Source organism: Drosophila ananassae, chromosome 3L, assembly GCF_017639315.1.
Source record: "Drosophila ananassae strain 14024-0371.13 chromosome 3L, ASM1763931v2, whole genome shotgun sequence".
Classification (NCBI taxonomy): Eukaryota; Metazoa; Arthropoda; class Insecta; order Diptera; family Drosophilidae; genus Drosophila; species Drosophila ananassae.
The window spans coordinates 9,199,013-9,474,156 of NC_057929.1; the positions used below are offsets into that span (position 1 = coordinate 9,199,013).

At 43.7% G+C, this 275,144-nt stretch overlaps 29 protein-coding genes, 1 long non-coding RNA gene and 4 other non-coding genes across 79 annotated transcripts; 15 read left to right on the forward strand and 19 right to left on the reverse strand.

The window, feature by feature from the left end:
- Positions 1-23,389: 23,389 nt before the first annotated feature.
- LOC6494627 (coronin-1C-A) lies at positions 23,390-32,350 on the reverse strand. 3 transcript variants are annotated; one of them, XM_001959951.4, is made up of 7 exons: positions 32,156-32,350; positions 28,279-28,543; positions 26,592-26,858; positions 26,114-26,527; positions 25,763-26,056; positions 24,750-24,932; positions 23,390-24,693 (listed from the first exon to the last, which is right to left on the reverse strand). In XM_001959951.4, exons 2-7 carry the CDS (start codon positions 28,474-28,476, stop codon positions 24,445-24,447), a joined length of 1,605 nt encoding a protein of 534 aa, XP_001959987.1. In that variant the 5' UTR covers positions 28,477-28,543; positions 32,156-32,350; the 3' UTR covers positions 23,390-24,444. The 3 variants fall into 3 exon arrangements, with proteins under 3 accessions (XP_001959987.1, XP_014762866.1, XP_032306813.1); XM_014907380.3 differs by having other exon boundaries at positions 24,750-24,953; XM_032450922.2 differs by lacking the exon at positions 32,156-32,350 and adding an exon at positions 31,902-32,065 and having other exon boundaries at positions 24,750-24,953.
- Positions 32,166-35,157, reverse strand: LOC6494626 (nose resistant to fluoxetine protein 6). Of its 3 annotated transcripts, XM_032450921.2 has the most exons (10): positions 35,075-35,157; positions 34,570-35,019; positions 34,378-34,518; positions 33,786-34,327; positions 33,637-33,716; positions 33,468-33,581; positions 33,075-33,415; positions 32,881-33,023; positions 32,708-32,822; positions 32,166-32,655 (listed from the first exon to the last, which is right to left on the reverse strand). In XM_032450921.2, the coding sequence occupies exons 1-10, from the start codon at positions 35,154-35,156 to the stop codon at positions 32,600-32,602; spliced, it is 2,064 nt and encodes a 687-aa protein (XP_032306812.1). In that variant the 5' UTR covers position 35,157; the 3' UTR covers positions 32,166-32,599. The 3 variants fall into 3 exon arrangements, with proteins under 3 accessions (XP_032306812.1, XP_001959988.2, XP_044571451.1); XM_001959952.4 differs by lacking the exon at positions 35,075-35,157 and having other exon boundaries at positions 34,570-35,062; XM_044715516.1 differs by having other exon boundaries at positions 32,626-33,023.
- Positions 35,158-36,513: 1,356 nt separating this feature from the next.
- LOC6494624 lies at positions 36,514-40,529 on the reverse strand. Its single transcript, XM_032450186.2, has 7 exons — positions 39,600-40,529; positions 39,406-39,547; positions 39,038-39,249; positions 38,042-38,108; positions 37,030-37,958; positions 36,834-36,975; positions 36,514-36,741 (listed from the first exon to the last, which is right to left on the reverse strand). The coding sequence occupies exons 1-7, from the start codon at positions 40,461-40,463 to the stop codon at positions 36,566-36,568; spliced, it is 2,532 nt and encodes an 843-aa protein (XP_032306077.1). The 5' UTR covers positions 40,464-40,529; the 3' UTR covers positions 36,514-36,565.
- Positions 40,530-41,151: 622 nt separating this feature from the next.
- LOC6495989 lies at positions 41,152-44,751 on the forward strand. The gene is made up of 7 exons (XM_044715316.1): positions 41,152-42,250; positions 42,464-42,605; positions 42,669-42,966; positions 43,040-43,058; positions 43,301-43,340; positions 43,405-44,391; positions 44,455-44,751. Exons 1-7 carry the CDS (start codon positions 41,378-41,380, stop codon positions 44,574-44,576), a joined length of 2,481 nt encoding a protein of 826 aa, XP_044571251.1. The 5' UTR covers positions 41,152-41,377; the 3' UTR covers positions 44,577-44,751.
- A 977-nt stretch (positions 44,752-45,728) lies between these two features.
- On the forward strand, positions 45,729-47,258 carry LOC6495990 (serine protease inhibitor 42Dd). Its single transcript, XM_001959957.4, is given in 5 exon segments — positions 45,729-45,791; positions 45,853-46,686; positions 46,689-46,747; positions 46,822-46,963; positions 47,026-47,258. Coding segments are annotated over 5 exon segments (1,182 nt in total). The 5' UTR covers positions 45,729-45,775; the 3' UTR covers positions 47,157-47,258.
- A 4,497-nt stretch (positions 47,259-51,755) lies between these two features.
- LOC6495991 (GTP-binding protein Di-Ras2) lies at positions 51,756-80,790 on the forward strand. The gene is made up of 7 exons (XM_001959958.4): positions 51,756-52,022; positions 65,419-65,848; positions 69,710-69,877; positions 70,216-70,325; positions 73,399-73,586; positions 78,011-78,140; positions 78,287-80,790. Exons 2-7 carry the CDS (start codon positions 65,684-65,686, stop codon positions 78,360-78,362), a joined length of 837 nt encoding a protein of 278 aa, XP_001959994.1. The 5' UTR covers positions 51,756-52,022; positions 65,419-65,683; the 3' UTR covers positions 78,363-80,790.
- On the forward strand, positions 66,570-66,642 carry Trnar-acg. Its single transcript has one exon. It is a non-coding gene; the product is annotated as a tRNA-Arg (tRNA).
- Positions 80,791-81,367: 577 nt separating the features above from the next.
- LOC6495992 (putative deoxyribonuclease TATDN1) lies at positions 81,368-82,677 on the forward strand. Its single transcript, XM_001959959.4, has 4 exons — positions 81,368-81,499; positions 81,561-81,740; positions 81,798-82,404; positions 82,462-82,677. Exons 1-4 carry the CDS (start codon positions 81,457-81,459, stop codon positions 82,571-82,573), a joined length of 942 nt encoding a protein of 313 aa, XP_001959995.2. The 5' UTR covers positions 81,368-81,456; the 3' UTR covers positions 82,574-82,677.
- A 948-nt stretch (positions 82,678-83,625) lies between these two features.
- On the reverse strand, positions 83,626-116,061 carry LOC6494621 (DNA N6-methyl adenine demethylase). 33 transcript variants are annotated; one of them, XM_032451137.2, is made up of 20 exons: positions 114,985-116,061; positions 108,245-108,476; positions 96,137-96,198; positions 95,261-95,334; positions 93,378-93,832; positions 93,064-93,321; positions 92,849-92,929; positions 92,424-92,729; positions 92,286-92,300; positions 91,991-92,105; positions 91,596-91,838; positions 90,969-91,295; positions 88,856-90,511; positions 88,005-88,129; positions 87,521-87,838; positions 87,157-87,369; positions 85,361-86,882; positions 84,619-84,770; positions 84,440-84,551; positions 84,106-84,244 (listed from the first exon to the last, which is right to left on the reverse strand). In XM_032451137.2, the coding sequence occupies exons 2-19, from the start codon at positions 108,314-108,316 to the stop codon at positions 84,441-84,443; spliced, it is 6,105 nt and encodes a 2,034-aa protein (XP_032307028.1). In that variant the 5' UTR covers positions 108,317-108,476; positions 114,985-116,061; the 3' UTR covers positions 84,106-84,244; position 84,440. The 33 variants fall into 33 exon arrangements, with proteins under 33 accessions (XP_032307031.1, XP_044571565.1, XP_014762865.2 ...); XM_032451139.2 differs by having other exon boundaries at positions 85,361-86,173; positions 86,552-86,882; positions 90,969-91,838; positions 114,985-116,060; XM_032451138.2 differs by having other exon boundaries at positions 85,361-86,176; positions 86,552-86,882; positions 90,969-91,838; positions 114,985-116,060.
- On the reverse strand, positions 99,093-99,870 carry LOC6494622. The gene is made up of 3 exons (XM_001959962.3): positions 99,605-99,870; positions 99,371-99,547; positions 99,093-99,312 (listed from the first exon to the last, which is right to left on the reverse strand). Exons 1-3 carry the CDS (start codon positions 99,845-99,847, stop codon positions 99,136-99,138), a joined length of 597 nt encoding a protein of 198 aa, XP_001959998.3. The 5' UTR covers positions 99,848-99,870; the 3' UTR covers positions 99,093-99,135.
- Positions 100,192-101,032, reverse strand: LOC6494619. The gene is made up of 3 exons (XM_001959963.4): positions 100,768-101,032; positions 100,526-100,702; positions 100,192-100,459 (listed from the first exon to the last, which is right to left on the reverse strand). The coding sequence occupies exons 1-3, from the start codon at positions 101,005-101,007 to the stop codon at positions 100,286-100,288; spliced, it is 591 nt and encodes a 196-aa protein (XP_001959999.1). The 5' UTR covers positions 101,008-101,032; the 3' UTR covers positions 100,192-100,285.
- Trnak-cuu lies at positions 102,211-102,283 on the reverse strand. Its single transcript has one exon. It is a non-coding gene; the product is annotated as a tRNA-Lys (tRNA).
- On the reverse strand, positions 102,767-102,839 carry Trnak-cuu. The gene has a single exon. It is a non-coding gene; the product is annotated as a tRNA-Lys (tRNA).
- On the reverse strand, positions 103,327-103,399 carry Trnak-cuu. Its single transcript has one exon. It is a non-coding gene; the product is annotated as a tRNA-Lys (tRNA).
- LOC6495993 lies at positions 103,589-104,421 on the forward strand. Its single transcript, XM_001959964.4, has 3 exons — positions 103,589-103,881; positions 103,937-104,113; positions 104,173-104,421. The coding sequence occupies exons 1-3, from the start codon at positions 103,627-103,629 to the stop codon at positions 104,341-104,343; spliced, it is 603 nt and encodes a 200-aa protein (XP_001960000.1). The 5' UTR covers positions 103,589-103,626; the 3' UTR covers positions 104,344-104,421.
- Positions 104,429-106,238, forward strand: LOC6495994 (sodium channel protein Nach). The gene is made up of 6 exons (XM_001959965.3): positions 104,429-104,791; positions 104,857-105,132; positions 105,189-105,288; positions 105,349-105,540; positions 105,595-105,819; positions 105,883-106,238. The coding sequence occupies exons 1-6, from the start codon at positions 104,475-104,477 to the stop codon at positions 106,165-106,167; spliced, it is 1,395 nt and encodes a 464-aa protein (XP_001960001.1). The 5' UTR covers positions 104,429-104,474; the 3' UTR covers positions 106,168-106,238.
- Positions 116,062-116,731: 670 nt separating the features above from the next.
- On the reverse strand, positions 116,732-118,438 carry LOC6494618 (probable cytochrome P450 6u1). Its single transcript, XM_001959966.3, has 2 exons — positions 117,391-118,438; positions 116,732-117,332 (listed from the first exon to the last, which is right to left on the reverse strand). Exons 1-2 carry the CDS (start codon positions 118,433-118,435, stop codon positions 116,914-116,916), a joined length of 1,464 nt encoding a protein of 487 aa, XP_001960002.1. The 5' UTR covers positions 118,436-118,438; the 3' UTR covers positions 116,732-116,913.
- Positions 118,439-118,479: 41 nt separating this feature from the next.
- On the reverse strand, positions 118,480-119,547 carry LOC6494617 (probable Ufm1-specific protease 1). The gene is made up of 3 exons (XM_001959967.4): positions 118,864-119,547; positions 118,648-118,805; positions 118,480-118,583 (listed from the first exon to the last, which is right to left on the reverse strand). The coding sequence occupies exons 1-2, from the start codon at positions 119,464-119,466 to the stop codon at positions 118,680-118,682; spliced, it is 729 nt and encodes a 242-aa protein (XP_001960003.1). The 5' UTR covers positions 119,467-119,547; the 3' UTR covers positions 118,480-118,583; positions 118,648-118,679.
- An 857-nt stretch (positions 119,548-120,404) lies between these two features.
- Positions 120,405-129,535, reverse strand: LOC6494616 (rap1 GTPase-GDP dissociation stimulator 1). Its single transcript, XM_001959968.4, has 4 exons — positions 129,106-129,535; positions 122,053-122,958; positions 121,602-121,988; positions 120,405-121,539 (listed from the first exon to the last, which is right to left on the reverse strand). The coding sequence occupies exons 1-4, from the start codon at positions 129,110-129,112 to the stop codon at positions 120,929-120,931; spliced, it is 1,911 nt and encodes a 636-aa protein (XP_001960004.2). The 5' UTR covers positions 129,113-129,535; the 3' UTR covers positions 120,405-120,928.
- Positions 125,829-128,059, reverse strand: LOC6494615 (dnaJ homolog subfamily B member 14). Its single transcript, XM_001959969.4, has 3 exons — positions 126,467-128,059; positions 126,246-126,412; positions 125,829-126,150 (listed from the first exon to the last, which is right to left on the reverse strand). Exons 1-3 carry the CDS (start codon positions 127,228-127,230, stop codon positions 125,966-125,968), a joined length of 1,116 nt encoding a protein of 371 aa, XP_001960005.1. The 5' UTR covers positions 127,231-128,059; the 3' UTR covers positions 125,829-125,965.
- Positions 129,536-129,927: 392 nt separating the features above from the next.
- On the forward strand, positions 129,928-132,537 carry LOC6495995 (G protein pathway suppressor 2). Of its 4 annotated transcripts, none has more exons than XM_014908094.3 (5): positions 129,928-130,687; positions 130,746-130,845; positions 131,401-131,451; positions 131,550-132,037; positions 132,175-132,537. In XM_014908094.3, exons 1-5 carry the CDS (start codon positions 130,262-130,264, stop codon positions 132,376-132,378), a joined length of 1,269 nt encoding a protein of 422 aa, XP_014763580.1. In that variant the 5' UTR covers positions 129,928-130,261; the 3' UTR covers positions 132,379-132,537. The 4 variants fall into 4 exon arrangements, with proteins under 4 accessions (XP_014763580.1, XP_001960006.1, XP_014763579.1 ...); XM_001959970.4 differs by having other exon boundaries at positions 129,930-130,687; positions 132,187-132,537; XM_014908093.3 differs by lacking the exon at positions 131,401-131,451 and having other exon boundaries at positions 129,930-130,687.
- Positions 132,538-134,377: 1,840 nt separating this feature from the next.
- Positions 134,378-134,787, reverse strand: LOC116654766. Its single transcript, XR_004309981.2, has 2 exons — positions 134,657-134,787; positions 134,378-134,576 (listed from the first exon to the last, which is right to left on the reverse strand). It is a non-coding gene; the product is annotated as an uncharacterized LOC116654766 (long non-coding RNA).
- On the forward strand, positions 134,750-139,526 carry LOC6495997 (23 kDa integral membrane protein). The gene is made up of 6 exons (XM_001959972.4): positions 134,750-134,842; positions 136,262-136,370; positions 138,424-138,615; positions 138,678-138,839; positions 138,904-139,098; positions 139,174-139,526. The coding sequence occupies exons 2-6, from the start codon at positions 136,311-136,313 to the stop codon at positions 139,243-139,245; spliced, it is 681 nt and encodes a 226-aa protein (XP_001960008.1). The 5' UTR covers positions 134,750-134,842; positions 136,262-136,310; the 3' UTR covers positions 139,246-139,526.
- LOC6495996 lies at positions 134,842-136,172 on the forward strand. The gene is made up of 2 exons (XM_001959971.4): positions 134,842-135,100; positions 135,156-136,172. The coding sequence occupies exon 2, from the start codon at positions 135,188-135,190 to the stop codon at positions 135,902-135,904; it is 717 nt and encodes a 238-aa protein (XP_001960007.1). The 5' UTR covers positions 134,842-135,100; positions 135,156-135,187; the 3' UTR covers positions 135,905-136,172.
- Positions 139,527-139,660: 134 nt separating the features above from the next.
- Positions 139,661-143,383, reverse strand: LOC6494614 (hormone-sensitive lipase). Of its 3 annotated transcripts, none has more exons than XM_014907377.3 (4): positions 143,238-143,383; positions 140,440-142,827; positions 140,263-140,388; positions 139,661-140,206 (listed from the first exon to the last, which is right to left on the reverse strand). In XM_014907377.3, the coding sequence occupies exons 2-4, from the start codon at positions 142,819-142,821 to the stop codon at positions 140,072-140,074; spliced, it is 2,643 nt and encodes an 880-aa protein (XP_014762863.1). In that variant the 5' UTR covers positions 142,822-142,827; positions 143,238-143,383; the 3' UTR covers positions 139,661-140,071. The 3 variants fall into 3 exon arrangements, with proteins under 3 accessions (XP_014762863.1, XP_014762864.1, XP_001960009.1); XM_014907378.3 differs by having other exon boundaries at positions 143,126-143,383; XM_001959973.4 differs by lacking the exon at positions 143,238-143,383 and adding an exon at positions 142,924-143,074.
- Positions 143,384-143,423: 40 nt separating this feature from the next.
- Positions 143,424-145,958, forward strand: LOC6495998 (arginyl-tRNA--protein transferase 1). 3 transcript variants are annotated; one of them, XM_014908095.3, is made up of 8 exons: positions 143,424-143,635; positions 143,719-144,171; positions 144,230-144,405; positions 144,601-144,753; positions 145,026-145,207; positions 145,267-145,430; positions 145,497-145,648; positions 145,703-145,958. In XM_014908095.3, the coding sequence occupies exons 1-8, from the start codon at positions 143,551-143,553 to the stop codon at positions 145,799-145,801; spliced, it is 1,464 nt and encodes a 487-aa protein (XP_014763581.1). In that variant the 5' UTR covers positions 143,424-143,550; the 3' UTR covers positions 145,802-145,958. The 3 variants fall into 3 exon arrangements, with proteins under 3 accessions (XP_014763581.1, XP_001960010.2, XP_044571669.1); XM_001959974.4 differs by lacking the exon at positions 144,601-144,753 and adding an exon at positions 144,798-144,947; XM_044715734.1 differs by lacking the exons at positions 144,601-144,753; positions 145,267-145,430; positions 145,497-145,648; positions 145,703-145,958 and adding an exon at positions 144,781-144,947 and having other exon boundaries at positions 145,026-145,073.
- A 294-nt stretch (positions 145,959-146,252) lies between these two features.
- LOC6495999 (sialin) lies at positions 146,253-153,940 on the forward strand. 2 transcript variants are annotated; one of them, XM_044715735.1, is made up of 7 exons: positions 146,253-146,333; positions 150,529-150,596; positions 150,910-151,058; positions 151,308-151,850; positions 151,913-152,192; positions 153,339-153,580; positions 153,640-153,940. In XM_044715735.1, exons 2-7 carry the CDS (start codon positions 150,578-150,580, stop codon positions 153,796-153,798), a joined length of 1,392 nt encoding a protein of 463 aa, XP_044571670.1. In that variant the 5' UTR covers positions 146,253-146,333; positions 150,529-150,577; the 3' UTR covers positions 153,799-153,940. The 2 variants fall into 2 exon arrangements, with proteins under 2 accessions (XP_044571670.1, XP_001960011.1); XM_001959975.4 differs by lacking the exon at positions 146,253-146,333 and adding an exon at positions 146,955-147,100.
- A 422-nt stretch (positions 153,941-154,362) lies between these two features.
- LOC6496000 (2-hydroxyacyl-CoA lyase 1) lies at positions 154,363-157,037 on the forward strand. The gene is made up of 4 exons (XM_001959976.4): positions 154,363-154,555; positions 155,135-155,330; positions 155,397-156,636; positions 156,717-157,037. Exons 1-4 carry the CDS (start codon positions 154,505-154,507, stop codon positions 156,934-156,936), a joined length of 1,707 nt encoding a protein of 568 aa, XP_001960012.1. The 5' UTR covers positions 154,363-154,504; the 3' UTR covers positions 156,937-157,037.
- Positions 156,971-159,842, reverse strand: LOC6494613 (EF-hand domain-containing family member C2). The gene is made up of 4 exons (XM_001959977.4): positions 159,475-159,842; positions 158,341-159,414; positions 157,753-158,274; positions 156,971-157,698 (listed from the first exon to the last, which is right to left on the reverse strand). The coding sequence occupies exons 1-4, from the start codon at positions 159,523-159,525 to the stop codon at positions 157,048-157,050; spliced, it is 2,298 nt and encodes a 765-aa protein (XP_001960013.1). The 5' UTR covers positions 159,526-159,842; the 3' UTR covers positions 156,971-157,047.
- Positions 159,843-160,535: 693 nt separating this feature from the next.
- On the forward strand, positions 160,536-161,442 carry LOC6496001. The gene is made up of 4 exons (XM_001959978.4): positions 160,536-160,591; positions 160,648-160,774; positions 160,832-161,193; positions 161,259-161,442. The coding sequence occupies exons 1-4, from the start codon at positions 160,536-160,538 to the stop codon at positions 161,416-161,418; spliced, it is 705 nt and encodes a 234-aa protein (XP_001960014.2). The 3' UTR covers positions 161,419-161,442.
- A 33-nt stretch (positions 161,443-161,475) lies between these two features.
- Positions 161,476-163,581, reverse strand: LOC6494612 (protein lap4). The gene is made up of 5 exons (XM_001959979.4): positions 162,757-163,581; positions 162,509-162,691; positions 162,301-162,448; positions 161,935-162,246; positions 161,476-161,763 (listed from the first exon to the last, which is right to left on the reverse strand). Exons 1-5 carry the CDS (start codon positions 163,085-163,087, stop codon positions 161,607-161,609), a joined length of 1,131 nt encoding a protein of 376 aa, XP_001960015.1. The 5' UTR covers positions 163,088-163,581; the 3' UTR covers positions 161,476-161,606.
- Positions 163,582-164,412: 831 nt separating this feature from the next.
- LOC6494608 (F-box only protein 39) lies at positions 164,413-167,365 on the reverse strand. The gene is made up of 6 exons (XM_001959982.4): positions 167,015-167,365; positions 166,806-166,960; positions 166,495-166,743; positions 166,094-166,438; positions 165,599-166,033; positions 164,413-165,294 (listed from the first exon to the last, which is right to left on the reverse strand). Exons 1-6 carry the CDS (start codon positions 167,100-167,102, stop codon positions 165,016-165,018), a joined length of 1,551 nt encoding a protein of 516 aa, XP_001960018.1. The 5' UTR covers positions 167,103-167,365; the 3' UTR covers positions 164,413-165,015.
- An 18,057-nt stretch (positions 167,366-185,422) lies between these two features.
- On the forward strand, positions 185,423-186,472 carry LOC6496002 (protein crossbronx-like). The gene has a single exon (XM_001959983.4). It carries the CDS (start codon positions 185,612-185,614, stop codon positions 186,410-186,412), a length of 801 nt encoding a protein of 266 aa, XP_001960019.1. The 5' UTR covers positions 185,423-185,611; the 3' UTR covers positions 186,413-186,472.
- A 62,812-nt stretch (positions 186,473-249,284) lies between these two features.
- LOC6494607 (dynein regulatory complex protein 8) lies at positions 249,285-250,113 on the reverse strand. Of its 2 annotated transcripts, none has more exons than XM_001959984.4 (4): positions 249,989-250,113; positions 249,698-249,929; positions 249,434-249,644; positions 249,285-249,372 (listed from the first exon to the last, which is right to left on the reverse strand). In XM_001959984.4, the coding sequence occupies exons 1-4, from the start codon at positions 249,999-250,001 to the stop codon at positions 249,361-249,363; spliced, it is 468 nt and encodes a 155-aa protein (XP_001960020.1). In that variant the 5' UTR covers positions 250,002-250,113; the 3' UTR covers positions 249,285-249,360. The 2 variants fall into 2 exon arrangements, with proteins under 2 accessions (XP_001960020.1, XP_044571300.1); XM_044715365.1 differs by having other exon boundaries at positions 249,434-249,662.
- Positions 250,114-275,144: the final 25,031 nt, after the last annotated feature.

The window sequence follows — 275,144 nt, forward strand, 5'->3', positions numbered from 1 at the left end:
CTGACGGCTTACAACGGCTAATGATGGCGGCTAGCCAAAGTTTTGCGGCTTTTCCAGATTAAAATTGAAAACGCTTGCGTTCATTAAATCTGAAAATGGAAATTAAAAATGGGAAAAAGGAGAAATAGGAGAAACCCTAACTAGAACGTGACATGAGCCAGGTGTGGCATTAATTAGTGTGAGCCCACCATAACTACCCACACCGCCGCAGAACCTACTCATACTCGTGGATGTGAATGGAGAACGAAGATTTCCCAGAGACGAGCGCGGTTTAATTTCGCTAAGATGTGCCAGGCAGCAATTTGGGTCAAAATGGCTCTCAAACTTAAACTATTGAAGAATGCATATTCCCATCGAGGCTTGGATTGCAACATCCAGGGCACCATGGCACAGAGAGAGTGTAGTGACTTGGCTTCCAAATTTATCGATTTTTAGGCTTCAGTCAGTGCCACATTAATCTTTTCCTAACTTATTGAAATATAAGCAGATAACCCTAGGGCTTCACGATGCACCTCAATATCCATTGTGGTCAAAACCTTTGACAGTTTCAGCCTGTCCACCGGGTACTCTTGAGCTTCATAAATAAATATGCACGGCTTGGCACCTGTGCCACGCCCTGTGGCAAGTACCTTGCCGGCTAAAAGGCCACACATCGCCCTCGAGCTCGTTTATAAGCATTCATCATTCATTTGGCACCGTGTCTGGGCCCCCAAACAAGAATCTCACAAATGCCCAGAGCCCCATTGTTTCCGCCACACCCACGCCCCTGTGGCACCTCGGTGTTACCTTGGGATGGCGGCGGCCCAAAGATGAACAGCTGGTGGCCGTGACTGGTGCCTTTGTGTTGGCCAATGTCTTCCACTGGCATCCGAGAGTTGAACATACAAATTAATCTTCATCTGCCGCACGCACTCACCAACTTTCCTCGCCTCGGGCTAGTCCCTCCTTTCCACTTTTCCACTTAAGAGCCTTCGAGGATACCATGCCGAAATAGAGACAGGACTAAGCCAATGAAATCCAAACAATTAAATTATCAAAAGAATCAGGAGTAGTGCAGTTTGAGGTGTCTTTTCATTTGCATTTCTTTAAGTTTGGTTTTAAATTTTAAAGGATACTGTTTTGCTTCTAGTTTTGAGGAGATTGGAAATATTTTTAGAAATCAAATGCCATCAAACCCATTTACATATTTGGCCAAAAATGTTTTATTATTCATGATAAGTCCATCAGTTTGTGGTAGAGCCTAATTGAAATTGTAATATCAATGGCTGCTGCTGATTTGAAATGGAAATGTGTGCATAGTTTATAGCACAACTATTTGGGCTTTAAATAAAGAATAGTACTTGTTTAAATATCCATTACACATTCATTCGACAGAGTTTAAACCATCCAGTGACACAGACTTTAAATGTGATGAAGGGACGGTTCCTGGCCTGTGAGGGACATCTGTGAACCCTGTTACCCTTTGGCCAACAATCCAGGCCAAGACAAACAAATCTGGCCATCACCCCCTTGGGCAAACATCACCCTGGGAGTCATTTTCTTTCTCGTTTCCCCTAATTACTTGATAATGTCTTATAATTTTGATTGCCTTTTAGATATAATTTACTTAATTGTTTTTTTAGAAACAAATAATAATGTGGACACTCTTGAAAGCTAAAAATAATAGTGTGTCAAGTTAAGCACTTCAGTATAAAGTATCCATTCAGTTTTAAAAACCAATTGCCAATTGAAACAACATATTTGTGTTTAAGCCATCCGGCAACAAATAGGCTTATTGAAAACTATACAAAATGCAACAAAAACTGTACTGATTTACAGGATTTGTGATTTTATTTAACTCTCTGCCATTGTTTTTGTTTATTGCTTACATTTTGGCCATCAAATGTTGCCTTTTTCGCGTATTTCGAAAAATTGTATTGTTATGGCGAGTGGACTGGCTAATTCCGCTGCGAAATGCGCGAATTGTGTAATTTTCAAGTTAACAGCTCTTGACCCGTTTTAGCCACATCCCCTCCGCTAGCTAGCCTGGCCAGATCCTGTTGATTTGGTTGGCGGAATTTTCGTTTGTTTAGTAGCAACGCGCAAATATGCAAAAGCGCAATTGTGTGTTAACTTGGCTTTTGTCGACGAGTGTTTGTTTGGGCTTGTGTTTCTGTGTGAGGGGGACGGATTTTTGGAACGGAGAAGAGGTATGTAGGTAGGCAGGCTATGTGCATACTTTTAGGCCCAGATGTAGTAGAAACATTTTATGCGACTGCCACAAGTTTGTTGGCGAAAGTTTAAGCCCGTAAAACTTTTAATACAGTGCCAAGCGATTGTTGGCAGAACGGCAGAGGCCAAAACTGCCGGCCGGGAACGGTAACAAGCTTTTAGCGAATACACACATTAAGCCTTTTATTTTTCGGTCTCTTCTTTGTGAAAGGGTTTTCGGGACCCAGAGGTTTAACATACACCCGCACACACATTCATACTCCCACCTGTTTCTGGCCCTTTGTTAGTGTTTAACTAACAACAATTCGACGGGAGACAGTTCGGGCTGAGAGGGTGTTGGGGTATGCGGATGGATATGGGGGAGTGCAGCTTGAGAACAAATGAGGAAAATATGCTTCAATAACAAAACACTCAGCACTTGAAAGAGCACAAAAAACAAGCAAGCTGAGGAGGACGACGAGTGGTAAAAGGAACAACGACCGATTTACATAAGGACACCCACCAGACAAGTCAAAACACACACACACTCAGACACACACACTCCCATCATAGACACTCAGAAAAACAAGAAACTATTGTTGCCAACAACTTTTGCATTCATTTTGAAAGCATTTTCCGACCGAAAAAGATTTATTAATATTTAACTGCCGAACTAAAGCCAAAATGCACGAAATTGTCGGAGATATGCAAACATAATAGTCCTTGCAGTTCCGAGGGGGGCTGGGCAGGGCATGATGGTTGAAAGTTCAACGAGAACGTGAGTGGACTTTTGCTGTGTACTAGTTTTTATCCTGCTACGCGTTGTCCTGCTCCCAGTCGCTGTCTGACTCCAATATCCTGCCGACTGGCCCTACTGCAGGAAGCACTTTTGAGGAAGGCCAAAATGCCCCACGAAACGCCCTGCCTCAGTCGCCAGTCACGGATTTTGGTCCTGGCGGGAATTGTCCTTCGTCCCAATATCCACCCACAAAATGGCAGTGGGGTGGCTGCGTTCTGTGTTTCGGGAGCATTTATTTTTCTTCCATAAAGTGTTTGCATTTCATATTTAAACAAAACAAATGTTTTCGTTTTGGGATATACAATTGAAAAGGATAACAATGCTCGTCCTTAAATATTGAAGTTTCCTTCAATGTTTTTATAAGGATTTGTCGAATAATAATATAGGTTTTATTGTTCTTACTCCAATTATATTATCACAACTGATTAAACAGCAATGGATTGCTAATATCTAGATCCTCGCAACAGGGACCACCCTATCCTGTTCTAGGACTCACTGACCGCTTTGCCGCAGCGGCAAACAAAGCCGAGGGGATGCCAGAGTGGAATCTGTGGATGGGGCTTGCATTATTGAGTATGACAGGGGACGTGGATTTTTTCGGGTGACTCCCACGACCGCCCCCACCGCGCAATGACAAAGCACTGTGCCGTGCAATTGCCATCAAACGCAGTGCTAAAAGCCTTCCCGAAATCATTAGGCCTGCAACGGCAAATGCTCGCAAATACCCGCAGTCTAATTAATTATTCCCCCCTAATTTCTTTCCCTCCCACCAGCGCACCAGCCCCTCCCCCTTTGGGAACTGGATCTGGGTTTCTTTGTTAGCCCAATGGAACGGAGAGAGGAAATCGGAGCTGTTATTTCCTGCATTTGGTGCGAGGATAACTGCGGTGCGATATCCTTCGTTGAGCCTTTTCTTATTCTTTTTTCTGGCGACCCCAAATAATGACCATAAAACGGGTTCATCGAAAACGAACTGTTTTCTTGACCTTCAGCGGGCATTAAAAAGAAATAAATAATAAATCAACTCGGGCATGAAATATTCAATAACCTAAACCGACAAAGATTTACGGCTCAGCCATTTATTTGTTGCGACCCGAAAATAAAAACCCGGCTTGGGAGGAGCGACCAGAAAAAAAGCACTTTGTAAGCAATTTAGGTAGAAAAAGACTTGGCTGGATATGTTTTGAAAACTGCCAACTAAACAAGAAGTCACTCAAGACCCACGATTCCACCCGCCTACAAGGACAAAGCCAGGAACAGGACCACGTACGCCCCCGCACACACACACAAACACAAACACAACTCAGAGGCAGGGAGACGCGTGGCCAACAAATTGAAAGAGTTGCCAAAGTTGATTGCTGGCTAAACGAAAGGTTGCCCCCAAGAACTGGCCGTGAGCGAGGGAAGCAAGCTGGTAAGAGGGTATAGTTGGCTAAGTAGACCTAGCCCAACTGGCCTTAACCTGGCTTATATGGGCGCCTTTGACGCGCTTCATAATTTGCCAAGGCAACAGACACTCGAGATCCCCGCTGTGGCCACAAAAGGAAAAAATAAATTGTTTTTATTTCGGCGGGAGGCTGTCGTGTGCGACGCAGGAAATGAAATAATCAAAAGATAATGACACAAAGCCAAATGACAGAGGCCAAAAGTCATCAGCCACAGCCTCGTGAAATGACAAAACTTTACCTGCCAAACAACTATATTTTTGAGATCGCAGATAATGCCAACCCATATATGCGGGCCATGGCTCTACCTAAACTAGCCCGGCTCCATCGAAGCCTGTGCAACATTTTCTGCCTCAGTGTCAGCTTCCAGGGGGGAGGATATCACTGCCAAAAGGACATTTAATACAGACAAATAAATAAAGCCAGCCATTCTGCGCTAAGTTTTGTTCACAAAGCGGAAACCCAAAATGCTGCCAGCCAGTAACCGGAAACGGACGGGGCACGAGGAGGACGAGAGGCGGGGCCAGTCAGTGGCAGGATCTGGCTATGAGAAATTAGTGGAGTTTTGGTGCCGCATAAATTGCCACACATACACACACTAGAACACACATAGGGGAAAGCACTCACGTTTATTTGTGAAACAGTGGAGCGCGGAACTATAGGGCTTACCAAGGTCTGATATATTAATTGCTAACAAATAGGAAAAACAAACTAAGCAATATATAATCTTTTTTACCTAAAACCCCTTTTAATAAAATATTAACTAGGCTTAGACCCTTACTAGAACTTCTAGTACTTTGTTTTCACAGCAAAATTGGGTTATTGTTTGTAGTTTACTTTCCGAATATCCCACTGCAGCAGGGAACTCTAAATAACCGAACCACACTGTTTGCCTGGAGTATATAGTATAGGAATGGGAATTGGAGATAGAGCTTAGGGTGTGGAGCCATTCTCATAATTTTCAATAAGCAACATTTGCCATGATAACACTGCGTATACGTAATATACATAATAACTACAGTTATGCATAGCTGGGGGCAACATGCCTGCCCCTAGCCCCAGCCCCTCATGCATATTGATGGTATGCCAAAAATAGTTTTCCTTCAAGATAATAAATAGATGCCAGAATGCCAGAAGCCTGCTGGCTGATGTGTTGTCCGTTAACAGAGGGCGCTGAGCGATGTGGCCACTAAACACAGATGGCTCTGTTATCGTAGCTGTTAAGTGAGTGAGCGCATTATGGATAATGCCAAATAATTGCAATTTATTGCATCGTTGCCTCCTCTCAGTCCAAGACAATTCTGCTCCCACATCCTGTATCCTGCATCCTGTATTCTGAATTGAGATCCCCCCTTTGAACTGAGCCAAGGTTGCCAACGCCATAAATCACAATCAAATTAGGCTCTGATTATTCCGAGTCGAGTTGCATGAAATGGATTAATATACAACGGTCGAGTATCATAAATCAATGGCCAACAGCTACGAAATTCCATTTCGTACCCCAGTGCCCCGGCCACAACCTCAGTAATTAAATTATATTTCCATTTCAGCCACACGAGGGCATTCGTAGAGCTATTAACTTGGCGAATGGGAATGCCATTGTCAATCTGTTAACGCGTTTTCAAATAAAAATTATCAAGTTATTTTCGCACTGATTACAGCTACCCGGCGACCTTTCATCCTCTGATATTTTCGCCCAATCTGATGTGTGCCTGTGTGTGTACGGATGCTCGCTCAATCAATTATTCTGCCGATTTTGGGTATTTGCATGTGCAAATCTGATTTACACGCACAAATGAATATTAAATTGCTTGAATCAATTGAGTTCAAGTACACAAGGCCCGACACACACACACACACAGTCAGTGCACTCATTGTGAGTATTCGTGTTCGCAATCAATAATAACATAAATCGCGAAACGAGCGCAAAATCAAATTTTCATCCTGCCGGTCCCTGGCTCCTCCGAGTCCCCCCGACATCCTGTCCCACTCGCTCTGTGTCCTTCACTGTGCCTCCCCGTGTCCTCTATATATCTGTCTGTTCGACTTATACACTTGAGATGTCCATTACATCGACAGTTGCTGTTCAGTTTTGGCTGAAATGTTGGGGGAAAAGTGCAAGGGAAATGATTTTATCTAAAAATTCTGTCGATATTGTTTTAGCAAACTTGCTCTTGAATTCTTGGAAGCTTGGTAGTGAGGAATTGTAAGTAATATAACTTGTTGAGGAACACGATTTACAGAATATTTTCCCTCATTCAATATTATTGTTCCTCCTTAAAATCATCCCATAACCAAGGACTTTGCTTTTCCTTTTTCTTAAAATTTAAAAACGTCTTGAATGTCCCTTTCACCTGATATTATAAAGCGAAATCCTGCCATAACAGAGTTTTCTACCTCGTGTGTTGACATACCATATATGAAATTCCTGAAAATAAACTTTATTGAATTTCGTATTAATTTTTTGAAGCTTCAAAGTCTTGACTTTGTGATTGTCGTAAGGGTTTTAAAATGAAGGAAGGTCTGGCGTTTATTAAATTTTATTTGTGAGCGCAGAAACACAGAGCACAACTTTTGTGCTGGATGGCAGATTGCAAGTGCAGTTGACATCTTTATGTGGATGACGTGGTGTGGGTGGCTGTATATATATATTTATTTGTACCACATATATATCATGTGTGTTTGCTCTCAGCTTTACTCGCAGGTTGACATTTTCCAAAGGTCCTGCCAGACTTAAACAGAGTTTATTGTTGCAAACGCAAACAATATTGTTGACAAACACATGATTCGAAAGAAAGATTCAGAGCCCATAACAATAGAATTTTATTGTTATTATTATTTTAAATAAGGCTTGTGTTTATTGATTCTTTCCAAGCACGAGCTACTTAAAAACAGAGATTCAAAAGTACCCCGAAATTAATTATAAAAAATCTCCTCATACGAACTACTAAATTGAAAATCTGTTGAAAGTTTTTAATTGGTTGGGATAATTAAGCAAAGCTAACCATTGCTAACCAGCCTGAAATCGATTTCTTTCCTAACAAACGGCCAACCATTTATTATCATAAATGGGCTTACCCATATGAGTGGCACGTTAAATGCACCAAAAACTTTTTCCCCCGAGCTTGCCACCTAAGCTAATATTTCATCTGATATCTGGATGAATGTTTCCAAGCTCCTGGTCGTGGTCCTGTTTCTGGTCCGGCTCCTGCTCCACCCATCAACACTGCCATGAATACATTATGTTGTTGTTGCCGCCTTCTAATTGCCACTGAGTTTGTTGCTGTTGCCACATTCTGTTGCTGTTGGTGTTGGAGTTGGTGTTGGTGTTGGTGTTGCTTCAGCTGTGTAACAGGTGCGCCCTGCCTTTCGGCAGCTTCAACGGTTTGTTGTTGAAATGTATTTTAACCATAAATTAAACAACGGGCCATAAAAACTTTTCACTGGCAAAGTGTTGGCAACCCGTTTCCATGCTCCTCTTATTTTTTGCCTTCTTGTTTTGTGTGTTTTTTGTAAGCAGTTTGTTGCTGCTGCCAACTGTAAATTCCTCAGAGGCAAAACTCATTTAAAATGTCCAACCCCTCTGCATATGTACCATATAGCCGAGAGCGTATAACTCATAAGCCAGCTCCCTGCCCCATCTACTCATGTAAATGATGTCTTTTAATAAAGCATTTAAACGGCATTATAAATTTGCTGTTTACTGCAAACGAGCTTTGCTCATTTCTGCATCCATAATTCCGGCTGTTGGTATTCGCTTTCACTCCGTCTCACGTAATGGTGCTCAGCCCGATAATGTGCTCCGCGTTGCCATTTGGCCCCTGGAGCATTAACACCGTCCCGTTGATACGGGAACTGCACCCGGTACGGTAGCCCCATGGATACCTGCAATCCTGCAGCAGCTGACGCAGAGGCACATATCCAGACAAAGCCAGACCTGACCCAAAACCCTTTCCTCCAGCGTCCTGCGTTTCCTTGAGCCACTCGAAACGTGCGCGTGACATTCGGCGACCGTGACAGGCGGCCCTTTTTTGAATAATGCCCCGTCAAGTGGCGGCATCGGCATCACCATCAACACCGACATTGAATAAAAATGGCCAAGAGGCATGTTGTTGGGAGAGTACGGGTACGGGCGACGATACGGGTCTGGGTCCGGGTCCGTGCTGTAGGCTGGAGGCTGTTGTGCCTCTCCACTGTGATTGACGATTCAACTTTTTTATTACAAAATTCTTTTTCCATTGATTTCTCCGCCGACTGCCGACTGGCGTCTGCCGTCTGCCATACTGCGCGTGTCAGTTATTAAATGCTCTGATTAAGTATAAAGTATAAAGTGTAAAGTATATGGAATATTTATGAATGCTTTTCGCCCCAGCCTCTCGTTTCTTTGTGAGCGAAGAAAGCTACACATAATTATGACAAATTGATTTTATGTATGCGAACAATGCCATTGGGGGACTGAGAACTTGGGGGCGGGAGTTCAGCGGAAGACAGTCAAAAGTAAACTGAAACTTAAGATGAAGTCCAAATTGATGTTCTGTCAAGTCGTGAAAGCTAATCCGTCCATGATACGCACATTTGGCTACAGATCTGCTAAATTAAATTGGTTGTCATTAGTCATTGAGTATCACTGAATTTGTAATTCGTTTCGCCAAAGGCAACGACTTAAAGCCGTAAAGGTGAGACAGGATAATTTGCATAAACATAAAATAGGGGGATTTTATTCAAAGACTAGAATCCTATTTGATTTGAAATGGGTAATTGAGTAATTGAGGTTGAAATAAAGGCTTCGGAAACCCATTAATTGGTTTAATGTCATTTAAAATAATTAAAATAAAAGAAATCATGTTATAAAGGACTTTTTGCTAATATTTTATAGTCCTCATTCAACCATTCATTGAGTTATCGTGTATAAAAATCATTGGAACTCCCCCTCGCCGAACGCTGCCCCATTAAGTATGCTATAATTTTTAGACCGATGACTGTGAACTCTGAACACTCTCCTCGGGCTCAGTCAGATGCTCAGGGAAAGTTCAACGCACAATTACACGGTCCTGAATGGAGCTGAACGGCCCTGTTTTGATGTCATTAATTTTTATGTTTACATTTTCAGTCGTCCGGCTGTCGGATGTTGTGACTGTTGCAGTTTTTTATCTCCGGCAAGCACGCAGCACAATTAAGCATCATTTTAATGCTCGACTGCACTGAGTCCGACAGAAATCAACCAAGCCGAACCACCAACGAACCGAACCGGTCTCGTTTAAGTGGACATACTATAATTGATATTTCATGGAAGCAGCACACAATCCATTGAATTCGCAGCCTCCACTCCTGCCACCGACTGTCTGTGCTACAAAACTCCTGTGGTTGCCCATTAATGGTGATGTATTTTTACTTTGATTGCGTCCATAGTTGCAGCGGCAAACGTTAAGCGGATTTTATAGAGTGCAACAAATGCCAATAAGCGGATATGGAGTGCTGCACGTGCCTGGCATAAATCGATGTCCTTGTCCCAGTCCCAGTTGCCAGGTCCCAGCTCCCAGCTCCCAGCTCCCAGTGCCCATCACCTTTTGCCTCCTTTGTCCCCCAAGAGTCCAGGGAAAGAAGGAATTATATTTATGCATACTGTGGCATGAATATAAAGTGCGCGGGCACAACCAGGCTAATGCGAATACCCGGTATTCCGGGACTTGCTTCCCGTTCATGATCATGTTCATTTACCCACAAATCAACCGAGCACATCATTCAAATTTCCAATGCCTGCAGCATTACCTTTACCCTTTCGAGCCCTTCCAGCCGGGAAGCCAACACGGGAAGCTGAGAAAAATTATGCAAATTCAGCCACTGGCCTCACTAATATGCTCATTTGCATATTGCGTTCGCATTGTTTACCGAATTGGCCGGATATCGACGAAGCGCAGGAGCCTTTATTATGCAGGACACACGGCCTGGCCCGGCCTGGGCATGTAATTCTTCCTGTATTTTTCACAGCCAAGCCACTCCTGGGATGCCTCGAGTTGACTTATTAATGCCATGTATCCAGAAGGGTTTAACTCTCCTGCCCAGACTGTTTGCTCTCGGTTTTTTACTGCCGCCTCTGGCGTCGATCCCCACTACCCGTTGTGTATCTCCACTAATCGGTCCAAAGTTGCCGTAAAGTTGGGAGAAACTTTCCTGATGGGTAGATGGATGTCTGGCGCTGGAGTCCTGTTTACTTAGGCCAACAGTCCGCATCGCATCCACCCGATACATCACTTAGCGGCAAATTTATGCGCATGTTCAAGCATCTGGAAGGTGCTAAGTAGCTCCAGCCAAATGTATCCGGGTTAATCACATCCCAACACACCAGATTCCAGCTTAAGACTTAACGGAGAACGGCGACTGACTTTCAACCGCCATGTGCTGGTGGCAATTTGTAGTTTCGCCAAAATCCCAAATTGATAGAACGCGCTTCGCCACTAGCCGCGTGTCCCTGGGCAACTAAACCCGAAAAAGGACAAAAATGCAGCGTCCGGAAAGCCAAGGGATACCCAGAAGCAAAGCAATTGCAAAAATAATTACACTAATTATGATCGAGTGCATGCACAAATTAAACAAGTGAAATATGGTTCAATTACAGAGTCTCGACTATGTATACCCAGGTACTTAAATCGGGGATAAGGGAATATAAAAGTAATTTAAATAGTTTTATTATTTTATACGCATGGCTGAGTCTGTAGGGCTGTTTATTAAATATGTTTTCTAACTTTTATGTTTCATAAATTCCAAAAAATACAATATACCCCTAAGCTGTACTAGTATCCTGTATAAAAGAGTGCTTTTTGGTCAGTCCTTTACCAACTGCGTACTGCGTTTTGGTAGCAATTTTTCATGTACCACAAACCCCACAGTGGAACTTAGTTGTTTCGCAGTAAAACATGTATTTATTTATGTTCTACCAGAAAACAAAATATAAAAGCTCGCTGAGCACCGAGCAAACTGACCATAACCGTACACGGTCCGAAGGACATCACCATGGCAACAAAGCCGGCTCAAGCATTTGCCTTAAGGGGGCATGCGCACTTGTAAATTTCAAAAAATCGAATTTTTTTTTTTTGCATTTTGTTAGAGTATATACATTTAGAAATGTGTCCACAAAATTTTGAAATGATCCGGTGAAAATTCAGTGAGATACACATGTTGAAAGGGAGGGGCGTCCGGTAAGCGTAATGGTGAGTTGAAACTTTAAACACGTTTTTCTCAAAACTACGTTTTCAAAGTCGGTGACCACTCTTACTCGAAAACTAGTGACCCGATTGTCTTGAAATTTAGCATGCTCTTTTATTACATAATAATCTAGTACTTAATCGAAGGATTTTTTTTTTTATGCAAAACTTTTTTTTTTACAGCTGAAAAACTACCGATTTTTTTGACGAAAAACGATTTTTCAACTTTGAAAGGTCGCCATTTTGTCAAATATTTTTTTTTTTAATATCCTTCGATTAAGTACTAGATTTACTTTTAGTAAATGTAAATCCGTTTCATTTTTTGATTTCGGACTATCCAGTTTTTCACAGTGTTGGTCACCGCAACTCGCCTTTTTCGGATGGACCTCACTTCGACGGGGCATAACTTTGCAACCCCTAAATATTTTCTACTTTTTTTTTTTCAAATTTAAGTTAAAATAATGTACTTTCACATAATAAAACGATATTTCAAAAAAATTCAATAGTTTACGAGAAAAAAATTCGGAAAAAATGCCTATTTTTTGGCCCTCCAAGTGCGCATGCCCCCTTAAGCTCATTTAATTGTCCTTATTAGGACGCTTAAAGTCAGATTTAATCCGGAGCCAGCCGTTGTCACTTCCGTTTCCGTTTCGTCGAACTGAAAGGTGCAATTCGAAGCTCCAAGCCGGAGGAGGGTGGTGCCGACTAATTAGGTGTCGACCCATCGCGGATTAATTGCAATGATCCCTGATAATAGTACACTATGCGTGGGTGCCTGGCAGTGCATTACTTCTCTCCGCAATATATCAACTTTAAATGCAAGCCAGGCCCACACGCACTTGAATTTAACGTCTGAAGGAGCAGAAGAGGAGCCAAGCAATTTGTTTTACCACGAGTAATTTGTCTTCAAAAAGCAAATGTTTTGCAATTTGTTAACAAGAACATTTTTCGCTTTCTCTGCTCCTCTTACTCCTACTCGGTCCCCCTGGTTTTACTTTTTGTTTTGGCCTTTATGTGTATTTGTTGGCAGTCGCTTGGCGGCTTGTTTGCCATCGTTTGGTTTTTGCCCTCTTTTGTTTATTTTTGCCTGTACGTATAGAGCCAGACCGCTGAGCCTTCGTGTTTTCCCAGCTCAGGCCCCTCAACCCATCGCCTCCGTTTCGTCCTGGCCAAAAGCCAGGCCCAATGCAAATGGAAAGCTGCTGGGCCAAGAGCAGATAAGAAGTAAAATGCCGCTGTCTCGTAATAAATGAGTCTTGTGCCTAAAATTGAAAGTAAATACATATTGGCAGGGCTGGATATATTTCGCAAAAAAAAGCGGAGAATTTTCGGCCTACACAGGTTACACTTGTTGGACCCGGACCCGGCTTCGGACCCGGTATACATAACATTCCCCACTAATTGGTCTGGACCTCGACGATGGATGATATTTAACAATTTGCAAATATAAATACTACCAACGGTGTCCAATTATGGGCATCGCAGTGCACTCATGTGCATTCATATTCAATTACCGTCCCGCGTGCTCGTGTTAATTGCTCTTAAATCTGTTCGAACCGGAAACCGGAAACTTTTCCCATTCGCCTACGGAAAAGTAAAAATCTTTGTGCGCTTTTACAGGCCCATGCATGGCAAAATGGAAAACTTAATTTTCACCCCACTCTCATATTTTTTTCCAATACTTTTTCGCCTCTGACTCTGTTCAAGAATCATTCGAAATTCAAGAAAAACCACAGGCTTACCAAGCTCGAAAATGAGTTTATCAAAGCAAATTAAAGTGAACCTTGTTTGGGTGTGGGAGAAGGTTATAATTATCTATAATCTTTGTTATATTTATTTAATAAAATATGATCAAATTTAATCAAAGCATTTAAGCCATTTCATCTAGTTTCTAGTATAGCACCCCTTCGAAAAACAGCCTTTATACATTAAGTTCACATTATACACACCTGAACTCGTGTGTTGGGTTAATAGTGCAACGTCGATTTCTGGGCACTCTTTGACCCCGACCTCCCCCCTCTTCTCAACCTCCAAAATCCAATTCAAACCAAAAACCTCAAACTCGCCTTGAGGCGCACTATTTGCATATACTAGTCTGGAAATACGGGTCGAAGAGTAAAAGTCGACAACTAAGGCGGTGTTCTCTTTATGGTTTTATGCTTTGTAATCATGGCTAACACACACACACACACACACTCACTCACACACACGACACAATTTGAACTTTAACACCTTCAATGACAGCCAGCTGTATGACCTGAGGCGCAATTTTGTGTAAATAAGAAGAAAATAACAAAAACAACCTCGGGCCAGACGAGCAGACGGCACCGACCTCTCCGCCACGCCTCCCAGGCACAATACCAATCTAATCCAGCCACCGCCCCCTCTTGGCCTTTGTGTACCTTAGTGTTAGTGTATGAGTGTGTGTGAGTGGTGCCGTAGTTGGCCATTATGCGCATAAAATATAAGAGGGTTGTTCATATCCCAACACAATGGATGCATAAATCTATGCTCCTTTTGGCCAAACGAGACGAGTGCCGGAGGAATAGAGGGTAGGATGGAGACCAAGACAGAGCTGGCGAAAAACTCTGCCCTCAGAGAACACGCATGATTTATTTTAACATTTTTATTATTAGTTTTCCCATCGTGTTTGGCTTTTTTACTCCGAAGTTTCCTTGTGGTCATGCTGCATTAGCTTTTGGCTTCCCCTCACAAATTGCTCGAAAATGGCATTGCAAATTATGGCTTACGTTTAAAGAACTTCATTGAAAGTTGATTGAGGCTTTACTGGAGGTTGGCTTTTGGACACCTCCTAACCGGACTGAAATCCCCTTCCACCCAAACCCCACCCACCTGCCAAACATTCCGCCCTTTGTGTGCCATTTACAGTCGTACAAGGGATTGAGTTTTCCATTCGAATGCCTCCCGATGCCAGTCCCGATTTGATTTCATTCGCTTCTGTTGTTCGCTGCGCCTCTGTGTGTATATGGCTTAAATGTCAGCTGTCATTGGCCATAATTTCAGTTTATTGTTTTGCCAAAAACAAAACCCCAGCACAGCGGAGCCCTTTTCTGTTCCGACTGCCGGTCTTTGACAATTTCATTTGCTCCTTTCGGCCATTCTCAGTCGCTGATAATTGGACATAAAAGCCCATCCGCATAGAATTGCCAAAAACCAAACAGAAATAGGCCCAATTTTATTCCATTCGGAAAGTAATTCGTTAAGTTTCTACATGTTCAGTTGGGTATTATTTTTGGGGTGAAGATTTAGATGTCTTAGAACTTTGAAAAAGCTATCGAAAGAAGTTCACTTAGCAGTTTATAAAGTTACAGTTCTATTAGCCATAGATAGCTCTTCTAGAGGGTATATATATGTCTCCAAACTTTGAGGATATTCTTTTTTTCCTCAAAAAAAAAATAAATTCCATAACTTCGTATATAATATATAAATCTTACAGCAGAAACCTCTATTTAGCTGCAAGGGCATACCTTCAGCTTCGCCCAGATTTAGCTTTCTGATTCAGTTTTAACTTGTTTTCTATAGAATTCTCAATTAACTACAACTAGTGGCTCATTTTTGAAAACAAATAATGAGTAACACCCTCGTTTATCACAAATACTTTATCAGCAAAACCTTTTGGCAAATTAAAAACTTTTCCGTAATGTGCATTAAAATCCTTTCAATTTCCATAAGCGCTGACCCCATGCATTTTGTAGGACTTGTAATTTTCCAATTTGCTTTTCTCATTTAGTGTCTTTTCCGACTCTTTATTTTTATCTTTATTCGTATTTTATTTTATACTCTTTTGCGTGCTTTCTGCTGACTCGTGCGCCTAATTGTAAGTAACAAGCGGCCAACAGCATTTACAGCTCAGCAAATGCCAATGAAAATGGCTCAGGACGATGGCGAAAAAAAAAAGCCAAAACTGTTAAGGACAAGGCGTAGAATGATGAACAGGAAGTGGAAGTAAAAAAAGAAAATGGCGCAGATGGGGGGCCAGCGAAAAATTATAAAAGGGCGGCACAAAATTCTTTGCAAACACTTTTTCACGCTTGATTAATTTTTGTTCAGCATTCGCGCTGCCGTTTCCTCTTTTTTCCATACAGTTTCTGTTTTATTTTATTACCATCCATTTTTTAATAGCAAAGTGTTAAGTTTGACAGTTTCGGGTCTACTGTCGGGCATTAAGAACGCTTCACTAAATATGCGAAAAAGTCACTGGCGAAAAGTGCTTCGCCATGCAGAACCCTTAAACTTTTCGAAGGATAATTAATGCACTTGACGGGGAAGATAAGAAAAGGTATTTTTAGGCCTAAGGGCTTAAACAAATAACCAAACATATTAAGCAGAAAAAGCTAAGGTACTTGGGATCAAAATCCTATTTTTTCAAATCGATATCCAATTGTTTCTAGTTTGTGTGAAAAAAAAAACAAATGTATTGAATCAATAAAATAGATTTCATCGTTGGTGTTTATCCTCTTTTAGCCAAATAGCACTTGGTCAATAAGCACACCATTAAATAGGGCCCATATCTCGGGCAAAATTATCCGAACTGTGGTATGCTGAAGTTCAAGAGCCATTGCTTCTGATTGAATGGAAAAGCATGGTCGGAAATAGGAGTGTATGTAGTCAGTATCCTTATTTATGTTAGTGTCTTGCATTCAGGTTTTTGTGTACATTTGTATATGCCTGTATCTGTACCACAGTATACACTCTGCTCTGCTTTCAATTTACTAATGCACTGCCTTCCCCAGGAAAGCCAGAAAAGGTTGACTTGCTGAAACGCTTGAGCAGGTCTGGTGAAGATGTTGTCCTCTCCGGTTCCCAATTTATTTGCTGCGAAAAAGAAGGAAAGTTATTGCCAACGCATATCGGGCATATTGCAGCGCATCGTAATCAAAACAGATGTCGACAGAACACTCCTCCAACATCCAGGAGCAGAAATATGTGCGATTTGTTAGTGGCAGTAGTTCGATTTTTCAATTTGCCGCAAAATCAACACTTTAAACACACAAAGCAACCTGTTTCCATGGGAATTTATTTCGTTTGTGGTTAGACATGGGTCTGGTCTTGTTTTCAATGTTATCTCGATAATTAATTCGATTGCCGCAACCACCGAAATGCAAAAGTTTTGAGTCTAACCAAGTCGAGTCGGGGATTTGCTTTCGACAACATGGCGTATGCGTGATATGAAATTTTAAGCTCACTTACCTGAATGTTTACCCAGCAAACACTCCACCTGAATGGCTGAACGAGAAGGTGTTGACTCTATCTGGCTATGGCATCTGGCATCTGGCATTTCGCATCTCGCATCTCTCGCACAACACACACCTGAAGGAAACTTTTCGAGGTGTTCAAGTGTTGATTTAACGCCATTTGTTGGTGTTTGCTCCTGGCTTGGTTCGGCTAGTTTTGTCCGCTGGGGCCGGGCTGGGTGGCAAGCTCTTCGGTGGCTGTAATCCAATAGAGCAGTTAATGTGCCAAGGAGCGGGGTTTGGATTCCATGAAACTTAAATTTGCCATGCGGCCACACAAATTCGCCCACTAAAATATTACTCGGATGGCAGGATGAAGCTACAATGAAAATAAACGACTTCTCATCAAAATAAAACGCTGGGAAAAAAATTAAGAAAAATGCTGGCCAGACACAGGGCCCAAAGGCAAACGGAAAAGGAAACAGGGAATAGCGAGGAAGAGAAAAAAATTCGTAAAAAAAATACGTAAATGAATCCAAAGCCGGCAGCAGGTGGATGAGGCAATACAAATTGTTTTGAATTTAAATTGGACAACAGTTGCAGATACTTTGCGTAGCAACCAAAATACATTTTTAAGCTTTAATCTATGCCAAGACCCTTGATCGGAGCGTTATTCTTTTTTTGGTATTTTGTTGGCCAACGAACGAAATATGTAACGACAGCTCCAAGGTTGTGGCAAGGATGCCAACGTCGATGTTTTGTGTTTGTGCAACGTGGCGTGAATGAGCAACTGTTGCCCCCACCCACTTCAGCCCAAAAAAAAAAAAAAAAATTAAAACCCCGCTCAAAAACCCTCTCTAAACCCCTTCCTCTCTATCCACAGTGTCAACGTGTCTCAGCACCTGGTGGTGCGATGGTGGATGAGGTGGTTCTCTGGGTCTGCCTGCAGTTGAAGTGCAAATGTGCAGTGTAATTAAAAGTGTGTGCACGTGCAGACCCTGGCAAAGCAATTCACCTGCAAATAGAAAATGGCAAACGAAAGAGCCTTTCAGATCCCCGGTCTAAGGGTAATTTTGAGGAATATGAGCCCGTTCTGTCCTGGCCTGGCTTACTGACGGCTGGCCTATCAGGCTGCCAATCTATGCTCATAAGTCGAGTCAAAACTCAAATGGTCTGGGTCTGGGCGACAAAAATAATAGAGCCCATGTCCCTGCACAACGAAAAATAATTCAATTTCCATGAGATTGTTCTTTGACATTTAATTGAGGCAAATATTGGTTTTAAACAAAGGATACTACGTATTGTAGGTCCATATCTTGGGCTTCACTGCCCTTGAGTAAATATTTCCCATTTGAATGCATTACTTAGATACATAAATTGTCTAAGACAATAAATGTCTACTTGACATTTCTCTGTGTGTATTTCCATTCCCTCTTTCAATTAACATTTGTTCGGGCGCAAAACGAAATGGAGGCATCCTTTCGCCTCCTGTCAGGACCTGGTAAATTAGTTTTCCGAAGGAATCAAAACCAAAACCGAGCTCACAATCAAGGCTAGTCAACCTGGATGCCCTGGATGATCAGAGCCAGAGACCCAAGCACTTGGCTTGAATAAGTGATAATTGGGTTTTTTGGCTTCTCATTTTACGGGAGAAACGCCCTTAGTTCTGGCCCTCTTATTGCGCCCTTTTTGCCCCGAGGGCTAATTGCTATTTCTTGAAAATTGCATGAGCAGATATAAAAGTGTCTGGAAAAAGTAAATTTATGCAGAAAATATTTGAAATAGTTGCTCATATGTAATAAAAATATTTAGCAAGTTCAGCAGTGACTATGCAGCTGGTATGCTAAGTGAAAATTGTAAATTCTGGCCAAAGTCATGAATTTTCCATGAATTTTGCAACTGTCGAACAGGTTTCTCTATTTTTTGCAATGAATGAAATATTTGGACCGGCACATTCTAGCTTTTCAGCACATTTTCAGCATAAAGCAGTTAAATATTTGATTTGAGCCCTTCATGTGCCACTTCGGGCGATATACATATGTATGCAATTTTATTTTTATGGAAGTCTGTGGCAGAACTTTAATGTTCACACTGCCAAATTAAAGTGTAACGTGCATATATATATCTTGGATGGCATTGTTCCCGAATCCGGTTCCTAAGCCGGATTCCACTAAGGATTCAAAGCTGGAGCCACAGCCAAACATCGAAGCACTTAGCAACTGCCTAATTTATGGCTCCTGTCTGACAATGTGCACGGCAATGTGAATGTGAATGGGAATACCATTTTGAATGTGAATGTGAATGCCAGTATTTGGACGTTCTGGGGCCAGACGGTCCATACAGACATCGAGCAAATAGGAGCCCGACGATTAGCCACAGACGATTGCATTGAAACAAAGCCAGGGAGTACGACGAGTGGGGAGGCTACAGGACATGGCAAGGATATGTCCCAGGCCAATCGATTCGCATTTAAATATTTTTGACTAAAGCCCGGTCGCTCTCGACCGGAAATCGATATTTGTATAATTGTAATTGAATTAGATGGGATTGTTGTTACTCTGGCACTCGTCCTTACGCTTTCGGCGCGCACATTCCTCCCATTTCTGACATTTATTGGAACAGTAAATGCTGCATGATAGTCACGTAGTTGGCAACAGTTCCAGACGCCGGAAGGACCTCTACCGCCAGCCAACACAAAATTCAAAGTTTTGTTTTGGGCCACATGACATGCAAAAGAGAAATCACAAAACACCAAAACGTGCCTTTTGACATTTTTTGCAATGTATTTAGGCACGTGCAATGTCCTCGCCATAGCACAGTGTGTCCTTACACATAAAAAACCCAAAACTGAATATAATATATATATGAGAACATATTCAGTACACAGAATAAAATGGTTAACCTCTCCCCTCAAGTTTCAAAGTAGCAGCAACAGGGCGTATGAGTAATATTTATACTTTTCTGAAGTATCATTGGATCAGTGTCGGTTGCAAACTTATGTGGCAAATTGAATTTTGCTGCCAAAAAAGCGGTATCGATTTAAAGAGGAAAAGAACAGGGCCAGAAGCAACAGCATTAGGGTCAATTACCGCTGCAAAGTGAATTGTCAACAAAATCAAATCCGAAAGCAGGCGGCAAACCCAATTCAACACATTGTCCAACTGCCAACTATATACTAGTATATTCCACACACTCACACACCCCCACGGGTATGGGTGCACTTTCATTATCTGTGCAAATATTTGCCAAAAATGGCAGTTGGCAGTTGGTAGAAAGCCCTCTCTTTTGGCCCGTGTCCTTCGTCCTGCGGGAGTTGCTGGCTCAACACTTTTGGGCATCCTAGCGCCAGTTTTAAGCCGCTTATCCCCAGCACCGCTCTCTCCCGCCCTTTAGCTAAGTGAAAGTTATTGTATGTGTGACACACACGCACCCCCACACACTCCCATACACTCCCTAGATCCTTGTGGTGCACATTTCATAAATGCGGTGGAAGGAAAACTATTTTCATGTTGTTGCGTGCGCTTTTGCGAAACTTTCGGCCTCTTAGGCTGTCCCTCAACTGAAAACAACTTTTTGTCTATGCCGGAAACTATTTGAGGCGGAAGGACGAAGACTGGACGGGTGACAGAGACGGGACGGAACGGGACGGCATGAGGGCATTCTTCGGTGGGATGCTGCAAATATTTGCTTTTGCGGCTTGGATGCAAACACGTCGTCAACTTGACTTAAAGACCCACCTGGAGCGACGTTGTGCCACAAAGTTAATGCGTTAACTGGCCTGCAGCTGCCTTTGGCTTCGATTAACCGACAAAATTATAATTAAATTTTGCCTCATTGACAGAAATAAAATTTGCTTTTGTGAAAAACGAGCTCGTACAGCAAACCAATTTAAACAAACTCACTGAAAGTATGTGGCTTAAAAACCTCACAAACCTATTTTACACAGATGAATGAGTTTAGTTTTTTGCCGATTAAATGTTACTTTCTTTCACCGAAAATAATTTTTCAATTTTATTTAAAAAAAATGAAACTTTTAATATAATTGATAACAAATATAAAATACAAAAACTGTCAAAGAATACTGGCATTTTCAATTAAAACAAAAAATATAAAAAAGATAAAAAATATTGGACACCGGAATGTGGGTAATGTCGGTTAAAGAACCTAGTGATAAATTGGAATAGGAAAATTATTTCTTCATAAAATATAAATAAGATTTTGAATGCGAGAACCAAGAGCCAAGGTAGAATCATTCCTCTGAAGTCGAGAGGGAATGCATCTTGTCAAGAAAAATTCAGAATATTAGATAAGTATTAGCAGAGTTATAATCATACCTCTGAAGTCAAGAAATAATGCCTCAGTGCTCACAATAAAAAAGTTTTATAAAAAAAATAAATAAAAATAAAATTTAAAAAAAATCAAAAACTTCTGCATCATTCATACCAGTCATTGGGTGCCATTTCCATAGAATTGGTGCCAATGAAAAAAGAAATTTAAATAAAAATAAAATAATGATCAAAATAAAAATAAAAGTTAGTCCGATGAGCCCCAAAACTCGACTGAACTACGACCAGGCCAGAGCCTGCCTTTTATAGGGTTCTACATTATAGTGTTTACCTCCAGTGTGTGTAATTCCAGCGACAAGAAGCTCTACGATTTCTAGGATTGCCACTTAATTCAGGGCTGGCAAAGGAAGTAACTTTTAATGCATTTTTTTAATTCATTTAACAGACAAAAATTAACTTTTTCTTTTTTGAAACTTTTGTTTAAGTACTTTTCTTTCGCCAAAATCTAAAATTTTGATTTACTTTTTAAAGAATATCGTTTAAAGTACTCCGCTCAAGGATCGGATGAGAATTGGCCAAGATATGGGCTTGGTTTGGGGCCAAAATCGAAATCCTGGATTTTGTAAGGGGGTTCATCAGAAAAAATTGATAAATTGGGATCGAAAATTTTGTTGGCAGGTTTTTATGCAGATTGAAGGAGAATCGAACTAGAAATCGTTTAAGGTACTTCGCTCAAGGATCGGATGAGAATTGGCCAAGATATGGGCTTGGTTTGGGGCCAAAATTGAAATCCTGGATTTTACAAAGGGGTTATCGTTTCGTATACTTGATATTGAAGTATACGCTCGGTTATTTTTTCGGTCGCTATGGTATACCAATTTTAGTCCCAATTTAATTTCACAAGCCTGCCTCAAAAGACGGGAGGTATTGGAAAATTTTGAATTGCTATTGGAAACGTAGTGGATGGCTGCGGTTGTATAAGAAGGGAATGGGGAACAAATTTCATACTCCAGAAAGCTAATTAACTTCTCTTTACGAGGCATAAACTTCCGCCATTAAACGCATTTATTTTCATGCAAAAATAAACAAATACCCAAAACACTCCGGTGAAGGAAGTAATGTTTTGACGGCCCCTTTGTGTGGGAATATATGTATATATTTTTTATATAGGTACGTGTATATCTTTATACATTAAAGCCATGCCGGCACGCACACAAACAAAAGCCAAGGCTCGTGTGAATTTACGACAGTGTCGCTGTCAAGGGGGTTCGAGTAAGAAGGCAGGTAAGAGATGGGGGGACTGGAGGTGATATGTCTGCTGGTACTTAGCAAGTTGGCGTATTTATTTAGCACGTGTTTCCACGTCTTCGAGCTCCCAGGACTTGGCCTATTTGTTGCTTGCTTTTAATTAACAAATGCCTTGAAACTGTTTTGACAATCATTGAGCGTTTAGGGCAGGCCGCATCCTCACCTGGAGGCGACGATGTACTCCCGGAATTGGGTCTTGATTTTTAATTCCAGAGCATCATTATTTACTGCCCCATTTCCAATGATGACGGGGACATAATTCAGTGCCAAATCTGGTACAATGGTAGTAAGTAAACTCTGTAATAAGTAGGAAATGATTTAATGGGGAGATTTTGGTTGGGAGATCCAGCATTAAAGGTATTCATTTCATATTTGTGTATTGTGCATCAAAAGTCATAGAATAGCTGCCGGCAATCATCAAAAATTGCATTCAACCAAATTGCACAACAAACACAATTTTAATTAAATCAACAACATGTTTGGAAACATCCTCTATCATAATGACCGCTAGCACAGATCCGAAAAAGCGCATCGGGGCAAGTTTAATTAAAACGTCAGAATCATTATACACGTAAATAGTAATTGCATTTTTTGCCGCCATTCATGAGGTAATAATTAAACGCAACAAATTATGCATTGAGCGCCAAAGCTGTTTAGGCAGAAATTAAATGCATTTGCATATTCAATTGAACTGGCCGAAGAATCCACCGCAAATTAGCGACGCACGGATAGGCTGTTTTCACAAATTAAGAGTTGTCAATTATAATAAAATTTCCATATGATATAGCTGATTTAATTCTGTGCATTAAAGGATTGGTCGAGTGTATAATTCAGAAAATGTTTGCGGTTAATAATTAAAGCTTTACGGATAACATGACAAGGACATCTAGCTAAGCATCAGCATAACTAACTAAGAAAGTATTGTACATCATTTTACATCCCCCCAATTGTACATCCTTATAAATAGTTTGTATATTGTTTTATTTTGTATCAAATTGTAAATTATTTGTATATAAAGTATATTATGTATTTAGATTTATGTATAGAGTCTGCGTTTATATTATTACAAAATCGGTAGGCAATTTACTCATGCTGTTACTCTCTATGCGGCAAATAAACAATGATTCGTTTAACAAAACTAATAGAAATAAAACAGGTAATTAAAAATAAAGATTTCCATTAAAATTATTCGTTGATTTATAAATTTAGGGCTGTTGCTTTCGCATTTATTTTACGGTTATGGGCTCAAGATACAAATGATTAATTTTTTGATTAGTTTGGATAAACAATTTTTGATTTTGATTTTGAAATATAATAATGGTCGATGCCCCCCATCACTTGTTATCTAAATTCGTTATGTTTGACACGACAATTTGCAGGCGAAAGTGATTGGTTTCAGGGGGGACATCGGCTAGTATCGAGTCTACCAACTATTGTCATGAAAAATTTTTCCCCTTTCGGGATGTACAAATATACAGGCGTTTATAAAAAGTGCTCGTACAAAGTTTATAGGTAAAGGTTAACTCTTAGACAATGTAGGTTTAGTCTATGCTTTGCCTTCGATAAATTTACAACAATTTCACACTTGCGTCACAACAAAATAATCGACGAGGGCCGAGTCCGCGTCCATGTCCCTCGCTCTCTGCTCGATTTTGGGCGCAACTTGTAGGTAGTTCGTTAGGTTTTATATATTTTTGGCAGGATGTTGTATTATGTTATGTTATAGAGACGTTCATCGTCCAGCTTTGCTTGCTGCTGATTTGATTTGATTTGATTTAGTTTACGGTTCGGCTTCTTTTCTAATCCTATGTGTGCCACTCTCAACTGATTTCGCTCGCTACGGTCCTAATATATTAATTACATAAAATAAATAATCGAAATCATAATCGCAATAGACAATCCTCTTTATCAATTCTCTCCTCCGCGTGCCCGAAGTAAGCGTTATGTGGCATTGGGGCGCTCCTTTATCACTCCCCAATCCGTCTAGCTCTCTCCCACACACTTGCACGCTCCCACGGCCTAGTCCTCGTCCTGTGCCGTTCCTGTTGACGTGGACGCATGGTCGTTGGCACTTTCGTTGGCGTGGCTGTCGGAGGCCGCGGATGCCGCCGGCGCTGCAGATCCGCTTCCATTCTTGTTGCGCGCGTCCGTCTCGTCCCCGTTTCCGGCATTAGCCTTGGCTTCCAGGGCACGGATACGGTTCTCCTGCTTGACGATGATTGCCTTCAGCTTGCGTATTTCGTCCTGGATGTTTCGCAGATCCTTTTCCTGTAGAGATGGCTTGCTTAATAACATTACAGAATCAAAGCCAATAGAATACTTACTGATAGAACCGCTGCCGGCGGTCCGCCCTCGCTAGCCTCGTTGTTGTTGGCGGACGAATGGTTGCCGCCCGCACTGCTGCTCCCCGCTCCAGAGCTGCCGCCACCGCCGCGCGGCTTGTTCAGAATGTTGGCCTTCTTGTTCACCGACAGCGACTTGCTGGCCGACGAGGAGACGTAGCCACCCTGCACAATAGAGACGCGATCCTGATTAGGTTTATTAGAAAATCTGTTCGTTTCGGAACAAAACAAGCAACAATGAACACAACAACAAGCGCCACGCGCGTGCGTGTTACGGCCAAATGTGTAAGCCATGGTAATAGCAGTATTGTTCTGTGGGCGGTCTATTATTATTAAGTGCCCTTTTATCAAAGAATTGCTTTAGGTATTGTTTTCTTAAAAAAAAAAATAAGTTAATGCGCAAGATCGGGGCATAATCGTTACTAAAAATTGTATTTTTAAAAAGCTTTTAAGATCTAGGAGATCCCAACAAACCAAAAGCAACTTTGATTAAGAACGGGTCGTTATTTTTTACAGAGATATCCGACAATCTGGGGGACGTAGTTATGGATCAGTGTGTGGTTGGATGGTGTACAATCGTGGCTGGGCGGACGAGACACAAACGCAGATAACGCAGAAAGGAACGCAAGCAAAGCAAGCGCAGGCATCACACGCTGGTAGCCACCACAGGAAGCAAACACCAAATAGGAGCTCCGGAGAGCTCTAGCCACAGGTACGGGTACAAGCGAAAAGAACTGCAGAAGCCGTTGGAATACATTGGAGAAGGGGCGTCCAAGTTGGCAGCGGCTGCCTCACCGACATTGAGCCGCGTTGCCAAACTGTGGTCGTGCCCCGCGAGCATGCATTCTGACATGTGTCCTATATATCCTGTACGCTCTGATCGCCGAACGACTGAATGGCTGGCAGGGGGCCGAGCCTTAGCCGTATCCAGCTGCGAGCGCTGTATTCCCAACGTTAGATGGATAGCGACGGCCTGCCGTCGGAGGGCCACTTACTTTGAGCGAGAATGTGATGGGGTCCGCGTCCTTGCCGTCGATCCACTCCTCGGCACTGATGGCGGCATCCTCCGCCAGGGTGTCGGGATAGAGATCCTCCTGGAAGAGATCCGATTTGCGGGGCACTGTCATGGAGATGACCTGGCACAGACCGTTGTTGTTCATGCGATAGAACTTGGCCACTTCGCAGGTGGTCACGTCACAGCCGCGCTTGGGCATCAGGCCAATGCCTCTCTGCGGTTCTGTCGTCTGAAATGTGTTGATGTAGTGCACGAACGGAGGCTCGGGCGTCACCTGACAAGAGAGGGATCATTGATGAAGCTATCCAACACAGTCTCCCTACAAACTCACCTCAAAGTACCTAATAACCGAGTCACCCTTGCCGCAGAGGTAGATCAGGTTCGTGTCGGCATCGTATAGCGGGAACATGACGCCATTGGACGTGTCCAGCTCCACCATGACGATGGGCTCGTTGAGAGCGTCTGGGGCGCGCAGCGAGTATTGGCGCTCGGAGCTTCGGTTGAAGCCCGTCGTGAAGATCAGGCCATGACGCAGGAAAATAGCTCGTGTGGCCTTCGAGCCTTCGTGGCACATGGCCTCGCTTTCCAAGTCACCGGTGCGCGGGTCGTAGATGCGGATCTTCTTGTCCTTGCAGGTTGTGACCAGCTTGGAGCCGTCCCAGTTGAAGCAAGCGCTGTACACGATGTCCGGATGCGAAGAGATGTGCACGAGAATCTCGCCAGTGCCCACGTTCCAGATGACCACCTTAACAAGTCAAGATAATTGAATTAGTATTTGAATTTCTTAAAAGGATGATATCGTTTCCCACCTGATTGTCAGAGCCGGCGGAGAGCAGGACGTTGAGAGCCGAAGGATGCCACAGGACGAGGCCCACGCGACGCTGGTGCAAGAACAGATCCACGACGGGCTCGGTCAACGTGCGGGACAGTCCTCCATCGGGAATCTGCCACACCTTCACCACACAGTCCTCTGAGCCGGAGGCGATCACATTGTCGTTGTGCGGGCACCAGGCTATGTCCAGCACTGGACCCTTGTGTCCGCCCACCAGTGGATGGTCAGCCGCAATGCGTCCAACCTGAAACAAAAAAGCAATTAGCTCCAGAATCAATCGACGGCGTCATAGCCAGACACACGGCCAAGAGAAAAAAATACAACACAGCAACCTAATGGCCTAATTTCTGATTCTTTATTTATTTATAGCCGCAGTTGCTAATATGCGGCGCAAGCAATTCATAATTCGCAACTTCATGAGTCTCGGCCACTTGGCGAGGGGATTATGGAAGATTTTTGGATACGGACTACTTCGGCAGAACATAATGTATGGATAGTGTTGGATCTTGGTCCTAGAATCTAGTCAAATAGAAATTAATAGCTAATATATCTAAATCTTAAAGCTATATATCTTTATTGAACTTCTCTGCTCATGAAACCTTCAAAATATTGAGAAATATTAAGAAACATATTTCAAAACCATTCAAATATTCTGAAGAACTCTGCCTACTCGAGATAAAAGTTGCCACATGTCGCCAACCTTGACGATTTGATGGATCTCCTCCGTTTGGGCCCCGCCCTCCGACCAAATCTAGCCTCCATAAAAATGTGTAAAATAGAGCGTGTGAAGCCCGCTCTACATAGAAATCTTCACTTGAAGAAACGGCAGCTGCTTAGCCAACAATAAGAAGCCGGGTAGAATGGTGTCGTGCTTTTTGCATACAAATTTTGTAGCAATTACAGAAACACCCGAGCTGCCGCCGAGCTGAAATACGTTTTTGACCAAAAAAAGAGGCCACGGATCATCATCGTCGTAGCATTCCGCCAACGCATTTTTTATTTGGAAGCTTCGGATACGTCGACAGCTGAACGGATGCGCATGTTGGTTTTTTTTTTCTTTTTTTCTATATTTTTTTTGGGCAGCGTCAAATGGAGAGTGAAAATGAAATTTATTAGAATATAAAAGAATATTTTATGGCGGAATAATTCGCGCGAGCCGTGCCGAGCGTTAGCTGGATGGGTGCATCGGAATAATTTTCCAAATATCATCATCTTTGGGTATCCATTTAGCTGGCTGGCTGGCTGCTCTTTTGATATTTCCCTCCCGTTCGCTGGTAAAATTAGACGATTTGGTTTGTCATGTTGGCTGTGGGCCAAATTACAAAAGTACGCCAACTAAGAGATCTCCGCCTCGAGAGCGCCTCGGCGAGTAGCAGAATTCATAACTATTTATAAATGCGTGTGGGAATCGTACAAAGGAGGTGGCTGAGGAGGTGGTGGTGGCGGTGGTTCTATGCGAAATCAGTCGACGTCACTGGCGACGTGGCAACAAGGCCGCAAATGGCCACAAACTTTATGCCCAAAAAGCGTCCTATGAATAGAAAGCGATGGATTTAAAAATAAATTCTTAGACAAACGCTACCGAGAAGAAGAATAATTATTTTAAGAGTGATTGGGGGGGAGATGGGAGACCCCCTATTAAAAGGGGGGAATGGGGCACTTACTTTGTTGTGGGGCAAGACGATGAAGGCACCGCCGCCCGCCGACTCCACAATGATGGCCAGGAACTTTGGATTGACGGCACAGAATGTGGAGTCCCAGCTGGACTTGGAGACCCGAATGTTGTCATAGCACTGCTCCCTCTTGAGGGCCTGGCCGTAGACGTGACGGAACTTGGAGCTGCGTACAACGCGAAACGACATCTTCTGCTGTGTTGCTGTGGCTTTAGAGGTCAGAGGTCAGTCCTAAGTGTCTCTACTTCTACAATCTCTGAAATGATACGGAGAATACAACAGATTAGTGACCTTTCCGCGAGTTCGGAGCAGCGTATAAACCCTCTGCGGGTGATCATTAGTCGCTGCTACCCCCAGTTGATGAATTAACTTTTGCGCTCGTTGCTTTCGCCGTGTTTTCGCAGCAGCCGCGATTTGTTCAATTCATTTGCATATTATAGTATGCTAATATCGTTTGTTGCGAAAATCAATAAGCTTTCCATTCGGAGAGCACTATTGTTGCATCAAAATTGGTTATGGAATCTTGAATCCCCGCCAGTAGTCGTCGGTCTGTTATGGCCGCCTAGAACGCTTTCACCTGCCGTATACGGCAGCACTTTCGTTAATGAAGTGCAGGTTGCTGGAACGTGCCGAATTATCAGTTGGCCAGTTGGAGTGGAGAGATTCGCTCCCAAGCCTTTTCTTTGATGACATCATAGGGCTCGGAAATACTCATTAAATCGGCTGCCAACACGTGAATTATGGCGGGCACAAGCCCAAACCTAATTCCAAAGCAGCAAAACCCCAGGCCCCAGAGACCTTTAGATACAAAATATACACTCATATCATTTCTGGGTTGGGCCGAGGCCGGCAAGACTGACTAAACTTTGCCTCCAGCTTTCGTTTTTAATCAGTAAGAGTGCCAAATATATTTAAACTTCTTTATGTTTTTGTTTCTTTTATTAATTTCCCCCCAATAGATATAAGCAAACATCAAACTTTGTCATTGACCTGCTAAATAGTATGAGGTTTGTTTATTTTTGGGCCACAAGGTGATAGCAATCGGCTGCTCTTCCGATACTGGGTGGGTGTTGGCCATCTATCGGGTACTGGGTAGTGGGCTCTGCCCCTTACCTTACTACCAACCTTACCAGATAATGTAGTATCAGTTCTGAGTTGTTGGCTAACCAGAACCCCGATAATGCCAAGTGCCATACACCTATGTATATAGATGTGACACCCGATGGAATATTCTCCAAAGAACGTACATATTTCTGTATCTGCGCCGTCCGAACGTTGTTTATGTGTGTTTATATGCCAGAAAAACACCTTCGCCTCGCCTGCAGGCGGGAAAATCTCTGTTTCCCAGCTGAAGGTCAAACTTATTAATAGAAAATTAAATCATCTTGGGCGAATTTCAGTTTTCGAATACAAACACATAGCGAGTAGAGCTCAGAGGCGGATGGGGATGGGGAGGAGCGTTGTAAATCGCATTTAATGTGTTTATTTATTTAGCTGGCATCTTTGGGACTCGCCATGCCTGAGTTATCATCCCGCACCAGCACCCTCCTCCCTTTCGAATTGCATACAAAATTATAATTTGCTCGTTTAGACGCCGAAAAGAGTGACTCTTGGGAGGCAGCCCCAAGCAAGACCCAACAATGGAAGGAATTTAGCAAAACACCAATGTCTAGATAAAAGAACAGAACCCATGGCCGATAAAACAGAAAGCGGGCTGAGTAAGAGAGTCCCGGAGCTGTTATCTTTGGAGCGAAATGTGTGTTGCAAGTTCTGACTCTAAATGTGGTTTGGCGGGGATTAGCTTTGGACACTTTTCCCCCATCAATGAGTAATTAGTAGAGTCTTGGAATAGCCAGCTCATATACATGTAGATGTGAGGCCGGAGAGGCACCTCGATTCTCAAGTGATGCGTTGCCTGCCACGCTCCAGCGACTGGCGGGAGACTGGCCACGAATTGGCTTAATGCTTGATTGCGAATCTTGGCGCTTTGTCGACACGTTGCCAAGTCTAATTGCTAACAAATGTTCCCTGGTTATAGTTGTCCCACCGCCCCACGTCCCGTGCCCCTTCTGTTGCAGGTTGCAGTGCCTCAGATGCCACTATCTAACTTGCCACATGAGTCATCATCTTTGATAAGCGAGGCCCTCATCGGGCTGGCAACTGCAGTCGCAACTTTCGCTGATGATGTCATTGTGGCAGCCGCAACGTCACTGGCTATGTGCATCATGGGTGCCTCGGTGGTGTGCAGTGCGCGTGTGTGCCTCTTGGAGAGGTTCATCAAACTTTTTGACTCGGCCGCTTGCTGCGTGCCTGACGGCGATTAGCTGATTTTTTTTGACAAAAACCGCGCAAGTGTCGCTCGGGGCAGGCGACAGACTCGGCACCCGGCTCTCGGCGGTGCGGTGGATCGACGGTGGGTGTCGCCGCCACTCGAGCCACCACTACTCTGCGCGCGAGTGAAAGTGGAACTCTGCTACTAAAATTAACCGCATGCATATGCATTGCCCCACCCGACAGTGACAGTGTCCCACCGGCCACCAACCCCCTCTTCAATCCACGTCCAAGTGGAGGCTGTCTTTTGTTGGTGTCTTAATTGCGGGACGCGGCTGCTTCTCCACCACACTTGTCTACTTGTTGCTATTTTCTGCACTTGCGCTTAGTCAGACTGGGCGGCAGTTGCTCCTCCATCTCTTCTATCTCCCCCTCCTCTGCGATCTTCGTTCATACGGAGAGAGCATATCACGATCTGCATTCTGTCGCAGCTGATTAACGGAATGCGGGCGAACAGCTGTTGGGGGCGCACTAATCGCGAGATGGGCGACCGTATAATCGCAAAGTGCCAGCAGTGACAGTCTATACATATATGTATGTATGTGTTTTTGTGCCCCATTCCAGTGCGTTTTGTTGTTGTTGTTGTTGTTTTCATACATATTTTGTCACTAATTGGTGTTGGCTACGTTTCGTTTCGCTTTGTTCCACAGAATCGAACTGTGCGTGGGGGCGTGTGCTCGCCGACTCGCTCGCACTTTCCAAGACGCAGCCGCGCCGTCGTCACCGCTGGAGGTCGCTTGTTTTTCACACTTGCCCCACATTTGGGCCAACTGGGAGCCACGTTTCTGGCAATCTCCATCTCAGTGTTTTGGATTTAAGCGTGGCCATTTCCTCGCCCTCCCCTCCTGCAGACTTGTTGCTTTCAAAGCAACAATTGGCACATTCTTTTCCCCTCCTTTCTCTCTCTCTCGCTCTCTTGGCCGTTAGCTCTCTCTCTTGTGCCACACACCCCCCCGCCCGCTCAGGGACATAAACAACAGAGGGAGGGGGGCCGGAAAAGCGCACAAATTATTTGGGAAAAGCGAGAAAAACAATTAACACAATCAAGTGCGAAACGCTGGCGCTGTTTTGGCGATATGTTGTTGCTGCTGCTGTTGCTGCTGCGGCGGCGCGTCCGCGACCGCTTCTCTTTATTCCCTTTTTTGGGTGTTGGACTCATATTTCCGCGAGAGCGGAAACGAGAGCGAGAGCCGATAGCCGAAAGCCACTTGGTTGTTGGCTCTTTTTCTTTCGAACATGCGCACTTCGAAATGCACTCACGCACACCGTCGCACTTATTTTACCGTGATTTTTAATGGTTTTGTAATACGCGCGTTTATTTTTATTGGCAGCAGGGTGCAGTATTTGCGGGGGGCCCCCGTCAGTTCCAGTAACACCACAGATAGTTGCCACTGACACCAACAAAAATACTCATACTCGGCCAAAATATCCGCCGTGATTCATTTCGCTTGACATTTAATGCTGCTGGCAGCAGTGTGGCAGTGCCAGAGATGCCGCAACAAACCAAAATACCCATTCACTCAGTCACTGCACTCACTTTTCTTTTATCTCACTAGGACCAGCGCATTCAATTTGGGATACCAACTGGAGAATTTAGCACGCGATACCGAATTTAAGACACTACGGGAAGAGTTTTCAGTCAGCAGAAAAACGGGACAAGTGCAAAAATGCCGACGTGAGCGCGCAGAGCGTCTAAGAGTTGTTGTTGATATCAGTCGGCCGATGGGCGATTGTTTGGCGATTCGGTCAGTGCTGACGACTGCATTCGATAAATTCGAAAATAATCGATATCATAGTTGTTTTCCGCTAGATATAAAATTAAAAAATATTTTATTTTAATATTTATTTATTTAATGAACCAAATACAAACTGACATAACGACAAATCACTTTTAAAGATAACAGATTTATAGCTGTAATGTTGTTGGTGTCTATTGTGAATGAACCCTGAATGGCATCCCTGCCACTTAAATACGGTCACTCTAAGCAGCTGACTGCGCGCGTCCCATTTGAATTTCTGAATTAACTTCCTTTTTAACTAAAATTAGTGTGTTTTTAGTTGTAATTAATTGAGACACAGAGACACCCACCTTTTTCCTGTTTCAGGAGACAGCGCAACACCTCTCCCAGTGGATATTCTAGTAGAACAGCCTGAACCGCAGAAACGATGAGTGTTAAAATAAAAACACTTAGGACATTACAAATCTGAATGGGATTTTACATTACAATTGCGATAAAAACGTAAAAGAGACCATTGGCTTACCACAAATAGACTTGTGACATATACTGGTTGCCGGATGCCACCGACCACCACGCGAAGTACGACGATATGCCAAAGAAAGGCCTGAAAGGAAATCCTGGCCAGAGGTCGAAACACAGGCAAGGTACAAAAGGCGTAGGCCATGCCTGTTCGATTTGGTGAGTGGCTAAATAGTTCCTGGTTTTCACCCTACTCACCTCCTACTTTGCAGCACATGAGAAACACAAATCCGGAACAAATAAGGACCCACAGGTTCTTATGTAGACCCGCGTACAAGGCCAACCACAACGATGGCTTGGCAAAGTCATGACGGATGAACACATAGCCGGAAAGTAGAACACCCAGGATGGCCGGTACAAGCAGCCACATGCCCAGCTCATACCTCAGCTTCCCTCGGAGGACGGCCGTAGAGGAACGCTGGTTGATGTAGAGATGACCGCATAGGAATCCAAAGAGGTAGCCGCCAAGATTGGTGTAGAAAGGTGGATACATCTGGTAGAAGGTATCCGAATGCCGGAAGTACAAGTAGCGATATGTCCTGGGGAAGAAGAAATCAAAAAAAATTAAGATATTAGTCAAAGAACACTTACTCCGGTCGTAGATGGTATATTGCGTCCAGCTCCAGGATGTAAGTCAAAACTGCAGGAACCACAAACGCGAGCAGCAGTAGTATTATGTAGATGGGTTTTGTTAGTTTTGGGTGTCTAGAAAACAAATTCCTCTTAAAACTTAGCTCTTTTGAGTAAACTATGTTCTTACTTCTTGGTAATAACAATCACAATCAGAAAGAGCTCGAAAAGCTGCATGTCAGCTCCCAAATACCACGTTTGATGCGAGCACTATTAATAAAAGAATTAAAATCCTATATCTGATATATCCTGTCATCTCAGAGCAACTCTTTAACCTACACTATCTTCCAGCATATGATTCGTCACAAAGAAGACGTTTTTCCACCAATTAACGCGGCAGAAGACACGCTCTCCATCGGCCATGTGCCGCCAGAAGGGTCCGTCCTGGAGACGCACTAATAAAGTGGCGTTAAAAAGGATCACTGCTAGGAGCGATGGCAGGAGCCTAAAATATCTGTAGAAAAACACACGAAAGTACGCGGAAATGCAATTGAGAGTGCTGGTTTGTGGGTTAACCAGTTGCCGATCCGTAAAGTTCACAAAAAGTAGAAAACCGCTCATGACAAAGAATATTTGGATGACCAAGCTGCCATTCTGAAAGATTGATGTCTCAAACTTGAACAGGAACTGCTCGTAGAACTCTGGATTATGGATTGGAACCGTCGTGAAGACCATCAATGTGTGACCCAAAATCACCATAAGAACTCCGATGACGCGAAAACCATCAAAGAAGCTGACATCACGAGAGAAGTTGCTGGAATGGGGCTGTATTAGGCGATAGTAGTTGCGGCTCAGAGAGAAGGAGGTGAGTAGAATCTGCCCTGAGACCAATCCGTTAATAATCTTTCATTTTTCAAAGGATGCCACTTACTGCTGCTCTTTAAAGGAACTTGGTAGAAGCTAAGGTCCTGCTGCAAACTCGAAGAACTTAGCTGGTAATCGTAATAGGTCGAAAGAATAGTGAGCATCAGGATGGAGGTCATAAGAATGTAAAATACAAGATCCAGAGCATCTAGAGGTTACGGGTTATTATCATCCCTTCTTAACTAAGCTGTGTACTTGCCTTGATCCAAAGGCTCATCCGCCTTCTCACAATATTCAATGAGACTTTGGACTTGCAGCTCATACTTCTGCCCAAACTCAAGATTTAAACACGTATTAACCAGTTCATTGTAGAGCAGGCGCTCCTCGGCATCGCCACGTCGTAGGTGTACCTTGTTATAGTAGGAGCTAAGCTCTACGTCCTGGACATCTTCTGGTTGAAAGACAGTAGCATCGTCAGCTGAAAGGATACTATCTAGGCATCTTTCTAGGCACACTCCTCGGAAGACGTGATCATGACGAAAGCGATGTTTTGAATCCGAGGAGACCTCTTCGATTAGCTGCCAAAGATCTGAGCTGGAATTCGGTTTAATTTCAACGTAAGCTAGGCAGTACACGCCGGAGATCGTGTCCTGGCAGAGGTCGAAGTCGTCCAGTTGGTAAAGGGCGGGCATTTGCTTATAAACCGTCACTACGTTCAGAAAGTCCTGTGAGTTACCCACCACAATGAACATCCTGCTACTTACAGTTGAATAAACCCGATGAAAAGTTGGCCTGGCTCACCGAGAACCATGACAGCAGAATCACTGACGTCCACCAGTGGAGCATCTTCACAGCTTTTTGCACGAAGCCATAAGATCAAATGCCTGACATCTCCGCTTGATTTGCCCTACTAATTCACCTATTGCGTGCTAAACCGTCAGGGTTGGATGCACCTCCCAAAGGCATTTCAATAAATTACTTGTAAGATCACAAACTAATTGGTGCTTATTAGACACTATGCGTTTATTTTAATTCATTTGAGTTAAGGTTAGGATCTACGGAGCTCTCTTATTCTTCTCCCAAATGGCGCCCGGTGAAGATGGGGAAATCCGTCGCAGACTTAACCCAGTAGACGAAGGGTCGGTTCACTGTGAAGTGTTTTCGCCGGAAGCCCGCCACCGGCATTATCCGGAATCCTGTAGAGGGACCATCGATTCAGTAACTATTTAAAGCAAGTTCAGTTCTCGTTTTATTAAAGGTTTACATGCTGGTTAGTACAAAAAAGTTATAAGTATAATAAGATCATTCAGAGAGCGTTTTTTTTAGTAAAATTAGATTTGGTTTTGAGGTGGTGCTGGCCTAAAGCTGGCTAAGCCTGCCAGCAAAAAGGACATTCGGCTCCTTATCGACAATATAAAAGCTGAATGGATGCTCGGCATAGAAGTGGATGGGATCCGGTGTCATCATTAAAAGATCGGCTACAATACCTGAAAAGTGAATGGGGATGAGACAAGACAGCTTGTAAGATGGAGTTTATTAGTGTATACCCGTGGTTAGAGTTTCTGTATGTTTCCGGCGAATAGAATGGTAGAGTCCTTATCGAGAATATAATAATTGAAAGCATGATCGACATAGAATCGCGTCGGTTCCTGCTGGGGCATGGGCATGGAACAGCGCATTATCATCATACCTGGAAAGGGATATGACAGCGGAATAGCAATCGGAGGTTAGAAGGTTCTGGGTTTACTTTCTTAAAGTCACATTTATGAAGAAGTGCGTTTTGGTTTTTAAGTTTCTTCAGACTTTACGCTCTAATGACTAGAGTTTAGAAGTTGTCCCACAAAAAGAACTGTATAGTTTCTATTTAAAATATAGTATAAGAATGGATGGTCGACATGGAAATGTTTTGGAATTGGTTTTTGGAAGTTTCTTGATCTCTTTTTGCAAATGCCTGGGAAAGAAAATATATCCAGACATGAGTTTGATGTTTTTAAAGATCCTTTAAGCTGCTCTGCAGGACATTGAAGACGATTATGAACGTGTAATGGAATCGTTTTGTTTCAGATGAATAAAATGGCATGCCGATAGGTAAGCATCAAATATTATTATAAAATATATTATTTCTCTAGTTTCTACAACATGCTTTAACCGATCATACCCCTTTATCTGCTCCCAATAATTTAGAAGAATCTTACAATCGAGGTTCTTATTAAAAAAGTAGCTGCCTTTATTGGTGAAAGTAAAATGAGGTATTATCACAGCTCTTCATGCTCGCTGGGATCGGAGGCCGTCTCTTCGAGCCGCAGAACAGACCCCCAGAACATGGGTATCTCCTCCTGATGGACGAGGACATAAGTGAATGGATGATCGGCGAGGAACTCAATCGGTTCCTCTAGCGACATAATGCTGCGCTTCATACGCACCACGGCGCCTGCGAGTTGGAACAAAAAGACAACACAGATACGGATGAATGAATGAGGACATGCACAGGATGGAGAGGCAGAGAAACTCAAAAGGACTCACCCGTGGCAGCCGCAGCCTCAGTGCCCTCCTCGTTGACGTCGATGAAGGCCTTGTGGATGATGGCCGACACCCGGAGTGGCTCGGGAGTCTCCAGCATCTTGTCGAACTCCGCGTCGTTGGTGAACATCCTCGACATGCCGAGCTGAAAAGGACAACCATGGATTATCTCTATTTGGAGGGTAAGAGGCAAGCTCACCTTTCGGAACACCTCTGTCAGTTCTACTTGGAACTCCGCCTTGAACTTGGGGAGCTTCACCTGCACTTGGGTTTTGTGCAGGGCCTGTGTTATCACCGAGAGCGGCGTGGAGCGCAGCTTCTCCTCCAGGGCGGGCAGACCTGTCTTGCTGTGGGGCAGGATTATCAACATGGATAGATCCGAGTCCTTGTAGGGCAGCTCCAGGGCGGCGGCATTCAGCGACGGCAGGTCGGCGTAGCCGAAACGCTCCTTAACACTCATCATGGGCACCTGGATGCTTCGCTCGTTGTCCAGGTGGAAGGTGTCCGGCCGCGTGGCGTACTTGGGGAACTGGTGCACCCAGCTGCCCTTGAAATGGATGGCATTGACCAGGACCAGACGCGAGTCGGCGTTCAGGGCGCTTGCCGGAATCAGGTCCTTGATGAGGTGGTCCGTGCGCTCCTCCACCCAACCGTTGATGGTGGCCGCCGCCTGGGCGCTGCTGGCGAAGTTGACGTTTTGTGCCGCCGACAGGAACTCCTTACTCAGCAGCTGATCGAACTGGGGGGCCAGCGAGTAGCCGTCCATCACAAAGATCTTGTTGGCAATGCGCAGGATTTGACTGTCCTGGTAGGTGGCCAGTACTTGGTTGAAGCTCTTGGCAATCTGCTCCGCATTGCCGGAGGCCAGGCCCAGTCCCTGGTCCAGCTGGGCGGCGGTCTCGCCTTCAGCTCCCAAACGGGCCATCGCAGCACACGTCTGGATGGAAAAGGGCGAGAAGACCAAGTTCTCGCCGGGCTTCAGGGAGGCCAGCTTGCCGTACACATTGATGGAGAAGAGGGCCAGACGGCGGGCGAACTCCTGCTTGGCGGCATCAGCCATGATGGGTGCTGGGGGCGAGGCGTGGACTGGGGCGAGGAGGGGGATGAGCAGGAAGAGCAGCCAGCAAGCTGTAAGTTGACAATTAGTGTTGTGGAAATTAGCCGTGCTTCGTTTCATAAATTTATGTAATGGCAGTGGACCGATGAGTCACCTCCACGAAAAGCGTTTACTAAATCGCTCTGGTATGCCGTTTCGTCGGGGGATTTACTCGGCTTTGTCTATCGAGAGTGCCTGTGCGATGACTAGTTGACGTGCAGATGGCTTATCAATCGGCTTTCTCCAGTAGGTTCTATGTGGAAAATTTGTTTAAACTGGTGCGGTGCAAGAGCTCTATGCAGTGGCGTCGGAAACTCGACTGAGGTCTACTCGGGGAGCGTCCATTGTTTTTGTTCCCTCATGCATATGTTTGTTTCCCCCAAACGCCAACAGGTTCTTCTCTTTATGCCTATATATTTTTTTATCTGGCTCTCCCGATTGGGGCTGCTCTCTTTCTTATTTCTCTGAGCTCTTTTTTATGCCTTAATATTTCTCTTAAAAAGCACCTATCAGGCAAACTTACCTTTCTGGGAAGGTGAAAAATTCCCCATTATTCCAACGACTTGTTATTAGTTTCAAATAGGTAATATTCCGAAAATTCGAGTCAACTTGGTTCTTGGGATGTGCGTTTTAGACTGCTGTGGCCTCATCAACCTTATCAGCTCGTAGTGTGTCAAAGCTGAGCTTTTGCGGCTTCTGTCATTAAAAATAAAGGGAATTTGTCGATCCCTGATAAGGAAAAAGTATATAATTATTTTCAGAGTGAAATAAACAAGGGAAACGGGGTGACAGCTTGGAGGGGGTTTTCTATTTTGTGCTGCAAGAAACAGTGTAAGGTTTGGTTTTTCAGAGGCCTTCAATTATAATCGCAAAATAAACTTATCGCCATTCATTCAATAAAATTACCCATGAATGCGGCATCAAAATAGAAAATACGTGTTTTAATTAATGGAATAGAAAATAATTACCTCATCAGCATGATTTTTTGCATCAGATGCATTTGGAACAATTAATTTCACACTCATGCTTATATCCATATGAAGATACAAGCTAATCCTGACTATATATAATATATAGGCAATATCTGGTGTACCTGGTGTCATTTCTATCATTTGCATTTCGTGCAGGTTTCACATTTTTTGCAGGAGGTTTCAGTATCACACTTGCCGCATTTATGGGATGACGGGCCAGGTGGAGATGTGAAGTGACCCACAAAAAGGAAACCATGGGTGTTGTCGCAAATTGCATAGAAGAATGGTCGGTTGGCGATGAAAACCTGATGGGGCTCAGGAGCGGGTAGGGATCTGACCATCAAGACGACAGCTGAAAGTAATATGCATTATTAGAAAATGTTGTCCTTAAAGATAATGTAATTTGTTTATCTGAAACTAGTTCTGAAAGAACTGAGAAAGTAGCCCCAATTTTAAAAAATATTCTTATTATGAATACCCCAAATATATCCTTTTCTTATATCATTACCAGTTGCAGCGGCTGCTTCAGTTCCCAATTCATTAACTTCGATGAAAGCCTTGTGAATAATTTTAGAGACTGTGAGTTCAGTCGGGGGATCCAGCATTCTCCCAAATTCAGCTGCTTCGCTAAATATGCGTTTCATGCCCATCTGAAATTCCATACTTAGTTTACAATCAGACTCCAAATAGGTTCCAACTTACCATTTTAAAGACCCCGGCTAGCTCCTGTGAGAACTCAGCCTTGAATTTGGGGATCTTGACTGCCACTTTCACGACGGACATGGCGGATACTATGGTTTCAAGGGACATGCCCGACAGCTTGCCCTCCAAGGTGGCGAGATCTGAGTTCTGATTCGGCAGAATGATAATCATGGACAGGTTGCAAGCGCTGTAGTTCATCTTCAGCGCAGTCGCCTCCAGATCGGGCAGTTCTGCGAATGCGTACTTCTCCAGTTGGTTCATCATGCTAATCTTGACAGCGGTGCCGGACGTCGGGTAGAATTTGTCCTCCTGGGTCATCTTCTCGTCGAACCGAATCGACCACTCTCCCTTGAAGTGAATGGCATTGATCAGGACCAGTCGACTGTCTGCGCCCAGGGACCCCCGTTCAATGAGCTTCTTGATCTTGTTATTGGTTTGGGTCTCGACCCAGGAGTTGATGGTGCGTTCCGCCGTACCGCTGGTGAAGTCGATCGAGACCGGTGTGGAGTGGAACTTTTCACCCAGGACTCGTTCGAATTCCGCGGCTATCGTTTGACCCTCCATTATGTAGAGCCTGTTGGCCATCTTTAGGATTTGGCAGGGATCGAAGGCTTTCATGACTGCTTCGAAGTTATCGGCTGTCTGTGAGACAGAGCTCTCGCCGAACTGGAGTCCTTGGTCCAACTCCAGGGCTGTGGCTGACTCTGGGTCCGCTCCCATCCGCAGCATGCCCACCGCCATCCGAATGGACAGGGGAGAGAAGATGAGGTTCTGGTCGGGATTGAGGTGGTTCAGATGGTCGTGCATGCAGTGGGAGAAGGTCTCCAGTCCCTTGGCGAAGTCTGACAGCTTCATGGTGGTCATTGTGGGGAAATTTGGGTGGCCGCTGCAGAGGCACTTACTTTTTGAGTAGTTTTTTTGTGTAAATAAACATAAAAAATCAAAGTATACTCTTTTTTGTTTTTAAATTCTTCTAATTAGGTGGTATTTGTGTAGTCGAGACCAAGAACCTTCCCCAAGGTCTCAGTTTGATGGACAGCGCGAATAATTATTATAATTAGAGCCACGATAAGCTATCGGCGGTCGAGTGGGTCGGGTGGGTGAGGATTGCTGGGTGGGAAGGTTCCATTCCCCAGTGGGCTAATCAGCTACCTGGCTCTCTCACCTATGAAGCACCTTTCCAGACTCTCTTGGAATTTATCTAATCGTAGAGCAGTTTGTTTTTCTGAGTCACAAATGCCTTCGAGTGCTACAGTCAGTTCCGAATCGTCTGACAGACACCGCGCACCTCTATCTGTCGCTTCAGCCCACCTGATCGATTATTTTTTCCGGTGTAAGTAATCACCGGTAACTTCTGGGATCGTTATCAATGACGCCTTGTGGTCACAGACCTTTGACAATCAGTTGTGGAGAAACAACCCAACAGTCGTTAACAGAAGCCATTCGAAATCTCGACCTGACCTCGTTGTAACCAAACAATATTTTGATTTTTTATGATTCTGATATTAGAAGTTCCACAAGTTACAGGTGTAAAGCATTTTCTTGAAAAAAAATTGGGCTTTGAGTGGACAAAAGTGGCCTTATCGACAAAAGTGCCTGTTTATATTCCATTTCATTGTAACGTCATAAAGTTAGACACACCAAAGGGTTTCCAAAAATAATAAAATGGAGGGGAAACCCTTTGAGAAAAATTGCTAAAGTGTTTCCGATCGGCACTCCTTGAACTTAGTGTCCTTTGTTTTCGAATCAAATGATAATCTTCCCCTTTCCAGACCAAGATGTGCGATCCCCAAGAGAGTAGAAATGAGTTTGCTCGCATCCTGACGGATATCATCACCCAGGACCTGGTGGGTCAGTGTGAGGATTATCGGAATGCAGTCTTTTCTCCCGCCTCCATTCAAAGCTGCCTGACGCTGGCCTACATGGCAGCCACAGGATCGTCTGCCGAGGAGCTGAAAAAGGGCCTCCTGTTGGGCCCTGGCGATCGGCATCACATAGCCCGCACCTTTGGCGAGTTTTGGCGAACACTCTGCAGTAGCGGCGACCGGGGTCCCACCTTGAAATCCGTGAATCGATTGTACGTGAACAGCAACCTGGAACTCAAGCCGGAGTTCAATGAGATAGCCAGCGACTTTTTCCAAACCAAGGCCGAGCCATTGGAGTTCGCCGATCCGGCATCCGCCACCACGCACATCAACGAGTGGGTGGAAAAGGAAACGGAGCAGAGGATCACGAACCTCCTGCAACCGGATGCCGTGGACGATGCGACCAGTGCCGTGCTCATCAATGCCCTGTACTTCAAGGGAAAGTGGCAGAAGCCCTTCATGCCAGAGGCCACAGGAAAAGATACATTCTTTGTGGACCCAGAGACCAGCATCGAGGTGGACATGATGACCCAGGAGGACAAGTTCAAGTTCGCCGAGTTACCCCATCTGAAGGCGAAAGCCGTGCAGCTATTTTTCGAAACCTCCCACATCCACATGCTCATAGTTCTGCCTGATGACAAATTTGGGCTGCAGGACCTGGAAGCTCGGCTCAAAAATGTCGATCTGGCTTCCATTGATGAAGCCATGACCATTAAGGATGTGGACATTTTCTTGCCGCAGTTCAGCATAGAGTATGATGTGGATTTGAAGGATATATTGAAACAGGTGGGGTTATTTTTCTTAAGATTGAAGTAAGATTGAACAAATATTTTGAGATGAAATTTCTCGGGAACTACACTTGACTTTTAACCCAAGACAATTCTTGAGACACAAGCCTTAATTGAGGAATTTCCATTTGTAATTCCACGAATAAGGTTTCATAAATTGATTTTCCCTTGTTGATCAATCAGCTAACTAATATAGTATTTTAAATTATAGCTTGGCATAGCAGAGATCTTTACGGAAGCCGCCAAACTGGATGGACTCTTCACCACAAGAGAAAAGCAGAGGATTTCAGCGGCCAGGCACCGCGGCTACATAAACGTAAACGAGGCTGGTTCCGAGGCAGCTGCCGTATCCTGTAAGTCCTTACTCTTTCAAAGCTTAGGTTGACCCTTTTGGATAACAGAATCCTCCTTTCCAGTCATGAAGATTGTGCCAATGATGCTGAATATGAACAAGAAGCAATTCAAGGCGGACCACCCGTTTGTCTTCTACATCCGTAACTCGCAGGCTGTTTTCTTTGCGGGAAGGTTCGTCGGCGAGCACGGCCAGGCGGGTGGAAAGTGCCGCACTGATCACTGTCGAAAGTGCCCTAAGAAGGGCCAGGTTTCTGGCAATTGCCAAACTGAGGCGTGCCAAAAATGTCCTAAACTGAACCAGGTTCCTGGACAGTGCACTGGGCACTGTGGAATGTGCCCTAAGAATGACCAGACTTCTGGGTAGCGGCGCACTGAAGACTGTCATAAAATCTGCAAATAATACATATAAGAGCCTGTTCCTAACCACCTGGAGCACCAGGGTGGGCGTGGAGGTAGGAGTCGGAGAAGCCGTCGAGGAAGCCAAACTAGAAAATAATGAACTGCAATTGAAAATAAAATGGCACTGGAAAACCCCACAAGTCATTTCATTTCATTTGAATCGCTCTCGATAGCCAGCGTACTTCGTGCTTATCTTCCAGCAGCCAGGCCAGTCTCAGATCTCAGTCTCAGTCTCACATATAAATAAAGCAGACTGTGAGATCCCAGGTCAGTCTACTGAGGCACTTCTCTCGAGAATCGTTCCGCTGGAGTCCGCAGTGAAATGAAATACTTGTGTAAGTGGCGCAACTCATTGCACTGGCAGGTAGCAGCTAACAAAGTTCTCCCTCTTCCCGCCAGACCTGATTCTGTGGGTGGCGACCGTGATGGGCCAGCAATCCGATGGGATCTACCAGCACCTGGCCAAGAGCAATCCTAACAAGAACCTGGTGGTGTCACCCCTTTCCATCGAGAGCGTCCTCAGCCTTCTCTACATGGGAGCGGAGGGAACAACGGCCCGAGAGCTCCAGACCGTATTGAGGCTGCAGTCCGGAAGCAAACAGGAGCTGGCCACGATGTACAAGACCAAGCTGGAGTCTCTCCAGGTCAGCAGGGAGGGTTACACTATGCAATTGGCGAACCGCATCTACGTCAACGACCGGCTGGCCCTGCATCCGGAGTACAATCAGTTGGTACGGGACTCCTTCAAGGCGGAGGCGGAGGCCATCAACCTGGAGGACAGCGTCAAGGCGGCCGATGGCATCAACCAGTGGGTGCGTGACCAGACATATGGCAAGATCAATGGTATTGTCGAACCCGATAACATCACCCCTGACCTGAGAGCACTGCTGGTCAATGCCATCTATTTCAAGGGCCAGTGGCAGTCCCAGTTCGAAACCAGAGCCACCGAGGTCTCCCCCTTCAAAGTCACCCCCAACGAGAGGGTGGTCGTTCCGATGATGCACCAAACGGGCACTTTCCGGACGCACATCTTGCAAGATTGGAGCGGCCAGGTCGTTGAGTTGCCCTACCGGAACTCCAACCTCTCCATGCTCATCTTCCTGCCCAACGACGCCGATGACCTGAGCAAAATGGAGGAGAAAATGGTTGGGTTCTCAGAGCCGCTGCATCCCATGGAAATGCTTGTGGTTCTGCCAAAGTTTAAAATTGAGTTCCGAACGGAACTCCAGGAGAGTTTGGAGCAGTTGGGCGTACGGGAGGTGTTCTCCGATCAATCTAACCTCAGTGGACTCTTCGCCGATGGATCTGGCGGCAAAGTGAGTAGGGTTACCCACAAAGCCTTCTTGGAGGTGAACGAGGAGGGTGCCGAGGCGGCGGCTGCCACAGGTTAGTTTTCTGAATTTCCATTAAACTTTCTTTTTTTAAAACATAATATTCTATTATCCTTAGTTGCCATGGTTTCTCCTCGCTCCGGCTTCTCGCAGTCCTTCGTGGCGGATCATCCTTTCGCTTTCATGATCCGGGACCAGAATACCGTTTACTTCCAGGGCAGGGTTGTCAATCCTGCTTAAAGAGATCCGTTTACATAAAGTCCTTTCCTAAATATTCAAAAATCAATAAATTGTGATATTTTCATAGAATTAGTAGTTCATATATGTAAGTATTAAAGAAATAGAACCTCCAATGTCAAGTAACGTAAAACGAATGCTTTAATTATTCCAATAAATTCTTTTAAAAAATTCCAGAGATCTAGAAAATATAATGTTCTATCTATAAATAAAAAAATACTTGTGTTTTGGGATATATTTTTTCAGAATATTTTTGGAACTCTATTCTTTTTAAGCGGCTTCTTGTGAAGTTTTTTTTTTGGGAACATGGGTTAAGTGGCTCTTTGGATCATTTTCAATTAACATAAATTCCCCAAAGGGCAGAGAGTGACATCCAAAAAAAGAAAGAACACCCCCTTAAAAAAAAAACAACATTCAGTTCTCTATGAAACACAGTCGCCATCGCATTGATTCCGATCCGATCCAATCTATAAACTGCATCCGGTATGTGGGAACTTATCTCTGGCAGCATATCATTTTATATTATACTTATAATATATGCCATATGTTTGCGTGAATTAAAAAATTGTACAACTTTCCGAGTGCTTTGATTTGAGAGAATCAATTTGTAAACAACGTAAATGACATCACCGTTTCTCAGCAACTAAGAGAAATGTTTTGTGTTGGAGAGAGAATAAAATTAAACTAAGTGATGTAAACAAAAAAAGAGAGCTTTCTCTTAAGAACGATTAGACCATATTTTAGACCTTATTTTTGTATTAGGTCTAAGTGTTAAATGGTTCTAAGAACCTTTCTTTAAGTTTAAGGTTTTTGTTAGAATTTGTTTGAAAGATAGTTCAATATAAATCAGATGCTGTTAAGATTTTATTTTAATAGTTAGACTCTTACTAATTTTATCCTTAATAAATTATTTGTTATTAGTTTTTAGAAGTTTAGAAGCAACTACCATCGTCCTATGACTATTTAATCCTTAAAAGTTAAATATTTGTTTTTAGATTTCAGTAGTTTTAAATTTGTTTGCTCCAAACTCTTTCCCAGAATTGTTTATATTTTTACTTTGTAACTTGTTTTGATTAAGTCTGTCTCAATAAACATAAGCGTATTTCCCAAGAAACCCAAAAACCAGTTTTAGCCCAAATTTAAACCAAAAAAGAGTCAACAAGAACTAATGAACCTCAAAGTATAATTCAGTCAGATTCAGAATGTCAGGTTGGAAAGGTAGACCCTGTCCGGAAATCAATATTGATAAGCACATTAATTTTTTACTCCCACCTTATAGCCAAGTTAACGTTGTCACTTGTAGTCCAGAGTTTGATTTTGGGTCTGGCCATGGCGAACACGAACGGTGACTCCAAGTTCTCCTCGAAGCTCTATGGTCCTTTGGCCAAGTCCAACGTCAACAGAAACATCGTATTTTCTCCTGCCTCCATTAGGACTGGACTGACGTTGGCTTACCTGGGTGCCGAGGGCAGTACTGCCGGCGAACTGAAGGACGGACTGGGCCTGGAGGGGGCAGACAAAATCGAGGTGGCCCAGCAGGTGGCCAAGGCCCTGAAAAGGGACATACCGTCGTCGGGGGAAACCGAAGACGAGGCCCAGTTGAAGGTTGCCAATCGGATTTATGTGGCACAGAAATTCCAACTGGCCCAAGCCTATCAGGATTTGGTGAGCGGAAATTTTGCAGCCGTTGCCGAAAATCTGAACTTTAGTCGGAGTTCTGAGGCGGCCCGGAGCATCAACTCCTGGGTGGAGGAGCAGACCCATCAACAAATCAAGGACCTCATCAGTCCGGACTCCCTCGATGATGATACGGCGGCCATTCTGGTGAATGCCATTTATTTCAAGGCCGACTGGCAGAACAGTTTCCCCGATTACTCCACGTATGCCAGGGACTTTGTCAACCACGGAGGTCAGCGGGTCAGCGTGGACACCATGTCACAATCGGATTACTTCAGCTACGGTGAACTATCGGAGTTGGGGGCCAAGGTCCTGGAGTTGCCCTACTTCGGCACAGACATTGTGTTCCTGGTGATTTTGCCCCAGGAGGAGCAAGGATTAGCCTCCCTGGAGGAGAAACTCAACGGCCTGGACTTGAAGGATGTGCGCTCCCGTCTCAGCAACTGCCCAAGTTTAAATTTGAGTTTGATGTGCCCCTGCAACCAGTTTTGGAAAAGGTGGGTCCCAGTTGAAGTTGTTTCCATCATGACTCCATTACGAGTTACCTACATCGTTTCCTTAATACTTCTAGTTGGGAATCAAGCAACTTTTTGGACCTCAGGCTGACTTCAGCGCACTGCTGAGTGCTCCGACGCCCCTTCACATCTCGGAGGTGAAGCACAAGGCTGTCATCGAGGTGAACGAGAAGGGAACCACGGCCAGTGGGGCTACCTGTAAGTTTCCCCCAGAAAATGACTCGGCACCTGGCCAGTTGATTTACTTTTTCTGTCCGCAGTTGTCAAGGCCGAGCTGGAGTCCCTGGTTATTGGCGAGCAGACTGTCGAGTTCGTAGCGGATCATCCCTTCGCCTTCGCCATCGTAGGCAAGGAGAGCACCTTGTTCCTGGGCCATGTCAGTCAGCTATGAGTACGAGTGCGATTAGTTTTAGCTGTAAATCCTCGGAAACTCAATATCCGAGCACCCAATAAATGCCAATCTTCGATGTCAAGTGCAGGGACTCGAACAGAACTAGGTACAAGCTTGTTTGTTGATTAGTTTTGGGTTGCATAATACATGGGTGTGCACTAGGGCGCTGTTGTAATTAGAGAGTCGGGCCGAGATGCAGTTGACATTGATAGTTTATTAAGAGGACTTGGCCCCAAACGAAGGACGAGCCTTTGGCAGCAGCAGCAATCCTGGCACCGAACCCATCGACCGTCAGTTTGGCAATTCTGTATCAGTCTCTCGTGTGTGCACAGCAGGTAATAAATCAAAGTTAGTATAGCTATCAATCCATGACACAACTGCCAACAAAACGTGTCAAGAACTGGGCAAAAGCTGGGCTATTTGAATGCCAGTGGTAAGTGGCCACTGGCCACTGGCCAAGTCCAAACCCAAACCCAAACACACACACGCACTCGCACTGGCACACGAGAGCCACATGGCCAGAGTCAACAACTGTGTTGGCAATTTGCAGCAATCATCCGCAACACATCCTCTTGCTTTCGGCAGACCTCCTTGCTTCCTCCCAGGATCGGGGCAGAGGTTTATGAGTGCAGCTAAATTGTGTTTCCTCCAAGGATTCTCTTTTTTTTGGTCGACTATCCCGACTAGCCCCTGACCAACGAAAGCTGAATAAAAACCCGCACAGAGCCCTCGACTGCCATGACCTCCCACTCGTGTGGAGGATATTTGCATATTTCTAAACAGGTGTAAATTTAATTTGACAAATTTTTGCGGTTGCCAGAGATGGCCCTTGTGTTGTATACGCCCCTGACAGGGACAGGACAGATTTAATAACATTTTGTGACATTAAAATACCTTGGGGGCCGAGGCCGAGAGACCGAGGCCGAGGGCGATGACAAGGCCTGGACCATGTCCATAATTAAAGTTTATTGTCAGTGAAATGATGCGAAACACCCTCTGGATGTGTTGCAGGTAAAACAATTATGCCGGGATTTACGCATGTGTAAAACATTTTAATTAAATCCGGAAAACAGGAGACAACACACTGTGTCGCATGGTATGCCACTTCAAGTCAACAATTGCCACAAATTTTGCTACAATTTCGAAGGTCGTGTTCTCGGTTACCCCGTTTGGCAATCACACTCTGTCTCTGGCTCTGGCTCTGGCACTAATTGGTGGCCAGGGCAATGCCGAAACTTCGGCTTCGTTGTTACGGGCGACGCTTCAAGTTCCGTCAGCAAATTGAAATTGAAATGACAACACGACCAGGAGCAGCAAAGAGCGACAAAACCATCTGGAACCGCATTGGGAAAAGCAAAGGAAATGCAACTCGCGCATCAGCAAATAGAAAATTTCACGACAAGTTTTAAGCAGTAGGCGGATGCAGGGAATAGGACGTCGAGAGGATGGAGCAGGGTCCTGCTTCACAAGGTGGCACCACGAAACATGAAACGCTTCACAGAACACTCGTTTGCCATCTCCCCAATCTGCTTTTCCCCAAAAAGGATTATCGAACTATTTCTGCCACTGACAGCTCTTTGCATCATTTGCCCAAATTGGCACGAAATAGTTGATCTGCCAGCGCACCTCTTTCCCTCATTGAATCTACTTCTCCCGTTTAGAACTTAATTCTGAGAATATAATGTGTACATGTTAGTTGCAATAAAAATCGAAATACTCAAAAAATAAAATTGGTCTTTGTGTGGAGTATACTTGGAGTACTTCCATGATATGAGAGTATCATTTGAAACATGTTATCTTCTTCATTAAATCTATATCATGGGAAAATTTGGAAATCCATATTTTTCTTAGGGGTACCCCTTGAAAAATTTGGAAAAATTAAGAAATGGTATTTAAGGAATGTTTTTGATAAGGAATGGAGGTACTTGCAGCGCTGATCACAAAATGGTATACCATATCCGGATCGGGCATCAATTGGCAGAGATATGGCTATCGCAAGGGGGCCAAGTGGGCAAACCTGAAAACATCACTTTTTTATAGGGGTACCCCTTGAAAAATTTGGAAAAATTTGAAAATGGTATTTAAGGAATGTATTTAATAAGGAATGAAGGTACTTGCAGCGCTGATCACAAAATGGTATACCATATCCGGATCGGACATAAATTGGCAGAGATATGGCTATCGCAAGGGGGCCAAGTGGGCAAACCTGAAAACATCACTTTTTTATAGGGGTACCCCTTGAAAAATTTGGAAAAATTTGAAAATGGTATTTAAGGAATGTTTTTGATAAGGAATGGAGGTACTTGCAGCGCTGATCACAAAATGGTATACCATATCCGGATCGGGCATCAATTGGCAGAGATATGGCTATCGCAAGGGGGCCAAGTGGGCAAACCTGAAAACATCACTTTTTTATAGGGGTACCCCTTGAAAAATTTGAAAAATTTGAAAATGGTATTTAAGGAACGCTTTTGATAAGGAATGAAGGTACTTGCAGCGCTGATCACAAAATGGTATACCATATCCGGATCGGACATAAATTGGCAGAGATATGGCTATCGCAAGGGGGCCAAGTGGGCAAACCTGAAAACATCCCTTTTTTATAGGGGTACCCCTTGAAAAATTTGGAAAAATTTAAAAATGGTATTTAAGGAATGTTTTTGATAAGGAATGAAGGTACTTGCAGCGCTGATCACAAAATGGTATACCATATCATATACCATACACTATATTCGAATCGGACATTAATTGGTAGATCTATGGCTATGGGAAAGGGCCATCTGGTCAAATTTGGAAACCCCCCTTTTTATGGTGTTACCCCTTTATTTTCTTTAAGGTATTCTGAAAATTTTCCTCTCGAATTTTTATTTGTCATAATTTTCGGGTAGTGCCTGTGTAAAGCATATCCTTGTAAGTCTTCACAGGTGGCCTAGAAGCCTGGAGCAATTATTTCACATCCTGCATCCTGCAATGACGCAGCAGACAAACGTAGAGGCAGCAGGCAAATTGTAATTGTTGCTCACTTTTAAGTGCAACTGACAACTTCGGTAATTAAGAAATTATGCCATGCGCATGTTTAGCATTCACAGAGTCCTGGCCCGCAACTGACTGCAGGGGCTGGGATGGTGAAACACATTTTGATTGCATTGGTTGCCTAGGTTTTGCTGTGTCACAGTCCCTGAATGGAGAGTTTTGCACATTTTTGCAATTGGCATTTAATTTCAAAAGTTACCAAGCTGCATATTGTGTTTATGCAATTCAAAATGCCTTTGTAAGAGAACCCCATTGTCAGAGGCCGTGCCAGGTGCAAGCAAAACACAAAATACCCATTGAATGCCAGCGACCTTCCTCCGCTCCCAAAGTGCCGGAAAGTTTACACTTTCCCAGCAGCCGCAGATACAACATGGTTGAGGGCACCACAAAAATGATAATAAAATACCAGTTCGCTCCAATGGGCGCTGGACACAATTTAACGCTCGTCCTGCCATCGTTAAGTCCACACCCACAGACCCACAAGGTAGGAGCAGGGCAGGACATGGAGGGAAAAGGAGTGAAGCTGAAAAGGGAAAAAAGGGCTGTTCCGGGAAAACAAGTTAACGCTCCCATTGCGTCCTTTAGACAGCAGCTGCCAATGTGCGTATCTGGACGAGGCAGGTTAATGAAATACTTGGCCATGTTAGTTGGGATATGCCATCCTGACAGCCATCCTGTCTTGTTCTTCATCGCCAAAGGACATTGGTTTTAAAACGGATGTGCCTTTTTTTTAACCGGCAAATATGTGCAGAGAGACAAATAAGTAGAGTACTAAGAATATTTTATATATTTTAATTAATTAATAAATACGGTAACTTTGCTTTAAAGTAACTATTTTTAAGCATTTCATTTTTAAGCAAGGACTTATTTTCCACAGTGTAGCTTTACGGGTTCACGTCTCCGGGCCATGCAAAGTGCAAAAGTTTGTTAACACTTTGTATTTAATACATGCTATTGAATATTAACGAACAGTTGCTCTCCGACCCCAAAATGGATAAAGGAGTGAGCCGAGCCCGGCCGACAATTATCACGCATACGCCCCATCGGACGCCTCAGGTGCTTTGTTTGCCTTTGGCAGCACATCTGCTCTTCCTTTTTGTCCGTCCTGTGGATAATTAACATTCGTATGTCAACATTTGTCGAGGCCTAAACGAAAATCCGTGCTCTTTGTGGAGCTCTTCAGATTTCGATTTTCACCCTATTTGCCTGGATGCTGTCTCTTTGAGTGGAGTATCCTGTTAATCAGGAGGATGGTGATTGCTAGCCAACCCAAGGATCAATATGGGTTATGGGCCAATAGTGGCCCCAAAATTATTACCAACGTAACTCCAATCTTTCCAGCATGTTCGAGGGGAAGCCAGCGAACAACCAAAGCTTTGGTTTTTGTCCTGGCTAGAGCCACTAAGGACCTCAGCCTTGCACTGCCTGCGCAGGCGCTGTGGGTGGCTGGAAGGATTGTTTTGATTGCAACCTCGGCATGCAACATGTTGTGTTTTGAATGCTTTGGCGGCAAATGCTCGTGAGGTTCTGTTTGTCCTTATAAAAGCCATTTCCCGAGTTGGACAACGAGCAGTTACCAGCTTGATAGCAACGCGCGCGCTTCTCTCTAGAAACTCTCTAGATACTCCGAGCCGAACACGAAGGATAATACTTTTGAAAAAAGGTGCCAGAAGGCGACCGTTACTATCTCGAAGTCCATATCACCGCGTTGCGTCTTTGGCATTCAGTGTGTGTGTGTTTTTGGGTGATTTTGGAAGAGCATAAATCAGAATCTGGAGTTTAATCAATCTCACGTACCGCCTTGCAGTTGACCAGTGATTAAGTATACGCCAGGTAAGCCACCGCGTAGAGCTAGGACTACGACAGTAAATCCCAGTGACCTACTATGCTATGGTCAGTCACAATGTGGCCGAGTTGGCAAGGACCAACCGTGACCATGGTCCTCTGCATTTTATAGCCACATTAAGGCATAAACAAGGCACACAAACAAAGCACGTACTGAGTGCAAGTGCGAAGGCACAGGAGTTTAAAGTGTCAGCCACGGGAGCAAGTTACGATTATGGCAGAAAATTCAAATTTTTCTTTTTTTTTTCGTCAGCTCCAGCTATCTTCCTGGTATAGCAAGAGCCTGGCTTTCTGGCATATAGTACCCTTAAATCCGGACGGGGGGTAGCCTTCAATATATCCAATTTTAACGGCAACATTCGCTCGAATAATAAAAATTTATTGTAAGCGCATTAAATTTGTAGCCGCCGCAAGTTTGGGCTTTGCTTTTGGTCGTAGGAAGTGTATAGAGACACCGAGTCCTTGCAGCAGTTAACATGTCTAAGTAAGCCCTAAGTTGCCTTTAGATCTGGCTTTTGTAAGACCCAATATTTTTGGGAGGAGGACTGGATGCTGGGGAAGAGAGGTTGAACACGGTGCCATGTTGTGCATTTTTATTACGATTACACAGCTCGCAGGACGTGTGTGGGTTGCCAGCATCCCCTAGGATCCCCTCTAGGACACCTCCGGCGCCCATCATAAATTCTAAATTTGTCACATAAATACATTGAAGGTAGAAAAAGCACCGATGGCACCTTCATCCACACACAATCCATTCGAGCACTGGTTTTGTGAGTCCATAATCGGATTTTAGCATGTTATTTCATCTCATCGAGAAACTGCTTTGTGGCGGATTTTACATCAATCTCCAGCCATTCCCATACTTTCGATTTTATCTCATGCTCGAAGTGATTTTTTACCGAAGTTAATGCTCAATCCCTGAGGCTTAGCAAAATAATACAAAAAATTATAAGAACGGAGGTTAGCGTTTCCAAGAATGGCCCCTATCGCATTTCTTTGTAAAAAGCTGCAATTTAATTTGGTACTCCTATTTCCCTATTCGAAGCAACCTCCGCTCTCTAATGATTCATTCCCTTAATGTATTTTTTCAATTGTTTTTCCAAGTATTTTCTAATATTTCTTTGGCTCGTGATGAAAAGTAAACAGCAGAGTCGGTAGAAAAAAAAAGGTTTATTCGCGGCGCATTCCTGGTAATCGGAGGCGGCGGCGACTGTTTGCTTTTCTCACACCAGGAATGCATAATTAATTTTATGGTTAAAGCCTAGACTCGTTTGACTTCTTAAAGTTGTGCCTGGCTTTGGGGACGGGAAAATCTTAGCAGGAGTCCTAGGACCTACTCCTCCTCACCTGTCTTGGGGGCCTTCAGCCCCTAAGCATCCCCTATGGCATACAATCGCATGTAAATGCTTCTGTTCCATATGTTTATGCTAGATTAAACGTTTTCGCTGCCAAACTGTAAATGGGGAATAACATAACGCACACTCGCACATCTACGCACACCCACCCACCCACACACACACACACACATATTCGCATTCTAAGCACACAGTTATGCAGATGCCCCCATAGGTATGCTAGCTTTTTTATTGTATCCTTAAGAAGCGGCCTGGAAACAGGCCCCGACCAGGACCAAGCCCAGCATCTGGCTGGCTCCTAGGGGACTCGACTCTGGAGCGCACTAAATCATAATGAAGTCTAGACCGGATGCCTGAAGTGCGATGGCATTTACCATAGTTTTCTCTCCCAATGATCAAGTAGATATTAAAGTCAGCCTCTTTTTCCCATTAAAACCCTTGTGTGCGTGTGTGTGTGTGTGTGTGCCTCTGACTTGTGGGGTTTATTGTGGTTCATTAGTTCTACCGCATTCCCTGTCATTTGTCATGGCCAGAGGTCCACGGGAGACTGTTTGCTGTGGTGGCTATTAATTGTATCTGTACCATCTAATTGATAAAACAGCAGAAAATATAATGTGTCGACTAAATAAATACGGTTGAAGTACCACCTTTGTTTAAAATAAAAAAAATATGATGCTTTTCATTTTGAGAAAACCTTTTAAAGTCTTTGTTTCTTAATAATTTGTAAAATCAAGAATAAGAGTAATTTTATTTTTATTATGTTCCCCTTTTCAGAAAAGGATCTATTTCAATAGGATGTTTCTATTCTGTGATGAGTTGTTGAAACTTTAAGGAATAGTAAGATTTGTTTTTATAAAAGTAGCCTTAGTTTTTATTGAGCTTATTGCTCCATACCTATTTCCTATAATACAGATCCTACATATACGAATATTATTTTCATAAGGACTATACAGTATCTACCTTTAAACACTAGAACTACGAAGTAAAGTGAATTTTGCTTTTTTGCTGCTTTTGTTGCTCTTGAAATTGTTGCAGTTGACACCTTGAATGACGGAAAATTAATTGCGGCCAATAAGAGTTAACCTGGCAGTAATGAGAGGTAGTTGCTGGGCTGCCCCCGGCAGAGAATAGTCATTTATGTGTATCACTCCTACGCACAGGCTTATCCTGAGAATGTTGACACCTGACGTACATTGCAGAGCGTAAATTGAAAATGCACAGGCTTTGTCAACTAAATGCTGGCAAAACGGTAGCCAGGATTCTGGGCAATTGTTCTGTAGTCTGTTGTTTTTACTTTTCGTCCTGCCAACAGGCCCCTCCCCGCTGTTGGCTGTATCCAAATTAGAAAGGCATAAAAGGTTCAAAGCTTTCTTATCCATATGCTCCTGTCAATGGCAACGTGCCGACGTGCGAGTGTGTGTTTCCGCCCTAATGCCTCCATTTCCACTTACTTTAATAGTTTTTCCTTTTTTTCCAGAGCCTGCCTTTTGGTTGGCAATGGCTTCATTGAAATTTTAGGACACCCACAGCACACACATCACCACACACATCCTATGGCGGTGTAGTATATTTGCTGTTGTGGTCGCATTTGATTAAAGTGCCGGAGCATGTTTGTTGTCTTCCACTTATTGGGGATGATGATCGCCTTGATGATGTTGTGTGTTTGGGTTTGTGCTGATTTTATGGTCTAACGGATTTTCCTTTTTGGTCCTTACTCTCCACTCTACCCTTCAAGTGCGCCTTTTTCCAGTTTTATTGAAATTTTATTGTTCGAAATTGTCTCAGATACAAAGTGGGGTAACTGGGGTAGTTGGTTGGGGATGGGAAACACGTTTGAAGGCACTTAATGACCATTAAATGCTTTGGCCAACAAAACTGTGAAGCATTCCAGGAATGCCGGCCTGACCAAAAGCAAACAGAAATCGCATTATATTAAAAGCAATTTTAACTTTTGAGACAAATGCCCATTTGGGCCAAAAAAGGGAAACCTGAAAGGGGGGGTTGTGGTGGTGGGGAAGGGGCAAAAACGTGTCTGCGGCACGTTCCTCAACTTGATTCCATAGTTGGTAGATGAAATAAAATATGCGAAAAGTGCTTGAGACCAGCAGCATAAATGTGTAGAACAATTTGCAGTAATTGCACAGCGATTCCAGCAACTTGAGTGACTACAAAACGCTGCAAATGTTTTCACTTCAAACAGGAAATTAATCTGGGGCACGTTCCGAAGGACGTTGGCGGCCCACGGGAGCTGTTCAGCCCTCTGCCGCTGCAACCTAATTAACGTGAACAATTCAGTCACATTAAGAATGCATATTCACGTTGAAATTGTTTATAATTTGATAACACGCCTGAGTGAGCAGGGAAGCTGAGGAGCGAGGTGATGTAGACCAAGTTTGCACTCGATCAAGTGGAAAATCAAAACTAAGACAGGCCCCCATCAATACCAATACCAGAAGCAACTTTTCGGGGGGTAGCCGGGCTGAAGGATTTGGCGAATGCATTTCAATAAGCTCTCCTTAGGTGGCCAGAACAAGGAAACTATCCAATACCAGGAACTGGCCATCTTCATCGCCACAACAACATTGTTTGCTTCAATTCCAAAGTGTCACATGCACTGATGGCCATCCAAGAACAAACTTGGTCAAAAATGAAGACAGAATATCCGGAAAAGTGCACAGATCGCTGTCATCGCTTAGCCAAGTTGGGAAAAAAAGTGGCCCTTATTGACTGAAAAGGTACATTGGCTTCGGGATAAATGAGAATGAATGAGTTACTTCATTACAGACATATTCCATTCCACATTCTTTTTGAAACATTAATCCCCTTACTTGCGCAGTATTAACTGAAAGTACCGGGTATCATGTAGTCAAAAACTTTTTTTCCCACTTTTGTGAGAAAATCCTGTAACCTTGCAACAGGATTTGTGTGGTAGAAAAAAAAAATAAAATTCCATCAGCATATGGCCCTGTGTATCACCCATAATATTCATAGGCAAGTGCGTCGTTGATTTCCACCCTTTCCCTGACCAGAGATTCCTTTCTATTGACAATCTCGGCTAAACTTCCGCTGACTGTGTGCCCCATTTTGTTGCTGTTTTTCCCGCCCGTTTCCCTATTCAAAAAATATCTCAGGCAGTGGCACTAGCGGTGGCTCTGCCAGTAGCTGTGGCAGTGGCAGAGTAATCAATAAGTTCGCATATCCGTCAATGCCGGCAGTGTCGGCGGCGCCTCCTAGATACTGTGCCACTGTATCTCGAGTGGCGCGCCATGGAAAGTGGCCAAATGAATTTTCTAAAAGTTCAGCTGCCGTTCAGCATTTTTTTCTACAATTTTTTTTTTTTTTTAGCGATTTTGGCTTACCAGTCATTTTTTGTTGTTCGAGGAGCAACAGCAGTGGCAAGAGGGATGATATTATAAAGTTGAGCTCTTTTTTCATCGATTTGCTTTTAAGTATTTAAAGCCCGAAAGTGGAAAAGTGCGTTTTGGCCAAAACGGCAAGCAAATCCTACACCTTGAGAGCGACAAATCTGGCCAGCCTTTATGGCCAGATGAAGCAATTAAATTCGAATTGCCAAGGGCACTGGAGGGCAGGAATAAAAAACAAATCACAAAGCAACCTGATAGGCAATTTGGGGGCGAAGGATAAAATTAGGAACCAGGATACAGAGAGAAAGAGAGATATAATCAATGCCGATAACGATTACGGATATTATTATGTTAATCGAGATTATGATGACAGTCATCAGCGCCTCATCAGGCCGTTCAGACAATCTTTTCCTTTCGGCCTGTTCCGCCTCCAAGGAGCCTCCGCCACCAAGAAACTTCACCCGAGACTCGAGTCCCAGACACACAAATCTCTTTATAATCGTCCTGGCTCTGTGTCGTGCAGCTTCGTCCTTTTTGACGAGGGCACAAACTGGCCTAGAAAGTGGGAGGGGCTTGGTTTCAAAACTGTGGGCGGGGTACACTTTTTATGCCTACACTTATAAATTTTTATTTGTTGGCATTCCGCAATTTATTTTATATCTTTTCTAGCGGCCTTAGAAACTCCGCGGGCGAAACACCCCAACAGTCTGTTTGGTGGTCCGTCTGTCCGCTTGTCCGTCTGTCCGTTGTTGTACCCTCCTACAATTTGCCGGTTTGTGCTCTGGCTCTGTCAATGCCTGGCGGGGATTTGCGAGTCAAGTCGGACTGCTCGTTCTCAGGCCGTTACACTTTGAGAAAGTTTTCTCAGGAATCTCGTGAAAAGAAGCCGTATCGAGGCTCAAAAGTACGGCCGACTATGACAAGAGGCCTAATCAAATTATGTCCACTTTGTTGTCCGTTGACGTTAGATCCTGCCGACAATGATGATGATGATGATGGAACAAAGTAGGTTATGCCGGAGATGTGCTCGTTAGTCCAGATGTGGTGCGCTGATCTGATTGTCAGCTTTTTGGGTGCTCCTTGCCCATTAGTCAGTAGTCGTGTGTGCCTGTCAATACTGGTGTACACCGTGGCGAATACGTAATGTTTGGCTTTTTGTTTCGGAAATTTCAAACTTCGACAGAAGCTCGTTTATTGGCTGACTTGAAGTTGGCTGCTGTTGGACATTCCGAGATTCCTGGCGTTCTGTGAGTTCTTTTAGGGGTTCGTGAGTCTGCAACGCCAGAAATGCTGTTTGTGATTTTTATTTTTTCGCATTTTTCTTTTCCTTTTAGCATTTTTCCCCGTGTCACAACACAATTTTCCCTTTTTCCCATTTTGCGTTGGCAGTTTGCTCGTGTTTCCGTCCTAGCCTCCTTCTCCTCGCCCTCCGGAGTAACTCACGCGTAAGGCGCGTTGCGTGCTTTTATGAATCCTGCTTCTCCATTACGTCCTAGACAACTTGAACTCCGGCTCCGGCTCCGGTTTCGGGCGCTCTGTACTCTCTCACTCGTTTCCGGTTGATTTTCAGCTGAGTCCTTTGTGCGCATAGACGGGCGACTGCTTCCCATTTTCTTTCTCGCCCCGGCATTCGGGTTTATTTAATCTAATTCAATTGTGAGTAAATTTTATTTGTTGCATACATTAGGGATGATGTGTATGGACACAACCTCCTCCTCCTCCACTCACTCATTTAGCTTTCTCCGTCTCCAATTCAGGTTCAAGACCCTGGCCCCCACTCGTCACGGTTGTAATTACACACTTTAGAGCAATTTAGAGAGTTCTTCTATGAAGATTTTAATTAAAACTTTGATAAATAAGCTCAATTTATATCCAGCCAGATATTTAGAATTTAACATAGCACTGACTCTCCCCCACCTTTGTGAACTTTCTTCCTTTGTGTAATAGTGTGCATTTCTTTTGAGAGTGCAGATTTTCCGCATTTTCCCCATTTTAATTGAAAATTTACCGAGGACGTCTTACTCTTTGAAATGACGGCAACGTGCCCGGCTAGACGGAAGACGCAAAAGAACCGGATGCGAAGTAAATTAAACTGACAAAATAAGTATACCAAGAGAAGAAATTTCCCCGACCATGGCCACAGAGAATTTTCAAACGATATCTAATTGCATCCCCGCAGAAAAAAAAAATCAAAAAATAGAAGAGAAAAGTGAAGGAAAATTTGCATTTTATCAAGCAAAACGATTCATATTTATCTCCAATTGCATTATATTTTTGTGTACGAGTACTTTGAGAGTAAATAGATGGAAATTTATGACTGTGCTCGGCATTCCCACATTTGTTTCAATTATTCACAGTTCGAATAAAAACGGCAAGCGACATGCATATAAATTCACTTCAAATGCCAAGTGTGTGGAATTGTTCGGCTGGTGGAGTGTTGGCCCAGGGTAGGGACGAGTATAGGGGCGAAAGCTTATAAATTTTTATCGTACTCCACCCACAGACATGGGACTAGGTAAACACACATGAGCTGCCAAAATTGCTACACACACAGCACTATAGTACTACAGTTCTAGTACAATCGTTTTGCAAAGTGGCCCCAAGTGGGTCAGAACCAAAGGCAATGGCAATGGCAACAGCAAAGTCAAATCAATTGACGCCAAGACGCATCTGTACTCAGACATTGCCATTGTCATCGTGTTGGCCATGTGTGCGTGTTGGCTGGGAATGCGATTAACCCACAAACGGCCAAGGCGGACGACGTGCCTCGAATGGCAGCAAACTCTGGCAAGTGGCAAGTCCAAATGCAGCTGCAGCTGCAGCTGCTTTAGATGCTGTTGCTTTTAGAAACGAACAGAACGTGGCTTGGTCAAAGGAGAGCGATTACACTCTAAAAAAAAGTCTAGTTTTAAGAAAATTTTCAAATACAATTTAGGGGTAAACTTTCTTCTCCATTTTCTGCCAGTACTCTGTTTCTTACTCCAATTCTCTTGTCCCCAACAGGGCGTATGGGTAACGAGAAAATGCAATGACAATCGTGTACTCGGCAAGGAGTGTCAAATCCTTTGGGCCAATGACAGGCACAAAGTAGTAAGTGGGGGGTTTCCCAACGCAATGTTGTTCCGGTGTCTGTGGTTTGTTTGTGTTTAATTTGCGGCCCAGCCAGATGTTGGCAATCGATGAGGACCCCAACACCGAATACACCATCTTACCATCTCACCTGCCCACCCAGCCCAGCTCTCAACTGATTAAGTTTTCGCATTAATTTTCTTTCACTCTTGATGCTGGTGATGATGGGGTTCGGCCCCAATCTACCTAGCTTGCTTGCTTTCCCATTAGTCGAGGAATCTGCGACCTGCGGGTCAAAAGAAAACAGATCCACCAGAGCTTCTGGCTGCAAGCGGTGTCCTGACCCCTTGGCTTACCCTGCTGGCTTTCCTGATGACTTTTCACGCATCAGTTGCAATCATATTTATTGGATCCTTTTTTTATAGCCAACCCCTGCAATTCTGAGATGGGGCGTCGTCAGCCAGCCACCCTCCCGCCATAAAGATTATAAAGAAATTTGCGAAGTAAACCTTTTTTCTTGATTGCGAAATCGCAGAGAACTCGATTAGAGTGCGATTCCTGTCCTGCCGATAAAGCGGCAGGATAACGAGTGTGATGGCAAATACATTTCCCTTTTGATGCCAGCCGCTCAGCAAATTCGATTAGGAAAAGTCCTTTAGCATAATCCTTGATCCTGTTTCAGTTCCTGATGTCCAATTAGCCGCTGACGAGCCACATGGCCGCGTTTCAAAGTTTAAGTTTTGCATCAAGCTCTGTTGTTGCAATTAAAGTCTTCTTTTTTTTAAGTTTGCTCATTAAGTTTTCCGACAGGTTCCGGAGCTCCTTGCCGTTCGGAGGCACAATGCAAATTGTTTGGCCAAGTGCAAAGCGGTCAAAGGAGCGCTATCGTATCCTGCCCTGCCCTCCTCGCAGCCCTTCTATATTTAGATGCCTCGACAAAGTTTCTCACAACACTTAAGTTGCACAGATAAAAGGCGTTTGGTCCTGTCACCTCCATGGAATCCCCGTCGGTGGCATTCTGTTCCTCCTGCTGGCGGCTCCTGTTCGCGGCGGCAATTTGCCGTGATTAGTATAAATAAGTAACAGTTAGTGACCCATTTTCCGCACACCACTGAGCCAGAAGGAAAAAGGCTTTAATACCTAGGAAAGCACCTGCCATGGCAAAGGCTAGGGTGAGCCTGGATAGGCTTAAAATGTTTTGGGAAAGACTTCAAACAAAACTTAACTCTCTGAAGCTCTTATTTAAAGAAGGGTCGAGATTTAAAGGCTCTTAAAATATGTAAGCATACTCAGTATATATTAAATAAAATAACTCCACCTTATTTTTCACCTTTAGCCGAATTTTATTTATGGAGATTAATATGCCAACCCGCATCCGCTAACATGTGGGCCAAAGGCTGTGGGAAAGCGGTTAAAACCAAGACCATCATCACGGTAATCAACGGCTATGGACCATTTTGCATCCAACACTTTGTAATCGTTAGACTGAAACTACAAACCTCCCCAAAAAAAAAAGAGCCTGCTCATTATATGACTTTGACCCCGTGCCAGACGAGCATTAAAGTCATAAAAATCATTTGTTTATTGTTGCGGCCATTTTCGGCCCCATTAGCAGTTCAAATTCATTGCAATAAATCGCCGAGTTTGTGAAAACCGGGCTAATTCCTTTGGATTGGCTGTCTGGCGCCAGATGGCAAGGATATGGTAGATGACGCCTCGATTGGCTTGGAAGCATAAAAGCGTATTTTATGATTTAAGGACCGCAAAGCCACAGCAAACGACACACACATCCCAAAAGTTAATCACACATAAAATGTCATACTTTATACTCAGGCGAGTGATGGGTCCTTGGGAAAACCCCAAAAACACCCAATAAAGTTACCCAAATTTGGGGCCAAAATTCTCTCGTAATATATGAACAAATTGCATTTTGTGGATTGTAAACTTACAAATTGCAAACAAATCAGAGTGTAACCCGAATAACAAAAGCAATTAGTTGCGGTTGATGAAGTAATTTCAAAGGTTTTCCGAAGGTGGAAACCTAAAATGTTTTAATTTACTTTGTCGATTACCATTAGGAGCAAGTTTCTGTTAGTTTGGCTGATGAGATTTTGGTAAAGATTGCCAGACTTTTAAGTAATTAAATTGGTGTATTTAGACACAAACTACATTACACTTTTTCCATCCCCTTTTTGTATCAAAAACTAATTTTTATCATTCTGATTTAAAAAGATTTTAACAGTGAGTTGATTAGCTTTAATATCGCAATCAAACTAAATGACTGACAGCTGTTGCCTGTCTGGGATGTTCACGTATGCAAATGTCCATCATTGGAAACAAAGGCAGTTAACTTGGCCTGAACCGTTTGATCAACAACCGGATGAGTTGCCAACTTCCCGTGCAACTTTATCTCGTGGACAGTCGGGACAACTTTTGATCTCCCTGCTGTATCCGTGGCATTTTAATCAACTCCAGAGCCCGGAGACCGGAGGCCAGCCAGCAGGACACATCGGAATGCGGCTAATAAATATTTATAAATTCAGCTCTCTAGCAAATTGTTTGACAATGTCAGACGGCCACCATGGATATAAAAGTTTAGAATTCTCTGTCTGGTCAAACATCAGTGACGATGGCTTTTCCGTATTTTTTTTCCTATTTCTGTGGTTGTAATCCCTCCGGGCTTGTTGAGTCTTTAAGCCGGGTTGTTATCGTGTCACATCCTTTCTCTGGCCAATGCCTGGTGGAGTGAACCTTATAGGGACATACTACTGTGACTTTTATACACATTTCTAAAACTATAAAGATACACATTTGCATAAATGTGACTCCGAACTATGTTCATAGCTTGATCAATTCTCACCCGATTCTTAAATGGAACACCTTCAACGATTTTTAGATCAATTCTTCAGCAATCTGCATCAAAACCTACAAACAAAATTTGTTATACATTTTTTTTAAATTTTTGTGATGGAACCCCTTGGAAAATCCAGGATTTCGTCATAGCTATATCCTTGTCAATTCTTTGCCGATCTTTGAATGGAATATCTTAAAAGATTTTTAATTCAATATTCTACCAATTCTCTCAGAATACACTCCTTCAAAAACCTTTCACTTTAATTGTTTACACAACCTATTCGAAAATATTCCTATTTCCAAAAAAATAACTAAAAGGAGTTTAAATTGAATCCTAGGTGGGACCACCCCATTGTTTGCCAATCGTCCTTGAGTGCAGCGTCGTGTGTCCCATTGTTGGGAGAAGCAAATGTGCTTTTGATGGCATTTTAAATGCTGCCAAGCCGAGGAATGCCAGAAGAAGCATCAGTTCTTGATCCCCACCTTTAAGAAAACTAATCAATACATGGTACACACGCGTGGTGAATCTCCTGCTTCTGCTTTCCGGGTTATGATTCCATTTTAGCTTTCACCACAAAGGCCATCGCAACTCAGTCGTAGTAATCGAAAAAGGGAAAAACATAAATTGATTTTCAGTAAAGCGAAAAAAGGGGAACATCAGTTTGCCGCTTTCGATTTGTTTTTCTTTTTATATATTTTCTTTTTTATTTTTAAACCAACCCTACACACTTGCAGTTTTTGGTTGTAGGAGCGAACACGTTTCAAAAATAAATACAAAAAAAAAGTGAGGAAGGAAAAGTTTTTAAAGGTCCTCGGCCCTTTGAGTTGTTGATGACATGTTTCGGTGGATGATAAAAACAAAAAAATGTCAACAACAGGAATGCTTTTATTTGTGAAAAACAGAAAAATTAATTCAAGTTCGGCTTCTTCAGCTTGCTTTAAAATGTAAAGCGAAAACTTTTGGACCAGGGTTTACAATTCTTTTATGTTTTCCACAGCTGTTGGTTGGCAGTTGTCTTCGGCGTGGGCCTCCTAGGTTTAATTAAATTTTTGTCAAGGCTGCTGCGTGTGCAAAAGTTGTGTATTCCAGGGGGCTCCAGGGGATAGCCTAGGACATGCCGGAGATCTATGTACATCCGCATCCCCCTCATGGTGGCGAAATTTTTTAGTGTTCCGTGTTTTAATATTGGTATTTATATTTTCTAATTTACTTCGCCCATGGGATATGCATATTTCACATATTTTCCATACAATTACGTGATTTATTCGCATGCTTTCGGCTTAACTGCTACATTACCCTAAAGCAAACAAAATATGCATTCCATATTCCATATTCCATATTCAAAGTGCCTGTCTGCCCAAAACCAGTAGATGAAAATGAATATGTATGCCTTTGCAGGGGGGATCCTGCAGCCAGTTGGAAAAACACACCACAGGCTTCCATCATGTAAGAATTTTTTTTACCTTTTTCAATTTGCATTTCGCCAGAAGTTCAACTCACGGTTAGCCTTTGAATAATAATAAAATATAATCACAAAGTTGTGTAAAAAAAATAAATGCCTGTAAATGAGTGTGTCGACTATACATACCCGGTACTTATAGTTTTTAAGCTAATAAGTGCGCTTAGCTTTATTTTGAAGGACTTCATTTAATGAAGGAAAAGCCACGTTTCCAGCACGACATTTTGTCAAGGAATGAAAAATGTTAACTCGTCCCGGGGCTTCCACTAAGCCAAAAGCACTTTCAGGTAAAACGAGCTAAGCAATTACTCCCGAAAGCCATTGCACCATAAAACTTTACCGTTCATGAAGGATTAGAATGCTCTGCAAAATGCAAAGGTATAAAAAATGAGAATAACTTGGAGCACCAATGAAGTGCCAGTAAAGTCAAAAAATAATTAAAACCTTATGTCCTTATGGCACTTAAATAGTCGATTATAATTGGCGAGAGGGTAGAGTTTTGTCGTTAAACTAAAATTCGTCACTTATGTGCAAGCTGTTGCTGTTAATTACCATAAATTGAATATTCCTGGAAGAGCTAATTATATCAAGTTGCAATTACGAGGAGCAGGGAATGTGAGAGCCATCCCCCATGAACCTGGCACAAGGTGGCAAAGGGCAGCTCGCTTCGTTGGCCTTAAGCCCTGCAAAAATCCAGGCAAACTCAATTGGCTGCACTTAGCCTCTATATATGTACCGTCATACATCAGGGGCCGAAAGGAAGTCCTTGCAATTGCGTTTTCCAACTCCATACATCCTGTGTTTGTCTGTTGCTTTATGGGGCATACGCTTTGGGTTCTTATTTGGATTGCAACTATGTAGCAGCCATTTCGCATTGCATCCTTTGACTAAGGACGGTTTCGGTGGGTTGGTATTGATGCATGTCGGCTACAGAGCAAAAAATCCATTGAATATCCATGCAAACAGAAGGACATATGCTACTAGAATAGCGTAGAGCAAACATTTCCCTCAGTGCCCTCGAATGTGGAGCACACTCATAGGTTTATCTGATTTGTAAGCCGAGCACGTGAGCAGATTATGATTACCCACAGTGGCTGCAATTTCAGATACTTTGGCTTATATCGAGGCCGTATTCGTTGGTTGAAGCCAATCTCAAAATAAACAGCCGTATTTTTGTGAAAAACTTTCAAGCAAGGCCAAACATAAACTTAATTAAACCCTGTCTATGGATTTTAAACTAAGAATTCCCAGAAAATTCAAACCTTTTTGTTTGCATCCACAGCATCGGGCGGAAGCAACGGAAGTAACCAGACAGGAAGTCCGGTTGATTGTTCCTGCCACTTGCTCCTGGTAATGGAAGATCCGAAAGTGTGAGAGTGCGTTGGGATCTCAGAATGCCCCAACACTGACTGACAGGGCCAATATGCAAGGCTGAATCCGACGGAACAAACAAGTTCAACAAACAATACGATTCCAAACAATCGGACCTCGAGGACATCTCGCTTAAGGGAAAGCGTTTACTAAGGACGACGACAGGCTACGGCAAAATGGCGGACCTGGAGCGTATACGCCTTGTCCTTTTGGGCGGAGCTGGTGTCGGCAAGAGCTCCATTGTGAAGCGGTTCCTGTTCAAAACCTACACCGACAAATACCGCGCCACCGTCGAGGATCTCTACAATCGCGAATATGACCTGGGCGGCGTCACCCTAAAGGTAAGTCCAAAATCCGGTCAGTCTTTTGGCCCTTTCCGCCTTTGTCTCCGGTTTTAAGTCCCTTTTAAATGCTGGTATTTGTTTTTATTTTTTTGTCCTTGCTCAGTGGCAAAACAACATGATTTTCTTTCTTGTTTTGTTTACGAGGGTCTCATTTAAATGCCGCTGTTCTTGACTTTTCACACAAATAAAATTTACAAACATACGTAAGTTTTTTATGAATATTCCATATAAAAAATTCTCATACAAACATTCGTATAATTTTTCATTTTTATGACTATTCATATAGCTGGATATTTATAATTGTTGGAGTTTTTTTTTATATTCAACATAAACTTTTGTTTAAAAGACCCTTAGGCTCATTCTATGTTTAATTTCTCATGTTTTTCCATTAAAAAAGCTTGAAGATTATAGCTTCAATTTATAATGCTTCTGCCTAAAAATAGTTTATAAATAACACGCAAATATCTTAAATTGAAAAGGTAAAAGAGATACAATTTCTATTTCGTGTTCAAGAGGCAAACAACTTGAGGAGCTGCTCACTTTGAAGTGAACACAGATTTTGTGTATGTGCTATTAAAAGATGACCCTTCTCTTTTCGAATTGATGGAAATAGATTTGTTTGATTTGCCTATTGGGCCTACAAATAAAACCAGTTCCAGACTTTGAATGGTGAAGCAGTCTACGCTATAAAGGCCATCAAAACCTGAATAGATATATCGGTCCTGTGGCGCAATGGATAACGCGTCTGACTACGGATCAGAAGATTCCAGGTTCGACTCCTGGCAGGATCGTTACTTTTTTTTGAATCTATTATATTTTTTATTTTATTTTGTGTCAAGGCTGAAAAAAAAAGTATTTTTTTAACTGTACTAAATTATTTTCCATTTACCATGATATAGTTTACTTAGCTTAGAATGCACTCATCCTGGATAATGTGAAATGCAGGCAATTAGTGGTGACTTCATTAGCACAATCACTGTTGTGGTCAAAAGACTTGGTAGGCCCGGCCCATTAATTAGGTTGAAATCTACTAATTGGATGTCTAGAGGGTTGCTACATCACAAGTATTTGGCTTTGACTTTGCAGGTAAATCATTACCTTCCATATGCAAAGTATTAGCCAAACACGTGTGCTTCTTGGTCTCCTGGCAATTGAGTCTCCGGCCAAAAGCCTATTTGGCATGGAAAATCTGGGCATGCGTTGCGCTGGTGGTATTAGCCGAGTTTCGCCCAGGGGCTTCCAACTCAAGTTGATTACATATATGTATGTACTATACTGTACTGTACTGTTCATACATATGTATATTGAAGATGAAAACGCAAAATGAACGAATGAATCTCTCGACTCGTTTAAATGCACTTAAGGCAAGCCGGTTGAATAGTTTCCATCTTGAGCATCCCACGTCTTCCTTCCTTCCTGTCTGTCTGCTTTGTCTGACTGACTAACAAAGTGACTGACAGGCTGGCTGGCAGGCAGGCAGTCGGGCGGATTGGTTGGTGGGCGGATGCTCATTAATCAAATTTGCACACGCTCAAAATAGCGGAAACAACACGGAAAATGTGAACAACTTCCCAACCTTCCGGCAAGTCTCATGTCTTGACAAGGCTACGCGATTCCCCTCGATTATGTTATTTAATAGCCCTCTTGAAAGGTTAATCAGTGGTTGGGTTAAATCAAATGGCCCAGAATGCAATAATAACAATATTTTATTTTAATTGACTTTTAATCACCAGAGGGTTCACAGTTGAATAGTTTACCATTTTTATGGCGAATCCATAAATCCATATATTCCCATTATTGGCTAAGTGTAGGGCAGTGTCCTGGCAGAGGAACATCATTCACTGCCGCCATCATCTTTGAGGTTCGAGCTGATTATTTGATGTTCAAACTTGTCTTACATCCCAAGCACTTGCTCGACGAACAAAAGTTGAGCTACAAAAGTTGATTAATAGGTGTGTGTGTACTGGAAGATTCCCAACATTGGATGAGGATGACGTGTTGCCAGAGTCATTATCATAGCTCCTCTAGCTGGCCGAAAAAAAAGATTCTCCGGGCGACACTGACACTCTTGGTGGTGGCGCCGTTACCAAAGTTGATTTTCCCCAAAAGCCCTGGGAATATTTCGTTTTAATTAATTCCATTTTAGCGCCCGACGGGGTCTCCAACCAACACTTTATCTTAGTTCGTCGGACAAGTCCAGATTGAATTCCTCTCAAAAGCTGTCGTTGTGGCTTAAAGTGATTAATGTCGGAACTTACAGAGAAAAAATTAGTCAGTGCTTACAAATAAGTTAATATTTTGGCTTAAAGTTAGAGCTAATAATAGAGAAGTTAAAGGATCTCCAAGGTACAAGGTATATGCAGGGGATCATGGGCAAGAAGCCTGTTCTGCTTGTAGTTCTGTGGCCAAATTATAGATACTTTAGAAGCCTTTTCTCTGTGCAGAGGTAAGCTGCATTCAAATCAATTTCACCTGGACAATTTGCTGCCATGGACGTTGCTATTGCCACTGCCGTGCCTTGCCGTTGCCGGTGTTGAGGTTTTGCCTAATGGCCAAACTCAAACAACGGCTAACAACGAGGGCCGGAATGGACGAACTGCAACCCGCTGTGACTGATTGCCGGAGCAGCATGTGGCCATCCTCTTCCAAGGGGAAACATTACATTGCACTAAACGCCTGTTTTTCTCTTTAAAAGCAATTTTGTGTATGTGTATTTACCATCCTGCTGGATGAATTTGATGCCTCGAACAGGACTCTCGTTTGGGGACAAAGCCTGCGAGACTGGAGAACAATTGATGTCAAGGAGAAATATGGTGTCAAAAATAATACAAAACAAAATATTCGTGTCATTCTATAAAGTGTTTTTAATAAAGTTTACTCATTTCGGCCAAACAATGCGTTACAAATTTGCGCCACAATGGCCAAGGTCCCAAAAGGCCCAAAGGGAGGCGTGGTGGCAGTAGCAGATTTGAAAGCCAAGTGCCACTGACACGGCTAAACGTTTGGCTTTTGCCTCCTCCGGCAGACCACAGCTCCCCGGCTCTCCGGCCTTGGCTTTGCGGCTTTTGTCTGCTATTGACATGGCGTATCGCGAATGCCACTCGGATAATACATATATAAATTTATATATATTTGCAACACAACAGAGATCCTGATACACGGGATTAGTAGGCATCAAGTGAGCATTGAACAGACAAGCTAACCAAGTCACGAGCCACGCAGCCATTGACCTTCTACAGAATCACCTACTTTAGGAGGTAATAATTGCAAGTTTAAATTACTTTATTGATTTGAAGATGGCTTAGACTAGACAAGAATTCACAAATTTTTTATTGTCTGCCCACACCCCAGAGACATAAAAGTTCAGATTTTAAATACAAATATGAAAAGTGTTCGAGTTCTGAATATAAATTTGATTTCAATGTTTTTTTATTTGAATCCCATCTCCTGCTGAGGAATTTTAATTTATATTTGGCTTTCTAACAGAACTGTATTAGAAATTCCTGGAAATCTATATTTAAATATTCATAAAAACAATTTTATTTATAAATTTCAATGCATTTTGTTCAACATTTCCAATTCCATTCTTTACCTCCTATCAGGAATCTGATTTTTATGGTAATTTAATATTTAAACCCCAGTCTTTTTTTGATTTAAAAATAAAATCAAGCCCTGTATCAGTTCCCTTGGCTAATTATAAACCCAGACATCTGGGGACCAACAGGACAATGACAGTAACATATGTGAAGTCCTGGCCCTAGGTCATTCACATTTAATTACGCTTAATTTGGAGGCATTAACGTTTCACGACAGCCCTGGCAGACTAACCCCTTCTGACTCCCTGCTATCCCATTTCAGGTGGACATTCTGGACACGTCCGGTGACATGCAGTTTCCCGCCATGCGACGCCTGTCCATTGCCACGGCCCACGCGTTCATGCTCGTCTACGCGGCCACCTCGGCGCCCAGCTTCCAGTGTGTGAAGCAGTGCTTTGAGGAGATCCGGGAGCAGCGTGGCGACTTTCAGGTGAGCAGGTCCCTTGCTGCACTCCTAAATTTTGCATGTAATCAGCTTGGGTGCCACAAAAAAAGAGGGACTCATCCGGTTGCACACAATCCGAAAAGCAATTAAAACGCTGCCCTTTGAGTGGGAAGTGTTTAGCCAAGCGGCAGATGTTTCGGCTCGTGGCAGGCGGAGGAGCAGAGTAGCCTTTGTTATTCTTACAGATGGTGCCTCCTCGTGCTGCATGTCAATTATGGCACAATGCCCCACAACGAACCGCACTCGGCTTCGCAGCTTCTCGACGCCGGGGCTTTGTGCCAGTGAAGTGCCACTGCTAATTCCTTTCTGCCTTTCGTTTGCAGGACATTCCCATTGTGATTGCCGGGAACAAGGCCGATCTGGCCACCTCGCACCGAGAGGTCAAGCTGGAGGAGGTCAGCGATTGGGTATTCTGCGAGCTGCCACGCTTAAGGTAAGTCAGGGGGACCACCCCCGAACCATTTGTTTAACGAAATATGAGCCCCAACTACATGGGAGGAGGATGTGCAACAGCTGCTAGGGCACGCGAGAGCAATTAGGGAAGGACAACTGCCAAAAGTTGTGCAACAAAGCCCGTGACACACAACGCAAAGCCACAATACCGCCAAACAGCTGCAATTTTCATAAGTAACACAGCAGCAAGTGGAATTAAAAAGGGGCCATAAATTCTGGTCATCCAAGCGCAGTTGTAGGGCCAACAAAAACCCAGTAAAAAGGCAGAAACCAGAAAGCAAAATGCAATGGCAGCGATGCAATTAAATTGCTACAAATGGAATTAAGCGACGGAGAGCGTGACAGCGGGCCATGAAAGGGAGTTGGGTCCTCCGAAATCAGTGGCATTGTGCCAGGATGGGGTTGCGGGTCTCATTAAATGCCATTTGTTGGCATCACTGTGTGCGGGGGAAACTGCAATTTGCAATTTGTCGCCAGCTCCTTGTTACCCACAAAAAGGATATATTCGCGTAACGAGTCCCAATTGAGCATCTTATGCCACAAACGGTGTCCCTATCATGTAGAATATCAATTGCAGATTTCAACCACCTGCTCGCAATAATACATTCAAGTATTCACAATGAGTGTCCTTTGAATACTAAGCAGCTGAACTGTTTCTGGTGCTCTATACGAGGACATACATATGAATGAGGTCCTTCAACTTGGTTTTCAAAGGCAAAGGTCGAGGCATCAGAACAGCTTTCTGTAAAAGTCCCATAAACCCTTTGTTTATTTTTTATGAAATGCTTCTGTGTTGAAAAGTAGTTTAATGTAACTATTTATGCCACAATTTCAATCAAAATGCTTCTCAAAAAGAGCTTTAGAAAGTGTTACTTGGAATTCAATGATTGCCTTTAGCCACAAAGAAACTTGGACAGAAAAATGCTATATTTCTTAATAAAAAGTTTCTCAGAATTATGCCCTTATATGCCAATAAACTTTGACACTTTGGCACAACCAGCACTAAAATATTTTCCTTAAAACCTATAAAAAAAGATAAACAATCGATTTTTCACATTATTTGCTTCAAACCCATTGCTAACCCTGACATGGGTAGATTTTGCATAAATAATAAAATAACCCTCTACCTGACCCCTCAACTGAACTGCCCTGAAATCTGGCGCTATTTGAAGTTACCAAATGGAAAATAAGCGTAAAGGGGCTGATTAAATTCATTGTTTACCACAACAACAGTTTTAATGCATTTCTTGCGTGACAAGGAGTGCTGAAAACCGACTATATTCTTCGTTTATTTTTGTAAAAAAAAACAAGAACCGAAGCTCTGGAACTTCCTCGCCGGCAGTTTTTCGCGTTGTAATTGCTTCCTTAATAAACTGCCGGGCAGGACTCGTAAAAATCACTTACAATCACATACGCCAGATGGGAAAGAGGGAGGTGGGATTGTCATAACTCCGTATCCTGCAGAAGGATATGGCTGGGCGAAATTGGGTGGCGAGGCGAGGTAGGGCGTGGCACGCTCGTGTTGCTGTTTAAGCAAGCGTGCGTAAACTTATTTAAAAGCGACCGACCAACGACCGTCACAGGACAGGAGCAGACAGACGTAAAAATGCCGCACTGGAGGCCCAGTGAACCGCAGAATGAAGATGACGAGGACCGCAGAACGCAGAACCCACAAGGCACAAGGCAGGAGGAAGGACACACGACAGTTGGCGTGAGCATTACATACAAATCTCTGTTGGATTAAGCATTTCACGCAGATTGATGGTGTGGTTTGGTCCTCGGCACACGGGACACAGGACACACCTTGAACCTTTCGCCACAATCCAGCACCCCAGCACTCATCGCCCACACACCTCCAAACAGGTGTATATAGTGGAGCATAGTTTATTATTTTGGATGCACTGAAAGAAATAGGGTTTTAGGAAGAATAGTCCATCAAAATTCAAAATGGAAAAAGAGTCTCGAAAAATTTGAAGAACTCTCAGTGAGCTGGCATCAGAAATCTCGGGAATATCACCTTTAAAATGACATCTACGCCTGTCGTTTCTCTCTTTAACATCATTGTGGCAAGTTCAGTGTTGTTATCCTTGTTTTTTTTCAGAATAAAGTTGCAATGCAATTTGTTGCTCTGCTGCCGCTTGTCTTTCGGTCTGTCTGTCTGCGGTTAAACGCTTTAAGAGCACGCCACTCAAGTGCATTTATCAGACCGAATGAATACCTTCCCCTGTATGTTACACACAGGATATGTAAGTGTCACACATACAGTCAAACAAGCACATGTATGGAAGGACCTTGTAGGTGTGTAAGTGTGTTGTTGCTTTACGAAAGGTGGAACAATGTATTCTATTTATTCAACATTTAATTGCAAAGTCATGCGCATTATTCTCCTCGGCTATATCGTCTGGCTAAAATGAACAAAAAAATCACATTCGATATGAACGTTACTTTGATTTTATGTTATTTCAGCTTGTGGCATTAACAATGCAGACCTCTATTTATTTATTCAGCCAAGTCAGCCGTTACAATTTTAATTAATTGAAGTGTGATGGCCAACAACAATGCCATTTATGGCATTTATTATCGAAGGCACTTTAAATTGTATTTCAACAAAAACTTTGATGGCTATCTTAAAGCTGCAAATAGCTCAGTCCTTGCCACCGATTTGCGGCTGAACCATGAAGCGGCTTCGTGGTCGCTACCTGCAACAAATACGTTCCATACATGACATGCTTAATTTGGCCATTAGATACGTTTGGCCCTGGCTTTTTGGCCAGGGTTTCTGGTTGAATCGTTGTCGATGCCCGGCAAAAACTATGTTATGCATTGAACACACCATATTGTTGTGAGGTTGTTTTGTTTCAACTTTTTTTTTGCAGTGGGGATTGGGGCTTGGGGGTTTTGTGTTTAGCTGTTTTGTTTTTCAGCTCGCTTTGTTTGGTCCTGTCAAATTTGCTGATGTATACATTACGTATACGTAACGTTTTCCCCCAGACGCCCTGCAAAGTATGCAACTATTTTTAAGCCAGTCCACCATTTTTTTTGCTTCATTGCAGAGCCAAAGTCTTGGAGTGCTCGGCGAAGGAGGACAGCAATGTTACCGACCTGTTTAAGTCCCTGCTCTCCCTGTCCCGCTTTTTGCCCGCCAGCAGCGGGAGCGGAGGCAGTGGAGCAGCTGGCGAGGCGGCGCCCAGCGGCTTTAAGCGCCGCTCATCGGCCTACGTCAGCGCATCGTCCAGTCGCAGTAAGTCCTTTGTATCCGCTTCGAAAAATCACACACATATATATTTTATTCCACGCACTCATCATCACGTTAATCAATTACTGTCATTGGCAAATATTATTTTCATATTCAATATAATTAATCATATCCGTGGTCCCGAAGCCATTCACTTGGCCTGAAAAATTAATTGTAGGGGAGTCTTTAAAGCTAGAGAACTCAAATTGAGCCTTGAACTACATTTATTTTTCAGTGCAGGCACAACGCGGTATGGAGAAATGGAAAATGTTGTTACCATGGCCGCATTGAAAGCCGAAATTGCAACGACCTCTACGGTTGGAAGCTCTTTTGTGATTGGTTTATTTTTTTCAGTTTCGTCCAGGTCCGTTTCAAATATCAATTAATCATTCATATTCGGTGGCTCTGATTGAAAGTCACACCTTTATGCCTACAAGGGCGTCGTCGGGCTGTGTATGAGCTTTAAGCAGCTTAATTAGTGCGAAAATTAAAATATGCCATGCATAATTGCATTAATTAAGCCGCTCGGAGGTCCTGCGTAAATGAGGCTTTTGACTTAAGCCCCGACTAGGGCGCATCTGGCCAGGATTTATCAATAATTTATGAACCTATATATTTTAATATAAATTCATTTTAAATCGCCCGATTCAATTAAGGGCAGAACTTTAAACGCGTCTAGCTATCTAGGATATATTTGGCAATTTGGCTAATTGAATGCAATTAGCATCCCTTCTTCAATTGGCGGCCTCTGCCCGGTCTCCTCGGGCTAATTAATTGTGGGAATTCGGCAGCGAAAAGAAACCAGGGACTAGGACTAGAACGAAGCTGGAGGAGACGGTTGCAAGGATGAGACCCTTTCTTCCAACCCAATTGACAAAGACAAACTCTTTTTCATTATTCATCAGACGACAAAACGTAGCCCCATAAAAGAAACACAGAGCGCCAAAGCAAAGCCTGAAAGAAAAAATGAAATAAAATCACCCAGACTAGGGGTGGGGGATTGCTTTATAAACAAGATGTACATACAATAAAATAGAAAGCCCTTTCATCCTTTTCCCAAAAACTCAAATGATAAATGCAAATGCTTCGGTTTCTGGCTTATGATCGAAATGTTCTCGGGCGAGCACGTGTATTAATTAAACAGCTTGACCTTCTAATTACCCCATAATGGAATGCTTTATTATCTCATTAAAAACTTAGTTCGCGGCATATGAAAATAGAATTGGCCCCGAAAGGCAAACGGCAGCGGCAGAGGCAAAAGCCAAGCAGACGACAGCGGCTCAAGAAGTTTTAAATTTGGTCCTCGGCATAAATATTTAGTTAATTAATGTTGCCCCGAAATGTTTCCCGGCCCTGCCCCTTATACCATTACACGGCAGCAAAATAATTAATTTAATTTCCGTTGAAGAAAAAAAGTTCTTGACTCGTTACAGCTACCGAAGGACTTCTTCAAGCCCTCTCACTCTCTCTCCTCCTTTTGTCAGTTGCCAATAATTTAATTGTTTGCCGGCAAGTCTTTTGATGAAATTTTTAGGAGGCAGCCATCCCTACGCGCCCTCGTTTGTGTTTCCGGCCGCAAAACTCATTCAAATTAAGTGCAAAGTTGGCCTCGAGGCTAAATCATCAAACTTCAAATCATTCACAAGTGGGTGCATATCTTCGACCGAAAAAAAATTTAAATTTAAATAGCCAAGGGTGGGCAGTTTTCTCACATGTTTGTTGTTCGGGGCATAAAAACATATTAAATGCTGGCCAAAAAATGTTGTCAAATATCTGGTCGACGGGCCGCACAAATGTCGATGACAGGCAGACAAGATTCGCCAGCGATTGTGGTCTGAAGGGCGAAGGTCGAGTGCCACGATGGGTGGGTCAATAATTATGATACACACTTACACAATGTAATACACGAAAAGAAAAATAATATCAATAAGATTTAATTAAGAGTCTAGAGATTGTAAAGGAATAAATGAACTAACTATCTTAACAAACTAGCTCATCTTAACTATCTCTTGTTATTGTCTTTCTTTATAAGTAATTTTATTTAATTCTATATTATTAGGAAGCTCCAATTTTTCTCCAAGCATGACAATAGAAAGCAAAATAATGGCAATGTGACAGCGGTGACAACAACGCTTTCGATGTGCCACCAAAAATAGGTCTAAGCACTTAATCACTTGGGTCTCGAGGTTCTGGGTCTGGGTACTTCACTTATTTTTTTTTTATTTTTGGGTTCGTGGCAGTCAAGCAATTGCCTTTAAAAGTACAACGCCCGTGTATTCAAAAACAAATCACAAAAATTCATTTACGCCGCCGACGCCGCCACTGTGCCACTTCGTTCAGTTACTTGGGTGTGTGGGTGTTACTACACGTGTTTACGGCTCTGTAGTATTTGCATTTGTATTTGTGTGATGGGTGGCACGTAACTTGAGCCAAAGCCAAAGCTGCAGGCCACATACTCGTGCCCCTAAATGTGGTGATGTGGCAGGGAAAGCGGCTTTTGCCACGCCATCCCTCATCTCCTGAGGTGGAACGCACCGCAACAGCTTTATTTGCAACAAAACTCAATTGTGGATTTTCTGTAAAATACATTATATGGCAAATGAATTTAATTCACGTTATGCTCTATAAAATATGCGTTAACAGCAATCCTTGATGTGTCTAGCAATTTAATTAAAGTAGTTTGTCACAAAAACTCTAAAAAATAATCGTCAGTTCTGGCCTGTCAGCTGTCATTGGACGGAAAAGTTACATATTGTAAAAAAAAACGAGGGAAAAATATAACAATTTATGTTCATTTTGATGCAACCCATAGAAAAAATAATAATTCCCTTTGTAAGGGAATGCGAATAATTTATAATCCCTTCTATTTCATTTACCAAAGACACTGGTGTCTCTGGCAACAAACCTAAATGATTTACTTTAAGATCTTATTGTTGTCTCATTTTTTAGTCTTGTATGTAGTCTCGAAGTCTGTGTGGGGAAAAGCTTTTGTTTTTGTCCATCCTCCCTCTTGAAACCCGACACATAGAGACGAAAAAGTAAAATGAATTTAATTTAAATTTCTGTTACACGACTCACGCATCAATTCTCGCTACATATGCACAATTTATATCCCCAAAAACCGACCCCATTCACCAGGGCTCCCCCTCGGCTGCCACTTGTTTGTTTTTGTGCTTAGTTGGCAGTATATTTCAGCTGCCTCGTTACGGTTACCCCACATACACCAGGATAGTCGACCACAGAACTGCGGGGATTCCGGGAGTTAGGGCATACTGCCGTCGATCTTTGTTTTCCGGCCGTCGGAATGCCTCATGAGGCAGCCTCTCGTCCTCATCCTATCGTTCCGTCGCCGCCCCATCGTGCTCTCTGCCGTCAGCGACAGAAATTGTACTTTTACCGTGTTGGCGCCTTTTTTTGACAACAATGGCGTTGGGCGCCATTTTGTTTGCACTTGACACTGCCGCCCCAGATGTATGCAACACTTCTGCCACGCCGTGCAGGCCATAAAGTGCTGGCGTGCTCAATAATTCTGTTTGCACGGATCATTTAACCGACAACAAACACTCTCGTATTTGCCCCCCCTGAGCGGCAAAGTTTAATAACTAAATTGACTTGGCTTTTGGTTTTGGACCTTTTGTCTTTGCGGTCTCAGTGTTGCACACCCAGTTTTCTGGTCCTTTTCAATTCTGGGCCGCCCCCTCCTCTGTAAAGCCCTTCTTTGTTTTCAGTTCTCATTACGAGGAAACAATAATGCCTGCTTCTCAAGAAAGTAAACATTTCACGGAAAACACCTTTTGTCGGAGGTTGACATTCTTGTTGGCAGGCTAAGCAGGCTGCCTCAAGGATAACTGCCGAGCTAAAGACTTCATTGACATTGATTGTAATAAGGTGACATCTAGTTAACCAACCTGAACGGTTTAAATTACGCTTAAACTCATTTTTATCAATCACCTGATGATGACACTGGTTACCCCACCGATTATTCCTGTCCTTGGGAGAACAGGACTTGCGTGGCCCAGATTGACAGCGCATGTAAAAAAAAAAAAGCAAAGATAAACCGACGTTAAACCAAAGGGGCAGCTGGTTGTTAAAACCTCTTATCTTGAGATGAACTTTGACTGTGCAACCGGCCGTAAAAAAACCCATTTCGAACACAGAAACTTTGCAACAGAGAGGGTGCCCGGGTGCAACTTCCCCACGGTTTTTGTTTTTTTTTTTTATACGAGTATGTAAGTGCAACATAAGTTAATTATGTAAGTTTCAGAGCATCCAGTTTCTCTGACAACTGCATCACAGAGAATCTCCATCGAGGAAATTGGATTTTCCCGGCAGATGCACCCAAAATTACACATTCCCTTTATGCCAGCAACGAGCAGTATTAAATTAAAACGCGGTTTATAATTAGCCATGCGTTATCATCTATTTTCCAGACAAAAATCGCATGAACAGCCCGGCTCTGGGCGGGGCCGGTGGTAGCGGTGACAAAAAGGGATCCGGCCTCGTGGATGCCGTTGATGTGGCCAGTACCAGTGCGGAAGCCAAGCTCAAGCCGCGTTCCAGGTGAGTGAAACACGTGCCCCCATTTATTCAGGCATGAAAGGATGTCTTGCTACTAAATATACATTTGGATTATGTTAGTAATGAAACAAAGCTCACACTTGCCACTTCCGGCTTTCACTCACTTTTCACTTCCGCTTCCGTTTCAGATCGCTCATACGCCGCGCCTCACGCAAGACCAAGCAGCAAATCAACAACGCATCCGACGACTGCAACGTCCAGTAAATTATTATTTAGAGCGGCATAATTGCGTTATTATGTTTCGCCGCAAAATGTATTAATAATGGACGCCAGTTAATTAGTGTGCATAAACAAGTGTCGCCCATATTTATGTTCGGTGCACTGAGCTGATTACTCTGATAATATAAAACTCACAAAAACCGCACTTGCTCAAGGGCAAAACAGAAACCAGTTAGGTGTAGTTATTGTTGATAAATACGCAACTCGATAATAACTATAATTATTTATTATAACTAAGAGTGTGGGTGTGTCCAAATGAAAGCTATACCTTTTCCTATATAAGTACCCAGAGCTTCAAATTATAATAAGTGATTGCTGTTCATTTTGAAAAAGGACATGAAGTGAAATCCTTTGAATTTGGTTTTAAGCTTCCCATACCAGAGTTTGTTTTCATAAATACTTAAAGTTTTCATCTCTTTTGTAAATAAAGATTAAAAACAAGAAAGGCCATTAGGATTAGGAACTAAACACTTAATTCCTTTGGCTTCTCCTGACTTTATGGAATCGATTTAAGTTCATAAATTTTGATGCGGTTTATTGGGACCAGCTTTGTTTAAATTTTGAATAATCTTCTATACACCAAATCGTTTATAATTTGTTCCACCAATCTTACAAAATAAGTCCACTTCTTGTGCACGGAATTGGAATTTAAATGAGAGAATGGGAGCTAGGCTTTATTGATGAGATTTCGAAGAATCGTAACGCCGGTCATAGAGTTCCTTTTAATGGTAAAATAATGTCCGGGGCTGTTGTTTTTTTTTTTATGGTGATGGAGGCGTCGAGGGAGCTATTAAAGAGAAGACTTAGTTTAAGGCGTTTTCCATTGATTGATTATCATAATATTATGATAGGTTGGCGTAGCTTTAAGGCAAATTCTATAATGCTAATAAGTACCATATATCTGCACCGTTAGCTGACTCTTTAGTTAATATTTTCATTTCCATATACTCGTATATAAACAAGCATCTTGATGGATGGTAAGAATGTTTGTGTTTGCTTTGAGCTCAACTTGATTCCCCAGAAAAGGGGAGTTATCACAGCCAAGCACGCGAAAAGGGATGCAAAACGAATTTTATTAAGGAATGAAGCTATTTCGTGGCATTTTGATTTAACTTCAACCACGTGGAATAACAAAAAACTTTAGCAGAAAAGAGCAGAGCACAAAAAAACCATTTACTATGCAAAAAACGTAATTGTAAAATAAATTTTGATGAGTGCGGAGGACAAAGGCGAACCTCGAAATGCTTATCAAGGATAAAACAGGGTGTACTTTTTTACGGTAAATAGCCAAATCAAATTCCACAAAAGCTCATTGCAGGTTATCTTTAAAGAGATCTATGATAGGAAAAGTTTTGATTTTATATTTGATTTAAATATGAAAGGTATGAGTGTGTATGATTCACAGTATAAGTGATATGCATTTCTTTGTGTTTGTTATTCTGGATGTCCTTAGCAGATAAGATTTATTTAGACTATGTACTCTAGGAAGTTATTAAAGTTATTAAGAAATTAAAACTGAGGATTGTAAATGAATGAACTACGGCATATGCAAAGTGAATTGTGATTAAATAATATAAAGTTTTATTTATGTGCAAATGAAATGCATAATTGGTAAAGAATGATACCAGTATTTTGCCGCTTTCGTCCATCCACCAGAGAGGATTGAGGAATGGCCTGAATTAATTCTAGTTATATAATATATATCTTAATGGAACACAGAAATACATATGTGCATACCGTTTAGGTGTTTGTTTTGTAAGTTAAGCGTTTATACATTGTTATTAGGTGTAGTTAATTGAAAACAAATCTGAAAAGCCCACAAGTATTCGATCTTTAACTATTTAAGCGTAACCTATGTATATCAGCAACCTATGGGATCACACAAAAATTTTGAGGACGCTATGTACTCGTATATTATATACCACGATATATCAGCTGACTTATCTTACTTACCCCAACTTTGAATACATATTTGTGTACGTAATTCGATTGTTCTACCAAATAAATGAAAATCAAAATAAGTCTATAGGATCTGAAGCAGTTTAAACAAAAACCTAGTGAACTCTCTAAGTGTGCGTATGTGTGTCATGTACTTGTAAACTAATTGAATTTCAATTCAAATTGAATTATTGACAATTGTATTAGCCAGTTAAAATAAACCACAATGCGTCCCAGGCATCATCGGTCTATAATGTTTGATTCCATTGCATATTGAATTCCATTTCTCATTCTGTTAGACTCCTGCCATTAGACTGTTGCCAACCCGGACCCGGACCAGTTGGCGCAATCCCCACTAAATCAATTAAAAATAGTGGCCGGCCAGGAGCTGTTCCCGTGAAGCAACCGCAGCATCCATTAAAAGTAACTAATGGAATTTCATTCAAATTATAAATTGCATTTTCCTATAAATTCTACAATTGCGTAAATGCCGATAGCTGGCTTAAAGCGACGGGGTGCCAACACTACCTACCTATCTACTAACTCGCACCATGGTCGATGATTTGAAAATTTGCATGCATATGTATGCAATCTCGGGGGGGTTCGGCGAAAGAGGCCGATTTAGCATCCAGTGCCAACAATAAACAGCTTTGCTGGTGCGGCCTAATTAGTTTGCATTATGCGCAATTCCGAATGCAATTTACTGTGGCATTGATTTTGCATTAAATTGGCTTAAGTGATGCAATTTATTTTTGGGAACCAGCGGAAAATCCCGGTTTATGTGGCCAGGATGCTGAGCTTATCGACTTAAAGGAGAATACGCGACCGCCATTTTCAATTTAAAATGGCAACGGAAATAAACCAAAACCTCTAACGGACTCCATACCGGAAGTGGCGACCTCTAGTGGAGTTAAAGTAACCTAAAGAACAGCTGTTCATTGGTTGCCTGAGTTGCCAGATTTACAAAATAACTTTTTTATTCTCTTTAAAAACTCTCTAAAGATTATTTATTATGCTTTTATTTTAAAAATAAAACTATTATTTATTTTTTCAAATCTAGTATAAATATCTATTCGCTTTTACTTCACTTAAAAAATAGCTAGAAGTAGCTAAAAAATAGCTAGAAGAGCAACTCTAAAGTATGCAGTTGAGAAGATATTTTGGAATGGCTTTGAAATACATTGGTTTGTAACTAAAGTTTTAAAATTAAAGACAATCTTTGGTAATGGCTGTCCTTAACAACAGATATAGGAGCCAACCTGACGGATCCCATGTTCCAGGGCTGCTATGGCGGATCCCAAAAGCACAAAGCCGATCTGGACATTGTTTTGGAACGCGCGTGGCAACAGGGATTGCAAAAAATGATCATCACAGCCGGTTGTTTGAAGGATGTGGACGAATCCTTAGAGTTGGCTTCAAAAGATGGTTAGAATAATGGCTGAGCAATGATCCTCTATTAAAATACTCTTATTTTCCTAACAGAACGCCTCTTCACCACTGTAGGAACTCATCCCACTCGTTGCGATGAATTTCTTGCGGATCCGGAGGACTACTACACCCAGCTCCGCTCCAAGATTGAGGCCAACAAGGAAAAGGTTGTAGCCGTAGGGGAATGCGGTCTGGACTACGACCGACTGCACTTCTGCGGCCAGGAGACCCAACGTCAATACTTCGAAAAGCAGCTGGATCTGGCGGCGGAGTTCGGGCTACCTTTGTTTCTCCACATGCGGAACGCAGCGGAGGACTTCATGGCCATCCTTGAACGGAATCGAGCAAAGCTCGAGGCCTGTGGCGGCGGAGTAGTCCACAGCTTCACCGGCACGCTGGAGGAGGCTCAGAGCATCTTAGCGTTCGGGGGACTCTACATTGGGATCAATGGCTGCTCCCTGAAGACGGAGGAGAACGCAGAAGTGGTACGACAGCTTCCCAATGATCGCATAATGCTGGAGACAGACTGTCCCTGGTGTGGGATACGGCCATCGCACGCGGGTCACAAGCATGTGGTCACCAAGTTCCCAACCGTCAAGAAAAAGGAGAAGTGGACAGCAGAGTCCTTAGTGGACGGTCGTTGTGAGCCGTGCCAAATAGGGTGAGTTATAGAACATCTATGTGGAATGTGGAATAATAAAGACATGTCCCTCTATAGTCAAGTACTGGAGGCCATTGCTGGCCTGAAACAGGAGCCCAAGGAGAAGCTGGCGGAAATCTATTACCAAAACACTGTGGATTTGTTCTTTTCTCCAAAAAAGAACAACTAGGAAGAAGAAAAAACGGCTGTGCATTTACATTCAATGCGTTTACATTTATTTTATTATTGTGTCTCATGTCTAAATGCAAATGAATTCAAAAATACGCATTACAGCATCGATTTGTTAGGTTACTTCGGTTCGGTTCGGTTTGGTATTCGTTTTTGCAGTAGATACACGGAAACACACTTTACGATTAACATTTAGATTTGTAAATAATTGAGTAACGCTAGCTTATTAACTTTTATGAGTACGTGGTGTGTGTGGTGTTGTGTATAGCAATGGATCGTCCAAAAAAATATATATATATTCCTTTTCTTTCCTCTCCCCTTGACTCAAAATTTGTATATGCTCTCTGGAGTCTAAGTAGTCTAAACTCTAATAGAATGTTATAGCTTAGTTATTGCCACGATTTTGGTTATGAGTGTTTGCCAATATTCATTGATCGATCATTGGTGAAGCCTTAAAAAGCGTATATACAAAATATTTTGTAAATATTTAAAAAGTATCTAGTATCTAGAGTAATGTATGTATGTCGGTTAAGGATTGAAGATTGAAGTTGAATCAAATGAGTATGTGTATTTGGATTAAAAACTTTTGATTTTGCTTTTTAATTTGATATGAAACGCAACTGATATAGGTATGTTTTATGTATCTTACATTGAGAAACTGTCTCCTAGGCTACTACTCGGGTGTGCATTTAAAATGTCAGTAAAAGATTCAGTCCAATGGAAATGTTATGATATGAACATGTTCATATAGCACTCTAGGTTGATGCGAAAGGTTTCGGAGGCCTACTGCTCTATAAAGTTACCCTTTCCGCTTGGCAGTAAGTTAAAGTTCTTTTTCTTTTCAAAAGCATCCAATTGTGCGGTTTCTTAAACAGAAACATAGATAAGATCCAGTGGGACTTCTATTAAGTACTTCTATTATCTGCTGTTAACTCTATTCGTGTATGATTATATAGATATTGTATATAATTGCAATTTGATCAGACCCTTCCCAATTGACTCGTCGATTTGGATTCTAAATAAATAGAAAATAATTAAAATAAGAAAGGATAATTACGATAAATTCCATTTATTAGGTGTCAGATTAGTTGCGATTGTTGTTTAAATCATATTCATAGATATATACATGTACGTAAACAAAGCGAAATTATAAATAGGGTAAATACATAAACATAATATATATATTTTTAAACAGAAGTTCACTAAACGTAAATTCGAGTAAGAGTTATAACTAAACACAAAAGAACTCTATCGGTCATCTGTCTTCCATGTTTCCTAACAGAAAACGCCTTTCGATAATATTCTTGGGATTTAGGAAATCAATAGGGATATTGATTAGTTCGAGTTAAGCTTACTGCGCTTGTTAAATATCGTATATCGTATATGTTTACCGTTATAATATGTATTTAGGTTTCGTGTTATGTGTTGTACGAGTTGTCAGTTTCAAACCAAACTCTATAGCCGCCTGCGATCGAGCAGGGGCCTCATCGGGGCCTCATGATTATTCATATTTTAATTACTAGGATAATAAATAATATTGTATCGCTTAGGCCTATAGGTTAATTTAATGTATTTTTGGAGCGCTGCGATCGTTGATCTTCTGGTTACGCTTCAAGGTGGCTCCGCGTTTGATCTGATCCATCAGCGACTCGTGACAGATGCGCGGATCAGGCTGAAAAAATTTTAAGTCAAAGAATTAGAAAGGTGTTTTATTTTAAGATTAATTAGTAAGATCAAATAGCAGTTAATGGGCAAAACGAGGCTCTGATTTCAGTGGATTAGCTGCCGCTGGCAGGCTTAGTAGGCTTCAAAAGTAACAACGGTAAAGATAACGACAACGAGAACTCCTTATTTTCGAACTAAATACCTTAGCACTGCTCGTCGCAGGTGTTGATGGCGCTGCTGGTGGTGTTGGGATAGGTGGGTGGTCTACGATACTGCGCACTGGGTCGCGATAAAGATTGCGGATTTTGGTACATCTAACAACCATATCTATTCGGTCATATCTATTCGGTGGATTTAAGGACTAACTAACTAACTACTCACCAGGGCCTTGCTGTTGATGAGATTGCGCACGGCGAATGCTCGTCCAGACATTCCCTGCTTGGCCAGTTTCGCGTTGAGATTCTCGAGGAATTCGGCCTTGGTCTTGGCCCGAATGCTGCCAGTCTTTTCGATATTTGTGCTTGTGGCATAGTCTGTGGATATGCGTTTTGTGGATATCCGCGGCAGGTGCATAAAAGAAAAACGTAAGCAAATACGATCGATCAATGGAATGGGTGCAAGTGGTATGCGGGCGAAGGTGAGTGAGTGTCAGTTTAAATGGAAACGCAAACTAAAAGTCAACAATTGATTGTTGATTGAAGTTCAGAGTTCAATCGATAGTGCTGTGGCATAGTGATGATTGATGATTGGGAAAAGTTGAAATTATAGTCGACGACAATCCCATCTTGAGCCGAGATTCTCCATCGGCACCTGCCACAATCACAATCCCCATCAGGTTAATAGGCTTTCCAAACAAACAAAAACGGAAACTTAAACAAAAACCATAGTATATTAAACAGAACAAAAGCTGCATGCGCTTAAAACTTGGCTAAAAACATAACTTTTTTTACCCTCTCCAACGAGAAGAAGTCTGAAATCAGCGATCTTAACAAAATATATACAAAACAGCGCTCATTCATGGCCAAACCAAACCAAATCAAATCAAATCAAAGAAATGAAATCATACTAAATCAAACGAAATCAAATCAGGTCGAATCGTATCGAATCCAGCTCGCTTGCTTACTTGCATGATGTGCCTGGACATGGGCATGGGCATTGGCATGGGCGTTGGAGTGGGCGTGGCCATGGGCATTGTGGTTGTAGTATCCACCACCGCCATTGCTATTGCCTCCAGCAACATCGCGATAGTAGTGCTGTTGTTGTTGCTGTTGCTGGTGCGGATGTTGCTGGTGACTGCCTCGTGCTGTTGTCGCATAAATGCTGGCCAAAGACCCAGATCCAGATACCGATCCGGTGCCAGATCCCGGGGAGCCGCAAATTGGCGAGGCGGATGGAGAGTGGAACTTGACTGCCGTCGTTTGGATGAATGGATTCGTCGAAACGAATATCTTTTGCTGGACACTCGAATGCCGCGATGGGATGGGCGGCTGGTGTTGCTGCTCCACCAAGTGCTGCTGCTGCTGCTGGGCAGCCCGCATCTTCTGCTGGGGCAGTGGCAACTGCGGACGGTGACTTACGTGTCCGTGACCATGGCCATTTCCATTCCCATTGCCCATGCCTGTTGGCTGTTGATATTGCTGCTGCTGCTGTTGCTGTTGCAGCAATCGGTGCTGTTGCTGCTGTTGCATTATGTTTTTGGGCAGCGTGGCCGTGGCCGAAGCAGCTGCATAGGCGCTCGCATGCGGCGCATGGCCGACAAGGGGGCGGGCCATCTTCTTGGGCATCGTGGCCGAAGCGCCGGCGGCGTAAATGGGCGGCGGCGGTGGATCCTCCAGCGGAGGCGGGCAGGTGTAATGCTGCTGCTGTTGCTGTGACTGCGACTGGTGGTGCTGGTACGGTGGATGGACTTGTCGCATGTTGTTCGACATTTGGGCAGCTGCTGAATTTTTATTAAACGAACTTGAGTACGAGCCATAATCTGTGCCGCCCGATGACGCAGTGGGCGGCTGGGGAGGCTGGTAATGCGAATTGTTGGCCGACACGGCCGTTGGCGGCGAGGATGAGGCGTTTGAGAATGAACTGACTTTGGATAGCAACGATGATGTGGATGAGGATAATGGAAAGTGGGGCAGGGCGTTGAAGGTGGAGGTCGGTGTTAGTATGGACGGCTGGGCATTGCTGCCCGATGAGATGGCTGAGCCTGAACCAGAGCCAGAGCCAGAGCCAGGGGCTGATGTGGCGACTTGTGACGATGAGGTGCCATAACTAGCGTAAATTCTATGCTGTTGATGTTGCATTTGCTGTTCAGATTTACCGTCAAAGTGTTGCTGCTGAGGCGTTTGCGACATGGGCAAACCTCCTCGCATATAAATCGAATCCCCTCCGGGTTGCTGTTGCTGCTGCTGCTGGTTGCCGTAGATCCCCTCGTGCTGCTGGTGCTGTTGCTTGCTGTTGAGTCGTGCATTGAGCTGTGCTATCAGATTCGGGTTCGCCTTGGGCTGTGTCGGTGGCAGTGGGTGAGCGTGTCCGTTGGGACTGGGGCTACTGGTGCGGAAGCTGGACATGCTGTTGACCAGCTTGGGTTGGGCGTAAATGCCGCCCCCGCCCCCGCCTCCGCCAGCGGCAGGTGATGAGGTGCGGAACGTCTGTGCGTCAGATGATGGAGATGAATGACGTGGTGTGGCATGAATGGAAAGGACGAGAGAGAACACATGGCGGAAATTAAAATCAGAGCAAAGCACACAAAAAAGCTAAGCAGTATTCTAAACTATATTCTAAGGCACTACAACTAAACTGGATGGTGTTAAATTAGTGGGTTCCTCTTGTAAGTCATTTATTTTGTAAATCAATCGGGCGCTGGCAGTTATCCGGCTGTTAGTCTGGGTTAGTAGCCACCCGGCAGGTCTGGTGGTCACTTACGGCGTCGACGGGCGGCGGAGCTTGATAGACAGGCGGCTGGGCAGCCTGATGTTGCTGTTGCAGATACATGAGATGTTGCTGTTGCTGTTGCTGATACTGCTGTTGATGTTGGGTAAGGCGTTGCTGGGCGGGAGCATAGGCGTGCAGATCCAGGTAGGAGTCGTAGTAGACTTCGTAGCTTAGATCATCGTTCGAGGGGGACTGGTGCAGGGACTTTGTGAGGATTCAGACGGGTGTTCGATTGGTTTTTTGTGTGTGTGAGAGTGATTGTGGCAAACGCAAAGCAAAGGCAGTCAAAATGAAAATAAATCATAAGTTATAGAAAGGAGGTTCTAATAGAGTCGGCGGTGGCTAAAGCACACACCTGTAGAAAAGGCTGTTGTTGCTGCTGCTGCTGCTGTAGTAGCTGTTGCTGTTGCTGGTGTTGTAGCTGTTGCTGCTGCTGCTGCTGTTGTTGCTGCATGCGTCTCAAAGCCACCGGAGAGGCCGGCTGATGGCGCAAGGCCGCCAGGGCTCGCACCGTCTCGGATACCTTCAGCGCCGAGCTGGGCATGGCGGCTGGCGGCGGACTTTGCGGCATGGAGTCCAGCAGGAAAGCCGGCGGCGGCGGCAAGTGCTCGCTGGAGCTGCTTAGCTGCTGCTGGTGCAGGTGCAGGTGCTCTGGCTGCTGCGGTTGCTTCAGCTGTGTTGCATAATTAAATCATAAGTGAAGTAACAAAAGCGTAGAGAAACCAAACAAAAGACCACATAGTATGTACGTGTGTGTCCTGGTGTGGAGCGTTGGCTTAGAAGCTACCTTGGCTTAGACGCTAACTTAATTAAAGGAAAATATCATCCTAGGAACTTACCCCAACCGAGGCATTGGGACTGGGGGTCACCGAAGAGCTGCGTCTGACTGGCGGCGGTGGCTTGGCCTGGTTGATGGACGAACGGCGGGCGATGCGCGTGGATCCACCGCCACCTGCTCCTCCTCCTGTGGACGTCCAAGAATTTTGTTAGTTTTCGGATAGGAATAGTTCTGACTTTATTGTTAATTACAATTATATACAAGATAGTTTCAATCTATACATTTGGCACACAAAACACAGGACACCATGGAATACCAGTTAGAGTTAGAGGAGAAGACGCAGTGTCAGGATCTGCCCGGATGGCGACAGTGATCTGAAACTGATGGTGGACCCAAGCGAGCGGGAAAGCAGTTCACATTTGTGTTAGAATGAAGTTATTTTTGATAATCAGGGGTGGCTTAGTTTCCGCTATGGTTGGGGGAATTGGTTGTTAGTAGAAGGGCCACAAGGACCTCTGGGGGGAAACGGAACCTCTGGCACCCCTGATCAAGTGCCCCAGACTGCGACCAAATCGACAAAAAGCTTTAGATTTATTCAGATGCTCAAGCAATTAGCAGTTAGTGACTGTACCGTGCGGTGTAGTTTATATTTTTTTTATGATGAATGCGGTGTATGATTGGTGTAGATTAGGGCGTGATACCAACTCCAGTAGGGCGGAAATATTAATAACAAACTCAACACAGAACTCAAACAGGGTTAACTTAACACTTAACACGGAACAATACAAGTTAGGAGACCAAAGCCAACGAAAAAAAGCATTTAAAAGACTGTTCTCCGAATAGAAGAATCCGAAACCAAAAGAACCCAAACAAATCAAAAGTCAAAAATCAAATCGAATAAAAAAAACGAACCCGACAACGAAGCCGGCCTGGGCGTAATGCACGGCTTGACATTGGCATGGGCATTGGCCGGGCTATGAGGATTGGCTGGGACACTAGCATTGGCATTGGCATTGGAGTATAGATGTGGTGAGTGGGCTACTGGTCGGGCACTGGCGGGCAACATCGATGGCGGAGAGTTTGCTGATGAGGTGCTGACTGATAATGGCAATGATGGTAGCGATGGTAGCGATGGTAGCGATGTCGATGAAGATGAGTATGTCGGGCAGGCTGGGGGCGTCTTATATTGCTTATGATTGGATGATGCAGCTGTCTGATTTTGGCATGGATTTCTATGATTTTGGTTCACTTTAGATGCAGATGCTGATGCGGATGCAGTAACATTGGCGGCTGGCTTATTAGTGACATTACAGTTTCGGTTTGGGGGCGACTGTTGTGGTGGTGACTGTTGTTGTTGCGGTTGTGTGGCGGAAGGTGCTTGCTGCTGAGGCGGCGATTGCTGCTGTTGCTGCAATTGCTGTTGGACTTTGTGCTTCTGTCTGCGTATTTTGGCATCAAGATCGGCCTTAAAGTCTGACTTTCGGGGCACCAGGGGCTTGTCGCTGGCCAGCGTGTTGGGCGCTGGGCCACTGAAAAGGCTCAGGCTGTTCGGTTTGGGCGGCAGCTGGCGCTTGACAGGATCTACTGGCTGCAGCTCACTGGCCACCTGCTGCTGCTGCTGGGGGGGTGGTGGTGGTGGTGGGTGCTGGTCCTGTGCCGGCTCAGTGGTGGCTTTACCTCTTTGGGGACTGCCGCGTCCGAGGAGCTGCAGCTGCTGTTCGCTGGTGGCGCGGAAGGAGGAGAGTCGCTGCTTGGCGGGCGCCACGGTTGCTGTGGCCGGCTGCGGTGGCGCCTGGCCATCCGGCGAGGAGTCCGGCGTTCCAGCCAGGTTCGTCGGCAGCTGCTGCAGCTCGCGCATCTCGTGCAGCTGTAGCGCCTGTGGCTGGGGATCCTTGGTGCGCAGCAGCACTATCTCCGAGTTCTGCTTCACGAACTCGATGTCCGGCGTGATGGGAATCTGGTGGTCGTAGATCACCACCACGGCACTGCCGCTATCGCTGCAGGTGTCCACGTAGGCGTGGCGCGGTTGCCCCAGACACAGGCTGTCCGACGCCAGGGAGACACTGTCACCCGGACCCGCCTCCTCCCGACTGGCACTGGCCGCCACAAAGTGCGCAAATGTGGGATTCTCGTAGCCGCCGGCCGTCATCCCGCCGGTCAGCGAACTCGTCTCGCTCACATAGCAACGACTCAGCTCCGAATCGCTGGCTCCAAGCAGGTCCCTGTCCCTATCCCGATCCCGTCGCCGTGCCTCCGCACTCTCGTCGCCGCCCAACTCATCCGAGGTAGTGTCCGAGATGTCGGTGCCGCAGCCGCTCGAGTGCGTCTGATTGCTGATGGCACAGGGCTCGATGGTGCTGGTGTTGCCGGCGGGCGTGTTGTGGTTGTCGCTGCTGCTGGTGGAACTGCTGGTGGTGGTCACATTCGTCACATTGTTGTTACTGCTGCCGGTCAGGCTGGTCATCATCATCATCTGCTTGCCCTTGCCCTCATCGATCTCGCGTTGGAACGAGTCTAGTTCGCCAATTAAATTATTTAGAGCTTGGATTGAATCTTCGAAAGACTTGTCTGTTAGGATCATTTATTTCATAGTTGTTGTTTGGTGGTTTGGTGGTGGTAGTTGGTGGTTGGTATTCATAGATGGTGTTGTTGTTGTGCATTTTGTTCATTGTGGATAGTTTACAGATGACAGAGATATTGGTAGGGTGAACACATGAAGTCAAAACCAAAGGTGCATAGTTAGATGTTGGATGTTGGTTGTCGTTTTTTTGGACAAAACCCCAACAAGGCCAACAAAAAAATACATTGGGAGAGAAGAGGGCGGGAGAAAACAAAAAGAAATTTAGGGATTAAATCTTTTTTTACGATTCTATCTCAATTATAAACTAAAAATAGTGAGGGGTTACAGAATACAGAATGCCGGGGAACAGGAGGCGAGGTTCTGGAGAACTCATATTTATAGTCTGGATGCTCTGAAGTGCTGAACTGAATCGGTGCAAGGATCCCAGTTGGCTGAGCCACTTACCCATTTCCTGCTGCTCCGCCTCGGATCGGCGTCCTCCTCCGGCCGGGCCAACCGATGCAGTTGGTGGAGCGACTGGAACCGGAGCCGGTGGCGATATGGCAGCCGCAGCTGCCGCCTTCTCGAACATCGAGGCCTTCTGCAAGACGGAAGCCCGCGATCGCTCGTCGGTCTCTTCCTCCTCCACGTCATTGTTTACAGATGCCTGGCCAGAGCCGGAACCCTGCTCGGTGATCTTCAGCACCTCGCTGGCGGGCGGAGTGGGAGAGCTGACCTGATAGACAAAGCCCAGGCCGGCTCCCGTGCCGATGCTGCTGCCACTGGGTGTACCTGCGGCAGTGGACGTGGGTGAGTTGGTTAGCAAGGGCGAGTAATGATTCTGTGGCGTGGAGCAGCCACTGGACGGCGAGGTGGTGGTCGTGTTCGTGTTGGTGCTGGTGCTGTGGTTGTGCTGGCCCACCAGGGAGCCACAAGCTACCGTCGAGTCAATTGACGGATGCGAGTGCAGCGACGAGGCCGTCGAGGATATGGAATGGGAGCGAGTGGCTGTGGCAGAGGCGGAGTGATGATTTTGCTGCTGTTGCATGTGTTGCTGATGATGTTGCTGCTGTTGGAGCAGTTGATGCGAACCCGTGGAGTCATTGGAATGCTGTGAGCTGATCGAGTCGATGGAGCTCTGTTGTTTCAAAGGCGGCGGCGAGGGCTTCTGCTGCTGCTGCTGTTGCTGGTTCTGGTGGTTAGTCAGTTTCAGGGCCGCCATGTTGGCCAACTCGGACATATTCACGTAGGTGGGCGGTGTCTGCTGTTGTTGCTGATGTTGCTGGAGCTGTTGCTGTTGCTGCTGCTGCTGGGCATGATGCGCTGCGGACAGCTCTGTGTGGCGGACGGTGTTAGCGGTGACATGCGTGTAGGCGGGGGGGATAGAGTGTCACAACACAATCATTAGTAAGACTGATGGGATTAGCCGGTGGGACAAGCGTGCACACAAACACACGGAGAGGTCGGAAGCTGGGCCTGGGACTCACCTTTCGTGATATGAGCTGGAATCGGTGAGGGACACTGCCGCTGCAGCAGATTGCTCCCGCTACCCTGGCGGTGGTTGCTCTGGGCCGACAACGGACGCTCCAACGACGAGCAGCGCTGCAAGGACACAGAGGCATTAGTTTGTTTGAAAAATCTCAACTACTTCTAGTAAGGAATTGAAATGAAGCGAGTTTTGTGGTGCCTAGTTGTCAATGGTCTAGCGGGGCGCATGCAGATGAGCGCGCTTGTGGATCTACGATCGATAGGTGCTCTGCCTCTCCGACATAACGTACTCACCACGTGGGCTGGCTTCTGTTGCGGTGGTCAGGACCAACGGAACGAGAAAGACAACTTAATTGAGTGTGAAAGAAAGCTATAGTCGACGAGCCGACTATCCCATAAGTTCCTAACCATTCCTATCCGAACCATACTTACAACTGGCAGAGGTGGCCGGCTGAGGGAGGCAGCCGGGGACTTCTGGGTGGCCGGAGTGGTCTGGCCAGACGAGGACTGTCCATTGGCGGCGGCTGGGGAGCCATTATTGAGGCCAGTGGTTGACTCGTGAATGGTCTCCGGGTTCTGGAACGTATAGACTGTGAGCGGCGGTCGCTGGTGGCCCTTCTCGTAGGCGGTCGAAATGGTATGCGGCCGGTCGGCGGTCGGTGGCAGGCTGTCCACAGTGTCCTGATTGTGTGGCGGCCAGGTGGATACATTCGCCGTCTGATTGGTGGCATTCGATGTCTGTGGGATGACCAGAGAAGGGAATATTAATACAGAGCGACTACTACAAGCGACACACAAGAAATAATCATTGGTTTGGTGTTGAATCGAAATCGAACGGAAGAAAAAGAAATGAAAACCTGTGTTGTTAGCGCTGGCGATGAGCAAAAGCCACTATCACTGGATTCACCAGGTTTCAAGCGAATTGCGGGCGTTACAAACTAAAAACGAAAACGAAACACAAAAGAACATTGATGAAAACCAGGAAATGAGTGGACGCCACAGTGCCAAAATGTTGCTTGGAGGTGGTGTTCGGAGGCTAATCCCAAATCCCATCCCCAGAATGATGACGCACCTGCGACAGGGAACGCGGATAGTGGTGATGGCCAGGTGAGTTGCTTGAGCCGCTGCTGTTGATGCTACTGATGGAGCAGACGGAGCTCTTACGGGAACCCAGCGAGTTGGAGCAGCCTCCACCCTGAGACCCAGAACCGCCACCCGGGGACTCTGGGTAGAGATTAATGCTGGCCTTGGCATCGTGGATGAGTTCCTCGGAGGCCTGGGGCAGGACACTGGGGTCCTTGGTGACCAGAGCTATCGACTGCATCGCCTCCTGCAATTTAAAAGTGTTTAGATGGCAGTTTCTAATTGGATTCGATGGAAACTAACCTGGAGGTGACCCAGTTCGGACATGACCTCGCACTCCTCGTGCACCACCGGCTGCAGCATGTGGACAAAGCTGCAGTACCGCAGTCTCTCCTCCACCATGGCCGCCCTCAGGGACTTCTTCTCCACCTCCTCCAACTCGGCCCGGCGGAGTGTCACGTCCTGCATGTGCGAGTCCATCAGGGACTGGAGCCCGTCCGTCTGGCCCTTGCGCGCCTTCTTCTGGAGGCGCAGCGTGTCGCTGGAGCGCTTCTTCAGCTCACTCCGGCACCGCTTGTACTCTTTGGCATGGTCCTTGTCGATGGTGGCCACTGTGCGCTTCCAGTCCTCGATCCTCTCCTGCAGCGGCTGCACCAAACAATCCATGATGGCCGTGGTGAAGGTCTTCAGGCGCGTCTCCACCGCCTTGTGGCGCAGGCAGACCCGGGTGAGGGCGGTGCCGATCTCCTTGGAAGCGCCTGTTTGGAAAGAGAAAGGAATTAATACAAGGAAATAGTATAGAGTTTACTTTCAAAATTATATCTCATAAAATTACTGATTTAATTTGTAGGATATTTGCATTATTGAACAGTTTCCAAATTAAATTACTGAAGTTACGTCCAATGGGAGATGGTTTGAGCAAAAAGCTGGCAGCGGAAATGTTTAGAGCATGCAACTACAATCACACGCCATGGGCTGTCGCTTCAATTGGGATGGGGATTGGAACTGGGATTGGGAGAGGAGGCACTGCCCATACATTGCATGCCACATGCCACACGATTCGGGACTCTAGCCTCAATTCTACGGTCCCGTGTGTGCCCATTATGCCATGCCACACAGTCCAGAGTCTCTGTTAGTCCCGGAAAACTAGTCAGGCTAACTGCTACTGCCAGTGCCAGAACACTGGAGGCAAATGACAGGCGGCCCGATTAGCTACGACTGCCTCCGGAGTCGGAAACTCAGATACCCCGACTGCTGGCATCCTCATTTAATGTGTAATTATCTGGCAAACAGTCGGCAGCACATTGATTCTGGCATGGCCGGCCCCTTCTAAGAGCCACTTGCTCCGAATCCCACCCAAGTACCTGTGAGTGAGTGCCCAGCAAAAACCACCACCTTAGTACTAAGTTTCACCCTCGACTGGCAGACAAAAAAAAGGACAATTGACACTTGTGCCGATGCTTGACCGAGCTCTAGACCAAGTAACCACTAAACTAATGAAACCATTTGGAAGTGCTTGGCCCAAAAGGGTGGCTAACTGATGGCCAGACTTACGAGCAAATGCACTCAGAAAGGATCAATATATGCTAATGCCAGAGCTTAGTCCATCCACCCAAGTCTGGCACTTTAAAATGGGGTTTACCGACCAAAGCCGGTTGGAAGATGGCAATATCTATAACTCAAGCTATCTATCACAGTCTTAGCTTAGCTTTTTAATGAATCTTTATAGCTCGTAGCTAGTACCCCCTTTTAAAAACTATTAGCAGATAGCTGTCTGATCTGGCTACACCTCGATGTTAAATGTTATATGTCCCACATGTTCAAAGTTCTCCCAGCATTTTGATTTTTATCTAGGCTTTTTATTTATTTATTTTTTTTTTGTATTTCCCGTCCCGAGAATTGCATAACCGGGCGGGTACTTGACGAGTGCGACGCATCGCAGCCAATAAATAAATATAAATAGCAAAAAGCAGCGAAATGCGTGAGCTCTGCCCCAACAAATCTGTCCCCGAGGAAGAGACTTTGTACACAAAATCAGATCGATGACCGCCGGCGAGTGTGAGCGGACGCATGAATAATGAGAAACACACTACCGAACCGGGCATGGGATGGAAATGTGGATGTGGATGTGGGGGAAGCCCACGTGGTGCAAATACCCCGACAATGTCTCCACAGCCTGAACTTACCTCTTGAATTGGTCGCCGCATCTGCTATCTTTTGGAAGGCATCCAAATAGGCGGCGATTGCTTGGATGGCGGCCCTGCGAATAAAAAAGAAACACTATTATTATTATAGTCTCAAGAAGCCTCGTCTAGATTTAATAAAGATCTCTCTTTCAATTTGCCGTGGGCGACATTTCAATTAAGAGACAGCTGGAGAAGGAAGACAGTGGCAGTCAGTAGATTGGAGAAAGAAAGGGGAGAGATTTCCTTAAGATTTAGTTTAAAAAAATGTATTAAATAAAATGAAAAAGATAACCAACACTAATGATATCTCTTTAGTAATTAGATCCAGGTATAACCTTCATGGCAACCCACTGTGGGTCTTGGAACCACTCAAGTGTTTTATGAAAGTCCACACCCGCCGGGCGACCCAACCAGCTAGCCAAGATGTGTGTCAAGCGCAGTGGGCAAACACTCATCTAGAGAGACTCGGACAACATGATTTGGGATAATGATTAATGCAGCTATACGTATGTGCCATATGAGCTATAAACTTCTGGCCTGCTCGTCGTAGGAAAGCCAAAATTTGGGCCAAGTCTGAGCGTAAAAATAACAGAGAGCGAAAATAAACAGTGTCGGTGTGGTCTCGAGAACCCCAAAACTCAAACCCAAATCGACTAAACCGACCAGCACAAAAATAATCATCGACATGCGAGGAAGTGGAAAGCATAAAAATCGACTTGAAGTAAACTAAAAGTTTGTTTATTCATTTGCATGTTCTCATTCTGGGGTTTTGCAATTGTTATTCCACCGCCAGTTCCAGTTGCTGTTGAAATGTCTTTAAAAGTCGAAGAAAATTCCACAATGGAGAAATCCGTTTCTCATCAATAATAAACTTACCTCAAACATGTATGGAGTTTTCCCGCCTTGGCCACAAAATCCTCCCACAACGGCGAGGTGTTCTGGAAAAAAGAGAGAGGAAAAGTCAGAATAAATTAGATGGATGTTGTAACCAGCAGGGAATCGGGGCTATTTTAGTCTCAATGAAATATTTATTTGCCAATTTCCTTACACAAATCTCAGATAAGATTGGATAAAGTTTATAAACAAAGGATGCCCCTTTGCTGATGTCATTCTGGATTAAATTGATTTTAATCCAATTGAATTAAACTTTTGTTGTCTGGAAACTTGATTAAAAAGCTAAAAATACTCATATTATAATACTCATTTAGAGGCAGAGGGTGTAACTTATTTTATTCAATCGAAATGAGGAAGATCCATATGGTTGGATGGACTCCCCTCGGGTTTATGTCTAATTAAATATTCCCAGTAGCCCCAGAGCCAATTTCGATTTGGGTTTTCTCACATAATCTTGGCCGGCTGGCTGGCTGGCTTCTGGCCAAGACTCAGTGTCATGCTGGCGAATGGCTGAGCGGCTTCCATAAAAGGCAGCTAGACATTTTATGTATCTATATAAACATTTTTTTTTTTGCTTTTTTTTATTGGCAAGAAATAATATCAAGTAAAGAAGCGCAAATGGTCAATAAAAGTGAAAACGAGTTTCTTTTTTTTTTTTCGCCCATAATACTGCTCAATTACACAACAAATGACATTGAAAGACTCACCGACAGCGATTAAGACATAAAGTATAATACTTTAGTGGCTTGTTGGATTCTCCAACAAGGTAAATAGATTTAAGCCATTTCCCTTTCAGTCCTCTCTTTATACAACAATTGGGCGAATAATTCGCAAAATGCCAGTTGCAGGAAAAAATCGATTCGAACGCCCAGGTCTGGGCCAGGGCAGTTGCATAAACCGTCCGTTTGGGCCAATAAATGCACTCGGAGGGCCAAAAGGTAAACGAACCAGAAATGGCAAGTGAACACCATACAAAAATAAAAATACAAAAATACAATACAGAAACGGCAAACAAAGCCAAATAATAATTGAACGGAAATCGATTTTTGGTCATTTTCTGCAAGCTTTGCTGTTTTGGCTTTCAGAGGGGAAACTATAAGCGGCCCAATTGGTAATTGTTCAAGACTTGTTTTAAAAATTATTCTATGCTTCGGTATTCCAGCATTAAATTAACATTTTCATAAAACTTTTAATCCGATTTTTCCAATGATTGGAACACGTTCGCATCCCACATGCAAATAATTATTGTTTATTTTGTTGCAAAACCATTGGTTTTTTTATTATTTCTGTAGTTTGTAGTTTGTAGTTTGTTGTGGCAACCAAAAAGTTGATAAGCCTCTTTTCCAACGCCTGCGTGGGCTGTTGGCGGCGTTTTGTGAATGAACATTTTGTTGTCATATGGCTGGCTGTTGTGGCTACCACCAGGCCAGGTCCAAGACACGCGCTCCAAAACACGCAAAGCTGTCATTACGCCGGCCAGGCCCAAACGGTTTACGTTGGCGTTTTGGGAGATAGCTCAGCTGGCCTGGTCTAAACCACCAGGTAGTTGGTTGTTGGCCAATGCCTCATGAATGGCAATGGCCAATTAAAGAGTTAACATTTTCTGGCAACTACTGCACTTTTTTTTCCCTCAAATCCCCAAAAACTAAACCTGGAAGTAAAGCTTCCTCCAAACACTTTCCAGTTCTTTGTCTTTTGTGGGCCGAGGAAGTCCCAAACGAGTAGTGCATCCATGAGACTATGTATTAGTTTGTGACTCTAGAGCTTGGGTAACTAACTCGTAACCGGGTAGGTAGGCAGCACGCTAGACACCTTAAAACCCACTATTTATGCCACTCACAGCACAGCGGTGTTGCAGCTCTCAGACTCAGCAAACTGGAAAAGTTCACACACACACATATAGATGTATAAACTCTTGATCTTTCCAATAGCCTACAAAATCAGCCCACACGAACTAACTCCTCCAGCCAGAGCTTCAACTCTCCAGCTGGTTCACAGCCCCATTCATGCAACAGTTTTGTTGCAAGTCTCTCGAAAATGCCCCCAAAGATTCCCTCTGCCAAGCAGGCAGCTAGAAAAAGGCGGAGTTTGGCTGCAAAAAAAACAAAAAAAAAATATAAATAAACGGGTTCAGAGCCTCGTCCTACATTGCTCGGTTTTGGGTCCAGAAATCTGGAATCTGGGAAACCGCATCCACCGTTCCTCCTTATGCAAAATAATGCCAAGAAGCCTGGCCTGGCCTGGCCGGGTCTGGACTGATTGATTTTCTATGAGAGTCGCCCCGGCGAATATTAGTCGCCTGGGGGCCATAATTTTGGTCTCTTGGCCAGATGTTGACTTTGACGGATCTGCCGGCGGGGAGGCTGCGGAATCGTGCGCCACTAATTTGCACCTAAAAACCGTTTTTGTTTCTGGCTTTTTTTCGGCTTCGGTTTTGGTTTTAGAAAGTAGAAAATTATTTGCCAGGAATATGAAATGAAAGTGTTTCTTCGGTGTGCTGCTATTCCTCCTCCTCCCTCCGAAAGTTTCCAGCTTTCGAAAGTTTCCAGAAAAATATTCAAAAGCCAGGCTAGGCTAGTAAGCAAGATCGGCAAATTGGCAAATCGATTGAATTTGAATAGATCGCGACTTATGCCAATCATCATCAAGTAATTCAATAACCGATAGTTACCTATTTCTGCCGATTTCTGCCCCGTCCCAAACAATGCCCCAGTCGTGACCCCAAAACCGACTCCCGCCCCAACTCTCCGACCAGAACATGGTTGGATAGTTGGATATGAGTTACCTCTTTCCCATTCTCCAGCCGTAACCCAAGAAGTTGCTTGCAACATGGCAACCGCAACATGAACTCAAGTTGCAGTCAACGCGTGCCACAAACCACAAAACAAAACGAACTCGAGTTCACAAAGTTCGCAAGCATTTAAAAAAAGAAAAGAGCTTAGATTATATCCTTTATTTAGCCATCAAAGTAGTTGAATCCACTAATTGATTTTTATGAACTCTCCTCGGATCTCACAACAAATGGGGGATGCGCGCGGAATGTTCCTTTCGTCCAGGGCATTAAATACTATAACTAGCTTGTGACGTCCCCGAAGAGTAGGTCCCCGAATATTCTGAACCCTTAGGTTCAAGTCGAAGGGCTCATGGACCAGAACGGTCTAAAATCAAGGAGATATAGCATAGATATATGTAGTATAGAAGCTGGCCATCACTCACACCCGGGGTATTGATGCACTTCTTCTCGACATCAGCACGATTGGAGATGTAGGCAGTCCACATCTTATACCAGTACTGATTCCTGTCGTACATAATGGTACAGAAATCCTGGGAAACCATGGAGAAGACAGTCGGCTCCCAGCTTCCGCGACTGAAGTGAAACACCTCCAGCTTCCCCTGCAAGGATTCGAGAAATCGATAAGGGTACTCTTACTCTTAGAGAGCCGGATTTACTGTTATCCGATCTTTGGGATTTACATCCCACTTTACGGTGGCATTGCCCGACACGTGGAGCGTATCACCATCATGGATGATCTCCAGCTGGTCCAGGTCCAGGGCCTGGGGCACCTCAATCGAACCCGGTGGTCCTTCAGTGCAGGGCGAGAATATGTCCGGATTCTCGAGCACCAGTTCGTAGTCCGCAGCCCAACAGCTGGACACGCCCACGATAATCACCAGCCACGAGATTCCCATCATTATTGTGCCTCAACAAAAAACTGGACCAGCTCTTATAGTTCCTAGCTCTTATAGAGGTATTTTTCCGCTTGTAGTCACTGATTATCGCAACATTGTGTTTAATCCCATCATAAAGTGTCATCGAAAGCCATAACATGCAGTTCTGTGTACGGAATTATTTATTCTGACATGTTTTCTTTAATCTTTTCCATCAAAAACATGAGATTTTATCTTTTTTAGAGATTTCTGGTGACCCATAAGCCAGATAGCCTATCAGGAATATCAGTAGTTTCCGGTTCTCGAAAGGTCTACTGAAATTAATATGCTCTTTTATACTTTAAGGCCACCATTTAAAATAACTAGAATTCAATTTTTAAGGATTCTACCTCAATATTTATTGCAATTCCTATCATGATTTAATCAAAATGTGGAAATTACATGGATTCTACTATCCAATCTTCATAGCTTTTCAACTTCTCCCCTGATTTCAAAGCAAATGGTGTTGGGTCGCGGGGCATTCTTCTCGTCAATAGCCTCGAAAGTGACCACCGCCTTGTAGCGTCCATGCAAGGTTGCCCCTCGGATGTTCGTCACGAGAAGTTGCACATCGAAGGGTTTGTGCGCCAAAATGGTCTAAAATACAAAAGCCATCTCGGTGTCAGACTAGAGAAGAACGAGTCAGTTCCTTGATCAACTCACACCAGGTACCCGCAGGCAATTCTTTTCCGCCTCCTCGCGGTTTATGATGTGTTTCGTCCAGTACTTGTACCAGTATTGGTCCTCATTGAACATCACGGAGCAGAAGTCCGGGGTAGCTACGCTGAAAACAGTGGGTTCCCAGGTGCCGCGGTTGAAGTGCATCATGGCGATCCTTGCCTAAAAGAACGACCGATTAAATCCAAAGATTCTTTCATTTGAAATCATGGTGGAGTGGATTTTACGGAAATGCGATCGGTTGGTTCCACTTCCCACGTGGTGCTGACATTTTCGGAGATGTGAATCGTCTCAGAGTCCTGACTCGTCACCAGGTTATCCAAATTAAGGAGTCCCTTGACGCCCACCGACCCGGGCGGTGGTTCGGTGCAGGGCGAAAAGACATCCGGATCCTCCAGAATCATTTCGTAGTCGGCGGCCCAAATCCCGGCCAGACTTGCGACGAGAATACAATAAACTTTCAGCATTTTTCAGCTAATAGCGGATAATCCGGCAATCCGACTTTATATAGGGGTTCCCACAACGGAAATCCCTCATTATGGATCATCGTTAGGTCACTAATCCCCGATGATATCGGCCATCCACATGCAATAATGTTATAGATCCAGAAAAATTATGACCCAACAGATTGCACAATCAATGAGCTCATTCCTCCATCCTAGTGGAGGCTATCCTTAGATAGTACCCCCCATGGACTCCTTCTTGTAGCTATAACATTCATTCGACATTGGTATCATTGTTTGATGAAATCATTTTTGCAAACAGAATCAAAACGGCAAACAAAAAAGAGGGAATAGCTATAACTATTTTGCATAATTGGGCGCGACAACAACACACATGACTCGACTATATCTCGGCTATTGTATCGCCAATGCAGTTTCATATTCATTAAAGTTAATTGCCGCTTTGATTGCGATTCGTTGTCGAGCAGAAAGTTAACGTGCAGGCGCGGCCACCATCCCAACATGTCAAATGTGACAAAACTGAGTTATTAGCAGAACCCGAACCCGACATCAGTGATTCCAGAGCGGCAGAGCCATGAGCATCAACGAGCAGTTCCCCCACAAAGCAATTAAAATAACGCCAAGTAATTAATACCAACTAAGACGATGATTCTGATGAGCTTCAAGAGGAAAAGTATCTGATATTTATTCTCTAATTCTTAGATGTCTGTGTGCTTGGGGGAGGAGGTCTCATAAGCGGTTTCAATTGGAATATGTACATCCGGATGACAAAGCAGAAGGACCTTGCACCAGATAGGACCAACACAGATAGGAGGAGGTATCCACGTCCTCTTCAGTTCAACCTTGAAAGCCAACCAGCGAGAGGAAGCCCGCATGAGATATTGTCATAGAAATGGCAACACATTGCGTCAGCTGCGAATGCCGCCATAAATAAAAACTCATTAGCTCTTGTCTGTTGTATTGGACCATTCACAGAATCAGCTATAAATACGAACAGTACCAGTACCAGTACCAGTACCATTACATAGATCTCTGTATCTACAAAAAAGCCTCACCTACTCTCGAGACTTGAGTTCGCCAGACAACAATTACTTACGAAAAATTGTATATAAAGCGAAGCATTAATTGAAATGCAAAAATAAAACAATAAGAACAGAGCAACAAAAAAAAAAAAAAAATAAATAAAAAAAAGCAAAAAATTATGATCGCCCAACGTGGGGCTCGAACCCACGACCCTGAGATTAAGAGTCTCATGCTCTACCGACTGAGCTAGCCGGGCATGTGGAAAGGGGGGTGCCAGGAGGCCCCCAAGACGATTCTAGCCCCAATTGGGTGCTTTTCAAAGAAAAAAGCATAGAATTCTATTAAAAGCACGAGCGAGCATAGAATTTTATTAACAATTAAAAAGTAAACATGCCTGTGTGGAAAATATGCAAATAAACATACTAGATATTTTATTATTATTTTTATATACATTTCTGTGAAATAAGCAGAAAATATTATACATCTTTTTAAAGATTAACGATCTAGAATTCATATTCTAGTCTCAGAAGACAATTTTTGTTATTAGTTTAAGAAACTAGTTTATTAAATTTAATTTTGAGGGCAGTTTCACTTACAATCAATTGAAAGATGTACTTAAAAATTGTTCTTGGTTTTCTTTAAATATATTTTAAATATTTAAAAACGCCAACAAAACATAAATAAATAATAAAGTAAAAACTTTTAAAGCATATTTGGCCAAAAATAAAAAATTGTAAGTCGCCCAACGTGGGGCTCGAACCCACGACCCTGAGATTAAGAGTCTCATGCTCTACCGACTGAGCTAGCCGGGCTGTTGAAATTAGGGCAGCAAAGTTCTCAAAGCAAGTTAACAGTTCCACATAATTATGTTATTCTAAAAATAGATAGACTATTTAAATGTGTTTAGAACTATTTCTATTTTTATAAAAATATATCTAATCATTAGGCCTAAGATTCTACCAAGTAGAAATATTTATAAATAAGTTAAATAGCATAGATTGTATAATTAAGATATATTTTTCTCTGTAAGAGCTAATTTGTTAAGGTCTCTACGATACACGATCACTGTCTAAGGGTTAAAGAGTCAAGGAAAATACACTTTTTTCAACAAACTCTTTTAAATGCGCCCATTATCTGCCCAACAAAGGCCTAAAACTATGAAACAGGTTTTTATTTTTAATTAATTGGGTGTCGAATTGAAATGGCCTACTGACTTGAAATATGAAATTAGTTAATTTTCCGTTAATACCCAATCGCCCGAATGACAAAAAAAAGAAACGCGACCAAAATAATGAAATGCGCCCAACGTGGGGCTCGAACCCACGACCCTGAGATTAAGAGTCTCATGCTCTACCGACTGAGCTAGCCGGGCATGTGGGCGTATCCGATCGGTATCAGAACCGGAAGGTGTTCCCAATAGACCCGTGATATAGTTTCGGTCGTAATACTATAAACACTACTTGCTCCCATACCAACTACATCAAGTTGAACGCCCTTTTCTTGTTTCAGAAGGTAGAGATATATCTCTTGATGGCGCGATTTGGGAGGGAAGTGGGATATAAAGCATTGGGAGATCGTTCTCCCACCACAACACTCGAAATGTGGCCCACGCTGAAGATCCTGCTGATCCTGGGAGGCCTCACCACCCTCACCGAGGCCTTTAACTACATGTTTATAATGGACGACGATGGCCTGATGGCGCCCTGCGAGGACCAGCCCGGAAACCACATCAACTTCATGGACGGCCTATTCGATATGTCGACGTCCAAACTGGGAAAGTTTGATGGAAAGCTCAGAATGGAGGGGGATCTGATCGTAAAGTGGACTGATGTCCAGCCGGAAGACACGCTTACAGTGAGTTATACCCCAAAATGATTCCCTTACCCAACCGATCCTTGTCCCCCTTTAGTTCGTGGGACAGATATACAAGTGGGAGCACAACGCTTGGCAGAAGACCATGTTCTCGGCCAGCAGTAAGAACTTTTGCCGAAACATGTTCGAGAAGGGTCAGTACTGGTACGATTTCTGGACCAAGCACATCACCAATGCCGATGAGATAATGAACCAGTGCCTGAACACCCCAGGAGTGAGTTCAAGTTATAGTTCCTCCTAACTAACTAACCGTTTTCCTCCAAAAAATGTCAGGCCGTGTTGAAGCACGAACTTTTCGAACCAATATTGAAGGGAAGCCTGAACGTCCCGAACCTGGAGGGTCGCTACAAGTTGGTCATAACCGTTGATGCATTCGACAAGAAGAACGTCAAGCGACCCGTAACCGCCTGCACCGAGTTCCGCGGCATCGTCAAAAAGTCATAATCCCGACAATTATATATGCATGCTGAGGTATTCCATGCGAACAGCGAAACACCATTAAAGCTAATTATCGAACATGAATATCAGGTGGCATTACTCGCGGTCGTGGGCGGGTTTCTTCCTTTCAGTTCATCATGGGGACTCCCGGAAAGAAGTCGCAGGAGGCACACAACTGGGGGTTGGAAGTGTGCCAGGCGTCGTCCATCCACGGAATGCCCTATGCGGCCCGGAGGGATCTGCACTGGAGCGAACGGCTCTTCTGGCTGGCAATGGTAGTGGTGGCCACCTACTACGCCGTCGACACCTGCCTGGCCCAGTGGCAGAGATTCCGCAACAATCCGATTGTCTACGAGTACGAGTACCTCTCCGGGCTGCGAAACTTTACCTTCCTCGGGCTGACCCTCTGCACCAACTACGAGACCCCGGAGCAGGTGGACATGCTCACAAAAATGTTGGTTCTTGATAGCTCTTCTTGACTTAGATCCTTGATGTTCCTTAAACACTAATAATCTCCAGAATTTGGGGAATAAATCCCGAAGAAGACCCCGACAAGGGAGCCTACTACGAAAAGTTTCTCTACGTCCTCAATCGCCTGGAGTACACCAATCTAGACACACTGAAGCCCTTTGAGAACGACACCAGCCTGGACAACCTGGACTACGTGGACATGATCTTCAAGCTGCAGTCCAAGGTTCTGCCGCCACCCTGGCCTACGCTCCTGGCGCCGATCATCACAGAGGTGGGCTTGTGCCAGACCACCAGCCAGTTGTTTCACTTTGGGAATCCCGATGCGTAGGTTATCTGTATCTTCTCCTTATAAGTTATAAGATGTCCATCCCTCTATCTAGAAACAACTTCAACGTAACACCAGTCCGACAATGCGGCTTCTTCAACGACTGTCAGTTCATGCACAAGCCCTTCAATAGCATCTTCACACACGTCTATATGGTAAGTATCCCCGATCCATCAGATTATAGAAACATATCTTATGGAAGTGCACTGATGAAGTACTTGCATGATGTGAACGAGATGATGCTGCCCCACGACAGTCGCACTCTTACGTTTAATGCCAAAACCAAGAGCTCCTACGTCCTCAAGTTGCTGGTGAACTCTCTATCGGCAGATGGAGAAGTGAGGAACCTGCCAGTGGCTTACAGAAAGTGTCGCTATCATGACGAGAACAATCTGCAATATTACTCGGCAAGTCCAATAATCAGTATTATCTAATTCCTATAATATAACCTCCATTTCCAGCCCTATCATCCTAGCCTGTGTCGCCTGGAGTGCCGCATCGACTGGGCCCTAACCCTCTGCAAGTGCAAGCCCTACTTCTATGCCGCCGGCCCCAAAACCCCAATTTGCACCATTTCTGGAATGCTCTGCTTGGCGCGATCCAACTGGCTGGCCAAGCCCTGTGAGTGCTTCCCCCTGTGCAAGGAGAGCACCTACAGCCTCATAGAGGAATATGAACAGAGCGGGGTGAGTGGTAACCATCTGAAAAGATCATTCAGGAAGTAATCTTTAACGCCAAATACCTCGCAGGGCGATCAGAGCTACGTGGGTGAGCAGTTCGAGCGCACCATCATCATCAAGATGGACCTGCCCAAGATGGGCATGAAGCGGCGGGTCGTTTTCAGCACGGATCAGCTAATAATGTCATTCGGAGGCGCCATTGGCCTCTTTCTCGGAGCCAGCTTCATGACCATCTACGGCCTGATCAGCCTCTTCCTAACGTTTTTGGCCGCAAAATGCAAATGTGGCTCACGGGCCACGCGAAAACCAGCCACCAGTAGGACCACTATTCCACAAAAAGCTTCTTTTTATTAAAAATGTATTTAAAAGTATAATGGCCGCTTGGTAAGACCAGAAAATATTGTTACTTGATGCCTAATTTCTGCAACACTAACTCTCAAATATAAAAAAACGAAAACAAAGCAAATGAAAATGCTTTAAAGTTAATGGCTTCAAAGTGGTTTGATGGCCTGGCCGGGCCTGGTGAGCATCATAAACAAATTAATGCCACAATTGTTGCAGGGCCTGGTCTGGGGCACAAAACGAGGAAGCCACAAAAGTGGCAGCTTAGCGAGGCAGAGAGAAGAAAGCGACACGTTCGGTTCAGCTGGGTTCAGAGAGCAGAAAAGTTTTCACTTTTGTGTAAGGAAAACCTATGTGCATTTTCCACTAGATTTCCGATTTTCAAAAGTGACAATTTGCTGGCTTTTCCCTCTTTTGGTTGGGAGACGATTTCGTTACCATTTCGCACACACTTGCCACACATGCCACACTTGCCACACATGCCATACACTTGCCACTAAAGCCCAAGTGCAGTCAGCGGAGCGTAACACTGTTGGCTAAAGCTAACAACCTTTTATGTTTGCATAATTTTTGGCCAGCTGGCATGGCCTAAACCGATACCGAATTAGCCGCATTTAATTGCCAGCTCACCGGGAAGCCGTTAAGAGAAAGAATTCTCCAAATGCCGTGTTCTTTCTTGGCTATGGTTCTTCGCTTAACGCTTATTGAAGAAGTTGAGAAGGAGGAGTCTTGGAAGTCTTGAGCATAAATTTGTTCTGGTCTGCTGCCAAAAAATAAAAAGGCCACCACCGCCAGACAGAGAGTCAGCCAAGCAATTAAAGTGTACTTATTTTCGGGGCTGTGGTGGATGAGGCTCTCGCCTTTTCGGTTTAACCTTTAGACTCGCTTTAGACTGTATTTTCGGTGATTCACTTGCATCTTGCAGATCTTAGTGACATTTGCATTGGCATTTGCCTTGCCAGCTCTGTGAAAAGTTGGCCGAGAAGAAGAAAAGCCACTCTGCCGCCACTCTTTGCCGCCACAAAATGAGGCCAAAATCAGAGCGAAGCAAGGCAACGAGAACTACTTGGGTAGTAAGGTAAGGTAAGGTGATACCAACATATATAACGTTGCCTGAACGCATATTGCACATGAGTATGGGTTTATGCTCTAGTTCACACTCGGGTTAGTACAGAAATGTGGAAAAAAAGAGGCAGCCAGCCAGCCAACTTCTGCACAATTGCGTGCCGAACAATTTCCAAATTTTTTCATAAATCCAAAATGCACTCGCCCGCATCTGACTGGATGGTTGGCTCGTTGGCTTTTTGGCTAAAAAGGCCTGGAGAGAGAGAGGGAGTCGTTATGGATTTTCCTATTAATAGAATACCAGCGGGCGGGACGGCGGCGCTTTTCATCTCTGTTTTCCCGCCTCTACTTCCCAGTTGGTCTATTTCGGGCACTTTCGGGCAACAAATTCCAACACCTGTCCGTCTGGCGATGACAGAGCTCCAGAGAAATGGTGAAGAGCGACTCTCGAGGCCCTACAATGTGCTGAAAATGTAATTATCTTTTGAGGGGAACTCAACACAATGTCACAAATTGGCTGAAAAAAAAAAGAGTGTATTTTTAACCCACTGCTACTAGCAGCTGTCAGAAGGGAAGCAAGTCTCCCAAGAGACTCCCAGTTCCCAGTACTCCCAGAAATAATAATTAATTAACGCTTGTTAACTGAAATCGCTTTGCTTGGTGTTATATAAGCGAAATAAACTATGATATATGCTCGAAAGTTGCCTCAAATGGCGTCATGAGAGCCATAAATTATTGATAGCGCTCATTGGAGAAGTCGATAATAAAATCAATTAATTCCGAAAGAAACAAACAAAAAAGTTGCCAACTTTTGCCTTTTTTTTTCTCTCTCCAGATATTATTCGATTTTGCAATTAAAGTGCTTACGAGAAGAACAATGTATATATTTTTTAAAGCTTCACATTCATTGACTTTTTTGAACATTTTTTAGAGTAATTTTTTTTCCAAGAAGTGGCTCTTACGGAAGTGGCTAGAACTACACTTCATATTCTCGGAATCTAAATGAAAAATAATATCAACTTACCTTCATATCATTGATAATCTGTTGAAACAGACTTCCCAGAGCGGAGCTGTCGCGTTCCAGACTCAGATCCATGGTTCTATTGATTTCTCTACTGGCTCAGTGCAGAATTCGATTAAAATTCGTTAGTCGTTTGGTGATTCGGTTGGATTTTGTTTCTATTATTTGCCTTTTATTTCATTTTGATTGGAAAACCACGTGACACTAGAGTTCCTTATATAGCTCTGGCGGAGATCTGGAAAGAGTCAACAACACTATTAGTTTATAAATAAATACTACAGTCGGAGTTGTAAACTAAAACAAGACATTTATGCTTAATTATTAATAATATTATTCCGAGAAGGGAGTTCTGTTTTCGGCGTAGGCGCTACATCGAAACTCTATTTGGGGATCGTTGACCCAAAAAAACAGAGAACTTGGAACTTGAGTGCTGGCTGATATGATTTATTGGTCATGTAGCGAGGCTAATTGTTAATTATTAATTGATAATTGTTATGTCTAGCGGAGGAGGCAAGAAACAGACAGGAAGTTGCATACATAATTTATTGCATTCGAAGAGCTGGAACCTGAGGCCCATGCAAACGACTTTCATCAGGGAAGTGCAATAGTTTTGACCCATTTGTACGGCTCTACGTGACTCCATTCTGCGCCAAGTTCCGTGCTCCATTCCATGGCTTTCGAAAGCTGATAAACCCAACAACGAGAAAACTAACAGCGACGAGCCTTGAGAGCAATTAGTGCCTGAGAGGCGTCAGATGTGGCGACTTCACTTACAACCTTCGACCAGAAACTGGCCCCAGCTGGGCCTGAGTCTCAAGTTTAATGGCCACCACTCGAGGGCGACTGCACTCGAGAGGGTCTATCGCTGGCTTTTTCGGCTGATTATGACATTTAAGTTGGGTTCTTGGATAAAGAAGAGTATGGTCTCTAGTCCCCAGCTAGGAGGAGGCACAGAGCAGAACCCACAAGTGATAAAGAGTCGCAGAGCTGAAGAACTGATTGCCAAAGAAGGAGGAACCATCAAAGAACTAAAGAGCTATGATAGTAAAGTTTAAGACTATGGCACCACCAGTAACTAGTCATCCCAAGTACAGGGTATCTCTCTGAACCCATAATACCCATGATACCCCCTAGAAGAGAGCTCTATCTTCGTCTTTGTCCGTACTCTCGCTTCTTCTTGGCGGAAAAGTGTAAATGACCTCTCGAGATAAAAATTGTTGCCACAAAACAAACGATGACAGGCCTGCTTTCTTGTTGTTGCAACCGCAGTTGCTCTGTCTCTGCCTCTGCCTCTAGCTCTTGCCTCTTGCCACATTGTTGCAATTTCCTTTCCGTTGCGGAAATAATACTATGTAGTTGTTTTTCTTTATTTTTTTGTTTTTGGCAAAATGAGGCCTTAAATCTGGTTTTCTTTTAAAGCTTATGAACGCGAAACATTGACCCAGTTAGCCTGGCTTGCATTTAAATCATACTTGTAAGCCTGCAACTGGTTGAGCAAGTATTACCATTTCAGAGCACAGTTTACACATCATATCTTATCCCCAGCGGAAATGGGATGCCCCCCTACAGCTTTTCTGGAAAAAAAAATAACAGAAAGAGATGAACCAGAGCATCGGAGGTCAAGACTTGCAAATCGTGATGGGATCGGGGAAGTTATTCTTTCGTTTTTTATATTTTGTGGCAGTAGCCACGAGTCGAACCTTAAAACACCAAGCAGGAAGGCAACAATTTAGCAAAGTAGACCCCCAGAAAGGGATCCAGGCCTGGAGAGTGGGAATCTAAGACTTCGCAAGACTCTCAGACTCTCAAATATCTATAGCTGCGTTTGGATTTCAACAACGCATCTTTTTACGCCCTATTTCTTCAGCTTCAGATACAGATACATCTCTATCTAAAGCCGCAGCGAAGCAGGCGGAAGCTGCCGCCCCAGAGAAAGGCTGTACACAACTCTTCAAATAAATAGTGTCTGGGAAACCCTTATAAAACTGGTGCTAATATTCCAACCACCACTGTCTGCCGCTGCCCGGATTTCTATTACAGGAAGTGACTGACAGAGACCCTCTTGTCAAGGGCGACAGACAGAGTTGTTGCAGTTAATTGCTCCTCGGAGATGGGTGCACACGCACCGTCCTTTCGGATGTCTCCCCTCGTCCGCCGTGTAATTATGCGTACATGCAGATGAGGTCGTCTAGGGTGGACCTGATGATGATGCTCTAACTTTGTGAGTTTAGGATTTGGATGAGGCATCAACTTGAATAATGAGTAAGCTTTACAGCTCCCTAGTCTTCTAAATCACTGCCGAAGTCTGCCTGCATGCCTCAGAGTTTGTTTTGTTTTTAATGGGTTCTCTCCCCTGGGTTCTAGGTGGGATTCGGCTAAACAAATAATGTTACAGCTGCATTGAATGGGGATTTGTATACCTAGAACTACAGAGGCTCCATATAGAGGGAGAAGATATCCAATGTCGTCTCAGTGTTGGGCTGATATATAGACACATGTCTGTGGCGGATAAAGCAACATTGTTGGCTGCTGTCTCTACACTTTCACCAACAACAACTAACAGAGTCAACATCTGTGGTCAGCAGAGTCTCGGAGATGTCTTGGCCCTTGGTCTGATCTTGGTCTGGGGGTCTGGGGGTCTAGGGGTCTGCGATCTCGCTTCAAGACCTCTAGAGTTGGGAAAGCGTCGAGTGGTCGTTCGATGAAAAGAAAAGCGATGAAAAGAACTCATAAAACGATGATAATCCAAAGATTGAGCTTTTTTACGAACCAAATAGACAACGTCACCAGCATACACAGTCTACAGACTCATAGTCTCATAGATGTGTTTATCTATGAGTATCTATCTTTAGCGTCATCTGTGCGCTTCGCATTGCATTTTCTATTTGATGTTTCTGGGATTTCTGTGAGGGCATCTGCTCTGGCTCTCGGCAGGCACATGGCACGTCATTAACCCAAATAATCTATGAATAAAATATAGCAAAAAAAAAAATAGAAGAAAAATCAAAAAAGAAAACACTTGGAAAGTCATCGTTTTCCGTTTAATTGATTTCGTTTTGTGACGCCTGTAAATTAGGGCATTTCATCGATAATTGAATCGCAGATAGGCATCCCGCCGGCGTGTTATCTAATCAGCAGAAGAAGAGTAAACACGCACTCGTGCTTTCGCAATCGATAATTATCGATCGGAGGCTATCTCGATCTGGAGGTGGCCGAAAAAGCACGAGAGCCAAAGAGAGCCGGTGGAAAAGTGGAACACAAAACACATTTCGCAACGAAAAACGCCTACAAATCTGTAAACACCAGAACTGGAAATAAACTTTTCGGCATTTTCGGCATTTAGAGGCGTTTTTAATCGATTTGTGCATAAAATTATAGCTTTACAGAAACACTTTTGCCAGAAAGCATGCTTGAATGGGATTGTTTTTCACACATATTTTGGCATTAAATGATTTTTCCATCGCGCCTCATTACTGGCCAGGGTTGTAGTTTATTTATTTATATTTTGAAACTCTACTCCCACTCTCAGGAAAACTATTTCTTCTGGTTTGTGTTTCTTTGATTGGAAAGTGATGAGATCTTGGCTAGAAAATTGCTAACAAGAGAGCCGTTAGCCGGCAGTCCATCACTGTCTGGGCCGTGTTTTGTTCTTGTTCTTTGTGGCCATCAACAAATGTGAAGTTAGTTGGGTTTTTTTGTTCTTCAAACTCTTCTTATCTTTCCAGTCTCGTTAACGTAAAAAGCTTCTCAGGGGCTTTGTTTTGCTTTCGAAAAGAAAAGGCCATTTCGACCAGAGCTTTCCTAATTAATGCTCATATGCCTATGTCCATAAAAAGCCACCATTAGGGCTGAACTCCTGACATTTCCCATCAAGGAAGCGACATCCCCACTCTTTAAATGATTTTAGGAAACTCTATTTTTGGCTATTTTGGCACGCAATCCCAGCCCTAGGATTAGGCACGATTTTTTAATAGGACAGTCCAGAGAAGAATAAAAAAAAAACGAAAGTGGTTGCGACACAAGCGTGGGAGTTCTCTGTTGGGAGGGAGTGTGTGTTTGTAAATAAATGAATTCACGCCTTTCCACGAATTCATTCATTCATACGGCATACGGGGGATACACCCATGCAGTTCACAAATCAAACGAAAACGAAAATCTCTCTGCGAGTGGGCGGCAGCAGTGCCAGCAGTTCCAGCAGTTCCAGCAGCGACTGCAGGCAAGTCATTCAAGCTGCCACTTGGTCTGAATCAGAAACACAGACTCTGACTGTAGTCGGAGGCAGTTCCAGCCGACTTTTGTTTACCAATTGAGGATAGTTGTGGCAAAGTGAGTAAATTGGTCAAGAGAGGCATTCAAAAGTGGAAGATATTCGAGGTTTATATCTAGGAACAGGAAGGTATGATGAAGTATGATGAAAGAATGATGAAAGTATGATGTAGGATAATCATTTACTGCAAGTTCTGTGACTGTACTGCCTAAAACATTTAGTTCGTTTTGGACATAAGGAACAAGTATGATCAAATAAGATATGAGTATGATGAAAGTATGATGTTGCATGATGTATGATAAGCTTGATCTGCAAGTTCTGTATCATATATCTTAAGAAATTCACTCGCTGACCCAAAATATTGACATTTTTTAGGAAATAAAACCAAATCTCAAAGAAATAGGAACCATTTAGGATCAAATACGATCAAGGTATGATGAAGAATGATGTTGTATGATGTGTTATAGCTATTATAAAAAGAACACTTTCTGGCTTTCAATAATACTGCTATTATGGAAATAAATCCAAATTGTCAACAAAAATTTGTAAAAATTTACAATTGGAAACAATTTAGAAACAAAACCATGTATTATATGTATTATGTTTTTATTATTATCCATGTATTATATTATATATGATTTATTGTTGATTTATTGTTTCAATATACCTTTCCTCTTAAAAACCAGACTAATAGAACTAGCTGTACAAATTACACGGCTGACTAAGAAAAAGTGAATCACATTCAAGTTATATATCTAAGAAAAACATAGGTATGATGAAGGAATGATGATGTATGATGTACGATAGGAAATAACTGCAAGTTCTATAACATATCTGATAAAAAACTAACTTTCTGACTATAAATATTTACTTTTTTTAAGAAAATAAACACAAGTAAGGAAAAATAACAATTTAGGAACAAGAATATGAATACCCGGTACTTGACATCATTTTTCCTACAAATCCTAAATCTGTACATGTATTATAGAGGCTTTATTTGTAATATATTCCAAATACCTTCCCTCCTTAAACTCACTAATAGTACTGCCTATAAAAATTAAACAGGTGAGCAAGAAACGATAAGCTAGGAAAGTAGTAATGAGTGTAATGGCTGGGGAATCGTAAAACAACGTAGATAAAAGATACAAATAATGCCTTTCCGCTACTTTCGTGCCTGGGTCTATAGTTTTATTTTCTTTTTTATTTTTTTCGCAAAAATTTATTTGGCAGACTCTGGTCTCTGTTTATCTACCCAGGCAGGCCTTTCTCCACACAGGCACTACTATTTATATCTGCGAGTATTTGCGCTTCTACTTCTTGGGCTGTGCTGTGCAGTATTGTTTGCATTTTATTAAAACGCAGGTTGCCTTTTGTTGATACACCGCCGAGTGGCGGAGCAGCAGGAGCAAGTTTTGTTTCCAAAACCACCGCCAGCTGTTGGCCTTCCACTGTTTTTTTGGCAATCGCCAGTCGCAGGCCCAGTCACAGGTGCGGCGGATTGGGTTACCCGCCAAGAATCAGATATCCCAAGGCTTGACTTTCTGGTCAAGGCATCCATCCTCCTTTCCAATCTCCCCAGTCTCTACTGTCTAGGCATGGGTTGCATCGCCCGGCGAGGCATTCCATTCCAGGCATATCGCATTATGGCGCGAACCCGAAACCCTGGAGCTGTCAGCTCCGCTTTGCCGGAACGGAGCCGGAGCCTACACGTTTGTTTTAACAAATGTGCGAAAAAAAAAAACAGAAATAATCTTGAAACGTAAACAAAATCCGGGCGTCAAATTTCAAATAAAATAGCTGGGGCTTATCTCCTCGAGTGATAAGAAAAGCGAACAGTTGTACTGGCAGGTCTCGCCAAGTATTTATTTTGAAATTATTTATTTTCTTAAACAAATATTTAAAACTATTCTTAAATGTAATAACCACCTTATAACTATTTTACTATCTTAAGATTACTGTACAAGTTTCTCTTAACGAGTGCCTACTGTAATTAGGAAAGTAAGACCTGAAATTAAAATTAAAAAAAAAAGGTTCTTATCTAAGGCATTAATAGGGAAATTTCCCACTTTTTTTAAAATGACAATGGGAATCAGGAACTGGCAGACCCAGAGTCCAGAGCCCAGAGCCCAGAGCCACCCCAGGATATAATTGAGGTAAGCTCCTGGAAGAGAAGTCCCTGCACTTGCGCAATTAGCGCGCAACTCCAAAATGGAGTTGGCCGTGAAAGGAGTTTTCTGTTTTCTGTTTTTTTTTGGTTCTCACGACTGTCTGGAACTGGAACTGGCACTGGAAGTCCTTGAGTCTGGACTGGAAAGGAAGCTGGGCTCATACTTGTTGTCGAACTGCATCCGTCTCTCCCCTCTCCCCCCTCTAATTAGGGCCATCTCCCCGTTGCAATTAGCTCACTCGCCGCGCCTCCCCCGCCACTCGATTCCTTGTTGTTTTTGTTTCAGAAGCCCTCTTGAAGGATACTCACGGTGCACTTTCGGCTTTGTTGCAAGTAGTCGTGCATCTGCTTCCTCCTCAGCAGGCGGCTTGATTTTTTTGGATGCAACTGCCACCGATGATGATGATGATGCTCCTGATGCTGCTTCTAACAATTAAGCGTTTCCTCCCCTGCTGTCCATGGCCCTGTTGTTGTTGTAGCATTGCATTCCAGGCGGCAAAAGCGCACACAAAGGAGCGGGGTGTATGTGTGTGTGTGTGTGTGGGGTGTACTCTCCTCTCTGCCTGTCCTTGCTCCCTTTTCCCTTTGTGGGCTGTGATGTTGGGCTTTTGTTCAAAAACTCAAACAAACTACCCTGAGCGACAGTGTAGATCCTTGCTTCCTAGTTGTTTGTTGTTTTTGTTGTTTGTTTTTGCTATACACTCACAGACACATACACAGACACAGGACATGTACACTGGCCGACTGGCGGAGACAGACAGACGCTTTATTTTTCTCAGTATGGACCTGGGAAATTGCATAAAAATCGCTCGCTTTTCGCACACTTTTTTCGCGCACTCTTTGGCCACTCCTTCGCCAGAAAACAGTTAGAAGCTTGTCGTTCAACTGTTATTTTCTTCGCCTTCCTGCTTCTCCTTCTCCTTCTTCTTTGAGAAACAAAAACACACACACACACAGAGACCGATTCGGTGGGGATATTTTCCAGGGAATGGGGATATTTTCGAGTTTAAGGAAACATTATCCGGAGACGATATGTTATCCAACGCGTATTGTTGTTTGTATTTCATACGCTTTTCCACCGCTTTTCGCACACACAGTTCGCGGCGTCGTCTGCTTTCCACTTGCAACCACTTGGCCTCTACTTTGTTGCGCCCCCAGAACTGGAATATATCGCCACCCACCGCACGTCTGCTCAGTATAGTGGCTTGTTGCCGTTCTCAGGGATTAATTGATATCAAAATATCAAACTCTCGGCATCACCTACGCTTCAAAATCCTCGTTCGTTCTTCCGCGAAAACCGTCCGAACCGCGCGCCTCCTACTTTTTTTTTGGATGCGATGTTCGAGACGTTCTTCTTTGTACGCCATCCGAACATGTTCGAGTTCGATTGGGTTCGATGAAAAACGAGTGGGTACACTATCCAAACAACGGTCCTACTAATAAGTCAGCTGTTACATATTAAAATCGATTTAAATTGAGTTTTTGGACAAGAAAACTGTGTTTTTCATCCTATATTTACCTTTAAACGTCGAGTCATTCTAGGCATTGAACCTTTCTTTTACTAATGCCTTGCCACCTGATATCAGAACAGTGGCAGCACACTGAACATTTATCGGGACGTCTGGCAACCCTTAAAAAGATCTAAGTTTTAGATCCTTGATCAAAAAAATTTTTAAATCGATTTAAGGACAATATTTTTTAAATGAGAATTAGAGGTACTCATTTCCCTGATAACAAAATGGTACACTTTTTCTAAATCGGATATAAATTGGCTGAGATATGGCTACCGGCAAGGGACGAAACCGGAAACCATGGAAATCTCAACATTTTATAGGGGAACCCCTTGAAAAAAATCGAAAAATTTTAAATCGACTCTAGGACAATATTTTAAATGAGAATCGGAGGTACTTGCTTGCCTGATAACAAAATGGTATAATTTTTCTAAATCGGATATAAATTGGCTGAGATATGGCTACCGGAAGGGGACGAAACCGGAAACCATGGAAATCTCAGCTTTTTTAGGGGAGCCCCTTGAAAAAAATCCAAACTCTTGATCTGCAATTAACAATTAGTGTAATTTATTCATATTCTTGATCTTGGTGCAGTAGATTACAGTCATCGACAGCACTATCACACAAGTCCAGTTTGAGGGAACCAAGCATAAAGTGCATAAATATATAAATATAAAAACAAACGTTTTGTACAAAAACAATACCACAATAAAAACGAAATACATAGCTAATCCACCCGCTCCACCTTGAGTTTGATGTCTGTTTTGGGCGTCAGAAGAAGCCTCCGGTTGTTGTACTCGATGGGCATCGTGGTCTCCGCGCAGGGCGTGTATCGGTGGTGCTGGAGAAGAGCCACTACGCCCACAAGGAGGACTTGCTCGACAAACCTCTTGGCTATGCAACCGCGCAGTCCATCGCCGAAGGGCAGAAAAGCTGCCTTTGGCCGCAAATTCATGGCCTCTTCCTCGAAACGATCCGGATCGAATCGCTCAGGCTCTGGATATATATCAGGATCCCGATGAATGGCCGCCGTCGGTATCAGCACATTGTTTCCCCGAGCTATGACGAAAACGGATTTGGGAAGTTCAAAGTCTTTGGTGGCCCGGCGCAGCAAGAAGGGATGTGGAGTGTGCAAGCGAAGCGTTTCTAAGAAGGATAAAGTGATATTAAGAGGGCTTTGATAATAAATATTTCAAAAACTTACCATTGAGGACTTGCTTCGCATACTTGAGGTCCCTGAGGCACTCCGCAGTCAGTTGGGAATCGTGCTGCTCCAGTGTTTTCTTAATCTCCGCCCTAACTCGATCCTGGAGTTCCGGTTGCCGGGCCAGTTCATAGAGACAAAAACCAAGAGTGGCGTTGAGTGGAGTTAACCCAGCCACCAGGAAGCCAAAGGCCTGGGCTGCAATCTGGACATCACTCAGGGGCTGGGAGGCGTTGGAGTACAGCTGCAAAAAGGTCTGCAAGGGTTGGCGATCCCTGCTTCGCTGCTCCTTCAACTGCATCAAGGCTATCCTTTCAAAATAGTTCGTAGCGGCTTCCGCATAACTTCTGTACTGCAGCAGGCGAGCGATGAGGGGAAACTCGAGGGCCAGGTAGGCACACCACAAGCTGAACTTTCCCCAGTAGTTGTGCGTCCACTGGGAGAACTCTTCTAGGTCTCGGTCTCCCAGTCCAAAGGCCATGGAAGCCAGCACATTCACGTTATAGCCAGCCACCAGATCGGTTATGTTCTGGGTCTGTTGTAGCTTCGCAGACGAGAGATCTTTCTGAATTCCGGCGGATATCTGCACCAGCCGGGGCAACAGCTTCTGTATGTTGGCCGGGGTGAACACTTCTGCTGACTTGGCATGCAGAGTACGCCATTTGTGGCCGTCCAACTGCAGTAGGTTTCCGGAGAGAGGCTCTCCATCGGAGTTGCTGTAGAGACCTCGCGAGGTAAAGTGCCCGGCATCCGTGAAAAGAATGTTGTGCACCAGTTCCAAGTCCAGCGCCACAACAAAAGGCTTCAGGCAGGCGAAGAAACCCACAAACGGCGCCCTGCCCTTGTAATTGGAGTATATCTCGTGGAGGGCATCCTGGGCATGTCTTTTTCCCTGCACCACGCCCTTGAGGTTTCCCCAAAGAAACTTTGGCTTCTCGTGCAGAATCCCGCGTCGCTTCCAGTAGCCCAGACTAATCTTTACCAGGGCGTAAAATACAGACAGTGCGCCGATGGTCGCCAAAAGGGTTCTGTGGAGCAGCTCCATGGCTGGCTCCGTCTTTTTGTTGCTGTTAATTTAGTTGCTTTGTAGTGTTTGCCGGCTGCCGTCAACCGCTCGACGCGATTTTCGGCCTTATCAGTCCATCGCCGGGGGATAGCTGTTATCAGTCGATAATGTCCATTGAGCGGCGAAACTAAAATGGAAGAGAAACGAACTATGAAGCAACTGCGACACGATATAGGAATAGAGAGCCAAACTGGTTTTATTGCTAGATTAAAGGCTAGAACATCTAGGGCTGCAGTATGAGGCAGAGATTGTAAGAGCTGTCGAGGAAGTCCTCAATGGGCACCCAACGAACGTAGCCCCGGTCGATTAGTTTCTGCTGGCAGGCGGGCGGCTCGGCAAAATGTGGATCCTATATGGAGTTAAGAATGTCATTAATAGATCATACAAGAGGAGGAGGATGTACTCACCACCACCAGGAGGAAAACCTTTCCCGCTTCACTCCTATGCCAGCCCACAATGGCCTTTGAGGCGGAGTCACCGTTGACGCCACCCATGGCGATAAAGCCCTGGAACTCATTGAAGTAGCTGCGTATTTGATCTACCACCTCTGGGGATCCGAGCTGGCGCACGTGTAGAATCCGGCAGGGCAGCTGGTAGAGAACGTCCATCACGTAGAACTCCTCTAGGGTGCCGATCCAGTCGCAGGAGCCTTCGAACTGTTGGTCCTTGTCCCCAATGGCAACCAGTATGGCCTGAATCTCCCGAATCGAGGGCACGAACCATTGGGCCTCCTGACTACCGTCGGCCGAACTCCCCCGCCTTCCAATTATCCAGGATATGGCTGACTGCAGGGTGCGATAGCCGCAGCCCCAGCCCACGTCCTGGTGCCCGTCGCATCCGTAATGGAAGTAGCTGAAGTAGCCACGGATGCACACCGTCTCGCCGTCCTGGGTGGGCGGGGCGAGTCCCTGGTGGGGGTTCTCCAGCAAAGGAAGGGAATACGTCTTGGGGCTGATCTTTATGGGCGACGTCGTAGCCGCCGCTTTGGAGTCCGGTTCACAGGTGGCCATTTCCGAGGGCAGACGAATTTATTGCACAACGCCTACGCCTGCAGCACCTGTTCGCTTCACAACCACTTGTGTTTATTTACCTTTTCGTCCAGATCGTGAAAGTGAAATCGCAGTGAAATTGGAATGCAGCGTTTGCGACCCAGTCTAGCGATGGGAGTTTCCGTTTCCAATAACACCAAAGTCCAAGGAAATTAACCGAGATTTTGCTGCTAAAAAGATGAATTTAGATTCGTTTCACAGTGAACTAGGCTCCAGCAAAAATTCAGTTCCCATTTCTGGATGATTGGGTTTTTCTCAGGATTTATAATAGCGGTGGCGTTGCCGTACTTCTGGAATGGAATTCGATATCAGTCCGACAATCGATAACATTCCATGGCTTTGGCGCGCTGTTTAAAAAGTATGAAATAAAAAACACAAGTCTTTCCTCTTTTTCTCATGCATTTCAAATTTTATTTGAATTATTAAATGTACAGGATCGTGTTTAGAATTTATAAATATGTGTATGTCGGTTGTGAATGTGTTGTTTAACGCTTTACATATAGAGTCGTTTTGTATTGTGCTCTTCTAGTTTTTACTTATTTGCTTCCAGTTTTTGTGACCAAACAGTGTTTTACGTACATTGTATTTAATAATTGGTAAAATTTGAAATATATTCTAAGACTACGCTTTGTAAAATAGCATATTTTCGTTAGAGTTTCAACTGTGGATTACTGATTGTTACGGAGTTGCAAATTTGTTATATATTTAAAATGCAATCTGAGAACTTGCCAAGTGATGGTGTCTGTAATTGTTTTCTTTTATTTTTTTGTATTTTTTGTGCACCAATTAAAATACTTAAATTACATTTGTGCGCTTTTAAGAATCATTTTCGTTTTCGTATCGTTTTTGGTATGTGTGCCAGCAACGGGTTAAAAGTGGGTTCAATTAAAGATTACAAGTACAATACATAAAATACATTTATTAAATATATTTAGCGATATCACCTCGATTTGTTGTTATTGTGCTCTTAAAAATCATTTAACAGAAAAGATTTATATGCTAAATTGTTAATATTATCATATTCGTATAAGTTATGCGTTATTATAAATATTTATACGATTTATATTCCATCGATTCATCTCATTTCATCTCACATCTCATATCATCTCATAAATGCAGTCAAAATACGCTTGCGTCTAAAAAATACATTCCGCTCTTCTCAGCTTGGGGGTGTTCTGGAGTGAGTTCTGCATCAGCCCGTCCATCATCTTACCAAACTACAGTCAAGTCTACATCTGAATCGTTGCTCTAAGGTGAAAACTACATGTGGGTCGGGGTCTGGACTCGAAAAAATAGAGTTGAGAGCGAAAAGAAATGCGCTTCCTATCTATTTAAGAGTTCAGGCCCCCTTCAAATCGACCCGTGCTACTGTGAGGCATCCTTCGGTGCTGGTTTAAATGCAATTACACGCCCCCGGCTCCGCTTACAAGGTGCAGTACTCGGTGAGAATGGGTATGGACTTCAACAGCTCGTTGATGTTGTTCTCCTCCAGATGCGTCACCAGTTGTTCGGAAGACTTGAGCAAGTTGACGCAGTTCTGCAGGTTCTCGACGATCTCCTTGGTCATGCTGTCCGACGACTTGCTGATCAGCTCGGCCAGCTTCTTGCCCACCTCGCACTTGATCAGCTCCTCCTGCAGCCGCTGCGCCTGCTCCAGCCCCGCCTCGTTCTTCTGCGAGAGGTAGACCACGGACAGGATGCACAGGGCGATCAGTGCTTCGTTCTGCATCACCAGGTGCTGGGCAGTCAGCATACTGACCATGGCCTCCACAGTGCCCTCGTTGGCCAGGAACTCGCTCAGGCTGGAGCGGTCGTAGTCCTGGGTGAGTGGAATCTTGTCGGCGATCTGTTCGGCGGGAGCGTCGCCCTTGCGGGGCAGGGCGTAGGCGATCTTGCTGAGGTAGGCGTGCTTAATCAGCCAGGCCATCAGGCGCAGGGACTCCCCCGTCACTCCCGCGTAATCCGACGACTTGCTCCAGTGCACCAGTTGTTCGATCAAAGTCTTGTTCTTCAGCAGCTCCAGGGCTAGTTTTTCTGCAAAATGTGCATTCCAGATGTTATTGGATGTTTGGCTATTTTCGGCTCCAACTACTCACCCTGGCCGTCGACGGTCATGCGCAGAGTCCCCAGCAGCTTGAAGACGACTGGCGGCTGGTGGATCTCGAGCATGGGCAGGATGGTCTGCACCAGACCCGCCTGGATCACCGCGTTCTTGTTCGGCTTGGGTATGACCAGGTTGCGGAGTGCACTCAGCAGAGCGTGCTGCAGACGGACGTCATCCTTGACGCCGTTGTTCTTCGACAGCACCTCGAGCAGCTTGTTCATGGTCTGCTGCTCCACAAAGTAGATGCAGTGGCTGTCGGTGCGGGCAAAGTTGCCCAGTGCCAGTACCCCAGTGGTCAGCAGATCGATGTCGGTCGAGTCCAGCCAGTCGACCATGTTCTTCAACAGCGGTGTCGTGTACAGATAGTGCATCGATTCATCTAATAAGCGGCATAAGAGGGTATTAATTACATGGATAGAATAGGTATAGTCTAGTGGGCTCACCTCCCGTGAGAATCAAGACGATGAGCTCGCAGGCGAGCTTCATCAGGGCCCGGGCTTCGCTGGTGCTGGCCAGCGTCTTGTACTTCTCCAGCAGGTTGTAGATCGTCTCGCAGAGCCCGTCCTTGGCCAGCAGGAGCTTCACCTCGTCGCTTTCCGCCTGGTAGTGGAGCAGCTCCAGACACATCTCGGCCAGGTCGGGATTGGTGGAGGCGGCCAGGATGCGCGACAGCTGGATGTTCAGCGCGGAGTCAAAGTTCAGGTCCGCCACGTTTTCGGTGAGGATGCTGAGCAGCGGGAGGGTGTTGAGGAGCAGGTCCTCGTGCTGCTCCACATTGGAGGCCCCGGTGTCGATGATGGCCTGCAGCTTCTTCATCACGCCCAGCTCCATGGCCCGCTTGGCCAGCCCCTCGCCGCCCAGGAGGTAGTTGGAGAGCAGCCCGCCACGCACCTTGATGAACTGGGCCGCATTGGCCACGTCCTCGATGGTGGAAATGTCCAGCAGTTTCAGCAGCACCGCATCCCCCTCCAGCTCCAGGATAAGGTCCCTCGCCTCGTCGTTCAGGTAACAGATGTTGCCCAGCGCCCGGCAGATCTGAATGGGCAGCTCCATGCTGCCGTCGGGAGTCGGCACTTGCTTCAGGCACTCCAGGAAGCCGGCAATAATCTCCCGTTTGGTGAACTTCTTGCGCTGCACTTCCGACTTTGTGATCTCGGCGATGCACTTGGCCGCCTCCTTGCGCACGATGGTGTCCTCGCACTGGGTGAGGCCCAGGAAGCAGTCGGCCAGCTCGTGTTTATCGAAGAGCTTGGGGTCCTTGGTGGCCGAGATTTCGCAGAGCAGGTTCTTTGTGTTCCCATTGCTGACACTGGTGGTCTTAAGCTGTTCGATCAGCTCGTCCATCTCAGCTGTGGGAGAGAAGTGGGAAATATTTTAGTTTTAATCTCAAAATGTAGTATTTATCCTTTAATTATAATTTAAAATTATTTATCTTTAGTTAGAATCAGTCTTAGTTATTCTAATTACTAAGTTCCATGACGATTTGAGACTTGGCTCTACTTTTGGGATGAAATCTTCCACACTCTTGTTTATTTTCAACCGAGATGGAGCCGTACAATATGCGTCAGCGCCCATTGAGCGATTAAGCGGAAAGAGAGCGAATAGAAGCATATTTTTCTTTGTTTCTGACAAGATTTAAACCCACTCTTGTTTCTTAAGTGCCTACTTCATCTACTTAAGGATATAATTGCCCCTTAAACCCTAAATTATCTTAGAAACCCCTAAGAAATAGTACCTTTAAGTGGAAAGAATCGATTGTTAAAGCCTCCTCCCCTTGAAGAACAACTTTCCCTACAAATCATTGAGCCATTTCCGAAAATGTGCCTAAAAATCCTTCGAGAATGAGCCGCATTGAAGGTCCAACTGGCCCTGGAGGCAGATGGCATGGATTATAAAAAGAGCCGGCGTGGGCGGGCCATTTGCATAAGTCTGAGCCACGGGCGAGGGAAGAGCGAAATGGAAAAACCAATCTGGATTTAATAAATGGCAGTTGGTGGGTCCTGGGAGGCGCTAGAAAAAGGCACAAAAGGATGCCCCAATCCGGATAGTTTCTGGTTATTGATGGCCCACATTTTTCAACAGAATCTAGGACTCTCTACCAGGACCACTCCCAGTTGTCCAGGCAACACCTTTACAACCAAATCGAACTGGAATACATAATTCCCCAAAGGTGACCCCGAAGTTCAACCTCTTCCAGAGCCATTAAAGTCTCCCATTTCCATATTTTTCCACTAAAGAGTCGGGAAATCGGGTTTAAATTCGAACTCTTGGTCCTTTTTTTTTAGGACTAACATTATCACAATATTATTATTTCAGTCAGTCCTTTATGTCGCCGGGCGACTTAGGAAGGACACAGGAGACAGAAGGGAGAGGGCAGGGCACGTGGCAAGGACTCCAGACTCCGGCACTCGACAACTGGCGACAGTTGGCGGCAATAGCTGGGGGTGGAGTGGAGTGGGGCTGCCCGGGAATGGCAATTCAACAAACTTTGTGGAGCATAAATAATGAATAAGCGAAACAGAAAAGGAAAAAAGGAGAAAGAGTCCTTTAAAGGGGCGGCCAACCGCCATCGCCATCGCCATCATCCACATCATCAACACAGTTTGGCATAGAAACGGCAACAAAGGACACACAGGAGTGCAACTGCAACTGCAACTAACTGGCAGACAAGTTGCACTTAGAAATGTAACCGCCATTGTGGCAGGGACACAGGAACACAGCAGGGATCCAGGAGAGGGCACATCCGAGTGGAATACAAAGTGCATCTGCATAGCAGGGCAGGTAGGCAGGTAGCCAGGTAGCGAGTCCCTCAAATTGTTGCATTGCCACATCAGGTTGAATGCAATTGGACAGGTGGCAAGATGACGTCGCCTATTGGAGTGACAGGTGAGGCAGGAGAGGAAGGGGCAGGTGGACAGGTGCAGCCACTGCACTCTAACCAACAAGGGGTTAGTTTTTATTTTATTTATTGGCTTACAAGATATATTATAATTAATTATGGTACTTAATTAGTTACTAAATATATTTATTTATTAATTATTTTAATTAAAACACTTGGTAGTCTTTTCTTCCAGTGCAGTATCCTTTAATGCAGGGGTGCCCAAACACTGCTTATGACAGAGCAAATTCCAATACCTATGCACAAAAGCACAAATACATATGAGCGATAGTTTTTTTTTTTTTTTTCTATCGTATCACTGAAAAAAATTTTTGTAACATTTTCAACAGAAAAAAAAAAAAAAAAATTTTTTCGGATAATTGAGAATTAATTTTAGGATTATAATTATTTTCAATATGCTCAATTATTTTTCGAATTTTTTTTACTGCGCTTCCATATCGGCTTGTGACGCAGATACTTTAGCATAGCATTTAATAAAATGCCTTTCCAAATTAATTTTTTTGTTTCCGCTTATTATTATATTACATATAATACATTGCTGCTCGCAAAGAAAATTTTCGACAAAGAAAAAATGCATCGTTCCACAGTCAACCATTCTGTCCAAAACCACAACAAGAAGTGATTTTTTGCAGTGAAAAGTTTTCGGCAATCCAACAACAAAATGCCAGAAAAGTGTTGAAACTGTTTAAGTGTTATTAAACTACGAAAAATTGTTATTGTAATTTGCCTTGCCTATACTGGGAGCAGCACACGTATATGATTTTGCTCTACCCATATGACAGAGCAATCCAACAACAAAGGAGGAACGAGAGCAATGGGACTGGGCATCCCTGCTTTAATGCGTTTGGGCCATTGCCTCAATGCCTTTTGCGTGACTCCGACTGTTTGTTTTGGTAACTGGTACTCGTTGGTATTCAGAGTATGCCCTCCATCCATCCATCCATCCATCCATCCATCCGTCCATCCATCCATTCATCCGTCCATCCATCCATCCAGTTCCGTGGCAAGTTCGTTAGCTTTTCTGCGGAAGGAGCTGCGGAAGCGGGCGGCGTTCGTGGCATTTATTCGCTCGAATTTCTGGGCCAATTGCTTTATTTTATTTTTGGCATCAGGCAGAAGGCACCAGGCCCTGGTATTTTGTTTCTTGCATTTAACGATTCACTGGCTCCGCCTCTGGCTCCGACTCTGCCCGGAAAAATAACAAATGTGGTGCAAGAGCTGCTATGGCTATGCCCCGTGTGGTGGCATGTCGCATGACTTCCCAAAAAGCCGTTCGACAAAAGTGGGTTAAACGAGAGTTGCCTCCAAAAATAGACTCCATTTCGGACCACTTGGTTCCTCTTATGACTCATTATTATTTTTAATTTAAACTAAACATTACTTTTCTTTACAAATTACAAAGCTAGCTTGGTATTCCTTGACTTCCTATATCACTTGACTCCCTTGAAGAATCGATTTTAGTCCAGCTCCAGTGGCTGCAGTCGCTGATCCTCCCCAGAGCCGCTCTCTAGAAGCAGCGGGCGAGGACCCGGGATGAGGCCCAGTTGGAGCAGGGCATGGCAGGCGGGTGTCTGCATCTGGATGGCATGCTCCCGCAGCTTGGCATTGTTCCCCTGCCTGGCCCGCAGCAGCATGGTGTCTCCTGGAAAGGGACAAGGAGGAGGAGGAGGAGGAGAAGCCATTAAACACGCATCCCTGAGATCTCCACCCCAGCTTCCTGGGTAGGGAAACACTCACGCAGACTCCGCTCTTGCTTGCAGTTCTGCTTGAGATCCGCTATGAAGACCTGCTCGATCTCCTGCACCAGCCTGGCCAGCTTCTGGTCCGTGTACTTGGCCACGCTCGCCGGGCTGAGGTAGTAGGCGATGTGGTGGGTCTGGCTGATCCGCCGCAGGCTGTGGGTGCTACGGAGGGAAACGGAGTTAGCCTCCTCGCTCTCAAGACTAGACCGGACTCACCTGGTCTGCGAGAAGCTGTACACCGGGGAGGCGGCTATGTAGTGCAGGGTGATGAAGAGGAACACCAGGGAGGCCAGGACTCCGATCACTAGTTGCTCCGTCTGGTAGTAGGTCTGCCGCTGGGGCTTCCGCTGGTTAGCCGGCTGGTACGGCTTCCTGTGGTGGACATCCCTAGGGTCCTCCCCGGGCAGGTCACTCTCCTCCTTCTCCTGGTCCTGCTCCTGCTCCTTCTCCGTGGTGGCGCTGAGGTAGTCCTCGTACTCGGAGCGACGCTGTCCGAAGCAATCCCCCACAGCCGTCACAATGTTGTACTCGATCCGCTTCTGGCAGTCGGTGAGGCAGTCGGCCGCCTCGCTGATCCGACGGAAGGCCGGCTCGGCGCCGGGACACAGGTTCTTGTCCGGATGGAGGCGGAGGGCCAGCTTGTGGTAGGCCCGCTTCACCTCCGAGTAGGTGGCGTGGTGCGAGACGCGGAGCACCTCGTAGTGGTTGCGGCATCGGAGCACCTTCTGCACCACGTCCAGCATCTCGAGGGTGAAGCCGTGGGGCAGGGCGTCCGAGTGGCGGGTCGGACCGATCGAGCGCTGCTCCTCGGGCTTTAGCCGCAGCCGCACCAGGATGTTCTTCAGCTCCAGCAGGGCCACGATCTCGTCGTGGTCGCGCAACTGGTCCAGTTCCTCGTTAATACGGACCAGGCCCACTTGGTAGTGGCCCAGGCAGAGGTCGGTCACCACCTGGTCGATGCACTGTCTCCGGCGGCCCATGTTTCGGGCTTCTGGCTCAGCTCCTTCCTCCTCGCCTTTCCAGCAGCGTGCGAAAGCAAAGAGTTGGTTCTGTTTTCAATTTTGGAATGGCTGGGAGGTTTGGGAGGATGTGGCTGGTGATCTGGAGGTCTGGTGGTTGGTGGTCGTGTCTAGTGTGAACTGGGTAGTAGTGGGACAGAAACACAAACACTAACTTTTCTGGGCCATTGAATTTTTGTGGGATTTGTTTTCAGAAATATCTGAGCACTTTGGAAAGGTCAACTGTGGGAGTCAGGAGTCCAGAGCTTTCTTTCCAACCCACTGCCCTTTTCAGGCATTCAAATGAGAGACACATCTCTTTCAGACAAGTGACGAACTCCAAGGACTCTTTAAGGACCTCGCCCCAAGAAGTATGCTTCGAAAACTTGTCAAGAGGACTTGCCTTGCTAGTTAATTGAAATTAATTTCCATGCCACTTTGAATGGGGCACGAACTCAATTAAAACACAGCTCCCAGTAGCAATCCCCCTCCCATCCGTTCAAGGCCATTAGAAGGACCAAAATCTTATTAGCAGTAAAAAGAATAAAGCGAGTCCTTCGGGGGGCAAATAGGAAATCACAAGTCACCCGGCAGACCAGATGAGGCAAGCGCCGCTGCCTGGAATACGAATGAAGGACAAGTGCCGGGCGGGGTGGCGGAAAAAAGGGCAATAAATTTGCTTCCCGGGTGAACTACAATAACAGGCAGCTAATCTGGGTAAGCTGCCTCCTCCCTGGAACGAATGGCGGAGCAGCAGCAGCCCAAAATAATAATAATAACAATAAAGAAGAGGCAGGCCGGGTCTGCGTTTTTGGCAACTGATATCGTCTCTGGCCTTATCAGGACTTGGGGGTGGATGGAAGCCACAGAGGCAGCCGCAGTGACAGCCACAAGGACGAAGACAGCCTGCTTGGCGAGAGCTAGCGAGCTGCAGACACAAAGGACCAATTAAAAGCCAAAGCGAGTGGGCCGCGGGGGAGGACTCATCCGGCAGCTGGGAGCAGGAGCTTCCCAGGCACTCCTGCCCTGACACCCTCAAGTGACAACTTTTAAACAAAAAAATATTAAACAATCAACCGCTTAAACTTAGTTTAAAATTAAAAAAATAACTTAAAAGTTAGAGCAGCCCAGGGAACTCCCCGTTCGACCCTTTTTTCTGTACAGTCTCCGCGGTGTTTTGTTTGTTGTGCCACCCCCCGGGGGATGGAGCGCGGGGGGGACCTTGCACCTCGCAGGAGGCACATTCTCATTTATTAATGCGTCGTCACTGCTGCTCCCAGGAGCGGCGTTTGCTGGGGGGTTGCTTTTTTTTTCGGCCCAAAAAGGGGGTGGTTCGGACGAATTCCCGCCAGAATTCGCCTGCCAGGAGGGCGCTGGGGCCATTAAAGGATAAGGGAAATCTGGGCATGCGATTGGTAAAAAGTGACCACATGTGCCCCGCAGCAGGATGGAGTTGCAGCCGTGCAGATTCCCATCCAAATCGGCCCACTGTGCGGCGGAGAGACTAGACTCTAGGCGGCAAAAACGCGTAAATATTGATTTTTCTCACATGTCGCCCCGGCAGGGCAGGCGGAGTGTTAGACCCCCACCCACCCAAGACCCAGACACTCTCGAGCGAGCACCTGGCCTGGGGATCTCGGTTTTCTAGTCTTCGCAGCTCGTAAATGCCACAATCGGAGGCACACAAGGCATAAGGCACGGCACGGCAGTCACTGCACCGACACTCACACAATGACACGCATGAGTTGCAATTGTTTATGTTACGCGCCGCGAGCAACAAACAAGAACACGGAGCATTCCACATTAAATAAGACTCCCTCATAGACTCCATAGATGCTACTTCATCGGGTTACTCACTCGCCATGTTTGCCGCTTTTGTTGATGGTTTCCTCGACTCCTGGTCGTCGTCGGCTGGGGCGCTTGCTTATTTCCTAACTGGTCGATGGTCGGTGGTCAGTGGTAGGCACGTTGTATCACTTATTTGGCCGCTTGGCTTGGCTAACACTCCACTTTTGGCTAATTCTCGCTGCCCGCAGGAGCTGAACACATTTCACGGCTCTTCCAAGTAGTATTCCCGAATTCCGAATCGCCTGCGCCCTTCGCACTTATCTCTTGAATTACTTATCAAATGGATTAATCCAAGCACTCCGATATATTACGATCCGTCCGAATAAAAACAGTCCGAGCCGCGCGCACTCAAATATTATTTTGAGGCTTTTGCTTCAAGATGGTTTTTTGGAGTACTCTTAGATGGTTTGTTATTGTTGGTATTATTTGGTATTAAGTGTTACCTTTTTGGGGATTCCCCGAGCTGGTCACACTTTTATTTTAAGTTTTTTGAATGATTTTCACTCTTATTGACTAAATTCTCTGTGAATTTAGCAGAATCTAAGTAGAAGATTTAAAAAATCGCTATTTTATCGGGTTTTAGGGTAGTTTTAGGTGATTTTTAGAACATTTTTTAGTATTTCTTGGTATTTTTGACACACGTTTCTTCTTTTTGCCACTGTTAAGTAACAGTCTGTTAAAGTAGCAATATCTGTCTATCGATAGTCGAGTCACTCTATTAAATTTATTATTTCAAGTCTACTAGATAGCTAAATTAAAATTTAATAATCAGTTAATAATAATATTTATCTTTAAGAACCACCTTTGCAAAATATAAAATCAAAACAGACAACCTAGTTTCTCAGCATCTCTATCCCTGTTATCGATAGGTGGCTGCTATGCTCATCCTGTATTTAACAAAAAAACAAACGCTAACAAAACGGTTGCACCGCCTTGCATTTCCCTAGAGTTGTGAACACATTTTCGCGCTATTTTCCACATTCAGCATTTCCCGGCGACCATATAGCCTCCGTTCCGTTGCAGCAACTCGCCCCCGCCACACTCGCTCCTCCGGCGTTCCCGTTTCCAGCAGGGAGCCCCACGGTGTGATCGAAGAATTTGCGAGTTGTTTGAGTGTTTCAGAAAGGCTTATAAAATTGGCAAGATAACTAAGCAGAGCACGAAGATGCCGCCAGCGTCAGCGGTGAATAACAGTAATGCAGCCGCCCAGGCGGCGAAGGCCGAGCGGGCGGAGAAGCTGCGAGGGGCGCTGAAAGGCTTCATCGTGGCGGACCGACAGCGTCGCCAGGAAGAGTACGAGGCCCAGTGCGAGGAGCAGCGATTGCGGCGTGAACGGGAGGAGCAGGAGCGTCAAAACACGCTCTCGCTGGAGGACACACGTGGCCAGATCACGCGGCTGGACGAACAGTTGGCCGACCTGCACAGTCAGAAGCACCAGCTCACCGTCCAGCTGAAGAAGGTGATCAACGAGGAGGAGACCCGCAAGAAGCAGGCCAAGGAGAACGAGCTGTTTATAATGCAGCAGGCGGCGGCCAGCAATCCCGTGTTCCTGCCGCCCCTGCGCCTCCAGCATCACCAGTTGCTGCAAAAGGTCGTCTCCACCCCCATGTCCCATTATTACTTCTCAAAAGCTAATGATTACTTTACAGCCCCCGCCCGGTAACCAGCCAGGAAAACGGGGCCGGAGCCCCTCACCGCCAAACCAGCACCAGGCTTACTACAAGAGTGCCGCCAGCTACGCCCAGCAGAGTAAGCCCGGATGGTGGCCATTGAGTCCCAACACAGTGAACGCTGCCATAGGCGGACAAAACACTCACAGAACTTCTATCACAGTCTGACTTCCCTAAAAGCGCAACAACCACCAATGAAACAATATTATTTTTAAATTAATTCATAATTCTGGGGAAGAAATATGCATTTTTTCCATAGCTCCGATGAAGAGTTATTTATGTTAATCGTTCTAATCGACAGACAATTTGAAGGAATTTGTTAATAGATGATAATTAATTAGAGTACAGTGTGTGTTCACGTGGAGAACTTTTATTTCCCGAACCAGATTTACTTTCGTTTGTATTTTTAACACACTTGTACTTGTGATTGAGATTCAGGTTATTGTTTGCGAAGTTGGTCTGTAAGTAGAATGTCTATCGTCTGGTCTCCGCTTTCACTGTACGCGACTACTAACAGCTTGCTAACCCCCGTCCCGATCATCACAATCTCATTTGATTTGCGCACACTAACCGCTAACCGACACAGGCACACAACTTATGTTCATTTCGTTATTTGTTTACGATCGATTCGCAGAACACGATGACTACCGTCGTGCCGCGGACTATGCTAGACTATCATGGAACAGTAAGCACCACTTCACTCGCAATTCCAAGACCGAGATCCTCCGCCGGCACCTATCCACCCACAGTCCTCCAATAACCCCAATTGTACCTTTCTTGCAGAGACAACGGCACAGTATCCAGGACCCGGAACACTTTTCTACCAGACGACCGCGGCGTCGCCGACGACACAGCATCAGGCGGATGCCCGCCTGCAGTCCTACTACACCATGCCGCTGCGGCAGACGACCTACCACGTGGATCTGCCAAGCGCCACCGTCAGCAAGGCCCCGGACACCCAATCCTCAAAGCTACCGCCACAGTCGCAGCCCATGCAGGTGCTGCACATCAATCTCGACCAGCCAGCCATTTCGCAGGCGGATCTGGTGGTGCAAGCCGGCGGCGGCAGCCTCTCCGTACAGGCCACCAAGCCGCAGGTGACCATGGAGAAGTTATCTGACCGCTACCACATCGAGGCGAAGCACGACGGTCCGCCACCGGGTCATGTGCCGCCGCCGCCACACCTGCTATCCGAGGGGGGAGTCGTTTACAAGCCCCTCTTAAGCGAGCTCTCGCTGCATCACAACGTGCTGCAGATCAGTAGCAGCCAGGTGGGTTATCCCCATCGACCCAGCAGTCACGATAATAGCGCAAAAGTGTTCAGCAGACGTTAGAATCTGCCAAGATTCCGGCCTTGTTGAGACATTATCCTGACGAGCAATCCAAAAACTATCTAATATTTAATCAGTTTCCCCAACAGAATCCCAAAGCTGTCGGCAGCATAACGCAGGGCTATGCCCCCGGACGCGGTGGCTCGGCCCACGAACAACAGATCGCCCGGCAACAGCTGGCGATGCTGCCCGGCCAGCCGGGTGTGCCACCCGGATCCGTGTCTGGTTCACCACAGCCCCCGCCCGGACAACAGTTGCATTATACGCGACGCCTCTACTAGCACCAGCTCCAGCTCCAGCCCGGCTGATGCTAAGGAACTAACTCACTGATATACTTACGATTTTAAATGGAAATTATTATGACTACGCTGCCCACATGGAGGCGGCGACACGAAAATAAAGCACACAACTATGGCGTCCCTATTTTCCAATCGAAGAAACTGAGTTGGATAACTGCGTTTGAACTTTTGGGATTAAAAAGGATTGTGTTTTAACTAAGGATATCCTTCAAAATGTAATTAGGGAATATCTATAGCTTCTATTTCTTATGAAACACTCTATTAACCGCCACTTCCGACTTGGGCAATTCCCATTTGAGCTCGGGTTCGTGTTCACTTGATCTTAACTACTTGATCCCAATTGTCAAAAAATGTCTAGCGAAGCTTAAAGTTTGTTATTTTATTAGAAGAACTATTTTCGGGGCTTAGCCTTCTTCTGTACTTTATTATTTTAATATTATTTTGTTTATGTAAGTTTCTAAACTTCATTGAATGAGTGCCTAGGCATTGTTTTGCTTTCCAAGAACTCTTACGACTGGGTTCTCTAGGGGATCGAAGATCCAAGCTGTTTGTTCAGCTGCGGAAGCGATTCCAGATGCTAATCTCTATCTAGATTCTAGATTCTATATTCTAGTCTCTACGTTAGCCATAAGGCCCCTGGATTATCGCTAATTTGCGAAATTACTCAAGTGTGACGTCTCGACCTAGGCTGCGGACTTTCCCTGACCAATAATTGCCTCCCCTTGTGAGGTAATTTCATTTCAACAATTTTCTACTTAACGTAATATGACATTTCATTCCGCGGAGGCTAACTATGACTGAAAGTCTCCACAAATGATTCATAAACGTCAATAAAAGTCAATAAAAACAATTAACTTGGAGGTTGGAATACATGGGAAAGTCTTAAGTCTGTTAATCTCTAATGTCTTTTATAAAGTTTAAGTTTAAATATGGAAACAGGTGTATATGGATTTAATTATTCTCTGTTTGGAATTCCAATTATAAATTATAGTTATAATTTTCTGAAAAAGTTTCTGGGAAACAGCACGTGCTAGTTATTAAGAAAATGGAAAATAATGATAACCTTGATTATTAAATAATAAAAGGCGGGATTTTTTAAAAAAATATTCCATATTGATAAGAGGGCTGTCTTTTTAGAAAAATTCTGGAAACTAACAGCTGCGAGTTATTAAAATAATATATAAATATTTTATAGAAAATGTATATATATTATAGTTTTACATAATTAATAGTTTAAGGCTTAAAAAAAAGCCCTGAATACTTGGAAAAATATTCTATTTTGATAAGAAGCCCCTGCCTATTTTGCTTCCTGGATTTTTAGAATTCCTCGAACACCAGTGCACCCCCTTATTGATGACACACAAGATTAATATTTTTTGTTTTTAAAGTTTATGCTGGAAACTCATTTGAATACGGAACAACAACGTGGGGTCAATTGCGAGGCGCACACTTGTTAATTAGCCGAGCCAGTGGGTGCTTTAGGGGGGGTCTCAAGTCCCAGACCTCTTCTTCGTTACTCCAGAAATTCGAAAATAAAAGTTTCCGAGTCTAGGCTCGTCCAATCCGATTACGTAACACTTTACAGCAACACCCCGTTGAAAACCAGTTTTGTTCGTTGGCTACTACTATTGGTGTTGTTGTTATTGTTGTTGTTTGTGTGTCAAGGAAAAGTTACAGACAATTACAATGGTTGGGAGGTTGAGAGTCCCCCCCTCCAAACTGAGGGGGTAATTAAAAACGGAAGCCATGCCCGAAGCCATAGTAAGTATTGTTGTAATGGAAACTTTAAATAAAAAACGGTCTAAACGGGATGGCTGTCAGCGATTTCAGGAAAAGCAGATACAGATACGCCCACGACAGTTCAAAAAACCGCAAACGTGTTTGTTTAAGGGGGTTTTTAATTCAATTTCTCACTTTATTAACTTCAAAAACATATTTTTCGAAGCTTTTTTGAATAAATCAGGGTTCTAAAAAACTAAAATTATGATGAAAAGTGAATAATTTTAATAGGATTTGGGAAAAACAATTAATATATATTTTTAATGTCTGTCTTAACCTTGGGAATCCAATTCGTATTAAATATATATCACTTTCAAACCACCAGATATCCGACCGTGACCGCAACACCTCTAATTTGCATAAATAAACAAATAAACAAAGGGCTTAGTCAGGGCAATTGGCTAAAAAAAAAACAATAATAATAAGTAAATAAAAAACAAGTTAGTGCAATTAGCGGAGGAGGGGGGTGGCGAGACGTTACCAAAACAAATTCTACGCGCCAACGTGTATCTGTGTGCTTTTGCGACTGTGTGGGTGTCGAAGCAGGCGGTTGAAGCTGCAAAGCTTTGCGCCGCCGTCCGATCTCGCAGTCTCTTTTGACTTCGACTCTCGAACGGTTCATTCCACATAACGCGCACGAAAACAACTCGTCCTAAAGGGTCAACAGGTGTGTGTAACGGGGTGCATTTTTCAGTGTGTGTGTCTGTGAGAGAGAGAGAGAGAGAGCTTGAATGGGCGGAAGAGCGTAAGCCAGTGTTGTAAAGTACGCGCAGTGAGATCATAAACTGGGACTCCCATCGCTAAGAAAAGAATCGTCTCTAAGAAAAGCTGAACAGAATCCGAAAGTTTGTCAACGACAAAATTAGCCACTTTCCGACAGGCCGTGGAAATAAATCCAGCCCTAATACATAACAAGTTGGTGCTGGTAAAGTGACCTTGTTCGGAAGCCCACGAAACAATCTACATCCGAGCATTTGCAGGCGCCAGTTACTTAACCCGAGTGACCCGAGGGATGGAGTCCACAAAGGAATACCTGCAGGCCAAGTACCAGGGCTTATGTAACTACCTGGAACGGGACACAATCGGCAGCGAGCTGGTCATCTACGGCACCTCCGCCCTAATGCTGGCGGTGGCCTACGTGAAGCGCAAGCCCGCCTACCTGGTGCGCCAGTTCAAGCAGCCCTCCCACATCCCCGAGCGTCTCATCAACGAGCGCGTCATGCACACCGGCCGGATCTCCGGAGTGCAGCAGCGCGACCAGGACACGCTCCTCCTCATCCAGCACCGTCCACTGATTCCGCTGTTCACCAGCCGGAAGCGCCTGCTGCCCGTCAAGCTGCCGGGTGTACGTGTCAACGCCAACGGCTACTCCTGGCTGAACCAGTGCCTGGTCGGACGGGAGGCCACCTTCCTGCCGCTGAAGAGCAGCAACAAGGACTTCGTCGTCTGCCAGCTGTGCCTGGTGCACCCGCCCAAGGGCAACCGCCTGCTGGACGTCTCGGAGACCCTTCTCAAGCTGCGATTCGCCCGCTTCGCCCAGGATGCAGCGGCCGCTGTGAAGCGCAACGGGAAGTACTACCAGTACTTGCAGAAGGTGGAACGCACCACGGCCGAGAAGGAGGCCTGGCTGAGCTGGGCGGCCAGCTATCCGTACATCTGGCGCCGTTTCAACGAGCTCAAGCAGCGTCTCCTGCCCAAGGAGAAGCTCCTGCCGGAGCTGGTCCGCTGATCCAGCCCATCCCCAGGGCGGGGTGGCAATACAAAACGAACGACAATCGATCCACAGACCAGCTGTACGTGATTGTGTGCCGATTTGCTCAGTTGGCTTAACCGAACGCAAGCATTTTTTTAAAATAAACAAAATGTTGTTTTGCCATCACGGATGACATCAGTCCGTGGTCTTGCTGTGTGTGCTGTGAGTGTGTGTGCGTGTGCTTGAGAGTTTTAGAATATGTGGACGGACGCCGTTTCCCAAATAAAACGATTATAATACCCAACTTTTCACTGCCTGAGTCTCACGAATTATTATACATATTTGATTTTCTTCTCAATCCCATTCTTTTTCTGTTCCCCCGAACGATTGCAGTTCTTTCTCCACCTTCAGCCACACCACCGTCCCACGAATCTCAACCAAAATGAGCTGCGGAATCTCCATGGTTAAATATATCCTATTTATATTCAATTTGCTCTGTTCGGTGAGTACCCCGCCTCATGGATTATATCATTTTCCGACCGGGCTATAGCCGGGGCCCAGCCCCAATTTAGTCCCAGCTTAGGCTCTCGAATGATACAACTAGCATGCTACTACGGTTTAAACTGGTTTGCCCCCAACCAGTAATAACCAAATCCGAAAATTGGTAGTGTCTGGCGAGAAAGTTTCAGGCCTACAGACTCGGAATCAGGTCGAAAAAATTGTTTTTTAGGGTTGTATCTTAAGTAATATTTTTTATTAGTCAACGTGATTAGAAATCTAATTATAGAAGTCTGTTAAAACTTACAATAAACTTTAAAATTAATTACAAATTGTACGAAAAGGTATAGGTATACTTTTCAAGCGAACTGTACTCTGTTTGGGGGCAAGACTTTTGGGGGAACTTGCGATCATTAGTATGCCAAACCTGTTATTAAAATTGGGCTACCTCAGTGACGTAGTGCCACCAAAATATTCTGTATTCATTTGTGTACACTCTGGACCCCCCCAAAAAAATGTGTTTGTTTATTTTTTGGTGGCCTAAACGGGTTTCGGAATAGAGTTCCCCCACATTCGTACAATCGTACTCCGTATTATGGCATCCGGCTGAGCCCCGAGGTTAACTGGTTCCAAGTGGCCGAAACGAAAGCCACCAGCAGTGGCATTTCAATATGCTTTTGCAACTTCTAACTGCAACTGTACTCTGGTCGGACAACCAGTTTGGAGCCCTGACTTCCAGGTGTTATCGGACATTATTCCCGTCACGCAAACATCAAATGCCAATTGCACTGAGAATTTTTACACTCCCACTCAGCGTAGAATTGTGCAACTGCTTTGGATGGGACGGCCCAAAATAGTTGACTTAATTGGAGGTGAACTTGCCCCCATTTCGGCCAGAGCCAAAAAAAAAAAAAATGAAGAACATCACAACGTCAAACTTGAACTAAATTTCCAACGAGTGGGGGAGTGGGGCCTGGGGATGCCGGACAGCACTAGAGAAGACCCACCCAGACGGGTGGGTGGGAATCTATATAATTAGACATCGCTGATGTCGCCATTCTGCTCTCATCTGTTCCGATCTGATCTGCTCCATTGAACTGATGAACTCGTCAGTCTCTCCATTAGTCATGGCGCTATTAGATCGAATTAGTTTATCTCTCTAATTAAATAGAGCATGACGCAGGGCGATAAAAATCAAAATCAAAGCCAAGGTAAATTTGTTTTCGATTCTTATCACAGATATCACAGGACTAACAGTAATCTTAATTAGGAATAGAGGTGAACCGATAAGAGATACGCCATTTTGACAAGCCATCACTGCAATAGTGGGCAGAATATTTCATAAAATAAATAGTTCTAGCATAGAAGGTATTCATATTTTATATATTCAGTTAGTTTATGTTTATTTTGTGTATTTAGTTAACAATTAAAAGAACAAACTCGTAAAAGGCACTCGTTTTCATTCAAAAAGTATCGTTAGCTTTTCGATCTTTTCGAAAAAAGCTTTTCTGGAAAGTTTACACTGCGAACAATTGATAGATTTTTGTTTAAAAAAGCTTACTTTTAATAGCCCAACCAACTTTTAAAAAGAAAGAATGATTTAGTAGAATGATGAATAATAATTTAAAATGAATAAATTAATAAAGACGGGTTAAATATTTATATAAAGTGAAGGAGATAAAAAGCTTAAAAGACAAGACCTCCAGTATATCTTTTTTATAAAAAACTAAAAACCTACAAACAACTAATAAATTAATAAAGACGGGAGAACTATTTGAAATTAGTGAAGTAAAGAAGATTAAATGCTTTAAAGACTAGACCTCCATTGTATATAAAATAAATTTTAATTCCCAAAGATATTTTTAAAAACAACTTCAACCTACAAATTTTAAAGATAAGGTCTAATTTCTTGTATTTTTATATAACTTTTTTATATCAACTCCTTATAAGCCCTATCAAAGCTGACTAAACTAATCAGTAAATAGTTATTGTTCTCATAATTTTTATTAAATATTATTAGCTCATAATTTGTTAATTTTTAACAATTAACTTCCCAGATATGTGGCATCTTGCTGATCGTATTTGGAGCCTTGCTGTTCAGCAACATCCACAGCATCGATGACTTCGCCGAGGCCGTGAGGAACCAGCAGGTGCCGATTACCATGATCGTCCTGGGAGCCGTTATCCTTCTGATCTCATGGTTCGGCTGCTGCGGTGCTATCCGGGAGTCCTACTGCATGTCCATGACGGTAAGGTTAATCTCTGTTTTATGGCATAGATTCTAGGAATATTTTTATATCTTTACCTGTAGTACTCGATTCTGCTGTTCGTCCTGATGATTGGACAGCTGGCCCTGGTCATTTACATGTGGGTGCACAAGGAGCAGTACCTCAAGTTGATGGGAGATGTGGTGGAGAAGGCCTGGGAGCGTCGCACTCGTCGTGCCGACTACATGGATGCCATTCAGATCAGCGTAAGTATTGAAGAGAGAGTTTCTCCTAATGATATAATGATTATAATTATTCTAATGCCTTTAGATGGAGTGCTGTGGACGCAGCAGCTACGCCGACTACTCCTACCAGGGATTCTTCCCGCCTTCCTGCTGCAAGGACACCAACAACTGCCGCTCGGACACTGTCTACAGGCGAGGATGCAAGGGAGCCTTTGTTGATTTCTGGGACAGGAACAGTGACATTATCAAGTATTCCGGACTGGTTATTGCAGCCATTGAGGTGCGTTGGAGTTATACTATTTATTGAAAATGTAATTGTTTTGATATTGATCCTGATCCTTTTGTATCCTTTCAGTTTGTTGGCTTTGTCTTCGCCTGCTGCCTGGCCAATAGCATCCGGAACTATCGACGCCGTGCGGACTACTAATCCCTAAACTATATTTAATTGAAACAAAAAGTACGAATTATGTTGCCCAATTTACGAATTCATCACCTGATACGGATGGCCATTGAAAATTAACATTATCTCAAGTTATTATGCAGCGAAGCACGCAACCAATTAGACATGATCGCGTTTTAAAGGATCATAATAGGATCAGAGTTACATATATTGATTGTGCTAATTACTTATTTTTTTAATTACTGTACAAATTAATTTATAAACATAGAGATTGCAATAAACTGAGACATTTATTTTACAAAAAGAAACAATTTCTTTCAAGTTCTCTGGCTATTTTTTATTAAGAGGCGACTTTTTTTTTTGTGAATGTAAGTACGTGTTACGTCTCAGGCACAAATTTGGGAGCCTGTTGTTCAAGAGCATTGTACAATTGTATAATATATAATATATAGTATTTGTATAATAAATAGTGCGTGTTTACACGCTTCCAATACTTGCATACTTGGCTCGCTAAAAGCTAATGTATATATATGACCTAATACATAAATCGTGAGTATATAAAACATAGAAAGCTGTGTCCGTATAAAAGTGTTTTAAAAATGTTGAGATTACAAAATAAACAAAGCAAGAAAGGTGCGTATAACAATGAACATTCCGTTCCGGCATATAACAATATTCGATCTGTACATCCCTACTAGAGGATAAGAGGATTGAATCCGGATTAGATTGAATTCAAGTGACTTTATGTTACAGTGATACTGAAACCATGATGTCACTCACAATCTAACCCTCCTGGCAAGGGAGGGTCCTCGTCCTCCAGCCCAATAGGCGTATAGACCGATTGAAACTCATCCTACGAGGCCGCTAAGCTGGCACTCGGACTGGAGGACTCCTCGTCGTCTTCGGTTTTGTCCTTCGGAGTGACTTGAAGTAGTTTCTTCAGAGATTCAATGCAGTGCTTGGACCCCTCCATGGCCTCATTCGATAGCTGAAAAGGATTTGGATTAGATTTTTGATTTTTTTTTGGAAATATTGATAGAGTACCATGGTAAAGTTTAGGAATCCATGGGGTAGACCTTCCAAAATTTCCAACTGCACATCACGGCCAAGGCGCTTGAGTTTCTTGGCAAACATTACGCAATCATCCAGGCAAGGGTCCATATTAAGAGTCTACAAGAAAGGATATTAGAGTTGTATTATTATTATTATTATTTAGCTCACAAGAATTTTTGTTTCTGGCATCTGGGATAGCCATTCGTCACTGGCCCAATAGGGCGACAGGAAGGGATCCTTAGGCACATCAAAGGCGAACTCCTCGCTGGGGCTCCTGGCAATCAGTGCATCCATGTTGCGCACGTCCCGCTGGTCGACCGTGTTGGCCCCATGGATCTCGTAGGACTGAGTGTAGCGGGTTAAGGTATTTGTGATGTTATTGACGGCGTCCTGAAGCCGACCCTGAAGCGTGTCGATTGCGATGAGATCGCGTCCCGTCTCCACAAGGATATTATCATCCTCGTTGACTTTTCCATGTCCATTTTCCTTAGGTCGTTCCGGGGCATCTGTTTCTTCGGTCGCCTCCATGGTGGCGGTGTCAATCAGATACTTGTCCAGGAAGTTGTCAATGTAGGCTGCTGAGGCGGCGTCCTGGGGGGTATCAGCGGATATCTCAACGGGGTAATGGACAATGGGTTGCGAGTCGTCTTCGAAGGAGACACAGGAGCTGTTGTCGCCCTCGGTGTTGGGCAGATCGGTTCGCTCCACGGTCTGGCTGTGGTACGAGGCCGAGGCACTGGCGAAGGTGTCACTGCTGTCGTCATCCGGCTCGGGATTGGCTTCCAGGGGTGTCAGGGGGCTCCTGGCTATCGAGGTGCGGCGACTGGAGTTGAGACTGCCCACATTGGACTTCTGGGCGTTGCGGATTTGAGCCGCATCCTCAACGTGTCTGGCGTTCTCTCTCAGCGTCTCCTGGGCAGGAGCGGCATAGGCACGTAGGCATCGCATCATGAAACCGAATGGCAGCAGCGGGTCCATCAGGCACAGAAGCCGAGCTGGACTGGGCACGAAGCTAACCAGAGTGGGGCAGTAGGCCAAGAACAGACCGTCTGGCACGCGAACTCCCTGCTCGATGCACTTGAGGGCCACTCCGATGGAGAGATTCGCTCCCGCCGAGTCCCCAGCACACACAATTCTCTCCGCAGTTGTGCCCAGGAGCTCGGTGTTGTTCAGCATCCAGCAGTAGGCGTAGTATACCTCCTGAAGGGCTCGTGGGAAGGGAGCTTCCGGCGCCAGGCTGTAGTCCACCGAGAGAATGGGGCAGTCCAAGGACACCGCCCAATCCCTCAGGTATAGCTCATGGGATTTTGAGGACTGGGCCACAAAGCCGCCGCCATGGCAGTGAAACAGAATGGACCGGCTCGGCGGTGGGGGCTTGTGCCATCCTCGATACCGGCCCTCGCCCAGCATCCCGGAGCGTCTCCTGGCGCTCAGCAGACGCACGGAAACCGGCAGACCAGGTCCCAGATGAGCCGTGGGCACTGGTATATCTACAAACTCATCGTCTCCCACGTTCTGGTTAACATCGCTGCTGGAGTTCTCTTTGGGCTTGAAGCCCTTCCGTCGCGGTAGCTTAAGGGGCTCCGCCGGCAGCTCTATCAGCCGGTTCACCTTAATGGAACTTCCCACGATGCTTGGGAGCTTGAGCATCAGTTCTGATTCGGCAAGAAACCAGAAGGACTTGCAGAAATCGATCTTGGCGTTCTGCGAAATGTTAACGATGCGGCGGGCGCGCAGTTCCGGATTCATGAGGTACTTGCCGCTGGTCCACAGACTCCGGGTGGTCTTCACGATGGCACCGTCACCCTCCTGGGAGTAGAAGGACTCGGAGTAACTGGCCATGGATATGCCCAGGAACCTAAGAACTCCCCGAATGGAGTCGCCATACTGAAAGCCCAGACAGCGTCCGTAGAAACAATACTGATTAATGGTGTCCCCCAGCTCGAAGAGCTGCTCGGCAGTGTGGTTTCCGCAGGCGAACAGGTCGCCGGTGTTGACCGACCACTGGCGCAGGATCAGCAGATACTGCATACAGGTGCACAGGGAGGAGAGCAGCTGCGAGCAGGCCTCGACCTCCTTCATGTAGAACTTCTTGCGGAAGAAGAGAGTCGATCGAAAGGCAAGTAGCTGCCGGCAGATGTTGCTGCCGTGGGAAATGCAGGCGTTGGTAACATAGATGAAGCTTCGGTATCCGTTGCCGGGCGTCTGTTCATCGAAGTCGTACTCGTGGGCGAAGGCCTGGATCTGCAGGACCAGCCTATTGGCCAGTACTATGAAATCCTGCCAGGCAATGTGGGCGGCGTGCAGGCGCTGACCGTACTCGGTGTTGTCCTTGGCGAAGAAGGAGGCGTGCTCCTGGCAAGCGGAGAAGAGGCTACCGTAGTCTGTCTGCAGGTCGGCGGGTACGTTGGAGGGTGGGTCGATTGTCTCCGGTCCAGCTTTTCCGTTCATCGAGCTCCGGATCCCGTCTTCGTGGGCTAGTTTCAGATTGTCGTTGAAGAGAGCGCTCAATTGGGGGCTTCCCCGCTCCGCAGAAGTTGCGTCAATCATTGTGCGCTAGCCAGAATAGAAAGTTTGTTAGTTATTTCTTTGTTTTCAATCACAAAAGGCTTATCAAACAATACTGGGTGATAACAAGCCACAACTATTTACATTGTTACAGGATGCGACTGACTAACTTTGTGTGAAAGGTGTGAAGGTCGTCTGAGCCACCTCAGAGACTAGAGCTTTTGTGCCAGTTTGTCATGAAATGGAACGGAATTTTTATGGAACCAAATCGAATCAAATTCCGGTTTCACTTCAAGCTGGCATTGTACTGCATCTCATTACCATTAAAAGTGCATTTCAAAGCTACCTGCGCCAAAGAAAGGCCATCAAAACTTTCACTCAACTACGCACTTTGTCCAGACGTCTGCTATTTAACGACTTTAACGATTGGTTTTCGGGTTCTTGGCTCGAACACTTACAATGTAGTGCCACGGTGCGTCTAAGTTAATTCATTCTAACAGACTCCAGCTAAGGCGGCTCTTTATATATTTTATAAAACTTGGGACATCAAGTTTACCGAATTAGGCCAGTGTGGCCAGCAAACTGTCGGGAAGAGTATTTTGAGACCAATTTGTATATCGCGGGAGTGCGATCACTAACGCCGTTATCGATACTATCGTTACAGGTCCATCGAATATGTAAACTATTTCGCAATAGCGGCTCGGAAATTCAATTTAAATACATTTAATTGCGATATGTTGACACATTGAACGGCAAAAAGGCATCGGCAACATGAGCATGAGCATTGTGCAATATTTTGGCAACCAGCTGAGCAAGTGCGGCTACTGTTCCGGCACCAACTGCAGCAAGTCGCACGGTGAGAACAAAAACCAAAAAAACAGAACCCGAAACAGGTCCCCAGGTGCAATGTACTCATTACTTTCGTTGTGTATGACTCAGGTATGCATGCGTATAGCATGCGATGCCAGGACTACCAGGATCTCATCGACCGCGGCTGGCGTCGCTGCGGAAACTACTGCTACAAGCTGCGCAATGAGGATACCTGCTGCCCCTGCTACACCATCAAGTGCGATGCCCTGGAGTTCAAGCTGACCAAGTCCAACAAGCGCATTCTGAGGCGCATGTCGCGGTATTTGCGTGACGGAAAGCGTGAATCTGGCTCTGGGAACGGTGGTGACGGGGATGGGGATGCGGATGATGCAGCATTACATGGCGAGGTCAATGCCAGCGAGCCCCAACCGCAGCTGCCTGATAAGAGTCCGGCTGTTATCAATGTGGAGCAAGTTGCGTCACTCGTGGAGGCTCAGAAGAAACCCAACCCGGTAGCCAAGCCGTCCCCACCAGCTGCTACCGGTCCGTCAGCTCCACCCCCAACTCTTGGCACCAACAAATGTGCGTTCAAGATACTGATCCTTGTGAAAATGGTAATTTATTTTTTATTTCTTATCAGCTGCCGCACCGATCTCGAATGCGCCGCGCAAAAAGGCGAAGCAAATGCGGTTGGAGCGTCGGCAGGCCAAACTGGGGGATTTGGCACCACCGCCACCCACCAAGCCCGGTTCTCAGGAGAAGGGTCTACGCGACTTTATATCGTCTGCCAGCGAGAGTGACAAGCACAAGCTACAAGTACGTACCAATTGCTTTAATTCTTAACTACTGTTTGTGGCCGTATGCAGAGCTTGGTTGGTTAGCGTGTTAATTTTGTGTTGTGTGTTCGGTTTGCGTTATGTGTGCTTGTGTCCAACCTGCGACCGATGAACCCCATTACGAGTGTCCCTCTACATGTAGACACACTGTTTTGTGCTGTTTGTGTTCTTGCAGATCACTTTGGTCGCTTCCTCAGACATTGAGCGCACTTGCGCTGATGAGGTGCTCGCATTGTATCGCAAGTACCAGTTAGTCGTTCACAATGATAATCCTGCACGCCTCACCCTTGCTAGTATGCAGCGGTTCTTGGTCAAATCGCCCCTTAAGGTAATTATAAACTCTGATTCTTATTAGCCGAATTGTCGTTGCAGCTGCGTCTGGTGCACGTCCACAGCAACGAGTTCAAGCGCACTCTGCCCGCCAGCTACAGTCTGTACCGAAAGTATCAGATATCCATTCACAACGATCCGCCCAAGGACACAGAGGCCTACAAGGATCATCTGCAAATGACGCCCATGAAGGTTGCTCCATTTTCAGCGTTCGAAAATCAAACTTTTTTAGGGCGAATACGTAATATTTCATTTTTAATTCCTTTTTAGAATGAAAAGCCCATCGATGGGCCGGAAATGGGTTACGGATCGTTTCATCAACAGTATTGGCTGGACGATAAGCTAATAGCTGTGGGTGTAATCGACATACTGCCTGGATCAGTCAGTTCTGTGTACTTCTTTTACGACCCAGAGTATAGCTTCTTATCGCTTGGAACATATGGATCTCTCAGGTAAAGAACAGACTTCCAGGATATCAAGAGTATTATATTTAAAGTATATTATATTTCAGGGAAATAGACTTTGTGCAGACGATAGCCGAGAGTGTGCCGTCATTGAAATACTATTACATGGGCTTCTACATTCACTCCTGCCCCAAAATGCGCTACAAGGGCAAGCTGTCTGCCTCCTACTTGCTGTGCCCAGAGACTTACGTCTGGCTGTCGCTTACTGACGGTGATAATACTGGAAAATTCCCTTTATCTTCTTGTTTAATTTTAACTATTTTACTGTCATCATTAGCCATTCGTTCTAAGTTGGATGAAAACAAATACCAGCGTCTTAATCCGGATGATTCTGCCAGGGATGTGAATGAGTTTCTGATGGAGCACTTGGATGAGGTTATGCTGCTGCTAGATTCCAAAACCTTTACTGATTACAAGCACTATTTGAAGGTATTTCAAGTCGGATAATAGTCTTAAATGGATAATTTATTTGAATTTTGTTAGATTGTTGGCCAAGACAAGGAGCGAGACACGATTGTAGAATACAGCAGGCTAGTGGGAAAAGATTGCGCCCGGAGGATGCTGTATGTTAACATGTCCTAAAGATGAACACAACTTTTATTTTTAATTGGTCGGTTTAGAGCCATAGTAGAGATTAAAACTCCCTTTGATTGTTTATTCATTGTTGATCTTAGCAAATATGTTCTAAATTAAATCAGCTTTACAGAATAATTAAATGTTCAATGGCCTTGCACTTAAATATATGCAGAGTTTATTTTGCTAATGGAACACCGACTATTTTGTGTATCAGGTGCCTTTTAAGTAAGCTGTAAGTCATTAATACAACGGCGAGGAGACAAGCGGACAGATGTTTTCACTCATCATCGGAGCTTATCAGGAACAAGCAGCTAAATGCATCAATTAAGCTTTATGGGCTGGCAACGGCGACCCACACAGACATTCCATGTTGGCACTTGTCGGATAACCAGCCAGCTGAGATAATACATTATGGCCTATATCATGAGATAGTTAGTCGTCCAGGAAGCTAACGGCAGCCATAAAGTTAAAAAGCGGTGAGCTGCCGAATGGTTCGGATGCCAGAGGCCCTTTGCAATTAGTCTTCAAATTGTTCCAGGTGAGGAGTCTGTAATATTTGTTCAAAAACAAATAAATAACTTATAACCTGATGTTCTGCGCATCTGTGGCTTTTCGCTGGCATTTACTAATTATATAAAATTGTGAAACACTTGAACGGTTAGATGACTTTTCGCAACACGTGTTTAATAATTGTATTTTTAAAAACTTAATTTAAGAATGGCGGCGGATTTCGACCGTTCGAAGTTATAAAACTGCCAAATTCCTTCATAAACTATTCAGCACCAACGCGAATTTGTATAATAAATTAGCAAGGAATATTATGTGTTGTGGGGGATATGGTAGAAATTTATTTTAAATTGTTAGTCACCGTGTTTATTGATTTACATTTTAGCACGATTTTGTGAAAATAAGTGTTTCGATTTTGGTGTGTTCGCTGGTAAGTAAAATCGCATGCGATTTTTTTGGCACGCTATCAGAAAGCGTAAAAAGCCAGTCGTCGAGCTATACGAGGAGATTTTAGCCGTCAACAACAATTTAAACAATTTTTTAACCGCCGCTGCTGCCGGGGGGCTGTTGCTTGGCTAAAATCAGTGACTGCGAGTGCGACGACTGCGCTGCAAAGTTTTGCTTAAAAATCGTCGCCCCAAGCCCCAAGCCCCAAGTATATATGCCATTGGCAGTTGGCGATTTAGCTTCATTCGGCGCTCGACGTTCTCAGCAGTTTGATCCGGCGGCGGTGGCCGGCTACCAAAACTTAACCAAGTAGCTCCAAGTAACTCTACTCCAAGTACCAAAATAACAAAAGTGAGTCGTCGGTGCAACTAAAAAAATTCAAGCAATTAAAGCATTATTCGAGGCTCTCAACGGGAAAGTCCAGTTTTGGAATTCCGAATTTTCGAATTCCGATATCCAAAACATTTCTCATACAACATCATACAATATTAAGTTTTGGGGGCCGTTTTTGTGGAAAAATTCCATGCAAAATTGTGCCACGAAAGAAGTGTGAGACGAAGCCATAAGTGAAGATGAACAGCGAAGACTTTGAGTGCTTTGTGATCGATCGTGTGATTTTTGGTGAATAGTTTTCAAAAAGTTTTCGAAAAATAACGAACCTCTGAATGTGGATCAAGAACAAATAGGCCTCTGGGACAGGCCCTCTTTTCCGTCTACTTTCAATCTAAAATGTCGACTATTTTTAGTGTTGGCCATTTTGGCCCAAAAAAAAATTTGAATTTCAAATAATATAATAACTGGTTTTGTTTTTTGTTTTTGAATGCGATTCATTGAACCGCGACCACCGTTCCGAAACAATTTCATTTTTATTGTGGATTTTGGGCAAGTGATCTCTTTCCGGTCCGGGAATCGATAATCAGCAGTTGTTATTCCAATCTTTCAGTCGGAATACCAGACTTTGGACTATCTTGTATCTGGTATCTGGTTCGATGGAAACTAGTTACTGGGTTAATGTCAAATATTTCTCAAATCGTATGCAAAAATAATATATATTTTGAAACGCACGGTTTAATATTTTTGCGACTCGTGTTCGTTATTAACATGCGCGTGCAATTTTCGACATTGTCGCATTGATTTCTCATTATTCAAATGCCAAATAAAACGGACAGGTATTTACAATCGTAATACAACGAATAATATTGCGATGTGCCTTTTTTTTTCCTTCCAAAAAAAAATTAATTATAACGTGCAAAAATGCAAAAAAACACAGATTATATGATTCGAATGGGAATCAGTGCAAATAGTAGTTTACTGTGAGGCTATGAGAACCGAAAAAATAATAAAAACAATGATCTACAATACAAAAAAATGCCAACTAACTGGGTTCATTACCTTTTTTGCCATTTGTTTGCCAGTTACGGTTGATTGCCGTTGAATACATTTGCAGAGTTCAGAGCCAGAAATTAGAATCAGAATCGGACACCAGTCGGGTGACAACAAATGACACAGGGGCTTCGACTTGTCGAGGATCCAAAAGATATATAGCGAAAGATATAGCGAAAGATATGGGAAAAGAGAGAGAGACCCACCTCAAACTGTGTCAAGTGGGTAACCAACTCTTATGTAAAGTGGCAAGCGTGTTGGGAATAGCTAATAAATTGGGCTCCAAACAGATGGAGCCATCTCCCCTTCAAGTTCCAAGAAACCCAACAGTTTATCAGCCTTGTAGTGTGTATTTTGATCCTGCTATCCGCCCATAAATCAAATCATTTATCGCATCAATCCACAGTCCACTGCGATTGCGGCTAATTGACGATTAACCTGACTTTAATGACCGCTGTTTACTAGCCAATGATGGCTAAAACTTATCTCGCTCCGTCCGTCCGGCCATATTCGACTATATTTTATAACACCTACTTTATGGCCAATAAATTGTCGAGCTGATTTTATAGAGTCCGACATTGAAGGCGATGATGGTGGAACGTAACGTTTAAGATTAGAGAGAGGCTGACGGGATGGCTTACTTTCCGCACATTACTAAGTAACTTAGTAACTTATTAACTTAATAACTTGGGCAGTAAGTTGGGGAAAGCACACACTCTTAGTCACCAAAAAATAAAGGAATATGATTTGTTTGGGCTTTCAAAACAATGCTCTCGGTGAACAATCTGTAACCAGATCTTAAATCTCTCTAATTCTGCCCTATAATTAAAAGTTCACTAACTTACTATTAAGTCCAAATTAAATCTGAAGGTTATTAATTGGCTAAGGTTCTTTGATCTTTTCCCATGGGCATCTATAATTAAAAATTTCAATTCACGTATTGCAAATCAATAATTTTGTACAAATATATTGTTTGCCAAATTAGTTTTCCCGAATCTACCGGGTATTTCACATCCAAATCACGTAATTAAATTTGAATTGAAATATTAAAAATATCTTTAGACCGTTATCTAGTCTCTGCTTGGGATAAATTATAGATGAAATATCTATTTATGGAATAAAAAGAAAAAACCCTTTGTTTCTTTGGGTTTTTTTTCGAGCTCTTGAAGATAAGTTGGCGCTTGTTCTATACTAGACTTTACTGCCTTTCCTTGGCTCCATTCAGAAATTTGCTTGCGATAAGTTATCACGGAAATAATAGGAAAATTTAAGGTGTACACTTATGAGGGCCCTCCTCATGATTTAAGGGGCCTCTTAAATCAGTTAAGAACAGAGAGCTCTCATTAGTGTTTGAATTTGTTTCTTAATATATATTTCTCCCAGGCCGATTCATAACAAAAACTGTGCCATATTGTGGGTGGAAATATTAAGCAATCCCACAACTGGGCGACTTCACTTAAACTCCCTCTTTATGTCACCCGATTATATATATTTTGAAAGCCATTTTGCGCAAACATTTCTTTTGTGTGGAAAGTGCAGCCGGGCAGCTGTTTAAATGCTTCAATTACCCCGAACTTGGCTTTTATTATAGAGCGATTCTCACTGGCTTCGATATAGGCATAAATGGCATTATCAAATCGCAGGGAAAATTTTTAATGATTTGAAAATGATCGTAGCATGTTGCTGGGCAATTACGGAAAGCAGCTTCCTATTTTCCGGCAACTCTGACGTTTGCTGTTCGACACTTTGATTTATTTTTTGTGCATTTTACAATTTATTTAAACGGGTCTCTCACGTGCCGTGGCGACGGCCAAGTGCCGAGTGGGACGTGCTCATAGAATCTGACAAGTGCATTGCACGCAGATACCGCCGAAAGCACTTTGGAGCGATACGCTTGCCAGTTCTAAATAGACCGTTACACGTGCCCCGCGATTATCGGGTCTAAGCTGGCGGTATTATGACATCTTCATTGAGATAATGGGTTAATAGTCTAACTATTCAAAAATATTAAAAATATATGAGAAATTGTTGAACAAAAGCAATGTTTTTAGACAATATAATTTGATTTATGAACGTTTAACGTTTCACTTTTCAATATATTTAAACAAACAAGCCACTAAAATGTATAGTTGTTTGTGCAACTTACAGTTTTAAGATTTAAATATCTGCTCACGTTTGTTTTTGTTAAAAAAAAGTAAGCCAAAAATAGCCTTAAATTTATTATAGGCTATAGATCTTAGCGATCTGCTGATGATGACTCGGCATATCAATTAATAATTTATTTATTTTATGCTTCCATAAATTTGGCAAAAGTCAGGGGGGAGTACCCCCATAAAGTGATCTGCATAAAAGTGTCTGGCTAACCGCTTCCTGTTGTTGTTTTCTTCTCGTTTCAGCTGACAGCTGTCGACTGCCACCGGCGGACCCATAACAAAAGCCTCCAAAATGGCCTTCATGCCGTGCTGTAAGTATCCGAATCCATCTCCGGTTCGCGGAATATATTGCCACAGTCGGTCGGAGCACGAGTCATGAGTCCATAAAGCCTCACGTGAGATGTCGAAGTGAAATCCCAAATACCCCGAAAAAATTCAATATCCGAACTGCAAATATTGAAATTCGCGCATGCGCAACCCATTAGTAATTTAATTTCGAGTCCCCAGTCAGTCCCCCAGAATAGAGATCTCCGCTAATTACTCTAATAATTCGAGAGGGGCCTGTGCCCCTTCGAAATCTGAATAAATGATCTGTCAATAATAAATATTTACTGTCGTTCGCAGTCTATGTGCCCAAGAGGGTCAACTTGGCCATCATGCTGTTCATGGCTTGTCTCCTCAGCTACATGATGAGGGTGAATCTCTCCATCAACATCATTGCCATGGTGGACACTAGCAGTAACGATAATGGCACCACGGAGGTCCTCCCAGATGTGAGTTTTATGATATTTTTAAAGGGAAAAGCCAAATTACTTTATGGGGAAAAAACAATAATCTTACCTTACTTATTAAGCCTTAAATTAACACTTTTTTGAGTCAATTTTTGCATTGGGGATTTCAATATTAAAATATCTCCCATTTAGCAAAGGCTCTCTAATTGTTTTTGAAACGTTCCTAGAAATTTATGATTCATTTATGATGGAAGTAATGGCTTAAATAATATATTTTATTTTTAATTACAGTACGGACCTCGGTACAATTGGACTCAATCGGACCAGGCCCTGCTGTTGGGTGCCTATTTTTATGGCTACATGATCACTTCCCTGCCCGCCGGAACCCTGGCCGAAATGCTGGGAGCCCGGAATGTGGCAGGATACAGCTGCTTGGTGGCCGGCATCCTCACAGCCTTAACTCCGGCGGCCGCTGCCTGGGACAAGTATGCAGTGTTTGCCGTCCGCTTCCTGATCGGCTTCCTCAACGGAGTGGTGTATCCCTGCTGCCATAGCCTGGTGTCCAAATGGTCGCCGCCGGACGAGAAGGGCAAGTTTGTGGCCTCGCTTATGGGCGGCACCTTTGGCACGGTCATTACGTGGCCCATCAGTGGAGTGATCATCGAGAACCTGGGCTGGAGATGGGCCTTCTACGCCGTGGGCATATTCGTCCTGATTGTGGTGGCCGTGTGGTTCTATCTGGTGGCCGATACTCCTGCCCAGCATACGTCAATCAGCCTCAAGGAGAGGGAATACATTGAAAATAGCTTGGGCAACACCCTCAGCAACAAGAAGGTGAGTTCGGCAGAGTAATTTTTATCTTAATAGCTTTTCTAATAATTATTTATTTATTACAGAAATGGCCTCCATACAAGGAACTGGTTCTTTCGCTGCCCTTCTGGTCCCTGTTATTCCTCCACTACGGCAGCATGTGGGGTCTGTTCTTCCTGATCACCGCCACTCCCAAGTTCTTGAGCGAGGTCCTGGGCTTCAATCTCTCCTCCGCCGGTTTCCTATCAAGCTTGCCACATGTGGCACGTCTGCTCTGCGCCTTTGGATTCGGAGCAGTGGCGGATTGGATTCGTAGCCGGGGCTGGTTGACGGTCACTAAAATGCGCAAGGCCTTCTGCTTACCATGTAAGTTTATTTATTTAGAAAACTTTATTTTTATTCTTTTGGGGCATTATACTCTAAGTGTTTTAGAGAATAATAACAGTAACTGTAACATTACTAATGTTACTAACAGTACAGGATGTCAAAAAACTGAAAATCAACAAAGCAACCTTTGAACTTTTTCAGAGAATGACTCTGAGATTTTCGTATAAATAGAGGTCTCTTGGACATTCCCAGTCATTCAGTTAGTGGCTTTCAAGCTAACAACATCTACTTTTTTCTTCATATTTATTTTTCATTTTATTTTATTTTATTTGAACTGAAAATAAGAAATTGTCAAGTTCTGGGCCTTCTGCAGAAAATGAAGTGGGGATCTTCTTATTTTCTTATTATTTTAGTTTTTTTTTTTATTTTTAATTATTGTTACTTCCAACCCTTGGATCCTATCATGATCTCTATCAGCTCCACGCCCTTCACTGATTTTCTTATTATTTGTTTTTAAGTTTATTTTAATTAATATTTAAAATTAAAAAATGCATGGCCTATCATCAAAGTCGTCTTCAGATTCACGTCATTCAGACATGGTACTTTTGGTCTCTTGGTTTCTTATTTTCTCGTTTTTTTTTATTTTTAATAATTGTTACTTCCAACCCTTGGATCCTATCATGATTTCTATCAGCTTTTTATTTATTTTTAAGTTTATTTTAATTATTATTTAAAATTAAAAAATACTTGGCGTATCATCAAAGTCGTCTTCAGATTCACTTCATTCAGACATGGTATTTGTGGTCTGGTCTCTAATTTTCTTGTTTAATTTTTCTTATTTGTTATTTCGGTGTCATTATACCTTACTTCCATACTTCGGGCGGAAGATTCTCGTCCTTCAGACATTATACTTTTGGTCTCATGTCTTATTTTCTTATTTTTTTTTTTTTAATTTTCTGTGTCAGTCTTTTTTTTATAACTCATGGATCTTATCATGATATCTATTAGCTCCACGGCCTCCCACTAAAAGCATTTTTATTTTTTTATTATAATTATTTTTTGTTTAATTTATTGTGCCATGGATCCCTTCTTCGAACTCATCATTCAAGGTATCTTCGATGATCTATCTTTTTTGCTCATATTTTTATTTTTTGTAATATTATTATTTGTTTCCTTCCTGGATAGCTCACATCTTGCCAGGTGTTATGCTTATTATTCTGGCTTACTTCGGACGAGATCCTTACGTTTGTGTGGCCATTATGACCATTTCGCTGGGATTCAACGGAGCTGCCACTGCCTCCAACTTGGCCAACTCCCAGGACTTGGCACCTAACTATGCGGGTACTCTATATGGAATCATTAACTGCATTGGAACAACGCCAGGAATTTTCTCGCCCTTGATTGTGGCAGCCTTTACAAAAGAAGAGGTTTGTCAGCAGGATTCGTCTAAAGTTTATTGAGTTTAATAGTTTTCTCTCGCCGTTAGAACACCATCGATCAGTGGCATTGGGTCTTCATCATTGGAGCTGCTGCCTACATATTGCCCGCCCTCTTTTTCTGGGTCTTTGGCTCTGGCAAGATCCAGAAGTGGAACGAAGTGGAGACCACAGAGTCGCGAGAGGATATTGTCAACACAAAGTTGTAGTTTGTGTCCTGGCAGTCACCTGTGATGTTTTATGTTTAGTATTATGCCATAACTATGAAGTGCGCTTGTTTTTGGAGAGTCCTATTAAAGCTTTAGCCTTGTATTTATTATTAATAAATATAATTTGTTGTTATTTAGCACACTTGGGCTGTGAATTACTGGCCAAACCAGTTGCTCTAAGACTGGCACAACGACCTTAGCTTGGCTGGGGGGTTTTTTTTTTGCAGAAGTTCATTGCGTTCTCCATTCAGACAAAAAATTAAAATTAATTAGTCAAACGCTAATCAATGTGAGGACATGCAATAAAGCGCAGCTTTTGATGGTTAATTAACATTCTCCTTTAAGCGATTAGTGCGTCAATAAACAAATTATATAATGCTTCAATGCGTAAGCCATAAAATAAAAAGCTTTTGGCATTAGAAAAGTTTATTTTTAAAACCATTATAAAAATCCCGCCATACTAAGGCAAATTATCGATAACATGTACGCTATAAATCGAATGTATTGATCGAGTGTCGTGAGTGTCGATGCATCGGAATATGCGATCATCGAAATATCGATTGTGTTTGTCCCACCTCTAGCCTGCGGCCACCGCTTCCCTTGGGTTGTATATTTTAATTTGTTTAACTAATTTTAGTCCAGTACGCAAAAGAACGCGGTCGCGGTTTTAGCAACTCTAGCACAATTACCATAAATATCGCACAAAATGGCCGAGGTTGAAGCCGTGCAGATTATTGCCGAGTCACTGAAGCAACAGGTAAGGTTCAACCATTTTGTCCAAAAATTCTACATTGCACTTTTCTGCATTTGTGGATTATTTGCATTTTTTGAGACATGGCATTCCTCTCGACTCCATGGGGGACGATTGTGAGGGCCATGGAGGTGATGAGAACAATGGTAGCTTATCTTATAAAGTGGAAGGCACCTGTTTGTTGTGCAAAGTTCAAAACACTTGGTTAGTACTGCTGCTGTTGTTGTTGTTGCCATCGCCCCCCGATTATAATTATTCTTGTTCATAAACGGAAAACGGATTGTGATAAAGCCTTGTGTGTTCCAAAGGTTTAGTAGCACGACCCAAACACCCTTGCGCTTGCAGCGATTATCGGTGGACTGGGGAGCCAGATTAAAATCAATAAAACTTAACCCGGATCCCACGCCTAATCGCCGAAAACGTGTTGGTATTTTGGTTAGATTTTTTAGGATTATACGTGTTATGTGATGCAAGCAATGTGATATTTATATTTTTGAATAATTCCATACATCATTTTAAGACATCCTAGACTACTGAACTAGATAACTTAACTAACTATTATCTGATTGCATATTTTATCTCCAGGGTGTGGAGTATGTCTTTGGCATCATCGGCATCCCAGTTATCGAGCTGTCCATGGCCTTCCAGGCAGCCGGACTGAAGTACATCGGAATGCGCAACGAACAGGCCGCCTGTTATGCCGCCCAGGCCATTGGCTATCTGACTGGCAAGCCCGGAGTCTGCTTGGTGGTTTCCGGACCCGGACTACTGCATGTTACAGGTGCACTTCAAGTGACCCACTCAGTGTCATAAATATGTTAATTTTATATTGCTATTTATCAACTAGGTGGCATGGCTAATGCCCAGGTTAACTGCTGGCCCCTGATTGTCATTGGAGGAGCCACCAACCAGGATCACGAAGGCATCGGCGGCTTCCAGGAGTGCCCGCAGGTGGAGCTCTCGCGTCCCTACTGCAAGTACGCCGCTCGTCCGCCAACCGCAGCTCTGATTCCGCTGCATGTGGAGAAGGCTGTGCGTTATGCCACGTACGGACGTCCAGGAGTGGCCTATCTGGATTTCCCCGGAAATATCTTGCAGTCGAAGGCTCTCGAGGAGCGCATCTACAAGGCCCCTGCTCACCCAGCTCCCCCGCTGGCCTATCCTCCCCATGACGACGTCATCCGGGCTGCCAAGCTCCTGCGCCAGGCCAAGCGGCCGCTGGTGATTGTTGGCAAGGGATCCGCCTATGCTCATGCCGAGAACACGCTGCGCCACTTCATCGAGAACACAAACCTGCCCTTCCTTCCAACACCGATGGGCAAGGGTGTGGTCTCCGACACAGCGCCGCAGTGTGTCTCCTCGGCCCGTACTCTGGCTCTGCAGAAGGCGGATGTGGTTCTGCTTCTGGGCGCCCGCCTCAACTGGATCCTTCACTTTGGCAAACCTCCTCGTTACGACAAGGATGTAAAATTCATCCAGGTGGACATTAACCCCGAGGAATTGCACAACTCTGTGGTGGCCTCGGTGGCCATCCAGGCCGACATTCGTCCCTTCGCCGAGCAGCTGTTCGAGCAGATGAACGCCGTGAACTTCCGCTTCGGCTACGAGCAGGACTGGTGGAAGCAGCTGGCCGCCAAGTGCAAGCAGAACCGCGACACAGTCCAGCAGATGTCGCTGAATACCCAGACGCCGCTGAACTACTACGCCGTCTTCCATCACTTGCGGGAGCTCTTGCCTAAGGACACCATCATCGTGAGCGAGGGAGCCAACACCATGGACATTGGTCGCTCCATGTTGTTGAACGAGCAGCCGCGTCATCGCTTGGACGCTGGTACCTTCGGAACGATGGGTGTTGGCCCAGGATTCGCAGTGGCCGCTGCTCTGTTCTGTCGTGATTTTGCTCCCGGCAAGCGTGTTCTTTGTGTGGAGGGCGATAGTGCCTTCGGATTCTCGGGCATGGAGATCGAGACCATGGTGCGCTACAAGCTCCCCGTGACCATTGTGATCGTGAACAACAACGGAATCTACGGTGGCTTCGACAAGGACACCTTCGAGGCCATTCGCAGTGAGGGCGATCTGACCCAAATGTGAGTACTTCTCCCCGTGGCATCTTATCGGCGTAGAACGTATCTGGAAACAAGTAATCAATGCTAATCTTATCTTGCAGCACGCCACCCTCGGCGTTGGGCGTTCAGGTTCGCTACGAGGAGATGATGAAAATGTTCGGCATGCAGGGCTACTTCTGCACCGAGATTGAGCAGCTGCAGGCGGCTGTGAAGGCGGCCAACCAGCTCACCGACAGGCCGACCATCATTAACGTGGCCATCAGCCCGTCCTCTGACCGGAAGCCACAGTCCTTCAACTGGCTTACCGAGTCTAAACTGTAGGATACAAATAGCCGATTAGATCATAAGCACAATGTTCACCATTCCGAAAAGTTATATTGCCACGAATTTTTCTGTATATACATGCAATTTTTGATAATCAAGCCTCGTACTTTAAATGTTGGCCCGTTTTAGTTCCTCCTCGAGGCCCAGGTAGTCCAGGAACCAGGTGAAGTCCACCAGGCGGCCCTTGTGCAGGAACGGCAGCTTCGGGCAAAGCTCGAAGGCGATGTTGATGGGCGCAATGTCGGGCACTTGGTCGTGGCGCATGTTGAAGAAGGCCAGAAAGTCGCGCACCTCAATCTCACCCTCACCGTTTCGCTGAAGCACCTGCAGGATGTCCTCTACTAGCTCCAGACTGAAGGGCAGTCGGCATCCTCTCAGCGTGGACCTCACTTGAGCCTCGCTGATATACGGCCGGCAGGTGGGATTGATGTGGCTCAGATGATCGTTCAGCTCTTCGGCACTGTTCCACAGGGCACGCTTCAACTCCAATTGGGCTGCAGCTCGCACCCTGTTCCTGTCGCAGCTGGGGGGCATAGCCTGCTCAGCCGAGAAGTAGCGACACACTGTCACTATTTCGTGGCTGAGCAGGCTCTCCTTGGACAGATACGACAGGAGGGTGGAGCGCAGCGTCTCGAAGCCCACGGTGGTGAAGTCTCCAAGATCTCCGTCAGGCTTGCAGCTTAGAACGAACTGCTTGTACTCTGGACGAACGGCATTGCGGATCTTCTCCATAATTCTTCGAATATCAGCCACAGGAAACTACAACACAAAGAAGATATGTAAACTCATTCTTAAACCGATTCTTAGGCTCACCTCGCTGGGATGGTGTTCCATGTAGAGCAGCGTAAACTCATCTGCGGAAACAATGTGGAATATGTGATCCTTTAGGGTCATGGTGCGGCCAATGTAGAAGTCATTGGCTCTAAAGTACTCCGGACGCGCGGAGCCAAACATGTTCTGTCCCGGTAATGGCACTCGTGCCTTTTTGAGGAACTCGCCGCCCAGGAAGCCGGAGTTTCGACGCGATGCCACGTAAACCTGTAATGTGTCGTCGGCCAAGAAGTAGCTGATGACGAAATCCCGCTCGTCATTTTCTCGTATCGGGGAGATTAGCTTGGCTCCGAATCGCAGGATGCAGCCGTCGTATTTGAAGAGCTTCTTAAAGTCGGCCTGCGGTGGCTTTGGTTCTACGGTGATGCAGTTGCCCTCGGAGTCCTCGTGACTGCCCCATCCGTTGTAGGGCGGCAGGCGCCGAGATGCCATTCCCACCTGGGTGTGAGGGCGTATGTCGCTTCGTTCTGGGACTGCTTGTGGTGTGAACTCCTCAATGCCGTACTGGGGAGCATAATAAATAGTATATGTTGGAAACTAAGTTCGAAATGTATATCCCCCCTAACTCACCTTGGCTCTGTAGTAACTTTGGGTGAACTGGTCACAGCCCGTGAGTACGACAGCCCGGCCAAAGACATTCAATACGGCTCCTATCTGCAGATCCTGATCGGTGTAGTATTGCTCCTGTTTCTGGCCCGTGTTCAACGGGTCGGCTACGTAACGCACATCCCTCATATTGCTTCCCAGGACATTCAGCAATGTTACCGACGTCTGTTGCCCAGGAAGTGGAAGTCCTGAGAAGTCCTTGGGCAGCTTAGCTCTCCGAAGAAAAGTGCTAGGTCCTTCGCGACCCGAATTCCGAGGAAACTTCTCCTTTATGTCAATGGTGTCATCAGCCAGGTAGTAGCAGATATCCAGCTTCCTCACATCCCCAAACTCGCTGCGATCGTTCCAATAGCCCTGGAACTTCAGCACCCGCCTGTCGAACTGCAGGAACTGCGCAAAAGCATGCTTTTTGGGCAAAGCAGAGCTGCAGGCAGTGGCTGTTTGCTTTATTCCGGAGCGCTTCCGGATTTCCGTCGTGGGATCACTTGGCTCCTCCAGCGGCTCTGGCACAAAGATTCCAGCTCGGTTGAGGAACTGCCGAGTGAAGACGTCGCATCCACTGATGTGGTAAACCCGATCAAAGATCTGCACATTGGTGTCCACATTGAGGTCGAAGATGGAGATGAATTCGCGGTCGGTGGGCGGTGCCTTGGGGATGCGCTGGCGGTGGACGAGGCAGCCCTGGGGAATCCCCGAGTTCTCCACCTTCGGCTCGGTAACCTGCATGGTGCCATCCTCCAAGTAGAAGTAGATCTTCACCTTGCGCACCTGGTAGGGGGCGTGGTAGATCTCGGTAAGGTTCTCCTTGAAGTAGGCGTTGAAACAGAGCACCTGCTTGTCGTAGGCCAGCCAGGGTGGCAGTTTGACGGTGGCCTTTGGAGCCCACAAGCTATTGATTTGGGCCGGAACTGGTGGGCATTTTGGATCAACCACTATGCCATTGGGCTCCACCAGTTCCGGTTCCCGTCGGTCGGACAGCATCTGAATGCCCTGGTAGTGCATCAAGGTTTGTTTCCTCGGACGACGCCGTTCGCTGCGCTACAAATTTTTCATTTTACTTTAAGGAGTGGGTTTTTTTTTTGATTAGAGGACACTCACATCATAGAACTGTGCTCCTGGAAGCATGGGCATTCCTGGCAGTCGCATCATTTTTACAGATAATTTTTAACACTTTATTTTATTTAATTTTGTACTTAAATTTAGTAAAATACTATGCCAAATAGTTGTGGTTACATTTGTTTAGAAGCTAAAAGTAGTCTAGTGGCAGTTAACGCCACGCAACAGAATTTTGGACTGCCGGAGTGTTTCGACATTTCCGCTGCTATTCGATAAATGGAACAAACGCAACTATGGTGACACCTCTTGCCATGGCACCCGGGACAAACTCTGGATAGCTGGATAACTGGTTGGGTAACCAACAGGCAACTGGTAGCGGTTTCCATGGAATTCTTTGACAGCCACTACCTTTAAATATCTTTCATTTTGTTTAAACAATTAATTAACAGAGATGAGCCAGATTCAAATGGTTTTTTATAGATTCCATAAACAAAGATATAAACAAAATGATAAACCTGATTAGATTGAAGCAATTAAGTGATTTATTTTAACAATTTAATTTTGAATTATAATGTCAATAAATGTATTGAATATATCTTTGAAGTAAAAGGAACATTTCAATGTGATTAACATTAATTTTTGAATTCTGCCTTATGTTCTTTATTGGTTTCTTACATATCTTTAATATTTATCATAGTTGAGTTACTTTCGTCACAGTAACTTAGTTGCTGAACCTAAAAGCTTTTGTTTATTTAGGTTATTTAGAGTTATATTCTTTATTCTTCTCTAAAATTTCTACTATTCTTTTCTAACTTTATATCAAAATTCGTCTAGTGCCAGTCCTACCTGTGATTGCCTTTCGTCACTGCAGTTATGTCGCTGAACCTGAACGCTTTTCAATCACTGATTGGTGTCGCTGTTTAACCTCGGTGCAGACATAGTGTTTGCTAATTAGTCTAACATGCAAAAGTAGGAAACCCACCGAAGCACGTGCTTTCTTTACACCTTTCTCTCTCTATGCGTAGCTACCCATCTCTTTCGGGAATTACAAACCCTAGTAAAGCGATGCCAGGCCATTTGATCTTTTAGAACCGGGATGGTAAATGCGTTTAAAAGCTCGAACGATCAACACAAGAGACGCCAGCAGCATGAACCTGATGTGAGTCGATGAACCGTGAAATTATTCACTTTTCTCCAAACTTGATATCTATTTAGAGCCCAGTTTTTGACGCTTCTCCTGATGCTGGAAGCTGTGACAGCCCTGGAGGCCAATCTCACAGCCTGGCGGCATCACAAGAGACAGAAACGATTCTTGATCTATCAGAACGGTGGCGTAATAAAGGTAATTACCATTTAAGCATTTTAAACATATATTTATTTTTAAGGATTTCATTTTTAGTTTGTTGGAGGTTGCGCTTTTCCTGTACCCTTTATGGAGAAAAAAGTATGGCGCCAGTTGGTCTGGTTGATGAACTTCCATTATCAGTTCAACGAACCGCAAACCCCAATCTATTGGTGGAACCTTTGGAGCAGCTCTCGTAACCTAAAGGGCTCTGAGATTCCGGCAGCTACTCCTAGTCCCCAAATACCAGAACGCCTCCTTGTAGATGAACCTCAACTTATGCTCTTCAAACTGGCCGAGGGCTATATGAATCAGATCGGCCAGAATGGAGAGGCCTGCCTGGAACGTCTGATCTGTGAAAATGGCCAAGTGCATGAGCATATGGGACTTTATGCTCAAATTTTGCATAGACTGTTAAGGTATTATTGCTTGAAAACTAAAAAATTATGAACGCAATTATTTAATTTGCTTATTTGAAACACAGACCACATCGAACATTGGACAGAAGATACGTGGATGCTTATAGAATGGGCCTTCATGGCGTTAATTGTCGGAAGGCCTTTCCGAAGGCCCATCACTGTCTTCTAGACGACTACATCCACCTCCATGAGCAAGGACCCACACAGAGCTACCTTGGAGCATAGATTTAGATTCAAAAAGGGATGTTTTCTCTTATCAAAAAAATATAAGAATGGTGCCGGTTGCCATTAGATGAATAAATATATATATATAACTCGTACAAAGCTAATTAATGGTAATTAAAGATAATAATTAAACAATTCTAAATTTATATACAACGAGAGTTTTGGCCAATCCACATTTTAGACTCATTTCATTTCCCGGATTCGGGTTCAGGGTCATCATCATCGTCATCGGAGACCCTCCACGGCAACTGGTAGTATTTCTTCTCGTTGCTTCCCAGCCAGAGGAGGGCGCAGCGATTTGTACAAAAATTGCAGGTGAAGAGCTGCTTGGAGGTGCTGCCGCGCCTGCAAAATTAATAGAGTCGATCTTAGTCAACCTTTACCGTAGTTCTTGCGGTTGTGATAGGTCCATTTGGCCCTATTAGAAAGCGGACCGGTTTCGGAGGCTTTCAAAACAATGACCACATGACTAATCCGGAGCAAACGTAACCAAACGTCACGACCAGAACGACTTACCTCTTCACGACCATGAAGTAGTACGATGTGTACAGACACCTGGAGCAGGTGGTGTTTGTGCACCGGGCGATGGGGCCGTTGTTGATGTGAGAACTGATGTACGGCTCGGGGAGCAGGCGGTGCAGGGCGGAATTCTCGTAGACGGGAGTCGAGCGGTTTAGCGTCTGTATGGCATGGAGGCAGTCGTCGTAGAGAGTGACCCGATTCTCCAAAGACGGAACCGGAAATACTGTGCGAGTGCCCACTGGTAGCACTAGACGGCAGTTTGTCTCCAGCTCTCGAATCCAAAAGAGACCTTTGCGATTGATGGATCTAAAAGATTCTCTATATAATCTTTCAAGGAATTCATTGAAGTATTATCCTTACATGGGAGTAGTTCTCTGTCGGTTGTCGTAAAAGTTCTGGTAGAACCTTTCATAAACCATGGGTATGTAGTTTATGGCGGTGTTGTGGAAAATGCGCACATGGTTCATAAACTTGGAGAGTGCGGCTGGTAAATAAATAAGTGCGCATCCTAAAAGAGAAATATTTGCTTAAAATCTTTGCCAATTTCTCCCATTGTTGTTCTGCTCACGATCGGCGGCAAGGGACTGCAGCATGGGAAGGTTAGAGATCCGCTCAGGAATGTGCACCAGCGCCTCATTGTCGCTCACATTCAGCTCATTCAAACGGACGCACTCGCTCAGCTGCACCGGCAGGCGGCGGAACAGATTCTTGGCAATGTTCAGCTGCTCCAGATTGCGCAAGCTGCTCAGTTCTGAGTTTATAATTCCAATTGACAAATTATTTTATAAAATCTTAGTCATTTGGGAAGACACTCACCCACTGGCAGCTCACTAAGTTGGTTACCAGACACGTTCAGTTGCTGCAGATTGAGTAGCAAGCCCAAAGTCGGTGGCAGTTCCTTCAGTTCGTTATTGGAAACGTCCAGAAACTCAAGGTTCTCCAGCATATATATGTCCATGGGCAGCTCGCCGAGATTATTTCCAGCCAGGTGTATAAACTTCAGGGTCGTGATGTTCAGCAGCCACTTGGGTATCACCGATATGTAGTTCTCTTTGAGGTACACCTCCTCGAGGTCCTCGTAGAGAAACAGGTCCATCGGCACATCCTTGAAATTCAGATAGCTCCAGTGCAGTATTGTTTTATTCATTTCGCTGCCGCTGCCGTTGCCGTTGTCGTTGCCGTGGCCGTTACACAATCCCCGCGATCTCGATTGAAGCAAGCTTGTTGCCTGCTTATAGTTTGTTGATTTAATTATATTTTTATGTGACTTTACGCGGTCATGATCATCATTTGGCACCGCCGCCCGCCAAACAAAAACAGCCACCGCCAACACCACCACCGCCACCAGCCAGTGGCTCAGGCCCAGTGGCAGCCCCACCAAGAGCAACAGCAACAGTTTGCTCTTCCGAAAATCTCCTTCGGTTCTGTTCTTGCCTCAATTTCAGTTTCTGTTCAGTTCTTTGATTTTTGGCTAAATTTGTCTCAGTTGTATGTCGCAATTTCTCGCGAGCGTCGACCACTCATTTCTTTCTTTTTCCTTCTCTGAATATCTATTATTTTTATTTATTTCAATAACGCACACGTCCGTCCAATTATTCGTCGATGCACTGCCAAAGAGGCGTATACGTAATGTTCGGTGCGCCCGAAAGTATGCAGCCGCCTTTTCTACCCGGCCAAATGCCAAGCGAGCTTTGGCACTGACATTGAATTTTCCTGCCTGCATTGATTCTGGCTGTTGTTGTAGTTGTTTTTTCCGCTGCTGCTGCATTCAAGGCCGTTGCAAGTGAAAAGGGCAAGAGCTTTTCCTAATTAAAGCTTTGGGGAAAACTTGGTGCACAAGTTCCCATAAAAACAAGCAGCGACTAACCAAACCAAGCCGAGCTTTCCGCGATTCAAAGATATAGTTTAACTCTAAGTTTCTTTATTTAAACATAATTATAAAAATAAATAAATTATAAAGGATTATTAAGTATTTATCCTTAAAATCCTTTAGAACGGATAGTTTCTTAGTAGTAACCGTAACCATATCCATACGGACTATGGTGATGGTGGTGGTGATGGGGATAGTTTCCATAGTATCCATAAGAAGGTGGTGGAGGTGGCGGTGGCGGTATTCCAAAGCCCAATCCCAGTGGCACAGGTACACCCACTACGACAGGAGTTGAAGCCACTGCGGCAATACAGTAGAGAAGTCCGAGCAAGACGATCACAGCTCTCATCTTTCTTGGCAAGATTTCAAAAACAAACTGAGCCGCCAGTAACGATGCTGTTGGCTTTTAAGCAAATCGGTTTTGGGCAATTCAATCACAGCTTAAACAAACAAAATAAAGTGAATTTCTCCAGCCTAAAAGGTGTGAATTACTGCGAGAGTTGTGTGTTTCCCCCTCCTATGAGAATTGGTAATTCCTCACGATGTTTGCTTTGTTTCGCACAATTTTTGTTGATAAAGTAAAGTACAATACCATTTGGGAGTCAGAGCTAAGTGGGAAATTTATTCAAGTTCTTGAAGTCACAATCCATGTTTATATTGAAAAAATGTTACATTTTAGAATATCTTTCTTGAGAGATTACTCTAGAGATTTTGAGAGATTTTATCGCATTATATTACATCTTTAGTGATGGTGAGGATCGTGATGAGGATCATGGTGATCGTAGAAGTCCAGTCCATGATGTGGATCATGGTCACGATGGGGATCATGATGGTCAGGATGGTGATGCGGTTGCGGCACAGGATCGGCAAAAGCCGCAGCAATAAGGAACAGGAATCCCAGGAAGAAGATTATTACTTTCATGGTTCTACAATTGGTTGTAACTGATGCACTTGGTTCCGCTGCAGAGGCTTTTAAACCATTTCTGAGTCCTCAATTTTGGTAAACCACCCGGAAGGTAGACAAACAGAGTTCCAAGTCAATGAAAATTGTGAATAAGGTGTTAATAATTGCAACAATATGATTCGTTTTTAACAATATTTATTTTATTCTTTGGCACTGTAAACCTCTTTCATTGATTAAGTAAAGCTCTAAACCTTTTTTTTTATCACAATTCTCACAAGTTCAGGGATTTGTGGCAAATTCCTTATGCCCCCGATTTGACATTCACTGTCAGCTGCTTAAAATCACGATCACTGAGTAGATGCCACTTGTAGCCCAGTATCTGGGAGATTTCCCGCTCGACTGCCTCGTAGGATCGGGAGTTGCGCCGGAGCCAGATGTGGAACTCATCAGTCCACTCCGGATGTCTGGGCCAGTCGCAGCGCAAGATTACGGCAAAGCGACGGACGTAAAGATTCCGCAGATTTTTGGCAGTTTTCGCAATCAACAGAAGTGTCGATGTGGAGACTTTCTCGCGGATGGTCTGAGGGCGAAAAAGGTGTTAAGTAAGTTTTATTTAAATCACAATGAAGCCATTAGTTCCCCTTTAATCATGCTGGGAATAATTATTAATTTCAAATCTAATATTCAAAAGCCGCATGTCACCCTTTGATTCCGACAACTTGTAATTGTTAAATGAATCAAATCTGGACTCAGACTGGGAGTAATGCTTGCGGTTGGGTTACTTCTCATAATACAAACTTCAGCTTAGGCATCATTGAGTAAAGATAAGCACTGACGAATGGTATTGATTTCTTGTGTGTAAGCAAACTCATAAATTTACTCACCAGAGTGTCCACATTGAAGCATTGCCGGCACATCAGCAACAATAAGCTGTCGATGCGATTATGAAACGGTTTGGGGCTGGAAAAGCGCGGCAGCAGCTCATGGCCATAAACGGCGAGCGTGTTCCGGTAGTGGTCCACCATCCGGACTACCAATTCGGGCCGGATTCTGGCCTGCGGGGCACAGTAGGTGATACTATGAACCGGAGCCTCCGGCTGTAGCACGACCTCCCCATCATCCAGGTTCTCCAAGCGGAGATGAACACGCATCCGAGGATTGGTTTTTTTCAGGCTCCGCCAGGCCTTCACCCCGCAGGCGCTTATGGTCACGTATTTGGGTGTATAGCAGTTTTGCAGCAAATGCAAGTGACGCAGTTTGGTGTCCGCCAACAAGGACAGAACATCGTCGTCGATGTTTTGCGGGGAGATGGTGAGCACCTGTGACCAGAGCCAACATTAAATTCGAGAGTTTTGGTTTATCCACTGATTGATTTTTACCTGCAGGTTGAGGAAGAGTCCGACATGCATGATGGGGCAGTGGGTGGTTGTCACATTCACCAAGTTGAGCACTCGCATTTTGGTACAACAGCTGCAAACCACTTCGTCCAGCAGGTGATTCGCCTCGAAGCGTTCCAGCACAAAGTCCACCAGCTTAAGGGTGTGCAGGTCGGTTAATCTCTGGAGCAGCTCCTTCAGACCCTTCAGCAGCTGACCACCAGTTCCGAAGAGCTTGATCCCCTCGGGATCATTTGGCTGCGACATATTGCACGGAAAATGATACACCAGGGATCGAATTCGACGACCCATTCCTATTAACTCCGGCTGCGGATTCGGTTCGTTGCTCTGAAATTACAATTTTTATTTATTTATTGTCTAGGTCTCCTCTGGCAAGTACCCACCTTGTCCATACTCCACGACAACATGGTCATAAACTGATAGATATTGTTGAAGCTGTGCCAGGGCCTAAACTCAATGCCTCTCAAGTACTTCCCAATCCTGGCCAGACAGTTCTGGGTGCGCATGTGGTCCAGGCAGTACTGCCAACCGGAGTAGTAGTTGTACTTCGGTCGGGTCAGTGTGCGATCATCCACTATAAAATTATTCCAAACTGTGGGCAAATATAAAGCACTGTACCACTGCCGGCAGACCTGTAGGACATACAATAATATTAAATTTAATATATAATATAAAATAACATAAAACTACTAACCAATCCGGCGTAATAACGCTCTTTGGGGCTGAGGTACGAAAATACCTCTTCGAGTACAATGTTGGGCAGATAGCACCAGTTTGAGTAAACTTTTGTGGAATCATCAGCTCCATCGGTGGATTCACTGTCGTCCTCATCCACATCAATATAGCAGGCTGGATAGTTTTTATTTTTAGAGGAAACATTTCGAAATCTATTCCTTGGCCTACCTTTCTCGTTCTCGTCGATCTTCCAGCCAGCTTTTTGCATAACCTCCAGCTGTCCGCTGCCCTTTCGGCCAAAACTTACAGCTGCCATGTTTGTTTAGGACTCGGATATTTCTTGTTATTATTGGGATTGGTTTTACAAATTATTTACAACCAAAACGAACCGCACATCACTATATGTACTCTAATTTTGAAATTTTTTGGCACAGCTTGCTCTGATAGCTTCTTCTTTCTGTCGGTTTATTTTTATATAGTTGGACCCGCCGATCGTCCGCTGCATTCGCAGTTGCGTCGCGTTTGGCCAGCGACTGTCTCCCGAATAGATTGTGATTCTTTGCCGTTCAGATATTCAAATCACTCTGTTGCCTATTTTCGAAAAAAAAAACAAAACTGAAACTGAAAACTGACTGGCGCGCTCGGAATTGTTAGTTTCTCGCCAAAGAGTCGCTTCCTCTCTCATCGCGCTTCGAAATTTTATTTTGGTTAATATTTCTTTGTTGATTTTTTTGTTGATGCTTGGAACTATGCTCGACATATAGCAACTGTTGTGATACCGATTCTCTGTTGTTTTCGTTTTCAGAATTTAATTTTAGACGCCGGCTCTTTGGGCAAGGTCTTAGGGCCTATGCTTCTGTGGCAGGGAACTGGGGCAACTTGTTGCTGTTCTTGAGGTGTAAATTATAAATAAACACACGAGTTGTTTGGACTTCCTAAGATCAAATCGATCTGCAGTTTGTGCATGTGCACTTGTGTGAGAAGACGTTCTACTGCATCTAATCCTGCACAGAGAGAAATGGTTTTCCCAATATTTGAAGTATTTTAAAATTATGTCATAGGATCGGAAATTATATAACTATAGGATCGGATGAGAATTGGCAAACATATTGACATGTTTTGCCATATACGAAAAACCATCTTGCAGGGGTCTCCCCACAAAAATTGAAAAAATATCGATCCAAAATTTCGATCCCAGGTTTTGATGCAGATTGATGGGGAATCGTGCCAGAAATCGTTGAAGGTATTCCGCTTAAGAATCGGATGAAAATTGCCAAAAATATAGACATGTTTTGGGGCCATATACGAAAATGCAGGATTTGGCAGGGGTCTCCCCACAAAAATTGAAAAAATATCGATCGAAAATTTTGATCCCATTTTTTGATGCAGATTGATGGGGAATCGTGCCAGAAATCGTTTAAGGTATTCCGCTTAAGGATCGGATGAGAATTGGCATAGATATTGAAATATCTATGCGGCATTTGGTTCCTTCTTGGAAATTTTATTCCTTAAGCGAATCTGATATCCAAGGATTTTTACTTTCGTTGCATTTATTGGCCCGAATTAGTGCACTAGTTCTTTAAAAATGGCTTAAGGCTTGTAATTTAACCAGCAGGACACGATAAGTACGACATAATGCGAGCGTGCAGCTAAAAAGTCCTGTAAGCTACTTACCAATCTTGGCATTATCTTCCTCTGTTTCTGTGATACTTGACACCACTTTGCCAAGGATGAAGAGGGCGGGGCTGGGGGAAATCGGAAGGTAGTAGGAAAATTCTATCAGGCCACGTTAAGATGCCATCACCATCGCCTTGACGACGCCACCAACTGAGCCAGCTGTTAGACCTTTATCCCGTTTTTCCGTTATACCGCTGTCCACTTGTGCATGTCCTGCAAAAGGAGCATTGTCATTCCGCCACAAAGCACTCGCACACACACACACACACATCGAGAACCCACATACATACGCAAATAGCTTTTCCGTTTTGCTTGTTGGAGGAGAGTTCCTCGAGTGTCCAGGTACACTTAGCGGAAACAGCTGTTTATGTTGATGGGCTTGCCGAGCGAAAAAATGCCGTGGCTTCTTTATTTTTGTTCTTTTCTTGGGGGTTTCTCTTCCGCCGCTAAGCAACAACAAGAACAATAAAAAACAGCAGTGGCCAGCAGCAACTTTTCCGGATTGCATTTTGCCTTTTTCATTGCATACTTTTAGGATCACGGAATTTTTCCGCGCCCAAGCACTTAAAAATATGCTGAATATTGAATGAATCCGGGTGAGTGGAGCGGCCCCATCTGAGCGGAGTGGGGGTCTGAATGAGTGGGTTGGTGGTGGGTGCAACAATGCGCAATACTGCCTTAATTAAAACAATTTTAAAACCAGTTAAAACACACTCACCGAAACACCCGCACATATGCACACAGCTTGACAGTTGGCAGCGCCCTTCCGCTTTGGGTCCTTTTGGTTGCGAAAACATCAAATATGACAGGCCTGGCTGCCTCTCTGCCGGCCTGCCCTTTGGATAGCTTGCCTGGCTGGGCAGGATGCAACCAAAATGTTGCTATGCAAATTTAAATGTCAACAAAAACTTGCAGTTTAACCCGAAAACCTTATTTGTGTCTGCCAGACGACAGCCAGGGCTGAGCAAATGTATGCAAACTCCATTAAAAGCGAGCTGAGTTTAGGGATGCGTACGTGATTTTTATAGAGTTTCTAGATTTCTCTCCAATCCATACATATATACTTTGTATATCCTATTTTTCTAGTGTATTTTTAAAGTTTTTGTGAAAGCTACATATGCATAAGTAAATATTTTTATTGAATGAACGCGCACCTCTAGAACGCATTTCAGAAAATCATGACCGTGTGGTATGGTACTATATGCACTATATGGATTCCTCTGTGCGTGCCGGTGGGCTGGCGGCTTTAAAACAGGAAGTGGCTGGTTGGCTTGGTTAGCCAAGCCTGGCCGCCGGCTCGCCTAGTTTGTCCCGGCTAGTCCTCCTCAACCGGATTTGTTTTGGGTGGCCTTGCTCAGGTGCACCACTCCGGCAGCTGTTTGGGGGCCATTGTTTGGCCATCGGATGTTGCCAAGTTTTGGAATTTAATGTATAATTTTGTGGCATTTCAACTACTGACCCCCATGGGTCTGCTGGGCATGTGGTTATGTAAATGGTCGAATTCAGTTTGAGGGACAGCTCTAAGAAGGCTAATGTCTGACCTGACTGGGTCCCTTATGCATTTTAATGGCAATTTAGTGGCACACGGAAGTGCTTGATTTATTTGATTCATTTTAAGACAATGGGATTTTAATCCTTAAACAACGGACTTGGATATTTATTTCCAAAATAAAACTTTACTTAAACAAATCGAATTCTTTGACATACATTTCCAAACTTTGCGTGTCCTTCGTTCTCAACTTTGTACAGATTTAAATGTGTTTGATCCGATTACAGGTTTTGAAGTTGGTTTGGTCCTTTTTCGGGAGTAAACTTTGTGACGGCTCAACTGCCTAAAATAACAATGAAAGTCGGTGGAGCAGATGTGGCCTATGGTAAAGTTTTTGCGGTGAGTGGATAAGTTAAGGCCCGAAAAAGTTTGCATAAACACATAGGTCTCAATCACATCCGCCATTTTCAGTTTCAATTCTATGGCGCCCGAGTGCACCCCATCTCTGGTCCCATCCTCGACTCAATTGTTCTGCCATTGTCACAACAATCCGGGTAGCTGCCACTCCAAGCCATTTGCCTTGACAATAGTCATGCATTTTAATTGTGCAGCAGCTGCTGTTCATCTTTTTGTTCGATGGCCAAAAGAGGGGCGGATGGGCTCTATATACCGCCCCTGATAAACGCAGCAAATTGGGTGGCCATTAAAAAAATGGCGTATAAAATAGAAACTTTTTCGAAATTGTCCTCCCGGATGCAAAGAGGGCAGATGCAAAGAGGGCCCTCCTGCAATTATTTGTAAAATATTTATTTTACAATTGAATTGAAAAAGTTTCTGGTTGTGGCAGTTGCCCCAAAAATGCATAGCAAACGGTATAGAAAGGAGCAACTTTGGTCCACTAATCAAATGAATGGAAATTAAGGCACCGTCACTAACCGGGACTTCTGGTAAGAAGATTTTCGCTGGCGTATGCAAAACAATTAAGCTAAAATGGTTATTGCAATTTGAAAACAATTGTCAAATTATGCAAATGCCATCTGATTGCCTTGAGTATTTTTCAACAGGCCCTGTGGGCCCACAGCTAACAAGGTAGACACAGTCAACTCCTCCACCCATTTTTCGGGGGTGGCAATAGCTGCTCAAAGATTTATGACGCCGCCTCAAGTGTTTTGGGGCAGGAAAGGTAGTAAGGGTGGCTGGAAAAAGTTTCGGGAGTGCCGACGTTGTCAACTGCAAGGAGACTGCAATTTGCATAAAAATTCATTGGTTTGGCGGCAACTTGACAAGAAGAAAGTATGAAAAAGGAGCGGTAAAGGAATAATCTGCGGGATAACAATATTATTATGTTTTCGCCTAAGTGAATTGAAATAATATGAAGTATTTGAAAAAGTTTTCATATTTTTAAAAGTCTGAGTTTGCAATTATTAATTTATTTTCTATATCAGAACAAGTTATTGGGTTTGTAAGCTTGGGAAAAAATTTAAATTAATTTTTTTCAAGAGATGAATATTGTTGTAGCATCCTTTCCAACAAAAAAGAAAACCACAGAAAAAAACATAATGGCCAGGATCGCAACATGTGCCACGAACATTTCCGTTACATTAACAAAGCGCCATTGTGCGACACGAAGGACAACAACAACAATTATGGTCAAGCAAAAAAGGACAGCAACAAAAATGGCGCACACGCTGTGCTTTACAGGCGGGAACTAGTTGTTGTTATTATTCTTCCATTTTTTTTGTTGGGGCAAGTAGTGGACAGCAAACATTTCCCTTTCCACTACTACCACCAGTCTAGGGCCACCCATTACAGTGCGTGTGTATTTTTCGGTCAGTTTTGTAATTGAATCACGTTTTGTATTAAATAAACTTTTCAAATTATCGAAAAATTGACTTGCACTACAAACACCGTCCTGCCTAGTTTAATTTACTTGTGTGTGCGTGCTCCACTCTCAGCCACACACACACACTCATAGAGACCCCACTGAGCTGTGCGTGTGTGTTAACCATTAACATAAAAAAAAGCGGCCAAATTGAAAGTGCTTTTGGCCTGGTTCTATCTCTTTCTCTTTCGCTCGCCAGTTGGTTGCTTTTTATGCAAAACACTTGACAGCCTCATTAGTATTGAAACGGTCAGAGTTGTTTGAACGTTCCCGCCATCTCCACCTCTCGTTCCGGCCCCAGAGCTGCCCTTCTGTTCGCGCATTGACGCTTTCGCACATAAGTATGCTATGGCTTAGGGGGCGCAAGGACTGCCGAGCAGAGAGGGTTGTAGCGACTGTCCTGTAATGGAAACGTGATTATTTTTTGGATTTTATTTGGGAAACAAATCTTTTTTAAGCCCTATATTTTTTTTTTACTTTCTCTGTACCTTAAATACCATTGTTTGCTCATAATTGAGATAAAATGAGTTAACAAACAAATGGATTCATTTTGGTGATCACGTGCGCTTCGAGGCGCCCATGCACTTTCTCACTTATTGACGCACAGGTTGATGTACGTGTTCAACCAACAACAAGGACCACGACCATGGACCAGGACGGGGAAAACCCCAAATGAAAACAACAAGAACAATGTTGGTAATACACAATACAACGTCCGAATTCCTTTCATAACATATTTTGCATGCAACGCTGCGTGTCCGGCAAAGCTTGGCGCCATCATTTTCACCCATGCAACTGGGGCTTTGGGTCCAGCTCTTCCATATAAGCCACTCCCGGATTCCCCTGTTACCCTGCGCCCCTCGTCTCGTCCTGTGGCGCGGGGTAACTTGTTTTCGCGCCATTTGCACGCGTCATGAATTTTTCATAAACATTTAAAGGGATTTCATTACAGCCATCGCACACAAACATACAGTGGTCATCGCGAATGCACATACACTGGCATATTTAAATCGTTTGAAATCCTTTATAGAGGCTACAGTTGAAATTATTAAAAAAGGATATTTTCAAAATATTTCTGATGTAGGTTGGGGAGAAAAATATAGTATAGTTAGGACTAAAAACATATAAATATGATAAGGTGTATAATAGCCATTATCCTTTACAACTTATTGTAGTTCCCCTGTACCCTACATATTTATATCGGTTTCTCATATTGGCTTGAAGGAACAAGCATATTAAATATTAAATTCTGCTCACAATTTGCGTTTTGCCAACAGCCTGTTCGCCGCTGTTGTTAACCATTGATGGCCAACCTTCCTGGCCAACGTCCTGGCCGTCCTGGCCGTCCTGACGTTTGCTTACAAAAGACAAATATGGATAAATTGGAAGCGGGTTGTGTATGCGGTTTAATGTCCTTACGGGAAAAGCCATTGCAGCTTCCGAAGCGGAAATCCAGCAACTTCAATTTGACCCACCACGCACTACCATTATTTTTAAGCCATTAAGTAATTACTATTAAGTGACTTTCAATTTGCCAAGGATCATGGAAATCGTTCTTCCATAATGATCACGTTTTTAAGTTTTATTTAACCATTTTTAATGTATTTATCCTTTGTTATATTATGCATTTAATATTCAAACTGCTGCTTTTTAGCCAAATTTGTCAAGTTAATTAAGAAATTATTTGCTGTGAAAATTGGGCGTGCCAGCCTATAAATATAATTAAAATGCAGTTTCCAGCTTAATATGCAATTTGCATAATATAATGTGTGTATATTTAAACCGCGAAGTGCTCCGCCCTCGACAATTTATGCATCACCGTTGACATGTGTGGTTCCCAATGGTGCAGCTGGTCACGCGTCCTGCCATCCTGTGACAGGCACAGCTCGGTTACTGAAGAAGCTTTTTAAAAGTAAAATTTAAAACAATCGCAAGTTATTATTTTTGTTCGTAAAAGGCCAATTAGCCAATGTCTTTCTCTTTAATGCAAGGTGATAAATTTTTAACGATCATCCTTTTCCCTGGCAAATCCTTTTATCAAACCCAAGCAGCTCGTCCTGCACGCCGCCACCTCCACCTAACAAATAGTCCTTACTTGGAGGAGTAGCTACGCATTTTAATTACAACCACGTGGCTTCACAAATATTTAACTGCCTTTGGTGGGAAAATGCAAATATCTCATCTTGATGGTGGTGGTGTTGTTGTCGGTGGTTGGCGTGGTGTCCTGGTGGCCTGTCACCCAAGATGCTGGCTGGAAAGTACCCCCAATTTGCAGTTACGAGCCTGCGAAAGTGACTCTCGCCTCATATCATTAAAAATAATACCCAAACATTCGCCGAGTCAAACTATCATCATACTCCCGCTGGCGGCGAATTAAACGAAATTAGTGAGCCAGCTGGGAGAAGGGGTTGAGATGGGTGAAATGGGTGAACCATTAAATGGGTTTAGCAAATAGCACTACTTCGCACATCCTGCACATCCTGAAACTAGAGCTGAAGCTGACATTATTCATATTTCATGGTCCTGCTGACTGCCTCGCAAAAAGCTTGAATCGGATGGCGGGGATTGGACGGACGGGTTGAACTCAAACTGAACTCAAGTTGCCAAGTACAACAATTATGGTTTCACTCTATTTGCCCTGTACAAGCCGAGGGGGGATTCCAGCTAGTCCTTCTAGTCCTCCCTAGTCCTTTCTCATTTTGCGGGCGTGTTTGTGCTAGCGATTAGCCTGACGTGTGCATAAAAGCCAGCCTGACATTATAATGCCTTTAGTTTTTATAACCGACTCGGTCTGGGGGCGTAGCTTTCACGTTATGGCAAGACCTTTGCCAGCATTCACAATTCTTGCATATTTATGCACTTTTAATTATGTGTTTGTTTGCACGCCGTTGTGTGTGCTAATTATTGTCTGTTAGCTGGCGCATATGGATTTTAATTAGCGGGCGTTTGGGGTGGCAGGTGGGTGGAAGGGCTAACAGGTGAGGCAACAAAAGTGAATGTACATTGATTTAAGTTTTGCGTGAGTGATTGTTTGCTTTTTAATTACTTTCTATTTTTGGTTAGACGGATTACTTGTTCTGTATCTTAATCAGTAATATTTGTAAATTACTAATAGGCTCTTTAACAATATCCTAACATAAAAAATATCATCTCAATTAAAGATGATATTTTTGCAACCTAATCTCATTTATTTGCTTATATTTTCAATGAAAAGTCTGCCCTTTTCAATATTTAAATTCCCAATCGAATTTATTTACTAGATTTATTCCAACTGCATTTATACCTATGGAAACTGCAGCATATATGTATATGGAGTTTGTACTTTTCCAGTACTATATCATAGATACAGACAGAGCTGTTTTGCTGGTCCTGCCCTGCAATTTGTAGTCGGATATCACAAAACGCATATTGAAATGTAATTCACAAAATGTAACTAAAATGTTTTGAAAGACAGCCAAAAACACAAAAACGCACGCTGCGGGCAAAGGATGTAAAGGATGCAAAAGATTGCTCGAATTGGGGCGGAATTGGGGAAAGGATGCTGAAAGGCGGTGGATGTGTGGTGGTAGCAGCGTTTATTTCATCGTCTAAATGGAGTGCAACTGGGCGAATCTGAACGGGAGTGGGCTGGCTCGATGCCATTTGTTAAGTGCAAGTTCAATAGCATTAAGAGTGCAACACAAATAACCATAAATTCGGAAAAGCTGCAAATTTTGCATATTTTTGCAAGTCACCCCCGCCAGAGCCAGGCCGAGCCGAGTAGTGCTTCTGATTGGTAAGCCAAAAAATATCCGAATAAAAATTGCGTGTTTCCCTTTCTCCTTCTCTATATCTGGGCTTTTATTTTTTTGCACTTGCAACAGACGCAGGGCAGCTGGAGTGGCATTTGTTTGCCAATGCCATTTTCAAATAGATTACGTATGCGCCCCGGTGGTGCCCGGTGCCGGGTGCCGGGTATTGGGTAGTCTCGTTCAATGCTCTTTTTCGTGTGATTTATTGGGGCGCCTCGATGTCCACACACGACCAGCGGCAGTGGCGGCCGGTCAGAAGAATTTCTAGCCGACTTCCTTAAGTTATTTCAATATTTACACTCGTGTAACATATGGCCAGGACGGATCGGCCAGAGGGGGTGGCCGGTGGAGGCGTCACGATAAATTGCCCCGGCCAACCACAATGATTTACTGCCCCAGTCCGAGGAAACACATACTTGTATATACAATACACCCCACACCCAAGCCCGCCCCCCCTCAAGGATGTAAACGCACCTTTGTGTGTGGCGAGATGTTGCTATATTTCTATTTTCTACTCAAAACCGCATTTATATTTATTACTTTGGCATAAATCTTGTCGCATTTTCACATTTGTGTCGAATTTGTCGAGTTCGCATGTGTTTATGTATTCACATAAGCCCGAAAAACAGGACCCAGGACCCTGGGAGTGGACCATCCCACCGACCCGCCTCTATTCCTGTCGACCAGCTATTGGCACGTCCACAGTTTCTGGCATTATTGCTGGCTGCTGCTCCTGGCACTCCCTGGTTGTCCTGGCTCATGGCTTTGCTAGGTAAACAATAAACTGACCCCCAAGTTCGGGTCAACAGGCAACTAAAGCAGTCTGCACCTGATGTGTGGCGGGCTTCCGGGGGTCTTTCGAGAGGAAAGTGCGAAATATATGGCGTGTTTTTACCTTCGTTATTGTACACGAAATAAAGTGTACATAATTTGGCATCGCACATCGCACATTGAGTTGCATAAATTTAGTACGGTATCCCAATAAAACCATTGTCGATGTCAAATACAAAGTCTTGGATATTTTTATGGAATGGTCGTGTGTCCAATGCCAGGTCAATGTTGTCCACATTTTTTTTTACGGTAATTGTTTCTTGAACCGACATCAATTTTCCTGGCTGCTCTTATTAAATTCTCAACTTCTGGCCCATAGTCTGGCACACACACTCACACTTCATGTCACTTTAATAAACTGCATCAATTGTCTAATAAACCAAATGAAAAACAATTTAAATTTAATTGCCAGACAGAGTGAAATTTTTAGCAATAATTTAGCAAGCATGCCGGCAGAACTCAGTGCCAGTCAAATTGTCAAAACATTTGCACAAAAAGTGTTGGCCGAAAATGTCAGTGGCCGGAAAAATGCGAACAATTCCTGACCAGTTCTGACCATGACACGCCTGTCAAATGTGTAATATTGTTCGGTATCTAAAATTCTGGCTTTCACATATCAAAGGAGATGTGCAAATTTCAGACAATTATTCGTAATTGGTTATGGCGTGCTTGGCAGCTCTCTCATAGTGCGACTAAGTGCAATAATTAATGGATGTTAAGCAAACAATTTCATGATATTACTTCCATTAACTCGCCACCAAAGCTTCTTTCAAAGTTGCAGCAATTTTGAAATGAATTAGGTATGGGCCAGAGAGTACTACAGTGACTGGCAAAAACAACAATAGTACGACTACTAAAAACATCAGCCCAAAGTTAAAATTGTACCCAACCAAAGTCTAGGCAAATTGCCTAACCTCTCGGCTCTCAGGGTGTGGCACTTTGGTTGAGGGGATTTCTAGGGGCTATGGAGGAGGGGTCCTTTCGGTTCGTTGGGTCTGCTCAAAAATAACAAACTTATTGTTTAGATTTTGCCAATGACAGTTTTCCATGGCCTTTTGTGTTCATCGAACTAAAAGTAAAGCATAACACACAGCCCGGACTAGCAGTTGGAGCAGCCCAAGCCTCTTGGTAGCTGGAAAATGGCAGCATTCCGGGTGCCTTCTCCAGATTTCCAGATGGTCTCCTCTTTTCTAGAATCCCAGCATAAATGTGAGTAAAATGCATTGCCAGCAATTGAAAATTAATGTATGTGTAATGTATGTGTAATGTGTCAATGTAGATTCTTTACCAAAAAGGAACTATCACCAAAAAAATTAGAGCGGAAATCATTCATCGATTTATGAGATACTACAAGGTATAAGGCGAGGATTATTTTTCTTTACTTAAAGTAAAATCTACAAGATAAGCATCATATGGAATACATTACAATATTAGCCAGATTATGGCTTTTGGGAGTCACTCAACTTGTTGGACACCCACAAGCACGCCTCCTGCCACTGACTGGCATTGCCACTCCCGCAGATACGCCCACTTTGGCACCCTCGCAGGAGCCAAGGATGCCACTCAAACACACTCCTCACAGACTCTAATTTGATCAGACTCAATTCAGGAGTCAGGCACAGGAGTGGCACTGCCAGGAGGACTGCCTGCCCCGAAGCTGTTACTCCTTGGCAGTGACATGACTGCTGGCATCGTGGCATACCTTTTGGCATTTGAAAGCTGTTTGCCGGCACGACAGCTGCTGTCGCATATTCCGTCACTTTGTTATTAACTGCGTTGCCCTTTTATTTTGTATTTATTTTCGTTCTTTTTATTTGCGAGTTATTTTTCACTCCCCCCAAACGAGGGACGAATATAATTCAGCTGATGTTGAGTTGAGGGAAAACCTGTCACTGTTCACCCGACAGATGACAGGATGAAGCCGGCAGGACGAAGCCAGCAGCCAGCATGTCTCCACGTGGTTGCCACAGATAAACTAATCTAATGACAATTTGCATTTGATTGCGAATTGGATTTGATTTGGCCGTTTCGCGTGTCAGGGTTTCAGAGTTTCAGATCGGAGAACAAAACGAGAATTAAAAAACCATCGTCACTTCATCTACAGTGCCAACTTGCTGCGGTCTCCCCATCGAAATTTGTTCAGTGTTTTTTTTGGTTCAGTTAGTACCAAAGGACTTCAACTTGATATAACACGCTCTCTGAACTTCTAACCGCAGTCGGTTTGGTTTTGGTACCATCCAGTTTAGTTCTGGCCATGGCTAGATAACTAAATAGAGCTGTTCCGTCCTGTTCCACTCGCATAATGGCCCACTTTCCGTTTCCGCTTTGTTCGGCAGAAACAAAATGGCTGCCAACTGACAACAACTGCCAACTTTCGTTCTGGTGTCTTTCGTTCGGGCCTTCATCAATAGCTCAAACGGAATAATTTTAATTGCAAAAGCGACCAACAATAGCAAACAAATTGCAGTGCCCACAGTTTCCGCTGGCACTCAGTTGGCCCTTCGGCTTCTGGTCAGCAATTCTCGGATCTGTTAGCTCCGCTTCAACAATTTTAATTGTAACTTTTGCCAACTGCTGCCAACTGCAGCCAAAACAGTAGTAAATAGAGTTCTTGCTCATTGCGGCTTTCCTTCAACTTTTATCGTAAAGTGTTACTAAATATTTGTATTTTAAAAGAGTTTAATAATAGAGGACAGGTAGGTAGATAAACTTCTCTAACCAAAAACATTGTAACCTTTCCTTAGGCCTATTTTATGAGACTGACCATCAACCTGGACATTTATCGGATGACACATTTTTTGCTCCTGCTGTTGTGCTGTTCGGTCGATCGGCAAATTTGCGGCTTTGCTTTCTTGTGTCAATTATTTAGCTGCTTTTTCCGCTGGCCCGGACTTGGTAACTGATTTTAATTGAACCTCATATACAAAGCAGGGCCAGGCTTCTCGCTAGTCAGCTTCCCGATTCGCTTCCCGATGCTACTGAACTCCAGATCAGCAGCTTTAGTCCCCAGTTCGCTGCCTTTTGGCTGCCCGATGCCGTCGATGCCGTTGCTATCGGGCCACTTTTATCGCCGGCCACATCTGCACCAAATAAAATAATTGAACGTTTTGCGATAAGCATCACCAGAAGAAGTGCACTGTGGAGTGGAGAGGGTAGAGGTCCGGCATCAGCTCCAGCTTCTCTTAGAGAAGCGGTCCCACTGGCTTCTTGGCTCCTGACTGGGATTCGTGTACAGCAAATGTCATGTTTACAGACCGCACTCAGCCGATTTGTGTCAAAGTTGAGTTTAGTATCTATAAAATTATATAATACACTTCCTGATTTCATTTTTTGTTGGTGATGGTGTTTTCTTTTTTACTTATACTTATATAGCATTGAAAAATGTAGTTCAGTGTCCGCAGGTTTGCTCTCCTTGTTGTTTTTACAAGCCAATGCCAATGCGGCATTGTTTGCTTTTTGGCCCTATGCTGGGACTGGGACTGGGACTGGATTTGCTTTTGGGTCCAAAGATCCCAGGCCTTGGCCATTGTGCTGCACCTTTTGTTGAACTTGTTAGGCCAGTTAAGGCCGCCACAAGGTGGTGAAGCCAAAAACCCCAGGTTCTTGACTCTGGAATTCGCTGGTGATACTTGCCAGATTTTGGTCCGATCAATTAAGGCTAATTTATAAGATTTTACCTTACTCTTGGGCTGTTAAGATGATTAACTTTTATTATGTTATATTATTATACTTTATTCTTAAAGATATCATACCTTTTATAAGGCGAAAGGCCTCAACGATGTGCCGATAAATACTTCCCAGTTAATAAATAACAGCCCCGGGAGGAGGCGGCTGATAGTCCTGCTGCACTGCTGGATTTTGATTAACTGTTGTCAAGGCTCGCGAATAAAAATAACCATGGCACGAGCTCTGGAACTGGAGCTCAACTGATGGCTCCCTTCGATTGTCGATGCTGCAAATTACTTATGCATTATTATAGCTTTGATTTCGGCTTACGTTGCCACGAAGCTTTAAAGCACAGTGAAAAAAATGGTCAAGACATTAGGGTTTCTTTGGTCTGAAAGACTAAGCCATTCAGGAAAAGGGTTTTATTCATTCTCTCAAAGTTTCCTTACATAATTTTCCATTAAAAACTATTTGGTATTCTTTATCCTGTTTCCCCAGTGTACTGAAGAGCTGGGCGCACGCTTATTTATCTTGATGTGGACGCATCCTCTCCATCTGCTGATGCTGCTGGTCAGACTCGAGTAGCGATTTTTCAACAGCGGCGCGTTATGCTGTCTTCATTGTGGCATTATCTTAGCTCTCCGCATCCTTTGTTTCCTTATTCCTTGATTTTTTTTCCTTTTCCCTTTTTTTATTTTGGGTGCATCCGTCAGTGGAGTGGCGACTGATAAGACTGGCCCTGCGAAGCTGCTACCATTTTTGCATTGTACGCTAAAATATTTCTCATGTAAGGGCCCCCAACCAGGTAACTTTGATTTGGCCATCGCGATGGGATTTCGCCTCCTTGCCTCCTTACCCCTGTCCTCTTGGCCCGCTTATTAAAGCACCAAAGGGTAGATCTTCTGGACTGATAACATTACGTATACGCCGAGCTGTCTTCCTGTATTTGTACATCTACCTTTCAGTCGCTGCCGCGGCCTGTGAATTATTTTTGACAACTCTCTGGTCATCGATTAAGCAGCTTAAGGCTTATCAGCCAGTCCAAAAAAGGCCAAATAAAAAAAAAGGGGAGCATTTCGGTGACTGACCCCTCGAATGAGATTAAATAAACAAGCAGCCCACTAAATAAATACTGCCTGGAATGTTAAACCAATAAACAACATAAATTTCGCGGAAGACATTGGGTTGTTCTTTGAACACTTCTGAAGTGCAGAGCTTGTAAAATCAATGAAATACCAATTGAAGGCAATAAGTTCAAGTTAACAACTCATTAAAAAGAAGCCAACAAATTACAAGACCCGTAACCTTTTGGCTTAAATAGACCCCATTCTTTAGTTGGCAGCTGCACGGGCCCAACTTCAAAGATCAGAATCAATTAATACAGGCTTTTTTTTTAAGTTTTTTTCTTTTTTGTTTCTCCTGTTGACTGACTCTACAAAATGCCAAGTTCAAATGGATTGGCATGGAACTCCCAGCTAAACGATTTATTAATGCAAACTGTCTATCGCCGTTGATGTGGTTGTGGTTTGATTCGCTTTTTTGTTTGTTTAATTGAAATGAATTCATTAAGCCTTTGATTTGCCTTGCAAATCGCTGGCCCCCAAGCTAGAGCTCAATCTTGGCCCGGCTAATGGGCACATCAAAGCGGAGCAGCTACCAACGTCATGGACGCTGCCTTGCAATAATTTAAGGCGAATTAAATATACGAAAATTAACTGCCGCAACAGTTGCTCCAATTCCAATTCCATTTCCATTTCCATTCCTACCCGGTTGCATGGCAAACGGAGCAACTGTTGCACGTTGCACGTTTTGCATGTCAGGAAAATTGCTTCATTTGTGTCCGCGCGAATGTCAACATGAACATGATAAAGCGACCAGACATAATGAGAGTGAGTGACTTGTAGGGCTAGGTCTTCACCCTTTCAACTGACTTTTAGGCCCAAGACTGGTCTATCTTAAAAGCACGAATGTACAGCCCAAAAAAAGTATAAGTTTTTTGGCTGTTTTTTGAAAATTTTAATTATTCCTCGAGGCAATTTGAAAGGTTTTCCGAGAAGGCTTAAACGGGTTTATAATGCCAACTCTTTTGACAACAAAACTTTTCAATTTTCCTAGCCCAGCAGCCAGTTAGGATTACGTGACTAAAAGAAAACCAAGTTCTCCCATTTTTCGGCCGTGCCACAAAACTAAACTATTGCAGGTCCTGATCAATAGCCTCCCTGATGGAATCTCCGGTTAATAGCACGTGCTTATCGGAGAATATTGCCTCAAATTGTGTCGCCATCGAGTGGGCTATAAAAAATGAATTCACACTCGAGATTCCTTGAAAAGTGCTTGGCCAACAATGTGGAATTATATGCCATGGAGGGTGGGGGATGCCCAGCCAGGGTGCTGGGGCAATTATGCAATTGTTTGTGCAGCAAATAAAATCAAGAGGAAACTTTTCCGAAACGCTCCGATCGGTCGGTGAGAGATACCGACGACGGAGACAGTCCGACAGGAGTAGTTGTGTGTGTTCTGGCGGACTAAAAACTCCAAATCGATATGCAAATAACTGAATGAGGCTTTACACACAAATCGCAAAAAACGAGCTAAGTTGCCACGCCCCCCGCTTGAGTCTCCCCAAGGAAGCTGCCGCCTCTTCTTCTACATCTTTGGCAAAAACAAAAAGCCGTTTTGACCAAATTCGTTGTTGGCCTGAACCTGCATTCGGTCAGATTTGGATTCTCTGGATCCATTGGATTTGTATCCATGGTGGTCTTCCGTGGGTATTTGATTGTTTTTGTCGTTGTTGGTTTTGTTGCTGTTGCAATTGCTATTGCTACCAATTGTGCATGCAATTTATTTTTAAAGAAATAATTGCTTTGCCGTATGTTGCCAGGCTGGAAGGCTGGCTTGCTGGCTTCCCTCTGTGGCTGCCACAGTCTGCCTGCGATTATGCAAATATTAGTAGACCGTCGTCGTAGTCGGAGTTTTTGCTCTTTTTCATTCGAAATTCCTATATAATAATAAGGAACGGCAAGTGAAAGAGTGGCCTGGTGTTTGCATATAATCTAATTTGAATTTGAATTTACGGGCGAGCACTTGACACTGCCCCCCATTTATAGTCCCCAAATAAATATACTTTTTGCATAAATCAATTATTGTGTGGCAAAATGGAAAACAATTCACAGATTCTCACATTAGTTTCCAAGGCGAGACTATTTATGACTTTGCCTGAAAGTATGCTGTACATCTTTTCTCCAAATTCATAATTCATAAAGATTTCAAACATTTTGTTTTCTAAAATCTTGAGAGAATTTTCTGGTTGTTAAAGAAGATAAATAAAATAAATTCTTTTAAAGCTTATCACCTTGTGATTTTATTCATGAGTAAGTTTCTTCTTGATTTAATAGCTTTCTCTGTTTTACAGAGAAAACTGACGGATAGCAATCGCCAAACATTGAAATACAAACCGAATTCGTTTGCAGTTCCACGAATTCCCTCCTTCCTCAAACATTTTCCGCCCCAAAAAACCCGCAACTTTCAGCGAGAACTTTAAAAAACACGCCAATTCATTTATTTTATTCGACTTTTTTGGTTGGGCTGGGCTTTTTTCTGTCTTATTTTTACTGCCTTGCCTGGTTAATGAAAGTGCCAGCAAATGAAATTGGCAACACGTTATCCGCTGGCCGTATGTGGGCTCTGAGCAAAAGTTTATCTTATAAAACAACAACAAGCACTTAAGTGTTATATGCCACCGTATTACAAATGCCGGGACTCAAAACACTCCATGGCCTCTGAGATGATGGTATGGTGGTATGGTGGCCTGAAGTGTGGAATCGTTCTGCAGTTTTCTGTTCCTTTTGCCTCCCAAAAGGCAACGCAGCATAAAATGAAGAAAGCTGATAAGAAGCCCTGCCAGAGACAGAGGCCAGGGCAGCGAAATTACTGCCCGCATATGAGGAAACGAAATCCACGAAATTGAATGCTGGCCAGGTGACAGGCACTGATACTCCAGTGAGACTTCCCCCCACAGGTGCAAAAACTGTTGTGGCCAAAAAATCGGGGCACATATTAGCAATTGCCTGGGGCCAAAACATTTTGACATGGGTTGCTGGGTTTGCTGGGTTGCTGGGTTGTGGTGTAGGTGAAATGGAGGTCTCTGATCGGAGGTCTGAGGTCTCCGAGTGGATCTCCCTTTCCACGCCTGGGTGTTGCACCCATATCATTTACCCCAAACTGACAACTGGCGTTAAAGAAAGAAAGTCTCTGCCATCGTTGGGTTTCGGTTCGGTTCTGGCACGGAGTCACAAATCATAACGTATCATATCGCCTCATATCGCGGTATAATTTTAATGAGTTGCAGCAGCGGTGTCAAGAAATGTATTCCTCACTTTTATTTATTTTTGCCAATTTCCTTATCTGTTGCACGTTTATGCATTCGTTTTAATTCCTCCTTTTTTTGGGGTCAAAACTTATCAAGGAAGCGTCATTGTCTGTCCGTCTTTGTCAGAAGTGTTTACGATATGTTTCACACAAAAAAATACCATCGCAGAACGACTGTTGAATTACCTTTCAAAGTTGCAACTTTTATGAATAATTTGGTATTTAGGAAATTGCCTGGCAAACTCATCAAACTTTTTATTAGGAATAAAAATATGATTACTTATTTAAAGTAATAATGGATAATAATACATATGATGAATTGGGAATGCCCTGTGGCATTTCTTGGGCCCAAATGCCAGCGGACCAGAAGGTGCAACATTGCCAATTAGCAGCTGCGGCCATCAGGCACCGCCATGCAAGCATTTTCGCTTGTTTGGCCAGTTTGGCCAAAAGCAAAGCCCAAGCCAAAGCCACTTCTGTCACATAATAAATTCATAACAAATCACACACGGAACACACACCACAACACGGGGCAGAACATGCGACATTATAATGCCACATTATGTTGCCAGTGCGTGAAAGAACCGTGCATCAGAGAAGAGCAGAGCAGCGCAGAGCATCGTTGTGGCAATAAATCAAAAATCCGCATTTGTACACAAAACGTGGTCTAAGCCACGTCTCGGGTTGTGTCGATTCTTCGATTCGATGGAGTCCCCAAGGCTGTAAAATGCTGCGTGCATCTGCTATTCGCAAAATTATTACACTTGACATGATTGAATATGCCGGCGAGTATCGGGGCAGGTTTTCCTGGCTTCCCTTCCTCGAAAGGAGGGGTTTCTGTTCCAGTGTTACATAGTTTTTGAGCGGACAATTCCCGTTTCTGGGTTGTAAGTGGTGTTGCAAGTTGACATGACGCATAATTGTAATGTTACACTGTTGAAAATAAAAGATAATTTATTTTTTAGACCATGATTTAAATGTCAAAATTACATATTTGTTTTAGTCCTGAACTGGACCTTCAACGCCTCACATACACATAAGCTCTCTCCGCAGGATTCCACAGGCTCTTAGCTCTAAAGAGTCAGCAACACCTCGTGCCACGTCCCAACTGTGCAGGAACCATGTGGTATTCCATTAGAAACAATCAGCGGATGGCTTTGATCAAACAGGGCTACAAAATCCTAGCCGAGTACCGGCTGGTGCAGGACCACTTGAAGAACATCTACGCCATTCCCAGTTATGCCAGTGGACTGCACTGGTTCGGAGTGATATTCGTGCACAGTGGAATCTATGCGGGGAGCATGTTTCGCTTCTCGATATTGTTGCCGGAAAACTTTCCCGATGACACCATCCTGCCCACGGTGATCTTCAATGCGGCGATCTTCCATCCGCACATCTGTCCGCACTCTAAGAGCCTGGATCTGGGGCCCTGCTTTAAGGAGTGGCGCAAGGATCAGCACCACATTTGGCACCTACTCCGGTATATTCAGGCCGTTTTCGCCGATCCCGAGGGCAGTATCTGCACTGGAAAGTCCCCATCCGGCGATCTTGTCGTCCTCGATGAGGTAAACAACTTGGAGGCCCTCAACATGCTGGCCAAGAGCCGGCCGGAGTACATAAAACGGATTCAGGAACTGGCCATATCCTCCCGTAGGCATATGTACGACAAACCCATGATCGAAGACCCGCACTATATCATTGTGGAGCCTTACTGCGCTGAGCGGCATCTGAGGTTCATGGAGCAGCTGAAGAGTCCCAGCTGGCGGGAGGCCACATGTGAGGATGATTCCCCGCCTGCGGAGCTCCTGGGTCACATCGATTCCTCCAGGCAGCTGGACGAGGATGAGGCCAATCAGCGGGGGAAGCTTCAAGCCGCTACTACGGATCTTCAGCATGGGGCTAGGTGTTCAGTGGCACAATGAAAGGAAGCTGAAACATGTCATGAACAAACACCAATACTAAATAAATTTAATAAATTTTAATTATTTATTAGAGTTTTGACTTAAGACTTTGTGAAGAGCTTTGTGAATGTCATCTTTCAGGTGCAATAATCAAAATAATAATAATTATGACTCCGACGTCCGTTGGCAAAGTGAAATGCATTCCCGAACGCATTTTAAGTCTTGCATGCAATGCTTCCCATTAAGAACACTGTGGCTAAAAATCTTAGCAGCAAACTGTAGCTTTCCAAGAGCTTTTATTCTACTTTGGCATAACCTATATGACTAACCACAAGTGTCGGCGAGTGAATAAAAAGCCTGCTTTTGCATACAACTCGGTTCCAAGGGAGCCGTCGTCGTCAGTTGGCGCAAATATACAAAAGTGACAATCTGATTTATCACTGCACTTTGCCAGCAACATCGTCCGTGGCCATGCGAGCTGGTTTTTATCCCCACCAGCCCCTCGATATACCCCTTTAGCCCCTCTATATATACCCATTCGAAGCAAAGTTGGCTCCCAAAATTGCTCATGAAATTATGGACGATAGTTGGGAGCCATATTTTAGGCCATTTCGCTGGCGGTCCTACTAAGTGGGCGACTATATCACAGTCGCATATTGCTTTGAACTAATTGCCTGGGAAAATGGATCGCCTCTATATTTCCGCATTTGCATAAGGAAGCAGGGAGAGTTAGAAGTATGGGGATATTACAGATACATTTTCCTATAGAAGAAATAACGCTAGAATACAAATTAGCAATTATCTTCCTCCGAAGCTGAATCATCGAATGTAGAAATGAAGTCACGTCCCATGGTGGGTCCAGTGGGCGTTGCGCCAAAAATTAAAACATATCAAAATATATTCGTAAGCCAAACAGCATATTGTACATAAAAAATCATTAACACTAACAATTAAGTTGTAATAAATTTAAGTAACATCGCGTGGGTGTAGTTAATGTTTTCAGCTTCAATTAAAAGCCCATAAAGAACTGTTGCCAGTCTGGTGACAAAATATATACATCCATTGTATTGAACTTCGTTTTGTCGAGTTTTTTTTTGTTTTTGAGGGGTCGGTCTGTCCCCCAGAGGTCTCCGGTGGAATCGAGATGTGGCATGCCCCCCCGCTTCGCAGTTATCAACAGCCATCAAAACAATTGCCACCATCGTGGCGGATGCGACAATGATCGCCCAGACTGGCGGCATTCGTGGAGGGTGACTGCAGATTGGTGGTGGTAGGTGGAAGTGGTGCTATTGCTGCTGCTGCGATGATGGTGCTGGTGGAGCTGGTGGGTTCGTTAGCTCAGCATTCGTTTGTCTGACAAGTTGGCGGCGAGCTAACTAAACTAAAACGCCGAGAAGTATATTCAAGTTCAATTGTACAAACAGGTAAACGACCACAAGTCTGAGTACAGTGGTTCCACATATAAGGAGTTTTGGGGAGAAATCTTGAAATTACTTTGAATATAGGAATTGGCAAAGATATAGACAAGTTTTGAGGCCATATACGAAAATTTAGGATCTTGAAAGGTGTGTGTCTCCCCACAAAAATTGAAAAAATATCGATCGAAAATTTCGATCCCAGGTTTTAATGCAGATTGATGGGGAATCGTGCCACAAATCGTTTGAGGTATTCCGCTGAAGGATCGGATGAAAATTGCCAAAGATATAGACATGTTTTGGGGCCATATATGAAAAACCAGGATTTGGTAGGGGTCTCCCCACAAAAATTGAAAAAATATCGATCGAAAATTTCGATCCCAGGTTTTTATGCAGATTGATGGGGTTTCGTGCCAGAAATCGTTTAAGGTATTCCGCTTAAGGATCGGATGAAAATTGCCAAAGATATAGACATGTTTTGGGGCCATATACGAAAATCCAGGATTTGGCAGGGGTCTCCCCACAAAAATTGAAAAAATATCGATCGAAAATTTCGATGCCAGGTTTTGATGCAGATTGATGGGGAATCGTGCCACAAATCGTTTGAGGTATTCCGCTTAAGGATCGGATGGGAATTAGCAAAGATATAGACATGGTTTGGGGCCAAGCATAGCTTTCATTAAAATGGATGTTATCTGTGCTCAATAAACCCCACGATAATTCTTAAACTTGAACCACTGTGCAGCGCCTGTTGCTGGGTCCTGTGGGCAGAGTCGAGATTGAACTCCAGCTTGGATCTGCGGCGGCAGTTCGATTTCCTTGGAAAACCGCTAGAGACAGGCGACCCGATCTGCTCCGCTTAGCATTCCTCCAACTTCTTCGGCCGTCCAACGCCTCCTCCTCCCTGGCCGGCGAGACTGGCAAAGACACAGATTGGTATTTATATGCAAGTTCATGGCTCGACCGAAGCGCGCACACACATCATCATCGATTATAATCGAAATGGGATTGTAAATCAAATCGCATTGAATGGTAGTGACTTTAAAATGGGCTTCATTATCGCCGGTTTCCCCCAAATACCCCTACCAAACCCTGGATTCGGATGTGGATATACATAGCTTTCGATACAGTGTCCTGGGTTTTCAGTTTTTTTTGTTTTTCTTATTGTTGTTGTTGCTTTTGTCGGCGGCGGCGTTTGGCGGTGGCAACAACCGGCGGTGCCGAAGTGACATTCAATGCCATAATTTATGAGTTTATCTTTTTCGCGCCGCCAAATCGTACGCTAAATGCTGTCTGCTCCGGAGTCGCAGTCTCAGTGCTCTTCCAGTATCGGATCCGTCCCCAAGCCCAAAACCCAAACACAAACCTGAAGCTGAAGCTGAACCTGAACCATATGCAAACCATTGGCAAACAAACGAATCGAAACGTGCGCATATTTTATGGCAATATCTGCCAAAGTTGCGACTTTGCTCGCTGGCTGCTGTCGTTGTCGATCGTTTAATGTCGAGCAATTAAAATTGGAGTTTTTCCTTCGTTTTGGTTTCGTGTGGCGGCACTACCTCCGTACCTCCCCAATTCACCCTCCACCATGCCATATGTAGTAGACTCTTGGTATTTTGAATCGAATAGGAGTATGTGCTGCAGCTTATGAGTTATGGCCCTCGTTGTCGATGGCCCTGCATACTGGCCATAGCTTTTTGTTCTGTCAATTCTGCCATACCCATTAGATACGAGCATAAAGTGTTGAATAAATTCCCCAGTCGTGGAAGTTTTGCCATTGAAACTGCTGCCAAAGGGGCTGAAAAATGCTTCAAAATACATAAATAAATTCATTTCAGTAAATAATAAATTAGGGCTAGAGAATTGGTTTAATATTGCTGTGAATTGTAAAGAGACTAGTAGTAACATCTGTTTCAAAAAGACACAAAATTATATCAATTTTATTATTTAATAATTTTCATATTATATTCAATAAATATGTAATCCATTGGAATCAATTTTTATTACTTTGTAGCACTCTTTAAAATCCACCGCACATAAATGCCACACTTCCTGCAACACAGATTTGCAACATTCCTTAAGCTGTTAAAAGTGCACTCTGATGTGGAACCCCGCCAGCAACAGCAACTGCAACAGTAAAAGCGTGAGGAACATCAACTTGCAACCAAGGCAAAAACCAGCAACACCAGCAACAACAGGAACAGGCACTAACCAACATGATGCCCACTTCTTTTCAATTTCAACGCACTTTGGTCCGTGGCATCGGGGCAGTAAGAAGTATGTAATCACAGGCTCCTAATTCTAAACCGTTTTTCATGGCCGAAATGCGAACCGGTTGGCCAAGTTTAACTAATACATCATTATGCTGGCATTTTCCCCAAGTTAAGGTTGCCGGTTGCCTTTTGCCAGTTGCCTGTTGGTGCAATGCTGTTGCTGGTGTTGCTGCTTCGTAATAATCAATTACGCGTCAGGCACGATCGCGCGATCTTCGCATGCCACTCCGCTCAATCATCATCATCATCATCATCATTATGATGATCACCAGACTTTAAGATGCAAGCTTCCAGCATTCAACCTACCCGCAAGTTGAGCTATTTTCTCTTCTTTTCGGCTTGCAACTCATGCGCCAATAATAAATTACAAAACAAAACTCTAAGAACAGGTTCAATTACATTTAACAAGAACAGCTGATTTGTGGTTTGCGCGAAGGAATCAGTGGTTGTGCCACGGCAGTGGTGCAGTGGGGTGTTCGGGGGGTATTACGGATTGCATAGACCAATGGCAAATTAAATAGATTTACGCCGGTAAAGTGTTGCTGATTGGGATAATCAACGCGCTTGCAGTTGATGTTGCTGCTGCCGCTGTCAAGGCGTTATTACCCACTCTTGTTATTGCCCGGTATTGCTAGTGTTGCATCTAGCTTAGATTGCTCCTCGTAACGTCGTTAATCCCAATTTTGTATAAAAATTTGCATGGTTGTTGACGTCCACCAGCAACATCCAACATTCAACATCCAACATACACCATCATCAACACACATTGTCACACATCCAGAGTGTTGCAGAGTGAGCAGTTGCTTTTGTGTGTTTCCGGTGGTGTTGAAGTACGCGTCCGGTTTTAATAAAATTGCTGACTCTGCTCAAGTGTTGCTGCCGGCTGCAACAGCAACAAAAGCAACACAAGCTGCAACATCAACATGTGGCTGCCTGCCTTTAGCTTACTACACCCTCGTGCCGCTTCTGCAGTTGCTTTTGCAACGTTACCAACGTTGATATCACCCGCAGCGTAAATCTTCTGGATTAATCCAATTTAACACTTTATGCTGCACTGCGCTTTGGACATGTTGCCGCTTTTGGTTGCTTCTGCAGCGGCAGGCGGGCAATTTGTGGTAAATAACATCAGCAGCAACCAGTAACTATGTATATCAGTGATAGCGTTAGATGGATTTCATAAAATAATACAAAATATTTAACAGATACGATTTAAAAAAGATAAGTTTGAATTTTTCAATCAAACAATATTTGAAATTTTTGTAAAAATTGTATACATCCTTTTTTTTTTATATTTTCAATCCATATTTCTACAACTACTGGCTTTTAATTTGTAGGTTTGGTTTCGGATTAAAGACTAATTCCTATTTTTTTTTTCAGTGCCTTTTTTTCTGACCTTTCCCACTGGCAGTCGCTTTGTGACTCTGTTAGCTGGCTACCTTTGGCCACACACATGGCTTTGTTTTTATTTTAAGCCACCCCCCGCTCGGCCAGCCAAGTTTTCAAAATGTCTTTTATTTGTTTTTTATTTTTTGCTTTTTTTGAGGGAGCGTACAAAATTTAATACGCTTGTGGTCACATGTGTTGCACGCGGTTGGTTTTTTTTTCTCTACATATTTTTAAAAACAGCAAAGACAGCAACATGACCTCCCATCTCCCACCCTTGGTACAACACCACTGTGTTCTAGTGCTTCCTTTTTGGCGACCGTGTTGCGCTTTTCTCTGTTCGGGGTTCTTGGCTCAGGGTTCTTTTTAATTTCAGTTTTTTGCTACTTTTTCCAGGGCAGAGCGCGAATTTAATTAAAATATGCAAATCGCTTTGTGGCATTTTGATCAAGTGTTGAGCTCGACTGGGCCGCAGTCGCAGTCGCATCGCAAGTCCAAGTCCGGTGTTTAAGCCCTGGAAGTGGATGTTCCTCTGACAATTTTTTCCCATTTTTATTCGGTAACTTCAAGTTTGTCGATAAAACCAGGCGATAACACAACAGGCGTAGTCGAGTCGAGGTTCTCTGTTGCCTGGTCTACTTATTTCAGGAGGTCCATGGGCGAAGGGAAAAGTTGGGGAAGGAAATCACACAACTGACTCTAAAAAACACAAAAAAAAATAAATAATATAAAATTTGTATTTTATTATAATTCAGCTAAAGGGAAGGTAAAGTTTTTCAGGTAAGTGGGCTGTAGTTCTTATTGAAGGAAGTGTAATAAAAACATTTTGCCTTAATTTCTCTCAGTGCCTTCCTTTTGCGGGAGTGTGATTTTTATTCCCCTTGCAAATTAAATTTATTGCACATTTTATTTTCTTTGATGTTCGTTTGTTAACAAAATTGTTTCGAAGGGGATTAAGGTAACGGACGCGGATTAGCCGTGGCATTAACCAAACACAGACAACATTGTGATATGGCGTAACTCTTGCACTTCATCACTTCTCCTGCCGCTCCTTCGCACTCTGCCACTTTCCCCTGCCACAGGCCCCCAGTTCCCCTCTCTACTGTTCATTTGCATTTTTATGGCCAAGATTGGGTGAGCAGAGGGGGTGTTTGGGGCAGTGGCAGCGGCAGCAAAGTGTGGTTGGGGAGACGAGCAACAAAGTCGCGCAAATGCGATTAAGTCATTTGGCTGGGTTGCATTGGAGTTACCTCCTGGTAATGCCACCCGAGACCCCTCTGCTTCTGGATTCAAACTTATTTTTTTTAGCGATGTTGTCTCCTTGTCTTTGTTTGCTGCTCATTGTGAGCTTTGTGCACTTTTAAATTTGGTCTAATTAAACTGAGAAAGTAAAAAAAAAAACAGAAGGGGACACTCGACCTTAATCAGATTTGGTCAACAGGTTCTGCTTTACTGAGTTTCAAGGTACTAAGCTTAAAGGATTTAATTTTGTTTAATATTTACTTAAACTTGAACTTAAAATCCATTCAAGTTGTCACAAAGTAAACCCAAAATTCTAATCAGTAGCTTTTCCATACAATACAACTCCAACTTCAAGGACCTCGTGAGCGAAACAAACACATTGTCTTTCAATATCCCGCCAAATGTCTGCCTTATAACCATTCCATATACACTTCATCATACTCTAAAACCCGCTGGTAGCACCTGTGCCAGAGGCCACTTTTAGGGCCAAAAGCTCAACTGAGCTGCGACAATGTGAGCCAAATTCAAGTCGAAGAAATTCCTTTTTCCCTGAAACACACTGACTGCAAAGTGGCTAACCAGCAGCTGTCTGGCAGAAGGAAGTCGGAGGACTATATACTCGAAATAAGAACCTAATGTCGGCAAATTTAGTTCAGGTGGTAACAGGTAACAGTCGAAAGACGAAAAAGTAGGTAAATGTTTGAATTTTCATTTTCTTGGTTGCTTATTTTTTTTCTTCAGGTTTTTACTTTGAGGGGAATATTTGCTTTGGGTAAACGGTACCAGGATACTTTGCATTGGTAATTTGGCGTCATTTTCAGATAGTTGCCACTACGTGTCTTGCCGCTTCCGGTGGCGTCTCTGCTCTGCCTGCGTTTGCCACTCAGGCTGAAGGAATTGACCCAGTTCCCTGGCCCATGCTCCCTTCATATTAAGCAACAAAGCTGCGGCAGAAACAGAAAAACAGAAAACTTGCCCATCGACAAACAGGAATATCCTTGCAACTTGAGCCAGTCCTGTCCGCAACACACACACTTGCCCCGGCAAAGGGACATGGATGTAAGGACAGCCACAGGCAGGATTTGTTTTATTGACACAGAGAAAAAAATGTATAAAGTTTTGACTGATCAGGCGTGAAAAATTGACTAAGATTTTGTTTGATTAGCTTTAAAAATATGTGTAGAAGGTAACTTAAAATGTTACCTATTTAAGCCCTTAATAAGCTTTTGTTAAATAATGTTTTTAGTATTTATTTTTAAAAAAAGATAATTCTTTAAAGATATACTATGTTTGCCTGTGCAGTCTTTTATGTTTCCCGCATATCCTTGAGGGCCATCAGCTTCGAACATTGTTATTCGGTTGCCAGCCCGGCCGCTGTCTTGGCCACCATGTTGCCTTGATATTTTCAGTCCAAGCCTGCAACTCGCCCCTCCCTTTACCGCAAAACACATGAGATACAGCTCAGCAAAATGTGGCTAAAGCTTCTAATCAATTTTTGAAATGGCAAAAATTCTCAATTTAAGATTTCTTTTCCAACACAACGTTTCTCTGACCCCATTGTTGCTTTGTTTCCCTTGGCATTATTTTTTTGTTGCTCTCGATGCTTTCAGTTTCTTATTCCATGTTTGATTTTCTGTGGTTTTTCCACAGTTGTTTTAAAATTCGAGCACTTACACTCGATGCCCGGGTATTGTCAAGTCGAAAGCAGAGGCCTATTGGAAATGGCTGTCTTTGTAACTTTGCTAGTTGTCATGTCCAGAATGTTTAACATGTCCACTTTTATTTACCTTTGCCTACGGGGGCCAACGTTTTCCCCACTTTTTGTACTCGGACTGGATGAGTCCTGATTTTCAGAAAAGTGGAGCCGGGCTGAGACCATTCTAAGTCCAGTCATCACCCCACAATTTGGCCCAAAGCTATTGAGCATAGGTTGCTCAGAGATGTACTCGATGTAACTATAAACTATCCGGATTTCAAATAATATCTATACATAGTTACAGCTTTGCTTGCGAAAATCAAATGGTAATAGTATTACATTTTTGTATAAATATTTTGAGCATACTCTTTGAGCATCACTGTGTTAACTGACAGTCCCTTACATTTGGCTGACAAAACGCACTTTGTATAATCGAAAATTCTTTTAATTGATTGCAACTCGGTTTCCCAGTCCACATCCTTTCATTCCTGCCATCTGTGTGCCAGTGGGCTTTCCTCCGGCCGTCCAAATATTTGAGCTTCAATTTAAATTCCGTGTACTCGTAACTGATTTTTATTCAGCCAGGATTGAGATTGGCATGTGATTGTGTGTGGTCAGTTTTGGAATTAAAGTAGAGCAGTTACTGCGTATGTGTGTTTGATGATTTTAGGGGTTTTGTTAAGTCTAGGCCAATTAGTTCCGAAAAAGGTGGCTAGCCTTTAAAAAAAGGCTTTATATTTTTATTCCTTTTATATTTGAATGCCTAGAAAGTGAGATATTTTCTCAAGGATATTCGCTTTGTTAAATCCCTCACCATTTTTATTTCCAGCCTAACAATATTCTTACATAAATATCATAAATTCCCAGGCACAATTCAATTTACCATGAATTATTCAGAATGCAGATGGTTGCATTTATATATATTTAATTTATATAACCCGCCTAATACGAAACCACCCACCGAATCGTACCCCCACACTCACGCGTTAAAAACCAATTAAAGTTTCAGATCGGAATTGAAACCGCAATGCAATAAAATGCAATAGCAATGCATTTGTTGGATGTTGAGTCGAAAAATGTGATTTAGTGTCCACCAATGATAACCACTGACCCCAATTACGAAGGAGCCTCGAACATTTCCTCAGCAGGCGACCGAAAATCAATTAACCGGAAGACCAGCTAGTGGGCGTGAGGGTGCGAGGGAAGCCTGATTTCGATTCCGACGATAAGCCACAACAAAGTAATTAATTAAGGCCGAATGTATCTAATCGAATTCCTGTTGAAACGTATTTATGAACTAGTAGCGGAGTGCAATTGTGAAATTTATATCGTACCATTTTTGGTTCGGATTTTGTGGTTGGAGGATGATATCGTGCTGCAGTCGGAAAATCTGGGATGTTGGGTTTGCTGGATAATCAATTTGCGGTTAAATAAACATGCATCAATGTCGCTGTCCGGGTGTCTGTCCGTTTTGTTCTGGCAGCCCGACATCCGGACAGACGGCTGGAATGTTCTGACTGCTCATTTCTGGTAAGATAAGAACGCTGTAGATTTAAGATTTCTGGCTGTGATCGTTTGGAACAAGCCTGGCTACAAGCGCCAATTAGAAAGAGTTGGAAAAATATTTCACTCATTTTCGTTTGTCAACAGGAGACTGGTTCTCGATACCTTGTGGTCTGTGGTAAGAAGAAATACAGAGTAAAAAATAGTACTTATTAAGAAAGTATATATTCTGAAATACTATTTAAAGTGTCTAGATTTAAGGAGAATGGAAAGGACTACCTTTTAGATTGTTTTCCAAGTATTTCATTGAAAAAAACCTTTTCAAATCAATTAATTATATTTTTTTCCAGTGTTTTGGTGCCTATGTTCTCTGATTACAGGCAAAGGCGAATTCTGTCCAACGACATTGAGACTGGGAATGAGACTGAGAATGAGGAGATGTCTGTGTGTTGCACCACCACTAGATCATAGATAATAATATTAAATTGGTTAAATGCCGTCTTGGATTACCCAAACCTGACATGGCCGGGCCGCCGTTCTGTTCTGACTCTGAATTCGAAATTCGAATCCAATTCCTGGACAGGCCTGGACGACCGACGACCACCCCGGGAGAGGAGAAATGGCATTTTTGTTTTTCTTTTTTGTTATAAAAAAAAGAACATTTAACCAGGAAAGTTCTTATCTGGACATATTTGATATTATATTTTTATGGGGAAAAATCTAGATTTGAGTTTGTCCGTTTATTCACGTAATTAATACCAAAAGTTCAAAATGCTGGGGCTTGTTCGCTGCGATAAGTAATCGATTTCGTTGGCCTGCTCTGACATTATTGAATTACCTGACGACATTTGATTAATTTGCATACGACAACAAATTCGTGATCTAAATTATTTCTAGCTTTGTCTATTTGTCGATCCAGGCTGTGAGAGAGCACTGCACTGATCCCGGCTCTATCCTTCTGCCTTTTATGGCCAATTGTAGAATGTTAAATGCTTTTTTGTTTTTCCCCCAGAAGTTCTTGGTTCGTTCGGGTTCTTTGTGGCGTGATTGAAGTAAAAGGGCATGTTTCTCCACGAAAATGACAAGGCGCCCGCCTAATGAGCTACCATAATTCAATGCCTCAAACGACCCAAATTTGAATGCCTCCGCTTTCGATTCCAATTCCAATTCCGATCAGATTCGTTGGGAAATTCGTTGTGTATTTAAGAATTATTTTCTCTACTGTCTGGCAAATATAATTTCACCAGGATATCTGCGAACAATGGCTGTGTGATTTTATTGTTTTATTTGATTGTCCAAGATCATGAACTTGCCGGTCTCCGGTCTCCGGTCCTCGGTCGCCGGTCGGTGGTCCTCGAACTCCTTTGTCTTCTGATCATTCTGGTAGCACAAATCAATATGAAAAAATGAGATTTAAATGGCCCATAATAATAATCCAAAAACAAAGTAAACAGTATTTGTGTCACAAAATGGTTTGGTGTTTTGGTTTTATTTTTTCAATACTTTTGGTAGAGAACTTTGGTTTTGTGGCCTAAACAATAACGGCTATTTGGCTTAGTAGGTGGTGCAGTCGAAAAAAAGTGTATCATAAATAAAATATTACACGAAGCTATACGATTGTATAGAACTGTTTTGGTTTTCTTTTGCCAAGTTCCCCCAGGGCCATTGCCCATAATTTATATAATATGGTTCTTTATAGTCTTTTTTATTAAAGTGTGATTTTTAAATTCGTAGGTAACTATAACAAAATAACAGCAAAAACAAAGAGGTTAATTCAGCCGCTTTTGTTGGCCGATTTTCTTTGCCAAGTCAGCAGAAGGAGTCACAGCCGCAGTTGGATTCGAAATCGGTATAGGAGTTGGACTTGGATTGGGGGTTGGGGGCTGGAGCTGGAGCTGGAGTCAGGCAATACCTAATTTCATGTCATTAGTTTGTGTGATAACTGTTACCATTGAAAACGAGGCAAAACGGAGAAGCTAGCCAGCTAACAGACGTCCTCGTTGTCGTCTCTGTTTTTCTTTTTAGTTTTTGGGGGTATTTTTTAGAGAAGGGTATATAAGTTTTTTCTCTAGGTTATAGCTCTAATTATGTATATAAGGTTTTAATATTAAAATAATGTGTATATTCAATATTACTTTACTCCTAAAATCTAAAAATAATTTCTTGAGAAATATAAAGGTTATTGACTGAAAGGACTATTATATGGGATTACTATTATAAAGCCTGTGTATAAAAAATATAGAAAAATACATATCGCTGTACCAGGTACTATAGAGTCTCTACTCTTCAAAACTATCGCCTTTTCTCTGTTTCCATTTTTTTCAGTTCGACGTGGAAAACGAAGTGGAGACGAGCGGCTGCTGAGCTGGAGGAGGTGGAAGTCCCTGGGTCTCTGGAAGGCAGCCGCCTCCACCGTTGGCAATCCGAGACGGAGGCAGAGCTATTGAAATCATTTAAACCATTTAGACCATTTAAGCTATTTACAATTTGCCATCATCACGACATTTTCGGCTGCTGCTGCTGCAGCCGGCAGCGTTAGAGCCAGCCTTAGATTTGGCCTTAACGTTAGCGTTAAAGTTGGCGTTGGCTCTAACGGTTGGTGATTTCGAAGAAAAGGGGCACTAGGGATGGTGGAAGTGAGACACCCCTCCACCCCAGGATCTCCTCCAATGGTCTTGGCCAAAATCAGAGCAATTCAATTGAAAACATTTGTAAAATGTCTCAGCCAGTAAGTCGGTCCCTATATGAGTTGCCTGGCACGACGACGACGACGACGACAGAAACTAGCAACAGCAACTGTAACAGCAATAGAAACTTGGACCAAGTTAAGAAGTCACACAGAGCCGGAGTCGAACTCGAACCCCAAGCAGCAAAGAGCCATATGTCAAAAGGTCAATGCTGATTTTTGTGATTTCCTCGAGCGGTGGCTGCCGTAAAATTTGTTAGCAAAACGTTTGGAATTGCTTAAATGTCAGCTCGGTGGAGCTGCCTAATGGTGACATTTCTTTCAGCTCCGGTTCAGTTTTTGGGATCGGGATAGGTTCCCTCCTTAAATTAGCATGCAGTTCGACTCTTAATAGAGTCAAAAGTTGGCCGAAGCCTTGCTCGAATTTGCATTTGCCTCCTGGCATGATATCGTTTTCTTGGTCTGTCATATTAATTAAAATAAAATGACGGGACCCCCACACACTCACAACATATAGAGCCGATGGAGGACCCCCGTGATTCATGGCATAGTTTTTTGCCTTAATTTTGATTGCATTTTGATGCATTCAGACAATTTGCATGGCTCTGAGTCAGCATCTGCACGCTTTGTGCTCTCGGTCATTGATTGAAAGATCGATCGGTTAGACAAAAGCCCCCAAATGAATTTCTTCCACCGCAGAGTATGCCCCGTAGAGTTTCACAGTCCCATCTGCATCATTGTCTTGCCTGCCAGTTGATTTCCAATGGAACTGCAGAGCCTGCTCTTGTCAAGATTCTCAAAATGCAAATGCAAAATGCGGCCAAGTGACTTGGCCTGGCTAACAATCCTCTCGAAAATCGACTTTTCAAAAAGCCTTTCTTCCATTGCGCTCATTGGGTCGTCTGTCATTGGCTTTGATTAAATTGGCTCAAAAGTTGTAAGGCAGTTTGTGCAGTTAGGGATGGCTAACCACAATTTTCTAGTTTTTCCTTAAATTCTATATAAATATAGCTTTTTTTGTGTGGGAAATCCTTACAAATTGCAAAGACCAGGCCTTACTGTTGCCTAAATTATGATGATCTCTTGTAAATTGGTAAAATCCGAAACTGAACCTCCTGCTGTGAGGACCTGTGTGCCTGGCTGGCATAATTAGTTTGGATAAATGTTTGGCAGCAATAAAAAGCCAGCAGCTTACAGAATTTGTAACTAGCAACTATTTAGCAAACAAAAACTTTCCCCCATGGTGGGGCATTCCAGACTCCCAGCCAAGTTTGCCAAGTCAGCGAGAGTTTACTTTTTTGTAAATCTAGATGTTACATGGAAAGGGACATGCGGGCTGCCCAAAAAATTAAATGCAAATCTAATTAGTAAATTATTTGAAGCGTGAAATTGAAAAATTATTTTGTTTTGTGTCCAGAGATGCTCCCAGCAGCGGCATCGGTCCTTCGCATTCTCAAACCCAATTGGCAACCAAAAGTTCACTTTATGCAGATTTTACAAATGCGTCCAGCTGTAAGTGGTCAGATTGCAGTTTTCTGGAATAAAGAACCTGAAAAAAGGGGAACTACATCAGCAAAAAACACCGCTGGCCATTTCCGTTAATTTAAACATTAAATTTAAATAAAAATTCAAATGAAAAAGGTATCATTTTTATTGAAAAAGTTGGGGAAAAATACTTTTATTTAAGTTAAAAATTAGTAGGAAGTATGTATTGATTTAATGTGATTGAAAAAAACTCTTCCTTCCGGCATTTAATACAAAAATGTTAATTTGCCAGAGACAGGCAGACAGAAATGATGACAGTCCCGCGAAATTAAAGCAATTTTCAAATTGAAGTCGCATTTATGAATAACAATTGCTGTTGCATCGCGGCTGTAATTGCAATTGAAACGGCAACCGATGATCACGGGTAGCAACTGCAACTTGCAACATTCGCCCACGTGAGTGTGGCACAGTAGGCAGCAAATTGGTCTATTTTCCAAATGTATTCGCTTCCTTGTATCACCCGGGTGCCAGTGCCAGGTTTCTTGTGGGCCGAGTAACAACGGCAGCCTAAATGGCGTTGTTGTACGCGCATTTCATGTCGCCATGCTGCATGCTGTATGCCTCTTGCCGCATGCCGCATGCTGCCTATTCTCCTCCTGCCCCTCCTGCTCATGATCCCTTTGAAAGCGTCATCATCGTCATAGTCATTGCGATAATCTCCATTTTCATGGAGCATCGTTGTCGTCGCCGTCGCCGTTGATGTTGATGTTGTTGCCGTTGTCGCCATCGTATATCACGGACAATTGTCGGTCGCCGGGCAACAATTGCGGAGGAGATGACAACATAAACAATCCTAAATGTAATCCAACAGTATCATCAAGTCGAGCGACCCCCAGACAACTGCTCCACGGTCCCCGAAAATATGATTGCATACAAATCAGCCAGCGTCGTTATGTTGCGACAATAATACCAAACAGTGGTAGCAACATTTTTCTTTTGTAGGTTCTAAATTAATGAATAAGATAGCTTTAAGATGAAGACTTCAACATGGATAGTATAAAGCTTTAACTGAAAAGGTGCATCCTGTAAATTGGAAGATCTTACTCTCATCTCTTCTTTGAAGACGACTCCTATACCTCTCCACCTTTAAGGTTATTGTACGGTTTCTTAATATATTTTTATCTTTTAAATCATTCATTTTTGTCTGTTTTTTAGTTAAAACAGTTCTCCAGCTCCACTGTCCTTAGAGCACTTGGCAGGCAGGCGTGCATTATGCGAAATTCAAATGCCTGACGGCATATTTCACAGCTGTCGCCCGGCAAGCAAAACTTTTCGCAGTCGCCGGTGGCGTCGTCGTCATCATCATCATCGTCATGGCCCAATCCTCATCCTTAAAGCCCCATCCCCATCCCAGCTCCAATCCCCAGTTTTCCAGTGCAGTTGACACTCCCACTCCCTTCGGCGTTTTGTTGCTGCAATGAGGCATGTGCTGCAGCGGAATTGTCGCTGTAAAAAGTACACGAATCGGTGGGTTTAGTTAGGGTATTGCTTTGTCTTTTTCTATTTTAGGACCATGTTTGAAAAAGATTTTATAGGCCTTCAGTATACTGTTGGTTAAGATAAATTCTAGAGATCTATAAGAAATATTATATCATTGTATTTGCATATATTTTATTAAAAATACACTATCCTGCAACATTTTTATGGCTCCAAAACCAAAAACAATTTTTTAAACTAAAATAGTCTTTTATTTAAATAACTCTGAGTACCCCTATTGCTCTTAAAAAAATGCCACACACGTCTAGAAATTTGCAAGCAATTTTCATGAACACAGACCGTTTTGGAAGCTAAAGCATTTGCCTGATTCCATTGCCATTGCAATTGCTGCTGCTTCTGTTGCCATTGGAGTTGCAGTTGCAATTTCTGTTGCTGCTGTTGTTGTCGTGGCCGTTGCCGTTGAATTTTGATTTAGTTACGCAGTATCATGCTTGAAGCTGGATGTCGAGAATGCGATACATTGCGTGGTGGATGCATTTATTCAAAATTGCCACTGCGCGGCGACTGGTGAGGCGTTTATGCTGCAATGCATCTGTCCGCCTGTCCGGCCGCCTATCTGGTTGGCTGCTCCGCCCGCTCATTACGCATACGCCCCGACATGATATGCATATGATATTTGTCGCCTGGCTGCTTTCCGCATCCAGCTTCGGGATGATTCCGAATGAGTGACTGGCTGGATGGCCGCCGGAGTGCCTCAGTGCCTGACTGGCTGGCTGACTCCTTTGCATATACGGCATCAACACTTAATTTCAATTGTCAAGCGGCAGCCCACACCCTGCCGGATATACGCTTGCCAATGTCATATTTAATTATACTAACTCAATTTGCTGTAACCGTGCGGTGGCGTAGCAGAGTTTAAGAGCTGGGTGAGGAGGGGGTTTTGGATCATGGATCTGGGTTGGTTTTGGGTGGCCCACAAGGGGAGTATTTCAAAAGCCAAACGGCGAATCACCGACACGACAGTGCTTAAAAATAAGTGTGAGAAGATCATGTTTATAGAGGGATTTTGGTTACTCTTTATTCTATTTTTTAGGTAAACATTTTATAGATTTTAGCTAGAGGTATTCGTCTATCAAGTTAAGAACAACGAAAATATCTTACATGAAATTTTACATAAATATTATTAAATTTGAATAAACATATTTTAAAAGTCACTACTCATCTATTTTTAACGTTAAGTGGCTTTACAAATCCTGCTTTTTACTTAATGAAAATTGTGTAGTTTTTAAATAGATCCTAATGCAAACTTAATGGAACAGTTGATCTTCCCCAGCCACACGAACTGTGTGAAATGTGTCCGTGTGTAAAATAAATGAGGAAAAGACATTAAAGAAAGTCATTAATATGCAACAGCAGACTGTCAGGCGGTAACGGACACACGGACAGGCGGACAGACGGACAGCTATCCGGACGGGCTAGGGCAAACGATATACAGAGAGATGCTGCGACGCACAGAGTATCAATTACTTGAGAAAAATTACTTGTCCATCTTCCATGAGAAGCGAGCTGAAAGGCGCGTGTGTGTTCTGGCGGCGTGGATCAAACGCTTTTATTTTTTTTTGGACGCATATTGGAAAAGTGTTCTGCCCGGAACTGTATGAATTTTTCGTGGCTGTGTGTAGTTCAAGGAAGTCTTAATTTCCTTTGGGTAAACGTGGCCATTTGTCGTCGTTCGGCTAAATGCTTCATTCATTCATGGCCCTCAATCTCGGAGTGGAGTGGATTCCCTTCCCCACGCGATGTGGGGCGGTGCAGTTTGTTTTAGTTTCAGTTTTTTGTAAGCCTCGTGTTTTGTGTTATATATTTTGCACTTCTAAGACATAAATTTTATTGCGACTGAGGCCCATAAATATGCACCGAGTACTAGAGAGGAGGCTCCACCACAACATTTTCCTTTTTATTTCTCTATATTCGTGGTGTTTTCGACAGTTTTCTTTTTTGGCCCAGAAAAATTAGTGTCTGGTCAGGTTGAATGGCTCAATAAAACAGGAGTAAAAAAAAACTAGATTTTGTTTACTTTTTAAGGCAAGAATAAAATATATATTGGAATGCAACCAATGGGTATCCCCACGTCCATCTGAAACTTGTTCTGTCTACCCGACGTTGGCTCAATGTCGAAGCCAAAGTCAAAGACAACCCAGCAATTCCATCTCCAACTCCAATCCCAATCCCGGTCTGACTTAGTCCCTCTGTGCTCTGTGCTCTGGGCTCAATGAAAATGTCATCCTGCTGTGTTCCAGTTACTTGGCCCCATGGATCCGCGATTGCCTCGATTGTGTGCCTGGGCGATGTATCTTTTCTGGCGGCCCGCTGCTCTCGGCTCGATATTGGAACTGTTTATGGGTTTTTAGCAACGCCCGGGCGGAGTGGAGTCTAGAATCTGGAAGGAATCAGGTGGGGGGCTACGACAGTCTAGGCGGTTTCGGTTTAAAAACTTGATTTGATTTTTCTTATCGTTTTGCGTTCGGTTTTTGCATTTTTTTGGGAAGGCAAGCCATTGCCATTGCGTTGCACTTGTGTCTAGCCAGGCAGTGCGCGGCATTCTGGCTGGTATCTATAACTGCAAATCTTGAACGTGCCTCAGTACGCAGATACAGATATAGAACATTCATACACTCTCTGGCGGAGCGACGCATATGCTCCACTAAGATTGAGCCAAAATCGTATATCAGGCGCGGTCTTATTGCGCATATGGCCATGTTGTGATTTGTATGGCCAAAGCGTGTGCAACAAACCGGATTCCCCTTGCCATCTCTTGCCATCTTACTATCATGCCACCTTGGGGGCACCAAGCCCCCATCGCATACATATCTCCGCATATTGGGTGGCATGGCAAACATTAATAATGTCAAAATTGAGACACTCGAAATGAATTCAGTGTCGTTTGTAATTAAAGAGCAACGCTTGCGGTTATAAATTTCTAACTCAAAGGCTTTCTTATTTTACTTCTTCGATTTGATTCATGGCTCGTTTTTTACGCACCGCTGATTGAATTGTCCGTTGAGCAAACAGAAGACTTACAAATGTTTGTTTGCATTATGAAAGTGTGTTATGAACATGTATGTATGTATGTGTTTCGATTCTTTTCATACTTTTTCTTCGGTAACAGAAACCACATTTGTCAAAAGGCGAATTTTCTCCACTTGACGGCACACGTCGCTGGGGCTTGTGGGTCACACGTGTCAGAGGTGGGCAGTTGACTGGGTATCCTATTTGTTAGACCCTCTGACAACCCCCCTGCCCGACTCCCACTCGAATACACTCATTCAATCGGCCCTGACTAATCGAGCATTCAGTTTTTTAATGAAATCGTATTAATATGACGCTAAGTAAACTCTGGAGAGTGTGTGTCTGGATGTTTTTTATGTTTCTATTTGGCTTTCCAAGAGTCCGTTTGGGGCTTGTTGCTTTGTGTATTTTTTTTTTAAACCCGGTTGACAAGTGAAACATGTTCCGTGAAAATTGGTCTGAGGAAACATACTATTTATATAGATACTTTCCCTTTGTTTGGTCCACATACCGGCAAAGAAAACTGTAGATATTTATCTGTGAAAAGAGAAAAACATGCATCTGATAGATAGATTTCACAGAAAATCTATAGTCTAATCCGTAGATATTTCAAGTCAACCACCAATCAATGGTTGATATATTTCTTCATTTTCTAGGCTAAACACTTACAAGATGGATTGGCTTTTGTTTGACTTTCTTGCTCAAGTTAGAGTTCATTACCATCATAAATATTGCATTCAAAAGTAAATACAACCAAATTGCATTTGGGCTGATTAATTTTGGCCTGCAGCAGTCAGGGAATTAAACATCAAAAAACACCCCACTATTGGCCAGCAATGGTTATTATCTCTGCACTAATCTGAGCCACCAATGCAAATAGAAACGAAGGCAAACATGCAAGTAAATATCACAAAATTGCCACAAGTAGTAGTCGGCAGTAGTCAGTGGAGGTGGTAGTGGTGGGGGAAGAACAAAAACCTGGACGACGAATCTCCGGGGGCTCGCGTTGCTGCCACATAACATAAACATAACTTTGGGCCTGGGCTTAATGCCAACGATTTGCGGCGCGATTAGGCCAAAATGATGCATCACTATAGACCATGAATCGGGGCTAAATCGGGGTAGATCGGGGCAAGAATAACTCACGCAGTGAGAGTAAAAATGTGCACACCGTGGGCTCACAAACCGAAAACGCAGGATTGCAGGAGATTGTTGATAAGGAGAAGAAACCATTTCATAGTTAGTTTTTCAGGCCCATTTTCAAGGAAACTCGCTCACATAAGGGCCGAGGCAATCTGCGTAAGAAATTCTGTTGCTGCCACAACAACAACACGTTGAGCAAATAGCAATGTTGCTGCCGCTCCTGCTGTTGCTGTTGTTCTTCATCAAGCCAAACACAAGTATGAATAATCCAAAATTTGCAAATACGATGTGGATTGCTGGGATCTCTAGAAGCAGCAGCAGCAGCAGCTGCATAGCAATAGCAATAGCAAAATCTGTAGCAGTTGAAGAAGCAACACCAACAGCAGCAGCAGCATCATCATCAGCCTTTGCTTCGAATCTCTGCCACTTTATCTCAGTGGTTTCTCATTTTTCTCCTATCCGCACCCAGCCATTCCATCTCAAAGCCCAGAATATTTTTACCATTGCTCAGCACTTGAGTGAGTGGTTTTGGTTGCAAGTTGCTAGCTGCTAGTTGCAACTTGCCAGCAGTAGTAGCAATAGCAACAGCCGCTTTTGTTCATCCAGATTTCCCAGATAAGCATTTAAATGAGGCTCTGTTCTTGGTGGCTGGTTGTTTCTGGTCTTGGCTGCAGTTCTGCACACATATTATACAAATATTGCATTACTTTAGTTATGGATTTGTGTAACTAGGATGTAACCTTGGCAACATATATAAAGCTTTGCTTACTGTCCAACTAAAAATCTGAAGAGTTATCCAGTACAGTGGTGCAAGATGGCTTTTAAAAAGAGTCTTTCAAATATCATCATTTATGTGAGGCTTTTCAGAAAAGAAATACTCCTATACATCACAATATTAAATTACTGCAAAAATTGTCTAGCAAGCCAGTTCCTTGGAAAATAGTTTTCCTGAAAAATATGTCCATTATGAAGGCATTTGCCATGCCCTCGGCCCACGGCTTTGTCCACGTTCCAAGGAAAGCAGTGGCAGCCAGCGGCAAAAGTCAGGCCCAAACACAGGCAGACATTCATTGCCCACTTCTAAGTAAAGAAATCGAAACCGGCCAACAATAAAACACAAGGGGGTTACGAATTTGGACTGGGGACTATATGAACTGGGAGGAGAACCAAGGGGGAGAATCAGTGCGCCTCCGGAGCTCCAGGCTAAAGCTATGCAGTCCATAGACTCCGAAACAAAAAGGAGGCAGCAACAAATGGGAAATTCCTTGGTATTTAGTGCAGCGGCAGCAACAAATGCACTTACGACTGATATTATGATTATTATTACGGCCAAGACCACAAAACAACACAGGGGACCAGGACGTCTACAACAAAAACAAAGACAATAAATCTGAAGCAGCTTCTTTTCAGCGGCAAATGAAAATGTTTGAAAGCGAATGCTGCAACTTGAAGTCCACAGAGAGAAGGGGGTTGTAAAAGGGAAGCATTGTCCAGAAGCATTAGCTCCAAAGAACCCAAAACACTGTAGCTTTGTTAGATTAGATTTCTCTCAGTGAACCATCAGGAGATGCTGGTGCTGGCAGGAGGAGAATCGCCCGAGGTGCTCAGATGCATACCAGCTGATAAGGAATATCTCATATTTTTGTTTCACTCCTGCCTACTTGGCCAGCTCCTTTTGGCCAACTCTCCTTGACTCTTTTGCCTTCTTCTTCGCTTAAGTGCAGTAAGTAAGCCCTTAAAAGTAGTGCAGCCTGCTGCTTCTGCAAGATGCGAGTAGCGAGTTGCAGGTTGCTGTCTTTCTGGCTGCAAGTTGCAAGTTTCTGGCCAAAGAGTTCTGGCCAATGGAGTTGAGTCGCAGTTGGAGTCGTGGCGTTTTTGCAAGCGCGTTATCGCTGAACAGCCGCATAAATAATGCGGCTTAAAGAGCAGGTTGACGCCTACAAAAACAAAAGGCGACTGGACTTGGCCAAGAACAAGTCCAAGCTCTCATTCCAGTTCCAATTCCCATTCCCATCCCGTTTTTGGTACCTCAGGTAACCCTAAGTAGTTGTTACTTTTTGGCATTTGTTGAAGTTCCGGGCGGTGATTAAGTTGGCCATCGTATGGCAGTCTGTTCAATAACTTTTTCTCTGCTTGTGAAAAATAATTGCAGCTGGTAAGATTTTTTATCCCCCTCGTGCTCTCTTTATTATTATTTTTTTTATCATTATTTATAGCTCTTGTGCGGACACTGTGATTTCAATTAAAATGTCCACCTAACGCGCATATAAAGAGCTTGGGCCATGGAGACGGGGCAACAACACCTTTCGGCCATTCGACCAACTTTTGACTGTACAAAATTACATAAAACCCGCCCAAACAAAATGAAGGAGTTATGTACCTTAGTTCTGTTTTTATGACAATTTCTCTTGGCCAGGTTGGCGCTTCCGTTGGCAACAGCAGCCAGTGCAGGAGCAGGAGCCGGAGCAGGAGCAGAGGCAGCAGCATTAGGCCCGACGTCGTTGTTGGCCATCTCTATGGCTGGTCCCGGCCAGTCCGAGAGCAATTATTGCGATGGCAAAAAGAACAAGAACGGCAAGAGCAGATATTTTACGAGCCAGCATTTCGAACTCCATTAGCTGCAGAGTTATGAAAGTTTTATTGCCAGTCAACTGGCTCTGCCCGCGCTCCAGCTCCAGCTCCATCCTCAACTCAAACTCCTACTCCCCTCCATTGCGAAAAAGAAGTCATTGACATTGGGCAGGTATTGTTTTTCCTAGACATCTTAAAGCCTCCTGATCCACAATCCTTGATGACTGAGTTTCAAATATTTTATTTTATGGGAAATTGGTTTCTTTGCTCTGCTCTCAACTGAATTGAATTTTAATATTTTAGCATTCGTCTCAGATTGTGAGAAATAGTATAGTTTAAACAAAAATAACTGAATGAATGAGCACTTGGGCATTTTAAAGTGTCACTTTATTGTTGAAGCTATTAAATTCGACAAAGAAATACAACCAATAAATTATTTTCACGGAAACACAAAAAATTAAGGGAGCTGGGGGAAAAAAACTACAAAGTAAATTACAACCTATTTATTTTAACAAAGTTCATTTAACTCTAGTTTGCCGGCCAAAAAGGCAACAGGTTACTGGGTGAGCAGCGTTTGCCAAAATACTTCGAATAGATGGCAAAAAACAGTCCCAGACAAATAATTTTTACAACGAAGTCATACAAAAAATTCGAAGCTCGAACATTGTCTGGGTTTTGGGCCAAAAGGGAGTCGTTTTTGTTTTCGTTCTTTCGACGGCAAATTGCAATTGCCTGATGGTTTTCTGTTCTTTTTTTTTTTCTCTTGTCTTGTTGCCTTGTTTTTGCTAGTTGGTTTTTATGGCGGACTGCAAAGTTTAGTTTAACGTGCGGTTATGTGCAGCAATTAAAAGTCACAAAGCAGACATAAACATTCCAACGCCCAGCTACCCACACAAGACGGAGCCGACTACAAAAGAAAAGTCTTTGGCTAAAACGGAAAATATTGTTACGAGCTGTTGATGATAAAAGACCGAAAAGCAAGTGAAGAAGAACTTGCTGCAGGTTGGCCAACAAGCGAAATTTTCTTCCTACATTTTTTTCGTTTTTATGACTTAATTAGAAGACGGCAGGAAAAGTTTGTTTGTCAAATCAGCCATGAACCATAACGGGTTTCGAAGAGGGAAGGCGCTCCATCGCAGGTGGGTTGTGGGGAAATTAGCCATCAAACACCTCGTGAGGGCTTCTTCTTGGTTCGCCGTTGGTAATTATGCACGCGACACATGTAACAAGCAAGAACCTGGCCAAAGCCCAAGACCTGGCCAAAAGCAAAGCAAAAATGCCGACAACTTGGGCTCCTTTTTTGCCAGTTTTCCTAGAGGTGACCACGGGTTTAGTCAGGTTGTCTCATTATCATTACCATAATCACTTGGCGGTGGCGGTTGTTTGGTTGTGGATGTGGTTCTGGCTCTGGCTCTGGCTCTGGCGGTTGCGGCGTCGACGAGGCTGCTGACGTTGATACCGATCAGTTAACACAGCCACATCCCCCAGCCAAGGCATCATTATCAGCAATGTCTATCATCATGATCATCATCATACGGTACGTATACGTATTATGAGGCACACAGGGCCACGCCCTCTGACGCATTGGCGTCAGTTCGTAGGAAACCAAGCCTGACATTCGCTTCTGATCCCATACGCCAGATAATGCTTTGGAAACTTGGCCAGGAATGTCAGGAAAACACAATGTTGCGAGGTTCATATAAAGAAAATGGTCTTAATATCATTTAAACATAAATTCCCTTAAATGTAAGACGTTTCTCTAAACTTTCTAATGAGCGTAGCCTGTCATTGTCCTGTCCTGTCTCGAAATGAAAGGTTAACAGATTTAAGGGTTTGTTTTTAGCCATGTTTCCTTCTCTTTTTTAGCCACGAAACTAAAACTAAACACTTGTCGTCGTCATCTTGCAGTCGTCGTGATTGTCTCGGTTGCCTTGGAAATCACAAAAGTTTAACAAGTTTTCCATTTCGTTTTTTGTGCCGCCTCCCAAGTTTTCTTTCTTTCGGGTTGTCTGTCTCTTCCGTACAGCTTAAAGGGAAATTTTAATTAAACTATTCATGCGGCTGCCCCCAGGGGGCGGTGGGAGGCAAGGATGAATGGGAGCAGCAGCCTGCCGCATGTGCCAGACATAAGCACAGACACTTTTTCAAGTGCGTACTTTCTAATTTTCACTTGCAACACGCAGCCTGGCAAACAAACAATCAAACGAGCAACAAGACGTTGCAAAAAACAGTGGCAGGCTTATTTGCCAAAAAGCAGGATCTTAAGACAGAAGGCAGACACAAATGCCACAGAACAGTGGGAAAAAAGGCCAGATTTCTGAGGAAATTTAATAATATGATCTTAAGGTTTAAATATGAATATTACATTGAAAAATACTATAAGAAATATAAGAAATGTAAACGAATAATTTCTTTTAAAACCCAAAACCTATACAATTTTTACAGAATACTATCCACCTTGTTCCCTGGTGTGACTTTTGCCGGTGACTGGTGGGTGTCTAGGCATCGGTTATTGTGCTCCTTCTCGGAGCTGCTTAGTGGCTGCCACTTCCCCGTTCTGTCCGCCATTTCCTCTTCTAAGTGACGGCGTTAGCGGTTTCTTCTTGGCCAGATTTCAGTGTCAAGACACTGTATTCCTTCGGTTGTCGTGGGCAACAAGTGCAGGCAGAGCGAACGCCTGGCAGAGAGCTGGAGATGTTGGGTTTATCTCAACATGATGGCATTACACGTGTATGTGGCGAATGGTCTTGTAAGCAGCCTGAAATGCATATTACCGACATGTCTACGCTCTTGACTTGTAATCCTTCATAATAATTAGTTCAAGTGGAGCTTTTTGGGTAGAATAAATTGCACACAATAGTTCAATAATACCCACTTTATGTCAAGGGCTTTTTTCTTCCATGGAACCATTCTGAATGCTATTGCTTCAAGAACTTTTTGTGTTTTAGTAACTCTTGAAAAAAATGGCATTGCTTTGTACTTGAAACTTCATAAATTCAATGGTTTCTCGTGGACAAGTTTGTTGAAAAATTATTGCATACTTTTCGGGAAATCGAGGCAAAAAATAAATTGTTTTAAAAACGATTCAATATTTTCAATACCTGCCCGTCGATGGAAAAAATGTCCGAGCTTTTTCCATAGATCTGACTTTAGGCAACCACAATTGTAGAAAAAACCATTTCAACTTTTTGTTTGACCGAAAAAACTAAAACCACAACAATCATTATGAAAGGCGTTAAAAACTTTTAACGCAATCAGATGCCAGGGCATTTCTGCTATAAATCAATGAAAATAAAAGCACTTTTTCCACACATTCTCTTCGCTTTTTTTTTTGGCTTGTCTGGTGTGGGTCTGAGCCCATCATCGCATTACTTTAAAATTTAAACAGAGTGGCCGAGATGCCAACTGTTTATGACATTAACAAATGGCAAACTGTAATAAAAGCCAACAAGAATAGGGCGCAACTAGCTGGCTGGCTTTGGCCTACAAATTACAGTCAGAGAATGTAGAACAAGTCCCGAAAGACTCTCGACTGTTGGAAGCTTTACGATGGAAAGACACTGCAATGTGTTTTCCGACTACTACAGAAATTATGTTTTTCATTTTTACGAGAGATAACAAATTTTTATTGATGTTGGAACATCGGAGGAGCGGAAGGGTTGTAGTTGCTATTGCGTTGCCGTTGGGGCTTTCAGTCGCCGCTGGTCGATGAGTTCAAAATGTCAAGCGCTGTAGCAACAATACAAATGCCTCTATATATTGTATATGGGGAGCTCTTACAAAATTTCCAATATTTTAATATGCATGTACGCCGAAATCGAAGCAAAGTGCTGATAACGATTTCCGTTCCGTTTGCTCGATTCCCCCTTAATGACTTCATCTCTCGAAAATGTTTTGTTCGGCACTTAGCTGCATTTTCATTGGACTTTTTTGGTTGCCGTTTTGTTGCCGATAAGCGTTGACACCATTAAAAATTAAAAAAATATATATTTTTGTTGTTGCTACTCCTCCCCGGCCCAGGAAACAGCAGGCCGTTGATGCTCCAATTATAATTTTCATCGGCATCGCGCGATGAAGCATCATTCATTTGCATTTTTTCTTGGCTTTTGTTTTTTTTTTGAAGATGGAACTGCTATCAACGCACAAGTGACAAACTGGAAATTTATGATTTGAAAGTGTGTCGTCCGTGCTTTTCACTCTCCTCGAGTGTCAATGCAATAAACACTTTGGCGCGGACTTGGCCCGGGTCTCCCAACAACACGTTGCATGTGTCATCGTTGCAGCAGCACCAGCGGCAGCATCATTGTTGTCTTGGTCGTGCCTTGGGCACTTAGATAAGAGACCCTGGGTCTGCTGGGGTCTGGACCTTTCGATTGCTGGGATTGCCTCTCACTCGCAGCCTACAAATTGTCAACTGAATATGCATTCCAACGGCCCCTAAGCGCCTTATTTGCTTGCAATCAAATAAGTTTTGTGATATCTGTTAATGACATTGAGTCTACAACTAGGGCTGCATAGAAAAATAGGCAATACAATTTATAATGGTATGAAGTTAATAACTATTTATAAAAAATAGAGATAGCTTAGAGAAGAAAACTAACGGGTATTAGCTTGAGATCGATCCATCCCTAAGCCTCACATCCTCTAAATTGGCCTCACACAAAGTGCAGTTTAAGTAGCCGGGCTCACAGCGGTTGACAACTGCAAAATGTTGATGATGACTTAATCTTGGCAGGCTGCACAGCAGCTCCATTCCGTGTCCCAGCAGCTGCAGCATCTCACCCTGCCCCAAACAGCAACAGCAGCAGCAGCAATGGGAACTGCAACGGCAACTGCAACATGGCCAGTAGCAGTTGGCAAGTGGCATTCTTGGAGCGGGCACACCAACCATTCGGGGCCATTACCAGACGCCATTTGGCTGCCGCTGTGGCATCTCCATCTCCTGGCTTAACGAGTGCGCCATCTCCTGTTCCCCGCCACTAGCTTCTAGCTCCTACCCCCGCCCCAGCAGTCAACAGTTAATCTGCAATTTTATTATAATTTGATTTTTTAATGCTCGGCGAGCAATGCGCGCGCTTCTTGGCTCGTTATATCGTTATATCGCCCGATGTCTGTCGACTAGCTGAGAGTTATACTTTCTTTTAGCCAGGGCCGACGTTTTACGATTTTTCAGAACTCTGCATTCTTTTTTTTTGTGTTTGTTTTGAAACCACAATGTTGCTATCCCAGGCTATCGGTACGAACCGACTAAATAATGCACATTTTAATATTCGACGGCTGTGGCAAACTAATTTTTTTATTCCGTTTATTGTTTATAGTAGCACTGCCGGCCCGGCCTGGCCATGGAGCTCAAATGGCATATGAAATGTTTCCGCCTCGACGGCGTTCGTGTTTTAATAAAAACATAAACAAAGTTAACACACCAGCCCCCCGCCTACAACCCACCGATGATGGTCAACTTGCCGGCTCAGCCGAGGAGGATGGACTCCTGACTCCGGTCTCCGGGAAGCAGGCAGCTAGCAGCAGGCACATGGGCATAAATATGGCACGGATACGGCCTGCCACAGGCACTGACTGAATTTATGCAAAAATATGTTTTTTTTTTCTCTATATTTTTCCCCAGCCCATTTTTCCCACAACAATCAATCAAAAATCAAGTGACATTCTAAACGACCGAGAGAGCACACCAAACAAAACAAAAAAGCAACATTTTTTTTTGATTTTAAATTGCTACAATGGAAGTGTGGAAGTGGGGTGGACTGGAGATTGCTGGTCAGTTCGTCATTCGGTCATTCATGTGTAAGCTGCTGTGAGACCTCTGGGATATTGTTCACAGAAGTATTGGCCATTAGCATACGTGGACAGAGGGCTGATCGTAGAGTTTTCAGAAATTACAAGAATTGGTAATATATTTTTTTCATATTTAAACTATGAATCAAAACTATACATTTTATTCGTTCCAAAAGCCTATGTTATATTCCTTTTTCCCACATTAAATTTTTTTTGACTATTTTAACTGGGATGTTCAACAGCAGAAAAAATAAACGAAAAAAAGTAAAAGCCCTTCGTCTTGTCTCGCGGCCAATCTCGAAGTCTCGTCAAATTGGCATTTTGACGGGATTGTACAAGAAACTCCTTTCTTCTGCTCCGCCGGGCTCTGAGTCTTCAAATTGGATTCTGAGCCCGGTTCTGGGTATGTGGCATACCCGTTTCCGCTGCTACTGCTGCCAACAAATTTTTTTTGATGGCATAACGACGACGCCAACCGTTTCAGCCAAGTTAAGTTCGGGTGCGGGTGAAGCCCCCATCGAAAAAAATGAAAATTCTGAAATGCAATTTGCTGTTATTTTTGCCTGCGTTCAGATTTGTTGTTTGGCTGCAGTGTTGCCTCTTTTGTTTTTAACAAATTCAATTGTATTATGCAACAGCTGCTGTTGCAGCTACTGCTATTGCCACTGCTGCTGTTGCTGCTGCTGCCTGTGGCCGCGTTGCTAAAACTTAAATTTATACAAATATGCAGTACATGGAAACGATCTGAGCTGAGCTGAGCCTTTTCTGACTGCCAGCCGGCAGCATTTATTGTTGCCATCAATAAAGTTATGTAAACAAAAAGGCGACCGTTTTTCGATACGTTTTACATATGCAACATTTAAGGTTTTTTCTTCATTTCGCCGGGTAACCAGACTGCCAGCCAGAAAGGCATTCCGTCATCCAGTCAGTCAGTCAGCCAGTTTGGAGGGAAAGCATTCAGGCGGCGAGCGAAATTTACATGAAGTACATCATTGTTCAGCGTTGTCAAGCGCGCAGAATTTGTATGAATGAATGCAGCAAAGTCAGTGGCAGAAATATTCAAGAAGAACAATTTTGATAAAAAAATGTTTCAACAGGGTTTTCAAGACTTGGTTGTATACTTTTTGGTTGCGAATTCAAACTGTTCCTAAGGCCTTTATGGCAGAACTCTTTTTAAAAGGTTGAATATTAAGTATATCATTAATTAGAAGTTGAAAGATTCTATTTTCCAGACTCTAAACTATATTTTGAATACTGCCTCTGATACAAATACTCCCTCCAAAAATATAGAGTATTCCTAAATCACTATTTCATGAAACTCTTAGGTATGTTACGTGGTGTTACTGGCTATTGTTGCATGCCGAGAACGAAACAACAAAGGGAACTGGACAGGGGCAGATTGAGTTTTGGCCTGGGTTTTTTGGCTTTGGTTTGGGTTTCAGTTTGGGGATGGAATAGATGGACCTGGAACAAAGGCAGAGGGGCAACCTGGATGGTTGGCTGGCTGGCTGGCAGTCACTCCGTCAGTGAGTCTCTCGTTCGGCCAGGCCAGGCATTTGCATATGTTTCCTGTGACTTTTGACGATTATATGATTTTTCTGCTCTTTACACGACGGGACTGGCTTCAGTTTTTATTTTGTTTTCGGTTGCCACTTGCGCAGCGTGGCCAAAGCCACTTCTCCAGAGCTTTTGTTGCTGCTGTTGCTGCTACTTGCAACTGCAACCGAGGCAGACGCGTTGCATAAAAATAAATCTCCGAACAGAATAGAAGAAGCCTGTTGGTCTTACAAGGCGGCTGGGGATGGGTTTTGGGAATGGAAATGGAAATGGTGTCTCTCCCCCGGCTGCAGAGTGCAAAGCCCTGGAGATTTACGTGCAATTCAACAGTTTTATGACTTTACCATCTTTATACTGCTCGCTCATATATATTTCCATATATATACATATATCTTCACGTTCTGGTGTCTCTCGGTTTTTGTTTCACGTATTTCAATCCTGCTTTTTGGCATGTTACATTCCAAGATTTACTTTTGGGAATCATAACAAGTATAAAGTTTTGTCAGCAATTGGTTTCTGAATATTCTTGGATATAATTGATCCAAATCATTTGCAGACTGTTTGGATTTTCTAAATATTACATAATGTATATGAAAAATATTCAAAATGATTGTCAAAAATTTGTCATCTTTATAGGTATAAGTATTCAAGAAACTTATGTAAATTTCAGTTCATTCAGGCCGGATACCATTCAATGGCTTTCAGTAAACAAGTGAGTTGTTAAAGTTGTGGGGGAAACCAAAATGCCACGAACTGCGACTTCGACTGCGACTGTTTAAGGCAAAGTCGAGGTGACAACCAATTAAATAATCATATTTTTCATTGCCCAAAGAGGCCATTAATATTTCTTAAATATACTGAAAAGAGAAGAAATAAAATGGATGAGCCGGGGAGGGGGCATAACTCACTAGTAAATGAAGCCATTTAGTGGCTTGTTCTCAGGTTGGTCAGCAATGGATCATGGGATCATCGGATTTTTTAGAGCATTGTTATGTAAATGCCCCCGGCAGCTGGGGCTGGAATGATATATGCCCAAAATCGGAAAAATACGCTTAAGAGGCAGGCACCCAAAGTGTATGGCGGAGACAAAAAGCCCAAATCTTAATTATAAGCCATGAACCGCAAAACCAGTTACAAAACGTTTTCGGCCACGATGCTAAGAGACAGAGACATTTGCATAAGAATCGGTCGGGCCAACTACAATGTATTAACTTGTTTTATGTTTGCCATTATTGGCGATTTTACAGACAACTCTGGGAGCTACCGTGCATCGGGGGCAGTGTCCACTGTGGCTGGGTGCCAAGATAATTATAGGAAACCCTCCAGCAACGGCAAAAGTGCCACAGCAGGTTCAAGATCAACTCCCGTCGCCGTCATTAACACGCAGATAGAAATATAGATACTCGCAGGTGGACGGACGGGATGGATGGGTTGGATGGGGCTGGACGGGATGGGTTCGGGGATTGAGGGGTATCCCGTCAGGGGTCCCATAAAACTATGTACACATTTTTAGTGGGTTTGGGTGCTGGGCCTCGCTGTGCTAATGAATATTTATGGCATCTTAAACATAAATTATTTTGCATAATATCGAGAAATGCGAAAGCCAGAGAAATTTATAGTTAATTTGATTGATTTTATGTGCAACCAGGGAGTCAATCTCCTCTACTCGACTCTATTCTTGTCCAGCCATGGACAGCAAAAGGGGCAAAGTACAATGGTGTGCCATTTCGAGAACAATTTGTAGGCATCCAATTGATTAATGAACTAGGTGCCTTCTACTCGAATCTAGAGGTGTCTCTGCCCCATACCCTACCATTGCCACTGCCACAGCCTCTGCCTCTGTGGAGTGTTAAAGATGCGCAATCATTAGGCAGCTGCGATCCTTTCAGCATGACACCGCAGGATCAAAAGGGCCAACACGACCTATTCACACATATGACTATTGTGGCCAACAAAACCCCGCTTAACGATTACAAAACAAATTCGATATTGATTATGGTGGCGGCATAAACAAAACAAAAAGATTGGAAACATAATCAAAACGCCTTTGCCTCTACCTTTGCCTGAAAAGATCATTAGATTGATTGATGTTCAAGGATGTGTGAGTTGTGGGAACTTCAAGTGCTGAGCACTTTGGCTGAAATCTATTCGAAATGGTATCCTCAAGTAACTACCAGAGACTCGACCTTCTCATCACTGAGGAAAATGTGAAATTCCTTTGGTTATGGCTTCTCCTTTCTCCACAATAGAGGGCTATGTAAATCCAAGACTTTTGCATCTTCAGGCAGACGCCCTGCAGCTTTCTCACTAATTAACACTTAATTCTACATCATCCATTTGGATAGATGGCCAGAGGTGAGAGGGGATTGCCGACTGAAAAGGGGTCGGATGAAGCAGATGGCCGGCCTTTCCTGGCTTTTCCTGGACAGCAGCAAATGCAATGCATTTTCGTGTTATAAATTTTGTGGCAATGTCTTCGAATTGTTGTTAATCGCATGTTTGTCGAGCGTGTAATGTGCTCCATGCAGCGGCGGCAATTACTTTCGGCCATTCCCATTACCGGGGCCGAGACAACTGTTTGTACGTGGGGTGTATTTGTTGTGCCAGTTGGGTGTGTGGTGTGTGGTGTGCTCAGAGGATGGTGTACTTACACGGCAAATGTACACATGTATGCATAATGAAACAAGCAGCAAAATGTTTGGCTTAATGATTCACAAAATTGTCGAAAATTTACGGCAAACCGAATGCAAAGTTCATGTGGCATGCGTGTTTGTGTGCGTGGCATTAATTATATGACCAAGTTAATGCACAGGTCGCACATATGGCCTTCTCATAATGGCCGAACACAAAACTAACTAATTGTTATTTTCTTCGCCAATTGGATTTTCATAGGGATTATGGCCATATACTTTGCATATCCCAACAAGGATTTATTCGCCTTGTTTCCCTGCCCGGCACTGCAAATATTTAATTTGACCTCCATGTCGGCCTGGATACTTAATAGACTCCGAGCCAAGTCTATTGAATTAATAATAATAATGGCGCACCATGAGGTCATGAGGAAGGACTTGAGAATCAGATCCTTTCAAAGTTTCCAGACAAAATGCTAAAGGGTTTTTGGGCAGGTGGGTCTACGAGTCTGTGGGTCTGAGGGCCTGTGGGGGAAGTGTACTTGCAACTCATTGAAAATGAATTCTACAAGCCTCCCGGAACGAGTCCAGAAATCGTCGTCAAGCATATCAACTGGTTAAGAAAATCAGCGAGTAGACGAAAGAAATACAGTAGGGATTGGCTTAAATGAAACTATTCAACAATATTTAATAATATTTCTTTTAGTCAAGCTGCCCTGTACTTGCCTGGCGAGACTTGGCGCCACATACTGAGCCCAGAATGGGGCGAGCGGGTGAGGCAGAGGGAGTGCAGCCCAGAATGGCGCCCGGTTGGCAATGGTGTTTGTGCCGCCTCACGCACAAGGAGGCTGGGGGCAGGACAGAGGGCGGTGCAGGGGGTGTGGCGGGAACGGACGCCAATTAGCGTTCAACATTTTATGACAATTCGAGCGTGGCATGGCGAACACTCGTGTAGGCGTGTGTGTGTATCTGCTTTTGTGTGTGTGCATTGCTTAGGGGTGCCAGTTTGAGGAAAATTGCAAAAAGGAGACGTCTCCACTAAGCTTGCAGGTGCCTCGGGCGGCGGTGGAAAACAGGCAAGGGCCAGGAAAACGCGCTGCAGCTCTTAATTATAATTATGGCAGCACGCTGCTGTCAACTCCAGCTCACCGACACACACATACACACACACATATATTCGTTTGTATACGCGTATCTTTATCCTTAAGGGACATGGCGACGACAAGTGCGACTCTTTGACATTGGCGCGACATTGACACAAAATGTCGGTTAATAAATCTCCCCCACCACTCCCTACCGGATGAAAAGTGAATGCTTTCAGTGTCAAGTGTGTGTGGCACTTGAACTTTAATGCAAAAGGGTAGAAGTTACGGTATTTGCAAAGAAAACTCATTTAAGATTTAATATTATAACTCCTTTCACCTCCTAGAAGGTCGGCACTCTCTTTGTTTGTTTTTATCTAATCAATAAGAACTATATGTCGATCACCATTTGTACCTATGTCAAATTAAGGGTCGCTTCTAAATATGAAGAATGCCTGGGACAATATTTCCCACCGCGAAATAAATATCTATGCAAGTTCTTAACCGATCCTTAAGCGGAATACCTTAAAGGATTCGTGAATTGATTCTCCATCAATCTGCATCAAAATCTGAGAACGAAATATTTTTTAGATTTTTTGTTAAGTTTCCTGGTCTATCCCCTTCAAAATGTGGAAAATGCGTGAAGACCCCACTACGACCCACTGCGAAGTCTATATCTTGGCCAATTTCTATCCGATTCTTAAGTGGAATACCTTAAAGGATTCGTGGATCGATTCTCCATCAATCTGCATCAAAACCTGAGAACGAAATATTTTTTAGATTTTTTGTTAAATTTTCTGAGGGACCCCCTTCAATATGTGGAATTTGCATGAAGACCCCACTACGACCCACTGTGAAGGCTATATGTTGGCCAATTTCTATCCGATTCTCAAGCGGAATACCTTAAAGGATTTATGGATCGATTCTCCATCAATCTGCATCAAAACCTGAGAACGAAATATTTTTTAGATTTTTTGTTAAATTTCCTGGTCTATCCCCTTCAAAATGTGGAAAATGCGTGAAGACCCCACTACGACCCACTGCGAAGTCTATATCTTGGCCAATTTCTATCCGATTCTTAAGCGGAATACCTTAAACGATTCGAGGATCGATTCTCCATGAATCTGCATCAAAATCTGAGAACGAAATATTTTTTAGATTTTTTGCTAAATTTTCTGGTTGATCCCCTTCAAAATGTGGAATTTGCATGAAGACCCCACTACGACCCACTGTGAAGGCTATATGTTGGCCAATTTCCATTCGATTTTCAAGCGGAATACCTTAAAGGATTTGTGGATCGATTCTCTATCAATCTGCATCAAAACCTGAGAACGAAATATTTTTTAGATTTTTTGTCAAATTTCCTGGGGGATCCCCTTCAAAAGGTGGAAAATGCATGAAGACCCCACTACGACCCACTGCGAAGGCTATATCTTGGCCAATTTCCATCCGATCCTTAAGTGGAATACCTTAAAGGATTTGTGGATCGATTCTCCATCAATCTTCATTAATATGTTTCCACGTATATTATTTTAAATTTGTTTACTACATATCGTGGGTTTGTTCTTCAAAACTTTAAAGATTGCATGAGAAGGACAACCTGAGCTACAATAAAGGCATATGAGGCATTTTTAAGATCTAGATAATATGTAAATAACGATAACCTTGGATGAGAATTATAAACTATTCTTCTTTTCTTCCATTCCCCAAGAATTTCTCAATTAAAAATATCATTGACGTAACACCAAATCGGAACAATAAAACTGAGAAGAAAGGAATACCCGAAAAGTTAAATATGAATATGCAGAGAGCTGGCTTTGTGAGGGCTTTGTGACTGTGCTGCACTTTTGATATATGGACACACCTTTAATCACTCCGCCACCGCAAAAATCCGGCAGACTTTGGCAGTGGCCGCGGATCAGTTGGCTGACTTTGATGTGGCCGAAAACGAAATGGAAACGAACTCATTTCGCGTGTGAGCCAAGCGGCTGGCTTAAGCAGTTGATTTGTGCCGAGATATTCGACGAATTCGCGGTCGAAAATTATAATTTATTTAGAACTGTGCCACGGCAGCTGACTGGAAGCCGTTGCCGAAAGTGTTACCGAAAAGAGCTTCTGCTTTTACCTGCCAAAAAAATAAACAATCGGGGGAAAAAGGTAACACAACAAATGAAACAAATTCATTCGAATTTCGGGTTTAAGGTCGTGAGTAAGTTGCAAGTTTCGTGTTTTATTTGGGGATTTCGCATTCCTTTTCCGGACTCCGGAGCTTGGAGCTTTGAGTCCAGGGCAGGCAATTAAAACAAATCGCCGGGGAGGTGCCTGGAACTAAATCATTGAGAGTTGAGTGGCACAAAATGCGTTTGATGTGGGGCATTTCTCAATTCTGACACTGGCCCGAAACCCATTGGTAAGCCTCTTGCCATGGCCAAGATGATCAGACGATCTGAGCACATGGAGATTATAATTAAATGTATTTTTATAACAAGCTTTAGCTTAATCTTAATGAGTGTACTGTCATTAAAGCCCTGAATGGATCATCAAGTGCGCCGAAACAATACTTTAAAGTTGAACATTTTGAATAGATTATTGTTATTACTTTGAGAGTAAGTTGACCATTAAATTTTCCGGCACATGAGATTCTTTTGGTGTGTCCATAATTGCATGTTTCGTGCATTTGAGTTGGCCATTTAAATTGTAATTAAATTTTGCTTAAAGCCTTCAAATTGACACTTTGACTGGCCAAACGACCACACAAAGGCCAAGTCAGAGCCGAGTAGAGCCGGGCCGGGGCCGGGGCTCTCCTGGCAAATGAATCACGTAAACTGACTGACACTTAAGCCAAATTGGAATAATAATACCAGAAAACGTAAAGGCCTCGCACTGCCACTCGCACCCAGCCTGACAAAGTTTGATGGAGTGCACTTAAAGTTATGCGAAAATGATTTCCAGACTTAACTCTCCGCCGACACGGCTTTATCCATTATCTTTGCAGCTTGGTGGCTTGTGGGCTTGGCCCGGGCCCAAAAAATGATGGTATGATGTGTGTTAAATGTGTTGCATATGGTGTGCAATGGTGTGTTCACGAATGGCTTGTTTGCACAGCTGTTGGTGTTATTTTTATCAAAGTCCCTGTGTTGATTTAAAGCGTCCTGGAACGGTCAGGAGCCAACCGCATAAACGTTCCACGCTGAGCTTACCTTGTGAAAAAAAGGTTTATAATGCATAAAATATATAATTTGCAAAATTAATTAATTTTTACAACACATTAATTTTACCCCGGCACCCAGAGCCCGACATACACACACGCACACGCAACGGTATTCAGTCAGCCATGCCACATGCATACAGAGAAACCGTTGCCCCACTGCCACATACTATATATTCCCCCGATTTCCACCCCCGATCCCCTCGGCCATCGACCAAAGTTGCGGTCGTCTGGCCATTGAGGCAGGAGTAACTGAAAAAGCGCTTCCAGCGCTCATTATGCTGCACCACTTGTATAATTTTTATTTAATTTATTTAAAGGTAGCTGAAAGAATCATACAATATGACCGCAAATGGACCAGGGCTGAAGGAGCCTTTCAAAAATGTGTAAAGGAAAAAAGGGAAAATCCATCATGACCTCCAAAAACTTAACTATTCAGTTCTAACTTTAGAAGAACAAACTATCTTAAAAGTTATAGTATATAAGACTATTCTCTTCATAAGTTTAAAAATTAAAGCAACCCTGAATTCCCAAAAAATCACCTTACCCCTGCCACTTTTTGAAGAGAGGTGTGCAACACACAAGTTCATGTAGCACTTTGTGTATGTAGATTCCTTTGGAGGTAGCATAACTTTTTGAGGGCCTCGATCATTAAGCCAGGACCTGGACCCCCCGACAGGATCGTCCTCTGTTCTCTGTCCTCTGGCCAGCTGGTCATGTAGGAAATTATGTCTTTTGACACGCAGGTCTGGGGCAACACGCCCGAGGGGGCAAAGAACTGGAATAGAGTTGTGGGTATCCGCACACACAATATGATGGATATAGAGCTGTTGTGCGAAATGAAAATGTGCTACATTCGCATGTTTAATTAATGAAATGTTTGACAATGGACGGGACCCTACGGATCTGTAGTTTTCCAGTTGTCGGCCCTGTTCTCGGCCAGCCCTTCCTTCTCCTTGGCGTCTCGGTTGGGCTTTTGCGGTGGAAGCGCTTTGATGGAATGCTTGCGCAAAATGCCAACGGAGGCACGCACATGGGTATAAGTGTAATGGGTCTCGTGCATTATTGAAATCGACACAATTTTACTTTTAAGCAGGAGCGGCATCACCATCGCCAGCATGTGCAGCCCCTTCATCTGCCCTCCCGTTGAGTGACAGAGCGGAGTCAACTTCGTTGTGGCAGGAAAAGCAACAGCAACAGCCAGAGATGCACAAGCAACAACGTCAACCGCATTGGCAACATGTTGCGTGCATTCTGATGTGGTGTTGGTAATGTGTGTTCCCCCAGCAGACAGACACCGACCCTCCATCTCCAGCACCATCGCCTTCGCCTTCGCCATCGCCATGGCCATCTCCATCAAGTTCAAAGTCGAAATGCTTGTAATATGCAAAAATGTTTTAATTAATCACTTTGAAGCGCACCGGCATCTCGTCTCCAGTGCAGGCTCGTGACACATTGAGTCTCATTGGGCTTCAGTTTTGCCTTCGCATCCGGAGCAAATTAAGTCTTAATAATCTTCATTAATCGACTAAAAAATATCATACAAATATTTCGTAATTTGTCAGAGTTCAGATTAAAAATTCCTTTTATCCTTCCCACAGTAATGTAGAAATAATAGGCAGAAAGTGGCTATACAAAAATTGCATAAAATGTACCATTTACTTTTTTTTTAATAAAAGGTAAACTTTTATATTATACAGTTGATATCATTTTTGAATAATTAATAGGCGTGTTATGTGGTTTTGTTGGTTAAAAAAAGGAAAAAATATAAAAATTCTTGGGTATTTTAAAAAACCTTACCGGCCAATTCGATTTTCCGCCATCAATTTTATGCCGATTTCCCTCATAAAAAATGTAGCTGCAAACCTTAATGAAAAACGATATTCGGGCTTTTAGCATCCAAGCTCTACGCACTGCCAATTCCACTACCAATCCCAATCCCAATTCGCATAAAGTTAAACATGCAGCTGGGCGCACCCGCAAGTCATGCTCAGAAGGCAAAAACGAGTTTAATTTCATTTAAATCTCGACCCGTTAAAAATAAATACATGAAAATAACCGAGTCTCGGTCACAGTAGTTTAAACTGGGTTAATGACAGGCTTAACGGGCACAGGCGGAAAATTAAATCCTACAAAAAAAAAATGAAGGAAAATATTAAAACGGTAGGAAAGGATGTTGGGTAAAAAAAATTCCAGCCGAAGTGTGAAAAATGTCAGGCATGATGGCATGAAAAATATTGAACCTCAAAAAAATAAAAGCCAACACTTTTTGGCCACTGTGTTGGGGGCCTGAGGTGGTGGATTGGCTGGTGGATCTCGCGTCGCCCAAAAATGTAATTTAACTAGCGTATTTTGTGATCCCAACAGGACAACAAAGAGCGGAAGCCAAAGCAAACAGAAATTTTTAATCAAAATTCACGGTTGCGGATACGAGGGGTCCTTTGTTAGAAAATGATGCCAAGGATTTGCAATATTAAAATACAGCAGCCATAGTTGGACCACACAGAGCTATAGTTACACCCAAAAAATACAAATAAGTAGGAAATATTGAATACGAAATCAAATGAAAATACAAAGCTCCATCAACGTTATGGATTAGCTTTATTTTTGGCTTCAAAAACTAACCTTGAAGAGTTCATCACATAGAAATCCATAAAAATATGCTTTGTGTGCGATATTTCTCAATATTTTCGTCTTCAAATGCCACACAGAATGCCATTGGACAAAGGTCTCTGTCTCGGATCGTAAAAAATTTCAAAATGCCAATAAATGGAACAAGGCAAGACCCACGAGGGAAGACACAAAAAACGAAGACATAAATGGAGCGGCATATTTTGCTTTTATATAGAATCTTTACATTTTTTTAGTTGTCCCTACTCAAGCTCATAAAGCGTTAAAATAAAAGCACTTAAAGTTTGTCAGCAGCGCGATCCACAACATGTTAAAATCGAACTGAAATTGCGGCACTTAAGCCAGGTCTAGAATAGCGGAGAAGGTGGTTCTACTAGTCTCGGAGAAATTTATGACCCAGGTGATAATGCGATGAGGCGCCTCGCCGCAAGGTGTATCGGGAATCTGGAGAAAACCCAAAGCGAGTCACAGTCGAACAGGGCCCTCATATGCATTATAATAACGATAAGATTGGGTGGCTGCATCAAAGGCATGCTGGCAAAGGCAAACTTCCGATTTATCTCAATTGCTGGAAATTGAAACGCCAGCGCATTTAGCACCAATTTGGAACACGAAAACCTGAAAAGTGATATACCTCGACGAAGGGTTAAGGAACGAAACGAATGTCTTCATTCCACGGCTCTGTCTCTTCATTATGATTATTAGAATACATTTTAAAGTATTGGGCTTGATTTCTGGTTCTAAAGCTGTTAACTCTTTGAAATTGGAGTAGGCTTCGAAAAAACCGGACGAGGGTGTAATCTGATGAGTGGGAAAGTCATTATAATCTTGGGTGTTTAGTGGATACAAAAAGATGGAAGATGGAAATTCTCTGTTCATAAATTCCCCTCCAAAATCCCTCAATAAAATTGGAATTTACCGGGTTTAATGTTACAAAAACCTTTGATTGAATTATAGAAAAAATATCACAAATCAATTGAAAAGCAGCTGTCGTCGCGGAAGTACACGCCCAGCAATAAAACGCATTGCATGCCTACAGAATATCAAATTATTGCAAAAAAATATAGTAATAATATCAAAGGAAGGGAGAAGGGAGGGAGAAATCTGTCCAAACACTTCAAAATAATTTGACATCAGATCGTTTGATTCCCACAAAAATCTCTTCACTGATTTTGCAGATACAAGCTGATATCCCAAAAGATTGTCAAACTAATTTGGGGCAGGTAGTCGAGTCTGACTGCTTGCCTGGGATCATTATGAAGATGTTGGACGAAAGTATCGCATGACAGAGCTCTAAAAAGGTTGACAAACGTCTAGGGTTTCATTGTGCCCCGAAAAAGGGGAACCCAGAGGAGAGGGTCTCCTGGATCGCCTGGAAGTTTCAATCTGTGGCAAGCCAGACGGCCAGCTAGCCCAGCCAGTGAGAGTTTATGAAGCGTATAATTTTCATATGCAACACCTGCTGCCGTGGCTGTTGCTGCTGCAATTTCGTCTGGGATTTCAGATTCCGATTCCTTAATGGCCGCTGAGAATCTTGCATAAATAAAAACTTTATAATTACCGACGGACTGTATGTACTTTGCATTATTATGGCCGCGAGGAGGGCAGTGGCAGTGGGAGTTGGGAGTCGGCAGTCCGGGTGTGGGGGAGTCTGCTTATAAATTAAGTCGAGCTCCCACGGCCACTGCTTGTACTGTACATTAAGGACACTTGATAGCTTAATTTATTGCAAGGCAAAAGGCGCAGGACGAGCGCGAAGGACGAAAAGGGCAGTGCAAAGATAATTGCATGCAGGCGCATCCCAACGACCCAAGGACCAGACCACTTTCCAGGACACCCAGCCAGAGCATGTCCTTGTTGCAATGGCAGCGCACCCCCCTTGCTTCAACCAACTGCCACATGTGGGTGCCACAATGCATGTGAGTGTGTGTGTGAGTGTGGGAGGCAAGTACTCCTCGCTGATGCTACTGCTGCATAAAACATTTTAAATTGAGCGTTAAAATTAAACGATGCATCGCAAAACTAACAAACGTGGCAAGCTAAAGGCCAGGCTCCAGTTGCGAGCCCTCATGGCGGCTTCGTTATCCTCCTTGCCGCTCCTTGTCGCTCCTTGTTGCACTTGTTTATAAGCCCGTTAATCGTATGTGTGTGTATATACATATATGCCACCATAAGCAGGATGCAAAAGTTCACAATATAAATTCAAAAGTCGAGTGGAAGAGCACTCCGCTTTTTTCTATGGAAATTAAATTGCCAAGATTTGTTTAGCGTGAAAAATGGCCATCATTTGGGTTAATACGCTTTGTTGCTTCCCCCATAAAGTCCCCATGATGTCCGTGTTAAGGGTATTCATGATTTTCCTCAAAGCAACCAGAATCTTTGTTTCCAACAAATACTTTCACTTACAGACTTTTAATTAAAATTGGGTCAGAAAAAGCTTCGTGCTGAATTTGTATCATAAATTCTCAATGGCTAAGCACAATGAAAAATCAACAAATCGAGGTCGAAGTGGCTAAGGGAGATAGTCAGGCAAGCCAGTTAGTTAACCATCCAGCCAGTCAGCCAGTCAGTCATTCAGTCAGTTAGTCATTCACTCATCCAGGTAGTACCAGTAAAGCAAACAAACTGATAGATATGTCTAAACAAAAGGGTGCACAGATTGACTCAGTTTAAGTCCCGAAAATAACAACCTAGTGAAATGGAAATGCTGATGTTGCTGTTTTGTTATTGTTTTTGCTATTGCTTTTGGCTCCAATCAAAAAACAAGTCAACGAGCGCGACCCAGTTGACTTGGTTTGCATTTTGGCCGGGTTTTGCGTTCAGTTTTTGGGGTTTTGCGATTTGGGGCCCGCTTGCAAATTGACAATTTAGCCTTTCACCTGTCTAAACGAATCTATCGCACATCAAAATAAATATTAAAAACCCAACTAACAATGGCCGGGCAGGCAAGGCTAGACAAGGTTGTTGTTGTCAGTCAGCGGACATGCGGACACACGGACAGACGGACATTCAGGCATTCAGGCTGGCAACCAAGTAGCGCAACGTCACTCAAATGCTCGCTCTGGCTGGGTTTTTGTTGATCAAATTTTGAAATTTGAGGCTGAGGCTGAGGCCGGCGGTCGGTTAGTCCGCAATTGCAATGCACTCGAGAGTCAAGGCAAAGCCGTGGCCATACTTTTATTGACATTTCGGCGCGTTATCGCCGCACACAAAAGGAGTCCGGAGGAGACGGGGTTAGAGAGCCAGCTCGAGAGGCGGCTCAACCATCTAGCCATCCAGTCAGTCAGGCAGCCAGGCACCCGGACAGCCCCTAATCAACTCAACTGGTTGGAGGTTGGCTATGGCTCTGGCTCAAAAAACTATTCAGTTAGGTGAGCGGAAAGGAAAAACAAGCCAAAACCAGAGTGCCACAAACAGAGGCGACTGGGGAATACTCTAGGTTCAGATATCCTTTATGTTTCCTCTTGTTATCCTTGTGTCCTCTCGATTTAGTATTCATTTATAAAAGATTACAAATTTTTAAATTTGAAATCCATTATAGAGTAGCTTCATTTTCTTCATCAAAAATACATCCTAACAAGAGTAAAAGTCAAGCCAACGGCAACGGGAACTGCAACTGCACCGCACATTATAATTTCCATTAGAAGGCAGCAACGTCGACGCTGGCGATGGCAACAAGTCGCAAGTTGCAAGTTGCAAGTAGCAAGTCCAAGTCCAAAGTGGCGATGCCATGACGACTCGCTGACTACGATGGCGATGGCGTAAACAGAGAACTGTCATTATGACAGTTGATTCTTTTGGTGTTTTTGTTGGTGTTTCTGTTGCAATTGTTGCTGCTGCTGCTGCAACTGCTGCTGCTGCTGGTGTTGTTCTTGCTGGTGGTTCTGCCCATTTAAAATTATGGCCACCGACTTGAGCGGCCGCTGCCGTTGCAACAACTGCCAGGCAGAGATATATAATTTTATACTTTCGCATAATGTTTTGCATTAAAATTATAAAAAGTTCCAACTTTTGCATTGCAGTTGCTCAGCGGCGAGTACATTTGAGGCCAGCAGCTTGCAGCTCTCGGTGTTCAGTTTTCAGCTCAGTTGAGTCCCGAGAACGGGGACCGTAGACCGGACACGGGGTTCTTTTGGGTCAATATCATTGCGTTATCTCCATGGCCACCACCGGAAAGTGGAGCAAGTCAACCCACACCACACTCCACCACACCACAGTGATGGGATCCCCAACCACAAAGAGTCACTGGGAGACAGACAGGCTGTCATTTATTTTATGTTTGAATGTTATAATGTTGGCGGTGGAAATACAGCCATTGCAGTGCATTCATAATAGGTTTTTTAATGGCACTTGCAATGTCTAAAAGGGTCGTTGAATGAGGGGTTACTTTCAGTGAGTGGAGGATAGTACTTAGTGGGAGTCGCTTTCCAGGGAAAGTTTTTAATTGTGAGTAGACAGCGTGGGTTCTGACTCTCCTTTCAGCCTGTCCTTGATTAAAGTTTGGATTAAATGAAAGCCATAAATTGTTCCTTATGTTTTCCCCATGGTTTTCAATTATTTACCAACACCTTTCTACCAGCCTATCAATTACCAATTTTCTAATAATCTACCAAGTCCCCGCCCCAAGCGACTTAAGAATGATTAACACCCAAGACCGAAACTTTGGAAGACAAACTTTGGGCGGAGAAAAGGGGGTAGGAAGTGTGAGTAAAAATACCCAAAACATCAATTTATTCTCATTAAAAGATATGAAGGTGTTTGCCTGTCGCCATGACACCAACAAACACTAAAAACTCGCCGGCAAGAAAAAGTTTCTGTGGAAAATCGCAACAAAGGCATGCAATTTACTTACAAACTGTTGCTGCTGATGCTGTTGCTGCCGGCATGCAACGTTAATGTTTCTGTTGCTGTTGATGTTACTGATGGTGATGCTGTTGGTGTTGCTATCGCTTTTGCTGTTGCTGTTGCTGCTGCTGCTGCTGCCTTGGCAGGAACTTGAGAAAACAGCTGCTTTAGAATTAATGCAAAAAATAGACCACAAATCCCTTAGCTGTTAAACTTGTGAAAGCCAAAGGGGGTTAAGCAAGAGAGGCCAAAGGTAATAAACTTTAATTGAATTTTCATTATACGCAATTTTTCTAGGCCCGTTTTATGTTGGCTTTTTACTTCTCCCCCTTGACTCTCTCTCACTTGCCTCGTTTTAACTCGCTTGGCTGATGAAAAATGCATTTCAATATTCAATTACTGCCTCACAAACAAACCTGACTAGCAGAGGGCGGTTTCAGGAGTTCTTTTAAGGTGATATGTATTTCAAGATTGAAAACCTTTATGAGAAACTCATGAATGGCACCTCTCCTGGCCAGGAGGATGAGTAGGATCTGCCTAGACCTTGCAAGGAGCTGCATCCCAGGCACAAAGAGCAGCGCGCAATTTGTGTTGCCTTTGTAATGCAAATTCAAGTGGGAGTCAGGTCGCCCTGTTGAGTGCTGCTTGCCACGCCTACTAGGGGGCACAAGAAGAGGGCAAAGGCATTCGGAGGGGTCCTGGCACTGGTACTTGCCACTTTTGCAGCAGCCAGTAACAGCAATCGCATTGGCATTCATCAACAGCTTGGAAAACACACGTTGCCGGGCTGCATGTTGCATATAAATGTTGGCCCTGCCACATATGGTTGGTGTTGGTGTTGCATCCAGGCAAATCGAATCACTGCCTCCTTCTGCTGCCTGATGCCGCCTGCTCATCATCAACGTCATCAGCATCATCTACATCAGCGACAACAGCACCAGCAGCATTATGAGCAACATATGAAACTCCTCTACTTCCATCTAGTGATTCTCCCCTGGTGGTGTCAAGTGCAGCATCTAATAAATCATTTTTGTCGGCGGTTTGTTTGCATTTATAGACGAATGTATATATGCGACGTAGACTTTGGAGCGTCTTGGTTCCAAAACCAAATTGGTCTCATTAATGGCTCTACGCTGGGGTTTCACCGAAACTATTTTCGGAGTGGGGCTGCTCCTCAACGCTTTCTGTCCGCTAAACGCATTATCTGGTGCCTGGTGCTGCTCATTAATCAATTTTCAAAACGATATCTATCAAATTTATAAGCAGTTCGATTAATGTTAAACATTATCAAAAGTCACACTAGCAAAACCTCTATACATACTCGTATTTTGGCATGCGCCGTCCCAGTAGATTTACATAAAATTGTATTTTAAATTTGTGTTTAGATTGATGGCTGGCTTTAGAAACGCCTGGAGTCGAAATCGGCGCCTATCGCGCCTCGAGTGAAAAGCTGGTTTCTATATAAATAGATATAATTATTTGAAAAAGGGAGTTTAACACGAAGATGAGAAAAGGTTCAACAGACAGTTTGTTTTTCAAGACTCTTCAAACATTCACTTTTTTTCCCCTCTAAAGCCACCGTAAAATATTTAACTATTTACCAGCCTTTGGAATATTTGATACCGAATGGGTCTTCTTCAATCCCCATCTCCACCTCCTCCTTGAAATGTTAATTTGGCGTCGACCGGTCTAAACGTTTCCTGCACCTTTCGTGCTGAAAGGCTTCTCCCCTTTGACATTTTCCGAATTTTCCACACCAAACCTCCACAAAAAACACTTTAAAGGGAATGCCGCTTTTTCCAGAGATTCCGAAAGGGAGCAGAGCACACTGGAGCAGCTAATACGGTCGTTCGGTTGGAATCGGGTGATATAAAGCTAAAAGCCGCAACACTATACCCCACATTGACAATAAAAAATCTTTATTTAAAACATCTCACGGCTCTGGCAATAAAACACCGAAAAAGTGTTAGGTTCACCCAAAAACCGCAACATGTTTGGAGCATTTACACGTGCGGCAAACAGGGGCGAGCCAAAGGCGATGGGGCAGACAGGAAGCGCAAGTATGTGAGCAGTGTAATGCACTGGGAGGAAAGAGGGTAATCTAGAAAGGGTTACACTGAAATTGTCTATGAGTCTATGTCTTCTTTGAGGTCTAATATTTTCTCTGAGTGCGCTGCTGTCTAAAAGGGAAAAAAGGTTATGTGGCAATGACGTTAGCAACGTTGTTGCCGCTGCAGCCATTTCAGTTCGAAACTGTCTCAACTATAAAGGAAATCAATTACTTTCGCTCCGCATACTGACTGAGCGAGCCATCCACTGGACTCCACGGTCCGGGATGGACAATCCGGATTGGGAATGGGGGCCAGGGCTCTGGGCCAGCCAAATGCACTCACACTTCCGCTTGGCGATGGCGTTTAGATGGGGATATGCACTCGTTGCCATGGGTTTTTGGCCGAATTCGATTCCTTCTGCTGTTGGGGTCTTTTTTTCGGGTCGGCTGCAGAGTCACGTGCTACCAAGAACGCGCTACAAATTTGTTACAACAAATGCGTGGGTGCAATTCGAAATGTGCTTCTTGAATAGATCGAGGGCTGGCCAATGGATTCGGATATAGGGAGTACTATGTACCATTAACTACTGATATGTTTTGAAACCACCCTCGCCTTGAACTTTTGCACGAAATGGTCCTAGAGCTGGCCATGTAAGTCTTGTGTGAGGTTTCTCCTCAATGGCACTTTGAATATACATAGTTACGCTCCATTTGGGTTCGTTGACTTGGCCCCGGGCGTGTCCGCTGTCCAAGTTTCAAGACCTGGCCCTGGGCAAACGGACATGCGGACAGATGGACAACCGGACATCGAGCCATCGAACGAACCATCGACGGATACTTTGAAGTGCAGTTTATTTTATCAGAGTTATTTTCGTTCGCGCTTTTGAGTTGCCCATGGCCAGGCCGATAAGATGCGTTAAGTAATTATAAATGTTTAGCGGCCAAATGCGAAAACGCGAAAGCAAACGCAACACTTGCTATCTGGCATCTTAATGCAAATATTTGACGCTCATACGTGCTGGGCCTTCTACATCACTTCCAGATGCCGTTTTTGCCCTGACTTTGACTCTTCGCTGGGATCGGGTTGGGTTATCTAATCATCCGGCGGAAGATGCCAACTCTCTGTGCTGCCAACTTGCTGCCAGCCAACTCGTCGGGGCTAAAACGCAATCCACTTGCCATTGGCCAACTCCCAACAGTCAGCTGCAGGCGGCACTGTGCGGCACATTAGGCGGGAAAAGGTGTCGGCGGCAAGAGCCTGGCGACACCAGCAACCACACCGCACTACCAGCACCATCATCAACTCCAGAGGATGCCCCAAGGGAAACAACTACTACAACTAAAGAAACCATCAACAACGACCATTATCAACGAGGCGCAACTAAAATATTTTAATTAACGCAATATTTGCACAAAATAACCAACATTACAAGTTCAAGGCGCTAGATAAGCGAACGTATCTTGCCAAGAATTGTGGTAAGAAGGGGTGGTGCTAGGGGAGCCCAGGGGGAAGAGTATGCGCCAGCCCAGGGGCCAACAAGGAGAGCAGGGTATTAACCCAGTTAACATAAAGGTCAACAGATGCTATGCCTTTAGAGGTGACTTTTGATGATAAATATTACATTTTAATGAAGTTCTTCTTTTGAAATTAATATAAAATTATACATTTTAAGACACCTGTTTAGTAAATCTTTATTTTAGCCAAAAAGCTTGTTGGGTAGCCGCGAATGGTTGTCGCTAAAGTGTTTCCCCTCGTACCTATATACACTCGAAAGTGTGGCGGGCTGTTGCTGCACTTGACTTGCCACAACACGCAATGGCACAATGGACCAGAAGGGGTATTGGCGGGACTGGACTGGAGCGGGCCGGGCCAAAAACAAACCAGACCTGGCCTCCAAGAAAGCGGTAGCCGCCGAGGAAGGCCACGCAGGCGTACACCACTCAACGCCTCTTGCAACTGTGCGTGTGTCCCCCAATGTGTATGAGTGTGTGAGTGCCCATCTAAGATAGACATGCAGATATCATTGTGGCAAGTACTTGCTGGACACTAGCGGAGTACATACATAAGTACCAGTGCCCAGTTCCAGTACGAGCAGTCGTTCAAGTCGCAACCATCCTATCGCATTGCAATCAGCGCATGCGTTTACAACGTCCGATCAACTGGCCATCGTCCCTTTCACAGTAGCCACCGTCCCATCGCCATCGCCATCCCATCGCCGTCCAATCGCCAACCCCATCGCATCGCCATCGCCCCCTGGACTGAGACTCCTCTTGGCTAATGATGCCAAGTTGGCTAAGAAATTTAAGTATTTTTAGTTGAAGTAACTATATATTAATTATATAGAGTTGAAAATATATGGAAGTAATTATATAATTAGTATAAAATTTGATGAGTAAGCTGGGTAATAAAATGTTTTAATATTTTAAAAAATATTTAAAAAATATTCAAGCCCTATTCATTACCTTCTTGGCATCACTGGTGCTCTGGACCCCAAGTTCTGAGCCTGTTGCCTTAGTTGGTTGCTATTTTCGAACCAGGGGGCAGTAGGACCAGAGCAAGGGGCATGAACAGGGGGCATGGGGCTTTGGGACTCCTCATCAGCGCGATGCGACGGTCGCGCTCGCACGCTTATCGCATTTTAGTAGTGCAGCGATTTATCAAAGTTAACATAGACTTTTAGCTTGCGCACCGCTGGCCGGGGGAGAAAGATAGTCCCAGAACGAGAAACCGAGAATGAGAACCAGAACAAGAGCCCGGGGTGCTGTGGGGCATATGGGGTTCCGGGGATCCGATGTCCGTTCGCCTCGAGGGCCGCTTTCTGGCACTTGGCGCTTTTGGCGGCGCTGCAACCTCAACGCATTGCGTTATAAATCATTTTTATTTGTTTGCTTTTTTAAGAAGCACAAAGGGTTGGCCTGGCTGGCTGGCTGACTGGCTGGCCTGGTCTCTCCGGGTCTCTAATGTTTTTGGCCAGCACTTGTTGGCGGAGATTCCCATGCGTGGTTGGTTATCTGGGCGCAACATCTAAGCCAACAAATGCACATTAATGATGCCCCTAAAGCTGGCTAGTTAGGCTAATGCATGCCGCATCTTCTGCAGATTATTCAGTCAGATGTTTAGATATGCGGAATGTTGAATTAAATACTTTCGTGTGGAATTTGCAAAGTAGCGATCTCCTCCAGCCAAGTAATTTTTTACCGTGCACCACTTTGCCGAGAGTAACTAAAAACTTTCTAGACAATTTCAACAAGTTTTGCTGTGACCTTGAGTTTGGGCGTTTTGAGTTACACCACTTTCTTGGATAATGGTGCGAAAGTTAAGGCGCCAAACAAAGGACTCTCTGGCCAAAAAGTTACCACTTCACCCAGTGGCCACGCACAAAAGACAAAGCCAAAAGTCCAAACTCCGTAGTTCGTAGTACAACTTAATTACAGTGCCTGCCAAAAGGAGGAGACCACGACCGAGCCCAATTGGGATGCCGGATAGCTGCCGGATAGCTGGGATGTCTGGCCGGTATGGTACGGGCCAGGACGGGTCGGAACGAGTGCCGAAAATATCACTTAATTAACATTTTCGCCTGCACCTCGCCGCTCCTCCCGCACCACCTTCCGCCTTCCCACCGCTCTTCGCGGCGTTTTTCGCTTTTCGCGGCATCGCGTCGCACGGTGGCGTAATTAACGCGTCCACTTAATGCAAACGCCATTGAATAAACGAGTAATTGGACGACATGTTCCTGTTCCTCCGATGTGGCCCAAAAAGCGAAAGACCAGCACAAAGCAGAGGCAGTGGAGCCGGCCGAAAACTGAAAGAAAATAGTAGTTTCAAAGGCAAGAAATTTAAATCTTTTCAAGGACATTTAATAGATGTGGGTAGGGTTGTATTTATATTTTTTTCATAAACGTTTTTTATGAAAATTGACAGCATATTTCAGTTATATCTGTACTCCTAATGGTAAGACTTAACAACCATCATTAATTATGTAGAATTCCTTATATTTTTGTCAGTGTAAGCCTGCTCCTGCCGAAGCTCTCTGCCTGTGGGGCAAGAGGCCTTGGCTATGCAAATCATTTGGTCATGGCTCTGACCAGCAGGCTGGCTCTTTTTCGTTGGCCACTTGCTGGGTGGCCGTGCGACAAAAATTAAAACCAAACAACGATTTCCAATCAAAGCAACAACTTGGCAGGTGAAGCCCCAAAGGGGGCAAGGGCAAGGTGGCAGCAGGAGATTGAGGCAGTGGTAGTAGCCACTGACTGTGGCAGTATCACAAGCCTCTGGATTTTGTTGCCTTTGCAATTCGCGCCCCGTAATTATGCGACAAATGCGTGAGGCAACGTTCGGCTTTGGCGTTCGGCGCTCCAAGTTTATAACGTAATTTAATTAATTTATGCACTCGCATTATTCAATGAAGTGCGCCACCTGCATGCGTAATTATTGCAGGCACTGTCCAGGATCGAAGCCTCCCCTCCTTATCGGTGCGATCCTCTGCGACACTGGCGTCGCATCGACTGCCGATGAGGCGCCTCTTTGCATGCCAAAAAGTTGAATGTTCCCCTCCCAGACTTTCAACAAAAAGGCAATAATACTTTTTACGACCAAAGAAGATATTCAAAAGCTTTTTATGATAAGGTGTCGTAATGGGTTATAAATAGGTAGAGTTTAAAGTGCCTTCTTTTTAGGAGTCAGCCTTAAGAACATTTTTATTTGATATTATTTATATTAAAAGTATAAAATTATTTCAAGTATTTAAAGTCAAATAGGTTATGGTAATCTAAAATTTTCCTTTTCATCTGTTTGATTATCCAGTCATCTGCCTGGATCTGGCAAAAGTATCTTACATTCATCGCTAAATCAAAACAATGGGCTCAGATCACACAATTCACTCATTGTGCCTGTTTCTGTATCTTTTTACTTTATTTTTTGATTGAGAGGGGGTCGGGAGGGAGGCGACACCCAAGGGGCGTGTCGTCTGGCCGGACATGTGCGCGCAATTAGACATGCCTGGCACTGTGGGCAAGCCTTAAGTATCTGTAAGATACGCGGGGCTTTCGCTATGGAGGGAGCACAAAATCATAATCCGCCACAAGCCGTTTGTACAATTGAACGCACTGTCGTTCCTCTATCCGTACGCTTCTATATATCTGTGGCTATAGCTATCCAGTTGGAATTGTTGCCCCAACTTGGGCATCGGCCTCTGAAGTTGATTGAATGACTGGTGGTGTGTGCGTATGTGCGAGAGTGTCTGAGTGTGTGTGTGAGTGTGTGTATCTGTATCTGACAGTTGGACAGCTTGGACTGTTGGACATTTGGACAGTTGTAGTGCCTGCTGCCTTGCTTTTGTTTATGTGAAGTATCTGCAATTGACGTGGTTGTTGCCGTTGCTGTTGTCGTTGATGTTGCTGTTGCTGTTGATGTTGCTGTTGCTGTTGGTGTTGCTGTTGCTATTGCCTTTGCTGCCGTTGTCGCGTGTGACATGACACAAAGTGGACAGTTTTGATTACTGTTGAAATCGAAAGGGAAATCGTCGAGTCGCACTGTCCACAGTCACAGTCCAGAGACTCTAGTCAAAGCTATAGATTTGAGTGCCTGCCTCTGTGAGTGCCTGCTTTTGGGTCTGTGTCTGTGGGTCAAATGGTTGACTCAAATCCGGAGTGCACCACTCCTGGCCCAAATTGGATTTTGGTTTCGGGTGCAGCAGTTTGTTTTTCGAGGGATTAAGCCTCAACCGTTGGACAACTTTGGTACCCAAAGCCATTTAAGGGATTTACTTGTTGCCTCGATAAGGTGGCCCTCGCCGGTAAATAGAAAATAGACAGCCAAACCCAAAATAGTGTACGAGCGGGGTTATTTAAAGGCTTATCCAAAGACTACGTCATATAACTCTTACAGTCTTCAGAGACTTCCTTACAACTTGCCACGAAGGATGCCAAGATGCAACAGTCCAGTTAGGCTTATTAAGCCTCTTCAGCCATAATAAATGGCATAACCGTTCCATTTAATCACAATATCTTCCTGGCGATACTTTTCAGGAATGGCAGCTGGGGCGAATCATTAGATTTCTAATGTTTCCTGCTTCCCGCTTATCTGGAACAGGTCGGGCCCACTCCCAATCGCTTTGTCTTTAATTCAGACCTTGATTTATGATCATTAGCATTGCCATCGTCCTCGTTCCGATGCTCGAGTCGATGCCAAAGTCGAACCAGCTCCAGGGCATCTATTTAGATGTGCAGTTCGGCATCCATTACTCATAAGCCGGCACTGCCAACGAAAATCAATTAATGCAACCCACCCAAAGCTCCAAGTTGGAATCATAGTCATAGTCATAGCCGTCGTCATCGTCGTCGTCGTCGTCTTGGGAGGAGGAGAAGGAGTCAAGAGGAGCTCCATTCTGGAGTTCCAACCAGAAACAAAGTCATCGCTGCAGTCAGCGGGTTGATGAATTGGTTTTAAATCAAAGATAATGCAACAGCAAACGTCACAGTCATAGATACTTGGCTTAAAGTCGCTGTGGACCTGTGTTCTGGCCAAGTTATAAATTCAAATCTCACAACCACGCAAAAATGGAATTCATTCAGCCGAGAAGGGTGGGGAGGGATGTAGGCATTGGGGGAGAGGAGTTGCATGTGGGTTGGGTTTTGGTTTTGGTTTTGACTTTGGATTTGGCCATGGACCCGACACGAGCTGGCCGTTGTTATCGGCATGGGCAACATGTTGCTGGTTGCCGGTTGCCCGTTGCCAGATGCTAGTTGCTGGTTGCTGGTTGTTTGCTTGCACTGCAGTTGCACATGTTCCCTCCCGAAAACACGAAACAAAAATATCAATTATGAAGCGAAAGTCGCCAGACAACGACAACGGCAATGATGAGGATGTGAAGGCACTGGAAGAAAATGTTTGAGAACATTTTTAATAAGATTTCATTTATAGAATCATGCCAACTTTTGTGCCTTTAAAGTTTCTCAATTTATCTTAAGAGTAGTATCTTTATTATTGCCCTTTTTTCGCACTGTAAGAATGGGGATGAGATTGGCAATGGGGTCTAGCCTCGTATCATATTAGTCGGACAAGAAGTGCGGTAGTTTGCGGAGAACTGCTTGCAACACATGTTGCTACCGTGTTGTCGTTGCTCTTGCTGTGGCTGTTGCAGTTGCTGTTGGTACTCCAGCTACATAGTTGCAACGTTGGCTTTGCCAGCAAGTATGACATTTGTTTTAGGCGCTTATCGCGATCCGAAATGAGAAAGACTCGCCTTGGCCTCGCCCATGGCCAATAGAGATTTCTATTCTTGCCGTTCTGCCATTGATTATGCGCTAAATTCCGATTGCAACTCATTTATTATGTTGCCATGGCTGTTGCAGTAGCTATAGCAGTTGCAGTTGCAGCTCTTTCCACAGTCATCTCTCCAAAAGCAGATGCCATAATGAAGGCATCTAATTTGTTGGCTTAGCAATGTAATTGATGCATTGAGGTTATGACATAGTTTGTGATAATGCGCTGCGGCTTCCATCTAATAACCAATGCACCGACCGATGTGCGATGTGCAATGTGCAACGTTCCAAAGCCAGGCATTCGTTTTGGGGCGGAGCCACGCCTCCCTTAACACCACTCCCCCCAGTCCCCCGCAGTGCTCCCTCTGGCTCATCCATCTGCGGCATGCAATTGTTGTTTTGGGTTTTAGGTATTGGGCTTTGGGCTTTGGGCTCACAGCACAAACAACATATGCCAATAATGGCAGTTGCTTTAGGCCCTCTTGACAACTTGATAACTGTGTTAGACCTCTACACCGAATCGCATATGTATTACGATGTAGTAGTTAGTGTGTTTGTGTTAAGGCCAGGCCAGGCCGAGCAGGGCCGGGCCGGAATTCCGAATGGCAATTTCCCATGCGGTTTTCATCGCTGGACACGCCATTCCCTCTGTGGAATCCAAAAATAATTCCAATGTGTTATTTCCGACCTGCTATTGCCGTTGAATGGGCTGTCAATGCGAAAATATTAATCTAAGCCACCGCAATAAGTTGGCCACCTCAGCTATTTGTTGGCCAAGTGGCTAGTTGGTTACAGCAATTTGTCGCACAAGTTTAATCACCATTATTACTCATAAACATTTATGATTTTAAGAATTCCTCACCAGTTTAATAGCTTTCTAGCACTTTTTTACAAAAGTTGGAATATTGGCCAAATTGATGATCATATTTTTAATGGCATTTTCGATAAATTAAATGAGATTTTTATATGCGCAGTGCACTCTCCAAGTGCAACACAAATAGCCTCTGTTGGCCAACGGGGCCCTTTCAATTTGTGGCACTCAAAAGGCAACCTTTGTGGCATCGTAAAAATCAAAACAGACAAATCTTTATCAGCAAATGCATCGCATCACAGGAGTATGGGAAGTAGTAACCCAATGGCATTTTCCAGTTTGGAACTGTGACTAACCCCGAGTTCCTTTAGGGTTCTTTTGACTTTTTATTAAAAAATAAAGAACATGCATTCTGAGTGCATCAGGTAGTGGCATGGGGCAAGGGATGCTAGCCAGCTACTGTTATCTAGTTTTGATTTGATTTTTCCTCTCTTCCCACAAAGGTCTGGGGAATTTTTAATATGCATAAATAGCTCGTAAATATGCAACGTTTGCCTCAGCTGCTTTGGATCTTAGTTGGGGTTTATATATGTATAGATACAGTATATGAATAGTGGGGAATCTCTACTTCTTACTCTCATACGACAAAGATGAAGAGGGCCAGCGAGAGATACAAATTTTCATTCAAATTCGTCCGAGGCACACATATTTCAGGCCATTTTCAATTTATTTAATTCGTTTGGATGTCAATGGAGATGCGACATCCGATAAGCCACATCGCTGCCCAATCGGAATTCGTTCGTCTATCTATCGCTCTCGTAATATATTCTAATTTTTTAATTAATTGCTAATGGTTAGGCACATCGACAACGGAATGGGAGTCGGAGTTGTAGTCGGATTTTGAATACCAATCGCTGCTAATGGCCGACTGTCTGTCTGTCTGTCTGGCCTCTTGACCGGACGACTCTTAACGGGTTGGCTTATCACAATAAAATTTCTGGAAGGCTCAAAGAAGTTTGGCTTTAATTAGGGCTGGTTGGATGGGATGGTTGCCCTGGAGTTTTATGGCCCACAAATCGCAATGAGGGAATCAGCTGCCGGTTTCCATAAGCCATAAAGCATAACCATTCAATTTGTTCGGCCAGTGATTTTTGGCAATACCGCAAAAGGGTTTATCTCCCTCAGTCAATCGCAATGTTCCGTTTGGGGGCCACTTTTGAGGGCCTTCCTTTGCACTTTCTTTTGCCGGCTTCTTGGTGAATCCAAAGAAGGCAACCCCACAACCAGACAACCAGAGAACCGGAGAACATCATGTAAATCGCAGAGATATCGAACTTGTTAACAAGTACTTAAGGGCTCTTTATAATTATGTATGACGGCCTGCCGTTGCCCCGTTCTTTTTGGCCAAAAGGTGTATGCCATAATGAGATTGTGATTTCTTTTTCGTGTGGCCAGAGAAGCCGGCTACCAACAAATTACGCGGCATGCAAAGAATTTCGCGGCCATTTCCAGCTTCTTCTGTTGCTGTTGCCGTTGCTGCAATTTCATATTCGCGCTGTGCCTTTTGGCCCTTTTGTAATTTGGCCAAGGAGCGGAGGTAGCTATCGGTAGCTGTCATCATTTAGGCTTTGTTACTCGCTCGCATTGAGGTCAAATCCGGGCTAAAATTAAGCCCTCGCATTTTCGCATTTATGCTCTGGATCAGTGAACAGATTGATGGGAATCGCTGGAATGTCGGCCCCCGAAAACACTTGATATTCGATGGCCTAAATGGGATTTACAAGCCGCATTAAGTATGTTATATCTCGTGGGTCCTGGGTCTCTCGATCAGAACTTGAATCCTCCATTTGGCCAAAAGCCAAAGGAGAAACTCTACCCACATCATTAGATATTTATGGGCAACTTCTTACTGAGCTTAAGTTTCAACGCATGTTGCAAATATGTCGCCAAAGATAAATCTGGCTAGATAGTTGCGTAGATTTTTCCTGAGAGTATTACTTTCTGGGTTAAAGGTCAACCTTTGCTCACATGGCGGAATTAACGCATTTAGAAAGCCAAAACCCTGTTGAATTGCAACTATTTGTGCAGCCTGTGCATCACCAAGCCCACCTTTTCATAATTCGCTTGGAAACTCAATACTTGCACTTAGGAAAAACCATCACAAGAAATAAGTTCTATGCCTTTGTGTTTTTTATACTAACTAAAATAATTTCTCTCAGTGCTGGTGATGGCTTTGCAAAACCATCGGGTCTCAGCCTCTCAATTAATGACGATCATTGTCAAGGCTCCGGCGCAGCTAAATAGAGGCAGGCAGCAATGTCGCTGTTGCGTAGGAGTTGCTGTTGTTGCCGATGTTGTAGTTGCTGTTGCTCTTGCTATTGCTGTTGCTGTTGCTGCTGGCCCGTTAGTGCCGCCTTGTGTGCTTGTGTGTGGCGCATATTTAGCCATGTTGCTACATGCTATTTACAAGTGCGCCTGGGATCGCCTTTGTCGTTGCAACGTTGCATTGCCGGATTGCCGGATTGGAGGCAACATTGGAAGATTATTGCCGGCACTGAAGAGTTGGAGGTGCATCGTATCGCCTTCGGCGTGGCCGATTATGTTGTCGCTTTTGGAGGGTGCGTCAATTTATGAGTTCATTGTGCGTCTCCTCGACTCGCACAGGAAATGTTCTGCCGGATCGAGGGATTTTTCATCGATGCCTTAATAATAGGCCATAATCATACGATTCGAAAAGCCAAAATTGTGAGAGCCGAAAAACTGAAATTAGTGGAGGTGGTTAAGGTGTGAGTCTTGAAGACTTGAACACATTTCTAATAGAATAGGAGCTCTTATTTATTGGGGACTCCTTACTTTAAAGAAAACATACTTCCGTTTTCATTGGAAAACATCACATGGCTCACAGTGGCACTTGTTGATCATTATATTTTTTTTTGTCGTCGAAGGTGCGTAACTCCGACGACTGTTGGCCAAACACAAACTTTGCTAGAAACACATAAAAGCCAACTCGATTTTCTTGGCAAAAGTCCACAGGATTGGCTTTAGCTTTCGGGTGGCAGGAGCTCCATCCATCATCATTCCATCCCCAGGAGTTGGGGTTGAGGAGAAATTTCTGCTTTAGCTGCAACCTCTGCTCGTTGAGTCTATTAAACATTTGATAATTTCATTGGGTTTTCTTTGTTTTTGCTGCTCATGCTGCAGCTGGAAGTTCACTCCACTGTTGGCCAAAGTTGTTCTATTTGAGTTTATGTGTGCGCCGGGGGGGGAACAGCTGTGGAACAAGCAAATAGTGGGTGGCTTGGCGGTGTTCCATAGATTCTGGGTGGCGGTGTGGTGTGGTGGTGCTTATGCCGGTACTTGACTTACGACTTTTGCGGTTGCAAAAAGCGCTCGGCGGTGTTATGATTTTCAAGTTTTCAAGTTTATTACCGACAGGGTCTGGGAGCGCGGCAAACTTTCCATTGTGGTTAAGGAGCAAATAGGTTTCCCCTCTTATATTTTTTTCAATTCTTTTTCCTGTAGGTTCTTTATTTTATTTCTGTTTTTTTTTTTTTGAGGCAACTCCAACCCACAGAGGGCAAATGCCACATTGTTGTTGAGCGGCGAGAACTTGACAAAACATTTCGACAACGCTGTAACGACGGCCCGCATGCCGATGCGGGCTTGATGATGTTGATGTTGCCAAGTTTTAGGCACAGACAACGCCTCAAACTAAACAACAGGATCGGATCGGTGCAGAGGGATCGAGGGAGGAGCGGGACAGGAACCACCGGCACAATACGATGCCGCCATGCCGGAGAGTTTGCAACGATTAATGATGCAAATATTTTTTGAAAGCGCGAAAAATTGTGCATAAATTTACCATGACCATGGACAACAGCAACACCGACGACACCAACAGCAACAACAACCAGAAGAGTGGCAACAGCAGCAGCAACAACATTTCGCTTGTTTACGAGCTGCACTTTGTAGCACTATACCCTTTATAGAACGGCTATATATGGTAAATATATTGAAAAAGTCATCAAGCACTTGGGAAGGAATTTACTGTAGATTTTCTAGATTTTGTCTCTGGAATTTAATGCCAATATCTTTCTAAAATATATACAAGAGTACTTGATGGCTGTAACAGTTTCAGTAAAATTTTAGGGATAAGCTTGGACTTGTATCCCCCATTTAAGCTCAAATTACAGCACCACATCCCAGTTTATTTTGAAAACAAACTAAGGGCATCAGGATATTGCGATTCCAGGGACAGTTTGTTGATGTTGTTGTGGCTGTTCTCGAGTTGTTTTCATGCCCATATGCCGGCGCGATGACACTTAACAAATGATCGCATAAGTGCACACAAAACGCACATTGCAACTTGCCCAGGCCACAGGGCCAGGGAATACTGTAGCCATTGATTGGGTTGTTCCAGGTCCGGGTACCGAGTACCGGATTGGGATTGGAACTGGGAATGGGATCGAGATCGGGAAGTGTCGGGGATGGAGATGTCTTTTGTGTGGGCAAATATTCTCAAGTGCTATCACTGCTCAACCGGCATATTTTGTATCACAACAAGTCGTGCCGCTTGTGGGGGTTATAGAAGAATATATAGAACCTATAGAGAGTCGGTTGAGGCGAGGCGAGTCGAGTGCCATGTGAAATGTTTACAAAATAAATGCGGCACTTGAATTAGGCAACATTTGTTGTCGACGACGACGCGACGGCAGGTTCGCCTTTTTATTTTTGTTCATGCTTCCCTGTTGCCTTATTAAACTCAATCAGTTTAATCAAATTAGTAGAAATCAGCACTAGAGAGAAGAGGAAAGATCCGAGATCCCGATCCTCACGAGCAGCCAGTGTCAGTGTTTGGTGCGTTGGCGTTTAGAGAAGACAACAAAAATCAAAGGAGGAAAAAAAAAGTTGGCAATGGTATTTGGTGCCGGTACACCCACTTTTTATTTTGGCACTGGAAGCCAAAAGAACCTTTTGTCCGCCTGAGCTTGACTCTTGAGATTGGGTCTGGGCTTGGGCCACGGTTTAGGCCAGGCTCTCAGCCTTTCAGTCTGACTGGCAGGCTGTTGCACATTAAGCCGTGCATTTAGTCGCCGGGTCTCTGGGCTGGCATTTGAACTTATTGCCACAGTTGGGCGCGCTGTCATAAAACCAAAATAAAAACCGATGAGGAAAACCAAAACTCTGTAGGTTGGCATATGTACTACGGACATGAGCGTAGACTTAAAGGGGTTTCTGGAGAGACACCACTCTTTTAAGAGTTAAATAAATTGATACAAAATCAATAAGTTCGAATTCTGTTTCTTATATTGAAAAAGTGTCCTTTAAGAAAACTAAATCCCCTGATTTTTCTCACCACTTTTGTGAAAACTTACACCAACAGCCTGTTTATGGCTTAAAACAAAAGCCACAAAAGCCAAGACACTCGGTGCCATGTGTGCCCTTTGGCACTTTTTTTTTCTCCAGCTGCATTGGCTCTTTGGAGTCTTTCGGGCCAGGTTAGTTGATGAACCAGGCTATGGACCAGCCTGAGCTTGATTTTCCTTCATTCCCATTTTTTTGGGAGTGGGTGAAGCCTTGACTTGGCTGTGGAAAATCCTTTAGAGCGTAACTAATTAAAATATCAACATTTTAAGAGGCGTTGTGAATGTGTTAAATTGACTTTTCTCGAGGGTGGCTTTGTCATAGCTCCACTCAATGGCTTTTCCGTGAGCTGGGAGTGAGTTGGGTCGAAACTGGCATCTGGCGAAAAGTTGCATTCGTGAAAAGAGAGCTAAGAGTGCAGGCCTTTAACTAATTAAGTTGCAATTAAATGTTTTAATTGCTGATAGTCCGCCTCAGTCCCCCCCGTTTCCATTGGGCACAAAACTACAAAATGCGTGGCGTCCAAATGAGGAGCGCGCCTCATTAAAGTGCGCACGGTCTGCAGGGCTATTACCAAAAGACCTGGCCTGGCCTGCACGTCTCCATGCACTTGCAAAAAAATAATAAAAAATAAAAACGTAAAGAATGAGGTAAAAGGGAAAATATTAAAACGGAAGAAAAATGAAAAAAGTTACTAAAGTTAAACGGCTACTGAATGCTCTTCTTGAAAGGATTTGAAAACAAATTGGTTTTGTTTCAACTACAAGGACTAGTGGTAATCAAAAGCGATCTAAAGTCCCCTAACTTTTTATTAATATCCGTAAATTAGTTCAAGTTTAAGACCCTCTATAAACCCCCAATTAAATATCACAAGCAACTTTCATCCAATTATAATCATTCTGGTATAAACTTTATTATTCCTATTAATTAAATATAATTTTACATGCTCTAAAGTGTTTGCATTTTATTCCGTTTCCATTTCGGCCGAAGGGTGTTTAGGCCTGGCCTGAATCGCCTGCCTTTTTACAACTTGGTCGTCTGCGCTTTAGTTGCTGTTGTTAAAAGGGCTGCGCGCATGCGCAGAACACATGCCGTGGGCCATGCTGTTGCTGTTTGCAGTTGATGTTGCTGTTGCTGTTGCTGTTGCCTTTGTTGCTGTTGGTGGAGCCCTTGCCACTGCTGCAATAAACGTCAAAATGCGGCCCATTGCTGTCCATTTCATCAACGTGTGAAATAAATCACTCAAAGTGCTGCAGATCCATTAAGGGCAGCAAAAGCAGCAGCAGCAACAGCAACGGCAACGGCAACAGCATGCTGCAGCGGCGGCGGCAGCAACATCAGGAGCAACAGCAATGAGCGAAACTCGTCGCGTTGCCTTTGTGGTAAATACATTTTTAGCATTTTGTCTGCTGATACCTTTGGGTGTTGTACATGGCAGCGACGACGTCGTATGATGACGATGTCGACGGCTGGCTCCTGGAGCAGAAACAACACCAACCACATCAGACAATAAAGGCGAGTGGCTACGCTCTTTTTTATACATACTTTTTTTTTCCACAGGGGCCACATCCCCCTGGCTGGCATTTCGTTGCATGCCTCACCTTGATTCCTTCTCTGTGTCCGTCGCCGTCGCCGTCTGCGACTTTGACTTTCCATTTTCCCCATCGTGACGCTACGCAGCATGCAACATGCAAAAATCCAAATTATATTTCATTGCTTAAATTCAATTAACGGCAGGGCGGGAATGGCACTCGAAATCAAAAATTACAAGTGGAGTGGTAGCTTGCGCTTTCGTTTCGAGTATGTACGGGTGTGTGGGGCCCAGATTCTGCCTCCGAAATGGCAATTCGGAGTCGCAAGTTGCTTTCGGTTCTCTGGGGCAACACAAACAGCAACGAAACCAGAGGCTTGGCATTAATTCAAGGCAGCAGCCATCAAAACAAGTAGCTGCCACAGAAAGTTGATTGAAAGTTTGAGGCAAGTGCAGATGGAAAACGAAAACAGCAATATGCAATGAAGTGGCTCCAATAAAAAGCTGGGTAATGCCACCAAAAAAGTACATGACCTACCTGAAGACCCAAACCATAAAATATATAGAGTTTGGAAACTTTTGTTTGCCTATATTATGCATTTTTTTCTAGTCATCAGAAACTTTCGCAATTAATTGAGAAAAGTTGATATTGTTCGTCCTGGTAATTGTGATAATTAATTCATAATATGTCAATTGTGAAAATATCCTCTGGGTGATATCAATCAAGGTGCATAAACACGGGCTCCCTGGAGCCACCCACTCATTAGGAAACTCCCCGAGGCTCTCCAATACATATTTTATTCCAATGACTATGGCCCCAAGGCATTTTGTACTTTCTGGCCATTGTCGTAAAGTGCAACTAATTGCTTTAATTTGCAACACACACAGACATTGTGTGCGCAGCACACTTGTAATAACAAGCAATCATCGATGCATATAAATCTTATTGGTACTCTTTCTACTTAATTAGTTTTAATGTCGCACAAACAAAAGCGCATAACTAACAATTAAGCCCATGGTATGGTCTATAGGAGTGAGTGCATATTTCGCATATTCTCGCAACGTATGAATATATTTCTCCAGTGAGTCTCGGGCATAAATCTTAATTACGCTCCGCCGAGCGTAAATCATCATCAGTTGCAGTGCCAGCCCTCGAGTCTCGAAATCAGGCCCCCCCCAGAATTGATTCTCCGGCTTAGACTCCGGCGAACTTTGACAATTCTGGCTTTTTACGACCTCAGACTGACTGACGACATGCCGAAGGAGATGGTTAACCCTATTTCGACTTGAGCCGGAATCTAATTCCAAAAGTTCTTTTGACATAAATGGCATAAATTTTAAATCGTTAGAGAGGCCTTCGACTTCGTCTTGGTCATGACAATTTGCGCAATCAGCTCCAGAACTCGGCGGGCTATTCAAAAACGAAATTTTTACAAGTTGTAAAGATTAAAAGTCCATTAGCCGACCATGGAGCGTAGAGCGAGGAACTTGTTTGGGCCATCTCGCCGCATCCATTTAAATGCGCGCAATGCAATCACTCAAATTGGCCAAAGCGCCAGAACGTGCACGAAATCCATGTTCTCCCCCTTCTCCGCAAATGGGGGCTGAGGGGCATAAAATATTTTAATCCATAAGATGCAGTTAAGTGCATCCATCAGAGCGTATTTAGAATTTAATAAATACGGAAGCGAGAACACGACTCTCCAACGGGGAGAGTCCAGCCAACAAGCCAAATACACTTCGAGAGGTATTTTAATTTATTTAAATTTCTAGCCTCTCTCGCACATAACCGCCTGCAATTTGGACCAAGGCAACACGAACACACGACTTTCTTGGCCAGGAACGTAGAACAGCTAAGAAGAAAAGTGAACATCCATTAGTTGTGCTAATGATGCGCAACCCACTTTGCTGAGTTCCGCCCCAAGTGGAACTCCTCGCCACCGCTACACTTCCCTTCGGTCGCCGGAGTCAAAGTCAAAGCCAAAAGCCAGTGTCCTGAAAGGGGGACTGGCCAGACTTTGAAACGCATTTGGCTAGTTCGGTTAGTTAGCCAGCCTCACTCGTTCGTGTGAGAGTGGCTAATGCAAGTGGCCAAGGAAGGGAGTGCCGGAGATCATCTTAGTGAAATAGTCGGAATAGCAAATGCACTGAGTGCTAAAAACTTCACGTAGTAAGTGTATTTTCGGGACTTTATTGGAACATACTTTCACTCCAAAGGCCAGGCACCTGGCATTAGTTTTTCCTTTACAAGTACACCTGAAAAGTGGGAAAGCCAATATTAGTCCACTTTCGTTTAAAATATGTCTGCCATAATTACCATTAATTGATTCAAGTAGAACTCGTAGGGAATGTGGCCACTAATGGGATCTATGGCCACTGGCCACATTTCATCCATTTCCTCCTGGGTGAAAGGCTCTCCCTCCTCCATCATCAGCTTGCCAAAGCTTTCTTTGGTCAAGTAGCCTTTGTTTTCAGGATCCAGAATCTTAAAAGCCTGAAGAATTTTCTCCGGAGGGGCAGGCTCCATTCTAGAACCCATAAACGAACTAAGAAGGGATAGAATACTTAAGAACCTACTTACTTTCTTTCCATCAGCAACTGAGAGACATGTGGCAAGAACTTTGTCAAGTGGACTTCGCCACTGGTCTCCTCCGATTCCGTGGCCGAAATCACTTCATTAACCTCCTGTTCGGTGGGAACGCAGCCCAGTAGTCTGAGGACAGTTCCCACTTCACGAACATCTATAAACTTGTCGCCATGATGATCAAAGACACAGAAGGCATCCGAAATGCGCTTCTCCAAGTCGTTGTTTACTAGAAAATATTTAATTTAGACTTCAACCATTTTCAATGGATATTTTTTAAATAGTTACAATCCATATCCATCCTGAAAGCTTGAGTTTTGGTTCTCAACTGATATTAAATCAATAAAATTCTATCGGAGGACCGTTGCTAATGGTGACTTTGGTTATTGTTGCCAGGCAATCTTGTTTATTAACTGCAGGAATCTCTTCTAAAGGATGAGTATAAAAACGAATTCGTAGATCCATAGGCGTGTCCATAATGCACACAGTAAAAAGCCATCATACACTGGCCATTAGCCAGCTCGTGAAGGCCATCATATTGGCCCATTACCATTTCACCATTTCAGATCTGGTAAGGAATACGGAAGACTTTTGCCTCGGCTACTACTGCCTTACTGGGTGCTCTTGGCCAGGAGCAACAAGTGCATTTTGGAGCTGTGCCCACTTTAATGGAAATTACTGCAATGTTTGCCATTAATTTTGCCGCACATTTGTCTGGGTTTGAGGCTCGGCATCTCTCGGCTCTCAACGCATTCGATTCGATTAAAAAATGGCAAAGAGGCAAGTACGAGAACTGCTTCATTCACGCTAATGCGTGTCGTGTACAACACGCTTGCCACTCGAGTGGATGTATCTCCTAGATACTCTTGGCATCCCAGTCCCTTCTCCACTCCACCCCGCTCCTCTCCAGTGGAGCCACGTACCCACTTGGCTATCTGGGCGCAATCTCCTCCTGGCCGGTTCGGGCCCTCAATCTGGTCCTATACCCTGGTCGGACCCTGGCTACTGCCATAAACACTAAAAGTGTTCGTCATTTGCTGTTCCAGATCCAATTAACCATTTTGATGCATTTGCCTCCATTAAGTTTTTTTTTTCTTCTCTCCCTACCCTTTTTTCCTTTTTGGCTCAGAAAGGCCAGGCCAAGTCGTCGCTTGCAATTTCGCTGCCGACTTGCAACGTGATCGGAAGTTTGTCTTAGCCGCATCTTCGAGATACTCGTACTCTGTGGCAAAAGCTATATCTGACGACGTGTCCGTGACTTGCAGACACCCATACGAGGAGTCTGCCGGAGCTGTTGCAAAGTACTTTGTAAATGTTGGCATGATTTAAGTCAGCTCTTAGTCTCTTTATTCTGACATTTACCCCGGGTTTGTCTATTAGGCATGCGATTAAAATTTAAATTGAAGTCGCGCAGCCTCGGCCCTTGGATTGGGTTTCATCCAAGCTCCCTTTGATATTCTTTTTTCTTATATTTTCCTATATAGATTCAGCCACGCCCATTGCAATTTCAGTTCGACTACAACCAGTTCCGGTTCTTAAGACTCATCTGTCAATTTCGACACCTTTGGCAGACATGGTCGGTAACTTGGAAAGTGCCTCGGTGTTTCCTGTCCAGGAAATGGCCCAGGTTTACCTATTTGCATATCAATAAGATAGGCTCATTGTGTATTTTAAACGGAAAGCTATATTTTTTTTAGTTTCCAAGAATTTCTATAGCCATTCACTTAGACTATAGACTATATATATTGAGGTCACAATCCACTCGAATCGATTGCCCTTTTTCAGAGCCCAATCGAAATGCCATTTTCCATTAATAAACAATTATTATTATGATTGGTTTTTTTCAGCTTTTTCTCTTTTTTTGCATTTAATGTTCGATTCGAATTGCGTTACACACTGGGTGCGTATGTGGACTGGAGTAATTAAATGGAATTTAATAAACATAAACATCCGAATAATGAATGCTACCTTTCACAGCAGTGGCAATGGCAGTGGCAGTAAGCGGAAAACTCTGAACAAAAGACGGCCCAGAGACTTTTGTTGAATTAATTAGAGTAAAAAAAGGCAGCCAGACAGCAGCCAGCACCCAGCGCCCGGCAGCCAGCAGCATATGCCATTGTATTCACGTACTCTTAAACGATTCGTAAAAAGAATTCAATTCAGTCGAAGTGATATGAAAGAATTGATTAATAATCATAGCTAAAACCACAAAAGACCAACCCAGGGGCCAAGAGATCTTGGGGCCCCTTTCGTATCCGTGGCTCCCCCCATTTTGGGCCGCCAACTAACTGGCTTCGGCTACTGGCCAGCAAAAGCCGGCTAAAAAACGCTGACGCCATGGTCTCCACTCTCAGCTCACATCAAGGCCAATTGGGCTGGCTCCGAGCTCCAAACTTCAAACTGATCGTTGGTTACACAGGCAGAAATATTTAAGGATTACAAAGAGACTGTTACAAACTGTACGCCAAAGTATATGAAGAAACTGGTTAAGGGTTCAGGAACCTAGAGGACTTCATTATATCCATTACCTTTTTTTCTCAGTGCTTAACCGCAATTGTACGCCCGATCTCAGTACACATGTTGCCCAGTGGCTGCCGTGCTCCATATTCTGGAAACTCGGAGCTCGAGACTTGACTTTGATTCAATTTCCATATGAAAACATCGATTTGCGTTTGTGCGCCCGCGTCGTCGTAATCAAAGTGTTGTTTATGGAACACGTCCGGCGTGTTTTTGCTCTTTTTTCTGCTATTTTTCTTTATACTTTTTTTTTACCCCTGGTTGTTGGCCAGGCCTCGTTGGCCAGGTATAAAAAATTGCTCACGGCAACAATTGCGCGCGTCGGCTGAAAAATATGTAGCAACGATTACATTTGCCTATTGCATGGAGGAGCCATAGCAAACGGGTTAGAATCCCCCAGTCTCAGTCTCCAGTCCTCACTCAGTCCATGTCCAAGTCCAGGTCCGAGCCCAAGTCGCCAGTCTTGGCAAGTCCCGAGTTATGATTGAGTTCTAATGAGTTGAGAAAAATGTATCAAGGAAAACCAGTTCCCGGAATCGCAATTAGATAAGTGGGTTTATTCATGCCACAAACGTGAACTGCAATTGACCAACAAGAAAGAATCGAATGGGACTAGGAAATGGAAATTGTTGGCACCGAACAACGGCCTAACAAATGTGTAGCACATTTTATATAATAAGGCGTTGCGAATATTTTTCAATTTCATTTATTTTCGGTGGGTTTCCTCGATGTGGAGACGTGGAGACGATGGTCGTGGAAAAATTGCCATAACCCCGGAGGAGAACTGGCTTAACTGGCTCAGAAGCAGGTGTGGGGGCAAAATGGCAATAATCCAGAATATATTACAAATAATGAATGTGACTAAGGTTCAACGATTATCCATTATTCGAAGCGGGTTCCATTCAGTCTCTAGAATGTAAAATCTGCACTAGTTTTGGGCTTCGATTAGAAGGCGTGAATTATTAATACGTTGAACACGCCTGGTAGCCGGGAGTGGGTATGAGAATGGGAAAGGGAAAGACCTTTAATTCCAGCTCTGATTTTCCAGTTAATTGCCTTGAATCCGTAGACTGCCTCACTTTCTAGCCGTTAAAATGGACTACGCCCTAATGTGCGTGCCTTTCCAATTACCAACTAGCCGGCCGGCCGGCTGGCCCATCATTAGCCACGTTTACTAATGATTCCGGCCAGCAACCTAGACCTGCCCTGGCTTGGCCTGGGAACTTGAGAACGAGAACTTTTCCGACATTTTCGCATGCATGTGTTAATGGTTTTCGGCGGCGCTTTGATTTTTCTCGTAACCAATGGGACAAGCCAACAAGACAATAAATCAATAATTATTGCAAAATAATGTCCGGCTTCGAGTGCAGGCACAAAAAAAAATTAACAAAAACATAAATAAAGATAAATTACAGAGCTGTGCAACGGACGGGCAGGCAGGCGTATGACTTAATTTGCCAATTTAAACGCCAAAGGCTAAAGTGTACTTTACTTACTTCTTGGCCAAAACCGAAAAAGGCCAGACAGCTGGCTGGTTTTTGGCCCACCGTTGTGGCCGTTTCCCTCGATCGTTCTAAACGTCAATTTCCGTGCCAACAGCAGCAGTGGCAGCAACCGGCCTGCCTGGCTTATACCTTGTCTTATTAAGGCCCAAACGCGTGCGCGGCCAAAACCCAAAGGAAAACACAAAATAAAAAGGCAAAAACCAACAGCAGCAAAATAAGAATTCTATTATGCCAGGCCGTACAATGTGATTAACTTGTTGACCCCTTCGAAAGAGCAAACAATAAAAAGTATTCTTAAAAATTTAGAACGGATTTTCGAGAGGGCCAAATTGCATTTGGCTTTTGAGGATTGTGGTCGAGAAGAGGGAAAACCACATGCACTTCCTTCTGCCAGATTTTTATGCAAACAGAAAACAGAAAACTGAAAGCGAAACTGGAAATTGGCATTTGTTAGGCGTTGCAAATAATTGAAAATATCCAAAAAGCCCAGACCGCAAAGGAAAACATGTTGTGTCCATTGTTGCATCCACAGGGGACGCACAGGAATGCAACTTGTGTCCGAAATTGAAATTGCGCACCTGACTTTTGGGCCAGGTGAGATTTTACTGTGGTGATTGATATTGATTATACATTAAGTTTCAGTTACTTTATAAATTTCCATATTTAAATTAATCGAAACTATCCAAATTATGGGATAATTTCTTAATATAAAGGGAAATTATCCCAAGGCTTATCTGATTACCTTGCACCACAGTGATCACTCCGAACATGTTAATTTTCATTGCCAGCTTTCGCTGCAAATTTATGAACACTTCATTCCAAGGCTTCACTCGCACTCGGTGAAAAACCTGCTGGAAAATTGATTTTTCCATAGCATGACAATCACTCGCCGCAAAAATAGCTGCCTTTGGCTGGAAGGCTACCGCCCACCGAAAAAAATCGAGTAATAATAGCAGAAAAGAGTCGTAGTTAGCCGGGCCAGCTGATTCATGACTTAATCACCGCCGATCGGTAGCAGCCCGACTGGCTGCACCCAAAAAATACGGCTTTATCAGTGGGTCGAGTGAGTGGCTTGTGCCTGGAGGCGGCCTACAAAACCACTTGGCCAAAACTCTGGCTTTGTGGTCGAGCCAATTGATTGTTTGCTCTACAACCGCAGGACTAAATTTGGAAAAAACTCTTAGAACGACAATATATTTAAAACAACATAAAAATTGTTCCTTTAAAAAGTCTTAATATTTTTTACAGAAGCAGGCTTTTTGTGCTCTGGCCCGGAACTTATAGTCAACTAGCTAGCTAGCAAATTTTCACTCTCTTCTTATTTCCTAGCTGGCTAAGACAACGGCCCACATCCGCTAGATCGGTGCTAGAAGGAGGAGTGTATGGCCAACAGTTTCCACAAGCCATAACCAACTGTTCAGAGTGATCTCTGGCTCCGATCTCCGCCGATCTGCGATCCGCGATCTGTGATCCATTCGCGCCATCCGCGCATGCGCAGCGCTGCCAAGTTATAAAAGTGTAAATAAGGTAATTAGTGCTTCCGGGCATAATCATACAAACATGACGTAGAGCTGGGGACTGGAGCTGAAACTGAAGTCGGGGTTTTGAAGCTGAGGGGCACTGGCAAAAAATAAGTAGCTGTTCAAAGTCTTCAAAGTTTAAAAAGTATTCTTTCAATCAAGAGACTGTAAAATCGTTTGGAGACTTAAATATAGATATAACCGTCTTTTATTTCACTTATTAGATTAAATTCTATATGAAATTGATTTCAGTGTATAGATTTTGTCTGTGGGTCTTGGTTGTTTCAGTGAGCAGCTAACGAACTGACGCATCGCGCGTTCCACAAGCGGCAACAAAGACAACGAGCATGTTGCTGATGACAGACCGACGACAATGTTACGCTTCAAGAATGGTTGGTGGCACAACAAGGGGCAGAGGCTGTGGGGCAGTGGCTGGGGGATCGGTGGCAGCAATTGCTGATAAGCAATAAAAACAAATGGCAACAGCATGATGGGCTCCACAATCCGGTCGCTAATAAAAAACTCGTGCGGATGAGTGTAATGCTTGTTGGCGACTTGGCGCTATCCATTACCGCTGCGAGATTTGGCTAATTATGATGCCAGACGATCGGTTAGTTGACTCTTAAGTGCCCCATGGAGTTTTGTTTGCTGCCGAGCCAGAGACCGATGCTGCCTAATTGACAGATTGGAGAGCCAATTGAAAGGCTCAACAAGATTAAAACAAATCTGCTAAAAGCCTCGATACGAAATGGACACCAATCAATGTAGGAAGTTGCTAGTTGCTACAACAGGGAATAACAATGATAAAGGTTACGCCCCATAATGGATTCTATAAATACTATAATGTGTGATCTTATGGGAACCATCAGTTATGATCCAAGGCAATAAACGAAATTTCCTAAGGTTTTCTAAGTTATTCAAACGCACGTTGGGAATCTGACAATTTAATTACAGTCTTTCGTCTGTCTTACTTTTTTTGTGGGCACATTAAACCATGATTTGTAGTGTTTAAATTTTGATTTTTCCTTTTCAGCTTTTATTTCGAAATTAATTAACCGAAAACTACTGTTAACTGGGGGCATTGTTTTCTGCGCAATCGTGGACATAGACATAGAAAACGTGATGTTTTGACGGATTTCTCAACTTGGCCCGGTCTGGCCTGGCCTGGTCGGCTAGCCTGCGGGATTTATGTCTTTTGGTAGAAAGCCCCATTTTGATGTCTTAATTAGTGCTGAATACGAAATGCAGAATCTGTCAATGTTTAACTTTTTTTTGTGTAAATGTTATTTTAGCATTTGGCGGCGGATAATAGATAACTGCAAAAATGGTTTTTGTTGGCCTCTCCTGTCCGGCGGTGCGCATCAAAGGCCCCAATTAACACGAAGTTGTTTGGACAAGTCGTGTTTAGTCTGAGCCCCAGTCCTACTCCCAATTCCAACGCCCAATCGAGTGTGAAATTTAATCAGTGTGCGAACCATCCCAAGTCCAATTTCAAATTCATTTTTTGCCCAACTCCAAATTGTTGTTTATTAATTTTGATGCCAAATTTATTTACCTAATTAGCATTTTCTCATAATTTTGATAAAACAATTTGCTCCTCCAGCGGGAAGCAACAACAAGCCAAGATCAAATCGGACAGCACATATTTTTATGGAATTTCATTGACTTGCTTCACGTAATTTATGGGATACTTGAAATTCGGAATCAAAAGGTAAAAACCAAAGAAAAAACTCACCGCCCTCGCCAAAAAATTTTTCAACAGCCTTTTGTTTAGACTTTGATTGAAATCGAAACAGATTTGCATAGAAAGGCAAGGATGTCCATAAATACTCTTTAAAAGGGGTATGAGTATAAAGCAGTATATTAATTTTTAATTAAAATTCTAGCTTATTTCCAAAACTCTTTCCTCAGTTAGTTCTATATGATAGTTTCACTTTTAATTGTAGTGTAGTGCAACCCAAATTCGTTGATTGAAAAATACCCATAGCCATCAACTCTTTTTCCTATTTAATTGTGTGTCGGTATTGCCATTTTGAATCGCTTTGGCTGTCCTATCATAAATTTGCAGCCTTATCTTCCCAGTCAGATCTCCTGTTTCTGGCGACCTAAGCATTTGTGTTTTCATTCTCATAATATGCTAATTAAAATCGTCTTCGTCTTCGTCTTTGCCGTTTCGGATGCTGCCGTGCTGTGGCTTTTTGGTCAATTAAACAATATCGACATCTAGTTTTGTTTAAATTAACATAAAAGTTTTTTTTGGGTCTGCCCCTTCTGGGGCGATGAGGTAACAAATTACGTACAAGCATTTATCATGTTATTGGCATCGAACTACAAATAGCCGCGATGCGAACAGATTTTTATTCAAATCCAAACGATTAAGCTGGCTTTTCGGCCGGGGCATAAATTCACTTTGGCTTTCATAAAAGTGACAGTTTCTAATGTCAAACAAAATTCGCCGCACGTCCCCCTGTCCAAGTGACCCACCGACAACCGACCACTGACCGACCAGTTTATATCTTGCCGGACAATCAATAAGTGTTCGATATTTTATTTGACATTTGTGCCGCGTTTTTATTGGCACTCGACTTTGCAAATTGCCTTTATTTATTCGTCTTTCGTCGTGTGTGCTAATAGTGTTTCATTTAAATGTTAAATACGTAGTTTAATTAAACTGATTTATTGTGGGTGATCAGGTGATTTGTTGCCACTGCCCGCCAACTGCCTCTTGCCAAAGTTCAATATGCAATTAATAGTCATTGCAATGCAAATTGAGTTGCTCTTGCCGAGTTGCTGAGAGCCACTTGCCATCGTTTTCTTAAATCGAGAACTAAATATATTGAAAATATAATAAAGAGTTGAGCCCGCCTTGAATTCTGTGGTCCGTATAATGCCTTAAATTTGTTTAAATTGCTCGTAATTGCGCCTGGGTTAAATGGGCTGCCAAAAAGCCAGTAGAAGCTGTTTTTTAGTGCTTACTCACAGCAAACTTAACTCTTTCTCAGCTGCAGCTAAACGATCATCATTTAAATATCCCCCAAGAAAAAAAATATTCTTCTTATTCGGAGCGCAACGGAGGCAGCTGCGCATATGAAATTGAACAGGCCGCGGCACAAATAACCACTCAAAAATTTACAACTGTGTCTGATCATAGCAATTAGCGTGAATTTGATTTTATTGCCGACTAAGGAAAAATTGAAAGTGTTCAGTAAAAAGGAGATGCTATAAAAAACGGCCTGGAATGCAACTTCTGGCGAATGCGAACTTTAAATACCCTTTTTTTGTGTTCTTAAAGAGTCATGATGCATATTGATAGATTACAAATCGTTCAAGGTATTACGCTTAAGGATCGGATGAAAATTGCCAAAGATATAGATATGTTTTGTGGCCATATACGAAAATCCAGGATCTTGCAGGGGTCTCCCCACAAAAATTCCCCCCAAAAAAATATCGGTCGAAAATTCTTATTCCAGGTTTTGATACAGATTAATAGGGAATCAAGCTGCAAATCGAATAAGGTATTCCGCTTGAGGATCGGATGAGAGTTGGCAAAGATATGGACTTGGCTTGGGGCCAAATATGTGAATCCTGGATTTCACAAGGGGGTCCATCAGAAAAAATTCAAAAATATGGATCCAAAATTTTGTTTCTAGGTTTTGATGCAGATTGGTAGGAAATCGTGCTACAAATCGTTTAAGGTACTCCGCTTGAGGATCGGATGAGAATTGGCAAAGATATGGACTTGGCTTGGGGCCAGATATGTGAATCCTGGATTTCTCAAGGGGGTCCATCAGAAAAAATTCAAAAATATGGATCCAAAATTTTGTTTCTAGGTTTTGATGCAGATTGGTAGGAAATCGTGCTACAAACCGTTTAAGGTATTCCGCTTTAGGATCGGATGAGAATTGGCAAAGATATGGACTTGGCTTGGGGACAGATATGTGAATCCTGGATTTCACAAGGGCGTCCATCAGAAAATCCCAACAATTCTGGGATTTCTTTAAAATCAAAAAAAAATATGAAATATAGAAAAAAACTCCTTCTGACAAACCTGTCGTTCCTGCCTTTCGTAAAAAATCAAGATTTAAATGTTCCTACAGTTTCCAACAAAGCCAAATTACATTATTAGACAAACTATATTTTTTTTCAGTGCCCTCACAGCTGCATAAATCCAAAAGAAACTCCGACTCCGGAGACAGTTAATTGGGGGCCTGCCTTGTAGTCACACGCAGTACAAAAAGCCGCAGAAAGCGAACCGCAGACGAAGTCAGAGTTAAAGCCGGGCATTCATAATAAAAGCTGAGGAATGAGTAAATTAAGAATTATGGCTTTTGCATGCAAATTCAAAATTTCCGATACACAATAAATTACTTAAGAGCGCCCCCCAAACGTAGAAAAAAATGAAAATAATTTAAGGAGAAGCAAAGGCAAAAGCTACAAAACGATAACAGAACAAAAGCGATGTTTTCAATAAAGAAGTTGTAGACGGACTCGATCTTTTGCTAAACTTGTGAGTTATTGCACATAGAGAAAATTATTATACCTTAACCTGAATCAGAAAAATATTAGACATATAATAGGATTTCTTTTTGTGACCATCTGCATACTAACATTTTATAAAATATTTTTTTGGTAGAGATTAAGTGGAATTTTCTCTCAGTATATGAAGCAGACCTTGAACCAAGATCGCTGGCATCGAAGCTGGAAGTTTAAAAGGGTCAGGCATTCGCTCTCGTGTGGGTGGCCTCATGTGGAGCAACTGTCAGCCAGAAGTTTGCATTCCGTCCAAATTATGATTTAGCTGAAAATGGAAGATATAAAGATGAAACAGGACGATTCTTTAATTGCTTCTGGCCACGCCCATTTTCTCGGCTATTCAGGTCAAGGTAAGACATTAATCAAATCCTTTGCTCTCAGCCAAATCGAAATCGCATTCGTGGCCTTCCCGCTGGTAAATTAATGTGGCAAATTAAGTGCGACTCCTAGGAAACGGACTCTCGGGTAGAAAAAAATCGCCTGGGTTAATATCCAGCGGCGTGCAATCGGAGATTTTATATTTTCCAGCTACCATTTACATATCCCCCGTGCCATTGGGGCACTCCAGTTTTCCGGTTCCCACAATAAAATGATAAATGAATTTCAAACTGTGCACGTAACTCAAGACCAAATGTCCGTCAATGAATGGTTTTCTCCTTTTTATACCCTTGCAGAGGGTATTATAATTTTGGTCAAAAGTGTGCAACGCAGTGAAGGAGACATCTCCGACCCTATAAAGTATATATATTCTTGATCAGGATCACCTCCTGAGTCGATATGAGCATGTCCGTCTGTCCGTCTGTCCGTCTGTCCGTCTGTCCGTTTCTACGCAAACTAGTCTCTCAGTTTTAAAGCTATCGAGTTGAAACTTTGCACACACCCTTCTTTCCTTTGCAGGCAGTATATAAGTCGGAACGGCCGGGATCGGTCGACTATATCCTATAGCTGCCATATAACTGATTGATCGGAAATGCCATAACTTTGGTGTTTTTTAAGTTAGAGGGTTGGGACTTTCCACACATGTTATATTTGACCAAAATATCTTGTGTACAAAATTTCATAAGGATCGGCCGACTATATCCTATAGCTGTCATACAACGATCGGAATTGGCATAACTTTGGTGTTTTTTAAGTTAGAAAGATGGGACTTGGTACAGATTCTATTTTGGACAAAATAATCTGATTTGCCAAATTTCATAAGGATCGGCCGACTATATACGATCTTCTATATATCTAATAATATAAGATGCGTGGCGCCACCTAGCGGACTGCGACGGAACTGCAAGGGTATATCAACTTCGGCTCCGCCCGAAGTTAGCTTTCCTTTCTTGTTTTTTTTTTATTCTCTTGCCGGAAGGATTGCTGGAAAATGATGTTGGCCACTTTTATGGACATTTTTTCATGGCCATTAGTACGTTGCAATCTAGAAAATGTGTTTTTGGGATCTTATTTATTTCTAATAGCTGGATTATAAACATAATTGAGGTTTAAAGCCCTTGTCTTCTGTTAAAAACATGATTTTAATGACTAAACTCATAAGTAGAATTATGATTTAATATAAAAATTAGTCCGCGTCCAATTAAATAATATCTTATTCATGACTTAGAATAATATGAAGCCCTTGTCTTCTAAAGATCAAGTTTCTTCAGCAATTATTCTTGCATATTTTAAGCGCGAGGGTAATACACTTTTTGATATGATACCCGAGCCATATCAGATTACATCCATATTTAATCGCTTTAATTTTATTTCCCCAATAGCCGCCTTCTTCAGCCGTGTGTAGTTATGGCCATACCTATTTCTTAAATGGCCTGGCCATTACCATTCCGGCAAGCCTTTCTAAGTTTTTAATTGCTTTCGTTGAGATACAGAGATACTCGGATACAGATAGAAGTCTTGGAGTGGGAACCTTGGCCACATTCATGCGTTGGCCATCTAAAGATATAGCTTCATATATAATCCCGCTCCTGATGCTGATGTGCTAAACGTGCTCTGATCATTTGGCCGAAACGATTGTCGATCATTTCAGTGGGATGATGAGTGCCCTATTAAATTGTTTCGGAGTTAGTTGCCGCAAGAAAGTTGCAGTTGCAGTTGCAATGGCAATTAAAGTGCAGCTGCATAGCGCCTTGCCATAGCGATTGTCTGTCATAAACACTCGTGCCGACAGGCGGCAAGTGTCAAAATTCCAGAATGACTGAAAGTCCATGTCAGAAGAAAAAGCCACCCACGTGTCGACAATGAGGATCTGCATCAGCATCGGCATCGGCATCTCCTCAGTTTTCATCACAACTTGGCGAGCTGTCAAAAGTCTCGCCCGCAGATTTATTAGCTTGCAGCTTGCAGCTTCGAGATTGGGGTTTCTTTTTGTTTCTTTTTTTTTTACATTTATTTTCATTTTCGGGGCCAGTCGATAATCGGTCGCGAAATCTATAATAAGCAGCTGTCGCCGAGCCACTTGAAATATGTATTTATGTATCTTGCAGATACGTATCCATACCCATACGTTGCAGGCATTGCATGGCAAGACTGTCGGCTTAGATTGACTGTGCGTGTTGAGTTTGATTTGCAATAAAAATAAAGTCAGTTAGTTGCTCAACCGCCAGCACTGCGGCCTCCTGGCATTTTCAATTAGTTCTCTAGCCGAGCGGCTGATGTGGATGTGTCAAGGTCTTGCCCGACTTGATTTATGCTAATACCCTGCCCCGCCGTGCCACACAAATTTAAACGATATCTAACGGCGAGACGAATTAGAATTTTGGTCTTCGGCTTGGTCAGGTGTCAAGTAACAGGAAACTGGGTCATCGCTGCATCGGCTCAGGTGATTGAAGTTTCGCCTGCCAGTTACGCTTCCATACGAACATTTTCGAGTGTGGTACGAGTTACGAGTATCTCCCCCGAGCATTAATCACTCCCAGCGGCGGTACTTTCTCCGCTACTTTGGCCAAAAGTCTGAGTAATCCAAAGTCGGCATCGAAAACAGTTGGATTCTAGTTGGCTATTTTTTGGCGGATACTCCGCATGAGCAATGCAAATCTCGGGAACGGCAATCCGAATGGGATCGGGGGAATGGGGAATGTTAATGCCGGCATTGACTGACAGCCGTCCGTCCGATTCATCCGCCAGCCGCTGTTGTGACGACAAATTTATGCTCTACATTGGAATTTGGGATATTCTAGCATAGTTTTGATCTCATTAGAAAACTAATTTAAGCTTTTTGTGCTTGACATGACTGGGTTCTAGTAGTTTCTGTAAAATATATTACACAGAAATAGTTATTATGTATTTTAAGTACTTTTGCCCAAATAGGCTTACCTTTAAATTAAAAACTTACCACACACCTATGTAATTTCAGTAGTTAAACACTTCCGTTGGGTTAGTTTTGCAAAATCATTTTAGAGAAAAACCTTCCCGAGAGGCATGGTTTTTAAGTTAGTTCACCTGTTTGCTCGGCAAATTAAATTTGCCCAGGGAGTGAGTGAGTCATCTGCAAGAGGAATCCGTGTGGCAGGGCATCGGAATCGTTGACGGCTGTGGTTGCATGCCAAAGTCGTCGTTGAGCGAGGGAAATGTGCTGAAAAAATGGGGAAAACTTTTCTGGCCACAAATGAGAAACGCGAGCACGCCAAAAGCTGAAACGGACGGAGTCAGATGAGTTTGTGGCCAAAACCCAGGGCAGAGGGCATTGAAATTAATTAAGACTCAAGCTCACAAGCGAGTGAGTGAGCCTTGAGATTCCTCCGGACAACAGTGCGTATGATTTATGTCACTTGAAAACGCTGCAAAATGTCACAACAAAAGGTAAGCTAACAAAGAAATAAATTTTAAGAAAACTACACAATTGCATAACTAATCTGCGGCATCAGTGGCGGTGACGGAGAGTGACATTTTAATTGTGTTCCCATGATATATGGACAGTAGCTGTTCGCGAATTGGATTAGCCGGATCGACGCCAGATTGCCGTTCCCATCGATGCCGCAAGAGAGCTGATAGATGCATGTAGCTGCCATATGTTGCCGCTGCCAATTAGACACCACCGGTTGTTGCCACGTAAATTAATTTAATTATGTCAATGCAGCTTACCTTGGAGTCGCAGTCGCAGTCGCAGTCTCAGTCGAGATGCCGGTGCGCTGGCTTAGTTTATTTGTCAAGCGGTGTAAAATGGCGTAAACGACATTGGTTGCAAGTCACTGAAGCAGTTGAGGAGGGTATTGGAGTGGAGAGGTAAGAGCATCAGCTGCTGCTGCACAAGGAGCACTAGATGGAATAGGATCCGCTGACATGCAATGTCCCTGGGTGGCTAAGAAAGTAAAAATATAAGATTTTGAATTAATAAATTATGAGAGTTAAAAACTAATGCCACCACAAAAAGAATATGGTGTTTAGGGCTTCAACTTTAAAGACTTTTTATAGATAAACTCTTCATGCAACCCTCGGCCACTGCACTACATGTCAGCTGCTGTTGGCCGAGTTTGAGCTGTTGTTGGTGCTCCGGTCGCTCTTGTGTTGCATGTTGTTGCTGTGCGGCGCTTTTGTAATTAATCAAACCCAAGACCATTGACAGCGCGTAGACAGCGCACAGAGCATTGAGCTGGGAGCTTAAGGGAGCTTGTCCATCCCCTGGCATGCCGTTGAGCTTGTCCACCACCACCACCTCCAGAGTCCAACCAGTCCACGATGTCCATGACCGTAGTGGCGAACTTTAAACTTTTGGGTTTTCAAGCCAAGTCCGCCCGCAACAATGTCACCAGCAGAGCGAAGCTGGGAACCAGGTGCCGGTCCAATAAACTGGATATCCAAGCCTGATGCAGAGGTCAGGATAGGATGAGCTGGCCAAGTCAGACCAAACCGAGCCAAACCAAACCGGGCTGGTTGCCCGCAGTCACATTCCCAGTTGGAGTCGAGTGAAAATAAATGGTTTGGCATTATCGCACTTGCCATCAAAATAAATTTCCACCTGTACAATTGCAAATTGCAGTGATTCCTTCGATGTCGTTGCCGTTGCCATTGCTGTTGTCGTTGTGGGGCTGGAACTTTTCACTCAGCAACTACTGACATACAATTCTTGGCCGGCTTGCGAATTTCCTTTTCGTTGGCGGCTTTGGTAACAAGCAGGCTGCCACGGCAGGCGGCAACTAGCAAGTGGCACTGGGGATTGTCGTGGTAATTATAAAGCAATTTCCACACGTATCGAACATCGATCGCATTGAGAGCAGAAAGGAAAAGGAGGCTGGCCCTCGTCGCTGGACAGGGAAATTAACTTAAGCTCCACCACAACCGAGGCAAGTCATCCTTCCAGCCGACCAACCGGCAGCAACTAGTTTGTCCAGCTCTCTCGCACTTGTCAGCGCAATTTATGCGAACAGCTCGAATGAAATGTATCTTAAACTCTAGCAAAAATATCTCGTGATGCTGCCGTTGCTGCTGTTGCTGGTGCTGTTGCACTTCAAAGGAAAATGCAGTACGTGCAATTATGCGCCACGTTGCACATTATTAGAAGTGACTGTCCGTTGTCGATGATGTGGTTACATTTGATAGCCGGCATGCCGGCGATTAATGCCTGATTAGACACTCGACAGCGGGCGATTTAGATCAAGATGATGATATGGATATGGATATGGCCAGAGATGACAGCTCACACACACCACAATGGACAATGGCAGTTGGAGATTGAATTGTATCTGATGGGGAGTTAGCCGCGTAGCGTTGGTACTTCCTGGTCGACTGTACTTATCAGACAGTTAAGAATAAAGAAATGTTTCCTCATGAGATTTAAAAGGGAAACGGCTCACTAATTAGGGACCCACATCCCAGCCACTTGAGCTGCAATCGATTCTTGCAAAGCGAATAAAACAAGAAGCTTTATGGTTTTCCCTTTCGCATTAATGGGAAAATGTACGAGGGCCCATCGAATAATTCGCATAAATCACCGACTCATATGTAGGATAGCATATTTGGGTCAGTGAACAAAAAGGCTGTTTAAATGGAAAAGCACTTCAGATTCTCCCAAGAAAATTGCCTCTGGCATGAGAGAAGCCGCACAGAAGCCACTATGCCACCATGCCACAAGATTGTCCAAACAATCCCAATTCAAAAACGAAATGTTACTTGCACAATAGTCGGATGGGGTAAGCAATTATCGGAAGCAGATAAACACACAGATGAAAGGCAATCGTAAAAAAGGCAACAATCACTAATTCAATTGAAATCAAAACCGAGTTGTTTTTTTTTTTCATCTAGTTTATGCTTTTCATTATTGAATGTATCTGTGAGATACGTGCCACTGTGTCTGGTATGTCTGATGTTGCTGTTGCTCTGTGCGTCCAATCTCTGTGCGTTAATGAAAATTTTCACTTTTCGATATAGACGCATTTGCTTTGCTGACTTTAAAAAGCAAACAACCAGGCGATTGTTCGTGGCATGGAAATCCACTTGAGCTACTTTTAACGCAGTCTGCCCCAGCAGCAGCAACAGCAATGGAAACAGAAACAGCAGCTACAAGGCAACGGACAGATACAATAATTATTACGATCAATTTAGATGCAGATTGCATGCGGCGGCAATTGAGGTGGGTCCGTCTTTGAACAACGCCCACTAGCCACACACCAAGATACACGGGGTATCTGGTGGATACACTGCCGCGCACTGCCGTAGACTTGATTACTAATGCGCTCTTTTCAGTTTCAGTTTGGTTTGCAGCTGGCCAGTTGGACCTCGGCCGGGTGTTTTGTTTGCATACCAGCCACCGAGCCCGAAACATTGTCATAATAATTATGAACCGAATAAAAGGCCTCAAGTGAAACGCCTTCGTGGTCAGCGCAGCAATTAGATCGCATCTATGGGATACGTAATGAAGTCTATGCTGCCACACATAAAATCTAAATGAAATCGAAAAAAATTGCCCCAGAAATACTAGTCTGGGTTTGCATTTCAAATGATATTCTGTACAATCCAGTGATATTCTTTGTTTTATTTCCCAACTGACGATTGATGTTTGGACTTCCCAAACAAATCAGAATACCAAGATGAAAAATTGATTTTCTTGTAAACAAAAAACACAAAAGAGCCCCATGGCTAATGTTTTTTTTTGTTTTAAATAAACCATCCAGTAGCAATTGTGGTTTCATGAAATTTAATTGTTAAAACATATCCAAATAAGCCAGCGGGGCTATGAAAAGAATATACTTTGCGGCCATTTGAAATGCGATAAATAAGTGATGTTTGTTTATTGTCAACGGAGGCCTTTAAGCAGAATGTATAATTCCCAGATAAGTACTACAAATGACTAATTAGAAAAATAAATGCCAGAATGCAAACATTGCTCTGCTTGATTGGTATTTGTCAGATGCAACTGACAACTGCAATTTTCTGATAAGAAGCGCCTAATTAGCCGGTGTTCCAAGATAAATTGGCTTGGAAGTAGCTCTGTAAATAAGGGTGCATCAAATTCATTTTTCTGTTTGGTATCTGTTAGATAAAGGTTTCCTTTTTGCTTTTGGTTGTAAGAGAAGTAGCGCCTCTCTGTCTGCTACTTTGTTAATAGAGTTTCCCTCACCAACTCCAATTTTTCATCCATTACCAATCGCCGACTAATGGAATGCTTCCGGTATTCAAAATCTTAAGATCCCCGCCTGCCAGCCACCGTCCGCCCGCATTATTCTTTTAATTGTAAACAAAAATCTTAAGCAAATTAATTTTAAAGTGAAATTCTTGAGACCTTCGGGCCGAAGCATTTATGAAAATGAACGTCAAGTCCGGTTTTTCAATCGCCCCACAAAAGCCACAAAACCCGAATCGACAGAAGCGGAAGTGAGCTGAGGCCATATAGCCCCCGACCCAAGGGTTTCTCAGGGCGGAAACTGCAGCTTTACGAGCTGCCTGGATGGCTGGGCGGGCTGTGGCTCATGGCTCGGCTTATACATTTTTAATTTTTCATTTTCATTTTCATTTTGATTTTCTTTTCCAGCGGACTTCATTCAAATCAATGCCCCTTGGTAGACCAAGTAGTACTACGGTATTGCATTCCCATCACCCGTTCGACATCGTCGTCGATTTTTTGGTTGCCAGTTGCAACCGCATCACGTATCCGCCCCACACACAGCGAGCCCCAGCCCCAGCCAAGCCTCGGAGTGCCGTCGACAGGTGGCGCTCTTCCTGTCGTCGGGGCCCCGTCGTTAAAATTGAGCTATTAAATAATTTCTGTCACACAAATTTGCTTTTATTGTTTATTTCCTTTTTCGGGGCTAGGTGCCAGGTGCCGCCCCTTCTTTGGTTAACTGTGAAAAAGTCTCAGACTTGGGGTTGAGTCTCTTCCCAGTTGGTTCCCCGCCTAATTAGCATTATTATGCACAATTCAACAAATTTACTTAGCAAGTTTCTTTATTTTTGGTTTGTAGTTTGTTTGTTGTTTGTTGTGCCATTAACTCGTTGAGCGCATTTTCCACTTAAAAGCTGCGCTGGCATTTTTGGCCGCGGCCTGGCCTTTTGCTTCATTTTTTGTCACATTGTGGCCGCCCGTCTGTCGTACTTTATTTTTCTCCGAGGTGTGTGTGACTCATTGCATCGGGCCGCGACTTTGATCTGTGTTGTCTTAGCCATTCTGCCATCCGCACCACAAGGCGTCTTTGATGTCTGTACTGGTTGGAACAATAAAATCCCGACTCGGCGGTGCAAAAGTTTCCGCAATTTGCGGTGGGGCAGTGGTGGCATGGTGGTGTGGTAGCGTGGTGGCGTCTTCCAGGCAAATGCCATTAAAATCCGAGTCGGCCAATTCTATAGTTTTTCCTCCCTTGGCATGCAACACGCAACAAGTGTCAACTTCGGGGATACGTGGGTTACTTCGCCCAAAAAAAAATTACACCAAGTTGAAGGCGACAGCGGCATTTTCCCTTTAACTTTCCTCCATTATATGATGACAATAAATCCAAATAGCAGGAGACAGACATAGGGCACAAAGTCGGACGAATAACAACAACTGTCTGTCTATATAATTGACAAGCTGTTGCCCGCCGACTGTTTGTTTGCACGGCTTTTTTCTCACCCTAGTTATAGGCCAGTTCCGGACCCGGGCCCGGGCTCGGTTCGGGGCCAATCCCAAAACCAATCTGTTATCAGAGGCAGTGCGGAAAAAATTCCAGAATATCTGTACCAATATATATAATACAATAAAATAATAACAAAAAGACACCGAATAAATAACTGGCACAAATCGTTGGCCGCGTAAATATCATTTTTAAATATTTATGTTTCAATGAAATGAAAATTGCAGGCGAACAGGCCTTGTTTGCGATATTCTGCACTGACCCATTCACGTTCCATAAACAAATAATCGCAATCTGGATAGTGCACCAGTTGTGACATATTGACCCAACCACGCCCACAACCCACCGCCCATCGCCCACCAGATATACCCACCGTATCAACGGCCGAAAGTATTTTTTTCATATTTTTTTCATTATTTGTTTGAATCTCCTGAGCTGAATTTCGAAAGTGTGTCAATAATTGCAATGGAAAACAAAAGTGGGGTCGAGTGTTGCCACCAGGCGGGAAATATGAAAAACCAATAGGAATAAAATCTCGTTTTTTATGTAGGAATGGCCTGGCCTCAATAAAATTTATAGATTTTTCTTAATTGATTGACGAAAATTAGCATCAGTCCTACGCTCTTTCAGCTAATCTGTTTCTCCTCTAGAATTTTTTTTGAAGACAACACCCCACTGGGAAAGTAGTTAAAAGATGATCTCAGATCGTTTCCGTTTCGATTGATTGCCTGTATTTTAAAATCGTATTCAGTGTAGCCCCAATCAAGATGCGTTTTAATATTTTTTCAGACTTCCTGTAAAGCCACTCCACTTTTTTTTAACCGCGAACGCTTTAAGAGTATTACAATTTTTGGTTAAAGCGCATTTCCGTTGTATCCCCGTTTGTAGCCCTCTGTATATACGAACTTTTGTGGACTTAAGCGTCAACAAAAACAACAAAATATTATGTATAAATAAACAGAGGAGAACTTAAACAAACTGTGGGGGTTTGGGTTCTTTTTTGGGGTTCGACAGTCGCCATTCCATTCCCTGATAGCCATGTATGTGTACTCGACAGTTTGGGTTCGATTTTGATTTTGTTTTTGATGTGACGATGCATTGATTACGGGCGCACGTCTGTCTGCCACTCGATTTTCCCCAATATTTCAGCTTTTGGTGGCCTACTCCCTGCCGGGCCATAACTGGGTCCCTTTGGAATTCGGCGGTGTGCCGGATAAGATCGCGAACATAACTCATTACGGGGTAAGCGATATGATAGCCACAGTGTCTGGTAGTTTCTTTTTGACTTTTATTCTGGAGCATATCTTGAGGTGAAAATCGGTTTCACTCAAACTGCTTTTAAGGTATTTTATTTTAAGAAAGGTTCAGGAATTCAAGAATATCTATTGATTCTCTGGAAACCTTGTTTCAGTTTGAAAAATAAACACATTTCTTATTTATTTTATATAATCTAAAAAAAAACCATAGCAAACAATTTATATAAAAATAGAGTCTTATCAGAGATTAAAGTATTTATTGCCCTGCGGAATACCATTCGATCTCCTTAAGACTTATCTTTCAGCGCAAGAGTATTTCACACGTCGTCTATTTAAACAACTCGCTCTCCAGTCTCCCCGTTGTCTGTTATTGTTGTTCTTGGACGGCTGACTGACTGACTGGCTGACTGGATGACTGATAATATGATTCGTGCCCACAACCGATAGGAGAATATCAAAATATGAGAAAGGCGACACGACGTGGCAGTTGCATTGACTCCACTGCAATCTGCTCCTCACCGCGCTCCGATTGTTTTTCCATGGATTCGATGTTGATTTTGCCCCAACATCGCATTTATTTGTGTTTGTCGCACGGAGAGAAACGCACGCGTTAAGCACACAATTATGCAGACAGTCAGGCATTTGGCATTTGCTCTGGTCGATCACCGACCACTCCGGAGTACGGTGCCCAGACCCCGGACCCCGGACCACTACAACCCCACTATTCGGGGGCCGGACAGCTCCATTTTACACACCGAAATTAGATAAACAAACAGAGACCCAAATTCAATAAACAAACACACAATACTTTGATTGCACTGCAGATAGTCACTCGGATGGGAAGACGATACAGCACATAGTCACATATACAGATACAGATACAGACACAGAGATACAGATACAGCTATTCATGTAGATACAGATAGAAGGCCTTGTCCACATGATTTTTGATGCTCCATCGTCCATCGTCCGCAGGGCAAATATGACTCAATTTCCCATCTCCTGGCCCCATAAACTCGAATTGAGAAAACTCGTAACCTCCTGCTAATATGGAAAATAAATACAGCCCCAGGGCCAGGCTACTGTTTCAAAGTTCCAACTTTCCAATAGGTGTCATCCCATCGAAAAAGTGACTTTAAGTCGGCGCACTTCAATGCCTAATTTCAATTCAATTTAACTAATTTAATATGCAGTATTAGAGGAATGACAAAAAGCAATTAGCAATATTTGTAAATTAAACAAATGAATAATCCCCACCCCCTCCTTGGATAAGGTAATTTTCTCAAATGCAGGCAATTGTCATATGGTATCAATTTTTAGTGATTTGAAGACTTCCCTTCTCCCTGTAAACACATTAAGTTTGTTATTTTCTCAAATGCCTCTTCCCGGTATCATATACATATAATTTCTGCATTATATGTGGAAATCTTTGGAAATTGCCAGTAGTGCTCAGATAGTTTGTGTGTCAATGAAATCGTAATAAAACGCAACTAATATCGGTTGCATTACAAATCAATTTCTATGTGTGCCTGTGTGAACGATACTTGGATCCAATTGCCATATATATATATGTACATGTATGTATGTACACATCTCGAAATCCTCTTAAGAAGAGGCTTCATGGGTGGGCTGAAAAGTGGGCGGCAAATATCCCATATCCCATATCCCAAACGATAAATATTTAAAAGGCTGTCGACCAGAGAGGCAGCCCAGGCCAGCCCAGACCGAGCCAGAGCCAGAGCCATACGAGTATCCTAGAAGCCTCCTTTTCCACAGTGGAGTTTCCGTTCCATGATTTTCTGTGAGCAATTTAGATAAGTATTATGACATATTTGACACTCTTTCACTTTGCCAAACGGGCAGCCAACGATTTTGTGTGTATTTACCCGAAATGAAAATGCAAGAAGATGGCCAGACGGAGTCGAGTTCTTTTTAAAAATCCATGAAATGCAATTACCGAGAATGCTTTTTCCGACAGGCTTGGGGAAAACATAATAACCATTGTTGGCATTGCTCTGAATATTGATAAAAAGGGCGTGTGTGCCCACAATACCAGCACATATTTGTGGCTCGTATATATATTCATATATATATATTTTACACAGCCGATGTTTGTATTTGTCGTTGTCGCCTTACCCATAAGCATAACTGATAAGCTGCAATTACCTGCATTGATAATTTCGAATGCATTTCCATATAATGCACACAAAACCCAACAATAATAATCGTAATATTGTGCCATAAAGGCCAAATGACAACTCAGTACGGAGGTATCCCCCGTTCCATCTGTCGTACACCCCTCCCATATGTAGCTGCAAGCCCTGTCCCTGTTCTTGTCCCAAAATGCACCTCCGACTCCTCGGATTACCCAGGGACACACCCATAATTGAATAGCCCCAGCGACGTGTGTGAGATTGCGGGTGTTTGGATTTCGATGGCTTTGGGTTTGCTTTAGTTTGGCTTGCTTTTATTGGGGTGACCTTTCCAGGTTGCATGTTGCATGAGTCTCCAACTGGCACGAGTACGTGTGCTTCTAATTTGTCAGATTCGGAACAGAAATACTGCTAATAGCAGCACAGTTCCTTAAATTAGTAACAAATTCTTGGGAGACCTCCTCCATCCCATTCAGATTTGTTTTGAAGAGATTCTAGCATTATCGCTGGTGTTGTAACTTCCACAGCATTTCCTATCAGCTTCAGTAGCTGATATCAGCCATGAACACAATTTCAATTTTCCAACGACATTCTGAGAGAGTTCTTCTGGGAGTACAAACAACCCATGTTCCTGGCCTGGCTGATCAATGATAATTCCCTCACAATGAAAACTAAAACAACGGGAAAGTATTCTTATCAGAACAATGTGGCAACCGAGTGTTTTGAATTATTAATAATAAATTACAAATTATTACTGGCCCACTCCCGATTCGGATCCCACTTCTTCTGGTCTCTCTGGCTCTGTTCCTCTCGAGGCCCCAACGCTAATGAAATTTCAATTAGCTTGTCATGTCGGTGAAGGAAGTGACTGTCGGAGGGTCGAGTGAGGCATGCCTCATGCAGCATTAATCAGACAGCCAGCCAGCCAGATCTTATGAAATCTTAGCCCATTTTATATTGACAAGCGTAATTATGCGCACGACACAATTGTCATGTTGAATATTGTAAAACAATTGTTTAAGCCAATGCAGGGTGGAGTTACGCAACCAAAGTAGCAACGACGCCCACGTGCAACCAGCTGCAGTCACGTTGCACTTTGTCATCCTTTTGTAAGGGAAATCCAAAGCCATTCTAATGACACTGAATGCTACGTGTTGGTGTTGGCTAGCTGGTGGTCCTTTCTGGTCAATTAGTGCTAGGGGGATTCTGCTTATGTCCCCGTGCACCTGACCAGGCACCACAGCTTGAATTTCTTATGGCCACATTCATAATTTAGGATTCATAATGGAATGCGACTGCACAGGTTACTGCAGGGTATAGTGGAAGGATATCATACATATATCTTTCCAATCAAGATAAGCCTGGTGGTAAGTAAAATACAAATTGGAATTGGGGCTAAGACCCAGAGATCTCTCCAAAAAGGTTGACATTTTGTGTGTAACTTGGAAATGCCATGCATGCCCACCCCGGCTAGAGTATCTCAAATTCGTTGATTCAAGACAATAGAATTTTCTCTCAATTGTATTTATTTATTGATTGCCCAAGTGTACGATGGTTCGTTCGAATTTTTTTTGATTGGGTGAAAAATTATTTATGACTATGTGTCGGACCTACATACCTAGGTACTACAGGTATTCCAAAATTCAAATTCAAATGCACGCACACACCGCACACAGACCGCCAGAGATTGGACATTTTGTTTTTACCAATACTTGTCCGTCATCTACTTGGTCTTTTTGCCTAATTGGAATTCATTCATCTTCATTTGCATATTGCTTTGTTGGCCCAAGCACTTGGCTATCCGGCCGCCCTCCTCCCTTCCTCTCCTGGCCAAGAGTTTGGGCCGTTTTGGTAACTGTAGTTTCGTTTTGGAGTGCCTAGAAAGGTTCTGCTTAATTGTGGACCCCTGTTCGGATCCAACTTAATCATAAAACAGTCGATACGAGTTCGAGGCAGAGTCCCGGAGTCCCATCCAGAGTCCCGACAGTCAACACATTATAAGGCATAAGGGGCTGCCCCAATCAAGCGTGCGCGTGAGTCCCATCTTTTTTGCGGTGGCTAACTGAATTCAATTACCAAAGTGCCTACTATATGCAAATAAGCTATGAGTGCACTTGACAAACGCACACACACACACACATACACGAGAGGGTCGAGAGGAGTTACAGATACAGATACGGATAGAAAGATACAAAGATACAGATACACAATGGCTGAGATGTGGGGACAGCGAGGCGGCAGTCGTCGCAAACAAATAAGTCGAGTTGTTGCACTCGAGCTACCGGCACTTGCCCCCTCGCCTGCCCTCCATGTGAAAAGTCAGCCGTGCAGATAAAAACCTTAATATAAGCATAATTAAGTTGATGATTTGTACAAAAAAGGGTGAGAGCGGGCGAGAGGGCGATGATAAACACAAGTGGACTCCCCGACTCTGGACTCCTCCTCGCCGGGTATCGTATCGTATCGTACTGTTGCTGCCACATTCGAGTGCGTCCCACACAGTGGGCACTCCAATTGAGGGACAAATCAGAGAGTGAGGAACTTGTAGGGCAATTATAATTCCATTTTCTGATGATTTTTTATGGTTTGAACACGGCATCCAAGCTACTATTATGATCCAATAACTTAGTTTCTTGTAAGTTACCATCTAGAACCCTTTTTAAAATTCTTGATGCGTATTCGAGTACCCCCTGTATCACCACTTAAGGCTCCATCAGCCAGATGGAGAGGCTCCAAGCTTTTTGTGGATATGGTGATGTGATCTTCTGGCTGCCGGCAAGTTCTGGCCACTGCTACTGTGGGACTGCCAAAAAATATGTGTCGATGACGTCGCACCAAGTTCAATGACTATCTCTCGACTTGTCACTGTTAATGGCATTTCCTTTGGCAGAAGCCTCCGAATGCTTCGGTGCCCACAGT

What these genes read in the sequence shown, in the direction of transcription:
- LOC6495996 (XM_001959971.4), top strand. Translation starts at nt 135,188, where the DNA reads ATGGAGTCCACAAAGGAATACCTGCAGGCCAAGTACCAGGGCTTATGT.
- LOC6495995 (XM_014908094.3), top strand. Translation starts at nt 130,262, where the DNA reads ATGCCGCCAGCGTCAGCGGTGAATAACAGTAATGCAGCCGCCCAGGCG. An exon ending in CGCCAGCTACGCCCAGCAGA is followed by an intron (nt 130,846 to 131,400) that starts GTAAGCCCGGAT and finishes ATCGATTCGCAG; the next exon opens with AACACGATGACTACCGTCGT. An exon ending in TGCAGATCAGTAGCAGCCAG is followed by an intron (nt 132,038 to 132,174) that starts GTGGGTTATCCC and finishes ATATTTAATCAG; the next exon opens with TTTCCCCAACAGAATCCCAA.
- LOC6494627 (XM_014907380.3), bottom strand. Translation starts at nt 28,476, where the DNA reads ATGTCGTTTCGCGTTGTACGCAGCTCCAAGTTCCGTCACGTCTACGGC. An exon ending in CCGCCGGCTCTGACAATCAG is followed by an intron (nt 26,528 to 26,591) that starts GTGGGAAACGAT and finishes TGACTTGTTAAG; the next exon opens with GTGGTCATCTGGAACGTGGG. An exon ending in CCATCACATTCTCGCTCAAA is followed by an intron (nt 24,954 to 25,762) that starts GTAAGTGGCCCT and finishes AAACCTAATCAG; the next exon opens with GATCGCGTCTCTATTGTGCA.
- LOC6495991 (XM_001959958.4), top strand. Translation starts at nt 65,684, where the DNA reads ATGGCGGACCTGGAGCGTATACGCCTTGTCCTTTTGGGCGGAGCTGGT. An exon ending in TGCGAGCTGCCACGCTTAAG is followed by an intron (nt 70,326 to 73,398) that starts GTAAGTCAGGGG and finishes GCTTCATTGCAG; the next exon opens with AGCCAAAGTCTTGGAGTGCT. An exon ending in AAGCTCAAGCCGCGTTCCAG is followed by an intron (nt 78,141 to 78,286) that starts GTGAGTGAAACA and finishes CTTCCGTTTCAG; the next exon opens with ATCGCTCATACGCCGCGCCT.
- LOC6494618 (XM_001959966.3), bottom strand. Translation starts at nt 118,435, where the DNA reads ATGGAGCTGCTCCACAGAACCCTTTTGGCGACCATCGGCGCACTGTCT. An exon ending in TGCGAAGCAAGTCCTCAATG is followed by an intron (nt 117,333 to 117,390) that starts GTAAGTTTTTGA and finishes TATCCTTCTTAG; the next exon opens with AAACGCTTCGCTTGCACACT.
- LOC6494616 (XM_001959968.4), bottom strand. An exon ending in CGTCTTGATTCTCACGGGAG is followed by an intron (nt 121,989 to 122,052) that starts GTGAGCCCACTA and finishes GCCGCTTATTAG; the next exon opens with ATGAATCGATGCACTATCTG. An exon ending in CATGACCGTCGACGGCCAGG is followed by an intron (nt 121,540 to 121,601) that starts GTGAGTAGTTGG and finishes CACATTTTGCAG; the next exon opens with AAAAACTAGCCCTGGAGCTG.
- LOC6494617 (XM_001959967.4), bottom strand. Translation starts at nt 119,466, where the DNA reads ATGGCCACCTGTGAACCGGACTCCAAAGCGGCGGCTACGACGTCGCCC. An exon ending in AGGTTTTCCTCCTGGTGGTG is followed by an intron (nt 118,806 to 118,863) that starts GTGAGTACATCC and finishes AACTCCATATAG; the next exon opens with GATCCACATTTTGCCGAGCC.
- LOC6495989 (XM_044715316.1), top strand. Translation starts at nt 41,378, where the DNA reads ATGTGCGATCCCCAAGAGAGTAGAAATGAGTTTGCTCGCATCCTGACG. An exon ending in CAGTGAAATGAAATACTTGT is followed by an intron (nt 43,341 to 43,404) that starts GTAAGTGGCGCA and finishes TCTTCCCGCCAG; the next exon opens with ACCTGATTCTGTGGGTGGCG. An exon ending in CGAGGCGGCGGCTGCCACAG is followed by an intron (nt 44,392 to 44,454) that starts GTTAGTTTTCTG and finishes TATTATCCTTAG; the next exon opens with TTGCCATGGTTTCTCCTCGC.
- LOC6494615 (XM_001959969.4), bottom strand. Translation starts at nt 127,230, where the DNA reads ATGGGCCGCCGGAGACAGTGCATCGACCAGGTGGTGACCGACCTCTGC. An exon ending in TACAGCTTCTCGCAGACCAG is followed by an intron (nt 126,413 to 126,466) that starts GTGAGTCCGGTC and finishes TTCCCTCCGTAG; the next exon opens with CACCCACAGCCTGCGGCGGA. An exon ending in CAAGCAAGAGCGGAGTCTGC is followed by an intron (nt 126,151 to 126,245) that starts GTGAGTGTTTCC and finishes GTCCCTTTCCAG; the next exon opens with GAGACACCATGCTGCTGCGG.
- LOC6494607 (XM_044715365.1), bottom strand. An exon ending in CAGTTGCTGATGGAAAGAAA is followed by an intron (nt 249,663 to 249,697) that starts GTAAGTAGGTTC and finishes ATCCCTTCTTAG; the next exon opens with TTCGTTTATGGGTTCTAGAA.
- LOC6494614 (XM_014907377.3), bottom strand. Translation starts at nt 142,821, where the DNA reads ATGATTGACGCAACTTCTGCGGAGCGGGGAAGCCCCCAATTGAGCGCT. An exon ending in TGCCAGAAACAAAAATTCTT is followed by an intron (nt 140,389 to 140,439) that starts GTGAGCTAAATA and finishes CCTTTCTTGTAG; the next exon opens with ACTCTTAATATGGACCCTTG. An exon ending in GATTCCTAAACTTTACCATG is followed by an intron (nt 140,207 to 140,262) that starts GTACTCTATCAA and finishes AATCCTTTTCAG; the next exon opens with CTATCGAATGAGGCCATGGA.
- LOC6496000 (XM_001959976.4), top strand. Translation starts at nt 154,505, where the DNA reads ATGGCCGAGGTTGAAGCCGTGCAGATTATTGCCGAGTCACTGAAGCAA. An exon ending in CGGACTACTGCATGTTACAG is followed by an intron (nt 155,331 to 155,396) that starts GTGCACTTCAAG and finishes TTTATCAACTAG; the next exon opens with GTGGCATGGCTAATGCCCAG. An exon ending in GAGGGCGATCTGACCCAAAT is followed by an intron (nt 156,637 to 156,716) that starts GTGAGTACTTCT and finishes CTTATCTTGCAG; the next exon opens with CACGCCACCCTCGGCGTTGG.
- LOC6494612 (XM_001959979.4), bottom strand. Translation starts at nt 163,087, where the DNA reads ATGAATAAAACAATACTGCACTGGAGCTATCTGAATTTCAAGGATGTG. An exon ending in ACTTAGTGAGCTGCCAGTGG is followed by an intron (nt 162,692 to 162,756) that starts GTGAGTGTCTTC and finishes TTATAAACTCAG; the next exon opens with AACTGAGCAGCTTGCGCAAT. An exon ending in CGACAGAGAACTACTCCCAT is followed by an intron (nt 162,247 to 162,300) that starts GTAAGGATAATA and finishes AGAATCTTTTAG; the next exon opens with ATCCATCAATCGCAAAGGTC.
- LOC6496002 (XM_001959983.4), top strand. Translation starts at nt 185,612, where the DNA reads ATGTGGTATTCCATTAGAAACAATCAGCGGATGGCTTTGATCAAACAG.
- LOC6495992 (XM_001959959.4), top strand. Translation starts at nt 81,457, where the DNA reads ATGCAGTTGAGAAGATATTTTGGAATGGCTTTGAAATACATTG. An exon ending in AATGGCTTTGAAATACATTG is followed by an intron (nt 81,500 to 81,560) that starts GTTTGTAACTAA and finishes CCTTAACAACAG; the next exon opens with ATATAGGAGCCAACCTGACG. An exon ending in TGTGAGCCGTGCCAAATAGG is followed by an intron (nt 82,405 to 82,461) that starts GTGAGTTATAGA and finishes GTCCCTCTATAG; the next exon opens with TCAAGTACTGGAGGCCATTG.
- LOC6495997 (XM_001959972.4), top strand. Translation starts at nt 136,311, where the DNA reads ATGAGCTGCGGAATCTCCATGGTTAAATATATCCTATTTATATTCAAT. An exon ending in CCTACTGCATGTCCATGACG is followed by an intron (nt 138,616 to 138,677) that starts GTAAGGTTAATC and finishes CTTTACCTGTAG; the next exon opens with TACTCGATTCTGCTGTTCGT. An exon ending in TGGTTATTGCAGCCATTGAG is followed by an intron (nt 139,099 to 139,173) that starts GTGCGTTGGAGT and finishes GTATCCTTTCAG; the next exon opens with TTTGTTGGCTTTGTCTTCGC.
- LOC6494622 (XM_001959962.3), bottom strand. Translation starts at nt 99,847, where the DNA reads ATGATGGGAATCTCGTGGCTGGTGATTATCGTGGGCGTGTCCAGCTGT. An exon ending in ATCCCAAAGATCGGATAACA is followed by an intron (nt 99,548 to 99,604) that starts GTAAATCCGGCT and finishes GAATCCTTGCAG; the next exon opens with GGGAAGCTGGAGGTGTTTCA. An exon ending in AGTGCATCAATACCCCGGGT is followed by an intron (nt 99,313 to 99,370) that starts GTGAGTGATGGC and finishes CCTTGATTTTAG; the next exon opens with ACCGTTCTGGTCCATGAGCC.
- LOC6495993 (XM_001959964.4), top strand. Translation starts at nt 103,627, where the DNA reads ATGTGGCCCACGCTGAAGATCCTGCTGATCCTGGGAGGCCTCACCACC. An exon ending in AGCCGGAAGACACGCTTACA is followed by an intron (nt 103,882 to 103,936) that starts GTGAGTTATACC and finishes GTCCCCCTTTAG; the next exon opens with TTCGTGGGACAGATATACAA. An exon ending in AGTGCCTGAACACCCCAGGA is followed by an intron (nt 104,114 to 104,172) that starts GTGAGTTCAAGT and finishes AAAAAATGTCAG; the next exon opens with GCCGTGTTGAAGCACGAACT.
- LOC6494626 (XM_032450921.2), bottom strand. Translation starts at nt 35,156, where the DNA reads ATGCTCCACTGGTGGACGTCAGTGATTCTGCTGTCATGGTTCTCGGTG. An exon ending in ATGTCACAAGTCTATTTGTG is followed by an intron (nt 32,823 to 32,880) that starts GTAAGCCAATGG and finishes AATCCCATTCAG; the next exon opens with ATTTGTAATGTCCTAAGTGT. An exon ending in TCTCCTGAAACAGGAAAAAG is followed by an intron (nt 32,656 to 32,707) that starts GTGGGTGTCTCT and finishes CACTAATTTTAG; the next exon opens with TTAAAAAGGAAGTTAATTCA.
- LOC6494621 (XM_032451129.2), bottom strand. Translation starts at nt 108,316, where the DNA reads ATGGATCTGAGTCTGGAACGCGACAGCTCCGCTCTGGGAAGTCTGTTT. An exon ending in ATCCGCGTTCCCTGTCGCAG is followed by an intron (nt 92,930 to 93,063) that starts GTGCGTCATCAT and finishes TTTCGTTTTTAG; the next exon opens with TTTGTAACGCCCGCAATTCG. An exon ending in TGTCCAGGCACATCATGCAA is followed by an intron (nt 84,771 to 85,360) that starts GTAAGCAAGCGA and finishes GCATATCCACAG; the next exon opens with ACTATGCCACAAGCACAAAT.
- LOC6494608 (XM_001959982.4), bottom strand. Translation starts at nt 167,102, where the DNA reads ATGGCAGCTGTAAGTTTTGGCCGAAAGGGCAGCGGACAGCTGGAGGTT. An exon ending in AGCGTTATTACGCCGGATTG is followed by an intron (nt 166,744 to 166,805) that starts GTTAGTAGTTTT and finishes TATGTCCTACAG; the next exon opens with GTCTGCCGGCAGTGGTACAG. An exon ending in TGTCGTGGAGTATGGACAAG is followed by an intron (nt 166,439 to 166,494) that starts GTGGGTACTTGC and finishes TTGTAATTTCAG; the next exon opens with AGCAACGAACCGAATCCGCA.
- LOC6495998 (XM_014908095.3), top strand. Translation starts at nt 143,551, where the DNA reads ATGAGCATGAGCATTGTGCAATATTTTGGCAACCAGCTGAGCAAGTGC. An exon ending in TGGTCAAATCGCCCCTTAAG is followed by an intron (nt 144,754 to 145,025) that starts GTAATTATAAAC and finishes ATTCCTTTTTAG; the next exon opens with AATGAAAAGCCCATCGATGG. An exon ending in ATTACAAGCACTATTTGAAG is followed by an intron (nt 145,649 to 145,702) that starts GTATTTCAAGTC and finishes GAATTTTGTTAG; the next exon opens with ATTGTTGGCCAAGACAAGGA.
- LOC6495999 (XM_044715735.1), top strand. An exon ending in ACACCCTCAGCAACAAGAAG is followed by an intron (nt 151,851 to 151,912) that starts GTGAGTTCGGCA and finishes TATTTATTACAG; the next exon opens with AAATGGCCTCCATACAAGGA. An exon ending in CAAGGCCTTCTGCTTACCAT is followed by an intron (nt 152,193 to 153,338) that starts GTAAGTTTATTT and finishes CTTCCTGGATAG; the next exon opens with CTCACATCTTGCCAGGTGTT.
- LOC6495994 (XM_001959965.3), top strand. Translation starts at nt 104,475, where the DNA reads ATGGGGACTCCCGGAAAGAAGTCGCAGGAGGCACACAACTGGGGGTTG. An exon ending in GTGGACATGCTCACAAAAAT is followed by an intron (nt 104,792 to 104,856) that starts GTTGGTTCTTGA and finishes AATAATCTCCAG; the next exon opens with AATTTGGGGAATAAATCCCG. An exon ending in TCTTCACACACGTCTATATG is followed by an intron (nt 105,289 to 105,348) that starts GTAAGTATCCCC and finishes GCACTGATGAAG; the next exon opens with TACTTGCATGATGTGAACGA.
- LOC6494619 (XM_001959963.4), bottom strand. Translation starts at nt 101,007, where the DNA reads ATGCTGAAAGTTTATTGTATTCTCGTCGCAAGTCTGGCCGGGATTTGG. An exon ending in AACCAACCGATCGCATTTCC is followed by an intron (nt 100,703 to 100,767) that starts GTAAAATCCACT and finishes TCGTTCTTTTAG; the next exon opens with GCAAGGATCGCCATGATGCA. An exon ending in ATTGCCTGCGGGTACCTGGT is followed by an intron (nt 100,460 to 100,525) that starts GTGAGTTGATCA and finishes TTTGTATTTTAG; the next exon opens with ACCATTTTGGCGCACAAACC.
- LOC6494624 (XM_032450186.2), bottom strand. Translation starts at nt 40,463, where the DNA reads ATGACCACCATGAAGCTGTCAGACTTCGCCAAGGGACTGGAGACCTTC. An exon ending in AGTAAACGCTTTTCGTGGAG is followed by an intron (nt 37,959 to 38,041) that starts GTGACTCATCGG and finishes GTCAACTTACAG; the next exon opens with CTTGCTGGCTGCTCTTCCTG. An exon ending in TGACAGAGGTGTTCCGAAAG is followed by an intron (nt 36,976 to 37,029) that starts GTGAGCTTGCCT and finishes TGTCCTTTTCAG; the next exon opens with CTCGGCATGTCGAGGATGTT.
- LOC6494613 (XM_001959977.4), bottom strand. Translation starts at nt 159,525, where the DNA reads ATGATGCGACTGCCAGGAATGCCCATGCTTCCAGGAGCACAGTTCTAT. An exon ending in AAAGTTACTACAGAGCCAAG is followed by an intron (nt 158,275 to 158,340) that starts GTGAGTTAGGGG and finishes TATGCTCCCCAG; the next exon opens with TACGGCATTGAGGAGTTCAC. An exon ending in TGGAACACCATCCCAGCGAG is followed by an intron (nt 157,699 to 157,752) that starts GTGAGCCTAAGA and finishes TTTGTGTTGTAG; the next exon opens with TTTCCTGTGGCTGATATTCG.
- LOC6496001 (XM_001959978.4), top strand. Translation starts at nt 160,536, where the DNA reads ATGCGTTTAAAAGCTCGAACGATCAACACAAGAGACGCCAGCAGCATG. An exon ending in GCCAGCAGCATGAACCTGAT is followed by an intron (nt 160,592 to 160,647) that starts GTGAGTCGATGA and finishes ATATCTATTTAG; the next exon opens with AGCCCAGTTTTTGACGCTTC. An exon ending in AGAACGGTGGCGTAATAAAG is followed by an intron (nt 160,775 to 160,831) that starts GTAATTACCATT and finishes TTTCATTTTTAG; the next exon opens with TTTGTTGGAGGTTGCGCTTT.